Source organism: Syngnathus leptorhynchus, chromosome 5 (genome assembly GCF_054491065.1).
Source record: "Syngnathus leptorhynchus isolate UIUO chromosome 5, UIUO_Slep, whole genome shotgun sequence".
NCBI lineage: Eukaryota > Metazoa > Chordata > Actinopteri > Syngnathiformes > Syngnathidae > Syngnathus > Syngnathus leptorhynchus.
The window spans coordinates 3,841,930-4,065,000 of NC_141199.1; the positions used below are offsets into that span (position 1 = coordinate 3,841,930).

Below are 223,071 nucleotides of genomic sequence, written 5' to 3' on the forward strand. Positions count from 1 at the left end.
ACCCTCACTGCAATTTGTGTATTTTAGACCAATAATAATAATACATGTTTAAAGATAGTTGCTAAAATGACACTAAATGCAATTCGGGTATTTTGGACCTATAATAGTAATAATAATAATGAAATGTCTATGTTTAAAGATAGTTGCTAAAATGACAATCTTTGTACACATTATAAGCAATTGCGACATCACTGTCAAAAAAGATGGATGAATGTATTGAATTGTCAAATCATTGCTGCAGGACTCCCCCTACAGTGTTTTGATGTGAATTACTCCTCTGAGTAAGTTGTATGACAGCGCAGTGTGAAAAAGATCATGATTGATTTAATACATCAATAAGTCGTTACATACCCCACCAGTGTGGAGTGAATCTGTAGAATGTGTTTGAAGCCGAGAGACCCCAGCTCAGTGGCCTAGTAGTAGAGTGTCCGCCCTGAGACTGGAAGGTTGTGTGTTCAAACCCCGGCCGGGTCATACCAAAGACTATAAAATGGAACCCATTGCCTCCCTGCTTCGCACTCAGCATTAAGGCTTGGAATTGGGGGGTTAGATCACCAAATGATTCCCGAGCGCGGCACCGCTGCTGCTCACGGCTCCCCTCTCCCCCCGGGGATGGATCAAAATCACACGGGGATGGGTTAAATGCAGAGGACAAATTTCACCACACCCAGATGTGTGTGTGATGATGATCATTGGGACTTTAAGTGTGGTTCCAGTGGCCATAGGGCATACTGAAAGCATGTGTTTTCATTGGCTGTGAAGGCAAAATGACCAAATATTAACGTTTATTATAGAGGTCATTGTAAATTGTGACTGTAAAAATTTGTTTTGAAAGATGCGTGAGGTGAAACAGGATCATTTATCAAACAGAAAATTTAACTGGTTAGTTTTTATTATCCAATAGCATTGTTGTTAAAAACGACAAGTCTTTTGTTAAAATAGGGTTCTTTTCAAACAAGGTTAAAACTGACACACCCAAAATATAAATCGTATTCAAGTGTATAGTAGTAACTAGAGCACCTGGTCTCCTCCTTCTCCGAGTTGTAGATGTTTACACGGCAACTGTTCAAGCCCACTGTTACTCGGTGTAATGCAACGTTTACCAAACACTGGAGTGAAATTCTGCACCCTCTACTTCTCCTTTGTCCCATAACCTGGGTGAGTTCAACGCTGTCAATGACGAATCCTCTGTCTGAAGCATCCCTGGAGGAACCACACTCAAATATGGGTTATCTTATTTACTTTATTGGACAATCTGGAAGAAGTCTTTCAAGGTGGGAAATGCAGATAGTTAATGCTGGATCCAAATGGTTGTACTCAGTTGTAGGATATCCCGTAGATTATGAATGTGAAAATGGGGGGCGTGAAAGAGTGCTGAGAAAGGGGTGGGGAAGGAAATAGGTGGAGTTAGGAGGGCAGGTACAACTGTTGAATAAATCTGTAATTATTATCCAACAGTTTACTTAAACTATATGACGCGCTCACTCACACACACACATACAGCATTTGTTTGGACTGATAAGCAGAAGGAGAGAAGGAGCCAGTGAAAAGGGGGAGGGAAAGCAATACCCAACCAAAAGAGTAGAAATAGACGGAATACTGAGCGAGCCTCCAAGTGTGTTCAAAGAGAGAGAAGGCGTCAGATACGTATGTGATTCCTCAGGTAGGTGGACAGCAAAAAAGAAATAATTCAAAGTGAGCGATAGGTTGACACAGAGAAGCCAAAGTGTATAAGATCATGTCTCTGAATGGGAGGGTGGCTCTGGTGACCGGGGGAGCTCAGGGCATCGGGAGAGCTGTAGTCCAGTCCCTCCTACAGAGCACAGCTAAGGTCAGTACTGATCTATCTAACCGCTTCTTTTCACCACTTTGACTGTTTCTCACACTGTCGGAACATTGCCATGAAACCGATTGTGTTTCCCTGAATAGACAGCTCTTGCACAACTGTCTTGACTCTTATCTTTTGCTGCACAACCTGTTTTGACCTAACTGTTTTGGTTTCACCTGGTGGCACAGATTCTGTGTGCTAATTTGTATCACTGTCATAGAATGATCATTACATGACAGAGACTGTTTTGATGAAACGGTTTGGGGGATTGTTGGCTGAAATACTGACAATATTACCTGAGAATGTTTGGCAGACTATTTGACAAAAACATCAGCACAGTCCTTTTGATGTTTTCCTTCACTTTTGTGTCCTTTAGGTGGCTGTGGTTGACCTGAACAAGACCTGTGGTGACGAGTGCAAGAAACAACTGGACGCGGAATTTGGAGCTGACAGCAGCACTTTTATTCAGTGTGATGTTTCCAATGGAGATTCACTGAGAGGTAACAGCTTGTGGGAGTGACATAGTGTAATAGGGAACATTTCATATAGTTATCCCATCATAGAAAAGTCAAATCTTTGCTCCTATGGTTTTAGCCCAACACAATAGCAAAATTCATAAAAAGTCTCGGATTGGTAAATGATTTCCAACATTCCAAGAGGCTTTACAAACATTTTCCAGGAGCGCTTCCTTACTTCTGTGCTTGCATATGCTGACGGTTACATTGAGAGTGTGAGAACAGCTGCCGCAGACAAGCTGTGACAATCCGGTCACTTGAGGTTCTCGCTGACAAGCAGCAATCAGAGTTCAGTTCAAATGAAGCTTGTCTGGTCTTGTACGTAGTCATATGACTGCTTGTTTCGCTGCATTTCTGCAGTTGGTTCGACAGTGCGTTATGTTGAACATTGTGCACTGTATATGGGGAAATGCGCCTTTGAGGGAGCAAAAGGAAAATGCATTCCATGTGTGACACTGCAAAACCCTGCAGGTTACCAACTGTGGAATGCTGCTTGACGTTGCTTCTAAATGTGTGACTGCTGTCAATTAGCATGTGTCTACCTAGTATGTGTTGAAAAGATAACTTTTCTGAAGTCAGGTGTGTTTGTTTCTGATTGTGTGTTGGCCAAGTGTGGAATGCAGCCGCTATTGACACATGCAGGTTTTACCACCTCGCGTGTCGTCAGTTGTTGATGAAACCTGATCTGTCTGTTAACATGGGGAGTTAAACAAACTGGTAAATCGCTGTGGGAGGGATTTGTGCACGGAAAAGCCATTGACGGATCCTTAAGTGACTGAAAATGTACTGAATCCTTAAATAAAAAGGGAGACAGTACAACGACACCGTTCTAAACTAACTGGAGATGACGCGTTGTTTAGACAGCTGAAGAGAAACTTTGAAGACATAAGTAGAGAAAGCATAAAAGATCATTTCTAGTTCAAAAGGAGCTATCATGGACCAAGTTTACATATGTTCTTCGGTAGAAAAGAAGGAATGGGTTACAAAGCTATCAACAGTCACCAGAAATCACCAGAAAGTGATTCTAAGTGAATAGAAGCCATGCTGTCAGGGGCTACAATTCATACTTTTTTACTTTCTTAATTTCGCAATTAATTTTGCATTCCGCTGAAGCGAGCTGTGAACCATCCAGCCCTGTTTTGCAGTCAAGTAATCATACAGCAAATGTATCCTCTCTATACTATCACGATTAAGAGAAAAACTAAAGCTGGTGATCAGCAACATACCAGTAGTAGCTTTTTCCTTTGAAAATTCGCTGGTGCTGTCTCAAAAAGGAAGCACGCAGGCCTCAAACAGGTTGTGCCATAAGATTAAACCTTGAGGAAAGGGGTACAGACTAATTTATGGGGGCCAACAACCCCAAATAAAAGTTATTTTTGATCAATCTTAACCAATTAGGGTGTGTGATGTTTTGCTGACATCAAACAAATTAATCTGTAGGTTCCCAAGAACACGGGTTTAATATATCCAGCACACAACTTCACATACACTGAAGGATATTAACTATCACCCTTTTCGTCGTCTCAAAAAAAACTTCACATTTCTTATACTCGCAGGAATTAACTGTGTGTGTACTTCAGGTACCATAGAAATTTCCATACATCACATAACATGACTTTTAAAGTCATAACATGCTTTCAGTACAGACTGTATAACAAAAATCCCTCGACTTACTCCATGCATCAAAATCAATCCTATTACTTATGTCGAGTTTACATCCAGAACAAATAAATGTAACTATTTTCTTTTCATATTCTGGAAAATTGTTTCAAAACATATTTTCAATCACACATCGTACAACCAGTTCTGAACTTTTTTTTTTCTTTTCTTTTTTTTTCAACACCAACAATTTTCTCATAAATCCAGTCTGTTGGCTGGTTTACTCACTCTTCCTGAAGGAGTGATGGTGACTGTCTCTCGAGTGGGTGAAACAGATGATCCAGTGGCAGGTGTCTCTACCTGGCTGGGATTCATAATCACATTTGTCCCAAAGTCACCAGTCCCTTCAGCTGTGAATTGTTGTGGAAGCTTGTCATTACCCGAAGATAATGTAGGTGCTTTCTGTAGAAGACGTCTGTTCTGTCTATACTGTCCTCCATCAGTGGACTCCACCAAGTACGACCTTGGAATAGAACTGGCTTGTACTAGTGTACCTGGGGTCGTCCATTGTCTCTCATTATCCAGTTTCATGAGGACCTTGTCCCCTGGACTCAGCTGCGGAAGATTCCTCACTCCATTCCTGCGGTTGTAGTAATAAGCTTGCATTTGCCTAGCAGCTGCATCCCTTCGTCGAACTTTGTCTTTGTCCGGCCATCCTGGATCTAGGTTCTTGGACAAGGTTGGGAGAGTTGTTCTGATCTTTCGACCCATCAACAGCTCGGCAGGACTCACTCCCGCGGATGATGATGGTGTAGCTCTGTATGTCATCAAGGCCAGGAGAGGATCTTCCTGTGACGTCCATTATCGCTGACTAACACTTCTGGAAAAACAAAACGTGCAATTATGGCTTTCAACTTACCAATGACTTGGTTGCTTGTGATCAATGGCACATGTAAAATCTCAATGTACCTTGAATAGTCGTCAGTCACTACCAATATGACTGCTCACACAGATCTATGCCTACCTTTTGCCATGGCCTGGATGGTAACTCACTAGGCATTAAAGGCTATTTTCTCTGGGTGGCTCTGTTTTTTCTGCAAATGTTATATTGAATTACTTTTGTCTTGATGTCCTGTGAGATTCTCGGCCACCATACTGACTGATTAGCTCTTTCTCTACATTGTATCAACCCTTGGTGCCCATCGTGAATCTTGTCTAAGATTTCATTCCTCATTGATTTGGGAATAACAACACGATTTTCTCTGGTGATCAGTCCTTCTACCAGTGACAGTTCTCCTCTCACTTGGTAAAATTCTTTCAGTGACTCCGGTACCTGCTTCTCATACTCAGGCCACCACCTTTTTATAAACTCTCTCACCAGCTGAAGGTGGGAATCCTCAGCAGTGTTTTCCTTTATCTCTTCCATTCTTTGTGGGGTAGCTGGTAGGGTTAATGATGATGATAGAACTTTATTCATCCCACAGCAGGGAAATTTACTTGTCACAGCAGCATACAAGAGTGCCAGAATACAAGTGCCAAATTTAAAAAAGGATAAATAACGGAGAAGGACATAGACAAGTGCCACTAGTAGCGGTAGAGACGAAACACAATTTTATCAGGCGCCACGCATGTTGTAGAGTCTGACAGCAGTGGGAATGAAGGACCTGCGGAATCTTTCCTTCTACTGCTGCTAAAGGAGCTGCTCAAGGACCGCACAATGTCATGGAGGGTGTGAGAGGTGTTGTCCATGATGGATTTCAGCTTAATTAACGTCCTCCTCTCACCCACAACCTCAATGCAGTCCAGGGCACAGCCCAGAACAGAGCTCGCTCTCCTGACCATCTTATTTAGTCTCCTCCTGTCCCGGTCTGTACTGCCCCCACCCCAGCAGACCACAGCGTAGAGGATGGCTGAGGCCACCACAGTCATAGAAGGTCCTGAAGAGAGCCCTGCACACACCGAAGGATCTCAGTCTCCTCAGCAGGTGGAGGCGACTCTGGCCCTTCTTGTACAGGGTCTGGGTGTGATCAGTCCAGTTTGTTGTTAAGGCGAACACCCAGGAATTTGTAGTTCTCCACTACCTCAATGTCCAATCCCTGGATGTTCACCGGAGTTAAGTGGGGTGCTGAAGCTTACAATCATCTCTTTTGTCTTGCTGGTGTTCAGCTGAAGCTGGTTAAGCTCACACCAGCTGACAAAGTCCTTGATGACCGTCCTGTATTCCAGATCGTTCCTCTCCGAAACATATCCAACAATGGCCGTGTCGTCAGAGAACTTCTGGATATGGCAGTGTGCGGTGTCGTGGGTAAATTCCGAAGTGTACATAGTGAAAATGAAAGGAGAGAGCACCGTACCCTGGGGGACACCTGTGCTGCAGCGCACCACGTCAGACTCATAGTGATGTAACCTCACATACTGCTGCCTGTTGGTGAGGAAGTCTGTTGTCCATGCAGCCAGGCACTGGTCCACACCCGCCTTCTACATCCTCACCCTGAGCAGTGACGGCTGGATGGTGGCAGTTCAACATGGGTCAGTTGGTCCTAAGGGATGGGCGAGCGCCGTTCAGAAGCATGGGGCGATGGTCTCCGTCGCCCCAGATCGATCGAAAGGGAGTCGGGTTTAGATCCCCGAACCTGGAAAGGCGGAGACAGGCACTAAGAAAAGTGAACCCTCCCTGGGGCTCCCGCCAGCTTCTCCGGCATCGTTTCACAGTTCATTTAAAGTTGGACATTTTAGTGAGACTTCCGTGGCCCCTCAGCGTCCCAGGTAAGAACTCTTACGACACTCTAGCGAGGATGAACACAATCATGAGTCATCTTTTAGTGACTGTGCCTCGTCCCCTTCCTCCAGCTTGCGATTCAGTGACTCTGTGACACTGAGCTCCAAGGAGGATGTGGAAGCTGGAGCGTCGGGCCCACACCCGGCTGTCGTAGGCAAAAGGGAACGCAAATTAGGCCGCGACGAGTACGAAGGCCGCCGCAGTAAGAACGGAAGCCTCGGGCGCAGGCCGGGGTGGAGCCGCCGCGGGTGCAGATCTTGGTGGTAGTAGCAAATATTCAAACGAGAACTTTGAAGGCCGAAGTGGAGAAGGGTTCCATGTGAACAGCAGTTGAACATGAGTCAGTCGGTCCTAAGGGATGGGCGAGCGCCGTTCAGAAGCGCGGGGCAATGGCGTTGTTATCCCAAATGGGAGTCTTCGAAAGGCGTACCTCCCAAATGGCGTAATGAAGGTGGTCAGTTTGCGGCTTTCCTCATGCAACGGGATCTGATAAAACCCACTTGCTGCATCTAATGACGAGAACACCTTCAAGCCTGAGAGACTGTTGGCAGCACGTACTTGTCACGTTTTATGGCTCGATTCAATCTTCTCAAATCTGCACAACATCAAACCTCCTTTTTGTTTGGCTTTAGGACTGGAACCATGGCTGCACACCACTCTGTAGGCTCTGTTACCTTCTCTAAGATGCCTTCTGTTTCAAGTCGGTGCAGCTCATTTTTCACTAGCGGTACAGGTGGCAGTGGTACTCGTCTTGCCCAATGGGCTGCATAAGGCTGGGCATCCTCATTTAGTTTGATTTTCACAGGTTCCGTCTTTAATAGGCCACTTGTTCCAAAAAGATTCACTTGGTCTACTCTTTGAACGAGACCCATTTCCACAGCTTCTCGCCGGCTGAGCAGACTACAGCAGTTACCTTTCATTCCATACACATACCCTTGTATACTGTTTTAGCTGTGAGCCACCCGCCTGGACCGACAAATGGTCTCTCTGCTCTATTTAATTTCAGGGATGTGCGGAGCTTCACGAAAGTAACTTCATTTATAACAGTCACATCAGCCCCTGTATCAATTTTAAATGAAAGTGGCATCTTCTCTATTTCAAGTCTAACAGTCCAATTGTCTGAGTTGGCCTCCTTGCTGACCTCACCCAAAAACTGGAACTGTCCCGTGTTCTCAGTGACTTCATTCACTCCTTTAGTATTACACACTCATGCCCAATGTCCCCTTTTGTTGCACTTTCTACATTTACTTTTGTAAGCAGGACATTTTCCTTTTTCCTGATGCTGAGTGCCACGCCTGCCACAGCTGTTGTCCCTTTTCTGGGCCGTGGCGCCACCTTGTGGTCTTTTCTGTGCCTTTTGCTACGTCCCCCTCTGACTACCGTCGTTTATCCCAGATGTGTTAAGCTCTCTTGTCGCCAAACTCACAGTTCTCCGCCAAATAGAATAAAACTCTTCTGCCTTTTCCCCGGCCAGCTGACTTCGCTGATAAAAGCAAGCTCGTTCGTGTATCAAATTCCGTCTTGGAATGAAGTAATCATCAAACTTCCTTAGCACGACGTCATAGTCTTTCTTATGTCCTTCTTCCTCAAACCCGAAGCAGCTGAATATTTTCTCCGCCTCACGTCCCATGGTGTAAATGAGCAAAATGACCTGGACCTCGCCGTCCTCCTTGTTCAGCTTCGTCGCCGTCCGAAAGCGCGAAAATCTCTGTTCCCACTCCGGCCACTTTCCTGGGCTTGTGAACTTGAACTGGTCCGGTGGACTAAACCTCGACATCTTAACCGCGTTCTTCCAGTAGAGTCACTTCTGACACCATGTGATGTTTTGTTGACATCAAATAAATAAATCTGTAGGTTTCCAAGAACATGGTTTTAAGATATCCAGCACGCAACTTTACATACACCGACGAGCATTAACTATCACCTTTTTTGTCGTCCCAAAAAAAAAGTCAAATTTCTTATACTCTCGAGAGTTAACTGTGTGTGTACTTCAGGTACCGTACAAAATGCCCATACATTACAGGGTGAGTCCCCGAGATGCCCTTCTCTTCTTTTTCATCTTAACAACTCTCTCATCCACTCTAATGGATAGTTCATAAATAGTTTCTGACTGCATCTCATTTGAGGAAGTAAGAATTTTCTTGCTGTTGAGGGGTGTAACATATGTCACAAGGAATTTATCTTAATTTGAAGGATGCTCCACATGGCCTGAAGGCATAATGTTGGCTATACCATGAGTTTTCTTCCTTTGTACTCATGGCAACCGAGGTTGGAAATAATTTTTGCAATTATTTTGCAATAATTGGCCAGTAATTTTCAGTGGGAGTAGTGTTCCCCGTGGCAGTTGCTTTCTAGTAAAAGTTAGATTCCATGAGACGAGATTAGTTTATTTTTCACCCTTTATCATATGGCAGGCATTAAAACACGACCCCAAATTAAGTGTAATGCAGCAAAATAATGTAATAATGAAATAAGAAATCTTTCAGGAAATGATTTGCAAAACCAAAACACTGAAACATTGTGGATATAAAATACCGGAAATTTCGGACTATAAGCCGCTACTTTTTTCTCACATTTTGAACCCTGCGGTTTATAGTCAGCTGCGACTTATATAGTTTTTTTCCCGTGATTTTTCTCATGACTATCCATCCAGCCATCCATCCATTTTCATCCGCTTATCCAGGGTCGGGTCGCAGGGGCAGCAGCTTTAGAAGGGACTTCCAGACTTTCCTCTCCCCAGCCACTTCATCCAGCTCATCCCAGGGGATCCCAAGGCGTTCCCAGGCCAGCTGAGAGACATAGTCCCTCCAGCGCGTCCTGGGTCGTCCACAGGGTCTCCTACCGGTGGGACATGCCCGGAACATCTCCCCAGGGAGGCGTCCAGGAGGCATCCTGATGAGATTTTCTCATGACTAATACATTCATAAAAAGGCTGTGGACCGCTGTTGTGCTGTTATGTTAATAAAAGGTATGCGTCCCTAAATAATCATCTCTTTCCTGACAATCATCTGTGTATATTCTCTTACAAATGGGAATTAAACATTAAAAACCTTACGCGATTACGCGGCGACTTTACATGCATACTCCAATCGGACACTGAGGAGGAAGTTTTTGCTGGTTTCAGTGGAGAGGAGGAAGACAAAGACGGCTCTCAGTGACTTTGTTGACTGGTATGTTGTTCTTTACCCAGCTACTTAGTGCTGTTACTTCCGTGTTTACAACAAAATGTTAATGTTCTTAAAACTTTAGCTCAGCTAGTGCTGTTACTTCCGTGTTTACAACGAAATGTTAATGCTATTAAAACTATAGTCCAGCTAGTGCTGTTACTTCGGTGTTTACAATGAAATGCTAATCTGATTAAAACTTTAAAAAGGCTTTCTGTGTACTGTCTTTCTTTGTAAATAACTCGTGTGCACGTGAGGCTTATAGACCAGTGCGACTTATATAAGTATAAAACCCCAAAAAATTATAGCTTATACTCCGGTGCGGCTTATAGCTTGAAATTTACAGTAATCAGTATCAATATTCTCTCTGTCCCTTATGGGCAGATTTATTTAAAACATTTAAACGAGTAGTTCTTAATCTAATTGTAGGTATTGAACCCTACGAGTTTCATATGCGCATTCACCGAACCCCTCTTCAGTTAACAAATTGTTTTTTTCAAATTCAAGACTTCAATGTTTATTTATTACCGGTGCACAAAATGAGCCATGCATGAACATCACCTTTTTCAAAGAACATAACCAACACAATGCATGAACTCAAAACAAATTACATACCTGCAAATCAGTGTGACTTGTGCTGCTGCCTTTGCGAGACCAGTTCAGATATGATACCTCCACAGTGGACGCTCTGCCGAACCCCTGAGACTGACTCACCGAACCTCTAGGGTTCTACCGAACCCAGGTTAAGAACCACTGATTTACCGTATTGGCCCGAATATAAGACGACCCCGATTATAAGACGACCCCCTCTTTTTCAAGACTCAAGTTTGAAAGAAGAGTTTTTGAAGACCAAATTTAATTTTTATACAGAAAATAATTACATCTGAAACAAATGATTATAACAATATATTTGAGAGAAAAGGCATTTTATTTTACCTCATTCAAATCATGCAAAAACTGTCTATCACGTCTTAATATCTGAACATTTAAATATGTAAAGTGCAATCACATTTGTAAATGAATGGCTTCTGGTTTTTGAAGTGTAAATCAACCAATCTACTGTAATAAAACAACAAAATTGCAATAACTGCATTAACCATCAAAGTGAAGTCTAACTGTAGTCTTGAAACAAATCTGAATAAGGAAAAACATTGCAATAAAATAATGCAAACTGCTAACGCTATTGTTGGGGAGCCTGAGGACTGTATAGATTCTATACAGTCCTCATAACCACTTTGTGTCAAAGACTCACACGATCACAGTCTATATCAGCAACCTTTAACTTACCGCTACGCACAAGTCAAAATGGGTATAATGTCTAGAACCCCAATATAAGACGACCCCCACTTTTTCAGTCTTATTTCAATGCAAAAAACATCGTCTTATATTCGGGCCAAAACGGTAAACAATGTTTTTGAAGATTAACAATTCATATTAAAGCAAAGATAAAAAAAAACAACTATCCACTTGACCTGTGTATTGCAAACATAATGTATAAAGTATTACAATGAGAAGTCGTGATTTAGCCACACACGAGGTTCATTCATCATGCGCGGCAATCGTGATGTGATGTCATCTTTAGTAGAGGTCTCCAGGAAAAGAGATCAAAAAGCCTCAGCTAATTTTCCCTACATATTTTGACCTCCTCGTGCATTGCTCCTCTATCGGATGAGCCTCTTTGTAGGCTAAACACTGCCAGTCATCTTTTGTCAGTCATCTTGTCATTCGGCATCTTGCTTTATGTGTACGTGTGTCTCATCACAAACGCTTTCCATTCACGTTTGTTTTTGGAAAATGACTGAGTACATAATATGATGGGATTTAACAAAAGAAATATACAACTATATTGTTAAAGTCAATTTCTGTTGAAAAATAATCATAAAAGTACTAATTTTCTGCTCCTCTGGACGTAGTTTGAGAAACCCTGCATTAAACCATTTTTGTCATAGGAGCCCGTGTAAGGTTTTATCCCTTATTATACAAATGTCTTAAATCATTCACTCATGCCATTTGATTTCTGTCATTTAGATGCCTTCCAGAGCACCGTCGACCAGTTTGGTCGTCTAGACATTGTCATCAACAATGCTGGAATCAACAATGAAAAGAACTGGGAGAAGACCATTCAAGTGAACTTGGTGAGGTGATAATATGTGTGTTTATTTTGCTAATTAATACTGCTAACTTTAATGTACTTCTTAGAATCCCCACAAAGTGCATTTGTGATCTTCCAAATATTGATTAACTCAACAAATCTGAATCGTTATCATCCATCCATCTACTTCCGCTTATCCGGGGTCGGGTCGCGGGGGCAGCAGCTTTAGGAGGGACTCCCAGACTTCCCTCTCCCCAGCCACTTCATCCAGCTCATCCCGGGGGATCCCAAGGCGTTCCCAGGCCAGCCGAGAGACCTAATCACTCCAGCGCATCCTGGGTCATCTCCGGGGTCTCCTACCGGTGGGACATGCCCGGAACACCTCCCCAGGGAGGCGCCCAGGAGGCATCCTGATGAGATGCCCGAGCCACCTCATCTGGCTCCTTTCAACGTGGAGGAGCAGCGACTCTACTCCGAGTCTCTCCCGGATGACCGAGCTTCTCACCCTATCCCTAAGGGAGAGCCCGGACACCCTGCGGAGGAAACTCATTTCGGCCGCTTGTATCCTGGATCTCGTTCTTTTGGTCACGACCCATAGCTCGTGACCATAGGTGAGTATAGGAGCGTAGATCGACCGGTAAATCGAGAGTTTTGCCATTTGAATCAGCTCTCTCTTCACCATGACGGATCGGTACAGAGTCCGCATTACTGCCGACGCTGCACCGATTCGCCTGTCGATCTCGTGCTCCAACCTGCCCTCACTCGTGAACAAGACCCCAAGATACTTGAACTCCATCACTTGGGGCAGGATCTCATCCCCGATCCGGAGAGGGCATTCCACCCATTTCCGACCGAGGACCATGGACTCAGATTTAGAGGTGCTGACCCTCATTCCAACCGCTTCACACTCGGCTGCGAACCGCTCCAGTAGGAGATCACAGCCTGAAGAAGCCAACAGCACTACGTCATCTGCAAAAAGCAGTAACGCGATGCTGAGGTCCACAAACCGGAGCCCCTCAACGCCTCGGATGCGCCTAGAAATTCTGTCCATAAAAATTATGAACAGAATCGGTGACAAAGGGCAGCCTTGGCGGAGTCCAACCCTCACTGGGAACGAATCCGACTTACTGCCGGAAATGCGGACCAAACTCTGGCATCGGTGATACAGGGACTGAACCGCCCTTATAAGTTGGCTCGGCACCCCGTACTCCCGAAGCACTCTCCACAGAACCTCCCGAGGGACACAGTCGAACGCCTTCTCCAAGTCCACAAAACACATGTGGACTGGTTGGGCGAACTCCCATGCACCCCCGAGGATCCTGCCGAGGGTGTAGAGGTGGTCCACTGTTCCACGGCCAGGACGAAAGCCACACTGCTCCTCCTGAATCCGAGGCTCGACTTCCCGATGGATCCTCCTCTCCAGCATCCCTGAATAGACCTTACCAGGGAGGCTGAGGAGTGTGATTCCCCTGTAATTGGAACACATCCTCCGGTCCCCCTTCTTAAAGAGGGGAACCACCACCCCAGTCTGCCAATCCAGAGGCACCGTCCCTGATGTCCACGCAATGCTGTAGAGGCGTGTTAGCCATGACAACCCCACAACATCCAGAGCCTTTAAGAACTCCGGGCAGATCTCATCCACCCCCGGGGCCCTGCCACCGAGGAGTTTTTTAACTACCTTAGTGACTTTGACCCCAGAGATTGGAGAGTCCGCCTCAGAGTCTCCAGGTCCTGCTTCCACAAAGGAAGGCGTGCCGGTGGAATTGAGGAGGTCTTCGAAGTATTCTCCCCACCGTCTCACGACGTCCTGAGTCGAGGTCAGCAGCACACCATCTCCACTGTAAACAGTGTTGACCGTGCACTGCTTCCCCCTCCTGAGATGCCGGATAGTGGACCAGAATTTCCTCTAAGCCATCCGGAAGTCATACTCCATGGCCTCGCCAAACTCCTCCCATGCCTGGGTTTTTGCCTCAGCAACCGCCGAAGCCGCGTTCCGCTTGGCCATCCGATACCTGTCAGCTGCCTCCGGAGTCCCGCTGGCCAAAATGACCTGATAGGACTCCTTCTTCAGCTTAAAGGCATCCCTTACTGCCGGTATCCACCACCGGGTTGGGGATTGCCGCCACGACAGGCACCAGCAACCTGACGGCCACAGCTCCGGTCGGCTGCCTCAAAAATGGAGGCGCGGAACATGGTCCACTCGGACTCAATGTCCCCCGCCTCCCCCAGGACGTGGGAAAAGCTCAGCCGGAGGTCGGAGTTGAAGCTCTTCCTGACAAGGGATTCTGCCAGATGTTCCCAGCAGACCCTCACAGAGCGTTTGGGCCTGCCAGGTCGGACCGGAATCTTCCCCCACCATCGGAGCCAACCCACCACCAGGTGGTGATCAGTTTACAGCTCCGCCCCTCTCTTCACCCGAGTGTCCAAAACAAGCGGCCGCAAATCCGATGACACGACTATAAAGTCGATCATCGAACTGCAGCCTAGGGTGTCCTGCCAAGTGCACACATGGACACCCTTATGCTCATTATAGAAAATCCGTGTCAAGCACAGAAGTCCAACAATAGAACACCGCTCGGGTTCAGATCAGGGGGGGCGTTCCTCCCAATCACGCCATTCAAAGTCAAAGTCAAAGTCCGCTTTATTGTCAATTTCTTCACATGCCAGGCACACAAAGAGATCGAAATTACGTTTCCCACCGTCCCACGGTGACAAGACACAGTACACAACACATACAAGCAAATAGCACAAAGAGTAAAACCAATAGATAAGAGCGCTGAATAAGTAATAAGCAAATAAACTAAATAAATAAACAATAAATAAATAGACAAATAAGAGCAGCAAAATGGAGCAAGCACGCTAATAGCAGACAGCTAGATCATAGCGCAAAAGAACAGGACGTCATGCAGCAGAGGGTGGAGGGGGGAGGGAATTCAGGATCCGGACAGCTTGGAGCACGAAGCTGTCCCTGAGTCTGGTGGTGCGGGAGCGCAGGCACCTGTATCTCTTCCCAGAGGGCAGAAGTACAAACAAAGAGTGAGCGGGGTGACTCTCATCACACACAATCGCAGCCGCTTTGCGGGTGAGACGGGAGGCGTAAACTTCCTTCAGGGAGGGGAGTGGAGCCCCGGTGATTTTACTCGCAGTGGTCACTATGCGCTGCAGGGCCTTCATGTTGTACTCAGAGCAGCCACCACCCCACACAGCGATGCAGCTGGAGAGGACGCTCTCAATGGTGCCACGGTAGAATGTGGTCATGACGGCGGGAGGAGCACTCGCCCGCCTGAGTTTCCGTCTCACTGTCATTGCCCACGTGAGCATTGAGGTAACCCAGTAGAACGATGGAGTCCCCAGAAGGAGCGCTCTCCAGCACTTCCTCCAGGGACTCCAAGAAGGGTGGGTACTCTGAGCTGCCGTTCGGTGCATAGACACAAACAACAGTCAGGACCCGTCCCCCCACCCGAAGGCGGAGGGAGGCTACCCTCTCGCTCACCAGGGTGAACCCCAATATGCAGGCCAGCCGGGCGGCAATAAGTATGCCAACACCTGCTCGACGCCTCTCACCATGGGCAACTCCAGAGTGGAAGAGAGTCCAGCCCCTCTCGAGAGGGCTTGTACCAGAGCCCAAACTATGTGTGGAGGCAAGTCCGACTATGTCTAGTCGGAACTTTTCTGCCTCACACACCAGCTCGGGCTTTCCAGCCAGAGAGGTGACATTCCATGTCCCTAGAGCCAGCCTCTGCAGCCGGGGATCGGACCGCCAAGGGTGCCGCCTTTGGCCGCCGCCCAGCTCACTTTGCACCCGACCCCTTTGGCCCCTCCTATAGGTGGTGACCCCATGGGAAGGGGGACCCACGTTTTCTTTTCGGGCTATGGCCAGCCGGGCCCCATGGGCGAAGGCCCGGCCGCCAGGCGCTCGCCTTCGAGCCCCACCTCCAGGCCTGGCTCCAGAGGGGGGCCCCGTTGACCCGTATACGGGCGAGGGAAAACTAAGTCCATTTTTGTTTGTCATCATAAGGGGCTTTGGTGAGCCGTGCTTTGTCTGGCCCCTCACCTAGGACCCTTTTGCCATGGGTGACCCTACCAGGGGCATGAAGCCCCAGACAGCATGGCTCCTAGGATCATAGGGGCACGCAAACCCCTCCACCACGATAAGGTGATGACTCACGGAGGGGTGAATCGTTATCAAGCTTTCCCAAAGCTGGATGATTAGCTGATCTATTAAATCAGGTGTCTAGGAGAAGGGACACACCTAAAACAGGCTGGATAGGGGCTCTTGAAAATCTGAATTGGGCATCCCTGACCGACAGTGGAGGCTGGCAGGCTAGCTGCCTTTGCTAACCACTCCCGCATGCAGTATGACATTTTACAGCAAAATAAACCAGTCCAAAAAAAATCAATGCCATCCATGTGCCATTTTACTATGTCAAAACAGGTCAAACCGATGCTGCGCAGGTTACGTCATTATTTTGATACTTCATCAGATTTAACTTCTTTTTACAGGGAATCAGTTCCCATTGATATTTGCATTATTAATTTAATGTTCATATACTGCCTAATCAAATGAAGGACAATCAAGTTTCAGTATTATGTTGCTTTAACTTTAGTTGAGCTTTGGTACACTTCAAATAGGCAGTCAGCTTCAGATCTTCAGACCGCCCAAATTCAATCTCTGACCAAGTCTGCTGGGTCCAAATGAGTAAAGTAAGTAAACCAACTAGATACCCAGTGAGTGAATTAGGAAAACCATTTTTTTTACAGTGTAGTGTTTTGAGTATGTGGTCATCATATTCACCAGAGGAGCGGCTTTTAAAATGTGATTTAAATGAATTCATGAATGATTGTGTACATTAAACTTGTTTCTCGATTATTATAGTGCTGTTTGGAGTTACCATTTCCTTTGTGTGGCTTGACTAATTTCCTGTTCCTGCCAATTCTTTGTCCAGAGGCATAATGCTGTCAACTCTTAGTTTGTCATTCACACAGCCTCGAGAGCAGGAGTGACACTTTTTTGGAAGCGGGAGATGATTTAGCACTGTACAGATTCTCCCGAGAAAACAAAATAAAAAAAGCAATGTTTAGACTCCCTGGGAGATTTCTAAAGTTTTTGTTGAAAGTGAAATGTTAGGATAACAAATCATCAGCTTTGCACTCATCATTTTTTTCTATAAATATGCCTATGTCCTCAAAACATAAATTTTTTTCTAAATAAGCATTTTGTATATGTTATTTCAACACCAAAGCACACTAATGCAAATCCAGAGGTTCTATTCTGGACAGACAACAAGGTATAGCAGCAGTCTTCAGTTTTAACACATCAATTTTCTGTCCACGCGCCTCATGTGATACATTGTGGAGCTTGGGAATGGATCCACATAGAAAAATACACAAGAAAGAAAAAAAGAGGAGTTGCTCTCGTGAACTATTGTATGACTGCACAGTAATTGTAATTCTATAATTTGGCTGAGAACCGAGAGCAGAAATGTTTATCTTTATTTACCATCTTTGACTGCTGAGCTAATTAAGAGGAGGAAATTCCTCATCAACAAACATAAGCAGGGATTGTTCACCAGGGGACTTATCTGATGTTCTATAGGATTTTCTTGGTATGTGCTGGGAAGGACGTAAAACCGCTACAAAGTTGCCACCATGATTGAACAAAATGTTCCAATTTTGATTAACGTAATTAAATTATTTTTTAAAATTTTAATTTCTGCTTGTGTGCCACGTCTGTTGTTAAGAATGTCACCATGATGAGTTTGTCCTTTTTGTTACAGACTTCTGTCATAAATGGGACCTACCTGGCTCTAGAACACATGAGTAAGGAGCATGGCAAGGAAGGAGGCACAATCATCAATGTTTCTTCTATGGCAGGTACTACACAGTGACACACTATATTGTGCACACTGTCACATGTGGACAAATAGCTTGCACTGCCACAATTTTTTTCACCTGCAAGAGGAAACGAAATGTTTCACAAATTAAATTCATACGCAGACATTGACTCACTCGATCAGGGGTTACCAATTCTGGTCCTCGGGGTCCGCCGGTGTCCTGCATGTTTTCTATGTCTCCCCTGGTGCAACACTTCTGATTCAAATGATTGGATAATCAGCAAGTTCTACAGAAGCTGGATAACCATCCCGATTTGAATGAGGTGTGTTGCAGAAGGGAGACATGTAAAAATAGGTAGGACACCAGACCCCAACGACACTCGATCAGGGGTTACCAATTCTGGTCCTCGGGGTCCGCCAGTGTCCTGCATGTTTTCTACGTCTCCCCTGGTGCAACACATCTGATTCAAATGATTGGATAATCAGCAAGTTCCACAGAAGCTGGATAAACATCCCGATGATTTGAATTAGGTGTGTTGCAGAAGGGAGACATGTAAAAATAAGTAGGACGCCACACCCCGAGGACAGGGATCAGGGACCATCCATCCATTCATCTTCTTCCGATTATCCGGGGTCGAGTCGCGGGGGCAGCAGCTTTAGGAGGGACTCCCAGACTTCCCTCTCCCCAGCCACTTCATCCAGCTCATCCCGGGGGATCCCAAGGCGTTCTCAGGCCAGCCGAGAGACATAGTCCCTCCAGCGCGTCCTGGGTCGTCCCCCGGGTCTCCTACCGGTGGGACATGCCCGGAACACCTCCCCAGGGAGGCGTCCAGGAGGCATCCTGATGAGATGCCCGAGCCACCTCATCTGGCTCCTCTCAACGTGGAGGAGGAGCGGCTCTACTCCGAGTTTCTCCCGGATGACCGAGCTAATTTCGGCCACTTGTATCCTGGATCTCGTTCTTTCGGTCACGACCCATAGCTCGTGACCATAGGTGAGGGTAGGAGCGTAGATCGCCCGGTAAATCGAGAGCTTTGCCATTTGGCTCAGCTCTCTCTTCACCACGACAGAGCGGTACAGAGTCCGCATTACTGCAGACGCTGCACCGATCCGCCTGTCGATCTCGCGCTCCATCATGCCCTCATTCGTGAACAAGACCCCAAGATACTTGAACTCCTCCACTTGGGGCAGGATCTCATCCCCGATCCGGAGAGGGCATTCCACCCTTTTCCGACCGAGGACCATGGACTCGAATTTGGAGGTGCTGACCCTCATCCCGACTGCTTCACACTCGGCTGCGAACCGCTCCAGTGAGAGCTGGACATCACGGCCTGAAGAAGCCAACAGCAGCACGTCATCTGCAAAAAGCAGTGACGCGATGCTGAGGTCCTCAAACCGGAGCCCTTCAACGCCTCGGCTGCGCCTAGAAATTCTGTCCATAAAAATTATGAACAGAATTGGTGACAAAGGGCAGCCTTGGCGGAGTCCAACCCTCACTGGGAACGAATCCGACTTACTGCCAGAAATGCGGACCAAACTCTGGCATCGGTGATACAGGGACCGAACCGCCCTTATCAGTTGGCTCGGCAACCCGTACTCCCGAAGCACCCTCCACAGAACCTCCCGAGGGACACAGTCGAACGCCTTCTCCAAGTCCACAAAACACATCTGGACTGGTTGGGCGAACTCCCTTGCTCCCTCGAGGATCCTGCCGAGGGTGTAGAGCTGGTCCACTGTTCCACGGCCAGGACAAAAGCCACACTGCTTCTCCTGAATCTGAGGCTCGACCTCCCGACGGATCCTCCTCTCCAGCACCCCTGAATAGACCTTACCTGTCAGCTGCCTCCGGAGTCCCGCAGGCCAAAACGGCCCTATAGGACTCCTTCTTCAGCTTGACGGCATCCCTTACCGCCGGTGTCCACCAGCGGGTTCGGGGATATCCGCCACGACAAGCACCAACAACCTTACGGCCACAGCTCCGGTCGGCTGCCTCAACAATGGAGGCGCGGAACACGGTCCACTAGGACTCAATGTCCCCCGCCTCCCCCGGGGCGTGGGAAAAGCTCTACCGAAGGTGGGAGTTGAAGCTCTTCCTGACAGGGGATTCTGGCAGACGTTCCCAGCAGACCCTCACAGAGCGTTTGGGTCTGCCAGATTGGACCAGCATCTTCCCCCACCATCGGAGCCAACCCACCACCAGGTGGTGATCAGTTGACAGCTCCGCCCCTCTCTTCACCTGAGTGTCCAAAACATGCGGCCGCAAATCCGATGACACGACTACAAAGTCTATCAACGAACTGCGGCCTAGGGTGTCCTGGTGCCAAGTGCACACATGGACACCCTTATGCTTGAACATGGTGTTCATTATAGAAAATCCGTGTCGAGCACAGAAGTCCAACAATAGAACACCGCTCGGGTTCAGATGGTGTGGGGGGGGGGGGGGCGTTCTTCCCAATCATGCCCTACCAGGTCTCACTGTCATTGCCCATGTGAGCATTGAAGTCACCCAGTAGAACGATGGCGTCCCAAGAAGGAGCGCTCTCCAGCACTTCCTCCAGGGACTCCAAGAAGGGTGGGTACTCTGAGCTGCCGTTCGGTGCATAGACACAAACAACAGTCAGGACCCGTCCCCCCACCCGAAGACGGAGGGAGGCTACCCTCTCGCTCACCGGGGTGAACCCCAATGTGCAGGCGCCCAGCCAGGGGGCAATAAGTATGCCAACACCTGCTCGACGCCTCTCACCGTGGGCAACTCCAGAGTGGAAGAGAGTCCAGCCCCTCTTGAGAGGGCTTGTACCAGAGCCCAAACTATATGTGGAGGCAAGTCCGACTATGTCTAGTCTGAACTTTTCTGCCTCACACACCAGCTCGGGCTTTCCAGCCAGAGAGGTGACATTCCATGTCCCTAGAGCCAGCCTCTGCAGCAGGGGATCGGACCGCCAAGATCCCCGCCATTGGCCGTCGCCCAGCTCACTTTGCACCCGACCCCTTTGGCCCCTCCTACAGGTGGTGAGCGCATGGGAAGGGGGACCCGCGTTTTCTTTTGGGGCTATGCCCGACCGGACCCCATGGGCGAAGGCCTGGCCACCAGGCGCTCGCCTTCGAGCCCCACCTCCAGACCTGGCTCCAGAGAGGAGCCCCAGTGACCCGCGTCCGGGCGAGGGAAAACTAGGTCCATATATCAGGGATCAGGGACCCCTGTACTGAATGAATAGAGAAATGTGCATCTTGCTAGATGATCAACATCTTGCTTCTTCTTGTTCATATAAAATGACAGACAAAGCCTCATTATAAACAATTGACCTTTTGGTAAGTACTTTTACCTCTAGAACTGTTCCACAAACATCCTGTCGAACCTTGTGCTTTGACCTGAGACCTACCTTAAGGCACAAGTGTATTAAACTATATAAATAGGGAAACTAACTATTGTAGGTAGTCAACACATATGGAGTAGTATGACTTTCTCCAAGGACCTGAATCGACAGTGGAGTGGTGGAACTGGTTTACTTTTCACATATGACTCCATTTGGTTAATTTTCCTCAGTTAACTCCATGATAAGGTGATGGCTGAAGGAGTAGCTGTTGATATTTTCTTTAGACGATTGCTATATGTTTAATTAACATTAATATGGCTATGTCTTTTATGCATCCTTTTGCTACAGCCTTCCTGCACTCTCCTCACCAGCCTGTCTACACAGCCACAAAACATGGAGTCATTGGTTTTACCAGGGTTATGGCCGTAAGTAGCACATACTCAAATGCACCATTAGTAGCTAGATAGGAGCTAATCATGTAAACCAAACATATACTTTGAGTGCTGTCTACGGTGGGACATCAATGTCATATTTTACAGGATGCATCTTCCCAGAGCGACTATGGCGTGCGTATCAATGTGCTGTGTCCTGCCTTTGTCGACACTGCTCTGCTTCACTCAGTAGAACAAGAGGAAAACATGGGGAAATTTGTCAAATTCAAGGATGATTTCAAGCACAGCATGAACAAGTTTGGAGTTTTACAGTGAGTCTGCCTTCCATAACACATGCAAACATATAAGTTAGGGGTGGGCAATTAATTTTTTACAAGGGGCCACATGAAAAACCTGAGTTATGTCAGAGGGCCACACCAACAATAACTTAAACCTGCTCAACTTTATTCCATTGTAATTTGCACTCAATTATTTATTTTAAATAGCTGTTACTGGTAATTACAAGAATACAATTATTCTGTTTGTATTTATATTAGGCTATGTGAAATTGTGGCGTATAGGTCAAATAAAAAAATCATTAATCAGTACAATTTATTCTTAACTTCTTTAACTTTTCCTCAAACTGTGAATTACAACACATTTTTAGAAACACATCAGTACAACAAATTTTTTTTGAATGTTTTCCACCTGATTTTTAACAATTCAGTGAGAATAATCCAGTCTGTTCTGGGCTTGAACAAGTGCAGTGAAATCTGGCTGAATGACTGAGGTGGCTATGCGAAGGACAGCTGACAGGTGGTCATCAGTGATAGAGGATCTGTGTTTGGATTTGTTGAACTTCATCACTGAGAATGTCTGTTCATATATGTAAGTAGATCCAAAGACTACTAAAATCCTCTGAGCATACCTCCTCAGGTGTGGAAAGTTCTCCACTTTGAGGGAGGAGTAAAAGTCCAGCAGTGAGACTGACCCAAAGTGATCTGCCAGACGTGTGTCGGACTGCAGGTCAATGAGTTCCATCTGAACATCACTTGGTGCATTGTCCACGCTGCAGTTGAAGGGAGAAGAAACAATGTGCATTTCACTCTCAAGAGTTTTAAAATCTTGAAATCGCCTTGAAAACTCTCCATGCAGTGCCTCTAACATGGTTGAGTACTTGTGGAGGTGATCAGTTGACCGTGTGGCTTCCTTCAGTGTTGGCAAGTGGGTCAGAATGTTGTCCTTCACTTAATAATAATAATAATACATTTTATTTGTAAGGCGCCTTTCAAGCCACTCAAGGACGCCGTTCAAAGATGAAATAACATACACAGTCAAATATAAAAACAGTATAAAAGCAAGGAAACATCTGCAGCAGAATGGGGGTTCAAGTATATGCTTGCTGAAAAAGGTGGGTTTTTAGGTGGGATGCAAACTGTAGAATGGAGTCGATGTTTCGAATGTCAGGGGGAGAGAGTTCCAGAGACGAGGGGCAGAGCAGGTGAAGGCTCTAGCTCCCATAGTGGACAGACGGAATGGGGGTACGGTGAGGGGAATAGAAGATGCAGGTTTGGAGGAGACGTAGAGCTGGGTGTCGTCCGCATAGCTGTCCTGTTCTTTTGCGCTATGATCTAGCTGTCTGCTATTAGCGCGCTTGCTCCATTTTGCTGCTCTTATTTGTCTATTTATTTATTTATTGTTTATTATTTGGGTTATTTGCTTATTACTTATTTGTTGCTCTTGTCTGTTTGTTTTTACTCTTTGTGCTGTTTGATGTGCGTGTTGTGTACTGTCTAGTCACCGTGGGACGGTGGGAAACGTAATTTCGATCTCTTTGTGTGCCTGGCATGTGAAGAAATTGACAATAAAGCGGACTTTGACTTTGACTTAAGAGACCGGGTGGGAATGTTAATGTGGAGGAGGTCAGTCAGGTATGACGGGGCGAGGTTATGGATGGCCTTAAATGTGTAGAGGAGGATTTTATAGTTAATGCGGTGCTTTATAGGAAGCCAGTGAAGTTGGAGCAGAACAGGAGTGATGTGATGATAGACAGGCGTTCTGGCGATGATGCGGGCAGCAGCATTTTGAACCAATTGCAGTTTATGGAGTTTGTGAGGGAGGCCAACAAGGATGAAGTTGCAATAATCCAGACGGGAGGTAACGAGGGAGTAGACCAGGATAGCAAAGCTGTTCGGAGGCGGTTGATGTTACGGATGGAAGTAGGACAAACAGATGACGTTATTGATGTGGGTGCAAAATGATAGGGTGCTGTCAAGGACGACACCCAGACTCTTCGCCTGAGGGGAGGGGGAAACCAAGGAGTTGTCTATGGTGAGCATAAGACGGGGTTGTTTGCTGAGGGATGATTTGGAACCAATGAGGTCTACCTCAGATTTGTCACAGTTGAGTTTGTGGAAGTTTGAGGTGAACCAGGATTTAATTTCTTGAAGGCATGCAGTGAGGGAGGAGGGTGAGAAAGCGTAGGGGGGTTTGGAGGAGACGTAGAGCTGGGTGTCGTCCGCATAGCAATGAAAGTTGATGTTGTGTTTTCGGAAAATCGAACCAAGCGGAAGGAGGTAAATGGTAAATAAAATTGGACCAAGGGCGGAGCCCTGGGGATCACCAGAGGACAGGGGTGTGTCTGACAGTCCAATAGAAGCTAGTCAAGGAGGATAGAGTGAGAGATGGTGTCGAAGGCTGCACTTAAGTCAAGGAGAATGAGAATGGATAAAAGACCAGAGTCGGCTGCAAGAAGAAGATCGTTTGTAATTTTAATAAGGGCTGTCTCTGTACTGTGACGGGGACGGAAACCGGATTGGAACTGTTCATATAAATTATTACTAGAAAGGTGAGTGTGGATTTGTGATGCGACAACTTTTTCGAGTATTTTGGAGAGAAACGGCAGGTTAGAGATGGGGCGAAGGTTACTAAGGGTGTTTGGGTCTGAGCCGCGTTTCTTAAGGGTTGGTGTAACAGCGGCAGATTTGAAAGGTAAAGGGACAGAGGCAGAGGTGAGGGAAGAATGAATGATGGCAGTGATCAGGGGCAGCAGAGAAGGGAGAGAAGCTATGACCAAGGAGGAAGGCATGGGGTCAAGTATACATGTAGATGGCTTTGAATTCCGGATGAAGTTAGAAAGGTCAGAAGCAGAAGGAAGTTGGAAGCAGGAAAGAGAGGGGGGTTTGGATGGGGGAAGAAAGGAAATGGATGGCTAGACGAGTGAGGGATCAGTTGCTGGTGGATGGAGGCTATTTTATTGTCGAAAAAAGGACATCAGGGTGTTACAGTAGTCGGAAGAGTAAAAATGTGGGGGGAGGGAGTCAGGAGGGCGGGTTGAATCATTAATCATGGCGAACAGAGCTCTGGTGTTCCCCGCACCGGCTGTAATTTTTCTCTGCAAAATATTGTGATCTGGCGGAGGAAATTGCATCCTTATATTGGAGAATGTGCATGTGAAATAACTGTTTGTGGATAATGAGACCAGTTTTCCTAGGCAAGACGCTCCAGCTGTCGTCCTTTAGCTTTCAGTTGGCGCAAATGATGAAAGAACCAGGGAGCAGAGTGGGTAAAAGAAACAGTCCGGGTTTTGAGGGGGGCAAATAAGTTCAGCAAAGTTTGGAGTCCATTGTTATAATTAAAAACCAGTTGATCTGGGGTGTATGGGAGGGTGGTGCTGGGTAGACATTCAATGGCTGTTGTGAGATCTGCTAAATTTATGTCTTTGATGTCACGGAAGGATATAACACGGGGCAGTTTGATTTTGGACAATGTGAGTTTAAGATTAAAAGAAACTAGCAAGTGATCAGAGAAGCCTGTTCCCAGATCAACAGCAGAGCAGTTAAAAGGAGTGACATCAGAGTAGCAGACCAGATCTAAAACATGGCCTTTAGTGTGGGTGGGAAAGTCGATGTGCTGCTTAAGTCCAAAACTGTCCAGGCAAAAAATAAAATCCTTAGGAGGAGGGCTGTTGGTGTTGTCCATGTGAATATTTAAATCACCCAGCAGAATGATGTTGGGTGAAAGTAAGCAGATGTGGGTGAGAAATGTGGTGAAATCATGAATAAAATCCTTATTTGGTTTGGGTGGACGGTAGATATGAACTAAAGTAGTTGGTGTGGGACCATTCAGCTGTAAAGCCACAGATTCGAAGGAACTGGACTCCGGCACTAAAACAGATGAAACCTTCCAGGACTCGCAATGAAATATCGCAAGACCTCCACCTCGACCAGTGAGACGTGGCTTGCAGGTGTCAACAAACCCGGGCGGACTTGCTTCATTTAATTGAGAAAAGTCATCAGGATGTTGCCAAGTTTCGGTTAAACACAAAAAGTCATACTTGTAGTCAAGGAGAAGGTCCTGTAGCAGTTGAGCCTTAATCATGAGGGAACGGATGTTGAGTAGTCCCATTTTGACGTCACAGTGTAGATTGGAATTTGAAAAATTAGCTGACCTAGCTAGGCTAGCTAATACGCTACGCTCGACCTTCCTTTTTGTGTTTTTCGGTGGATGGCGGCGAGTGGAGGACCAGATGGTGTTTATGGAAGTAGAGTCGTCGATGTAGTAGTTGCATCCAGAGCCACGATGAATGTATCTGCGATGGTGAAGTCGAGCAATGTTCGGGAAACACAGCAGCACAGGTGGGGGAGCATACCGGCAGTGCCGGAGTTGGAGAAGCTCCGTCTTCCTGTACTGGAACATGAATGATGCTGGAGAGATCATGGCGGACAGGATAGTCCACCAGAGCATGAAACTCACAGCAAGGTTGTTGGAAGCTTGGTGCAGGGGCAGGAAAACGCTCAACAGGGCCGGCAAAACGGCGGCCAGGCGTAAAGCAACACACAAATGTACGGAGAGCAGCGGCTGCAATTCGCGCCAGCGTTCACTCACAACATCCAGGGACATTCACTTGGCTTGAGATAAGCTGCAGCTCTCTCATGAAAACCTTCACAGCACTGAACATCTCATTCACAAAGAGGCCCTTGCACTGCAGTTTGACATTCAGGTCATTCATTAGTGCAGTAAGACCCACAGCAAATCCAAGGTCCTTTTCTTCCAAAAGTGCAAGAAATTGTCTGTGATTTAGTGCAGTAGCGCTGATAAAGTTAACAGTTTTTGTTATAACATCAACAACGTGGTTCAATTTTAATATTGACTTACACAACACATGATGTATAATGCAGTGCAAAAATGTCAATTTCTGATCAGGGTTCATTTCTGTCACTTTATCCTGCATTCTCTTTAAAAGTCCAACATTCTTCCCCGTCAGATTTGGACAACCATCTGTTGTCACACCGGTCAGCTTGTCCCATTTCAGTCCTAACTTGTCCAAACATGCATTTACCTCTGTGAACAAGTCATTACCAGTGGTTGTCCCTTTCATTGACTGCATGACTGCGATCTCCTCCGTGATTTGAAAGTCTGCAGTTATTCCATGTAAGAAGATGAGTAGCTGAGCGGTGTCAAGCACATCGCAGCCAGAGAAAAACAGTCAAATTTGGCCGCTTGGTTCTTCAACTGAAGCTCCAAGTTTCCAGCGATGTCCTCAACTCGCCGTGTTACGGTACGTTGGGAGAGTGACATATTCTCAAATGCGCTCTTTTTCTCCGGGCATAGCAGTGCAACAGAGTCCAATAAGCACTCCTTAATAAACTCTCCGTCAGTAAACGGCTTACTTTTTTTGGCAATTTTGTGGGAAATGACAAAACTTGTCCTGACCGCTGCATCTCTGTGGGTGTGAAGTTTGATAAAAAGTCCTAGTTGGGCTTGCAGTTTTGCTAGCAATGCATCAGCCTCTGTTGCGCGCTCTTTATCAGACAGATTTCTGTATTTTTCCTCATGCTTGCTCGTGTAGTGGCGACTCAAATTCTATTCTTGAAACACAGCAACCTGTGGGCCACAAACCAGGCACAAGGCTTTACCTTTCAGTTCTGAACCATCCGTGTCACTCCAAATCATTAAATCCACCGGAATAATATTCATCCTCTGTGTCAAAAACAAACAAAAAAAAACAGCTGTAGATTCCGGACCTACGTGCGCCGCTAACTTCAGCCTCGTCGGCAGTTGCAGCCCCAATTATTCCACAGATCTAGTATATAATTATATTGTAGCTTAACCAAAGTACCAGACAAGACGTGGGTTTGGTAACCGGCTCTTTATTTCACAAATCAAGAGGTCAACACACGCAAGCACCCGGGATCACTCTTCTCGTCCCCCCCCCCCCCCCCCCCCGCCAAGGCCCCCCGCTGCCTTCACGGCCTTGTTAGACAATCAGAAACTACTGAGTAAGTAACGTGTTAATGATCAAGTAAAACTTCATGTAGAATTTCACATACAAGTCGCTCCTGAGTATAAGTCGCCCCCCCACCACCCAAACTATGAAAAAAAACGCAACTTATAGTCCGAAAAATACGGTAATTTTAATTGTACAAGAAACAATTTAAGGAAAATTATATTATTGTGAGTCGTCACCTTATCGTGGTGGAGGGGTTTGTGTGCCCCTATGATCCTAGGAGCCATGTTGTCTGGGGCTTCATGCCCCTGGTAGGGTCACCAATGGCAGAAGGGTCCTAGGTAAGGGGCCGGACAAAGCACGGCTCAGAAGACCCCTTAAGATGAATAAAATATCTGGACGTAGTTTTCCCTCGCCCGGACGCGGGTCACCGGGGCCCCTCTCTGGAGCCAGGCCTGGAGGTGGGGCTCGAAGGCGAGCGCCTGGTGGCCGGGCCTTCGCTCATGGGGTCCGGTCGGGCATAGCCCGAAAAGAAAACGTGGGTTCCCCTTCCAATGGGCTCACCACCTATAGGAGGGGCCAAAGGGGTCGGGTGCATAGTGAGCTGGGCGGCGGCCAAAGGCGGGTACCTTGGCGGTCCGATCCCCAGCTGCAGAGGCTGGCTCTAAGGACATGGAATGTCACCTCTCTGGCTGGAAAGGAGCCCGAGCTGGTGTGTGAGGCAGAGAGGTTCCGACTAGACATAGTCGGACTTGCCTCCACACATAGTTTGGGCTCTGGTACAAGCCCTTTCGAGAGGGGCTGGACTCTCTTCCACTCTGGAGTTGCCCATGGTGAGAGGCGTCGAGCAGGTGTTGGCATACTTATTGCCCCCCGGCTGGGCGCCTGCACATTGGGGTTCACCCCGGTGAGCGAGAGGGTAGCCTACCTCCGCCTTCGGGCGGGGGGACGGGTCCTGACTGTTGTTTGTGTCTATGCACCGAACGGCAGCTCAGAGTACCCACCCTTCTTAGAGTCCCTGGAGGAAGTGCATGGAGAGCGCTCCTTCTGGGGACTCCATCGTTGTACTGGGTGACTTCAATGCTCACGTGGGCAATGACAGTGAGACCTGGAAGGGCGTGATTGTGAGGAACGGCCCCCCCGATCTGAACCCGAGCGGTGTTCTATTATTGGACTTCTGTGCTCGACACGGATTTTCTATAATGAACACCATGTTCAAGCATAAGGGTGTCCATGTGTGCACTTGGCACCAGAACACCCTAGGCCGCAGTTCGTTGATCGACCTTGTAGTCGTGTCATCGGATTTGCGGCCGCATGTTTTGGACACTCGGGTGAAAAGAGGGGCGGAGCTGTCAACTGATCACCACCTGGTGGTGGGTTGGCTCCGATGGTGGGAGAAGATACCGGTTCGACCTGGCAGACCCAAACGCTCTGTGAGGGTTTGCTGGGAACGTCTGGCAGAATCCTCTGTCAGGAAGAGCTTCAACTCCAACCTCCGGCAGAGCTTTTCCCACGTCCCGGGGGAGGCGGGGGACATTGAGTCCGAGTGGACCATGTTCCGCGCCTCCATTGTTGAGGCAGCCGAACCCGCTATAGGGCCTTTTTGGCCTGCGGGACTCCAGAGGCAGCTGACAGGTACCGGATGGCCAAGCGGAACGCGGCTTCGGTGGTTGCTGAGGCAAAAACCCGGGCGTGGGAGGAGTTTGGCGAGGCCATGGAGAATGACTTCCGGACGGCTTCGAGGAAATTCTGGTCCACCATCCGGCGTCTCAGGAGGGGGAAGCAGTGCACGGTCAACACTGTTTACAGTGGAGATGGTGTGCTGCTGACCTCGACTCGGGATGTCGTGAGTCGGTGGGGGGAATACTTCGAAGACCTCCTCAATTCCACCGACACGCCTTCCATTGTGGAAGCAGGGCCTGAGGACTCTGAGGCGGACTCTCCAATCTCGGAGGTCGAAGTCACTGAGGTAGTTAAAAAACTCCTTGGTGGCAAGACCCCGGGGGTGGAAGAGATCCGCCCGGAGTTCTTAAAGGCTCTGGATGTTGTGGGGCTGTCATGGCTGACACGCCTCTACAGCATTGCGTGGACATCGGGGACGGTGCCTCTGGATTGGCAGACTGGGGTGGTGGTTCCCCTCTTTAAGAAGGGGGACCGGAGGGTGTGTTCCAATTACAGGGGAATCACACTCCTCAGCCTCCCTGGTAAGGTCTATTCAGGGGTGCTGGAGAGGAGGATCCGTCGGGAGGTCGAGCCTCGGATTCAGGAGGAGCAGTGTAGCTTTCGTCCTGGCCGTGGAACAGTGGACCAGCTCTACACCCTCGGCAGGATCCTCGAGGGTGCATGGGAGTTCGCCCAACCAGTCCACATGTGTTTTGTGGACTTGGAGAAGGCGTTCGACCGTGTCCCTCGGGAGGTTTTGTGGAGAGTGTTTCGGGAGTACGGGGTGCCGAGCCAACTGATAAGGGCGGTTCGGTCCCTGTATCACCGATGCCAGAGTTTGGTCCGCAATTCCGGCAGTAAGTCATAATTTTTATGGACAGAATTTCTAGGCGCACCCGAGGCTTTGAGGGGGTCCGGTTTGGGGACCTCAGCATCGCGTCACTGCTTTTGGCAGATGACGTGTTGCTGTTGGCTTCTTCAGTCCGTGATCTCCAGCTCTCACTGAGTGTGAAGCAGTCGGGATGAGGGTCAGCACCTCCAAATTCGAGTCCATGGTCCTCGGTCGGAAAAGGGTGGAATGCCCTCTCCGGATCGGGGATGAGATCCTGCCCCAAGTGAAGGAGTTCAAGTATCTTGGGGTCTTGTTCACGAGTGAGGGCAGGATGGAGCGCGAGATCGACAGGCGGATCGGTGCAGCCGTCGGCAGTAATGCGGACTCTGTACCGTTCCGTCGTGGTGAAGAGAGAGCTGAGCCAAAAGGCAAAGCTCTCGATTTACCAGTCAATCTATGCTCCTACCCTCACATATGGTCACGAGCTATGGTTCGTGGCAGAAAGGACGAGATCCAGGATACAAGCGGCCGAAATGAGTTTCCTCCGCAGGGTGTCAGGGCTCTCCCTTAGAGATAGGGTGAGAAGCTCGGTCATACAGGAGAGACTCGGAGTAGAGTCGTTGCTTCTCTACGTTGAGAGGAGCCAGATGAGGTGGCTTGGGCATCTCATCAGGATGCCTCCTGGACGCCTCCCTGGGGAGGTGTTCCGGGCATGTCCCACCGGTAGGAGACCCCGGGGACGACCCAGGACGCGCTGGAAAGACTATGTCTCTCGGCTGGCCTGGGAACGCCTTGGGATCCCCCGGGATGAGCTGGATGAAGTGGCTGAGGAGAGGGAGGTCTGGGAGTCCCTCCTAAAGCTGCTGCCCCCGCGACCCGACCCCGGATAAGCGGAAGATGGATGGATATATTATTGTGGTGGACCCCTGGACCAGGCCTCTCACCCAGCAACCCTGTGTGTGCGCCATTGTTGGATGGAAGTAGACCTTTCCCTGCCCATTAATGTGGTGTTCTTCATTTGCATCAAAATTAGGGTGTTCAACGCACAAACCCGAGTACGTCGTGCCTGACATTATGGTAATTGTTAGAGATGTTCTGACTCTAACTTATTTTGCAAGAACCACACGGGAGACAGTATGCCCTTTAAGCACTTGCAAGTGGAGAGACTGTCCGTTACTGTAGGTACAGCAATGTTCGAACAAACTCTGCCGTTAGTCTCTTACAAGAGCATATTTATTGAGAACAAGTAGGGTGGGGGTGACATTGGACATGTTTGGTGGTCACCTCAGCAACTGGTTTATCAGTGCAGAGGGTCCCAGTTCATTGTTTTACGAGGTCGTGAAAATAAAACCTAGTGGAGCATTTTAGATGACTAACTAAGCAAGGATGTTTCCACACCATTTGGAAAGTTTCAACAACTGAATGGTTAAACTTTTCCGAGTCATGGAAAGGTAAAAGGATTAAACAAAGTTAATCATTCTAGTCTACATCCCAACATAATCATACGATCAAGATAGTTTATAAACCCTAACATATCCCTCCTGTTTATCATATGATTATGCCCACCCCAATGAATCAAACATGAGTAAGAAAATATAATGAAGAAAGAATAGTAAAAATAATAATAAAAAAAGATCAATAAAAAACACAGAAACAGGACATCATTGAATGCACCACTTGCGAGGCATTTTCGATGGTCAAATCATCAAGTTTCTGTAAAACATGCTCGGCTAAACATCATCTACGCAATCTATGTAGATCAATTTTAGTGTGTGAGTGAAAAACCTGCGTCAAGATGTTATAATGCAGGAAACGTCTCACATGGTCCCTCTGCCTTAGGCGACCAGAATGTTACCAATAACAACAGTCAAGACAAAAATTTCTCATGATTGTTCAGCCGTCTGGGGCTTGGCACGCCCACTGTTGGAGTTTCCCACCGTCCCATGGTGACTAGACAGTACACAACACTCACATCAAATAGCACAAAGAGTAAAAACGAACAGACAAGAGCAACGAATAAGTAATAAGCAAATAACCCAAATAATAAACAATAAATGAATAAATAAATAGACAAATAAGAGCAGCAAAATGGAGCAAGCGCGCTAATAGCAGACAGCCAGACCATAGCGCAAAAGAACAGGACGTCATGTAGCAGAGGGTGGAGGGGGGAGGGAATTCAGGATCCGGACAGCTTGGAGCACGAAGCTGGAGAGCAGTCGTCGTTGATGCATTTGTGGGTCTCGTTACCTTGGATGTAACATGTGTAGTTCACTCCAACTGGTCTCTCTGTGTAGGCCACTTGCGGCAATGTTCGTCCTTTAACAGTCACATTGAGATTTGTCCAGAAAAGCTGATCACAGGTACCGTCTGCAAGTCCAGGGCGGAAAGGGTCGGCATCACTGACTGTGACAGCACGGTGTTGATATCCAATTCCTCCCATGGATGCCATACATTTTGCTTCAGTGACATTCATTGCTCTGGCCTCCAAATGAACTTGTGTGGAGGAAGGGGGGAGTTTGGAACACACATAGCATCCCTCCTGTGTGTGAGCTCTCACAGTGAACTTCACATACCGGTACCAAGCGTTGGTTTCGTATGGGTTTCTGGGGTCCCATGACCAGTCCTCGAAATTCTCATCATGTGACCATCTTCTTCCACGAATGACACTGTCCATTGGTCCATTCAGATGAGCCCACAAACCATAGCACACTCCAACTACAACGCAGATGGAACTATTTCAACCCATTTGGAAAATGCATTAATCATCACTAGGCAGTATTTGTGAGGTCCACTTTGTGTGAGTTCGATAAAATCCATGTGCATGATTTGGAATGGGTAAGACGGTTTTGGAAATGAGCCTCTTCTTAGTTCTCATGTTTCCTTGTGGATTATGTTTCACACAAACAGGACATGCTTTACAAATTTTTTTAAGTAAGCATCTAAACCAAAGGTAGTGAATTGTTGATGTATGATGGACCTCATCCCTCCTGTCGACACATGGCAAGGCCCATGTCGCAATTGCTGCTGCCTTAAAAAGTGATTTTGGTAAAACAGGTTTGTCATTGATGCGGTGGATATTATCTGTATCCACAACTGCACCTTTTGTCGTCCACATTCGTTTTTCCACCATTGGAGCATTGCCCTGCATGTCTGTCAGTATAGTTTTATCTATGAGTTGCGTATCCTCTGAATCTATTAAAAAAAACTTCATGGCCATGTTTCCCTGCTGCTGCTTCTTTAGCGATTTTGTCTGCAAATCTGTTTCCATTTGAGACTTCATCTGTCCCTATGGTGTGAGCAGCACATTTACACACAACAAGTTTAGCAGGTAAACGGATGGCCTGCAACAAGTCTTCTAACAAGGAGGCATGGGTAACCGGCTTACCGGTTGATGTTGTCATCCCCCTGCGCTCCCATTGTTTTGCAAAATAGAACAGAGTAGAAAACGCATACTGACTGTCTGTGTATACAGTGACTTCCTTATTTTTTGCTAATTGACAAGCTCTTGTCAGTGCAATTAGCTCAGCAGCCTGCGCTTACCGATTGTATGGAAGCTTCTCTGCTTCAATAATCTGGTTTGGCAACTTCACAATTGCATAACCACTTTGATTGTTCCCTTTAGGATCCTTTGAACATGATCCATCCACAAACCACTTTTCCTTTTTATCAAGTGGTGTGTCACTTAAATCTTGTCTGGGTAGCTGTAGATGTTCTGTAGCATCTAAACAGTTATGTGGGGTTCCATCCCCTGGCAACGAGATCAATGTTGCTGGATTTAGGACTGTGCACATCTTTATCACAATATGCGGTTGTGACAGAAGTGTAGCAGTGTAGGATAGGTGTCTGGCGGGTGACAAAAAGTTCATTTTGCTTTGCAGTAGCAACACATCTACAGCATGTGGAACCAGCAAGTCCATTTTGTGGAAAAGGACCACATCTGCGGATAGTGTCACTGCAAGCGCTGCTGCGCATACTGCTTGGACACAGTCTGGTAATGATTGAACCACTGGATCCAATTTTTTTGAATAAAATGCAATTGGTCTTAGTTTACTGCCATGACTCTGCAGCAACACTGACGTCATAGAACCATTCCTGCAGTCTACCGTTTGCACAAAGGTTTTATTGTAGTCTGGTAAGATAAGGGTTGTAGTTTCCATCAGAGCCTGTTTCAGTACGACCAAAGCATCCTCAGCTACTGGTGTCCATATTATTTTTTCTGTCATTGCCCTGGGGACTCCTTGCACAATATTCAGCAGTGGTTGCGTCTTTTCTGCATAATGTGGGATCCATGCTCTGCAGTAATTGCAGAACCCCAAAAATGACATCATTTGTTTTTTTGTCTCAGGTTTTGGTGCATCTGCAATGATTTGTTTTCTGGTTTTCTGTATCTGTCTTCCAGCAGCTGACAACGTGTGACCTAAATAGTTCACTTCCTGTTTGACCCATTGTAGTTTATTTTTGCTTACTTTATTCCCTGTTTTACAGAGATAGTGTAACAAAGCTAAGGAGTCTTCCTTGCAAGCAGCTTCAGTTTCAGAGGCTATCAAGAGATCATCTACATAAACTAGAAGTTGGCTTTTGTTTGACATTTGAAAATCAATGTTCAAACATGCCATGATAGCTTGAATGAAAATAGTTGGACTATCAGCAAATCCCTGTGGCAATCTGGTGTACGTATAACTTTGTCCTTTAAAGGTAAACGCAAACCAAAACTGTGAGTCTGGGTGGATTGGCACTGAGAAAAATGCATTGCTAAGATCAATTACAGTGAAAAACCTCTGGTTGGGTTTCAAAGTGTTCAAAAGTGTGTGCGGGTCAGGCACATTAGGTGCTCTTGTCTGTACTGCTTCTTTTACTGCTCGTAAATCTTGTATCATTGGCCAATCAATCTTGTTGGCCTTTTGGACTGGAAAAATAGGAGTGTTGCAAGGAGAATCTGAGCACTTCCTAATGATTCCTCCTGACAAAAGATCAATTATAACACCCCCTACAATAGGGTTTGGCACCTGTATCATTGGGCACACATCAACATTGTCTACATTTTGGGAAAATCTAGCAGCATTGGTCCTACTTCTTGTTTGTACAGGACTTCTAATAACATGACCCTGACCTTTGTTGCTATTATATGGGGGAGGGTGCAGGTTTGTTAAATTTGGAAACAAGTTTTGCATAGGAGCGGAAAGCTCTTCTTGCTCCTCCGCTTGAGCTGCGCCTTGAGCTGCGGCTGAAACAGCGCGCCTGCGCACTGTAGCCTCATTGTTTTCCGGCCTGACAAACATACTCGCGGCCTCATCACTTTTTACCTTTATATTTTTTGTCTTTTGAATTTGTTCTCTTCTCTCTTGTGAAGCTTTCAACCACACTTTAGCACAATCCAATTCTCTCACTTTTCTTCCCTTTCTCAGTCCTCTTGTCTTCCTAGCCACACTTTTCTCCAAAACGTCAACCACTATTTTTTCACACTTTTTCTTCCACTTTGACATGTAGCGCATACAATTAAGAAATCTACTCGCCATGTACTTCTCATGGGAACCTTACCAAACACATGAAACCAATTTCATGATTACCATTTTTATTTCTCATCTTAACTTGGTTTTTCAGGATTTATAAAAAAAAAATTCTTTCTTTCTTTGAGGATCCTCAATGCAGGTTTAAATTGTCCGTTCAACAACAATTGCCTCTTAGTCAAATTATCCTACCAGTCACACACTCAACCACACAACTTAGCGCTTTTTTACTTTTAGGCCTATCTAGGATGGGTGTAAAACCCTTCCAAACAGCTTGGAAAAAACGGACAAAAAAGAATCTACGCCCTTCTCCAATTAAGAAAAAGAAGCTCTGTCTTTTCTAACCCATTCCTTCTACTGGGTCTTGGACCCAAGCTGTTCTTTGGCTCGGAAAAACGAACAAAGAAAAATCTACACTCTTCTTTGAATCACAAAAAAGAAGCTCTGTGTTTCTTAGCACGTTCCTTCCACTGGGACTCCAACCCAAGCCAGATCCCGTAGCTTGGAAGAACAGACAAAGAAGAATCTACACACATCTTCGATGAACGAAAAGGAAGCTCTGTTTTTCTTAGTCTGTTCCTTCCACTGGGACTTAAACCCAAGCTATATTTTGTGCACTTTCCACTCTTACGCATTTCACAACAACACAATCACACAATTTTAGGGCTTTAACTTACTTGTCCCCTGGTTCGTTGCACTGCCGGATCCCGTCAATCCGCCGCTGTCAGACGAAGGCAGACTTAAGATGCTGGCCCAGCGAAGAATTCACTCCCCAGGACTTTCTTAACCAGGTCCGCCTAATAGACGCTGGCCCGTCGACGGAAAGCAGCATGTCGTCCTCAGTCGGTCAGCAACGGGTATGTTTGGGATCCGGGTCACGGCACCAAAATGTTAGAGATGTTTTGACTGTAACTTATTTTGCAAGAACCACACGGGAGACAGTATGCCCTTTAAGCACTTGCAAGTGGAGAGCCTGTCCGTTACTGTAGGTACAGCAATGTTCGAACAAACTCTGCCGTTAGTCTCTTACAAGAGCATATTTATTGAGAACAAGTAGGGTGGGGGTGACATTGGACATGTTTGGTGGTCACCTCAGCAACTGGTTAATCAGTGCAGAGGGTCCCAGTTCATTGTTTTACGAGGTCATGAAAATAAAACCTAGTGGAGCATTTTAGATGACTAACTAAGCAAGGATGTTTCCACACCATTTGGAAAGTTTCAACAACTGAATGGTTAAACTTTTCCGAGTCAAGGAAAGGTAAAAGGTTTAAACAAAGTTAATCATTCTAGTCTACATCCCAACATAATCATACGATCAAGATAGTTTATAAACCCTAACAGTAATCTTTTCTTGATCAGCCAATGAACGTGCACTTAATTCATGTACGTTGACCAGAGATTTTGAAATTGTGGTGGGGGTGTGGGCACTGTGGATGGCAGCCCCCTTCTTCTTTTAATACTTAAGGCACTGCTAATAAAATATATTTGAGATGATAATGATGATAATTTCTTCAATCAATGGATTTCTACAATGATCCAGAGAGTCTCCCATGCTGTTGTCATTTTTCTAAATGAAATATCATGACGTCCACCACGAACAACCGCAGAGCGCCAAATTTGTCTGCCTGCACCTCAATTAAATACACCAAAATTGTGTTAGACCACCTGCGCATCGAAATAAAGCTTCCTTGACCCTGTCTAAAATGTTGTCTATTTTTTGTCGCCAAATTGCAAGATGCCCCTGAGACACGCCAGGAAGACCCGGTGAGGTATAGAGTGTCAACAAATTCACAAACATGCCAAACTAAACCATTGTCCCAGCATGAAAATGATGATGCATCAATTTCTATGCCAAATACAGACTTCTTTCTTTTACCAAATCACCAGATGAGTTGATGGCCAAATGGCCCAAAAATGCTTGACCAGACTTGCGCTGGAATAAATGAAACTACATCAGATTTTACGGCAAGCGCACAGTCACCAGTGTAGAAAAATACGGCATTTGTGTGTGATGTCTTGGTTGACAGAAAATTGGTTTAAATGAAAGTGTATGAATCTGTGGCCTATGAATTGACTCAGCTCGCAATATGTTCTTTGAATACAGGACATCAAAAGGCTGACAATAAATCCAGATATAGTTCTTAAAGATGTAGTAAAAGAATTTGTTGAAAAGTATGGAAGACAGCACAGAGCAGTGACGTGCAGTGAGGTTCTTGACTGGGAAGGCACTGACGTTATCCCCCCCGGTAAAATATGTCCGACACCTAACCGTATCACAAAAAAGGTTGGGGAACGCTGCTCTAGAGTAGCTTATTCATTATTTAATTTGAACTATTATAATTGAAATCCCATATCATCAATCTTCACACATAAAAACACTCAATAAACCAGTAGTGTCAGAGGTGATGATGAACATTGTTTAAATAAGAAAGTCAAACACACTACAAGCACCAATCCATAATTGAGGCTAATGTAACAGTTGCTATTTTGGGGAGTGTTTTATGGCATAGTGCAAGATGTCGAAGAGCTTTTTAATAGTAAAGAGGCCTCTCCAGAGATGTACCAGTGATTAAACCAGACCAGTGCAGGGGTGTCCAAATTCAGTCCAGGAGGGCTGCTGTCCTGCCTGTTTTCCATGATCAAGCTTCATCAGAGCTTGCTGATGAATTCATTATTTGAATCAGGTGTCTTGCAGCAGGGGGTCTTAGAAAACAGGTAGGACAGCGTCCCTCCAGGACGGGAGCTAGACATGCCTGCTCTAGTCTATGCTAATCTGCTTTCTTTTTTTAAATGTAATTTAATACCAATCTCCCTCCTCATCTCCAGGCCATCAATGATTGCAGAAGGTATGATGAGATTGATTAACGACACCAGCCTAAACGGTGCAGTGATGAAGATTACATGCTCCAAAGGAATCCACTTCCACACTTATGAACCCATGTCTGCTTGATTATTGCATAATGGCTTACCATGTGCTGGAGAGCTGAAGAGAGCAGTGGTACAAAGCTGTAACCTGAAAGACTGGAACATAACAGTCTGATATGTCAGGACATGTGGTGGGGATCCTATCAGTAAAGAACCCACAAATGTTTGGATTCTAGTGAACAAAGTGGCTTGAACATTAATTAAATATGTAAATACAAATAAAGGAACTAATTTCTATGACAAAATAATTGAATTAATGCAGTAATAGCTTTATTACCAATGCAACCTTCAGAAAACCTAAAGTGCAATACAATGGACCCCCGGCCGCTATTTCACCACCCAAAAACCCACAGTGGTCACAGAATCTGACAAAAGTAATAAATTCAAATGAAGTCCAAAATAGACAATGACAATCAGATATTACTTTTGAATTGTTTCATCAGAATTATTTTGAAAAACAAATGCATGAAAAAGTGCATGTTGACTTATTATTGAGTCCAAATCCGAGTCCATGGTCCTCGGTCGGAAAAGGGTGGAATGCCCTCTCCGGATCGGGGATGAGATCCTGCCCCAAGTGGAGGAGTTCAAGTATCTTGGGCTCTTGTTCACGAGTGAGGGCAGGATGGAGCGTGAGATCGACAGGCGGATCGGTGCAGCGTCTGCAGTAATGCGGACTCTGTACCGGTCCGTCGTGGTGAAGAGAGAGCTGAGTCAAATGGCAAAGCTCTCGATTTACCAGTCAATCTATGATCCTACCCTCACATATGGCTGGGGAGAGGGAGGTCTGGGAGTCCCTCCTAAAGCTGCTGCCCCCGCGACCCGACCCCGGATAAGCGGAAGAAGATGAAAGTGAAGAAGGTGAAATGCATGAAATTGGCCTGGACAAAAATGATGACAAAAATGACTTGATAAAGTAATGACGACAATGAACTTTCAATGAGACATATACCTCTGAGCGAGTATTTTGGGCCACTCATCATGAGCAAATTGCGTCTGTTGTGGTAGGTTTGAACGGTCTTATATCATTTATCTTTTAGTGTGCTTGTATAAATAATGTTCCCTCGATTATCGCGTGGATTTCGTTCCTAAAAATGCCCGCAATACGCAAAATCTGTGAAGTCGAGGTTGGCTTTTTATTTAAATTTTTTCCCTCTAAAACTTGATACACTTAATAATTTTACCTTTCAAAATGCAAAATGAAAAACAAATAGCAAGCCGCAGGCTCTGTGAGGGGTGTCTTCTGCCCGTGGGCAACAGATAATACAAAGGAACGCTGGCTAAAACTTCAGTTAAAATCATTTTATTTTATCCTAAAATGGCTTACCAGAACAAGACTCCTGCCATGCATTTTAGCCAAGGGTACAATCCTGGTGGATTAATGCGATGTTCAACCTTTAAAATCAAGTTTGATGGCCATGCCTGTTCCTCCTCTGCTGCTTCTTATTGGCCATTATCTTCTTGGTTGTTGTCTTCTTCTTCATCCTTGTTGTTTTCTTCTCTCTTCTTTTAAAACCAAGGAAGAAGAACTAATGCTGAGATATATATATTGTAATCAATCATAAAGCTTCTGTAATTAAGCAGTGTCACTACTGTAACTAACTATTATTACCTAAGTAATATTTGCACGAAAACCATGTGGGATTGTTTGCATTTGTGTTTTGACGTAGAAGGATGTTTGCTTCCAATTACCACACATTGAGCAGTGATAATTGACATTTGAATATACTGTTTGTTGATGTTGTTTTACCTTATCCTCATATGCATGTATGCAAAGCGAGCAGCTGCCAGAGTTGTGCTTGGAGACTAAAAGAGAAAACCAAAAGTTAAAGCTTTGGAGCAGGTAGAAGCAAATGAAATAAAATCAAGACCATGACACCTTGACAGCTCATGTATGTATTTATTTAACACACCTGTAAGCCTATATTTGTTATAACAATACACAATAATAATAATAATAATAATAATAATAATATAAATAATATATATTATATTTATATACATATATAAATATATATAATAATTACGTATTTATTACTATCTGGCAGTAATCCCTCGCTTCATCGCGGATTCACTATATCGCGGATTTCTTTCCAAATTAAAAAAAAATAATAGTCAAAATAAAACTTATAAATTGAGGAATTATGGCACGAAACTTGCCCAGACGCCAGCAGAAGGCAAGGAGTGCCCACACAATTGCAGAGCGTACACTTGTACCTTTTTATAAATAAAATGTTATAATAATTAGTTAATTAAAAAAATAAGAGTTCTAAATACATATTTACAGTGTTGTATCTTGTTATAGAATTTTTTTATAATAAGACTTCTAAAGCATATTTACAGTATGTACACTTGTACCTAGTTATAAAAAAATGTATAATAATAAAAGCTGTTCTAAAAACATATTTACAGTATGTGTTAAGAATTCTCCATGTTATGTTATTCAGTCATGTTTTGATTTGAGGAGGCGTGCTTTCTTTTGAAGGCAGTTTTCAGGCGATGCCACTTCCTGTTTTACGTTCGGCTACAGTGGTACAGGACTCATTGACGATGTAAGTTGGTCTCCTAACAAGAGAAATGAACGCTCACGTGTCTAACCTTTAGGAATTACTGTCGTATTACTCCAAATGTTCGTTTATATTCCTTTAGAGTTCCGTTTTCGCGTGTTAGCACGATCGCGAATTAGCATCTTTCCGCTAACTCGTTAGCCTGCCCAGTACTTCATATTAACATGTTACACGCACAACTTATATTTATATTTTTAATATTTATACAAAATGTTCTTTGTTATTTATAATATTAATGTATTATTTACATGTTTGAAACAATTATTTAATGTTCTAATAATAAAATATGCACTTAAATGGTTTCATATACATTTATTGACTCACAAAAAAATGTACATCGCGGTTTATCGCGGTACGGTCACCAGAGAGGGTGACCGTACCGCGATAAACAAGGGATTACTGTAAATTGGTCTGCTATGGTAACACTTTGTTTTGACACTGCTTGCAGTAAATTAGTTAATGTACCAGTTCTAAATTCTGCTATAGAATAAGCCAAATAAAATACCATAGACCAAGGTTTGAATTGAACTACCAGATTATTTTAGTAGAGAAAATAGTTGACATACAATTTACAAACAACTGACATACAATTTACATTTAAACTCAACGTTAGTTGAAGAAAATAATTTCTTTCAGTTGAATTTGGTTATCAATCCCTTTTCAGTTAAACCTTTCAGTTTAAAAAATGTTAGTTTTCAACTCGGGTTGTTTTATTAATTCTAACTTTCAATCTGTTTAGTTACCTCACTTTTCGTTTGAATAATATTCAGTACAGGTAAGTAATTTGAAAGTAATAGTAACCCACTTTTAAATTCTCACCATTTCACTGATTTGGTTTAAACCACTCAATATTTCAAAAACACCATTACAGCATTATCACATATATAGTTTACAAAAATAAAAGTGACAATGTACAAAACTCAAAACAATTCAGCAAAAGACTGAACGACTTTCAATATCCAAATGTCTCTAGATTCCTTCGGTTGGTTTCTCCTAATTGTCCTGAATAGTCAGTCAATCCTTTCCGAATCCACTGTGGTGTAGCAGAGAAAAAAGAATGGATAGATCCTACCAGGTTCGATGAACAAACGTCCAGGGAGTGCTATCCGCTCCTGCGTGAGAGGCAGTTCAAGGGCTCGCGCAAGAAATCCAGCTCCGTTAAGTTGCGTGTTGTGTGGGATGTCTGTTGTTGAGCCAGGAAAGCAAAGATGTGGAGTATAGAGTTGGTTCTTTATTGGCAAGATCTTGGGTTGTTTAATGGCGGTCAATACACAAGGCACGGCAGCAGATGAAACAACAGCTTCTGTCTCCAGGTCAGCTTGTTTTATACTGTCCGGAAAGGCGGGAACTTGTCACATGACCATTTCGTACCTGAGGTGGGAACTTGTCACATGACCATTTTGTACCTGACTGTGGGGGCGTCACCCCCCCTGTGTGTGTTCATCCAGTTGTGTGTGTTGTATACATGTTCTGATTGAGCAGTTATGTTTACATAAAATAATAAAAGAATTGTACATATATGAGCATCACATTGTACAGAGATTGTCTCCCCTCATAGAACATGTACACATTGCTGTTGCTCCCTCTTCAGTTATTATTTCAGATGTTTCTGAACCAACTCTAGCAAACCAAGTCCCGTTCAGCATTTAGTGCATCACCAAGGTGAGAAGAATGGTTGAAAAACCAAAAAATAAGTCCATCAAGACACAAAAATAGCTTGATATAATTCTGTTTCCCTCTCTTTTTTTTTAGTTTAACGTACTTACTACACCTTCAACCTCATTGAAGAAAAGAACGTCGGGAAAGAAAAAGAGTAGAGTTCGCATTTTTGGTCACATGGGTCTTTTCATTACGTCATCATATGTCCTTCAAAATAAAAGTGGATGTTCACACTTTTATCATTTTGACAAATACAAAATACTAATCCATCCATCCATTTTCTGAGCCACTTTGTCCCCACGGGGGTTGCGGGCGTGCTGGAGCCTATCCCAGTCGTCATCGGCCAGCAGGCGGGGGACACCCTGAATTGCCAGCCAATCGCAGGGCACACAGAGATGAACAACCATCCACACTCGCACTCACACCTAGGGGCAGTTTGGAGTGCTCAATCGGCCTACCAAGCATGTTTTTGGGATGTGGGAGGAAACCGGAGTGCCCGGAGGAAACCCACGCAGTCTCGGGAGAACATGCAAGAACATTCGGGTGGAATCGAACCCGAACCCTCCTAACTGTGAGCGGGACGTGCTACCCAGTGCGCCACCGAGCCGCCCACAAAATACTAATAAAATAATGAATTTGCATTGTTTTAATCATTTACATGCTTTTAAATCTGTGTTGGTCTGTTTAGTATTTATTTACAATGTACTTTCTTTGACTGTTTTTATTAACAGACTCTTATTTTACGAGGCTATGTTAACCTGGGTTACACAATTCTTTCAGATAATGCTTAATTTCTTCAAGAAAATGGTTGCAATTACAAATTATTTTGTATTTTCATTTATTTTGCTTGAAATGGAAATGGAAAAAGAGTCAAATCAATTGTCATTTTACACAAAACTCCTAGAATGGGCCGGAGAAAAATATTGGCACCCTTAGCCTAATACTTGGTAGCTCAATCTTCAGACAAAATAACTGCGAACAACCACTTCCGGTAACCATCACTGAGATTTTTACAATGGTCTGCTGGAATTTGAGACCATTCTTCTTTGGCAAACTGCTCCAAGTCCCTGAGATTTGAAGGGTGCCTTCTCCAAACTGCCATTTAGAGATTTCTCCACGTGTTCTATGGGATTCAGGTCTGAATTCTCAGTGCTCAAACAATATCCTTGTGTTTTTGAAGTGTGTTTTGGGAAATTGTCTTACTGAAAGACCCATAATCTCTTAGGGAGACTACATTACATTACACTGCAAAATTTGTTGGTAGCCTTCAGACTTCATAATGCCATGCACACAGTCAAGCTGTCCAGTACCAGAGGGAGCAAAGCAACCCCAAAAAATCGGGGAATTTATTTGACTGTGTTCTTTTCTTTGAAGGCCTAGTTTTTTTTCCTGTAATCTCTGTGTTCATGCCTTTCCCCCAAAAGCTCTATTTTTGCCTCATTTGACCAGAGAACTGTCATGAACGGAATGGAGCAGGGCGACCAAATGCAGCTTGGACCAGGGTTTATTGAAGGGAAAAGGTAGTTGGAAGGGAGGATAAGGGGAACAGACAGCAGACAAACTAACACGACAACCTAACCAAACCAACAACTGGACAGACCGACAGACTGGCTAACAAAAACAGAACTGACAGAGACGTGAGACAAGAAACAAGCAATAATCCGACAAGGGTGTGACACGCAGACAGGATTTACTGTAATTTTCAGATTATAATTCGCTCCAGAGTGTAACTCGCACCAGCCATAAAATGCACAATAAAGTGAAGGAAAAAAATGTAAGTCGCACCGGAGTATAAGTCACACTTTTGAGGCAAATTCATTTGTCAAAATCCAACACTAAGAACAGACATGAACCAGCAACGACAGGCTAAATGATACGGTATGCTAACGTGACATAAACACAAAAGAGGAGCTGAGAACGGGCCTGATGTGACATTCAGAGTTATTCAAATAACTATTACATAAATAACACGTTTATCAAACCATCTGTGTCACTCTAATTCATTAAATCCATCGATCGTCCTTTATGTAAACAATGCCGCATATGCGCTGCTGACGTCGAACTCGTTGTAAGTTGCATTTCTAATTATTCTACAGACCCATATAACAATATATAAGGTATATTTCAAATAACAATATTATCAAACCATCTGTGTCACTCCTAATCATTAAATCCATCGATCGAATTCCTCGTCCTTTATGTCACAAACGCCGCGCGCACGCCGCACAGATCTAGTATATAACTATATTGTAGCGTTAAAGGGGCGAGGTTATGGATGGCCTTAAATGTATAGAGGAGGATTTTATAGTTAATGCGGTGTTTTATAGGAAGCCAGTGAAGTTGGAGCAGAACAGGAGTGATGTGATGATGGACAGGGGTTCTGGCGATGATGCGGGCAGCAGCGTTTTGAACCAATTGCAGTTTATGGAGGAGTTTGTGAGGGAGGCCAACAAGGATGGAGTTGCAATAATACAGACGGGAGGTAACGAGGGAGTGGACCAGGATAGCAGTGCTGTTCGGAGTGAGTGATGGATGGAGGCGGTTGATGTTACGGATGTGGAAGTAGGACGAACGGATGACGTTATTGATGTGGGTGCGAAATGATACGGTGCTGTGCTCTTAGCCTGAGGGGAGGGGGAAACCAAGGAGTTGTCTATGGTGAGCATAAGACGGGGTTGTTTGTTGAGGGATGATTTGGAACCAATGAGGACTACCTCAGATTTATCACAGTTGAATTTGAGGAAGTTTGAGGTGAGCCAGGATTTAATTTCTTGAAGGCATGCACAGAGGGAGGAGGGTGGGAAAGCGTAGGGGGGTTTGGAGGAGACGTAGAGCTGGGTGTCGTCCGCACAGCAATGAAAGTTGATGTTGTGTTTTTGGAAAATCGAACCAAGCGGAAGGAGGTAAATGGTAACTAAAATTGGACCAAGGACAGAGCTGTGGGGAACACCAGAGGACAGGGGGGGGGGGGGGGGGGATGTGAAGTAAATGATTTTAACTGGACAAATTGCGTGCGGCCGGAGAGATATGAATGGAACCACTGCAGGGGTGTGTCTGACAGTCCAATAGAAGCTAGCCGGTCAAGGAGGATAGAGTGAGAGATGGTGTCGAAGGCTGCGCTTAAGTCAAGGAGAATGAGAATGGATAAAGGACCAGAGTCGGCTGCAAGAAGAAGATTGTTTGTAATTTTAATAAGGGCTGTCTCTGTACTGTGACGGGGACGGAAACCGGATTGGAACTGTTCATATAAATTATTATTAGACGTGAGTGTGGATTTGTGATGCGACAACTTTTCGAGTATTTTGGAGAGAAACGGCAGGTTGGAGATGGGGCGAAGGTTACTGAGGGTGTTTGGGTCTGAGCCGGGTTTCTTAAGGGTTGGTGTAACAGCGGCAGATTTGAAAGGTAAAGGGACAGAGGCAGAGGTGAGGGAAGAATGAATGATGGCAGTGATCAGGGGCAGCAGAGAAGGGAGAGAAGCTATGACCAAGGAGGAAGGCATGGGGTCAAGTATACATGTAGATGGCTTTGAATTCCGGATGAAGTTAGAAAGGTCAGAAGCAGAAGGAAGTTGGAAGCAGGAAAGAGAGGGGGGTTTGGATGGGGGAAGAAAGGAAATGGATGGCTAGACGAGTGAGGGATCAGTTGCTGGTGGATGGAGGCTATTTTATTGTCGAAAAAAGGACATCAGGGTGTTACAGTAGTCGGAAGAGTAAAAATGTGGGGGGAGGGAGTCAGGAGAGCGGGTTGAATCATTAATCATGGCGAATAGAGCTCTGGTGTTCCCCGCACCGGCTATAATTTTTCTCTGCAAAATATTGTAATCTGGCGGAGGAAATTGCATCCTTATATTGGAGAATGTGCGTGTGAAATAACTGTTTGTGGATATTAAGATTAGTTTTCCTGTAAAGGTAACAGTCCGGGTTTTGAGGCTGGCAAATAAGTTCAGCAAAGCTTGGAGTCCATTGTTATAATCAAAAACCAGTTGATCTGGGGTGTATGGGAGGGTGATGGTGGGTAGACATTCAATGGCTGTTGTGAAATCTGCTAAATTTATGTTTTTGATGTCACGGAAGGATATAAAAAGAGGCAGTTTGATTTTGGACAATATGATTTTAAGATTAAAAGAAACTAGCAAGTGATCAGAGAAGCCTGTTCCCAGATCAACAGCAGAGCAGTTAAAAGGAGTGACATCAGAGTAGCAGACCAGATCTAAAACATGGCCTTTAGTGTGGGTGGGAAAGTCGATGTGCTGCTTAAGTCCAAAACTGTCCAGGCAAAAAATAAAATCCTTAGGAGGAGTGCTGTTGGTGTTGTCCATGTGAATATTTAAATCACCCAGCAGAATGATGTTGGGTGAAAGTAAGCAGATGTGGGTGACAAATGTGGTGAAATCATGAATAAAATCCTTATTTGGTTTGGGTGGACGGTAGATATTTACTAAAATAGTTGGTGTGGGACCATTCAGCTGTAAAGCCACAGATTCAAAGGAACTGGACTCCGGCACTAAAACAAATGGAACCTTCCAGGACTCACGATGAAATATTGCAAGACCTCCACCTCGACCAGTGAGACGTGGCTTGCAGGTGTAAACAAACCCGGGCGGACTTGCTTCATTTACCGTATTTTCTGGACCAAAAGGCTTCAAAGATTCAATGAACGGCCCATTTTAAAACTTTGTCCATATATAAGGCGCACCGGATTATAAGGCGTATAAAATAGAAGCTATACTGCAATGAACTGCGGTTGACTAGGGTTGCGATGTGCATCCACTAGCCAATAACCAATGGGCCCTTTGTAAACAATCGCGTTTCTCAAACTATGCTATAAAATGATCAAAACTGACTAAAGTTCAATTTAACACCTTGGTACTGCTTACCTATGTTTCCCTTCCATATCGATCCGTAAATTTACTCGAAACATTAACAGAGCAGCCAATTTTGACATGAAATAGCCTCGTGCGCATTGCAGCTATCACTATAGCATTAGCCACCCGCAAATTCCCATGAGCCTCAGCTTGCAGACTCCCATGAGCCTCAGCAAAGAGTAAACAATTGCGTTTCTCAAACGAGGGCTTAAAAAATGATCAGAACTGACTAAAGTTCAATCTAACACCTTGGTACTGCTTTCCTATGTTTCCCTTCCGTATCGATCCGAAAATCTACTCGAAACATTAACAGAGCAGCCTATTTTGACATGAAATAGCATCGTGCGTATAGCAGCTATCACTATCGCATTAGCGACTATAGCATTAGCCACCCGCAAACTCCAATGAGCCTCAGCTCGCAGACTCCCATGAGCCTCAGCAAAGTGTAAACAATCGTGTTTCTCAAACGAGGGCTTAAAAAATGATCAGAACTGACTAAGGGTCGAATTAACACCTTGGTACTGGTTACCTATGTTTCCCTTCTGTATCGATCCGTAAATGTACTCGAAACATTAACTGAGCAGCCTATTTTTACATAAAATAGCCTCACGGATACAACAGCTATTCAGTGACGCCCCCTGACCACGGTTGCCGTAATGCTGGTAAGCGATGCAACCTTGTAATTTACTAGTTGTACTAAAACGTGAAAATTTTGGCAGAGCACCGTGTACAACTAGTATGGATCAACAAATTCATAAATTGATCCATATATAAAGCGCACCGGACTATAAGCTACAGCTTTTGAGAACATTTTAGGCTTTTAGGTGCGCCTTATAGTCCGGAAAATACGTTAATTGAGAAAAGTCACCAGGATGTTGCCATGTTTCTGTTAAACACAAAAAGTCATACTTGTAGTCGAGGAGAAGGTCCTGTAGCAGTTGACCCTTGCTTGTGAGGGAGCGGATGTTGAGTAGTCCCATTTTGATGTCACAGTGTAGATTGGAACAGGAAGCATTAGCTGACCTAGCTAGGCTAGCTAATACGCCGTGATTGACCTTCCTTTTGGTGTTTTTCGGTGGGTGGCGGCGAGTGGAGGACCAAATGGTATTTATGGAAGTAGAGTCGTCGATGTGGTAGTTGCGTCCAGCGCCACGATGGATATATCTGCGATGGTGAAGTCGAGCAATGTTCGGGAAACACTGCAGCACAGGTTGGGGAGCATACCGGCAGCGCCGGAATTGGAGAAGCTCCGTCTTCGTGTACTGCTGGCATGTCCAAAGTCCGGCCCGCGGGCCAATTGCGGCCCGTTGTCAAATTTCATCAGGCCCGCAGCCTCTGTGATAAAATCTTTAGTATGTGGCCCACCGCCATTGTTGACCAGCGCTTTAATACACACGTACCAAAGCTATTTTATATTTATGCCGCAGAAATGTAATCTCGCGCGACCCGGCGTGATTTCACAGCGAGAACATGACTCCAGCTGTCCTGCTATGCGGAGCATGCGCAAGTCAAATAAGAAAATAAACCCGTTGTAAAAAGGGTACGCGCGAACCGGCTGCGTGAACCCTGTGTTAAATGTTCATGAGGCGAAAATAATTTTAAACTCATGTAAATTTAAGGTATTTCATACAGTTTGTTCAATGTTATCGTATTTTATGTATTACTTATAACTCCTGTTTAAAATGTTCATGAGGCGAAAATAATTTTAAACTCATGTAAATTTAAGGTATTTCATACAGTTTGTTCAATGTTATCAGACTCTTCAGATATGAATGAAAGGCAGAATTTGTGTTTTTAGAGTTGTTCATATCTGCCTGAGTGGCTTATATTTGGTTATTTTGTCATTTAAAAAATAAAGACAATTGGGAGAATGAAATTTGTTTTATAACAGTGTTTATTTGGAGGAAATTGTAGTTAAAAAAATGTCTGAAAAAAATACTGGCCCCCGGGCCCCTTCACTTTATCAAATCTGGCCCTCCTTGCAAAACGTTTGGACACCCCTGGTGTACTGGAACATGGATCATGCTGGATGAATCATGGCGGACATGATAGTCCACCAGAGCATAGAACTCACAGCAAGGTTGTTGGAAGCTTGGTGCAGGAGCAGGAAAACGCTCAACAGGGCCGGCAAAACGGCATGAAGCAACACACCAATGTCCGGAGAGCAGCGGCTGCAATTCACGCCAGCGTTCACTCATAGCTCATAACTCCACTGGTTATATACCAGATCTGTGCAGCGCGCACGCGCGGCGTTGTTGACATAAAGGAGAGGAATTTGATCGATGGATTTAATGATTTGGAGTGACACAGATGGCTTGATAATATTGTTGTTATATAAACCCACGTCTTTCCTGGTACTTTGTTAACGCTCCAATATAGTTATATACTAGATCTGTGCGGCGTGCGTGCGCGGCATTGTTGACATGAAGGAGGAGGAATTTGATCGATGGATTTAATTATTTGGAGTGACACAGATGGTTTGATAATATTGTTCTGATATAAACCCACGTCTTTCCTGGTACTTTGTTAACGCTACAATATAGTTATATACTAGATCTGTGCGGCGCACGCGCGGCGTTGTTGACATAAAGGACGAGGAATTTAATCGATGGATTTAGTGATTTGGAGTGACACAGATGGTTTGATAATATTGTTGTTATATGATCGTTATTTGAAATATACTTTATATATTGTTATATGGGTCTGTGGATTAATTAGAAATGCAACTTACAACGAGTCCGATGTCAGCGGCGCATATGCGGCATTATTTGCATAAAGGACGATCGATGGATTTAATGAATTGGACACAGATGGCTTGATGAATGTGTTATGTTATAGTTATTTGAATAACTCTGAATGTTACGTCAGGCCCGTTCTCAGCTCCTCGTTTGTGTATATGTCACGTTATCATACCGTATCGTTTAGCCTGTTGTTGCTGGTTCATGTCTGTTTTTGGTGTTGGATTTTGACAAATAAATTTGCCCCAAAAGTGCGACTTATACTCCGGTGCGACTTATATATGTTTTTTTTCACTTTTTTGTGCATTTTATGGCTGGTGCAATTTATACTCCGGAGCGACTTATACTCCAAAAATTACGGTAAGTTTTTCAAACCTTGTGTCACTCATTAAATCCTTCAAACGTGGGGCCCTTCGTCATCTTAGTCATCCCGTGATCGAATCTTTTGTCCTTCGAAAATCCTTTGTCCGTAAACAACGGCCGCGCGGTGCCGGTGACGCCACTTGCAGTTTAAATGACAGTAATCCCTTGCTACATCGCGGTTCGTTTATCACGGTTTCACTACATCGCAGATTTTTTAATTTTGAGAATATGTGAAAAAAATCACATATAAGTCGCTCCTGAGTATAAGTCGCCCCCCCTCCACCCAAACTATGAAAAGAAACGCGACTATAGTCCGAAAATTACGGTAAATACGCGACAGGTAACGAGAGGCAGGTGACTGTTATTAGTACACAGGAAGGGAGGGGCGAGCACACAGACACACGGACAGAAACTATAACAATACACACATTCTTCCAAAACGCTTTTGCCTTTCTCGGGTAGGTTGTGGCAAACTCCATCCTGGGTTTTTTTGTGTCTCTGGGTAAGAAGGGTAATCCTACCATTAAGTATGTTTTTATTCAAATGCCAACGGATAATATGGGTTGACACTGTTGTACCCTTGTTTGGATGTTAGTCAAGGTTATTTATCCACCATTGGCACAATCTTTTGTTGAAATCTCTTGTCAACATTTCTGTGTGTGTGTGTGTGTGTGTGCTTACACACACACACATCCCTATTCTATACCGCTTGCCACGGGCGTGCTGGAGCCCAGCAGTCATCGGGCAGTAGGCGAGGGACACCCCGAACTAGTTGCCAGCCAATCGCAGGGTAGTGCACCCGAGACGAACAACCCTTCGCACTCACACCTAGAGACAATTTGGAGTGCTTAATCGGTCTACCAAGCATGTTTTTGGGATGTGAGAGGAAGTATCCGGAGGAAACCTACATAGTCAAACCTACACCTGTTAGGACCCGCCTCTCTAAGCCTCCTTCCAGGACCAGAGGTGCTTCATCTCGCACCTGAGGCCAATCAGCAATCAACCACCTGCAGCTCATCAGCTCAGCAGGGCTGGTATATAGCTGCCTGCTTCCCAGTCACCAGTTGCAGGTTCGTGTTGTCAGCTCCAGTGTGAGGATCTCTCTCTAGCTGCTGCTGCTGGATTCCTTCTTGATTTGGATTACAAGCCTCCTCTCACCTGTGGTAATTGCTGACTTTCTGTGGATTTCTTTTTGTGGATTACAAGTCTAGTCCCCCCCCCCCCAAGTTTTTCCTGTGTGGATTTTTCAAGAGACTAAAGAGAATTACCTTTGATGCCTTTATTTCCTGAGTTTTTCTAGACTGACTTGTCTTGTACTTTGAGAAATAAACACGCCTTTGAAGGCTAAATCTCATTTCGGTTGTGTCGTGCGTTTGGGGTCGAAGACAATCCTTAACACCTTACCCTTACTGCAAGGCGGATGTGCTAACCAGTACAACACAGAGGCGTATAAACCGGATTCGGTTGAATTTTGCATTGATAACAGTCTGGATGGCCCGCTTCCTCTTTGGTCCAGAGGACACGACGTCCAGTGTTTCCAAAAACAATTTGAAAAGTGGACTCATCAGACTACAAAGCAATTTTCCATTGTGCATCAGTTCATTTTACTTGAGCTCGGGCCCAGAGAACCCGGCGGCGTTTCTGGGTATTGTTCATAAACGGCTTTTGCTTTGCATGGTAGAGTTTTAACCCACACTTACTGATGTAGTGACGAACTGTATTTACTGACAGTGGTTTTCTGAAGTTTTCCTGAGCCCATTTGGTGATGTCCTTTACACACTCATGTCGGTTTTTAAGGCAGTGCCGTCTGAGGGATCGAAGGTCAGTCATTCAGTCTTGGTTTCCGGCTGTGGCGCTTACGTGCAGTGATTTCACCAGATTCTCTGAACCTTTTGATATTATGGACCGTAGATGTTGAAATCCCTAAATTCCTTGCAATTTTGCATTGAGAAATGTTGTTCTTAAACTGTTCAACTATTTTCTCATGCAGTTGTGGACAAAGTGGTGAATCTCGCCCCATCCTTGCTTGTGAATGAGGCTCCTTTTATACCATATCATGGTACCCACCTGTTCCCAATTAGCCTGATCACATGTGGGATGTTCCAAATAGGTGTTTGATGAGCTTTTCTCTGTATTTTTTGCCACCTTTCCCAACTTCTACTGGACGTGTCACAGCAATGAAATTCCAAGTTAATTACTATTTGGCAAAAAACAATTACGTTTATCAGTTTGAACATTAAATATGTTGTCTTTGTAGTGTATTCAATTGAATATGGGTTGAGAAGGATTTTCAAATCGTTGCATTTTGTTTTTATTTACATTTCACACCATTTCCCAACTTCAACCGAATCTGCTTTGTATATGCTGAATAGGCCCTAGCTCTATCTAAGTAAATAACTTGTCTACAAGTGATGAAAACCCAATGGCAAATTCACATTGTGGCAGTGTGAAAACACTTGGTTCTCCGCGTAAGTTAAGAAGTGGAAATGATGTGACGAAAGTAGCGCCAAAATGCTGCCGAAAATAAGGCGATGTCGCATTACTGCTGCCAGTTAGTTAGGTTTACAGAGGCAAGCCGATTTCCGTAATATGCTGTCGCGGCGGGCGAGCGAATGTTCGCGAGTCGCCAAGGCTAACGTTGCCCACTTCCCTACACCCCCCCACCCCATATATAAACAACATTTTCTCAAAGAATTTACACTATTCACGAATATGATACCTTCGACGGAAAAAAATTGAAATCCGCGGCTCCGTGAAAACTTCTCATCCATGATCTATTAAAACACATCCAATTTAACTCTCCATCTGTGAAATTATAGCTAATATAAAGCATGAATAAACAATTACATTCTTTTGTTGAATCAAAACATTATCACGTCACGTGCCCGTGCCACATGCCACTCAGCCGCGAACTTTCCCTCAGCTACGCCCCCGTATCACCATAATGACTGTCACCTGCTCCCTATTGTTTACCATTTTATTTAAACCCTGCTCGCGTGTTTCTTCCTCTGTTAATGTCCGTCTGTTTCTGCTCCTGTTGTTTTTTCAAAGTCAAAGTCTGCTTTATAGAGATTGAAATTTCGTTTCCTAATATCCCACGGTGACAAGACATATTACATATATATATATATATATATATATATATATATATATATATATATAGGTCCACGGACAAACAAAACATCCACGTAAACAACACAAAAAGTAAAAACAAGAAGGCACATACAATGAGTAAATAAGAACAATGAATAATAAATAATTAAATAAATAAGAGGAGCAAAAATGAAACAGCAGACAGAATATAGCGCAAAAGTACAGGAGTAGTGCAAGGCAGCATGCACCTTCTGTTCCCTATGCTCTCTACCACCTGGAGCAGCATTTTGGAGAGGTGAAGGGACAGCAGAGGGCGTGACTCATCTGTCAAATCTGACAGGTGAGTCACGCCTTCATTCATCGATCAGCTGATAAAGACGCGTCACGATTACAACAGTGACACTCTGATGAAGGTGGAAGTTCATGCCGAAACATGTCAGGTAATACAACCAAAATACCCTGTTTGTGATAAAAGAACCAAAAAGTGATTGAAAAAAAGGAAACAGCATGAACTTAGTACAACTACGTATCAAAACTCTTTGAGTTTTCACATTGTATATTCCATTTATTGCCAGTGCCTTTTCATACCGCTATGACTGCCACCAATCTACATTTTTCATATTTATACAATTATGGGAAGAAAACGACACACAAAACAGCACAGCCATGCAACACCAGCTTCATTTTGCTGTCCATCTGTTCTTTTTACAGTGATGAAATAAACTGAAGTCAGAGGCTTACCATATTTATGACGCATGTACAAACAAGATGACACGCTTTTTTTTTTTAACAAAGAATGATTCCCCATACAGAGAGAAAATGTACAAACAGGAAGTTTTATAACATTACTTTTAAAACATTTTAACATTATATTTGTAGTCCCACAAATGCTTTGTTTAAAGGACTTTATTCTGATGTCTTTCGTGCATCCTCCTTGAGTGCGCGCATGGTGCGTGTGCGTGGGTGAGATGTTAGAAGGGGTTAATACGCACTCCTGTACCTAGTGGAGAAAAGGGGTTGACTTTTGCCCACATCAGAGCATCATTCAGGGAAATAGCTGATTTGCCATCTTCAAGTAAAAATACTGGACCCTGCATGTAAAAAAAGAAAAGAGTTACATTTTAAAAAGTACTTCTGCACACTGGTACATACAATCCATGGAAAAATTATGCCAGTCTCAGAGGAATATCCTCATTCTGTTGTTTAGTTTTGTGGAAAAACATGACAAATCACAGACATGGCACAAAACTGAACTTATTTCCAATGGAAACGTTCTGGTTTGAGGAAACAGTAAAAGCAATAAAATGAAACAAATGTGCTTGTCAGAAAGTTACTTGTTTATATCAAGCAGAGGGAAAAAATGGAATCACTCTATTCCAAGGACAAAAATTTGGACTCATGACAACCCAACCAATTAGAAAGGAACAATTCAATACACCACAGTTGCACCGCCTCTGGCTTTTATTATAGCTGGCAGATTCAGTGGCCTGGACTTAATAATTAGGGACCTTAAAACATCAGCCAAAATAATCGACCAAATGACCAATGATTGCTGATTGTTTTTATCTTTATGTACTGTACTCTAAACATTTACAGCAGTTTTACAAAGATAACACTGATATAATTATTTATTACTATGCAGCCTTAACCATACTTTTATATACTGTACATAAATATCTAAGACTTCAGTTGTGCAATTATCATTAAAGCACAGTTGCAGTACAATATGAATGTATTCATTGTATCATTCTTTTATCTTCCGAACCAGTTACCCTGACGAAGGTCGTGGGTGTTCCGGTACACCCTGAGCTGGTTGCCGGCCAATCACAGGTCACACGTATACAAACAACTCCACAAATGACGACCAGAGTCGAAATCAAATCTCAGAATTGTGAGCCACCGTGCTACCACAATGAGGATTTAATTATTTTAAATGTATTGCTGACTTTGTTAATGTTGTTGGCTGTCAGCGAGTTTCATTCTGTGTCATGTCTTAGATCTGCTTCTTTTTCTCCAAATTTAAACATCTGAATAAATGGTCAGGGACTATTGAGACTGGCAATTCCATAATTTTTGCCAGAATTACAAGAGTCTTCACTGGTATTTCATATCTAACAAGTCCACTGAGTGTAATGGTTTGTTATATTATGTCCCAGTTCTTTATCTTTAATGCTTGCTATGCTAATAGTAATTACTAGGAGGCTATTTAATGTATGCCAGGAAGATCAAGACACAGCTTCGAGCCTTCTCTGAAAAATTGCGAAAGAAGGTCAAATCCCTACCTCCACGGTCTCTATTCTTCTACTACTCTTGGCCGCCCTCCTGCAAAGGGGTGACTCTGCCTAGCCTGTGTGATAATGTGTGATTTTGCAGTCTTAACTGAAATCAACTCATGTATATGTGCAAAGAGTGTTATAGAGAAGGGAAGGCCAGTAAAAGCAGGAGAAGGGTCATAGCAAGCTTAGCATAGCTCAAGCTACCGAGTTGATCACATGTACCAAAGAGGCCTATTCTAACAGGCTAATCATACAAACCAAAAAAAGAACCACACACACCTGTATTCTGGAACCAGTAAAACAAGAAAGTTGAACATCAGAATGACTTGGCAGATTGGAGCCCGTCACATAATCAGCACCGCTTGAGACTCGTGGAGAAAGGACATAAGGTATTTTAAATACAATTGTTTGGTTTCAGTGAACTTACTTATGTTTGTGACTGTTCTTACCTGAGTTCACAGGCAGGATTCTTTTCTCAAGGCAGTGGAAGTCCTCTCTTTGACTCTCTGATGGAGGGCTATTAAAAAAGGCACTGTGCTAACTACCGTATTTTTTGGACTATAAGTGGCGGTCTTTTTCATGGTTTGGGTGGGTGGGGTGACTTATACTCAGGAGCGACTTATATGTGAATTTCTTGACAAATTTTCAAAATTCAAAAATCTGCGATGTAGTGAAACCGCGATAAACGAACCGCGATGTAGCAAGGGATTACTGTCATTTGAACTGCAAGTGACGTCAGCAGCGTCGCGCGGTGGTTGTTTACATAATGGACAAATGATTTGATCACGGGATGACGAAGATGACGAAGGGCCCCAAGTTTGAAGGATTTGGAGTGACACAAGGTCTAAAAACTTACTTATGTTATAGTGTTGAGATAGGGCAAAGGATTTGATCACGGGATGACGAATATGACGAAGGGCCCCACGTTTGAAGGATTTGATGATTTGGAGTGATACAAGGTTTGAAAAACTTATTTGTTATCGTTATTTGATATATTTTATTTCGTGTAGCAACTTTGATATGTTTTTATTGTTACAGTTCAGTAGTTGTTGTCTCGTTGAACTCTTGTTTTGTTAAATAAAGAGCCGTTTACCAAATCCACGTCTTTCCTGGTAACGCTACAATATAGTTATATACTAGATCTGTGCACCGCACGCGCCGCGTTGTTGACATAAAGGACGAGCAATTTGATCGATGGATTTAATGATTTGGAGTGACACAGATGGTTAGATAATGTTGTTATATGATAGTTATTTGATATATACTTTATATATCGTTATATGAGTCTGTGGAATAATTAGAACTGCAACTCACAACGAGTCCGACGTCAGCGGCGCATAAGCTCCGCTTATGCGGCACTTATGCGGCGCATACGCGGCGCATTGTTTACATAAAGGACAATTGATGGATTTATTAAATTGGAGTGACACTGATGGTTTGATAAACGTGTTATTTATGTAATAGTTATTTGAATATCTGAATGTTACGTCAGGCCCTCAGCTCCTCGTTTGTGTATATGTTACATTAGCATACCGTATCGTTTAGCCTGTTGTTGCTGGTTCATGACCGTCTTGGTGTTGGATTTTGACAAATAAATTTGCCCCAAAAACATGATTTATATATGGGTTTTTTTTTCACTTTATTGTGTATTTTATGGCTGGTGCGACTTATACTCCGGAGCGACTGTAAAGTAAGTAAATGCAATACTGTATATGATTTGTGCTATTTTTGTAAAAAAAATGTTGACTAAAATTTATGTTTAACTTGACATTGATTAATATGTAGTGAGTTTTTTGGTTTTGTTGTAGTAGCATTTAATCTACAAGCAAAATATTTTCATAGAACATGATTCTATAGAGGGCATCCATTGCAAAGGGAAATATTTGCCTATATCTGCTAGTGTGTATTTGTTTAATACATTTCGCCAATATTACACTGAGTGCCCATACATGAATCTCAGAATGCATTGTGTTTGCATATGTTGGTGACTGGTGAAAGGAAATAGACAGACGTGAGAGGGCATTTCAGCTGCAGAGAGACTGCTCATTTCTCTAAAGTCAGCCACGGAGATGCTAATCCTTTTAATATGTTGAAGTATTAAGTTTTGGTGCCAATTGGTAGCTGTTTTTGTACATTTTAAGCGATAGTCTTACCAATGAGTTCCAATAGGAAAATTATGATCTCTTCCTTCCGTATTGTCATCAATCAAGATATGGAGAGGAGTGCGTGGCCTTATTCCTCATTCAAAGTGGGCATTTTTAAAGGCATTGGTTGTTTCATTATTTCTCCCAAATTAATGGATAAAACAAAAAATGCATTTTCCTAATAAAAAAATAAATACCCCAGACCATCACACAACCACCAACACATCTGACTGTCTGTTGGTATGATCGTTTTATGAAATGCTGTGTTATAATTATGACAGAGGTACAAGGCACAATGTATGATTTATATTGAGTTGCTGGTGAAAATGGAACATTTATGTTGTTGGTGGACTCTTAAAATTCCAATCTTGTACTTTGGCAAAATATGCCTCAGAATTTGTGATGGATGATGTGTGTGTACACCTACTTGTCACTACTCTGAGTGTATACTCGCCAGGCATCCAATTCCATTGACAGCTGGTCAATCTTCAAAGGAACACTCACTTCTCTCCGTTTCAACAACTGACTGTGTCACAGAGAGGGAAATGAGATGGTAGCGCACCAAGACATGTTGGTATTAGCAATTATGATTATTATGATTAGCCAAAACATAATCGTCGACTGGTGCAGGGGGAACCGGCCTCAGCCACACCGGCCGTTGGGGAAAATCCTTGCATTTTCCAGCAAATGTCAACTTGAATAAAACACAAATTTGTGCACTTTTCTGTAAACATGGAAGTACACGTTTGTAAGTGATTAATCATTGTGTACCTGGTGTATTCATAGAGTGCAGGTACAATGCCAGAGTACTGTCTTCTTATGGCAAGCAACCCACCAATGTAACCACACAGGATCAACAGCTCACTGCGGGCTCTACACGCATGCACACACGCACACACGATGATCAGTTCTGACATTATATGGGAAGTAAATGCTATCGAAATAATCCATAAAAATTAGTTTACTTAGTGAATTTAGCCATGAGGAGGCGGTCAGTTCTGATATAACTCAACAGGTCAAGTATTGGATGAATACTCTCCACTGTCCAGTCAGATCCAATCAGCTGTTCTAATGGAGATTAAAATGAAAGCCAGTCTGTCATCAAACATGCTGCAGATGTATACAAACAGAAAAACAAAAGGAAATTTGACTACAAGCAAATATTATAGCTATTTCTTGCACTGTTGTAATGTACAGTAACCAGTCGAACTTTAGGGCCAAATACAGTAGAATGATGAAGTGTAGTACATTGGTCAAGTCAGGTCCAACAATGAAAATAAATCATGTCGTGAAATCTTCGGTGTAGAATCAAAATGTGTTGTTGTTGTTTTTGCCGATCCCCATTTCAAGTAAATTTAAACACAAGTACTAAAAACTGACGGTGTGTTTCAAACAAAAGCAATCAATAATTCGTCGGACATAATCTTGGACATCAATGAAAAGTGTAACAGTTAAAGCGTTGACAAATCACATGTACCAAGACCATTTCCAAAAGCTTTGTACGATCTATATGTGATTTAAAAAAATAATTTACCGATTTGACCTTTATATTCCTGTAATTCACAAATGTTCAAAAACAATGCAAAATATAGATGTCAGCAATTACATTGTCATGTTTATGAATGAAATCATGATGAGTTTTTAATACCTTTGACATGATAATTGCTATCTTATATACCTGTCATTCACATCATGATGAGTTTTTAATACCTTTGACATAATAATTGCTATCTTATATACCTGTCATTCACAAATGTTCAAAAACAATGCAAAATATAGATGTCAGCAATATTACATTGTCATATATGGTTATGAATGAAATCATGATGAGTTGTCAATACCTTTTACATGATCAATTGCCATCTTAAGGGCGTTCTCAGGTTCAGTGGTCAGAAGGTGAAATTTAACAGCTGAAAAGAGATCTCCTTCCCTCATGGATTCCTCTGCCAATGCTCTACACTCCTCTAGCGAGGGGAGACAACACTGGAATTACAAAAGACATGTACGTGGTCATAGTCCAATTCGAATAAATTTCATCAGTTGCACATGCAAGAAAAATACCAATAAATGAGTTAATTTTTAGGAGTTTGGCGCAGTCTGCCATTGTCACCATTTTTCAAGTACAGTAGAATCCCGGAACTCGACTCGACATATTCGTAGTTTGACGCGAAATGTCGAGTAATCTTTGCCTCAGATCGCAAAGAAATCTTTGTGATCCAATAAACTTGCGCGCTCGGAGGTGGCCGCTTTGGGTGGCCACTAGAGCGCTCAGGAGCCAGTGATGGCAACTGAGCGATGGAGTTTCCTTTTAACCTCCATTGTTGGATACTACAATCACAGTGACCGAAATTGACATTCAAATACAGTTCAAATTCACCCTATCTACTGACTTTTCACCAGATTTGTGCAACAAGTGCAACAACTTGGAAAAGACAGCAAACCTCCAGAAAATGTTGTGGGGTCTGGCAGGCGCTGTGGGCAGTGAAGGTAAACTACTACTTAAACCCTTGGTGTCAAGCCTCCCTGCATTTACAAGGTCAGATCCAGACAAAGGGTGATCTGAAACAATAACTAGTTGGAAATCACTGCATTAGGGACTGTTGGATCTATTAATCAAAACTGGTTACGCGCTTCAGTGCAACTGCACTTGAGGCTAACTGTGGCACAAAGTAAAGTTTCATCTCGAAGCGTCAAAATTAAACAATTAATCAGTCAGTAATTGATTATCAAATTAATCAACAACTATTTTAATAATTGAGTCATTGTGTAGAGCTATTGTGGAACCTAATATCATCCAAATTCACAGATTTTAACCTCGCTCTAATTTCTGTCTGTAGTAGACTGACTTTTGAGTTTAGTCAAAATCAAGGACATTTGTAAACATTTGCTTTTTTCTTTGGAAAACAATGACCCAATAACTGAACCAATAACAATCAATAAAAAAAAACCTTGTACATCACTAGTCCTTCATGCGTGATATTGTTTAAATATTGCTTTGTTGTGAGTTGCTGATTGTGAAGGGGTACATTTGCTTGGCTTAAGTGCGGGCAGCATGGGATCAAGTCCCGTTCAGTGGAGGTGTGCATGTGGGTGTGATTGTTTGTTTCTAAATGCTCCCTGTGACCAGTTTGAGGTGTAGTTAGCTAGTTAGTAAACAGTGTTGAGAATAGATTGATTGTTTTTACCAGTGCAAATGCCAAATAAACTATAACAATTGCTTAATAAACATAAGGAGAAATATAAAAAAGTTTTTCCATACACAAAATAACAGTTTATCTGATTATTCAATAAATCAATAGACTAATCAATAGAATAATAGACTGTAAAAAACTACAACTAATGGCAACTTGTGTAGTTAGCTGGGATAATGGGTGAATGGATCAGTTGTTTTTACCACTAAAAGATATCAAATAAACAATAATTGCTTAATAAACATGAGGAGAAATGTAAAAACTGGTTTTGCCACTTTAATGCAAAATGACAGTTTATCTGACTATCCAATTAATCAATAGACTAATCGATGGAATAATGAATCGTAAAAAAAATACAACTAATGACAACTTAATTGCATGCTCGCCAGTCACCACGCTATGCAGATGAGTGATTCAGGAAATGGATGGATCAATTAAAAAAAACGCATCCTACTGTCATAATAGTTGATGATGATGATGATGATGACGATGATGATGACGATGATGATGATGATAGAACTTTATTCATCCCACAGCGGGGAAATTATTATTAAATTATTAAATACTTGCACGACACTGGGCCGATTGAGCATTCCAAATTGCCCCTTGGTGTGAGTGCGTGTGCGGATGGTTATTCGTCTCTGTATGCCCTGCGATTGGCTGGCAACCGGTTCAGGGTGTCCCCCGCCTACTGCCAGATGACCGCTGGGATAGGCACCAGCACGCCTGCGACCCCAGTGGGGACAAAGCAGTACAGAAAATGGATGGATGGATGCACAACACTGTAAAAATAGTCACGGCTTGTTGATGTAATAATAATAATAATAATACATTTTATTTGTATGGCGCCTTTCACGGCACTCAAGGTCGCCGAACACACATAAAATCGACACAATTAAAAGAAAAGAAGTCTAAAAGCAAAGAGACCTCTTGAGCAGAGCAATAAACTTAGACAAATGCCTGCCTAAACAGGTGGGTTTTGAGGTGAGATTTAAAAAGTTCGATAGAGTCAATATTTCTGATGTCCGGGGGGAGGGAATTCTAGAGGCGTGGGGCAGAGCAACTGAAGGCTCTGGCCCCCATAGTTGACAGATGAAATGAGGGGACAGTGAGGGTGATACTGGAGGCAGACCTGAGAGACCGGGTAGGACTGTGTACATGAAGGAGGTCTGACAGGTATGGAGGAGCAAGGTTATGGATGGCCTTGAATGTGTGAAGGAGAATTTTATAATCAATGCGCTGTTTTATGGGGAGCCAGTGAAGTTGGTGTAGAACGGGAGTGATATGATGGTAGACAGTGGTTCCAGTGACAATGCGAGCAGTAGCATTCTGGACCAGTTGCAATTTATGGAGGAGTTTTTGAGGGAGACCAAAAAGGATGGAGTTGCAGTAATCTAAGCGAGAGGTGACAAGTGAATGGACTAAGATAGCAGCGCTGGGTGGGGTGAGTGATGAGCCGAGGCGATTAATGTTACGGAGGTGAAAATAAGCGGAACGGATAGTGTTGTTTATGTGGGTGCTGAATGATAGGTTGCAATCAAGGACGACACCCAGACTCTTTGTCTGAGGGGAAGGGGAAACCGAGGCGGTGTCAATGGTGAGAGTAAAACAGGGTTGTTTATTGAGAGAAGCTTTGGAACCTATAAGGATTACCTCAGTTTTGTCGCTGTTTAGTTTAAGGAAGTTTGAGGTGAACCAGGATTTTATTTCTTGAAGGCACGCACTGAGAGAGGAGGTTGTGAGGCTGAAAGGGGGTTTTGAAGAGATATAGAGCTGGGTGTCGTCCGCGTAACAGTGAAAATTAATGTTATGTTTACGGAAAATCTGACCAAGTGGGAGGAGATAAATGATAAATAGGAGGGGACCAAGGACAGAACCCTGGGGAACACCAGAGGACACGGGGGAGGGGTGAGATGTGAATGATTTTAACTGGATAAATTGAGAACGGCCAGAAAGACAAGAGTGAAACCAGTGCAGGGGTGTGTCAACCAGTCCAATAGCAGCTAGTCTTCCTAAGAGGATGGAGTGAGAGATAGTGTCAAAAGCTGCACTTAAATCAAGAAGAATGAGTATGGATATGAGACCAGAGTCTCCTGCAATCAGGAGATCATTAGTGATTTTCAGACTGTTTCTGTACTGTGTCGAGGGCGAAAACCAGACTGGAACTGTTCGTATAGATTATTATTAGTGAGGTGGGTGTGGATCTGAGATGCAACCACTTTTTCAAGAATTTTGGACAGAAATGGCAGGTTGGAGATGGGACGGAAGTTACTGAGAATATTGGGATCTAAACCTGTTTTTTTAATAATCGGGGTAACTGTAGCAGATTTGAGAGATAGAGGGACAGAACCAGAGGTGAGGGAAGAATTGATAATAGCAGTAATCAAGGGGAGCAGAGAGGGGAGGGAGGCTAAAACCAGAGGAGTAGGCAGAGGGTCAAGTTGACATGTAGATGGCTTTAAATTTCGAATGAGTTTGGATAGATCAGCAGCAGAGGGAAGTTGGAAGCAGGAAAGAGAGGTGGGGGTGAGATGAGGAAGGAAAGAAGATGAATAGCTAGACATGTGAGAGGTCAGTTGTTGGTGGATAGTGGCTATTTTATTGTCAAAGAAGGACATCAGGGTGTTACAGTGACCGGTAGAATAGAAGTGTGGTGGGAGGGAGTCACGTGGGCGGGTTGAATTATTAATGATGGAAAACAGGGCTCTGGTGTTCCCCGCACCAGCTGCAATTTTCTCCGCAAAATCACACTATTTTTGCAAATTGCAGCCTTATATTGCATTATGTGAGTATGGTACAACAGTTTATGAATCATGAGTCCAGTTTTGCGAGAAAGCCGTTCCAGCTGTCGTCCTTTGGCTTTCAGTTGACGTAGATGAGTTGAGAACCAGGCTGCAGAGTGGGGGAAAGAAACAGTTCGGGTTTTGAGGGGGGCAAATGAGTTTAGCAGAGTTTGTAGACCAGTGTCGTAAGCAGAAACAAGCTGATCCGGGGTATATGGGGGAGTGACGGTGGGGAGACTGCCAATGGCTGAGGTGAAATCTGCTATGTTGATATTTTTGATATTGCGGAAGGATATGGTACGGGATTGTTTGATTTTGGACAGTGTGAGACTGAGGTTAAAAGAAACTAGTAAATGATCAGAGAGGCTTGCTCCCAGATCAACAGGAGAGCAGTTAAGAGGAGTGACACCAGAGCAGCAGACTAGATCTAAAACCATGTGGATAAATGGTTTTGAATCGCTTGTTTTATTTTGGTCCTTGATTCTAAACCAAACTAACTAAAATATTTGGAGTACTGCCTCTTTTTTTTTTTTTATTTTCATCTGACTGTGTATGCATATGTCACTCCTAAGCTAATCATTTCGTGTCATATTTTTTGGAAGCATCAATATTACTAACTACACTGTTGATAAAAATAGTCCTAAATGCAGTCCCACTGTCATATTTCTGACAGAATTTTACAAATAACAAAATTCAGATTGTTCAACAAGTTTCTATAGGTTGGCAGCTACACTCTAAAATTTAGAGTCTAAAAGGTCATTCAGGGCCTTAGTATATATCACAATATTTAAAAGTATAATAACTTGATAATAAGAGCAGATAATTTGAGTTGGATATATCAAAATAAATGTTTTGCCTTGTACTTTCTTATATTTATTAAGCTTGTTTGACTAAATAAATTAGTATTTGACAAACTAATGATAATTCTAATGACCTGTATTATTTGTTTGTTGTATCTGGGCGTGTGAGCGCGGGGCTAGGAGCGTGAAGTGACGTCATGCGGGTGGGACGTGTGGGCTAGTTAGTTTGGCAATCAGTTGGTGAGTGAGGCGCATGGGCGTGAGTTGTGGTCACCAGCAACTCCTGTTTGCATGTGTTTTTTTTTTTTGCCTTGTTTGTTGTTGTTGTTTTTGTTATAATAAAAGCAGACTTCCGGGTTGCTATTGTTTGGTGGCCGTTTGTCTACCGTCGATCATCGGACACGAAAGTATGGCTGCGGATCAAGAGGTTTGTACGGCTTCGTGCACCAACTGCACCCTTCTGTTAGAGAGGTTGTCCCTGCTAGAAGGACGTGTCCGCCAATTAGAGCAGAATAGTGCGATAACAGTAGATGTGGCGGACACTGTTGCAGTCAGCCCGCTAGCCCCGTTAACATTAGCCCCAAGCGGCTTGCTAATCGCGATGAGCCAGGTAAGATGCATAGCCGTCCAAAGTCATCTCGGTCTACTGGCCCTCGCACCTTGGTCATAGGTGACTCCATCACCCGAAATATCACGCTTAAAAATCCAGCCACGGTAATGTGCATTCCTGGGGGCAGAGCACCCGACATAGAAGCTAATTTTAGGGAGCTGACTCGCAATAGGAGTAGTCAACAGCGTAGTTCCTACTCGGACATAGTGATACACGTCGGCGCCAATGATGTTAGGATGAGGCAATCTGAGATCACAAAGAAAAACATGGCGAGGACTTGTGATCTCGCCAGAAAGATGAGTCTGCATCGAGTATTTGTCTTTGGCCCCCTGCCTGGGAGAGGCTCTGATGAGAGATTTAATAGATTAGTCTCCCTTAATCGATGGATGGCTGGGTTCTGTAAAAAGCAGGGACTGTATTTTATAGATAACTGGTCCTCCTGGGGCCGCCCCGACCTGCTGAGTAAGGACGGCCTTCATCCTAACCGTGAAGGCGCCTTCACTTTTTCTAATAATATAGATTAATGGTTGAGCCACTCATGACAGGTCACTTTAGAGCAGGCTGGGGCACAGGTGACTAGACCACCTGTCAGGATGGGTTTGGAGTCAGTTAAGTTATAGTTAACTAGCGCTAGGCTAGACTTCCAGCATGCACATAGCTCCTTGTGTAGACAAGAGCGTCACAGTTTGAATAGTGCTACAGTACACATGAACACACTTTCTACTGAGGTGGCAGACAAATCCAATCGCTTCACCCCGACCGGTATAGCTGATGATACGGTGCCTGTTTCAGATAATATTACATGTGTACCAAATATTTACTATCAAATTCCTACGGTCGTATCATCCCACCGCGCTAATAAACAATTGAGAGGTGATGTCAGGCCTAGAGAACACAATCTTACTTTCATTTTGTTTAAAAATCGATACGAACCCTTATCAACCGATTACACTTAAACTCGGGTTTATGAATATTAGATCGCTTCATACAAAAGCAGTTCTCGTTAATGACCTCATCACGGAACATAATCTAAATGTATTTGGTCTTTGCGAGACCTGGTTAAAACCTAATGAACTGCTACCACTTAATGAGGCCTCGCCTCCAAATTTTGTGAGCTCACATGTGGCGCGTCCTCAAAAAAAGGGTGAGGTGTTGCCCTCATCTCAGATTCCAATCTTAGATTTACGCCTTGTTCGATTAACGTATTTAAAACATTTGAAGTTCTCACTCTCCGATCCACTGCTTTACCGTCATTTTCTCTTGCTGTTATTTACCGTCCACCCGGGGCTTACTCTGGCTTCCTGGAGGAATTTTCAGAATTCATGACTGATCTAGTGACAAATGCGGATAATATAATGGAAATACCTTAGATCTGGTATTATCCCGAGGACTGGCAACCTCAAATATAACAGTACTGCCATACACTACTGTTTTGTCTGATCATTACTTAATAAAATTTGAAATTTTAGTTCTTAGTCAAAGACAAGAGAGCAATCAGAATTATAGCAGTCGTAATATATTAACTCCATGACTGCAACTACGCTATCTGAGCAACTGCTGCCAGCAACTGCCATATTCCCCCCCATATACCGCCGGCTCTATTGATAATCTTACAAATGAATTCAATGCTGCATTGTTAAATGCCATCGACTCTGTGGTGCCGCTACGTCTGAAAACTCGCCGTAGATTGCCTACTCCGTGGTTCACGGATGAAACACGTACGCTTAAGCAATTATGTAGAAAGCATGAACGCAAGTGGCGTTTAACCAAACTTGAGGTTTTCCATCAGACATGGCGCGACAGCCTCCTGAAATATAAAGATGGGCTTATTTTAGCAAAAACTCGTTATTTTTCGCAAGTCATTAATCTCAATAAAAACAATCCTAAATACCTATTTGATACAGTGGCAAAGCTAACACTACGTAGCCGACCCTGATAGCTCCTTTCACTCAGCTGATGAGTTCATGAAATTCTTTGCTCGAAAGATTTAATCCATTAGGGACGAGATCAAGATGACCATTCCGATCACTCAGTCGAGACCGCCGATTACCGGCGCTGACGATCCTGCAATAACCCTTTCAAATTTTAAAAGTGTGTCCCTCGAAAGGCTTACACAATTAGTTCGCGCGGCTAAACGAACAACATGTTTACTCGACCCGCTTCCAGCCAAACTATTTAAAGAATTATTTCAAATCTTGAATTTGGATAGTGCCATTAGCCTTTAAAACCGCTATCATTAAACCGCTACTTAAGCGACCAAATCTTGACCCGGACTGTCAGTAATTATAGGCCAGTTTCAAATTTCCCATTCATAGCAAAACTTCTTGAAAAAGTAGTAGCGCAGCAGCTTATTGATTACATGGTCGCTAATAATCAATTTGAATCTTTTCAGTCTGGTTTTAGAGCTAATCATTCCACTGAGACGGCACTTGCTAAAGTGACTAATTATCTCCTCATAGCTATGGATTCAAACATTCAACAACTATTGTAACTACTCGATCTTAGTGCTGCCTTCGACACTGTAGACTTTGATATTTTATTAGAGCGTCTTAAAGGTTGTGTTGGTATTTCAGGGTCAGCACTATGCTGGTTTCACTCATATCTATCAGACAGGACACACCGAGTGGTCCATGGCAATACGTCCTCTGAGCTCTATAAGGTTGCGTGTGGTGTCCCACAGGGATCGGTACAAGGACCAATTCTATTTAATATTTATATGATTCCGCTTGGGGACATAATACGTAAATATAATATTAGTTTTCAATGTTACGCAGATGACACCCAATTATATATGCCGTTATCAATGACAGATCCGCGGGACAGTTGTAATCTTGAGGCATGCCTTGCGGAGATCAAGCAATGGATGTCTCTCAACTTCCTTCGTCTGAACCCAGATAAAACTGAGATGTTGATAATTGGTCCAGCTCGTTATCAACATTTATTTAAGGAAACCACTATAACTCTAGATAACTGTACTGTCACTCAGAGTGATACTGTAACTAATCTCGGGGTAATATTTGACCAAACGCTCTCCTTTCAAAAGCACATTAAGAATATAACCAGAATAGCATTTTTTCACCTTGGTAATATTGCTAAGATTTGCCCAATCCTCTCGACCGGTGATGCGGAAATTATTATACATGTGTTTATCACGTCGCCCCTGGACTACTGTAATGGATTATTTTTGGGTCTTCCCAAGTCCAGCATCAAAAGTCTATAGTTAGTACAAAATGCTGCTGCAAGGCCGCTCTCTCGGGCAAGAAAATCTGATCACATTACCCCAATATTAGCCAACTTACACTGGCTCCCGGTCCATTTAAGATGTGACTTCAAGGTTCTTCTATTAACCTATAAATCATTGCATGGCTTAGCGCCTTCATATCTCGTTGACCTAGTTGTTCCTTATGTTCCGTCTCGTAACCTTCGTTCGCAAAACGCTAGTCTTTTAGTGACACAGAGGGCCGAGAAAATGTCTGCAGGGTCTAGAGCATTTTCTATTCGGGCTCCAGAGCTCTGGAATGCCCTACCAATGGATATTAGAACTGCTACCTCAGTAGAAACATTTAAGACACGTTTAAAGACATATTTCTATGATATGGCCTTTAATTAACCTGTAGTGGCCGATGCGGCTGGAGTTTGTTTTTGCTCCCTCTCCCCGACCCCACTTGCCCCACCCCTCCCCGGCTGGGGAGGTGGTTAGGTGACACCCAAGCTGACAGCAGCTAACTAAATTCTCGTGGACCAAATTCAGGATGAGGGAACTGCAGCGGATTACCCTCCTCGAAGACACTGCCAGTACGATCGAGGGCTCCTCCGACAGCTCTTCGCTTTGGCCTGGACATCCACTTTTTGATTTCCATATTATGTATTTTATGTGCCCTCTTTGCATCCATTGCAGCCTGGTGATCCTGAAAGGGGGATCCTTCCATCTGTGGTCTCTTCTCAAGGTTACTCATTTTTCCCCTGGTAGGTTTTTTTGTTTGTTTTTCCTTGCCCTTTTGGGAGCTCGAGATCAGGGGATGCTTTGAGAATAATTGTCAATTGTTTGTCTATGTGAAGCCCTTTGAGACTGCTTGTGATTTAGGGCTATACAAATAAACTTGACTTGAAAAGCGGCGATCAAACCGTCTGAACATCCTTGACGCACTGAGGGGCATCACTTTGGTGTCAGAAGTCTCGGGTTCACTTAAGCGCCGACTTTTGTGTGTCGGGATGTTCGGCGACTTTGTCAGTCTTGGGTTCACTTGAGCGCCGACATTTGTGTGTCAGGATGTTCGCCGACTTTGTCAGTCATCGCGAAGTGAACGAGGAGGCCAGGTGGCAGCGGGCGGCCGAAGGTAAAGGTGAAAGCCGTGCTCTGCAGTGGCTATGGTGATCGGTCGAGGTTAAAGAGGAAGCTGTGCCTTGTGTTATTAACATGCCTGAGCCAAGTTGGCCTCAGCGCAATCGCCATTTTCGTGGTGTTTCGCACCTTCCTGATCGTGAGCCAGCCCAAGTGGTGCTACGTCGACGCAGCGGCGGCGCTGGACGTAAATAAACATGGCGGCTTTGGCCTGGACATCCACTTTTTGATTGCAGTGGCTATGGTGATCGGTCGAGGTTAAAGAGGAAGCTGTGCCTTGTGTTATTAACATGCTCGAGCCAAGTTGACCTCAGCGCAATCGCCATTTTTGTGGTGTTTCGCACCTTCCTGATCGTGAGCCCGCCCAAGTGGAGCTACGTCATGACGCAGCGGCGGCGCTGGACGTAAATAAACATGGCAACTTTGGCCTGGACATCCACTTTTTGATTTTTCATATTATGTATTTTATGTGCCCTCTTTGCATCCATTGCAGCCTGGTGATCCTGATGTTCGCCGACTTTGTCAGTCATCGCGAAGTGAACGAGGAGGCCGGGTGGCAGCGGGCGGCCGAAGGTAAAGGTGAAAGCCGTGCTATGCAGTGGCTATGGTGATCGGTCCAGGTTAAAGAGGAATCTGTGCCTTGCGTTATTAACATGCCCGAGCCAAGTTAGCCTCAGCGCAGTCGCCATTTTTGTGGTGTTTCGCACCTTCCTGATCGTGAGCCCGCCCAAGTGGAGCTACGTCATGACGCAGCGGCGGCGGCGCCCTTGAGCTCGCGTGGCCGGCGATGAAAGCGCTTAAGTTTTCCGGGAAGGGAAGTTGGGAAGTGTATCGAGTTCAGTTCGAGTTAGCGGCTGATGCAGCGGATTGGTCGGAGAGGGTGAAAGCGGTACAATTGGCGCTTTCGCTGACAGAAGACGCTAGGTCCTGTCTGCTGCTGTTGAGCCCCGAGGAGAGATTAGATTAGATTACAGCGTGCTAGTGAGAGCATTGCAGATGCGCTTTGGGGAATTCAATTTAAAAGACTCTCTGCGCTGTGAGTTCAAGGAGCATGTTCGGCGACCGGATGAGCCGCTCTGTTGCCTCACTTATGAGAGCCTCGGTCTGCGCGCGTATGCTGGCATGCCGGTTGGAGTCCAAAATGAACTGGTACATGATCAGTTTATCCAAGCTCTCAGACCGGATGAGCTGCGCCTGCACGTCCAGCTAGCCCATCTGACAGCACTGGGAGAGGCGCTGGCACTCACCATGGAAAGGGAGGCAGTGAAGGGAACGCTACAATCATCAACCTGCTCTGTTTCAGCAACGTCGTCAGAAGGGGAGGAACGCAAACCGGCGTGGGTGGAGGAGCTGGTGTGTGCAATAAACGCTCGCTCAGCATAGCGTGAGCAAGGAAGCATTCGGCGTGCACGGTCTGCTGGTGTTGCGGGCAGTCTAGTCATCTGCTGCATCGCTGCCCAAAGATGACAAACCAGTAGGGAAACGAGAAGGGGTCTGTGTAACCCGGATGACGCGGACCCTTCGAGATGGTGACCGGGAACAGCAACCTGCATGTGCGCCGAGACCCCCATGTCCAGAGTGAGCGATGGACTGGATGTCGAGCAGCAGGAGCAGTTGTGGCAGGTGTTGTGGGACTTTGAGTACATCTTTGCTCTCAGTGAGAATGAGGTGGGCCTCACTCACTTGGTGGAGCACCACATCGACGCTGGGGACGCGCGACCAGTCAAGGTGCAGCCCTGACGTTTACCTCTGGTCCAGCAGGAGGCTGCAGATTGCGTTTCTGTGTGGACTACAGGCCACTTAATAAAGTGACGAGGAAGGACTGCTACCCGCTTCCGCGGATAGATGAGACATTGGACTTGGTATCAGGGTCTGCCTGGTTTTCATCGCTCGACTTGCGCAGTGGCTACTGGCAGGTCCCTCTCACCGCCGAGTCCAGTAAAATGGCATTCTGTACCACCCGTGGGCATTGACAGTTAAAGATCATGAGTTTTGGAGTATGCAATGCACCAGGAGCATTTGAGCGATTGTTGGATACCTTGCTCTCAAACATTCCAAGGCAGAAGTGCTTGGTGTATTTGGATGATGTCCTCGTCCATGGCGGGTCCTTCCAGGCCGCACTGGATTATCTGAGGCTGGTGCTTGGGAGAATTGCGGCAGCTGGACTGAAGCTACATCCAGAAAAGTGCCACTTTATGCGGCGAGAGGTGGAGTTCCTGGGCCACCGTCTAAACGGCAAAGGCATCAGCACATTGGAGGAGAAGGTCAGTGCAATCAAAGACTGGCCAATACCGAGAGACTAGAAGCAGCTTAAAAGCTTCTTGGGGCTGGCCTCCTACTACAGACGGTTTGTGAAATGATTTTCTTGCATCGGGGCGCCCTTGTTCCGCCTCCTTCGAGGTGACCATTCCTTCACGTGGACGCCGTCAGGAGGAGTTTTCCAGCCTAAAGGGGGTGCTCATCAGTACTCCTGTTCTCGCCCCACCGGATCCAGCGCTTTCTTTTGTGCTGGACAGACATGCTAGTAATGTCGGCATGGGGGGTGTTGTTGCAGGTAGCGCCCAGATGGTGAGAGAGTGGTGGCCTACTTTAGCCGCACCTTCAGTAAGAGTGAACGCCGCTACTGTGCCACCAGACGTGAACTGTGAGTTGTTTTGGCGGCACGTCACGTCAAATACTACCTGTGTGGCGTGCCATTCACCATCAGGACTGATCACGCTGCCCTGCAGTGGTTAATGTCATTCAAGGAACCTGAGGGTCAAGTGGCACGGTAGCTGGAGGAGCTGCAGGCATTACACTTCATTGTGGTGCATCGGGCTGGGGCCTGGCACGCCAACGCCGATGCCCTTTCTCGACGACCGCGTGCTGTTGACGCCTGCACCCACTGCGACCGGCGGGATGCCAGGGAGTTGGATTTGCGTTCCGAGGGCACTGCTGCGGGACCATCGTGCTGCACCTTGGAAGCTGTAGATGCTGCGGAGTGGGCTGTCAAGCAGGAGGGGGACTGCGATCTCGGCCCGGTGCGTCAGTGGGTTCAGAGTGGCAGGAGGCCACCCTGGGAGGACGTGATGGGACGGATTTGCCGTGGCTGCCAAGGGCCTGTGGAGCAAGTTCTCGGTGCTGCGCCTGAAGGATGGCGTGCTTCAGCGTGCGTGGAAGGAACCAGCCACCGGGGAGGAGAGGTGGTAAGTGGTGGTGCCCTAAGTTTTCCGAGAGGCGGTGTTGAGGGCCTGCCATGAGGGTACCGGTTCAAGACACTTTGGCAGCGCAAAGACTCCCCGACGGCTGCGGCAAGGGTTCTACTGGGGTCAGCATTGTCAAAACTTGGAGGACTTCTACCGGCGTTGTGATGAGTGTGCAGCCTACAAGGGGCCTCAGGACCAATTGCACGCACCGCTTCAGCAACAGAGGGTTGGGGCGCCCATGGAAAGGGTTGCTGTGGACATCATGGGTTCTTTTCCTGTGACGGACAGAGGGAACCGTTATGTGCTGGTGCGATGGATTACTTCACTAAGTGGCCAGAGGCATACGCACTTCCAGATCAGGAGGCAGACACGGTGGCTGACGCGCTGCTGGAGGGAAGAAAGCTCAGCGCTGCTTGTACTTCCTGCGGAAAATCAAACTTTTGCTCCTCTTATTTTTTTATTTTATTATTTATTCTTCGCTCTTGTTTATTCGTATGTCTTCTTGATTTCACTTTTTGTGATGTTTTCTTGGGTGTTTTGTAATATGTCTTGTCACCGTGGGATGGTGGGAAATGCAATTTCAATCTCGTTGTGTGTCTTAGCATGTGAAGAAATTGACAATAAAGCTGACTTTACTTTGACTTTGATGTTCTGTCGGTTTGGAACTGCTGACATTCTCCACAGTGACCAAGGCCGAAATTTCGAGTCCAAGGTTTTTGCTGCGCTTTGTGAGCGCCTGGACATGCAGAAGACATGCACCAACCCTTTGCATCCGCAGAGTGATGGTATTGTGGAATGGTTGAACCACACCATGCAGCAGCAGCTCGCCATCCTCACTTCCAATCACCAACGTGACTGACACATTCCACCTTTGCTGATGGCTTATCGTTTGGCCGTTCAAAGTTCCACGAGTTGCACTCCTGCTCTGCTGATGCTGGGCCGGGAAATCAGGACGCCGGCAGAGTTGGCGTTCGGGACGCCACCTGGTGACTCTGAGGGCCAACCGGGGCTAGAGTATGCCCGGAGACTGCAGGATCGACTGGAGGTGTCGCATGCATTCACCCAGGACCAGCTGGAGAAAGCCGGTGTGCGCCAGAAGCTAAACTACAACGTGAGGAGCAAGGGACGGAACTTCCAGACCGATGAGCTAGTTTGGGTGTACACACCCAAACGGAAGAAGGGGGGCTGCCCCAACTTGGACAGCCATTGGGATGGCCCGTGCAGGGTGCTTGACCGGGTGGGGGAGGTGGTCTACCAAGTGGCGGTTCCCCCTAGGGGCAGAAGGGTTGCCCTGCACCGAGACAGTGGGGTTCCCGTCTTTGAGGCGAGGTCTGCTTCACCCGCCACTTCGGGAGGTGCGATGGATTCATGTTCCCCAGATTCCGCCAGTGTTGTCCCTGCTCAGCTCGCAGGCGGTGAAAGCAGCCCGGGCCGAAACGGCCTAGAGACGGAAGCGAAAGCCACGATGGCTGGATGACATTTTTTGTTGACCCCTCGGGTCGAGGGGTTTCATAAAGGGGAGAGCAGTGTAATGTCCTGTATTATTTGTTTGTTGTATCTGGGCGTGTGAGGGCGGGGCCACGCCTCCCCTGCCATCATGAAAAGGAGAAAAAAACAAATTCAATTGTTTTGATTATAAAGGCATTTTCCTTTAAATTTTAGTAGTTTTGTATCATTTTGAACCAAAATCGCAGAATTCTTAGTTATGATAAAACCGAAGACGAGTCGCTTGGAGGAGGCAAATTATAAATGATAAAACTGAGCATTGCGTAATCACGCGGCTGCCTATGCTGACATGCTATGCAGTTAGACTGAACTGTTGTCTGTCTCTATTTCGCTGTTTAAGTGTTCAAACACTGTGGCTTTATTAACTGATTTCCGTCGTTAAGCTGATGTATATAATATCCATCCATTTTCTGTACCTTTTGTCCTCATAGGGGTCGCGGGCGTGCAGGAGCCTATCCCAGCCGTCCTCGGGCAGTAGGCGGGGGACACCCTGAACTGGTTGCCAACCAATCGCAGGGCACATAGAGACAAAAAACCACCTGCAGTCGCACTCACACCCAGAGGCAATTTGGAGTGCTCAATCAGCCTACCAAGCATGATTTGGGGATGTGGGAGGAAACCGGAGTGCCCGGAGAAAACCCACGCGAAAACATGCAAACTACACACAGGAAGGGCCGAAGGCGGATTCGAACCTGCACCCTCCTAACTGTGAGGCGGACGTGCTACCCAGTGCACCATCGAGCCGTCTATGTATATAATATCTAGTGTTTTTTTGTCATCTGTCTGTAACATCGTGTTTCTTTAGATGAACAAAACAGCTTCGAAAAGAGACCCAACGGAGGCAATGAAAAAACAGTTCTCCATCCATATGGCAGGGGGCGTTAGTATTCCCAGGGTGTTCTCATGCGCCCACCTGTAGAATACGTTATCTCCAGTTCAAATTTACAGTGAACAACTGAAGAGCAGTCATCCATTTATTTCGTTTTTTCATGTTTACATTTCGTTTTACAATGGAGGATTACACATCCAAACAAACAATTTTCAAGTATGGATTTTCGGTCGAAGCAGGAGGTCATCAGTAAAGGAAGACCAACTCCGGAGCTAAAAGGTTTGATTTGGACCACAGTACTTCAGAGCATATCTTTTCAAACAAAATGATACACACGATCAAAAACAAGTTTTTAATTCCATGTGCTTTATTGTTTATGTGTGTGAAGAGAAGACTGGTGACATGAGATTTTAATTAAAATAGTTCAAATTAAATAATGAATAACCAACTCTAGAGCAGCGTTCCCCAACCTCTTTTGTGTCACGGTTAGGTGTCGGACAAATCTTACCTGGGGGGGGTGTTGCCGCCAGTGCCTCCCCAGTCATGAACCTCACTGCACGTCACTGATTTATACAGCAAACGTCACCAAAATGTGACAAATTTATTTGTAATTAAGTGCCACACAACATGCTAAGGAATATGTTAGTCTGCCATGGCTTCTACAACAGATGTAATTATTGTTGGGATGTTTGGGCAAAAGTTCATAATTCTGAGTAAGGATATCAAGTCGAACTTCATGCTGATAGAGTGGCGGTGAACGAACACATATCAGAACAAGTAAATGGGATGTACAGTATTTTTCGGATTATAAAACGCGTTTTGGGTGGGGGGGGCGATTTGTACTCTGGAGGGACTTACATGTGATTTTTTTCACACATTTTCAAAATTCAAAAAATCTGCGATGTTATGAAACCGCGATAAACGAACCGTGATGTAGCAAGGGATTACTGTAATTTAAACTGCAAGTGACGTCAGCGGTGCGGCGGTTGTTTACATAAAGGACAAAGGATTCGATCACGGGATGACGAAGATGACGAAGGGCCCCACGTTTGAAGGATTTAATGATTTGGAGTGACACAAGGTTTAAAAACTTATTTATGTTATAGTTATTTGATATATTGTATTTCGTGTAGCACCTTGTATATGTTTTTATCGTTACAGTTCAGTAGTTGTTGGCTCCTTGTACTCTTGTTTTGTTAAATAAAAAGCCGTTTACCAAACCCACGTCTTTCCTGGTACTTTAACGCTACAATATAGTTATATACCAGATCTGTGCGGCGCACGCGCAGCGTTGTTAACATAAAGGAGGAGGAATTTTATTGATGGATTTAATGATTTGGAGTGACACAGATGGTTTGATAATATTGTTGTTATATGATAATTATTTGAACTATACTTTATATATTGTTATATGGGTCTGTAGATTAATTAGAAATGCAACTTACAACGAGTCCGATATGCGGCATTGTTGCATAAAGGACGATCGATGGATTTAATGAATTGGACACAGATGGCTTGATAAACGTGTTATGTTATAGTTATTTGAATAACTCTGAATGTTACGTCAGGCCCGTTCTCAGCTCCTCGTTTGTGTATATGTCACGTTAGCATACCGTATCGTTTAGCCTGTTGTTGCTGGTTCATGTCTGTTCTTGGTGTTGGATTTTGACAAATAAATTTGCCCCAAAAGTGCGACTTATACTCTGGTCCGACTTAAATATGTTTTTTTTAACTTTACTGTGCATTTCACGGCTGGTGCGATTTATACTCCGAGCAACTTTTCGTCCGAAAAATACAGTAAATTGTTACATGGTACTAAATGTAGTTGAGTAGCATCTACTTAATTTTTTCAGACATTTACTTAGTTCATGATGTAAATATAAATGATTTTATTGCTTTCAGGTCTACTCAATATTTTTGAGTCTAAATTGTTACACAGATTAAAATGAGTAGAGAGAGAGTGCGTTCAACAATTTTGATAAAACTAACTATAGTGCTCATGTAACCACACAAAAAAAAAAGTTGGGGCGCATTAGAGCAAAGTGCACAAAAATTTAGTCTAGAGGCCTGATTACTCTTGTCCTACTTACCCTTTCATGTAACTGGTTGATTTCTGCAGTACTCCCAGAGTAAAAGGCACAGACCTTAGCCAGTAAAATATCGTTCTCAGGAATCATTTTAAGTAGATCAACTGACAGATTCCTAAATGTAAACACAGTAAAGATCAATAAATCAATTACATTTTTTTGTTTTTTTAACTGCAAATCACAGTTGTCGACTCAAAAGCCAGATACATAAAGCCCTCCACGTCACTTCATGTGGCCCGTGAAAGCTTGACAGAATTTTCTTTCTTGGTTTCCGTTTAAAACTAATCATATAAATGGCAACCAAATGCAAATTCTTCCAAAAGTTTGTTATAGCGTTTGGCAAACTGTACACTTCAATTTCAACAATGTTTTTTTCTTGCAACTGTTGCCTAAAAACCTTTGGAGTCCACATAAAGAAAAATCGATGTCCCGTGGACAGATTCTCCCACCTGAAGCCCCTCCAACATTATGTTGGCTCTATTAGATGCACTGTGAACAAGTAGCCTTCACAGAAATTTAGTGGCAGGATGCTGTCACTGCATAAGTAACAATGGGAATACAGTGTGGGAAATGTAGTTTATTATCATGTTCAACACACGCTTTAAAAAACATTGTAAGACAAGGCCTTTCAAGGTCTCACATACAGGCCACATTAAATGATTTGGTGGGCCACATTTGGCTTGCGGCCTTGAGTTTGACATAAACCCCACACCAGAGGCATAATATTGTCACGTCTCGTCCCCAGCCGTTCCACTATGTGTCTGTTGTCATGGTTTCTGTCTGTGTGCTCGCCCCTCCCCTCCTGTTTGCTCATGATTTGTTTGATTATTCTCACCTGCCTCTTGTTATCTGTCGTGTATATAAGTCCTGTCTGCCCCTCGTCGGATCATTGTTGTCTTCATGTCTTTTTGGTTCCTATCGTTTTCAAGTCTGTTACCTTTAGAAATTATTACTTATGCAAATGTTACAAAGCTTTACTATTAGCTCAGTATTTCTTTTCATAACTAGATGATGCATCAGATTAATTTGACAGTATATGTTGTTTAAATGTATATATTATATTTCACCCCTCTGCTAGGCTGCAACATCACAATAAACACATTGTTTAACGGTGTCCCTTGGGACGTTCCCAAAGAAGAACATGACCATTTGAACTCTCCGGTAGAATAAACCAGACATGTCAACCATTTTGTAGCTGTCATTTGTGAGTTATAGCTCAGAATTAGTATTAAATGACTGGTGAGCTATTACATATGTATACGTAGATGAAATGTAGTGTCCTGGCGCCGGTGGCATCCAATAAGTGAATAAACTGACATTGACATGCTTTTGGAATTTCATAACAGCTTTTTTGTGATTTACATACACAACATTTTGTATGTCTAGCTCCAAGACTAGTTTTTTTCAAGACTAATGGAACTAGCATCGATATTTTAGTTGCAAACATTGGAGTGTTGCAACTAAAAGATATATTACTTTCAAATTCCAGTGCCGTGATTTCTGGACTACAAACCGTACCTGCTAAAATTAGGAGAAAATCCCGTTTTGTTCATGTACCAACCAACAAGATGCAGGAAATGTCCTCACTTCTATCACCTGTATTACCACAATAAATCCTCTTACAATATCATGAAAATTATGAAAAATCTATAAACAAGGCACAGACTATAAGACGCAGGGTTCAAGGCTTGTACAAAAACTAGCGGCTTATAGTTCAAAACTCATTTTGGAAGCAACTTGCCCAACACTAGAAGTGGGCACTTATACCTGTCATCTACTGTCAGTTCCGAATTCCCGTTTTTGCTGGCGGACTGGCACCTGATGGTACCTTTCAAACACTGACGAGTTTCAGCCAAACCCAGATAAAACTGCCACAAACTCAGAGCAGATGGGGGGCAGTTTGGGGACAAGAAGCAGGAGGTAATAGTAAGAACTTATATTTTTCTGTGGAACGTGATTGTGTGTTGTTATGGTTGATAGATTAGTTTGATCTTATGCTTATGTTGGAATGTAACCTGTAGTAATTAACATAGCTTGTCCTGTCTTACAAAGAAGTGCTAAGATCCTTTGAACTGATTGACCAACTGCAGAGGAAGCAATCAGAGGTGTTCTGCTTACACAACATCGTAAAACAACGTTAGCCTTGGCGACTCGCGAACATTCGCTCGCCCGCCGCGACGGCATGTTACGGAAATCGGCAATGCAACATCGCCTTATTTTCGGCAGCATTTTGGCGCTACTTTCGTCACATCATTTCCACTTCTTAACTTACGCGGAGAACCAAGTGTTTTCACACTGCCACAATGTGAATTTGCCATTGGGTTTTCATCACTTGTAGACAAGTTATTTACTTAGATAGAGCTAGGGCCTATTCAGCATATACAAAGCAGATTCGGTTGAAGTTGGGAAATTGTGTGAAATGTAAATAAAAACAAAATGCAACGATTTGAAAATCCTTCTCAACCCATATTCAATTGAATACACTACAAAGACAACATATTTTATGTTCAAACTGATAAACTTGTTTTTTGCCAAATAACAATTACTGTAATTTTCTGACTATTAACGCTCCGGAGTATAAGTCGCACCACCCATAAAATGCACAATAACGTGAAAAAAAACATATATAAGTCGCTCCGGAGTATAAGTCGCACTTTTGGGGCAAATGTATTTGTCAAAATCCAACACCAAAAACAGACACGAACCAGCAACAACAGGCTAAACGATACGGTATGCTAACGTGACATACACAAACGAGAGGCTGAGAACGAGGCTAACGTAACATTCAGAGTTATTCAAATGATTATTACATAAATAACACGATGTCAAACCATCTGTGTCACTCCAAATCATAAAATACATCGATCATCGATCGTGTAAACAATGCCGCGTACGCGCGCCGTCGGACTCGTGATTTGCATGTCTAATTATTCCACAGACCCATCCATCCATCCATTTTCTGAACCGCTTAGTCCCCACGGGGGTCGCGGGCGTGCTGGAGCCTATCCCAGTCGTCATCGGGCAGTAGGCGGGGGACACCCTGAACTGGTTGCCAACCAATCGCAGGCCACACAGAGACGAACAACCATTCGCACTCGCACTCACCCCCTAGGGACAATTTGGAGTGCTCAATCGGCCTATCAAGCATGTTTTTGGGACGTGGGAGGAAACCGGAGTGCCCGGAGAAAACCCATGCGGACACGGGGAGAACATGCAAACTCCACATCAACATGGAATCGAACCCGCACCCTCCTAACTGTGAGGCGGACGTGCTACCCACTGCCCCACCGAGCCGCCCCTATTCCACAGACCCATATAACGATATATAAAGTATATTTCAAATAACTATCAACAATATTACCAAACCATCTCACTCCAAATCATAAAATCCATCGATCATTGATCGTGTAAAAAATGCCGCGTACGCGCGCCATCGGACTCGTGATTTGCATGTCTAATTATTCCACAGACCCATATAACGATATATAAAGTATATTTCAAATAACTATCATATAGCAACAATATTACCAAACTATCTGTCACTCCAAATCATAAAATACATCGATCATCGATCGTGTAAACAATGCCGCGTACGCGCGCCGTTGGACTCGTGATTTGCATGTCTGGCGTGATGTGTGCTCGCATACAGTCCATCACATATAAGTCGCTCCTGAGTATAAGTCGCCCCCCCACCCAAACTATAAAAAAAAAAATGCGACTTATAGTCCGAACATTACGGTAACTTGGAATTTCATGACTGCAACACGTCCAGTAGAAGTTGAGAAAGGTGCCAAAAAAAAAATACTGAGAAAAGCTCATCAAACACCTATTTGGAACATCCCACAAAGAAAAGCAGTGTAAACAAAATATTTTCTTACATTTTTTTTTACCTTAACATATATCAGCTTTAATAACAAGAGTAGAACAGTATGAACAAAAAGTATTTTGTGTCAAGTCCTTTTAGGTTTTAAGCTGCCATACACCTTCATTGATGGTCCTCAGCAAAACGAGTGCAGACACCTCTTTCTTGGTCAAACAGTCAGCGAGTTGCTCCTTAGTCGCTGACCACAGTCTCCATATTAAGACTTAATTTTTCCAACGTTCGTAAGACTTCTTCTCATCAAACGCTGGCGGAACTTTGTAATTACCAACGGCCATACTCTGCTACCATGTGAAGTTGAACAACGACAACAACGACAACTGTGCATCTCACTTGATTTTACTTGTACACCTCAACAACGTGATTCCATTACAACGACTGAACCATTTCCTTGACTCCCGACATACAACACGTCTGCACATACGTAGTAGGAAAAGCATATAACAAATGCATATAGCAAACGCATAGTAGGAAATGCATAACAAGACCCGTTTCCAGTTGAAAATGTGTGGCGCATTATGAAGCGTAAAATACGACAGGGAAGACCCTGGACTGTTGAACAACTGAAGCAGGTCATCAAGCAAGAATGGGAAAGAATTCCACATTAGAACCTAAGAGAAATAGTCTCTTCTCTTCCAAAACGTTTATTGAGTGTTATTAAAAGGAAAGGTGATGTAACGATTATTTATTTATTATTATTATTTGAAAAATAAAATAAAGTTTATGAGTTTGAGCATTAAATATGTTGTCTTTGTAGTGTATTCAATTGAATATAGGTTGAAAAGGATTTTCAAATCATTGTATTTTGTTTGTATTTACATTTTACACAATTTTCCAAATTTAACTGAATCCGGTTTGTACCGTAATTTTCTGACTATAAGTCGCGTTTTTTTGTCATAGTTTGGGTGGGGGCGACTTATACTCACGAGCGACTTATATGTTTTATATATTTATATATTTATATATTTTCTCTCACAATCCCCGATGTAGTGAAACCGCAAAAAACGAACCACGATGTAAAATGATTACTGTCATTTGAACTGCAAGTGACGTAACCCGTGCCGCGCAGCGGTTGTTTACATAAAGGCCAAAGGATTCGATCACGGGATGACGAAGGGCCCCACGTACTACCGGCATCATTAGCGGCTTTGTTTGTAAGTGACACGGAGGACGAAGAGTTTGAAGGATTTAATGATTTTTAGTGACAAAAAGGTTTGAAAAACTATTCTGGCTTTTACGCATGCCCGGTCCTTCTCGATGGGAGCTCTGTTTCACCTCCGTGGATGGAAGTCGGGGGCCGGGGCTCGGCCGGGTGGCTGTCCGGGGACGGTGGATGGGGCTCGGACATGGCTTTTACACACACACGCTCCTATTCTATGGAGCTCTCTTCCACCTCCGTGGATGGAAGTCGGGGGCCGGGTGGCTGTCTGGGGACGGTGGATGGGGCTCGGACCTGGCTTTTACGCACGCCCACTCCTATTCTATGGAGCTCTCTTCCACCTCCGTGGCTGGAAGTTCAGTAGTTGTTGGCTTGTTGAACTCCACCTTCTTCACCATCTTCTTCCGCTTATCCGGGGTCGGGTCGCGGGGGCAGCAGCTTTAGGAGGAACTTCCAGACCTCCCTCTCCCCAGCCACTTCCTCCAGCTCATCCCGGGGGATCCCAAGGCGTTCCCAGGCCAGCCGAGAGATGTAGTCTCTCCAGCGCGTCCTGGGTCGTCCCCGGGGTCTCCTACCGGTGGGACATGCCCGGAACACCTCCCCGGGAAGGCGTCCAGGAGGCATCCTGATGAGATGCCCGAGCCACCTCATCTGGCTCCTCTCAACGTGGAGGAGCAGCGGCTCTACTCCGAGTCTCTCCCGGATGACCGAGCTTCTCAACCTATCTCTAAGGGAGAGCCCGGACATCCTGCGGAGGAAACTCATTTCAGCCGCTTGTATCCTGGACCTCGTTCTTTCGGTCACGACCCATAGCTCGTGACCATAGGTGAGGGTAGGAGCGTAGATCGACCGGTAAATCGAGAGCTTTGTCATTTAGCTCATCTCTCTCTTCACCACGACGGACCGGTACAGAGTCCGCATTACTCCCGACGCTGTACCGATCCGCCTGTCGATCTCACGCTCCATCCTGCCCTCACTCGTGAACAAGACCCCAAGATACTTGAACTCCTCCACTTGGGGCAGGATCTCATCCCCGATCCGGAGAGGGCATCCCACCCTTTTCCGACCGAGGACCATGGACTCGGATTTGTAGGTGCTGACCCTCATCCCGACCGCTTCACACTCGGCTGCGAACCGCTCCAGTGAGAGCTGGAGATCACGGACTGAAGAAGCCAACAGCACCACGTCATCTGCAAAAAGCAGTGACGCGATGCTGAGGTCCCCAAACCGGACCCCCTCAACGCCTCGGCTGCGCCTAGAAACTCTGTCCATAAAAATTATGAACAGAATCGGTGACAAAGGGCAGCCTTGGCGGAGACCAACCCTCACTGGGAACGAATCCGACTTACTGCCGGAAATGCGGACCAAACTCTGGCATCGGTGATACAGAAATCGTTGAACTCTTGTTTTGTTAAATAAAGAGCCGTTTACCAAACCCACGTCTTTCCTGGTACTTTGTTAACGCTACAATATAGTTATATACTAGATCTCTGCGGCGCACGCGCGGCGTTGACATAAAGAACGAGGACTTTGATCGATGGATTTAATGATTTGGAGTGACACAGATGGTTTGATAATATTGTTTTAATCTGATAGTTATTTGAAATATACTTTATATATCGTTATATGGGTCTGTGGAATAATTAGAAATGCAACTTACAACGAGTCCGATGTCAGCGGCGCATACGCGACATTGTTTACATAAACAATATGTACTGCTAGTAAGATCATTGGGGCTCCGCTCCCCTCCCTGAAGGACATTTACACCTCCCGTCTCACCCGCAAGGCGACCGCGATTGTGTGTGATGTGAGTCACCCCGCTCACTCTTTGTTTGATCTTCTGCCCTCTGGGAAGAGGTACAGATGCCTGCACTCCCGCACCACCAGACTTGCCAACAGCTTCATACTCCAAGCTGTCAGGATCCTGAATTCTCTCCCCCCTCCACCCTCGGCTGCATAACGACCTGTTCTTTTGTGCTGTATTCTGGCTGTCTGCTGTATGCACACTGGCTCCATTTTGCTCCTCTTATTTATCTATATATTTATTTATTGTTTATTTATTTGGGTTATTTGCTTATTACTTATTCATCGCTCTTGTCTATTCGTTTTTACTCTTTGTGCTATTTGCTTGTATGTGTAGTGTCTAGTCACCGTGGGACGGTAGGAAACGTAATTTCGATCTCTTTGTGTGTCTTAACGTGAAGAAATTGAAAAATAAAGCTGACTTTGACTTTTTGACTTTGATAAAGCACGATCGATGGATTTAATGAATTGGAGTCACACAGATGGTTTGATAAACGTGTTATTTATGTAATACTTGAATAACTCTGAATGTTACGTCAGGCCCGTTCTCAGCTCCTTGTTTGTGTATATGTCACATTAGCATACTGTATCCTTAAGCCTGTTGTTGGTTCATGTCTGCTTTTGGTGTTGGATTTTGACAAATAAATTTGCCCCAAAAGTGCGACTTATACTCCGGTGCGACATATATGGGTTTTTTTTTTCGTGTTATTGTGCATTTTATGGCTGGTGTGACTTATAGTCCAAAAATTACGGTAATTTAGCGATGAATGAAGCGAGTTAAAAATAACAATGACCGACTTTTAGGTAAGCCACGAATAACTGAAGAATCATATCCGATCGTCTTTTTGGAGAGATGCACACCACTAATGTTGAATTTAGGAAATATCTGCCATTTCAGGTGCCACGGCGTATCACCGAAGGTTTGCAAATCCCCCCATCTGCAAAAAAACACACAACAGCTGGACTTCCTATTTCAGCTGAAGAGAATCTCCTACCCAATTATATCCTGGTCCCCTTCTACAGTGGCACCATCGAGAGCCTGTTGACTAGTTGCATCTCTGTCTGCCTTCATATCTCGTCGACTTAGTTGTTCCTTATGTTCCGTCTCGTAACCTTCGTTCGCAAAACGCTAGTTTTTTAGTGACACAGAGGGCCAAGAAAATGTCTGCAGGGGCTAGAGCATTTTCCATTCGGGCTCCAGAGCTCTGGAATGCCCTGCCGATGGATATTAGAACTGCTACCTCAGTAGAAACATTTAAGACACGTTTAAAGACGTATTTCTATGATGTGGCCTTTAACCTCTCCCCGACCCCACTCCCCCACCCCTCCCCGGCTGGGGAGGTGGTTAGGTGACACCCATGCTGACGATGGCTATCTAGATTCTCGTGGACCAATTCACCATGAGGGAACTGCAGTGGAATACCCTCCTGGAGGACACTGCCAGGACAATCGAAGGCACCTCCGACAGCTCTTGGCTTTGGCCTGGGCATCCACTTTTTGGTTTCCATATGATGTATTGTATGTGCCCTCTTTGCATCCATTGCAGCCTGGTGATCCTGAAAGGGGGATCCTTCCATCTGTGGTCCCTTCTCAAGGTTTCTCATTTTTCCCCTTGTAGGGGTTTTTTGAGTTTTTCCTTGCCCTTTTGGGAGCCTAAGATCAGGGGATGCTTTGAGAATTATTGTCAATTGATTGTCTATGTGAAGCCCTTTGAGACTGCTTGTGATTTAGGGCTATACAAATAAACTTGACTTGACTTGACTTGACTTGATTTGGGGCCTGCAAGGCCATAGATTGCAACTCTACAGAGAGCGGCGAGGACAGTGAGAAAATCATCAGAGCCCTGTTCCCCTCTATCAAAGACATTTGACAGAACTTCTGCTGACCAAAACCTATTCCACCAGTTTGCACTTTTTTCAGCCTGATTTTCATGCTGACCTCTGGCAGGACATTCAGTTAATCAAGATTCAGGCACAGCTTCTTTCCCGTGGCCACAAGATTGCCACTGAGCTACAAGTTTACCATCATTATTGTTAGGGTTGAATAGATTAGGTTCATCATATTATTATGTTGGAATGTAATCTGTAATAATTAACCTAAGCTTGTCCTGTCTTAACAAAGTAGTAGAACAAAGTGCTAAGATCCTTTGCACAGATTGACCAACTGTAGAAGACGCAATCAAAGTTGTTCTGTCTACTCAACATCGTAAAACAACCCCTGCTATGATGTGATCAGAGGCCAGGGGTTTCACCCCCATCTTGCCCACTCACACCCCACCCTGTTTCTCTCAATAAAAAGGCTCTTGCAAGAGGCCCGAGTCAGACCTCATTCGATGATCGCTGTATGCACAGCGACGAATGACTCTCCACTTCCAAGTGTTTAAAAAGGGCATACTGTCTCCCGTTGTGGTTCTTGCAAAAATAAGTTAGAGTCGGAACATCCCTAACAATTATCATTAATACTTCTGAAATTATGTTGATGGTGTAATAAAATCATTACATCATTTTGTTCTTTTATTAAGTTATGCAAATCTTTTTTATTTGGTTTAATTTACTGTCTTTTTTCTACTCACCAAGTCATTCTATTTAATTCAGTGATACAATAGTATCACTGAATTTTAACGTGCAGTGATCATGTTGAAGGACTAGATATAAAGTCTAGTCTTTTTCAAAACGAAATAAATTACTAATTCAAAGATGATCTATCATGCCATGCATTCAAATTTCAATTCACGTTAATATGTTTAGATTGATTTAAATCGGTAAATAAATATCACAATGGATAATTTTACAATCGATTCACGGAGACCGCTTCATCTACTCAGCAGAAAGGTATAGACATTTCTAAATCTTGTCTCCCTTTCACGATGACAGAGTAAGGGGGACTCACCATGTCAGTGGGGTCATGTACTTCCTGGCCAGGAGTTCAAGACAGTAGGCCGTACTCTGAGCGGCCGTCTCTCCAAGAACTATACCTACACATGCAGCCAACTCCAGCTCATTACCTCTGATCAAACTAGACATGGCTAACTAAAAAACACAGAGATATAGAACATATGACAAAAGCAAATTTTTGATTTTTGAACACTTGAGTAGTTATTGGTAACTCATAAGTAAATTAAACTGAGAAAATACCTCAACATCTGCAATAAATGATACATACAGTATATGCAGGTATTACATTCACATCAATAACTCAATATCAATAACAAACTATAAGCAGACTATTTTTACAGAGGGTTGTCTAATTATAGCTACACTTTTGCTCATTAGACTATTAGGATTATGCTCAACAAGGAACCACTCTCAATATCAGAAATCTAACAATTTATATGCTCCCGACAAAACATTATTTTTCTACTCCAGCACTGATAGTCATTCATTTTCTTCTGTCTTTTCTTGAATGTACATGCAATGTTCAACACATGGATGGTGACATACACTCATACATACAGTACGTACCTTGACATCATCGACTGCTAAGTGGCAGCATGCAGCCAGAACAGAGCAGCCATTCTGAAAGTACCACTCAGCCAGCTGTTCACATACCTTATGAAGTAGACTGTGGGGGATAGAATCATTATTTCTACCGCACTGTTCATTTGGGACAGATACTTTGATTACATTAGATTACCTTTACCCCACCCCGCTAGAGTCTTTATATATTTTTTAACAAATAATTTACAGTTTGCAATTTTATATTTTCAAAAATGCAAACTTATCCAGAAAACAAACAAAAAACAGAACAGGCTCCTCTTACAACAGATGGCTTGAATTCAGTCATTTCAATAACATAAAATCACAGAGTGCAGCTTAAAAGGTTTTCTTATGTCCATATTCTGAACAAAATGAATAAATATTGAAACATCATAAATTCGCTGTCCTTTACAATGTAAATTATATGTTACAGGGGAAGTGCTGACAGAATCTGATTTATCTAGATTTTGACAGTTGTCCTGTGACAAGACTTCCATACCAACACAACGTTCATTCATTCATTCATTTTCTGAACCGCTTAGTCCCCACGGGGGTCGCGGGCGTGCTGGAGCCTATCCCAGCCCTCATCGGGCAGTAGGTGGGGGACACCCTGAACTGGTTGCCAACCAATCGCAGGGCACACCGAGACGAACAACCATTCGGACTCACACTCACACCTAGGGACAATTTGGAGTGCTCAATCGGCCAATCAAGCATGTTTTTGGGATGTGGGAGGAAACCGGAGTGACCGGAGAAAACCCACGCGGACACGGGGAGAACATGCAAAACTCCACACAGGGAGGGCCGGAGGTGGAATTGAACCTGCACCCTCCTAACTGTGCGGCGGACGTGCTACCCACTGCGCCACCGAGCCGCCCCCAACACAACGTGCTATCATTAAATCAATACAGTGCTTAATCCTATTACAGTGTTTTTCTGAAAATAATTTCAACAGAAAAAACCTTGGCTTCGGAGGATTTATTTTGGGACGAACCCTTCCCATGATCATGTTTATTTCATCCTAAAACCTTCTTACTTCTCCATTATGCCACATACCATGAAATAATGCTCCTTGTTTCACCCGGTTCATTTGAAACAAGCATGCGAAAGATCTTGATTCTATTTGTTTGCTTCCACTGGTGTCCTATAAATTCTCATTCGCCATTTGTACTGGATTAGTTTATTAGTTTAAGGTGTGTAAGGACATCCATACAAATCTTCTCCTAATCAGATTTTAATAGCTCAAATTTAGAATTTTCACATTATAAAACCTCTTTATAGCCCCACGTTTCTGTAAATATTCAACCTAAAGAAATGTTGACTGTCATAGTGCCATTTAAAAATTGTTCTGTTGGTAAAGCATTGATTTTAAGGGTACTTCACCTTGCAAAACAATGACAAATGTACAATGATGAAGATGGCTTTGGCATGTTTGTGTGGTTTACCTTTGGTATTGATGTCTGTTATCCACATCATTGTTCTTGTGGTTGACAGAGGAGGTTTGCGGTGTACGGATGTTCCCTTCACATGCGCCCTTAAACAAAAATGCTCTCAACATATTTTTTTTCACCTCAGGTTCATAAAAGAGAGGCTTTTGGCCAATTGCCTGTTAAGTGGACGCTTATTTAAACCTCAAATATAGTTCATAGCACAGCATTCATTGCACTTCACTTTTTCAACATTTCCACAGCTTTACAAAATGGACAAAATGGATTGAATAAATATTTTATTTAAAATGTCAAAACCAATGCCTTATCACGTAATAAAAAAATAAAAATGTTGAAATGTTTTTTTCTGACTTTTGCATCAGAAAATAATCAAATGAAGAAAAAAAAATGTAACTACCATATTTTCCAGACTATAAGTCGCTCCGGAGTACAAGTCGCACCAGCCATAAAATGCATAATAAAGAAGAAGAAAAAACATATAAGTCGAACCGGAGTCCAAGTCGCATTCTTGGGGAACTTTATTTAACAAAATCCAACACCAAGAACAGACATGAATAGGCAAAAACAGGCTAAACGATATGGTATGCTAACGTTACATAAACACATACGAGGAACTGAGAACGTGTCTGACGTAACATAGTAACCGTTATTCAAATAACTATAACATAAATAACAAGTTTATCAAACCATCCGTGTCACTCCAAATCATTAACTCCATCGAAATCTTCGTTCTTTATGTCACTTATGAACAACGCCGCTGCTGACTCCAGAAGTGCATGCGGCGCTGACGTCAGACTCATTGTCAGTTGCGGTTCAAATCATTCCACAGGCTTATATCACTATATATAAACTATATATCAAATAACTAACATAAATAATTTTATCAAAACATCTGCGTCTCTCCAAATCATTAAATCCATCGAAATCTTCGTCTTTTGTGTCACAAACAACGCCGTTGCTCATTCTGTAAGTACATGCAGCGCTGACGTCAGACTCATCGTCAGTTGTGGTTCCAATTATTCCACAGGCCTATAAAACTATATACAAACTATATATCAAATAACTATAACATCCATCCATCCATTTTCTGTACCGCTTTGTCCCCACGGGGGTTGCGGGTGTGCTGGAGCCTATCCCGGTGGTCATCGGGCAATAGGCGGGGGACACCCTGAACCGGTTGCCAGCCAATCACAGGGCACACAGAGACGAACAACCATCCGCACTCGCACTCACACCTAGGGGCAATTTGGAGTGCTCAATCGGCCTACCAAGCATGTTTTTGGCATGTAGGAGGAAACCGGAGTGCCCGGAGGAAACCCACGCGATCTCGGGGAGAACATGCAAACTCCACACAAGGAGGGTCGGAGGTGAAATCGAACCAGCAACCTCCTAACTGTGAGGCGGACGTGCTAACCAGTGCGCCACCGAGCCGCCCTAACTATGACATAAATAACAATTTTATTGAAACATCCGTGTCGCTCCAAATCTTTAAATCCATCAAAATCGCCGCCGCTGCTGACTCCAGAAGTACATGCGGCGCAACTCATCGTCAGTTGCGGTTCCAATTATTCCACAGGCCTAGTGCACCCTCTTGCGGTTCAAAGTGAAAATAACATGCAATGTGATAAAACTATACGAGTAGTAAGTAAGTAATGTGTTAATAATGATCAAGTAATAATGTGTTAAGTCGCACCCCCAGCCAAACTATGAAAAAAACTATGACTTATAGTCCGGAAAATACAGTAAATAAAAGAATACATTTGAGTCAAAGTTGGGGAAAGATTGCTTTAGTGTCTCAGAAAATTTGAATATTGTGATAAAATTCTTTATTTTCCGTAATACAATTAAAAAAACAAAAATGTCATACATTCTGGATTCATTATACAAATCAACTGAAATATTGCAAGCCTTTTATTATTTTAGTATTGCTGATTATGGCATACAGCTTAAGAAAACTCGAATATCCTATCTCAAAATATTAGAATATCATGAACATGTATACTAGTAGGGCATTCAACTAATCACTTGAATGGTCTAATTAACTCGAAACACCTGCAAAGGTTTCTTGAGCCTTGAAAAACACTCAGTTTGGTTCAGTAAACTAATCACAAGTATGGGGAAGACTGCTGATCTGACTGCTGTCCAGAGGACTATCACTGACACCCTCCATCAGGAGCGTACGACACAAAAAGAAAATTCTCAAAGAGCAAGCCGTTCACAGAGTGCAGTTTCAAAGCACATCCACAAAAAGTCTGTTGTAAGGGGGAAATATGGCAGGAAACGCTGCACAACAAAGAGAGATGACCGCTGCCTTAACAGCATTGTGAAGAAGAGTCTCTTTCATAATTTGGGGGAGCTTCAAAGACAGTGGACTGAAGTTGGAGTCCAGGTATCAAAAGCCACTGTTCAAAGACGTGTCTGGGAAATGGGCTATAATAGCCATATTCCCATGGTCAAGCCACTTCTGAAGCGTCTGACTTGGGCTGTGGAAAAGAAGCACTGGACAGTTGCAGACTGGTCCAAAGTCTTCTTTTCAGACGAAAGCAAGTTTTGTATTTCAATTGGAAGTCAAGGCGCCAGAGTCTGGAGAAAGGCTGGAGAGGAGCAAAATCCAAGTTACTTGAAATCCAGTGTGAAGTTCCCACAGTCAGCAATGGTTTGGGGAGCCATGTCAGCTGCTGGTGTTGGTCCACTGTGTTTCATCAAGTCCAGAGTAAATGCAGCTGTGTACCAAGAGATTTTAGAGCACTACATGCTTCAGTCTGCTGAAAAGCTCTATGGAGATGATGATTTCATTTGCCAGCATAATCTGGCACCTGCCCACAGTGCCAAAACCACCAGTGAATGGTGTACTGACCATGGCATTACTGTCCTCGATTGACCTGCCAATTCCCCTGACCTGAACCCCATAGAAAATGTGTGGGGTTAGGGTTAGATCATAGGTGTCAAACTCTGGCCCGCGGGCCAAATGTGGCCCGTAGTGTAATTATATTTGGCCCGTGAGGCAATTTCAAATTAACATTAGAGCTGGCCCGCCGGTATTATACGGCGGCAGCGCTGTAACACTGCATTCATCGCTTGTACTACAAATCCTATAATGGTCTGCTGTTGCTTTGGCGCCCGAGTCATGGCGTTCATGACTCCGCCTCATGCCCATATTAGTAGAATCCGTGTTCATTTTTTCCCAGAATGCACCTGAAATTTTCAAGATGGCGCTGCCTAGATTAGATACTATTGGGTTCCGAGCAGCTGTCCACAAACTAATGGGTGACGTCACGGATGTTACGTTCATTTCTTATATACAGTCTATGTGCACACCCTGCATCTCGGTGCCTCTCCCCCACACTGCGACCTCAAACGACAGCTGTCACTGTGTCACCCTACCAACAAATGGCGAAAAGAAAGGCAGAAAATAGAACTTTTCTGGACAGGTGGGAGACAGAATATCTGTTTATATGTATACAAGACAGACCTGTTTGTCTTGTTTGTGGAGCCAATGTGTCAGTAACTAAGGAGCACAATATTAGACGACACTATGAAACCAAACACCAGGACAAATATAAGGACCTGGACACGGCTCAAAGGAGCCAGAAAGTTAAGGAGATGAAAAGAGGTTTGATTTCACAACAGAAAATGTTCACAAAAGCCACAACACAAAGTGAGGCTGCTGTAAAGTCAAGTTATATCGTGGCACAAGAAATCACCAAATCAGCCCGACCCTTTAATGGAGAGTTTGTAAAAAAGTGCATGATGAAGGTTTGTGAACAAGTGTGCCCCGAGAAAAACCAAGCCTTTGCAAACGTAAGCCTGAGCAGAAACACAATAGCTGACCGCACATGCGAGCTTGCCACCAATCTGCATGTCTAGTTGATGGAGAAGGGAAAATATTTTGTTTCTTTTTCCCTTGCTGTGAATGAGAGCACTGACGTGTCTGATATTGCGCAGCTGACTGTCTTCGTCCGCGGCGTGGACACAAATCTGTGTGTTACGGAGGAGCTTTTGGGATTTAAACCAATGCATGGCACAACCACAGGGAAAGAAATCTTTGAGGAGGTTTGAAAATGTGTAACTGAAATAAACCTTCCGTGGAATAAACTTGTGGGATTAACCACTGATGGTGCGCCAACCATGAGTGGTAAAAGGAATGGACTGGTGGGCAGGATCTGTGAAAAGATGCGCGAAGAGAACTGTGCAGGTGAATTATCTGTTGTTCACTGCATCTTACATCAAGAATCCCTGTGTGGTAAAGCGCTGAAGATGGAGGATGTTATGTCCACAGTAACACAAAGGTCTCAATCACCGCCAGTTTAAGTCTTTTCTGGAATTTTCTATGCACTTTCTTGCTACTCCAAGGCCTGAATGGTTGATTTATTCATAGTTATGTTATTTTATTTTCCAATTTATTAGCCTGTGTAAGAAGCTAATTTTGACATTTACCTCCGAAGGCTGCAAACAGAAAGGAGGCATTACATTTTTATTTAAATTTTATTTAATATGCCATTGATATGTTTTATTATTATTATTATTATTATTATTATGACTATTATTGTTATTATTAGTATTATTAGTGCTATTATCAACTTGATTTTGCACGCCTGCACTTTTAAGTTATATAAGCCTTGCTTGTTCAATATTCATTGTAAAATCAAAACTTGTTTGATTCCATATTAAAAGGTTCATTTGTTCAACCTTGGCCCACGGCTTTGTTCAATTTAAAATTTTGGCCCACTGTGAATTTGAGTTTGACACCCCTGGGTTAGATAAAGCTGAAAGACACCAGACCCAACAATACAAATGAGCTAAAGGCCCCTCACACCCAACACCTGCCACTGACCACCGACGGTGCTGTGGTGGAGAGAGTGTGCAGCACCAGATTCTTGGGGGTGCACATCAGTGAAGACCTCTCCTGGACCACCAACACTGCATCACTGGCGAAGAAAGCTCAACGCTGCCTGTACTTCCTGCGGCAACTCAGGCGAGCAGGTGCTCCACCAGCCATCATGACCACATTCTACTGTGGCACCATTGAGAGCGTCTTCTCCAGTTGTATTGCTGTGTGGGGTGGTAGCTACACTGAATACAACATGAAAGCCCTGCGGAGCATAGTGAACACAGCTGGTAGGATTATTGGGGCTTCACTCCCCTCCCTGAAGGACATTTACACCTCCCATCTCACCCGCAAGGCGACCACAATTGTGTGTGATGTCACCCCGCTCACACTTTGATCTACTGCCCTCTCCAGATTCACCAACAGCTTCATACTCCAGGCTGCAGGATCCTGAACTCTCTCCCCCCTCCACCCTCGGCTGCATAACGTCCTGACCTTTTGGGCCATGTTGGCTGCCTTGCACTACTCTTGCGCTATATTCTGACTGTCTGCTGTATGCACACTTGCTCCATTTTTGCTCCTCTTGTTTGTTCGTTCATTCATTCATTCATTCATTCATTCATTCATTCATTCATTCATTCATTCATCGCTCTTGTTTATTCATTGTATGTGCCTTCTTGTTTTTACTTTTTGTGTTGTTTTCTTGGATGTTTTGTAATATGTTTTGTCACCATGGTGTGGGAAACGCAATTTCCATGGCATGTGAAGAAATTGACAATAAAGCAGACTTTGACTATTGAAGCATCCTGGGCATCCATAACACTTCAGCAATGCCACAGGCTGATCGGCTCCATGCCACGACGCATTGATGCAGTAATCCGTGCAAAAGGATTCCCAACCAAGTACTGAGTGCATTAATGGACATTTTCAAATGTTTGATTTTGTTTTGCTGTTATAAATCTTCTTTTTTTTACTTGGTCTGAGGAAATATGCTAATATTTTGAGATAGGATATTTGAGTTTTCTTAAGACGTATGCCATAATCAGCAATATTAAAATAATAAAAGGCTTCCAATATTTCAGTTGATTTGTAATGAATCCAGAATGTATTACATTTTTGTTTTTTTAATTGCATTACAGAAAATAAAGAACTTTATCACAATATTTTAATTTTCTGAGACAGTCCTGTATGTTAACTTGCTGTCTGTTGGTACCTGTCAGGGTGTTATTGTGTTGTGTGAGAAAATAGCAACTTTAGTTAGTTTCTTTAGAAATATTTGAAAATTCTCTGGCTAAGTTCAAAGCAGCTAAAAAGCTAGGGATAAGTATGCATTTCTCTTACATTATTAAAAGAATAAAAATCCCCTTGTCCTAGAATTGCATTCAATGTAACAAACGTAATTCTAAATTCCACGCACGTAATGGGTATAATTTTAGACTCTCATTTAAACCCAGTCAATTATCTGTCATGAATAAAATGCTATTGTGGTATTTCCAAATGTACCTGTGTAACTAGTAAGGCCTCAAGCAGCTGTCCTCTGCCAGTGAAGAATGCAACAAGTTTCTTAACGTCTCCTGTAGCAATGCAGTAAGGGATTGCATCATCGTTATCCTCCACCATCAGCTGATCAGCTCTCCTACAATACAACCATAACAGACATTTAAAAAAGAGGTAGAATTGTGCACATACGTAAGATTACATACACTTCTGAGCACAACTGTACATTCGACTACTTTCTCACTGAAAAGTTCAAGTATCTCTTGTACACTAGTTATTGGGCATAAGCTAGGTCTGTAACCATGCACAGTACAGTAATCCCTCGCTACATTGCGGTTCGTTTATTGTGGTTTCACTACATCGCAGATTTTTTTTTTCAAATTTCCACAATTCAAAATAAAACTTCTAATTTGGGGAATTATGGCATGAAAGTTGCCCACACGCCATCAGAAGCCAGGGAGTGCCCACACAATTGCAGTGCGTACACTGCAAAAATTGTTACAATAACACAAGTTCTAAAAACATACAGTGTAGTCCCTTGTTGTAGAAAATTTGTTTTAACAATAAAATAGTTCAAAAACATATTTACAGTATGTACACTTGTACCTTGATATGAAAATGTTATAATAATAAAAACTGTTCTAAAAACCTATTTACAGTATGTGTTAAGAATTATCCATGTTATGTTATTCAGTCGTGCTTTGATTTGAGGTAGGGTGCTTTATTTTGAAAGCAGTTTCCATCTTTCTGTTTCACGTTCGTGTACATACATGTTACATCGTGGGTCTCCTAACAAAAGAAATGAACGATAACATATGTCAAATCTTTTGGACAATGTAGTATTGCTCCAAATGTTAGTTTACATTGCTTTAGAGGTCCGTTTTTGTGTTAGCACGATCGCAAATTATCATCTTTCCGCTAACTCGTTAGCCTGCCCTGTTCTTCTTGTTAACATGTTACACGCACACACGTATATTTATATTTTCAATATCTATATAAAATGTTCTGTGTTATTTATACTATTAATGTCTTATTTACATGTTTGAAACAATTATTTAATGTTCTAATAATAAAATATGCACTTAAATGGTTTCATATACATTTCATATACACAAAAAAATGTACAGATGAGTGGGTGACCCTACTTCACAGATTTCACTTATCCCGGGTGGTTTTTGGAAACAATTATACGCGAAAAACGAGGGATTACTGACTGTATATTTTCCCAGAGTATCGGTTTTTTTTTAATGCATTTGTGGTATTGGTGTCTTTTTTTATATGTACGTTGACCTTACAATACCTCAAATTATTCCTCAAGCCTTCTCAAAGTTGTGCCACTGAAAATCTCGTTTGTCACATTGCCTAAGCAAGCAAATAATAATTTAACTGTGCTAATATTTTGTCTCCCCCTGTTTGTCCTCAGTGATGTCCCGCTACACTCATTGGTCATTGCTCAGTATTCAATTTGCATAATTGATCAATATAAAGTATAGGTTCAGTTAAATAAAAGCCTACCTTTGCATCAGTTTTTTCCAGTACTTCATGGATACTCCTGGTGCTACAGCTAACGCTTTCTCCCACTGCGAGAGAGAAATATTTATACACAATTATGAATTCATTACATTCTCAACAAGTCTCTTTTCTTTGCTTTGATCTGTCCTCAAAAGATAGATAAAACAAGTTACAAACTTAAGTTTGTTAAAATGGAGTCCCTTCATGAGTAGAAAATATTAACTTTTTTGTAGTTATAAGGGTCAAAAACACATTTGTTGCGTAAAGTGTGAGTGTGTGTCCCGTATACTACGCAGAACAAACAAGTAAGGTGCAAAAGTGCACATGTAGCACCTGTCCAAGCTCCACCATTAATTCACAGTATCGCTGAATCTGTCCTAGCCTCAAATGGATATCTCCTGCTTCTTTAAGGCGTTCTTCTTTACTCGGAGCACCAATACCACCTCCGAATTTAGACATCTTGACAATGGTCAATTCCTGGGCTTCAGACTGAGGGAAAACACAAAAAGAGGAGAGGAAGTTTCAATATGAAAAATATTGAATAGACAAAAATAATTTTGTAATCATGGTTGAAGAATGAGTCAACTCGTGGGTAGAGTGAACATGCATTAATCTGTATACACAACACAGCCATTCCAATTTACAAAGCAACTGTACTTACAGAGTTTACAAGTCCATACTCTGGGTCCTTCATATTGATTATCATATTATCGTTTTTTTTCTTAGTTTGGGTGGGGGGACGACTTATACTGAGGAGCGACCTGTATGTGAATTTTTTCAAAGATTTTTAAAATAAAATAAAAAAAAGGGAAACCGTGATGTAGCAAGGGATTGCAGGAATTGGAATTTGAAGTGACGTCAACAGCGCGGCGGTTGTTTACATAAAGGACAAAGATTCGATCACGGGATGACGAAGATGACGACGGGCCCCACGTACTACCGGCATCATTAGCGGCTTTGTTTGTAAGTGACACGAAGGACGAAGAGTTTGAAGGGTTTAATGATTTGGAGTGACACAGAAGGTTTGAAAAACTATTATGGCTTTTACGCACGCCCGGTCCGACTCGACGGAGCTCTCTTTCACCTCCGTGGATGGAAGTCGGGGGCCGGCGCTCGGCTGGGTGGCTGTCCAGGGACGGTCGATGGGGCTCGGACATGGCTTTTACGCACGCCCGGTCCTACTCTACGGAGCTGTCTTTCACCTCCGTGGATGGAAGCCTGGGGCCGGCGCTCGGCCGGGTGGCTGTCCGGGGACGGTGGCTGGGGCTCGGACATGGCTTTTACCAAATCCACGTCTTTGCTTGTATACTTTGTTAATCTACAATATAGTTATATACAAGATCTGTGGAATAACGACGAGGCTGACGTCAGGGCACACGCGCGGCGTTGCTGACAAAGGACGAGGAATTTGATCGATGGATTTAATGATTTGGAGTGATACAGATGGTTTGATAATAGTGTTGTAATATGATAGTTGTTCGAAATATACTTTATATATTGTTATATGGGTCTGGGGAATTATTAGAAATGGAACTTAAGAGTCCGACGTCAGCGGCACATACGCGACATTGTTTATATAAAGGACGATCGATTGATTTAATGAATTGGAGTGACACAGATGGTTTTATAAACGTGTTATTTATGTAATAGTTATTAGGATAACTCTGAATGTTACGTCAGGCCCGTTCTCAGCTCTTCGTTTGTGTTTATGTCACGTTAGCATACCTATCGTTTAGCTTGTTGTTGCTCGTTCATGTCTGTTCTTGGTGTTGGATTTTGACGAATAGATTTGCCCCAAAAGTGTGATTTATACTCCGGTGTGACTTATATATATTTTTTTCACTTTATTGTGCATTTTATGGCTGGTGCGACTTATATTTCGGAGCAACTTATAGTCAGAAAATTACGGTATTTTAATAAAGTTAGTATTAAAGTGGCCTGAGAGTCTGGTTGGCCAGCTTGAACAGCTTGGCCTAATGAGAGGCTTTTGGCCAAATGCCTGTTAAGTGGCCGTTTATTTAAATGTCACATATAGTTCATCTATTGCACGTGTCAAACTCAAGGCCCGGTGGCCAGATACGGCCCGCCACATCATTTTATGTGGCCCACAAAGACAAACTGGGCATCAAATTGTCATTACTCGCATTGCAAATTGTCTTCACTTTTAATAACTTTTTTTTAATATTTGAGCAGTTTTTACTCGTCTGATTTGAAAATTAGTTTTTCGTCAGTTTGTTTTGTAGCTTTTACTGTATATAATATGAGGAGCTCATACATTTATTTGGGTTGACAGTCATAATGGCCCTTAGAAAGAAGCTATGACTACAATGCGGCCTGCGAAAAAAAACGAGTTTGACACCCCTGTTCTAAATCATCTTCAGTTGTGAGTGTGAACTGTGGTGTGCCCTGTGATTGGTTGGCAAACAGTTCAGTGTGCACCCAACCTACTTCCCAAAGTTGGGTGGGACAGGCCCCGAGCATGCTATGACTACAATGCGTTCCACGAAAAAAATGAGTTTGACACCCCTGATCTATTGTGTCCTGTTTGTTATTGCCTGTGTGTATTTTCAATTACATAAACTATGAGTATAGTAATTGCACCCAATTTGTGGGAGAGGCGCTGGGAGGAGCTTAACTGGTAGGCAAAGAGTGAGGTCGGTCCTGCCGGGCTATAGGTGATTATAGCTAAAGGGGAAATTAATTGTAGACAGGGTAAGAAGGTGTAAAATATTTTGTGATCTCAGAAACACAATAGAGTTCACCACTACTGTGGGACCCTAACCAGAGTACCATTCAGTTCTAGTTTAAGTGAGTTGATCTCCTGTTTGTATTTTCTAATGTCCATGGAATAATTTTTTGCCTCAGCTGCAGGAGGCTGATTAATCTCCTTAGTTCATTTCAGGAATTTTATCATGGACTACATTCTGAACGTATGATTTTTGTTTGGGCGGGTATTCGTCTTCTGTTTATAGCTTGCATTTACAGGTTTGGTTTTAGTTTTAATGTTTTTTGACAACACAGCAATAGAGACCTTGCTTTCAACTGGCCTGATCTGAATTTAAATAAAGGTGTTAAAAAAATGAAAATGAAAAATTGCATTGTGTAAGTGGTCATAATCTTGTGTCTGTGCTCTACGGAAATGTATCACAGACATAAAATACCATTGTCACATGCCCGTTCCACCTGCCATCCAACCAGTGATTTTTCTTCAGTCAATTGTTCTCAGCCTGGCACTGATCAGAACCTCTGACAGTTCTCTTTCTCTGCTCCTGCCCCTCTCCTCCTGTTTTGCAGTCATCAGCATTTTTTTTGCCCGCATTTGCTGCTCATTACCACACCTACTCCCAGTTCATTCATTCGCTTACTTAAACCCTGCAAACCCATCACTTTGTGTCGGTTCGTCTGGCTTGCTACCTGTCTGATACCTGTATGCTACCAGTCAGTAACGCGACCTGTTATTCTTTTCTCCTGCCCGTGTTGCTCCCTATTATCCAGCTTTCCACTTCCCCTTTCCTCCCAATTCAATAAAGATCTGTGCTGCACATGGTCGCTCTGTCTCTGCTCATGATAATCAGTTGTTCATACTAATTATTCAGTAAGTGAAAATTTTAATTTGGTCGGATGGTGGTTAAGACTGCTGCAATGTTTTGTGAGTAATCAGCTTCCACACATATTTGTTACCGATACTTACTGTTTTAAACTTCAGTAGATGTTTCATGTGCATTACACCCTTGCTGTAGCTGCCTGGTAGCAGTGAGTCGTCCTGCCCATTAATGACAGATACCAAGTCCCACAGGTTGCTGCTTCCCCCTGGAGGCTAGCGGGAAAAAACGCATGCACACAAATAAATTAGTCCAAAGTCAAGTATAATTTATTTATATAGCTCTTAATCACAGAACGGTCTCAAAGGACTACACATGGCCAGAGTTGACAAATAACATCCACTGATATTAAATACAGGAAGGCAAGGGAAAACCACCCACAAACCAGTTAAAGCAGTCTAAAGTAAAATCATTTGGGTGATTCATGTAAATCAGGGGTGCCCAATATGTCGATCGCGATCGACCGGTTGATCGCCAAGCCACTACTGGTCGATCGCGTGATATTAAAATGTTTTGGGGGTTTTTCACACTTGACGCGTGTGCAAACAACGGCGCTAACACAACACAAACACGCTAGCTCGCGAGTTCCCTTCAATTGTCAGAACACTGTTTTTTCTCTTAAACTTAAGAAAGGGTATAAAAATGAGTGGGGCAGCTGGACATAGTAAGAAGTATCACTTTCATAGGGAATGGGAGTAGGACTTTTTTTTTCACGATGATACACACACACACACACACACACACACACCGTATTTTTCGGACTAAAAGTTGCTCCGGAATATAGGTCGCATTAGCCATAAAATGCACAATAACGTGAAAAAATACAAACAAGTCGCTCCGGAGTATAGGTCGCATTGTGGGGGAAATTTATTTGACAAAATCCAACACCAAGAACAGAAACGAACGAGCAACAACAGGCTAAACAATAGGTATGCTAACGTGACAGACACAAACGAAAACCTGAGACGTAACATTCAGTTATTCTAATAAATATTGCATAAATAACAATCTGTGTCACTCCAATTCATTAAATCCATCGATCGTCCTTGATGTAAACGATTCTGCGTATGCGCCGCATATGTACCGCGCTGCCGACGTCGGACTCGTAAGTTGCATTTCTAATAATTCCACAGACCCATATAACAATATATAAAGTATATTTCAAATAACTATCATATTAAAACAATATTATCAAACCATCTGTCACTCCAAATCATTAAATCCATCGATCAAATTCCTCGTCCTTTGTCAACATGTGCCCTGACGTCAGCCTCGTCGTTATTCCACAGATCTAGAATATAACTATATTGTAGATTAACAAAGTATACAAGAAAAGACGTGGGTTTGGTAAACGGCTCTTTATTTAACAAAACAAGAGTTCAACGAGGCAACAACTACTGAACTGTAACGATAAAAACATACGTATACAAGTTGCTACACGAAATAAAATATATCAAAAACATAACTATAACATGTCCGAGCCCCATCCACAGTCCCCTGACTGCCACCCGGCCGAGCGCCGGCCCCCGACTTCCATCCACGGAGGTGAAAGAGAGCTCCGTCGAGTAGGACCAGGCGTGCGTAAAAGCCATAATAGTTTTTCAAACCTTCTGTGTCACTTCAAATCATTAAATCCTTCAAACTCTTCGTCCTCGGTCTCACTTACAAACAAAGCCGCTAATGATGCCGGTAGTACGTGGGGCCCTTCGTCATCTTCGTCATCCCGTGATCGAATCTTTGTCCTTTATATAAACAACCGCCGCGCCGCTAAGGTCACTTGAAATTTAAATTACAGCAATCCCTTGCTACATCGCGGTTCGTTTATCACGGTTTCCCTTTTTTTTTTTTTGGGGAATTATATATATATATATATATATATATATATATATATATATATATATATATATATATATATATATATATATATATATATATATATATATATATATATATATATACATACATACATACATACATACACACACACACACACACACACACACACACACACACACACACACACACACACGCACACGCTGCTCAAAAAAATTAAAGGTACACTTTGAAAACACATCAGATTTCAATGGTGAAAAAAAGAAGTTGCTTGACAACGCCGCAGAATGCTCCTAATGAGACGACGGATGGTGTCTTGTGGGATGTCCTCCCAGATCTGTCTAAGGGCATCAGTGAGCTCCTGCAAAGTCTAACGAGCAACCGGGCGGCGTCTGATGGACCAAAACATTATGTCCCAAAGGTGTTCTATCGGGTTTAGATCTGGTGATCGTGAGGGCGATTCAATTGTGTCAATTCCTTCATCCTCCAGATACTGTCTGCATACTCTTGCCACGTGAGGCCAGGAATGTCGTGGATCAGGAGGAACCCAGGACCTACTGCACCATGGGTGCAAGGATTTCATCCCAATACCTAATGGCAGTCAGGTCTGTTCGTCCCTCCATGGAAATGCCTCCCCAGACCATCACTGACCCACCACCGAACCGGTCATGCTGAATGATGTTGCAGGCAGCATAGCGCTCTCCTTGGCTTCTCCAGACCCTTTCACGTCTATCACAGGTGCTCAGGGTAAACCTGCTCTCATCTGTGAAAAGCACAGGGCTCCAGTGGCGGACTTGCCAATTCTGGTGTTCTATGGCAAATGCCAATCGAGCTCCACGGTGCTGAGTAGTGAGCATAGGGCACACTACAGGATGTCGTGCCCTGAGGCCACCCTCGTGATTTCAGACGAGAGCGCAACCAGCAAGACTCGTGAGACCAGCATTTTCAGTGATTCACAACAGCAACGATTCTGCAGAAAATGAATTACTGCACTTTAGTAGCATAGTTGTTTGGGAAGGCTCTTTTTATACCCCATCATGGTACCCGCCTGTTCCCAATTAGCCTGATCACATATGGGATGTTCCAAATAGGTGTTTGATGAGCTTTTCTCAGCTTTCTCACAGCTAACACTCAATAAACGTTTTGGAAGAGAGGAGACTAATTCTCTTAGGTTCTAATGTGGAATTCTTTCCCATTCTTGCTTGATGACCTGCTTCAGTTGTTCAACAGTCCAGGGTCTTCCCTGTCGTATTTTACGCTTCATAATGCGCCACACATTTTCAACTGGAAACGGGTCTTGTTATGCATTTCCTACTATGCGTTTGCTATATGCATTTGTTATATGCTTTTCCTACTACGTATGTGCAGACGTGTTGTATGTCAGGAGTCAAGGAAATGGTTCAGTCGTTGTGATGGAATCACGTTGTTAAGGTGTACTTCCATCACGTTGTTGAGGTGTACAAGTAAAGTCGAGTGAGATGCACAGTTGTCGTTATTGTCGTTGTTCAACTTCACATGGCAGCAGAGTATGGCCGTTGGTAATTACAAAGTTCCGCCAGCGTTTGATGAGAAGAAGTCTTACGAAAGTTGGAAAAATTAAGTCTTAATATGGAGACTGTGGTCAGCGACTAAGGAGAGACTCGCTGACTGTTTGACCAAGAAAGAGGTGTCTGCACTCGTTTTGCTGAGGACCCTCAATGAAGGTGTATGGCAGCTTAAAACCTAAATGGACTGTACACAAAATACTTTTTGTTCATACTGTTCTACTCTTGTTATTAAAGCTGATATATGTTAAGGTAAAAAAAAAATTAAGGAAATATTTTGTTTACACTGCTTTTCTTTGTGGGATGTTCCAAATAGGTGTCTGATGAGCTTTTCTCAGTATTTTTTTTGCCACATTTCCCAACTTCTACGGGACGTGTTGCAGCCGTGAAATTCTAAGTCAATTATTATTTGGCAAAAAAACAATTAAGTTTATCAGTTTGAACATTAAATAGGTTGTTTTTGAAGTGTATTCAATTGAATATGGGTTGAGAAGCATTTTCAAATCATTGTAATTTGTTTTTATTTACATTTTACACAATTTCCCAACTTCAACCAAATCCGGTTTGTAGTATCAAATTATCTATGAAAAACTATCACACGATTACAAATTACATCAACATATAGAAAAGAGTTACCGAACAGCATTCGGAGAACCAACGCAGCTTCTTGGCAGTGATGTCAGAGCTTAGTTTCTCCAGCTCCTGTTTGATGTCTCTTGATACTTTGCCACAGAACAGTGGTGGAGAGTTGGGGACCATAGCTTTATCTGCAAGACACATAACCTGTGAGGGTCTATACCAGACATGGGCTAACTACGGCCCGCGGGCCACATCCGCCAAACCTGAATAAATTGTATTGTTAAACATTTTTTGTGGTCATTTTCGTTGCAATAACTGCGTTTCCCCAGTAGATGGGGAAACGCCCGCCCGCGCATTTACTCCCGGAAGCCATGTGAGGAAGGCTCAGCGCACACTCATAACTGCGTGTATGTACTCAGTAGTACGGACCCGGCGCACTCCATGCTCCATTTCTAGTACGTACCCGGCGCACTCCACGCTCTATTTATATCAGTGCCAAATTTCGAGTGTGGGCATTCTTGTAATTTGCACGTTAAGCTTTCAGATACAGTTTCACACTAAAGCCACCCACAAACCTTCCCCTGGAATCCTTCCAATAAAATGAGTGGCTCAAGGAAAAGAAAGGTGGTCACTGAGTGCCGAGTATTTAAAAAAGAGTGGACAATTTGGGGTGGCTCGGTGGCGCACTGGTTAGCACGTCCGCCTCACAGTTAGAAGGGTGCCGGTTCGATTCCACCTCCGACCCTCTCTGTGTGGAGTTTGCATGTTCCTCCAGGCACTCCGGTTTCCTCCCACATCCCAAAAACATGCTTGGTAGGCCGATTGAGCACTCCAAATTGCCCCTAGGTGTGAGTGCGAGTGCGGATGGTTGTTTGTCTCTGTGTGCCCTGCGATTGGCTGGAAACCGGTTCAGGGTGTACCCCGCCTGATGACTGCTGGGATAGGCTCCAGCACCCCCGCGACCCCCATGGGGACAAAGCGGTACAGAAAATGGATGGATGGATGGACAATTTGGATCGACCTACGTGTGTGACCTACGTGTGTGAGCAGACGTGCAGCCACATGAACATCAACAAAGCCCCGTCGCAGATCCAGGTTACCGGACCAACACCTCGGCTCTATCCTAAGAATTTTCACAACAAATCTTACTCCAGACTATGATGCACTAGCAAAAAAGGGAGACCAACAACACTGTTCCCACTGAAAATGAAGGGGAGTTTCTCAAGTTTGTTTTATTAAAGAAAAATGCATTTTGAAAATAATTTGTACAAATAGCAGGGATTGAAACGAGCGACCATTCTCATTTTCAAACAATGCAGGATGCTCAAGGACATTGATGTACCACCTGTTTGCGACTAATCTTAATTTTTAAAGTTCTTAAGGCCGACTTTAAAGAAGTGTTTCCCGTTTCCTCACCTCTGTCACCAGGTGTTTGTGAGTTAAAGCTCTGCTCTAATTTTCAGATATCCATCACCGTGTTGCCGTTTTGATTTCTTTATTACTTTAGATGTATTCTTTCACTGATTCTTCAACATGATGTAATTGGTCAGAATGATTGCCGTTTGATGTGATTTCACCTCATAAGATAAACATCTTTCATAAATCTGACCTGCAAGCGCTGAACTGATGGAAACTGTTATTCATAATAAGTGTCGTATTTAATGAGAATCACTGATAGTAGTTTTTTGGTGAAATGTGTTTTTAATGCTGTTAATAAATGCATTTGTTTTCAAAAAGCTTTTTTTGAATTTCCATGCTTGAATATCTATGCCTACTAAAGGTCAAAACCTTTTATGCAATGACCTTTACATGTCGTTTATATTACTTCACACAAACACTACATCCATCTGCTCCTGGTTCGGCCCCCGGTCAAAATTTAAAACCCAATTCAGCCCACAAGTCAAAAAGATTGCCCACCCCTGGTCTATACCTTTTTAGAATGCAGAACAGAACAAAACAGAACCAACTCAGTATTAATAAAGCTTACCAGTGTTTCCAATTATTTTCTCCCAAGGTTGGTTGGTGAGGACGTTTAGCAGGAGAGGAGCAATTAGAGGGGTCAGAGACCAAAGCCTCACTGTGCTGTCTCTGCTACAACTGGCCATGGTGAAAGGACGATTCTGATGGCATGTTAAACCTAAACACGCACACACACACACACACACACACACACATACACACACACAGACACACACGCCCCCCCCCAGACATATGCATGCACCCACACACCCACACACCCACACACAAATTAGATTTGAGAATAAGTCATTATAATAAGATTTCCTCTTTTTGTTGTTAGTTTTTTAGACTGCTATAAAAGAAACTATACCATTGGCTATCTATTGTAATTCTACAACAAGGGGGTGTCACTGGGTGAAACTGAGATCTACTTCTTTGAGCCATGATTTAATGCAAAGAGTTAGTTAGTCAATCAGTGACTCAGTCAGTCAGTTTGTTAGTTCATTAGTTAGTTTGGTACATACTTCTGAAATAACACATTTAATCCAATAATTAAAATTGCTTTATTTTTTATATTTTGATATATTTTGATAAACTGAGATCCACTTCTTTGAGCCATGATTTCATACAATGAGTTAATTACTCAGTCAGTCAGTGAGTTAGTTTGTTAGTTTGGTACATACTTCTGAAATAACACTAACTACATCTGAGGCAGTATTTCAGCTCAAAGTATTTTGGTTCATACATTAATGATTTCGGTTTATAACTTAATAATTTATTTCCTACCTAGCAAATTTTGGTTCCAACCTATTAATGATGATCAATCTTGTGTGACATAGAACGCATGTTCCACCAGTTCCACGTCAAGGCAAAAGACCAAGATTACCTACGATTCCTTTGGTGGGAGAATGGGAATCTTTAAGGCCAACCTTCCATCTATCCGATGAAAGTCCACTTGTTTGGTGCCGCTTTGTCACCTGCTTGTGCCAATTACGGATTAAAGCACATCGCCACTGTAGGACGAGAGGATTTCAGTGAACCGGCGTTCATCCAACAGAACTTCTACGTTGATGACGGACTGTCAAGCGTAGCATCGGAAAACAAATCAATATAGCTGTTGAAGGAAGCTAGAGAGCTTTGCAGCACAGGCAAACTCCGGCTGCATAAGTTTATCTCTAACAGCAAAGAAGTCCTAGCCACAATCCCAAAGGAAGAATGTGTAGAGGCTGTCAAAGACAAGGACATGGCACTCAGTGAACTGCACATGGAAAGAGCACTCGATGTAGAGTGTTGCGTAGCTTCTGATGAGTTCCAGTTCAGACTGACCGTCAAGCAGAACCCACTTACCCGAAGAGGAGTCTTGTCCACCATTTCTTCAGTATACGACCCACTGCGATTTATGGCACCATTCATCCTGGTGGGAAAGCAGATCCTGCAGCAGATGTGTCGTGACAAGCTTAGCTGGGATGACACCTTACCTGATGATTTATGACCTCTGTGGGAAAGCTGGCTCCAAGACCTGCAAAATCTGGCTGGGGTGAAGATTCCGAGATGTTATGTTCCATCAAGCTTCAAGGTCCAACACTACGAGTTACAAAATTTCTCCGATGCCAGTGTATCAGGCTATGGAGTGTGTTCATACCTCAGAGCTATGAGTACAACAGGTGAAGTCCACTGTTCCTTGGTAATGGAAAAGTCAAGAGTTGCCCCAACTAAGGTCATAACCATACCAAGACTTGAGCTGTCTGCACCAGTTGTAGCTGTCCGCACCAGTGACATGCAGAAGGAGGAGTTAGAATTGGAATGCCTACAAGAAATCTTTTGGACTTATTCGAAGGTTGTCCTCAAATACATCAGCAACGAAGCCAGAAGATTTCATGTATTTGTAGCAAACCGTGTAGAACGCATTAAGCAAAGCACAGAGTCTACACAATGGAGGTATGCAGCTTCGGAAGACAATCCAGTCAAGGGCAAGGCCAGTAAGTTGCATCGGTTCCTGGATGACCAAGGTGAGTTGGAGGCCGCTTAACTCATGCCACCTTACATCCACAAGCGAAACATCCAGCGATCCTTCCAAAGGACAATCATGTATCGATGTTACTTGTCAAGCATTATCATGAGAGAGTGCTGCACCAGGGACGAGGGATGACCATGAATGCCCTCCGATCCAATGGCATAAGGATACTAGGCTGTAGTAAAGCAGTATCTTCCCACATCTACAAGTGCACTAAGTGCCGGAGGTTTAGGAGATGCACTGAGCAACAAAGAATGGCAGACCTCCCGGAAGACCGGATGGAGACGGCTCCTCCATTCACTTACTGCGGGGTGGACTGCTATGGACCATTTTACGTAAAAGAGGGAAGGAAAGAGCTTAAACGCTATGGATTGATACTTACCTGCATGTGTTCCAGAGCTATTCACATTGAAATGCTCAACGACCTGACCACAGATGCATTCATGAACGCTCTGCGTTCAATTCATTGCTATTCATGGAAATGTACGCCAATTAAGAAGTGATCAACTTTGTTGGAGCAAGACGAGAGTTTGCCGAAGCTTTGAAAGAGATGAATCAGGAAGAGTTCAAGGAACTGGGATGTGAGTTCATCATGAATACTCCAGCTTCAAGTCACATAGGTGGTGTCTCTGAAAGACAAATCCGCACCATCAGAAGTTCTTGACGTCCATTCTAAAACAGTCATCCTCACAGCTTGACTGCACCTTTCTAAGAACATTCCTGTATGAAGTCATGGCAGCTGTGAACAGCAGACCTCTGACCACTGACTGTCTTAGTGATTCGTCCAGTCCAGATCCCCTGACGCCGAACCGCATACTGACCTTGAAGTCCACAATCCTCGCTCCACCTCCTGGGAAATTTGTCAATGAAGATCTGTACCTCCGCAAGAGATGGCGTCAAGTTCAACTACTAGCCAACCACTTCTGGATAAGATGGAAGAAGGAATACCTCCTGAACCTCCAGCAGAGACAGAAGTGGACCAAAAGTCAAAGGAACGCTAGGGTGGATGATGTTGTACTCCTGCAAGAGGATACTACACTGCATAACCAGTGGAAAATGGCAAAGGTCACTAAAGTGTACCCAGGAAAGGATGGGAGGGTACGAAAGGTCAAGCTGCTCATCAGTGACTCCACCCTTGATGCGAAGGGAAAGCGCACCTCCAAACCTGTCCACCTGGAAAGACCCATCCATAAGACGGTGACACTGGTAGAAGCAAGCTGAAGATTCCATTTTTTTCCTATTACTGTCCTCTTTCTGTCATTCACTCCAGGTGCAGTCTGAGGTGACCATTCTGGAAGAAGCCAAGACCCAGTTGTTGATTTGTTTACCTTTTCTATGCAGTAGTAATTTTAAAATCATATTCAGTACAGTTGATATGTTTTTGGTGAGAGTGTAACTGCATCTCAGCCGGTATTTCAGCTCAAAGTATTTTGGTTCATACATTAATGATTTCGGTTCATAACTTAATAATTTATTTCCTACCTAGCGAATTTTGGTTCCTACCTATTCACGGTGATCAATGAGGTGGATGGACTATTAGGTCGTTTCACACAGACCCCTTTTAGTGACGAACCTCCAGCAAAAATGTCCACGAGGAAAAGCCAGTTTTGCTAAGTTGTTGACTAGCCAAATTATTGTTAGGTTTTTCTTACGCCTTACTAATCACCTTTCACGCCTGTATATGCAGCTAATAAGGTAATGAGGGTGACGTTTTTGTGTTGTTTCATTGCGAAAGTTTGCATTTGATTTATTTACCTTGTTTATCTGTAGCATTGAAGCTTACAGCTAATATAACCACTTGTTTGCTGCAGTATTGTAGTATTGAATATGTTGCTAGTGGTTGTATATATATGTATATTGTAATGATTATTGTGATGAGGTCTAAAAGTTTGTTTAATAGTCTTATAGGTATTATATGTTTTATGATTAAGTTTATTAGCAGTAGTGCAATATGATGTAAAAAGAGAACAAAGGAGATTATTTTGATCATATTTATTTATTGTTAAGAAATGCACTGTATGTTTATGTTTTTGTTTACACAGTTCTCACGATCTGTAAAGGATGGTCTGTATGGTCTGTCAAGTCAAGATAAAACAGATCAGTAACAAAAAGACTTGAAGCTGTCTTTTATATACGAGAGGGAGTTATAAACACATTTAATCAAATTACTAAAATTGCTTTATTTTTTTATATTCTGTCTTCTCGGGACTAAATAGTGTCCAAAACCCAAACCTTAACCATGACATTCTCTCACATTTAGAAATGTGATAATGTGGTGGATACAGTAAGTATCAATATGGAACACTTTATTGCTATTAAGCCTTGGCAAGTGCTAACATTTAGAAAAGATGAAAACCCTAGGAAATCACAACATCCCTTGAGTAATGCTACTTTTTAAAACAGGCCTGCAATCTACTCTTTGTTCCTTGGGGGTTCACATACATTCAAAGAAATATTTTTTTGAAAATGTGGTCGGTGAACGTAATAAAAATATGGAAATCATTTCCACCTAGTTAAAACATTTTTGAACCAACTACAATTGCAAATAGTTATATTTATATAGTGAACAGTCCATTATGCCTTTTCTCAGTATACCCAAAATAACTCCACATATACAGGGAGAAGATGCTAACTCACATAGGCAAGCCAAAGCATGGATTTGAACCCATGACCTCAGAACTAGAAGCTAAACAGAAAAGAAACTCCACACATACAGGGAGAAGATGTTAACTTGCATAGGAAAGCCAAAGCATGGACCCTAACCCTAACCCTAACCCTCAAAATTGGAAATTAGACAGTTGTCTACTTTACCACAATGGTTATTTTCACTCCAAATGCCATGTTTCCCAAATTTTGCACCAGGTGTTAGTCCACACTTGTTAAAGTCACAGCACAGAAAGGAAATTGAGTTGTGTTATTTCAACATGAAATCATCTAACATATTTTATCCAAATAATACTTAATGTTGATCCTCTTACAAATATGATTACCGTAATTTTTGGAGTATATATCGTGTTTTTTTTTCTTAGTTCGGGTGGGGGCGGCGACTTATACTGAGGAGCGACTTATATGTGAATTTTTTCACAAATTTTCAAAATAAAAAAAAAAAAGGAAACTGCGATAAATGAATCGCGATGTAGCAAGGGATTGCTGTAATTTGAATTTCAAGTGACGTCAGCGGCATGGCGGTTGTTTACATAAAGGACAAAGATTCGATCACGGGATGACGAAGATGACGAAGGGCCCCACGTACTACCGGCATCATTAGCGGCTTTGTTTGTAAGTGACACGGAGGACAAAGAGTTTGAAGGATTTAATGCTTTGGAGTGACACAGAAGGTTTGAAAAACTATTATGGCTTCTATGCGCGCAACGGGAGCTCTCTTTCACCTCCGTGGATGGAAGTCGGTGGCCAGTCCTCAGCTGGGTGGCTGTCCATGGACGGTGGATGGGGCTCGGACATGGCTTTTATGGCCCGGTCCTACTCTACGGAGCTCTCTTTCACCTCTGTGGATGGAAGTCGGGGGCCGGCGCTCGGCTGTCCGGGGACGGTGGATGGGGCTCGGACATGGCTTTTACGCACGCCCGGTCTTATTCTATGGAGCTCTCTTCCACCTCCGTGGCTGGAAATGCCACCACCGGGGATGGAAGTCCACGCCGCCAAGTCGACGCCGGTGCTTGGGGCATTGTGGCGGTGAACTATTTATGTTATAGTTATTTGATATATTTTATTTCGTGTAGCAACTTGTATATGTTTTTATTGTTACCGTTCAGTAGTTGTTGCCTCATTGAACTTTGTTAAATAAAGAGCCGTTTACCAAATCCACATCTTTGCTTGTACTTTGTTCACGCTACAATAAAGTTATATACTAGATCTGTGGAATAACAACGAGGCTGACGTCAGGGCGCACGCGCGGCGTTGTTGACAAAGGACGAGGAATTTGATCGATGGATTTAATGATTTGGAGTGAGACAGATGGTTTGATAATAGTGTTGTAATATGATAGTTATTTGAAACGAAATTTGAGACGTCAGCGGCGCATACACGGCATCGATTACATAAAGGACAATCAATGGATTTAATGAATTGGAGTGACACAAATGGTTTCATAAACGTGTTATTTATGTAATAGTTATTAGAATAACTAAATGTTACGTCAGGCCCGTTCTCAGCTCTTTGTTTGAGTTTATGTCACGTTAGCATACCTATCGTTTAGCCTGTTGTTGCTCATTCATGTCTGTTCTTGGTGTTGGAGTTTGTCAAATAAATTTCACCCAAAATGCGACCTATACTCCGGAGCGATTTTTATACATGTTTTTTTTCACATTATTGTGCATTTTATGGCTAATGCGACCTATATTCCGGAGCGACTTTTAGTCCAAAAAATACGGTACCTATTGATTTAAGTAAATGAACCAGGCAGCCAATCTCATTTTTTGCTGGTGAACCCTGTTCTACAGCCATTCATATTCTTTGGAGGCAATATTTTTACCGTAAACATCAGCACCATGATCATAGACTGTGTCCAGGCAGTTGCCATCTCTTGTGTCCCAAACTTTGATTGTATAATCCCAAGAGCCTAGAAAAAAAAAAGACATTAAGGAGCCAGTGTGTACATTTTTCATCCATCCATCCATCCATCCATCCATCCATCCATCCATCCATCCATCTTCTTCCGCTTATCCAGGGTCGGGTCGCAGGGGCAGCAGTGTATACATTTTTGATTTATCAATGTTAACTAGTGGTGAAATAATCAAGTGCAATGACCCAAGTCATTTTCTTGATGGGCTATAACTCCCGTGTTTGTTTGTTGTATGTTTTAAGCTTATTTGTTCATTTTTTTCCTAGTTGCATCTTGACTATAACTTTGTCCATTTATAAACTCTGACTGATCTTATTTTAACAGTTGAAGAGCAAACCGTAAAATACTAAAAGTATAGTTACAGTTGGTGTAAAAAGCATACCTGAAATTAGGAGGTATGGAATCTCTGTGTTCCACATCAGGCCTCTGACTGGTGCTGTATGACCACTCAACACATTGATACATGCATCCTGTGTGTAGTCCCATATACGAACAGTACTGTCCAAACACAATCACAAGTGCTCTTTTAATTTAAAGTTGTTTTTTAACAGCACAATGTACAGATAAATTCACCTGTGCAGAGTATTGTACAGTATTGCATGCCCATACATTATTATCATTTCATTTATCTTTAGAGTTTTGGGGGAAATTGTCTTTTTTTTCTTTTTTTTTTTAACTGTTTGTGTTTCAACCCACCCATCATCTGATCCAGAACACAGTATCCCCTCTCTGAGCGGAGACCAACGGACGTGAAATACTTTAGCTAGGTGTCCAGTGAAGACTTTGAGTGGCTGGTCTGAGCTGGTGGCCAAGTAATACACGCGGACATTCTTATCTTCACAACCAGTAGCAATCATATCCCTGCGGGAATAGTTCAGCCATTATAAAACAGTTATAGCTTTGTTAGTGTCTAAAATAATAACCTGATAGGGTTATCTTGCAATTGTGTTTTGATTTCTGTATGGATTCAGTAATAATTGAACTGAGCTACACGATACTTTGCTTTTCCTGTTAAAAAGGTAGAACATACTTGTTGTTTTGACTCCAGTCACAGCCAAAAACTGCAGCAGGATGTTTGTACTTGTGAAGGATTTTACCATCAATGGTTCGAATAATGCTATTAAAAAAAGGAGACAAAAACTCAAGGTACATAATGTATGTAATCAGTATTTTGGAAGAATATTGATATCCATCCATTTTCTATACCGCTTGTCCCCACAGGGGTCGCGGGCGTGCTGGAGCCTATCCCAGCAGTCATTGGGCAGGAGGCGGGGGGACACCCTGAACTGGTTGCCAGCCCATCGCAGGGCACACAAGAGACGAACAACCATTCACACTCACACTCATACCTAGGCACAATTCGAGGTGTTCATTCGGCCTACCAAGCATGTTTTTGGGATGTGGGAGGAAACCGGAGTGCTTGGTGGAAACCCATGCGGGCACGGGGAGAACACGCAAACTCCACACAGGGAGGAGGTGGAATCGAACCAGAATAATAATATATATACTGTAATATAATAATATAAAAATATAATTACCACTTACCAGAATCCATCACCACTACAGGTTGCAATCCGCTTTGAATCTTTGTGACTCCAGGATATACAAAATATGCCATTTTTACCATGCTGGAGGAGGATTAAACAAAAGGTCACAATTTTATACAGTTACATAAACTTCAAGTATTAAAAGAAACCAGATAACTTGTTTGACCCAGGGAAAGTTCTGGAAAATCATGTTTCTTATTTCTTTTTTTTTCTTTTTTTCACAACAAACAAAAGGGCTGTACCATATCATATACACCCGCAATATACAGTATAACATACAGCAAAATAGAATAAAAAAGAATGAGATTACATTTGAAATAAACAGATGATGTCCACACATCTACAACCTCCTCTTGTAAAAACGAGCGCAGTGTTACGAAATATGTAAAAAACACAGAAATATATTACAGCAGTGAAGCAATAAACCTCATTAAAGCGTGTGATTATTTTTCCTTTCCGGATGTCCCAAATGAAAGCTCCATTGCGTGATGTTGCTGCTGCAATGCAGTTTAGGTCACCTTCAAAGCACACAGAGTGTTTTACATTCTTTTGTTAAAACTGGGAGATTATACTGAATTTGTGTGTACATGAGTAAGTGTGGGTGGGTGTGCTTATGTTACCTGGAGCCCAGGACAAGGAGTAAACCACACCTTCATTGCCTGGGGAGGTGTAAACTGCTGTCAGTGTGTTTGTGTCCCATATTTTGATGGTTCCATCAAAACTAGCAGTGGCCAACAAGTTAGGATCATCAGGCTTGAACTTGCAATCGAAGATGGTCTCGACATGGCCCTGCCAATGGACAACTGTCATGAATTCTTGTAAGACATAATTCTAAAACATGTTTCAGTTACTTAAAGAAAATAGTTTTTCATTGTTTTTAGACAAAAATGCAAAATGCAACTCCTTTCATTAGATTACCAGGTCTCGTAGAAAGTCCCACTTCTTAGCGGCCATGTCATAGAGTCCTACCCCTCCATCCATAAAACAACACACTGCATGGCCAGGAGGCAAAGAGAAGGACTGGTTCTGTGACAAAGTCGGGGGAGGTACTGCCTCACTAGTAGAGCTTGTATGTTGACTTTTACCGGAACAACAGGAACTCTGAGCTATAGGTGACAGAATCAAACAAAAATATTATATATACTACAGATGCATAGAAATAAATGAGAATTTCATGGAAAAGGTCAACTGGACAATTTCCGTTCAGTTCAAAAATTGGAGTGCATATATTATGCAGAGAGCAGCAAGGTGGTCGACTGGTTGGCACGTTCGCCTCACAGTCCAAAGGGTGTGGGTTCGCCTTCCTGTGTGGAGTTTGCATGTTCTTTCCGTTTCTGTGCGGGTTTCCTCAGTGTACTCCTTTACATTCTTAAAACATGTCCATAGGTATGATTGTGACTGTGAATGGTTGGGTTAGGACCCACCTCTCTAAGCCTCCTTCCAGGACCAGAGGTGCTTCATCTCGCACCTGAGGCCAATCAACAATCAACCACCTGCAGCTCATCAGCTCAGCAGGGCTGGTATATAGCTGCCTGCTTCCCAGTCACCAGTTGCAGGTTCGTGTTGTCAGCTCCAGTGTGAGGATCTCTCTCTAGCTGCTGCTGCTGGATTCCTTCTTGATTTGGATCACAAGCCTCCTCTCACCTGTGGTAATTCCTGACTTTCTGTGGATTTCTTTTTGTGGATTATAAATCTAGTTTTTTCCCCCTGAGTTTTTCCTGTGTGGATTTTTCAAGAGACTAAAGAGAATTACCTTTGTTGCCTTTATTTCCTGAGTTCTCCTAGACTGACTTGTCTTACTCTGAGAAATAAGTCTCACTTCCGTTGTGTCGTGCGTTTGGGGTCGAAGACAAACCTTAACAGGTTGTTTATCTATATGTGGCCTGTGATAGGCTGGAAAACAGATAAAGGTATCGCTGCCGACTGCCCAAAAACTGCTGGGATAGGCTCCAGCACACCCACGACCCTCATAAAGATAAGTGGTTCAGAAAATTTATGGATGGACATAACTTAGATTCACAACATACAATTTAAAAAAAAATTAACATTCCATAAAGAGCCAGTTTTTTTAATGCTGGTAAACAGTCAAACTTGGTTAAAAGGTCAGCTCCCGTGGAGTCACATCGTATATTCTCACTAGGGCTGTGTGGAGGATTTTTTTGTGTCCAACTTTAATATTTCTCCAAGTCGACCTCCGAGGTTTGTTGTACAGATGAATATCTGAAATTTATGGATTCGAATGGGCCACTACATTTAACTGCATCTCTATCCCTGACAGAAGAAGCATTTGGCCCGCTATGGCTGCATCCCCCCTTCGTGAGTCGTCACCTTATCGTGGTGGAGGGGTTTGCGTGCCCCTATGATACTAGGAGCCATGTTGTCTGAGTCTTCTTGCCCCTGATAGGGTCACTCATGACAAAAGGGTCCTAGGTGAGGGGCCAGACAAAGCACGGCTCACCCAAGCCCCTTATGATGAAAAACAAAAATGGACTTTGTTTTCCCTCGCCCAGACGCGGGTCACCGGGGCCTCCCCCCTTTGGAGCCAGGCCTGGAGGTGGAGCTTGAAAGCGAGCGCCTGGTGGTCGGGCTTTCGCTCATGGGGCCCGGCCGGGCATAGCACGAAAATAAAAACGTGGGTCCCCCTTCCCATGGGCTCACCACCTGTGGGAGGGGCCAAATGGGTCGGGTGCAAAATGAGCTGGGGGGCACCCAAAGGCGGAGACCTTGGCGGTCCGATCCCCGGCTGCAGAGGCTGGCTCTAGGGACATGGAATGTCACCTCTCTGGCTGGAAAGGAGCCCGAGCTGGTGTGTGAGGCAGACTACACATTGTCTATGCACCAAACGGCAGCTCAGAGTACCCACCCTTCTTGGAGTCCCTGGAGGAAGTGCTGGAGAGCGCTACTTCTGGGGACTCCATCGTTCTACTGGGTGACTTCAATGCTCACGTGGGCAATGACAGTGAGACCTGGAAGGGCGTGATTGGAAGGAACGGCCCCTCCGATCTGAACTCGAGCGGTGGTCTATTGTTGGACTTCTGGCCCGACACAGATTTTCTATAATGAACACCATGTTCAAACGTAAGGGTGTCCATGTGTGCACTTAGCACCAGGACACCCTAGGCCACAGTTCGATGATCGACTTTGTAGTCGTCGTGTCATCGGATTTGCGGCCGCATGTTTTGGACACTCGGGTGAAGAGAGCGGCGGAGCTGTCAACTGATCACCACCTCGTGGTGGGTTGGCTCCGATGGTGGGGAAAGATGCGGGTCCGATCTGGTAGACCCAAACGCTCTGTGAGGGTCTTCTGGGAACGTCTGGCAGAATCCTCTGTCAGGAAGAGCTTCAACTCCCACCTCCGGCAGAGCTTTTCCCACGTCCCGGGGGAAGCGGGGGACATTGAGTCCGAGTGGACCATGTTTTGCGCCTCCATTGTTGAGGCAGCCGACGGGAGTTGTGGCCATAAGGTCGTCGGTGCCTGTCGTGGGACGAGTTTGGCGAGGCCATGGAGAATGACTTCCAGAAGGCTTTGAGTAAATTCTGGTCCACCATCCGGCGTCTCAGGAGGGGGAAGCAGTGCAGTCAACACTGTTTACAGTGGAGATGGCGTGCTGCTGACCTCGACTCGGGACGTCGCGAGTCGGTGGGGAGAATACTTCGAAGACCTCCTCAATTCCACTGACACGCCTTCCATTGTGGAAGCAGGGCCTGGAGACTCTGAGGCGGACTCTCCAATCTCGGAGGTCGAAGTCACTGAGGTAGTTAAAAAAACTCCTCGGGGGCAAGGCCCCGAGGGTGGATGAGATCCGCCCGGAGTTCTTAAAGGCTCTGGATGTTGTGGGGCTGTCATGGCTTACACGCCTCTACAGTATTGCGTGGACATCGGGGACGATGCCTCTGGATTGGCAGACTGGGGTGGTGTTCCCCCTACTTAAGAAGGGGGACCGGAGGGTGTGTTCCAATTACAGGGGAATTACACTCCTCAGCCTCCCTGGTAAGGCCTATTCAGGGGTGCTGGAGAGGAGGGTCCGTCAGGAGGTCGAACCTCAGATTAAGGAGGAGCAGTGTGGCTTTCGTCCTGGCCGTGGAAATGTGGACCAGCTCTACACCCTCGGCAGGATCTTTGAGGGTGCATGGGAGTTCGCCCAAACAGTTCACGTGTTTTGTGGACTTGGAGAAGGTGTTCGACCATGTCCCTTGAGAGGTTCTGTGGAGGGTGCTTCGGGAGTAAGGGCGGTTTGGTCTCTGTATCACCGATGCCAGAGTTTGGTCCGCATTTCCGGCAGTAAGTCGGATTCGTTCCCAGTGAGGGTTGGACTCCGCCAAGGCTGCCCTTTGTCACCAATTTTGTTCATAATTTTTATGGACAGAATTTCGAGGCGTTGAGGGGGTCCGGTTTGGGGACCTCAGCATCGCGTCATTGCTCTTGGCAGATGACGTGTTGCTGTTGGCTTCTTCAGTCCGTGATCTCCAGCTCTCACTGGAGCGGTTCGCAGCCGAGTGTGAAGCGGTCGGGATGAGTGTCAGCACCTCCAAATCCGAGTCCATGGTCCTCGGTCGGAAAAGGGTGGAATACCCTCTCTGGATTGGGGATGAGATCCTGCCCCGAGTGGAGGAGTTCAAGTATCTTGGGGTCTTGTTCACAAGTGAGGGCAGGATGGAGCGTGAGATTGACAGGCGGATCGGTGCAGCGTCGGCAGTAATGCGGACTCTGTACCGTTCCGTCGTGGTGAAGAGAGAGCTGAGCCAAAAGGCAAAGCTCTCGATTTACCAGTCAATCTATGCTCCTACCCTCACATATGGTCACGAGCTATGGTTCGTGGCAGAAAGGACGAGATCCTGGATACAACTGGCCGAAGTAAGTTTTCTCCGCATGGTGTCCGCGCTCTTCCTTAGAGATAAGGTGAGAAGCTCGGTCATACAGGAGAGACTCGGAGTAGAGTCGTTGCTTCTCTACGTTGAGAGGAGCCAGATGAGGTGGCTCGAGCATCTCATCAGGATGGCTCCTGGACGCTTCCCTGGGGAGGTGTTCTGGGCATGTCCCGCCGGTAGGAGACGCCGGGGACGACCCAGGAAGCACTGGAGAGACTATGTCTCTCAGCTGGCCTGGTAATGCCTTGGGATCCCCCGGGATGAGCAGCTGGAGAGAGTGAAGTCTGGGAGTCCCTCCTAAAGCTGCTGCCCCCACGACCAGACCCCGGATAAGCGGAGGAAGATGGATGGATGGCTGCCTCCAGTGTCCAGTGAAGAGGCTGACCGCTACGCTAGTTTTTCAAGTTAAGGGTGCACACTAGGCTAAGTAGCTTTGAATATTTTTTCCCCTTAATGGAGAAAAAAATACAATTTAAAAAATGCATTTTATGTTTATCTTTTGTGATCTTTACCTGCATTTGCTGTTCTTGAAGATTTAAGTCGAGAACCAGAAGGTGCAAATGTAATGGAACAGACAGCACAGCCAAATGCTGAGTGAAACAGACTTTATTGTGGGGAGGAAAGGGAACGATGGGGTGCTGGAGCGGCGATCGGAATGGGGCATTGTTGTCAAGCGGAGGTGGCTGAATGGCGAACCTGACGGAATAGTGCTCTGCTGGGCTTCTCAATGGAACGGGTTGGCTACGGACTGGAATACCCCTAGGAGAAGAGTAACCGGCAGCACAAACAGACAGACGAGACGGATGGATCAAAGGGCGTACCAAAATGGCAAGAGGAGTCAGGCTTACAAGGACTGGTGAGCTAAGTCGCATCACGATACAGGCTGACAAGTGGGTTTGCGCTGGCTGCGCCAATATAGCGCACTCAATGAGCACGCGACAGGTGACGGCGATTCCGTTGCTTGGAGGGGGCGTAAGCACGTGACAGAACCCCCCCTCCTCTAGGGACGGCCCCTGACGTCCCAAGGAACTGACCCCCCCACCCCAACACCGGATGGGCGTCCGACGGGCGTGGGAGTGGAAGAACCTGATTCCGGTGGATGGGGCCGCACCAGATCGTCCCCCCTGGCCCTTTCGGCTCTTCTTGGGCGTCCTTGCCGAGGGCCCGGCTGGTCCGGGTGGAGCGAAGAGTCGAGTATCCAGCGGTTCGGCACCCAGGAGCGGTGCGCATCATCGTAACCGTCCTAGTCCACGAGGTACTGGAGTCCACGTCCGCACTATCGTAACCGGAGCAAGGAACGTACAGTGTAGGCCGGCCCTACCTCGAAGAGCCAATGCGCTCTCAAAGACGGGTCGGGTTGCACACAGGATACGTGGAACGTGGGATGAACCTTCATGGATTCTGGAAGGTGCAGATGGACCTGTAGGAGACCGTGGTGACAAAAAACCTCCCGCAGCAGGATGGACGCCATTTGCTTTGCAGACGGGAGCTTAGGCAGAGGGATAAAATGTGTCATTTTGCTAAACCGGTCCACTACTGTGCGAACCGCCGTGTTCCCTCTGAGGGGGGGAGGCTCGTGACAAAGTCAATTGACAAGTGAGACCAGGGACGCCGGGGAACTGGCCAACCTTTGCCAACCCGGCCGGAGGACGATTAGACGATTTACAGCGGTTACAAATGAAGCTGGCCCAGACGTAATCGCGGGTGTCCTCTTGCCAGGTGGGCCACTTGAAACGTTGGGCCACCACGTATCTCGTGCAGGCAGCCCCGGGATGACAGGCAAGACGTGAGTTGTGCGCCCACTGCAGAACGGACGACCGCAGGTCTTCTAGGATGAACAGGTGGCCCTCCGGGCAGTTGCTGGGACCAGGTTGATCGTGCGAGGCGGCCTCCACCTGGTGCTCAATCTCCCAAGAAAGAGACGCAACCTGAACTGAGCTCCAGAGGATAGTGGGATAAACGTGACAGGGGCGTCCGCTTTCGCATTGCGGGAACCCGGTCTGTAAGAGAGTGAGAATTTAAACCGGTAAAAAAAACCGGCCCACCGTTATTGCCTCGCATTCAGTCTCTTGGACAATCTCAGGTACTCCAAGTTACGGTGGTCGGTCCAGATGATGAATGGAGTGGTGGCACGTTACAGCCAATGGTGCCACTCCTCCAAGGGCAGTCTGACCGCGAGGAGCTCCCGATTGCCAATGTCATAATTCTGTTCCGCGGCTGACAGGCGGCGAGAAAAGAAGGCACACGGGTGGAGTTGATTGTCCTGGCTCCTACGCTGGGAAAGTACTGCCCCGATCCCATGTTCGAGGCGTCCACCTCGACCACAAACTGTCTGTCGGGCTCGGGATCTCGGAGGACAGGACCGGACGTAAACCTCTTCTTAAGTTAGTGAAATGCTTGTTCTGCTTGTTCTGTCCATCTGTATGTGGAGGCGGGGCTGGTAAGGGCGGTGAGGGGGGCTGGTAAGGGCGGTGAGGGGTGCGGCCACCGTGCTCTACCCATGAATAAAGCGGCGATAAAAGTTTGCGAATCCTAGGAACTGTTGTAGCCGCTTGCGTGTCTCTGGAACAGGGACCACCTTCTCGGTGTCCATTTTGATGGATCCCTCACGTACCACGTAGCTGAGGAATTTGACCGAGGGAGTGTGGAACTCGCACTTCTCTGCCTTCACGTACAGCGAATTTTCAAGGAGGCGGCACAGTACCGCCCGGACATGTCTGATATGTTTGGGGAGCGAGCGGGAGAAGATGAGGATGTCGTCCAGGTAAACAAACACAAATTTGTTCAGCATGTCTCTTAGAACCTCATTTATTAAGGACTGGAAAACTGCCCGGGCATTGGTGAGTCCAAACGGTACCACTCGTAGTGTCCACTCGGGGTGTTGAAAGCCATACTCCAGATGCGTATCAGGTGGTAGGTGTTACGAAGATCCAGCTTCGTGAATATGGTGGCGCCTTGAAGGCTCTCGAAGGCGGAGGAAAGAAGAGGCCGGGGGTGGCGTTTTTTTATGGTGATCTCATTGATTCCCTGCTAGTCAATGCACGGGCGGGCGAGGAGGATGGCCGAATGATGCCAGCAGCCAGGGAATCCTGGATGCCCTCCTTCATGGATTTGCGCTCAGGAGCGGACAGGGAGTATATGCGGCTCTTGGGAGGGGAGGTGCCGGGTAACAGGTCGATGGCACAATCGGACCGGTGTGGAGGAAGGGAAGTAGCCTTGGTCTTACTAAAAACGTCCTTAAATTCATGATATAGCGCCGGGACGTTGGAGATATCTGGACTAGAGCTGGGCAAAGATCTTCCCAGCGGGCTGGTGGCTGCCTTCAGGCACAAGCGATGGCAGCATTTGCTCCAGTGCCAAACGACTCCCACCTCCAAGTCCAACACAGGGTTGTGCTGTCTCAGCGAAGGTTGCCCCAGAATGAGCCGCTGCCCTGGGAAGGACAGAAGAAAGAACTGAATGGTTTCATGGTGATTGCCAGAGAGAACCAACCTAACTGGTTCCGTGATGGAGGTCACTTCGCCGATGAGTCGGCCATCAATGGGACGGGCGGGGATGGAGGGGCTCAGAGGCAGGAAATTGATTCCCCACTGACAGGCCAGACCAATGTCCATGATGTTTCCCCCTGCCCCGGAATTCAGCAAGGCTGACACATTTCGGTCGCCCTCTGCAAGCTGGATATGAGCCTGCAGCGTGAATGTGTAGGGACTGGGAGAACTGGTGCCAGTCAAGCTCAGGCGGCTCCAGCGACGGCACGTGAGCTCTGGTCTTTTAACGGGCACCTCGCTGCCCGATGACCTCCCTCTCCACAGTACAGACACGCCTAGTGTGAGGCGTCAACGGTGCTCCTCTGCGGGAATCTGAGCTCATCCCAGCTCCATAGGCTTGGCTGGTGGCATGGTCGGTGGGTCCCGAGGAGATGGGGGAGGGTGACTACACGGATTCCGCAGGGATCTCCGCTCCCGCTTGTACCACCAGGTTCGGCTGACTGCTAAGTCCATCGCATCCTCCAGGGTCCGAGGGCGATTGTAGGACACCAGCTTGTCCTTCATATATTCGGCGAGCCCGTGGAGGGAGGTACTCACAAGCGCTGGGGTGTTCTATCCCCTGCTGCTAGCCAACGTCTGGAACTTACGCGCATACCCCGCCACTGATCGGCTACCTTGACGCACAGTCACCAGATCCTCGGCGGCGTCTTCGGTTTCGGAACCCAGGTCAAATAATCGTAGGAGTTCATCCGCAAAGGCGTCGAATGAATCCCAAGCAAGAGCCATTCTCTTGTATTCGGCCATTCCCCACAGCTGTGCTGCGCTCGTGAGGTGAGTCAGGACGAACCCCACCTTGGCTGGTTCGGTCACGAATGTAACGGGCTGGAGATATTATAACATAATGCGGCGGTTGGTCACGAATGCCCCGACAAGCTTGGGATCTCTGTTGAACCTTTCAATATTGCTGAGACAGGGTTCCAGAACTTCCACGAGCCTCCTGGCCTCAGCAGACGGATGAATTTTTTTTTTGGGGTGGCCAGGGTGATACAATATCTCACTGAGAGGTGGCCATAAGCATATGCAAATGCTCATGACCGCAGTTGAACATCTGGATACCCGTAACCATTTCAACTCCCTGGAAGGAAACTCAGTTTATCATACCATCCACATTCAGGATTTCATTCATTCATTCATTCATTCATTCATTCATTTTCTGAACCGCTTTGTCCCCACGGGGGTCGCGGGCGTGCTGGAGCCTATCCCAGCCGTCATCGGGCAGTAGGCAGGGGACACCCTGAACCGGTTGCCAGCCAATCGCAGGGCACACAGAGACGAACAACCATCCGCACTCGCACTCATACCTAGGGACAATTTAGAGTCTTCAATCGGCCTACCAAGCATGTTTTTGGGATGTGGGAGGAAACCGGAGTGCCCGGAGAAAACCCACGCGGGCTCGGGGAGAACATGCAAACTTCACACAGGGAGGGCCGGAGGTGGAATCGAACTCGCACCCTCCTAACTGTGAGGCGGGCGTGCTACCCACTGCCCACCGAGCCGCCACATTCAGGATTTCATAGAACAAAATTCACACCGGTCCAAAAACTTGCTCAACACATAATACGGGCAAGATCAAGTAAAAATAAAAGACAATGTTCTGCATCTTAATCTACCAAATAATGCCAGTTTGAAAAAAAAAGCATCTTTCAAGATGGCGGCGCGTGCACACGCAGCGGCCTCTCTCCGTCCCAACCGATCGGTGTTTTGTTCATTTAATAAGTGTTTGTCAGACAGTTTTATGTGTTTATCTGATCGTACCACGGTGTGCTACAAGTACAGCAGGCAGGTTCTGCTCGACATTGGCGAAAGCGAGTTTTGCGGCGTTTTGGACTTTGATACGGGGACATTAAAGTCACTGGGACTACTCCGGCCTGAATCAACGCCGGACTCGTCTACTCCTTCCCCGGACAAGCAGCGTCGGAAGCGGTGTGCGAGGAGGCAGAAGAGGGGAAAGCGCGGAGGCGTCCGGGCCAGGCTAGCGGCGAACCCAACTCGCCCGGCCGTGCCTTCCATTCTTCTGGCGAATGTCCGGTCGCTGGACAACAAAATGGATTACATTCGTCTGCTGAGATCCACGAACCGGGCAGTGAGTAACTGCTGTGTGCTCGTGTCCACTGAAACTTAGCTGAATGTCAACATTCCGGACTCTGCTGTGCAACTGGACCTGCTATCGAGCGGACCAGGCAATTGAAAAAGGAGGAAAATCGCGTGGAGGAGGTATATGTGTCTACATCCGCGACGAATGGTGCCGGGACTCTGTAGTGGTATGCAGACACTGCTCGCCACTGGCGGAGTTTGTGATTGTTAAGTGCCGTCCTTTTTACCTACCAAGGGAGTTTACTGCGATTCTGCTTGTCGCGGTCTACATCCCGCCTTCCAACGTTGGAAGTGACAGGATCACAACGCTTAATGAACTGTATCAGGCTGTCAGTGATCAGCAGACGGCGCACCCTGACGGTCTCATCATCTTCGCTGGTGATTTTAATCATGCTGACCTGAAGTCTGTCTTTCCAAAGCTTCACCAGGATGTTACTTTTCCAAAGCGTGGTGGCAGCTTCCTGGACTTGGCCTACACTGCACATAAAGGAGCTTTCAAGGCCACCCCCCTCCCAAACATTGGACTTTCTGACCACGTCACCGTTCTGCTTACCCCCGCCTACAGACAAAGTGAGAACTTCCAGGCCGGTTCGCAAACGAGTTAGAGTGTGGCCTGAGGGGGCCTCTGATGCTCTTCGGGACTGCTTTGGCACTACAGACTGGGAAATGTTTAAGCAGGCAGCCACTTGCGACAATCGGACAGACATTGAGGAGTATGCTGACTCTGTGACCTCTTACATCGCTAAGTGCATTGATGATGTGACCCTCACAAAGTACGTCGTCACTCGGGCTAACTGGAAGCCATAGCTGACAGGGGCTGTCCTCGGGCTGCTGAGAGCCAGAGACAAAGCCTACAGGGCTGGGGATGAAGCGGGCGTGAGATCAGCTAGGGCGAAACTGTCCCGGGGCATTAAAGATGCAAAAAAGGCGTTTTCTTCCAAGATTACTACCCACCTCAAGGACAGAGGGGATGCTCGGGGCCTGTGGCGAGGCATTCAGACCATCACGGACTACAAGCACGCGCCACAGAGATGTGAGGGCGACGTCCCTCTGCTCAACGAACTGAACCGCTTCTTTGCTCGCTTCGACGCACGGAACGACACTTGCCCGCTGAAGACCCCTCCACATCCGGACGAGCAGCCCCTGTGCCTCTCTGCCGTTAGCGTGAGGAGGACGCTTGCTGCTATCAACACCCATAAGGCGGCGGGCCCGGACAACATCCCGGGACGGGCACTGAAGGACTGCGCTGAGGAGCTGATGGATGTCTTCACGGACATCTTTAACATTTCCCTGCAGCAGGCCATCGTCCCGTCATGCTTCAAGGCTGACACCATCATACCTGTGCCAAAAAAATCCTGCTCCTTCCTGCTTCAATGACTACTGCCCTGTGGCACTGACCCCCATCGTCATGAAGTGTTTTGAGAGGCTTGTCTTGGCGCACGTCAGATCGGTTCTTCCCCCCACCTGTGGACCCCTTCCAGTTTGCCTTCCGACCCAATCGGTCCTCTGAGGATGCCATCTGCTCTGCCCTCACCCACCTGGAGAACAGGGACTCGTATGTGAGATTGCTGTTTGTGGACTTCAGTTCTGCATTCAACACCATTGTTCCACAGCGTCTCATTTGCAAACTCGACAAGCTGGGCCTCAGTACCTCCCTTTGCAACTGGCTACTGGACTTCCTCTGTCAGAGGCCTCAAGTAGTGCGTGTGGGCGACAATGTCTCCGGCAGCATCACGCTGAGCACGGGGGCCCCTCAAGGCTGCGTGCTCAGTCCGCTGCTCTTCACCCTGCTGACGCATGACTGCTCTGCGACCTACAGCAGCAACCGCGTGCTGAAATATGCCGACGACACGACTGTGGTGGGTCTGATCACCGGTGGCGACGAGACTCACTACAGATCGGAGGTCGACCTTTTGGCCGCATGGTGCAGGGACAACAACCTTCTGCTGAACGTCAACAAAACCCAGGAGATTATCATTGACTTCCAGAAGGGTCACACCCACCACCTGCCGCTGACCGTTGACGGTGCTGTGGTGGAGAGAGTGAGCAGCACCAGATTCCTGGGGGTGCAAATCAGTGAGGACCTCTCCTGGACCACCAACGCTGCGTCGCTGGCGAAGAAAGCTCAGCGCCGCCTGTACTTTCTGCGGAAACTCAGGCGAGCAAGGGCTCCTCCCGCCGTCATGACCACATTCTACCGTGGCACCATTGAGAGCGTCCTCTCCAGTTGTATCGCTGTGTGGGGTGGTGGCTGATCTGAGTATAACGTGAAGGCCCTGCAGCGCATAGTGACCACTGCGAGTAAAATCACCTCCCTGAGGGAAGTTTACGCCTCCCGTCTCACCCGCAAAGCGGCCTCACTCTTTGTTTGTACTTCTGCCCTCTAGGAAGAGGTACAGATGCCTGCGCTCCCGCACCGCCAGACTCAGAGACAGCTTCGTGCTCCAAGCTGTCCGGATCCTGAATTCCCCCCCCCCCCCCCCCTCTGCTGCATGACATCCTGTTCTTTTGCGCTATGATCTGGCTGTCTGCTATTAGCGCGCTTGCTCTTTTTTGTCTATTTATTTATTTATTGTTTATTTATTTGGGATATTTGCTTATTACTTATTCGTTGCTCTTGTCTGTTCGTTTTTACTCTTTGTGCTATTTGATGTGAGTGTTGTGTACTGTGTCTAGTCACCGTGGGACGGTGGGAAACGTAATTTTGATCTCTTTGTGGGCCTTGACGTGAAGAAATTGACAATAAAGCGGACTTTGACTTTTTGATAATTCATTGCTTTGCTTTAGTGCACTATTGCATAGTCTATTTCAATTTCATGCACTGATTTGCTAGCTACAGCCAATCACATTGATCGATTTTATAGACTGTAATTGAGGGCCCATTCATTCAAATCATATCTAAAAATCACAATGACATACAAGTCTCTTAATTCTTCCCAATTCTAAATGTTACTTAGGTTAGTTCCTGCTTGTATTATGAATGATATGTTTGGCATTTAAGTATATGTGTGCATTTTCACAAAATTGTGACTGTGATGGTACAATAAACACTATAACTTCTCAGCCATCTTGTTCGCTTGCTATGGTGTGAAAGTAATGCTTTTGATTCACATTGATGGTGTGAATCAAACTTTATCTAGAAAATTCCTGTTTCTCTCAGGTTATTTACATAATTTGTTCTTTTAGTATATCGTTAGAGAATGAATTCTATTTGGGTAGCAATTGAACTAGGAATTATTTTTCATCTATGTGAAAAATGGCAGTGACGCCACAATATCAAAATTCTCCCGAAGATGTGTGGTTGGCCAGAGAGTGACCAATGATTGCCATGGGCACCAAAGAGCGCTGCCTCTGCATATGTTAAGCATATTTGTTTCTTAAGGTCATTTTTTGAATTGTACCTCTCTTTGCAAGGGGAGAGTTGAGAACATGTAAAGCATGAAAGCCCGTCTTCTTCAGTTTGAAACTGTCCAATGGAGTAGAGTGAGACACATTCCATATCCTCAATACTCCAACCTGGGAGTCTGAAAGAGACAGGGTTATACTAGCTAAAAATATATTTTCTCTAAAACATTAATGCTGTACGTTATGAGATTCATTCAACTAATGTAAAGAACATGGTCTCTTTAAGGTTATGAGCTCGATTGAATTACAAGTGTGAAGAGACAATACCTCACAGTCCAGACATGATGGTCTATTTTGCACTAACAAGCTCAGTTCCAGGAAAATGAAAACAGTTTTCCTACCTGCATGTCTAGGTGGTAAGAATCTGAAATTGTTCGGCTAATATCGTCTGTTTTGCCATTGAAAGCTAATTCTGGCTCAACAAGCCATAGGAACTAGAGTGCGCAAACTGTTGTGTCTATTTGCCTGTTTCGCTGAAAACTATGATCAATCGTTACCGAAATTCATCAGCACATTCCTCTAATTGAAATCTCAACCTGAAAAAAAATTTCAAAAATGATCAGCACAATATTTTCAATTTTGTAGAGGTGACAGTAAGTTTTGCTCATAGGCGCTCATATTTTAGTAAGTAAATCCATGCTTTCATATTTTCACAGGTTGAAAAGTGAAAAAGAGCAGGAATGTCCATATGAATTTTGCTGACAATTAATCCTCATTTCAGACACTGTGACAACAGAACATGACAAAGCCAGAAAACAATACACATTACAATGCTTGCCTCCCTCTTGTGACGTAAACAGGGTAAAATGGGCAAAAAACAGGAAGCTGAACCCCAAAAGTGGACGAGTCAGTTTGTTGTATATCTCACCCCAAAAAAGCCCTGAAGATTATTTTACAGGAGTAAATTTTGTTGATGACATCGTAGACCTGTTATATAAGTGGCAATGTTTTGTTCGCTAGACTGCCGCTTTACTGACAAAAACTGATTGTTCCTTTTTGCAGTTACAGTATATATGTTAAAACCTGAAATGTAAGTTATTAGGCAAGATTACCATATGTGGCAGTAAACAAACGTCAAGGCACAGGGGAACACACCACACCCAATGTTTTTGTTTACCTCCAGTGATGAACATGCCTGGGGCAGAGGGGATCCATGCAAGACACTGAACTGATGCAGCAGCCGAGGGGAAGGAAAAAGACGTAATACAAGCCAAGGCCTCACTGTCCACCAGCCTGATGCCATTAGTGAGGTTGGACACTGTCAAAAAGAGTCCCTGTTACATTTTGTTTTATGAATACACTGAGTATTAAATGACTTGTACCCCTGATTGGAAAGTCACAACAACAGCAGCAGCAAAATTCCTTGCAATAAAACTATGGAATTGATGCCCCCCAATGCCTAACTTCAGTGTAATCTCATATTGCATTGTGGCCAGTGGTACAATCTGGGTCTGTCACTTATTGCAGACCTTGATAAAATAAGAGATAAATGGTCCTCGCAGCAAAGGCTGGACGGTTTAGCTTGCATGCTTCTTGGAAAAGTTGCTGATAGGCATACAACAGCTAGAATTTGGCCCCATTCATGATAACTGATTGAATTCTTTAGCACTTTTGACGGGGAGTGAGTTGTTACAAACAATAGACATATAGCTACAATGCAAGCCATGTGTATCAATTGATAATTGAGGGAGGTTTTCACATCAACTGCCATTTCCCCCCTCGAGTTGGTCTGTAACTATCAGAGAACTGCACTAAGAGTTGCAGACAAAATGCAAAATGGTCGTTTTGGTGACGTTACACCATCTCATCCAAGTCCGCAAATTATAAATCAATTAACTATATGTCATGCCAAATCAAACAAATGAACAAATTTTGTCTCATTTGTGCACAGCAATAGCTTCAACATATCCAACTTCGTGTTGCATGTAACAAAGAATGTAAATGTGGACTAAACTTCTTAAACACCCTTGTCTACATCGATAAATAAACATAAAATACAAAGCCTATGTAAAAAAAAAAAAAAAAAAAACTAGCGATCTCTAATAAGTATAGAGAGTAAGATCAAAACTTCTTATGACAAAACACTCAGATTTAAAACATCAATCACACTTTTAGAAATCAGCAGCATGCATTAGAAAGGGGTGATATCTTCTTGATTAATTGACAACTAATGCTATGCAATAATCATTTCATTTATCTTCATTTACATGCAATCGGACGACGCAACATATGGCTAAAGAGATGTATTTATCCTCAATATACGTATATGACAAAACGGCAGGGTGCTTCCATTTTCAAATCATTGGGCTGCATGTCTCAATAACTATTTAAATCACAGCTTTTGTAATGAGTGAATTGTCAAAGTGCAATTCCATTGCAAATGCATCATTCACCCCTACTTCTAACACTATCTGAATAAATTTTAACTAACCAAATTCTCCCAACCGGGTTAATACACGAAAAGTAGGGAAATATGACTGCCCGTGGAACCAATGCCAGTCTTCTACATCTACACTTCTTGGTATATTTCTCCAAGCTGTGTCTTTCTGTCAGTCAGCTTTTATTATTACAACCACCAGGCTGAAATCAACACTCATTTCCCACTTCTTAAAAGCTGTGGTCTGCAAATATAATGGACAAAAATGTGATGAGTCATAATTCTTAATTTGCCCAACCTAATAAGTAGGATGTTGACAAAGGGTCCCACTCCAGGGCACTGACTGGGTCCTCTTCATCTGTTCCCTCTAAAGACTCGGGACGCAAGACGTGCTTTTGACTTTTACATCCTACAAACAGGAAAAAGTGGAAGTGAAGACGTGTGTGTGTGTGTGTGTGTGTGTGTGTGTGTGTGTGTGTGTGTGTGTGTGTGTGTGTGTGTGTGTGTGTGTGTGTGTGTGTGTGTGTGTGTGTGTGTGTGTGTGTGTGTGTGTGCACATGAAGGAACAGTGCAAAAAATTGTTGAAAGTGGATGGGGGCACATGGGGGACACATTCATACCTGGCTGAAAAATAGACAAACTCCCATCTGTGTGTCCAAATACTAGTTTTCCCTTTTGGGTTGGGTGCCATCTGAAGAGACAGATATCAGACAGAAAAGAGTGGGCCTCTTTATGTACTGTCACTTCAGAGTCAGAATTTACAGAGACCCAAATATACAGAGGGCCACGTTGAGAGACAAACGCCACACCATCAACTGAATTGCAGCACCAGCTCATTACAGCAGGGACACCTGAAAGAAAGAACAAGCTGTGATGGTGAAAAACCCTCTGACAATAAAACATAGCTTGGATCAGCCATCATACCTTTAGTGTTGTCTAGTCGTGCTACAGCCTTTTGCTCAGCTACATTCCACACAATGAGCAGGTTATCAGCTGAAGCTGATGCAAATAGATCAGGGTTATCTGGACACCAACTGATGGCTGTTATAGTCTTCTTGTGTTCTGCCATGATGGACCTCAACTTGAATTCATTGTATTGCTGATCCAACTACAAGAGACAGACATAAATAATATAAAGTTAGAGTTCAGTATGATATTGGTTTTCAGTGAAGTTTGGATGTCTGATTTTCATAATGAGGTAATTATATTGATACTAAAATCAACATTGCATTGTATGTTAGATAAAGAATGTAATCCCGTATCATGCAAGGGTCTTTAGTCACAATTCCATTTGTTGTTCGACTAATGCTACTAAACAATTATCAGATATATAGGTACGATGGATGGATTGATGGATGGCGCACAGTATTGGCCCGAATATAAGACGACCCCCTCTTTTTCAAGACTCAAGTTTGAAAAAAGACTTTTTGACTCAAGTTTGAAAAAAGACTTTTTCAACACCAAATATAATTTTTATACAGAAAATAATTACAGTACATCTGAAACAAATTATTATAACAATATATTCAAGAGAAAAAGCATGTTATTTTGCTTCATTCAAATCATGCAAAAACTGTCTCACATCTTAATATCTGGCCATTTAAATATGAAAACTAAAGTGCAATCACATTTGTAAATTAATGGCTTCTGATTTTTGAAATGTAAATAAACCAATCTACTGTGATAAAACAACAAAATTGCAATAACTGCATTAACCATCAAAGTGAAGTCTAACTGTAACTGTAGTCTTGAAACAAATCTAAATGAGGAAAATCATTGCAATAAAAAATGGCAAACTGCTACCGCTATTGTTGGGGAGCCTGTGGACTGTGCAGGGGGTTGGCTCGGATGGTTATGCTCTTTTCGCCCCGAGTGTCGATCAGAACACAGGAGGGAAGACGTAGTTCAGTTTTGATTGCTTTACTGAATTATTGGCCAAACGGTAACAGGCACTGCGGCTCATAGAGGCATACAGGCAAACTGGCAAAAGGGTATTGTATGAAGCGTATGAAGAGTGTGTGTGTGTGGTTTGTGGGGTGTGTGTGTGTGTGTGGTAGTGAAGGAATGGGGTCGAAATACAAAAAGTCCTGCCTAGCTACAAAAATAGATATGCTCAAACCTCATTGAATAAAGTACATAAGCAGACAAGTATATTCACACATTAAATCAATAAAAGAAACATTTAAACACCAAATCAATAAAGAAGACATACAGTGCCTTGCGAAAGTATTCGGCCCCCTTGAACCTTTCAACATTTTGCGACATTTCAGGCATCAAACATAAAGATGTAAAATTTTAATTTTTTGTCAAGAATCAACAAGTGGGACACAATCGTGAAGTGGAACGAAATTTATTGGATAATTTAAACTTTTTTAACAAATAAAAAACTGAAAAGTGGGGCGTGCAATATTATTCGGCCCCTTTACTTTCAGAGCAGCAAACTCACTCCGGCTCTTTGATCGTCTCAGGGTTCTGTTTAAAGCGCAGAGAGAACCATGAAGACAAAAGAACACACCAGCCAGGTCCAAGATACTGTTGTGGAGACGTTTAAAGCCGAATTTGGATACAAAAAGATTTCCCAAGCTTTAAAAGGAGCACTGTGCAAGCAATTATATTGAAATGGAAGGAGTATCAGACCCGGCCGTCCCTCCAAACTTTCATCTCAAAGAAGGAGAAGACTGATCAGAGATGCAGCCAAGAGGCCCATGTTTACTCTGGATGAACTGCAGATAACTACAGCTGAGGTGGGAGAGTCTGTCCATAGGACAACAATCAGTCGTGCACTGCACAAATCTGGCCTTTATGGAAGAGTGGCAAGAAGAAAGCCATTTCTCAAAGATATCCATAAAAAGTGTCGTTTAAAGTTTGCCACAAGCCACCTGGGAGACACACAAATATGTGGAAGAAGGTGCTCTGGTCAGATGAATCCAAAATCGAACTTTTTGGCCACAATGCAAAACGATATGTTTGGCGTAAAAGCAACACAGCTCATCACCCTGAACACACCATCCCCACTGTCAAACATGGTGGTGGCAGCATCATGGTTTGGGCCTGCTTTTCTTCAGCAGGGACAGGGAAGATGGCTAAAATTGATGGGAAGATGGATGGAGCCAAATACAGGACCATTCTGGAAAAAAACCTGTTGGAGTCTACAAAAGACCTGAGACTGGGACAGAGATTTATCTTCCAACAGGACAATGATCCAAAACATAAAGCCAAATCTACAATGGAATGGTTCACAAATAGACATATCCAGGTGTTAGAATGGCCAAGTCAAAGTCCAGACCTGAATCCAATCGAGAATCTGTGGAAAGAGCTGAAGACTGCTGTTCACAAACGCTCTACATCCAATCTAACTGAGCTCGAGCTGTTTTGCAAGGAAGAATGCGCAAGAATTCCAGTCTCTCGATGTGCAAAACTGATCGAGACATACCCCAAGCGACTTGCAGCTGTAATTGCAGCAAAAGGTGGCGCTACAAAGTATTAGCGCAAGGCGGCCAAATAATATTGCTTAATGACCCTTAAGGAACTGTTTAATGTATGCCTGATGATTTTCTAAATCACGGACACTGCCAAAGTCGTCGAAAAATTTTCAATACTTGATTATATCTTATGTTTTGACTAATACTAGACGCCAGTTTTTCGATTACTACTGAACGTTCTGGACAAAGGGAAATATTTTGCCTAACAAAGAAAAGATATGGTTGGAAACATGATTAAACTAAGAATATGATGACGTAAGCAAGTACATGGAGTATCAAAAGAACAAGCAAACAAAAACATGGTAAGTGGTTAGTACAAACTTTGCATAGTCAGGGAACATTAATAAATTGATGATGTCACAGCCAAAAGCTCACATAATCCCCGTACAAAATGACACAATTGAAAGAATGATGAATGGGTGGTGTGCGACAGTAGATAAAGTGGATGTATGTGCAAGAATGATTTACAGGAAGGACACTTGGAGATAAAACCGGTAGAGGTGCCAGAGGAAGAGCGGCAGGAGGAAAACAACCAAGAACCCGGCCAAAGGTGATCGCCAAGGCCAAAAGATGGCATGGAAAACAACAGCCCCCATATACACCGAATCACCCATAATCAGCACCCAACCCCACAGAACCAGCTCTCACCAAACCAGCACCCACTCCCATGGAATCAAACTATCCTGCGAACTTTAAAGTCAAAGTCCGCTTTATTGCCAATTTCTTCACGTTAAGACACACAAAGAGATCAAAATTACGTTTCCCACCGTCCCACGGTGACTAGACACAGTACACAACACTTACAATCAAATAGCACAAAGAGTAAAAACGAACAGACAAGAGCAACGAATAAGTAATAAGCAAATAACCCAAATAAATAAACAATAAATAAATAAATAAATAAATAAATAAATAAATAAATAGACAAATAAGAGCAGCAAAATGGAGCAAGCGTGCTAATAGCAGACAGCCAGATCATAGCGCAAAAGAACAGGATGTTATATAGCCGAGGGGGGAGGGGGGAGGTAATTCAGGATCCTGACAGCTTGGAGTATGAAGCTGTTTTTGAGTCTGGTGGTGCGGGAGCGCAGGCATCTGTACCTCCTCCCAGAGGGCAGAAGTTCAAACAAAGAGTGAGCGGGGTGACTCACATCACACGCAATCGCGGCCGCCTTGCGGGTGAGACGGGAGGCGTAAACGTCCTTCAGGGAGGCGAGTGGAGCCCCGATGATTTTACTTGCAGTGTTCACTATGCGCTGCAGGGCCTTCATGTTGTACTCAGAGCAGCCACCACCCCACACAGCGATACAACTGGAGAGGACGCTCTCAACAGTGCCACGGTAGAATGTGGCGGGAGGAGCACTTGCTCGCCTGAGTTTCCGCAGAAAGTACAGGCGGCGCTGAGCTTTCTTCGCCAGCGACACACCGTTGGTGGTCCAGGAGAGGTCCTCACTGATGTGCACTCCCAGGAATCTGGTGCTGCTCACTCTCTCCACCACAGCACCGTCGACGGTCAGCGGCAGGTGGTGGGTGTGACCCTTCCGGAAGTCAATGATAATCTCCTTGGTCTTGTTGGCGTTCAGCAGAAGGTTGTTGTCCCTGCACCATACGGCCAAAAGGTCGACCTCCGATCTGTCTTGAGTCTAGAGAGTCTAGAGATGCACCGATCCGACTTTTTCAGTTTTGATATCGATACCGATGTCGTGGCTTTGCGTATCGGTCGATACCCGATACCGATCCGATATTATGGTTGACTTAACAAGCTACATACCTCTACATGTGGAACAGAAAAGACTAAAGGCAATGGCATCAGGCACGACTACACAGTTCTTTCCTAAAACAAAATGTAACAAGATAAAGCAGATTAATGCAATGAACTATTTATTGTAACAAAAGTTGTGCAACAGCAGCAATAAAGTGTATCAGCATTTAAATTCAAGTAAATTAGGATACAAACTTCTTAAAATAAATACAAATGTTGCAGCTGAAACTGCACTGGGCAAATATAGAAAGGGTGATCAAGCACACAGTAACCAAATATTAAAAGAAATAGTAAACATGTAAACATTAGGTGCGTTAACTGCTGTGTAGGTCCACCTCCCGCTCTCTTTGATCTGCTCAACTGCTGGAACTCCTGGTGCTTCGTTGCGTGGTGTTTCTGGAGATGCTTAATTAAATTGGTAGTACTATAACTGGCAGTACTACTACCACCACCCCTGGCAACATTAGCTTTGCAGACATTACAAACTGCCGTCGAGGTAGTTGGCGTGTTCAGTTTTAAGTACCTCCACACAGCTGACTCTTTCGTTCGCTCCATGTTTGCGTTTTTTTAGAAAACTCTCGTGGCATGCGGCACGCGTGCTGCTGACGTATGACGTAGCCCGCGTCCCAATAGATTAAGAAAAGGATCGGCCCACAGATCGGCTGCATTTTCCGATACCCGATCCATCTATTTTGTTGATATCGGGGCCGATATCCGATCCAGATATCGGATCAGTGCATCTCTACCCACCACAGTCGTGTCGTCGGCATATTTCAGCACGCGGTTGCTGCTGTAGGTCGCAGAGCAGTCATGCGTCAGCAGGGTGAAGAGCAGCGGACTGAGCATGCAGCCTTGAGGGGCCCCTGTGCTCAGCGTGATGCTGCCGGAGACATTGTCGCCCACACGGACTACTTGAGGCCTCTGACAGAGGAAGTCCAGTAGCCAGTTGCAAAGGGAGGTACTGAGGCCCAGCTCGTCGAGTTTGCAAATGAGACGCTGTGGAACAATGGTGTTGAATGCAGAACTGAAGTCCACAAACAGCAATCTCACATACAAGTCCCTGTTCTCCAGGTGGGTGAGGGCAGAGTGGAGGGCAGAGCAGATGGCATCCTCAGAGGACCGATTGGGTCGGAAGGCAAACTGAAAGGGGTCTACGGTGGGGGTAAGAACAGATCTGACGTGCGCCAAGACAAGCCGCTCAAAGCACTTCATGACGATGGGGGTCAGTGCCACAGGGCGGTAATCATTGAAGCAGGAAGGCGCAGGAGTTTTCGGCACAGGTATGATGGTGGCAGCCTTGAAGCATGACGGGACGATGGCCTGCTGCAGGGAAATGTTAAAGATGGCCGTGAAGACATCCATCAGCTCCTCAGCGCAGTACTTCAGCGCCCGTCCCGGGATGTTGTCCGGGCCCGCCGCCTTACGGGTGTTGATAACAGCAAGCGTCCTCCTCACGCTAACGGCAGAGAGGCACAGGGGCTGCTCGTCCGGAGGGGGAGGGGTCTTCAGCGGGCAAGTGTCGTTCTGAGCGTCGAAGCGAGCAAAGAAGCGGCTCAGTTCGTTGAGCAGAGGGACGTCGCCCTCACAGCTCTGCGGCGCGGGCTTGTAGTCCGTGATGGTCTGTATGCCTCGCCACAGGCCCCGAGCATCCCTGCTGTCTTTGAAGTGGGCAGTAATCTTGGAAGAGAACGCCTTTTTCGCATTCTCTTCCAAGATTACTTATAAGATGACCAAAGAACCTTGAACGTTGCCTTTTCTGAATGGAGACTTTCTGCTCTTGAGCATGGTCGCACAAAAGGCCCAGCGCTGTATTGTACTTTCCTGAAAACAAAGCTTTCTTAACAAGAATTGTGATTGAACTCAACCAACCTAGTCTAGTCGTACTAAATTTTGTTTCCGTGTCTTAGCCTTTTCCTAAAACTGAAGAAATAAAACGAGCATGCGGTGAGTAAATTGGATAACAGGTGATTGGCTATGGCTTTTTTCATGAGGCGTGGATAGCGCGCTTCCCAAATTGTGGACCAAATCCAACAGTTCTGCAGCAGACAGAAATGCAGCACGTCAAAGCTCAACTTCTGACGTCACAACACTCGTAGACGGCACACATTACATAACTGCGCGTAACGGTTCCGCTATACTAAATAACCATAAATGAAATACTCTGCAACACACCACACATAAGTCATCGAGACATCAAAATACATTTGCTGGCGACCGTTAGTCGCCGTGCTGCTGTGTAACAGCTACTCGTACAATGCGAGGCAAACTTAAAGGAGTGCGCCGGAACTGTCAATCAAACGGCGCGCAGACGAAGCAAACCACGATCGGACAAACGGCACAACAGTGGACAGTAGTAACAATGAAATGTATATACTCACTTTGTGTCAAAGACGCTCTTTTACCGCTGCGCACAAGCTTCAACAATCGCGATAAACTAAGGTACCTCACGCGAGACTTGAGACAGGGTGACGGAACTTCGCTTTAAAGGTATCTGGCGCCATCTAGTGTTGTGAATGGTTACATTGTCTAGACCCCGAATGTACGACGACTCCCACTTTTTCAGTCTTATTTCAATGCAAAAAATATCGTCTTATATTCGGGCCAACACGGTAATTTCAACAAATGTTTTGTTTTGTGTGCGTACATGTTTGCTCTTAAAATCATAAAATCATCTGGATGTATGTCGTTTCCATATTTTTACAGACCAAAAGGCGCACTGGATTATAAGGCGCACCCTCATTGAATTTTTTATTTTAGAAATTATTTCATATATAGGGCGCACCTGAGTAAAAGGCGCAAAAAATAGAAGCTATACTGCAAAAAACTGAGGTTGACTGGGGTTGCGATATGCATCCACTAGCCAATAACCAATAAGTCCTCTGTAAACAATTGCGTTTCTCAAAGTATTTGCTTTAAAATGATCAGAACTGACTAAAGTTCGATCTAACACATTCTGCTTACCTATGTTTCCCTTCCATATCGATCCGTAAATTTACTCAAAACATTAACATAGCAGCCTATTTTGACATGAAATAGCCTCGTGCGTATAGCAGCTATCACTATAGCATTAGCCACCCGCAAACTCCCATTAGCCTCAGCTCGCAGACTCCCATGAGCCTCAGCAAAGTCTAAACAATCGCGTTTCTCAAACGAGCTCATATAAAATGATCAGAACTGACTAAAGTTCGATCTAACACATTGGTACTGCTTACCTGTGTTTCCCTTCCATATCAATCCATAAATTTACTCAAAACATAAACAGAGCAGCCTATTTTGACATGAAATAGCCTCGTGCGTATAGCAGTTATCATTATAGCATTAGCCACCAGCAAACTCCCATGAGCCTCGGCAAAGTGTAAACAATCGCGTTTCTCAAACGAGCTCCTATAAAATGATCGGAACTGACTAAAGTTCGATCTAACACATTGGTAATGTTTACCTATGTTTCCCTTCCATATCGATCCGTAAATTTACTCTAAACATTAACGGAGCAGCCTATTTTGAAATGAAATAGCCTCACGGTTACAACAGCTATTCAGTGACGCTCCCTGACCACGGTTGCCGTAATGCTGGGTAGCGATGTGACCTTGTAATTTACTAGTCGTACTAAAGTATGGATCAACAAATTCAACAATTGATCCATATATAAGGCGCACCGGACTATAAAGTGCACTGTCGGCTTTTGAGAAAATTTTAGGTTCTTAGGTGCGCCTTATAGTCCGGAAAATACGGTAGTTTTTTTGGATGGATGGATGGATGGATGGATGGATGGATGGATGGATGGATGGATGGATGGATGGATGGATGGATGGATGGATGGATGGATGGATGGATTTGGTGTCACAGTGAGACAGGTTAAAATATTAGTGTACACATAGTTTACCTGGTAGATATATATGGCAAGAGTAGCACAATAGGCGAAGCGGTCTCCACTTGCTGCACATACATCGTTATTCCAAGGCTGACAGCCTGCTGCAAGCAATCCCACCTGTTTCACCTTAGCCATCTTTGCCTAGACAAATATACATGAAAAAACAACATGAAAGGAAATCAAGTTCACGCACATGCGGCTTTTTTCCAACAAAACAGATGGACCCAAACCACACGATCCTACTTGTTGGGTCATCACAACAGCAGTGCTTCTACTATGTAATTTTACTTTTGATACATGTTGATTTTCACAGTGCAGTGTCATGCACCTCTTTTTGTTGAAGGTATTCTTTTACAAAACGATCGTATTGTAACTTATATCTGTATTATACCAAACTCACATTCAGAACTATGGGCATTGGGAAATTTCAGATCTTCACTTAATTATGAGGAGAACTCAGAAAACTTGAGGCAAAATTTAAAAGCATTACTGTGAGGTTGTAAAAGAGAGAAAAGAAATCAACCATTTATAATTTTAAATTTTTATCAATGTCAAAATTTCTCATTTGGTAATAATACTGGTTACTATTGAGCAATACAACACTTACTTTCGCCTACGTATATTATAATGAACATGTATCTCAAAGCTTTTGTCTGATTGCATGTACCTTATTTTCCAGACTATAAGTCGCTCCGGAGTACAAATCGCACCAGCTATAAAATGCATAATACAGAAGAAAAACAAAACAAAACATATAAGTCACACCGGAATACAAGTCGCATTTTTGGTAGAACTTTATTTGACAAAATCAAAAACCAAGAACAGACATGAACAGGCTAAACAATACGGTATGCTAACGTTGCATAAACACAAACGAGGAACTGAGTACGTGCCTGACGTAACATATTAAGTTATTCAAATAACTATAACATAAATAACACATTTATCAAAACATCCGTGTCACTCCAAGTCATTAAATCTATCGAAATCTTCGTCGTGTAAACAACGACGCTGCTGACCCTGACCTGAGTGCATGTGGCGCTGACGTCGGACATGTCGTCACTTGCGGTTCCAGTTATTCCACAGGCCAATACAACTATAAATAAACATGCCTGACGTAACATTAACAGTTATTCAAATAACTATGACATAAATAACAATTTTATCGAACCATCCGTGTCACTCCAAATCATTCAATCCATCGAAGTCTTCGTCCTCTGTGTCAAATGCCGCTGCTGACTCCGGAAGTACATGCGGCGCTGACGTTGGACTCGCCGTCAGTTCTGTTTCCAATTATTCCACAGGCATATGTAACTATATTGTAGTGTTACCAAAGTACCATGCAAATCGTGGGTTTAGTAACCGGCTTTTTATTTCACAAAACAAGAATTCAACATACGAGCCAACAACAATCATCTCCTCCCCCCTGCGGCCTCACGGCCTCCCTAGGCAATCGGAAACTACTGAGCTCTAACAACATACCAGTTGCTACACTAAATAAACTATATATCAAATAACTAAAACATAAATAACAAGCTTATTGAACCATCTGTGTCACTCCAAATCATTAAATCCATCAAAATCTTCGTCCTCTGTGTCAATCTCTGTCCTCTGTGTTCTAAACAACTCCGATGACTCTGGAAGTCAGCGAATGTATTAAAACTCATTGTCAGGTGTGATTCCAATTATTCCACAGGCCTAGTGCGACCTCCATCCATCCATCTATCCATCTATCCATCCATCCATCCATCCATCCATCTTCTTCCGCTTATCCGGGGTCGGGTCGCGGGGGCAGCAGCTTTAGGAGGGACTCCCAGACCTCCCTCTCCCCAGCCACTTCATCCAGCTCATCCCGGGAGATCCCAAGGCGTTCCCAGGCCAGCCGTGAGACATAGTCTCTCCAGCGTGTCCTGGGTCGTCCCCGGGGTCTCCTATCGGTGGGACATGCCCGGAACACCTCCCCAGGGAGGCGTCCAGGAGGCATCCTGATGAGATGCCCGAGCCACCTCATCTGGCTCCTCTCAACGTGGAGGAGCGGCTCTACTCCGAGTCTCTCCCGGATGACCGAGCTTCTCACCCTATCTCTAAGGGAGAGCCCAGACACCCTGCGGAGGAAACTCATTTCGGCCGCTTGTATCCTGGATCTCGTTCTTTCGGTCACGACCCATAGCTCGTGACCATAGGTGAGGGTAGGAGCGTAGATCGACCGGTAAATCGAGAGCTTTGCCATTTGGCTCAGCTCTCTCTTCACCACGACGGACCGGTACAGAGTCCGCATCACTGCCGACGCTGCACCGATCCGCCTGTCGATCTCGCGCTCCATCCTGCCCTCACTCGTGAACAAGACCCAAAGATACTTGAACTCCTCCACTTGGGGCAGGATCTCATACCCGATCCGGAGAGGCATTCCACCCTTTTCCGACCGAGGACCATGGACTCGGATTTGGAGGTGCTGACCCTCATCCCGACCGCTTCACACTCAGCTGCGGACCGCTCCAGTGAGAGCTGGAGATCACGGACTGAAGAAGCCAACAGCACCACGTCATCTGCAAAAAGCAGTGACGCGATGCTGAGGTCCCCAAACCGGACCCCCTCAACGCCTCGGCTGCGCCGAGAAATTCTGTCCATAAAAATTATGAACAGAATCGGTGACAAAGGGCAGCCTTGGCGGAGTCCAACCCTCACTGGGAACGAATTCGACTTACTGCCGGAAATGCGGACCAAACTCTGGCATCGGTGATACAGGGACCGAACCGCCCTTATCAGTTGGCTCGGCACCCCGTACTCCCAAAGCACCCTCCAGAGAACCTCCCGAGGGACACAGTCGAACGCCTTCTCCAAGTCCACAAAACACATGTGGACTGGTTGGGCGAACTCCCATGCACCCTCGAGGATCCTGCCGAGGGTGTAGAGCTGGTCCACTGTTCCACGGCCAGGACGAAAGCCACACTGCTCCTCCTGAATCCGAGGCTCGACCTCCCGACGGATCCTCCTCTCCAGCACCCCTGAATAGACCTTACCAGGGAGGCTGAGGAGTGTGATTCCCCTGTAATTGGAACACACCCTCCGGTCCCCCTTCTTAAAGAGGGGAACCACCACCCCAGTCTGCCAATCCAGAGTCACCGTCCCCGATGTCCACGCAATGCTGTAGAGGCGTGTCAGCCATGACAGCCCCACAACATCCAGAGCCTTTAAGAACTCCGGGCGGATCTCATCCACCCCCGGGGCCTAGCCACAGAGGAGTTTTTTAACTACCTCAGTGACTTCGACCTCCAAGATTGGAGAGTCCGCCTCAGAGTCCTCAGGCCCTGCTTCCACAATGGAAGGCGTGTCGGTGGAATTGAGGAGGTCTTCGAAGTATTCCCCCCACTGACTCACGACATCCCGAGTCGAGGTCAGCAGCACACCATCTCCACTGTAAACAGTGTTGACCGTGCACTGCTTCCCCCTCCTGAGACGCCGGATGGTGGACCAGAATTTCCTCGAAGCCGTCATTCTCCATGGCCTCGCCAAACTCCTACCACGCCCGGGTTTTTGCCTCAGCAACCGCCGAAGCCGCGTTCCGCTTGGCCATCCGGTACCTGTCAGCTGCCTCCGGAGTCCCGCAGGTCAAAACGGCCCTATAGGACTCCTTCTTCAGCTTGACGGCATGCCTTACCGCCAGTGTCCACCAGCGGGTTCGGGGATTGCCGCCACGACAGGCACCAACAACCTTACGGCCACAGCTCCGGTCGGCTGCCTCAACAATGGAGGCGCGGAACATGGTCCACTCGGACTCAATGTCCCCCGCCTCCCCCGGGACGTGGGAAAAGCTCTGCCGGAGGTAGGAGTTGAAGCTCTTCCTGACAGGGGATTCTGCCAGACGTTCCCAGCAGACCCTCACAGAGCGTTTGGGTCTGCCAGGTCGGACCGGCATCTTCCCCCACCATCGTAGCCAACCCACCACCAGGTGGTGATCAGTTGACAGCTCCGCCCCTCTCTTCACCCGAGTGTCCAAAACATGCGGCTGCAAATCCGATGACACGACTACAAGGTCGATCAACGAACTGCGGCCTAGGGTGTCCTGGTGCCAAGTGCACACATGGACACCCTTATGCTTGAACGTGGTGTTCATTATAGAAAATCCGTGTCGAGCACAGAAGTCCAATAATAGAACACTGCTCGGGCTCAGATCGGGGGGGGGCGTTCCTCCCAATCACGCCCTTCCAGGTCTCACTGTCATTGCCCACGTGAGCATTGAAGTCACCCAGTAGAACGAGCGCTCTCCAGCACTTCCTCCAGGGACTCTAAGAAGGGTGGGTACTTTGAGCTGCCGTTCGGTGCATAGGCACAAACAACAGGCAGGAATCGTCACCCCCACCCGAAGGCGGAGGGAGGCTACCTTCTCGCTCACCGGGGTGAACCCCAATGTGCAGGCACCCAGCCGGGGGGCAATAAGTATGCCAACACCTGCTCGATGCCTCTCACCGTGGGCAACTCCAGAGTGGAAGAGAGTCCAGCCCCTCTCGAGAGGGCTTGTACTAGAGCACAAACTATGTGTGGAGGCAAGTCCGACTAGAGCCAGCCTCTGCAGCCGGGGATCAGACCGCCAAGGTCCCCCCGCCTTTGGCCGCCGCCCAGCTCACTATGCACCCGACCCCTTTGGCCCCTCCTATGGGTGGTGAGCCCATTGGAAGGGGGACCCACGTTTTCTTTTCGGGCTATGCCCGACCGGACCCCATGAGCGAAGGCCCGGCCACCAGGCGCTCGCCTTCGAGCCCCACCTAGAGGCCTGGCTCCAGAGAGGGGCCCCGGTGACCCGCGTCCGGGCGAGGGAAAACTACATCCATATATTTTATTCATCATAAGGGGTCTTCTGAGCCGTGCTTTGTCCGGCCCCTCACCTAGGACCCTTCTGCCATGGGTGACCCTACCAGGGGCATGAAGCCCCAGACAACAAGGCTCCTAGGATCATAGCGGCATGCAAACCACTCCACCACGATAAGGTGACGACTCATGGAGTGCAACCTCATGTGGTTTAAAGTAGAAATAACATGTGAAGTGATCAACTATAATAGTAAGTAATGTGTTAATGATCAAGTAATAATGTGTTATTAATTTCACATATAAATCGCTCCTGATAATAAATCGCACCCCCGGCCACACTATGAATAAAACTGATTTATAGTCCGGAAAATTGCTTTCTACCTGGAATCAAATAAGTATTAATAACTGTCTCCAATTCCACTTCTATCGCTTTTAGCACACATCACAATACACACTGGAGCATCACAGTTTAAGTAGGGCAAGTTGATTACAAAGAGCTACAGTGTATGAATAGGATTGCACTAATCTAAACAGTGATTGGCTAAAATAACTGCTCATCTGCTGTTTGAATACCGGTACGATGTGGAAATTCAAATAAAAACTATCAGTAATAAAATTTATGAAGTCAATCAGAAGATTTAATTAGCTTTATATTAAACAACTGGAAATGTTTGGCAATGATGATGATTAATTAAAATATTATATATGATGAAATCCTTATCATAAAACAGATGGCTAGATTTGGTTACAGCATCGCAGCTAGGATAGGCTTCAGCACACCTATCACACTAGTGAGAAATGAAGACAATTAATGTAAGTCCAGTATTTGTCTAAGTGGGTAATGTGATGTATTACGATGCCTATTATCCGCACGACTACATAACAAGGAATTAACTAAATGTAAAAAAAAATTACAAATCTCCAATCAAAATAAATACTCAACATATACACGTGTTTATTGTAAGGGTATGTCATTTAGTCTTTTTTTTGCTAAACATTTAATTCTACTTAAGACGTTTTTAGTGCTGATTAAGAGCTGAAATTGACTTCTGCAAGATTGACTTCTGCAAGATTATTCCTTAGTCCACTCGCTTGTGCTCATTATTACTCATTTACAGCATGCATACTTGTGTTTCAAAGTAGATTATTCAAACAAGCAATTTCTCGCTTTGTCACACCTAAAGATCTACATTATGTGATAATCAAAATGTGCAGCACACACAAACTAGACTGTAATTATAAATATACATAGCCAAAAGAATTATTGTAAATGGAAAGGGCAACTGCAATTCTTCAGGATCATGGAAATAATGAAAAATTTGCCTCGTGGTCTACATGAACAAAAGAACAATTTGATTATAGATATATAATTGAAACCATTAGTTTCCATACACTATGCAAAAAGATAACACGTTTTCTTCTCACCATCTGAAGTTAAATTAGACAAAAGCTCTCCTATTTCAGGTCATTTAGGAGTACCAAAATTATTGCATTTTGCTAAATGCCACAATAATTTGAGAGAATATTTTTATGTCACTTTCTTTGAGGTCAAAAGTTTAGATCCACAAAAATAAATGCCATTCAACATGGGGAAGCCCAGATGATGTGATGACTTTGGAAGCTTCTGGTAGGTTTACTGACATGTGAGCTAACTGAGGGCACACCTGGGGATTTATTTGTATTTGAAGGCCACTCTTCAAACACTCTGCTTCCTTGTTTGAAATTATGGGGAAAATCAAAAGAAATCAGCCAAGGCATCAGGGAGCGACGTGTGGAACTCCACAAATCAGGTTCATCCACGAGTGCAATTTCCAGACGCTCGAAGGTGCTGTGCTCATCCATTCAAACAAATATATGCATCTAAACATCCGGGGAATGTCCAGTCCTCACAGCGCTCAGAAACAAGACGGGCTCAGAGATGAACGTGTTGTGATCCGAAATCTGTGAATGAGTAAAAGCTGATGACTTTGTGAAGATGCCGGATGAAGTCGGTAAGAATGTGTCATTATCCACAGTGAAACAAGTCTTGCTTGGACATGGGCTGAAAGGCTACTCAGCAAGAAGGAAGCCATTACTCCTGAAGAAAGATACAAAAGGCTGGATCAAAACTTTCAGAGATACGGATAATATCCCAACTTCAGGAGACGTCTGTGGAATGATGAAACTAAAGTGGAGCTGTTTGGCCATTATGACTAGGGTTACATTTGAAGGAAAAAGCAGGAAGCTTGTAGACCTGAGAACACCATACCAACTGTGAAGCACCGAGGTGGTAGGATCATGTGGGACTATTTTGCTGCACCACCAACAGGAGCTTGTCATAAAATAGACGACATCATGAAGAACATTATGCACAAACACTAAGGCAACATCTCAAGACATCAGTCACGACTCCAAAACTTGGGTTCAAATGAGTCTTTCCAAATGGACAATAACATAAAGCGCACCGCCAAAGAGTTAAAAAGTGGCTTAATGACAACAAAGTCAATGTTGGCGTGGCAATCACAAAGCCTTGATCTGAATCCCATGAAAAAATTGTGGGCAGATCTCAAGAGATGTGTGGGAGCAGGGCAACTGACAAACCTGACTCAGAGTACTGTCAGAAGCTTGTTACCCAAAACCAACCAATATATGTGTGTGTGTGTGTGTGTGTGTGTGTGTGTGTGTGTGTGTGTGTGTGTGTGTGTGTGTGTGTGTGTGTGTGTGTGTGTGTGTGTGTGTGTGTGTGTGTGTGTGTATGTATATATATATATCTATATATATATATATATATATATATATATATAGATATATTAGAATTCACACGAATTTGATGGAATTTGTCTTCGTGGGCCACATAAATTATGTGGCGGGCCGTATCTGGCCCCCGGGCCTTGAGTTTGACTTGATTTAGAGTGTTCAAATAAACTACCATGCCTGTTTTTATAATATGGGAGGAAACCGGAGTAACCGTAGAAAACGTATGCAAGTAACGGCGAGAACATGCAAAATCTGCACAAGATGCCCAGAGCCCGGAATTGAACACAGAACCACTGCACTGTGCAGCAGACATGCAAACCAATCAACCACCATTTGCCCGTCTTGCTACAATTCGTGCATTCATCTTGCATATCGCTTCGCTTCACAAGGGTCACAGTTGGGTTGGAGCCTATCCCAGCAGTGTTAGCGTGGTAGGTGGATGACACCCTGAACTGGTTGCCAGCCAATGGCAGGCCACACATAGACAAACAACCATCTGCACTTACAACCACACCTACGGGCAACTTAAGAGCAGTCAATCGGCCTACCATGCATGTCTTTAGCATGTGGGAGGAAACCCACACAGGCACAGGGAAAACATGCTTACTCCACACAGGAAGACTGGAGCTGGAATCAAACTTTGTACCTCTGAACTGTGAGGCGGACGTGCTAACCAACGCATCACTCACTGTCTTGGTACTAATATCTCCAAAATGTATCAGTGCCTCCCATGTCCCCTATTTTGTCATGTTTTGTTTTGTCTGTCTTGTCAAATAATGAAGATATCGTTTATGTTGTGAATGTTGTGCCTTGCTTTTGTGGTTCGAGGTTAATGGTAAATTCTAAATTTATAAAAATGGCAGCACTGCACGAGAGATTACTAGTACAGAACAGCTCCTGGGTTGAGGGGTAACTCATATTTACAAAGACCAGTCAGTGCCAAGCTGAGGCGATGAAACAATCTACTGACTTTAAAAGCACAAATACCCGTAGCGCCAAACGACATACACATCTCTTTAAAATGTCAAGCCCGCTGCAGCAAGTTAGTCACATTATCAGTTCACTGTGATTCCATGTGGTATGCTACTTGTTAGGCACCATTTATGTGCCAGACATGCAGTTGTGTTTGTTCACTATTTTTATTTTCGTATTTGACTCCTTGTCAGTAAAGAAGATGAAAGAAAATGTCAGTGTTTAAGGTAAAGACGACTAATGAGCTTTGGTCCCGATAGTTCTGTCGCGCGTCTGCGTCTTTGTTGCAGCAATCATTCAATTTTTTCAATGACACGGGAACACATTTGTTTGAGTACGAAAGCAACAAAAAATTTGTGGAAAACCAACAAGCTAACCTGACGTTAGCTACCTCCATCCCATTTTGCTTGGATTGTAAACAGACTCATTTTGGAATTGTATATGTGCTGGTTGTCATTCTTTCATTGTGCATTGATGATGACATCAACAGGTTTCAGCACACCTAACTAATGCGTAAGGAACGTGTCTACTGAAACATGCATGTCGCAGATCGCCTTCGTCTCCATCAGAGGCACGCTGTCACACTCGCCCTTTGATGGTCTACCACCGCTGTTGCTTCATATTCCGGCGAGAACAGGGTGCTAAATTCATGCTTATTTGGTCGTGTGCTTACCATCAGTTGGAAGCAGGTCTAGCACAATGGACAGCTCCTCGATACTGAAGCTGTAACCCGCGGTCCGGCATCTGCTGAAGTAGGCCTCAGTGGCAGCAGTGATTGGGCAGCTAGAAAACTCGATTCAATCCATTATTGGTTGTCTTAACTGCCAGTCATGCATGTCTGCCACAGTTTAAGTGTTGAAGCGTGATAAATTTCTACGTAAATTGATTCAGCCGTGATTCTACATAGAATCGTCTCCATTTTACGAGATGTGATCAGATTTACTTTATGACTCACTTTCAAGGTCCAAGAGGAATAAAGTGTCTCGAATGTTAGTGTTCGTGCGTACGTGCGTGCGTGCGTCCGTAGAAGCAATTAACATTTAATCGTGATCTAACAGTGCTTTTTTATTGTCAAGTCAGTCAATCACCCATTTATTGTAAAAAAAAAAAAGCACTTAATTTTTTTCTGATCATTTATTTTAGCAGACCTTATTTTTTTCTGATTATGTATTTTAGCAAATTTTGATACCCTCAACATGAAGAGGATTGACTTTCTTATGCTGACACATTTTATTAAATTGGATTCAATTTATAAAAAGTTACACAAACAGCCCCTCAACGGGCCATTCATTCTAAGAATTCAAATTATGTGTAATACATTTCAAAACCATCACATGCTTTTTAAAGTTTGTTTTGAATTTAGCAGCTATATCCCAGTCTTCACCATATGAAGTGCTGATTTCTCAAAGAATGAACAGACCACTCGCTATAATGGCTTTTATTTCTAAAAACGGATGAAATCTCTGTACAACAAGCAAAGACTTGTGTCACCAGTGTGGCATGCTTGATTCTTATTTTTGGTCTTGCAAGATATGTTGAATTGTTGCAGTTTTATGATAGTAAGTACTTGGTCAATGAATAGAAGTTCAATTCATTGCTTTGTAATACGACTAGTTTTGGCGCAATAACAGAGGTCAAATGTTTACTTAGGTCTTCACCAGATTTGCAGACACTGGATTTGGTGTTTTCACCCATTACGTCATGCAGAACTCTTCTTGAGCAGTGACATTTGGCGGCCATTGCTGAGGCTAAGCAACACAGACTTTCCCTCCACAGATTTTTTTCTGGAATTAAGGCAAGGCAGGCAAAGCAAGGCAGATTTATTTATAAAGTGCATTTCAGATACAAGGCAACTCAATGTGCTTTACATAAAAATGATTAAAAAACAAAGAACCTAGAGCATAAAAAAGGGAGAAAAATACAGAATATAATGCTTACAAAATCAAGAATAAAAATTAAATAGAGAGGATTTTATTTACGAATACGCTGCAGTAAACAGTAATGTTTTAGCCCTGATTTAAAGGAGCTAACAGTTTGAGCAGACCTCAGATCGAGGTCTAGAGACGGCTAAGGCCCCTCCAGGTCTTTGAGATGCTTCTTAACAGAGCAACTCTTTCATTGGCCCAACAACATTTCATTTTCAACGTTCTCATTGAGAGCAGCTCGGTGATCCTCTTGTTAGCACATCCACGTCACAGTGCGGGTTTGATTCCATCTCCAGCCCTCCCTGTGTGGAGTTTGTTCTCCCCGTGCCCGTATGGGTTTTCTCCAGGCACTCCGGTTTCCTGACACATCCCAAAAACATGCATGGTAGGCCAATTGAGCACTCAAAATTGTCCCCAAGTGCAAGTGCGGATGGTTGTTCGTCTCTTTGTGCCCTGCGATTGGCTAGCACCCAGTTCAGGGTGCCTCTTGCCTACTGCCCGATGATTGCTGGGTTAGGCTCCAGCACGCCCGCGACCCCTGTGGTAACAAGCGGTACAGATAATAGATGGATGTTCTCATTGATGAAAGGTTTGGGCTCAAACTTACATTACATGGGCCCAATAATGTTTTCCTGTCCTGCCCCAAAGCACAATGTTTTCACCCTCATGCGTTACAGTCGGTATGTTTTCGCGATGCACCTAGTCTTTTTATCCTCCAAACATGAGTTCAGTTTGTGTTGCGTTTTGGTTCCTTCTTTTTTGGGTTTTACATGTGCTCTATGTCAAACATCTGGTGGGTCTTAACTGGTTTAAGCTGGGGGCACATCTTGCATTGTAGGATCAAATACATATTTTCCACCACAATTTTCAAATTCTAAGAATCCTAAAATACAATTTTCATTTTTCCACCACTCTGACACAAAGTGGTCAAAATAACAGTGGGTTGAGAAGTTAAATTGACCTGTCTTTAGTAGTCACTAAAGAAGTTTACTGGAAGACCAATTAATTGTTCTGCCTCAGCTACTTTAGAGCCACAGATTTACTAATTAATGCAGACCTAAAGAACATACTATGCCCATAACCAAGTTACTCAAGAACTCGGGTGACTCCCATTATCTTGAAGAAAAAAAAAAACGGCAGGCTACTACTGTTGAGCTACTTAGGAAGAGGGTACAAGGAAAAATAAACTGGCTTAAAAATGACATTTTTAACATTTGTCCCAATTGAGTGGAACTGTACTTCCTCAGCGCACAACTGATTTCTAAGGATTTTCAAATTGTCCAAAAGCACTTTAATATTTGTCTTGAACAGTTTATGTACAACTTAATTCCACAGTTCAGTACTTTGCAAGGTTAAACTGAATGTGATTTAAACATTGGTTGTAGTATTCACAGCACACTTTGAAAATTACACATCACTTGTGCTATTTAAACAGTGAAGAAACAGATCACGTAACTATAACCAATATACAAAATTTTTATTACAAAACAAAAATCAGTTCTACACAAAGGATTTAACATTAAAATGGATGCTTTTTTTTTTTTTTTTTTTTTAAGTCAAACTAGAAGTCTGAATAAAATGACAGTGAACAAACAGCACCACGGAACAATCCTAAGCAGTGCTTTGAAAAGCAAACTATTTCTTTAAAACCTTGCTGTCCAGTGGCCACCAAGCAGGGCAAGTCTATAAGTGTGGTACAATAAACCTGAAGTTGGCCCTTTTAAAGATAGTAACAAGGATCTAAAGAAATAATTATGGGGACTAATTGAAGAGGTGAAAGGGGTCTAAATCCCTGAATTTGACAAGGAATAATAACAGGTCTGATCATTCAAAGTTGATCAAACAGGGACAGCAGGCTATACGGTTTGAACACCCACACAAAAGAATTTAGCTTAATGCATCGCAAACATCACATGCATAACCACTTGCTTAATCATCTTCGTCGTCTTCATCGTCTTCATCATCTTCCTCTTCATCATCGTCGTCGTCATCATCGTCAACTGGTTGGGCTTTTTTGGGCCTACCTGGGCCACTCTTCTTGCCAGCGTCAGTTTTCCCTGAGCCGCCTGTTGCTCTGTAAGCAGCAACATCCTGGGAATATGTTTAAGTGATATGTTGAGTTTAGGTGGTACATTGTTAAAATGTGGTAAATTAAATGCCACACCTTCTCATATTTCTCCTTCAATTTGGCAGCTTTAGCCTCATATGGAGCCTTGTCTTTAGCATTCTGTGTGGACCACAGCTCTCCAAGCTTCTTGGCAATGTCACCAATTGAGATGCCAGGGTTCTCCTCCTTGATCCTGGGTCGGTGGTCCGAGCAGAAGACGAAGAAGGCAGATCTAGGAAAAAAGTAGAACATTAATACCGAAATGTGTTACTTTCTTTTTTTATTTTTAACTTACGGAGGCCTTTTAGGGGCATTAGGGTCTTTCTTCTTCTTTCCCTTTTTAGCACCTTTCGGGGGGACATAACCTTTCATCTCTCTGTCATACCGGACCTTGTCATTCTTAGCCATTTCTTCAAACTTCTGCTTTTCCTTGCCAGACATGGTCTACACACACAAAATAGAGTCACGGGCTGAACAAGTTTTATACAAAACACCATACACATTTAGTATCTAGAGAACTAAACACTTCAGCAAACTAATACAAATGTTAAGATGAAGGTTCCATGAGAAATTACAAGCAAAACACCACACCTAACTCTTTATTATGTGTTTAGGCTGTAGTGAATTACCTTCCACCTTTCAGAGCACTTCTTGGAAAACTCTGCAAATCCAACACTGGTTCCTGGGTGCTTCTTTTTATGCTCCTCACGGCAGGTCGCCACAAAGAAAGCATAGGATGAGGTTTTGCCTCTGGGCTTGTTTGGATCCTTTGCCATGGATACGTCTTATCTAGAGATAATGGACAGTCGTCGAACTCTCAGAAAAATAACGTTAAAAGACTATTAACTAGGTCTTAACATAAAAAACGAACATTATGTGGGAGAGAACTATATGTTGAAATAGAGTCAACGAGTGGCATGTGAATAGTATTTAACAATGTAGCCATACAAATAAATAGGCCGCAGACTCTGAAAGATGCTTCATGGCCTTAATCGGCTTTCTGCGTCGAAGGGACAAAAAGACGCGACTCCATTTTGTATCTTCCCGCCTAAAGTTAACTTCGCAAAAACTTAATAAAGTGGTTGAGGAACTCCTCACAAGCCTTCACACAACGTACGTCGGTTCGTTAAACGTTGAAAATAAATAAGGCGAGAAGCCCAACAGAAACAGTATCGTCTGAGGCAGTTAGTTTCGAAAGTTGCACGCGCGGCCATCGTGCAAAGCTGTTAACCAAATGGCGTTTGAGCGGCAGTTGTTTACCATGAAGCAGACGGTCTGCGTAGTCCGCTTCTTACTGACAAATGTACTTGTGGAAAATAAACTACAAATCGTTATAAAAAATTAACACTTCATAAATTGTGACGGGCGGTTAAACATTTCTATAACCGTTCGTTGGTATAAGATATTCATCGAGACAAAAACGGGAACATGGCGTACTTCTGATAACGGTTAACAGACTGCTTACATGAGATAATACAAAATAATGGAGATAAAAATGAAGAAAACCATGGACACTTACCAGTGACCAGTTGAGACAATCTGTGGTGGACTAGAGACAGCACAATGCGTTGCGGTTTTGTCACAGTCTGCGATGCCACACTAACTTGCCTTGAAGTACTTGGAGAACTCCTCCCCACCAGCACGCGGATTGGTCAAATCTGATCGTTCCAATTTGAAACCAGAGGACGAGAAAGAAAGGTGATTTTTGATTGGTTATAATACTAAGAGCGAAAACCTCACATACATATGTCTCATCTGAATACTGATTGGTCAGTTGCGGGTTTTAAACACATGGCGCGAAAGACTCTTTGTTCAAAGTTTAAAAGAAAAAAAAGAAAGAACCCCCCCCCCCCAAAAAAAAAACAACAACAACAAAAAAAACAATGGTGGTGGGTGCCTGGGGCTTCCAACTTCAGTTGTTACTCTTCGTTTCGTTTTCAGCATTTCTTTTTTGGATATGAAAAAATAACTGGAGTGCTTTCCATACAACAGCTACATTGGCAGGCAATTGCCACCAAACTGTAGCAATACTGTCATGGAATACAGTCGATGTTAATGATTAAATATAATACGTACAAATACGTACACCACATTTAACATCTCTTGCTGAACATTTTGTTTTCTAGAAACAGACTATATTGATAAATGACCCTCGTGAGGATAAGCGGTTCAGATGACTGGATGGATGGATGGATGGATGGATGGATGGATGGATGGATGGATGGATGGATGGATGGATGGATGGATGGATGGATGGATGGATGGATGGAAGAGATAAAGAGAGAATGTGTCTCCGTCAAGCTTTTTTAATATAACACAGGGCAGTATGCATTACTCTAATTGTGTGAAGGCGATGGCCTTCACACGTTATTCTACACCATTCACTTTATTAGTGTGAAGGTGAAGACCTTCACGCTGTTGTTGTGTGAAGGCAATGGCCTTCACACATGTTATCTTACACCATTCACTTTATTATTAGTGTGAAGGCGAAGGCGAAGCTAATCGCAGAGGACACAGAGACAAACAACCATTTGCACTCGCACTCACATCTAGGGACAATTTGGAGTGCTCAATCGGCCTACCATGCATGTTTTTGGGATGTGGGAGGAAACCAGAGTTCCCGCAGAAAACCCACGCGGGCCCGGGAGAACATGCAAACTCCACACAGGGAGGGCCGAAGGAGGAATCGGACCCGCACCCTCCTAACTGTGAGGCAGACGTGCTACCCAGTGCACCACCGAGCCGCCCCCTTCACACTATTGTCATTCCAAAATTTATTCGAGTGAGGGTGAAGACCTTCACACTTGTTATTCCTGTCCTTTATTATTGTGTGAAGGTGAACTCAGAGAGAACCGGAAGTGACCCAAAATAAAACAGAAGTGACCTCAGGTAAACCGGAAGTGACCTCAGCTAAACTGAAAGTGACCTAAATTAAACCAGAAGTGCCCCAAATAAACCGGAAGTGACCTAAATGAAACCAGAAGTGACCAAAATGAACCAGAAGTGACGTCTTTAAACCGGAAGTGACCTCAGATAAACCGGAAGTACCCTAAATTAAACCGGAAGTACCCTAAATTAAACTGGAAGTGTCCCAAATAAACTGGAAGTGACCTTATTTCAATAAGAAGTGCCCTAAAGAGAAGCAGAAGTGACTTAAATTAAACGTTTGCTCAAACTTTTACAATTTTTGTCGGGTTCAACCCGTTTCAACATTTGAACCCCAAAAGTGAACCTCCTGAACCCATATATTTTGTTTCGCTCCAAATTTAAATTGTTTTTGGTGAAATTGTTTTTTTTTATACCCATTCATTCTCTAAGAGGCAGTCAACATTTGCTCTAACTTCTAAATTTTTTAACCGATTCAACCTGTTCCAATTTTCAAGTGTTCATCTTTTTCCTACCTATTCCACAACTTTCCACTTACCAAAACTTAAAAATTTTCAATTTTGAAATTCACGCCAAATTCTCCAAAATTTTGCTTTTCAACTCTAATTTCTACATTTTTCAACCGATTCAACCCGTTCCAACTTTCAACTGTTCATTATTTTCCTACCTATTCCACAACTTCCCACTTACCAAAAAATTTCAATTTTAAAATTCACCACAAATTCTCCAAAATTTCGTTTTACACTTCTATTTTCTATATTTCTCAAGTAATTCAACTCGTTTCAACATCATTCGGCAGCAATCCCCAGGAAGTTATTCAAAGCCTTAGCTTTCACATGCAATTACTCCAGAAATTGCATTTTCTAGTTTTATATGATGATCTGTTTCCTACCGAAAGTCCTGTAATAACCTGTTCTAACCAGACATACAAATCATTGTATGTCAAATAGCAGGGTTCAGACTGTTACAGTGTTGATAGATTAGTTATAGTGGAAGACATGTCTTGTGTGAGAGGCCAAATGGCAAGACGAGTGGCAAAATAGGTTTGGTAACAAACAAACAATCACAGCTCATATCTTTTCTGAAGCTTAGCAGTGATTGGTCATTACCTCAGCCTGAGGTAATGACCTAACTATATGATTTTTAGTTGACAGCAGAATATCATGTTTAGACTATTGGGGTCGCATACAACACATTATTGCAAATATTTGTTTTCATATGAATTTCTTTAATTTTGTATTTGTGTCACGCCAAAAGAGCAAGGAAATTAAATTACAACAAATAAGAAAAGTTAAAGTTAAGTTTAAAAAGGCGCTAGCCGAGCAATATTTTATTAAGTTTCCACAAATTAATGCAATACAACTACTAAACACAACAAAAATAATTAATTTCATTTATTTGAAAAGATGTGGGGCGGCTCGGTGGAGCACTGGGTAGCACGTCCGCCTCACAGTTGCGGGAGGGTGCGGGTTCGATTCCACCTCCGGCCCTCCCTGTGTGGAGTTTGCATGTTCTCCCCGAGCCCGCGTGGGTTTTCTCCGGGCACTCCGGTTTCCTCCCACATCCCAAAAACATGCTTGGTAGGCCGATTGAAGACTCTAAATTGTCCCTAGGTATGAGTGCGAGTGCGGATGGTTGGTCGTCTCTGTGTGCCCTGCGATTGGCTGGCAACCGGTTCAGGGTGTCCCCCGCCTACTGCCCGATGACGGCTGGGATAGGCTCCAGCACGCCCGCGACCCCCGTAGGGACAAAGCGGTTCAGAAAATGAATGAATGAATGAATGAAAAGATGTACAACAAATGAAATGCAGTATTCACAATAAATAGTCAGAGATCTAGATAGATGCGTCGCTTTGTCATGACAAATACGGTGGTCTCGTGATATGTAACGAGGAGAAAAGTAATGAACTGGCTGTTGAAATTGCTGAACAGAATGAAGGAACTACTTTTTAGTGCTCCATATAGTGCAGCACTATAAAATGATTGAGGGGTTACGGCAGGGGCCACAATATATAAGAAAAAATCAATGAAAAAGTGGATGTCCAAGTCAAAGAGAAGAGCTGCCGGAGGTGCCCTCGATTGTCCTGGCAGTGTCTTCGAGGAGGGTAATCTGCTGCAGTTCTCTCATCCTGAATTGGTCCACGAGAATCTAGATAGCCGCTGTCAGCTTGGGTGTCACCTAACCACCTCTAGCACATGTGGGTATCCTGGCGAATGAGAGGGCTGACAAACTGGCAAAAGAGGCAGTGAAAAGAGAGCGTGTGAAGACCAACATAGCACTGTCTAAGTCTGAAGGTAAAAGTATTGTGTGGAGGGAAGTGATGCTGCAGTGGCAACAGCAGTGGGAGCAGGAGAGCAAAGGGAGGCACCTGTTCTCAGTGTGTAGTAGAGTGGCTGAGTCAGTTCATGAGTGGTTGAGGGGAGGGTGGAAAAGGAAGGATGAAGTCATTATTGCTAGACTGAGGATAGGACACACCTTTCTTAACAGCACTCTCCACCTTCTGGGGAAACATCAGGATGGGCTGTGCTCTGAGTGTCAGGAGGAGGAGACGGTGCGACATGCTCTGCTTTCCTGTAGAAAATATTTTGGGCAAAGGGTTGAGTTGGTGGAGAAGCTGCAGACAGAAGGGCTTGAGGGAATATCTGTGAAAACCATTCTGGAAGTAGGGTCAAGTGGGAGGGGAAAGCGCTGTTTTTTTGAGTTTTTAAAAAGCACAGGTCTGGTGAAGAGAATTTAGTGTTGTGATGTAAAAAAGAAAAAAAAAAGTAGGGGCGGCAATGCAACTAATAGGATGCAAGCTGCCGTTAAACCCCAACGAAGAAGAAGAAGAAAATCTAGTACACAAAATTACATCAGCACACTCACTCTCCAGTCAGGTAGATGGCAGTAGCGTGCTAGTTGCACACAGGAAAGAGTACTGAACAAACTGTGAGACAAGATGGGGGAAGGTTCAATGGACTCCAACACTCTTTGCTTATTTGATGTTGATGGCACCTTAACAGCCGCCAGACAGGTAGGAAATGCATTAGTTGAGTGAGCATATCCTTAAATAAGTGGAGTCCTGGGCCGAGCTCCACGGTGCTCTTTCTCGAGAGGCATCGGTCGTACAAAGCTAACCATACTGTAACACTGTCAGTCATCACTCGTTGGCTGTGGCTCCTGCCATGTAAATAAGTACGTAGTTATTTTGATTTAAGGAGGGGAACTGCGGTTATGGAGCCTCCACTTCGTATATTAAAGTCGAGTCAGAAAAGAGCACACAACTGAAGCGTACTACTGAACTATCAATTATTATCTGGTCGCAATTTACTCACAAGCTGACTAACTCAAGGTTGATGTATTTGCAGGAAGCCATGACTTGGTATGAATGGCAACAGGTTGATAGATTGGTTTATTGAACCTTCAAATGTTGCCGCTCTTGAGATTGTTCCTGGTCTTGAGACGGATGTCTCAGAAGGTTCTACCTTTTGTCATTTAATGAAAGCTATTCATTGTAAGTGTTGTGCCAGTTACTTTAAATCATTGGCACAGATAGCTGGAGAAATATATTTTTCCAGGTACTGAATAATATTTTTATCCCCAAATAATTTTCTTTGCTCATTATATCTTACGACACTGTGACCGCGATTCATTGCTATAAAATAACGTGACTTGGTAATCAAAGCATCACCTGCACATATGTACTATGCCGCTGATTGCCACTGATTTCACAGTCAGTAGATGGCCACATTACCATTCAGTCATTTTACGTGTATCATGACAGACTAGCAGAGAATGTCATAGAATAGGTTTTCATTCAGGTCATCTAATTGTGTATTTAAACATGAAAGCCTCCTGAAATCTAAGACTTTGAAGTGTTACCATTAAGTGACATAATTCCCTTGTCATTAAAACATGTCTGTCAAGTATGAGACCAGGTTAGGAAACCGTGTTAATTCTCGGGTACTGATTAATGCAAAGGGACTGTCAGTTGAATACACACAACTGAAATAATGTTTTGCTCAAATTGCTTTTAATTATGTTTTTGTTAATAATTAATGAAATCTATCTGTAGCAAGCACACTGAATTGGTGACACTGATGCATTGGTCAGCTTTCTAGCGCTCGGGGTGCCTTAAGTGGAGGTGGGCCAATATCATTTGGCAGTGTGCAGCTCACCCCAACTTCATTCATTTGTTTGATCGCTTAAAGCCTTGTGTTTTCAACCACAATGAATGTTAACATTTTGTTGAAAGGTGGAGAACACGTACGAAGGAACAATTAACACAGGAGGGTTTTGAAGTTTATTCCTTTGAGTTATATACATTAACTTTTAGAACCATTTGTAAAATATTATGAACAATCTGTCTTTAATGATAGTTCTGTGCCGTAGCTTTGTAATTTTATTGCTGCTATTTGTGTTTCTGCTTTTGTCACGTGTGTGCTTTCAGCCTGTAACTGAGGAAATAGCTGCGTTTATTGAGAAATTGAAGACAAGGGTTCGTGTCGGCGTGGTGGGGGGGTCGGACCTCAGCAAAATCAAGGAGCAACTGGGAAATGATGGTGAGACAAACAAACCTGAACTCTAAATAAAGATTGTCTTTGAACTTTGTCTTTCAGACATACATCCCAGCTGCCCACATTATTACTACTCACAAAGTTGAATGAAATCATCATATCATATCATCATCAAATCATCATAGATTCTGACTTGAGAAAGAAAAAAATCCCTGCGTGTGTGTGCGCGTATGTTTGCATGTGTGTACGTGCATGCATGTGCAGTACTGTAATTTGCAGTAGGTTGCACTGCATCATAGTGTATTGGGATGTGTGATTTATAGTCTGACTCTCTAATTTTAATCATGCTTGTCCTACTTTCTGATCTCTGCAAACAGTGATCCAGAAAGTGGACTATGTATTTGCAGAGAATGGTCTTGTGGCCTATAAAGAGGGACAGTTACTATCTATTCAGGTAAGACATGGTCTTTCCTAGCTTCATCATTCTACTGCATATTGATGCTGAGGTATTCGGATTGTCAGCATTTTTCTATTTATGTGCTGCTTATCATCAGTCCATCCAAGCCTACATGGGAGAAGAGCTACTACAAGAGTTCATTAATTTCTGTCTCAACTACTTGTCCAAGATCAAACTTCCCAAGAAGAGGTATTATCATTTCACTCTTGTTCCCAATATCAGTTTCTTTCTTATGATGTTAATTATCAAAGTGTGGAATATTCAGTTAGATTTAAAAGCATTTAAAAATTGTTGTTGCGTTTTGTGTGTATTTTCTACTTATGTTTTTCTGGCAGGGGTACATTCATTGAATTTCGGAACGGAATGTTGAACATCTGCCCAATTGGACGCAGCTGTAGTGTGGAGGAACGCAAAGAGTTTTTTGAGCTGGACCAGGTAGCACTCACAGAGAGAATACATTCTATCACATCTGTCTGTTTGTCTGTTGGTTGGTCGGTTCCATCCTTCTCGCCCACCTATTTTTATCTCAGGGATGAGAATGGCAAATGTGAAAAAGCACTGAAAAGTGGGGGGTTAAATACGTGTGTGTGTGCGCGCGTGTGTGTATCGATCGTTCGTTCGTCCGTCCGTCCATCCATCCATCCATCCATCCATCCATCCATCCCTATAGATGAGTTTTCCTCTCCCTTAGAGATAGGGTGAGGAGCTCGGTCATCCGGGAGAGACTTGGAGTAGAGCCGCTGCTCTATGTTGAGAGGAGCCAGATGAGGTGGCTCGGGCATCTCATCAGGATGCCTCCTAGACGCCTCCCTGGGGAGGTGTTCCAGGCATGTCCCCGGGGACGACCCAGGTTGCGCTGGAGAGACTATGTCTCTCGGCTGGCCTGGGAACGCCTTGGGATCCCCCGGGATGAGCTGGATTAAGTGGCTGGGGAGAGGGAAGTCTGGGAGTCCCTCCTAAAGCTGCTGCCCCCGCGACCTGACCCCGGATAAGCGTAAGAAGATGGATGGATGGATGGATCTTAGAATAACTCTGAATGTTATGTCAGGCCCGTTCTCAGCTCTTCATTTGTGTTTACGTCACGTTAGCATACCTATCGTTTAGCCTGTTGTTGCTCGTTCATGTCTGTTCTTGGTGTTGGATTTTGTCAAATAAATTTCCCCCAAACTGCGACCTATACTCCAAAGCGACTTATATATGTTTTTTTTCCACGTTATTATTGTGCATTTTAATGGCTAATGCGACCTATATTCTGGAGTGACTTTTAGTCCGAAAAATACGGTATAGATAGATAGATAGATAGATAGATAGATAGATAGATAGATAGATAGATAGTGGAGCCTCGGTTTTTGAACGTCCCGGTTCTCAAACAAATCGGTATTCGAACAAAAAATTCGAGATTTTTTTTGCTTTGGATATCGGACAAAATTTGGTTGTCGAACCTCGCGAGATGAGCCGAGAAGACCCGCATGCCAACTGACTCTGTTTGTTATTACATTCTCGTTACTCTGAGGATTGCATCAACTCTAATCAAGCAAGTGGGAGCAGTAAAGCCATCCTAAAACACAAAGACGCTCCTAAAGCAATAAGACAGTGAGCGCCCTGCGGTTGCGCGATCGGACCAAATTAAGCTCCCTGCGCACTGAGGTCTACTTAAATTTTGGAAAATACATCAGGACTTTAAAAAATATTTTCTAAATTTCAGCGACAGCTCTGTCACAATAATGCGACCAGCGTGGAGTCGTTGCGCGGTCGGCGTCGTGCTACGGTTGTGCGTTCGGCGATCCGCTGCAGTTGCGCGATCGGACAATTTAAGCTCCTTGCACAGAGGTCCACTTAAAATCTGAAAGGTACATCAGGACTTTAAAAATATTATCTAAATTTTAGCGACCGCTCTAACAATAAAGCGACCAGCGCGGTGCAGTTGCGCGATCGGGGTTATTTTCTCTTGGAATGGATTACATTTTTTCCATTATTTGTAATGGGAAAACATGATTCGGAATTCGAACGATTCACTTCTCGAACAGCCTTCTGGAACGGATTGTGGTCGAAAACCGAGGCGCCAGTGTATGTATGTCAAAGTCAGCGTTATTGTCAATGTCTTCACATGTTAAGACTCACAAAGAGAACGAAATTACGTTTCCCACCGTCCCACGGTGACTAGACACATTACACAACACATACAAGCAAATAGCACAAAGAGTAAAAATGAATAGACAAGAGCGATGAATAAGTAATAAGCAAATAACCCAAATAAATAAACAATAAATGAATAAATAAATAAATAAGCGTGCATACAGCAGACAGCCAGAATATAGCTGCAACGCACCGCGAATATGTATGTATGTATGTATGTATGTATGTATGTATGTATATATATATATATATACATACATATATCGTTTATATATATTTTACTCTTTGTGCTATTATATATATATATATATTTTGTTCTTTAACGACATCATGACAATTAGCTTACATGTAACATCATGTTACTTTCTAAACCCACACGCTTATAAAAGTAAAAACGTAGCTTTGTGTTTTTTTTGTTTCGATGTGCTTCTTTAATGTTCCTAGTGCTGCGACCTCCATAGCTGATCATATCCTGACAGAGAATACACAAAATCTAAAGTTGCCGTTGCGGTGGGCGGGGGAATGCTCGCGAGTCGCCGAGGCTAACGTTGCCCGGACAGCTGGCCGGTCGCTGCCCCCCCCCCCCCCCCCCTCACATATATAAAAAAAATAATTTTCTCAACGGATTTACACGATTCTTGAAAATGATACTTTCGACAGAAAAAAACACGGTAATCCGCGGATCGCAGAAAATTCTCATCCCTGTTATCTAGGTTTGGGACTGGTAGTGATTGGGATTTGGGATGACGCAGAAAGGGTCTTGGGTCAATTATTGAGTCGATGGAATAGCTGAGAGGATAATCCATTCTACAAAGATTTGAAAGTGACAGCGCTAAATCCATCCACTGTCACACAAGCTTCAAGAGGGTTTCCTGCATCTATTAGGTACAAGATGCTTGACATTTCTCTAAACCTGATGTACACACAGATCTTATGAACTAGAAACATTACCACTAAATAGACACACATCAAATAGCCTAATTCAGGAGAGTTGAGGAAGCCACATTTGCTTTTTTGACAGAAACCATCAACAAGGAATAATTGCTGTACTATGTACGTGTACTTTGAGTTCGGTCATTGGACTAACGTGCCTCAGATGGTCACAGTAAAAACGTCCTGCATGAGAAGTAATTTTGTCAAGCCTCTGCTCTTGAGTGGCACAAAGACACCAACAGTCAGAAATGTTTGCCCCCAAAGTGGGCAATGTGACGTCCACGTGCCTATCAACGTTTTTATGTGGATTTCGGTGTTCAGAAGGGGATAATCATTACTTCCATATGAAGTGTCTTTATAAACTTTTGAAGTCATGTCAGTAACAATGTAAGAAGCATAGAATGTGTGTGTTTTCTGGCCCCAACAGAGAGAAAAAATCCGGGAGAAGTTTGTGTCTATTTTAAAAGAGCAGTTTAAAGGAAAAGGCTTGTCATTTTCAATCGGTGAGTCAGCGCCGTTCAGAGGGTGACACGTCCTCTCGTGTTTGACACTTGATTTCTCTGCAGGAGGACAGATCAGCTTTGACGTGTTCCCCGACGGTTGGGATAAAAGATACTGCCTGGGGCTCATTGAAAAGGACAACTACTCAACCATTCACTTCTTTGGTGACAAAACGAAACCTGTAAGTTGATGTATGATAGCACAACTTTGGAAATGTAAGATATTTGTATAATTATGAATTAATATTAATTATTCATTTGATAATATGTAATATTTTGAATATGAATCTTTTAGTTTGTGAGCAAACTGCATTTCTTGTCCACAAGCTGATTGATCACCAATTCACCATTAAAATGGAGAATTAGTGAAATTGAAAAGGTCTTATACTTCCACTTGCATGTATAAACCTAATCCTGTTGATAGCCAAGTGATCACCTTTTCAAACACAAGGCCTTTACATCCACTTGTTTCCATCTGGGAATTTTGAGCACTATGGGGGTGTGGTTCAGATGATTGAGTTGGCCAGCTTTCACCTTGTAGGTAGTGGGATCAATCCCTAGTTCCAGATCTATATCCATCTTATTCCTCTGATGTAGAAACAATTATAGGCGTGACTTGCTGTACGAGACTGGAAGGAACGGTCAATCATTGGTTAGAGCAGCTTTTGTTTCCTGCAGCAGTTTATTTGAATGTTTTTCATTTCCTTTTCTAAATTTTTCCTTTCCTATAATTATAGGCCTTTATAGCATTTTAAAACGTCTTGCAAACTGGTTACACTGTTTTCAGTTGCACCAACAACCATAGAGTTCAGAAAGCAATACTACATGCATCTGTATGTTGTGGTCAAACACCCCGCTACATCAATAGGAAGGATTATAATGTAGTTTGCAGCTATCATAGAAAGTGGGCCAGCACAAACTGTTATCATGAATACAACACAGCGGTTCATACAGGAAGTTGCAAAGCCTCATTGGGTCTAGGAATAAAATGGATATTTTGAACACAACAGTGAATGAGGTCATGGTGTTAGCGCCTTGAGTACCTTACGCAAATATTGTCCGAATGAAGCTCCTCAACAGTCAACATACTGTAGTTTCTTTGCAACACGATGCTGCAATGATGGTGCCAAACTGGCTGGCCCAAAAAACTATTATATAATTACCTAATAGGTGAGGTTTTCAGAAATTAATTGAAGATAGTGAATAGGTGAATTCACTCTATAGGGTGGCCTTGGACCTCATGTTGGAGATTTCTTCCGATGACACATTGGAACAAGTTACACACAAGTCTCAAAGTGTAACGCAACCTCCCCAAAGCAATGCGTTTGGGACTTTTGTGTTAATAGTATCAGGAAAACCAATGTGACTTTCTATTTAATGCGTGTGTGCAGAAGTGTGTGGGGGCAGGGTTTGAAGAAAATATAGTTTTAATGATTCATTTTTACGTGCCTGCGTCTCTGTGTGTATTTCTTTGTTTTGCTTTAGGGAGGAAATGACTATGAGATCTACTGTGACCCTCGCACCATTGGTCATGAGGTCACCTGTCCAGATGAAACACAAATACTTTGCCAGCAGCTTTTCTTTTCATGAGAGTAGTACATCTACTGGATGTTATGGATGGAAAAAAGACTTAAATTAAGAAGTTGTGGAGGCTCTAACTTTGTGCGTAAGATGACCAGGTTTTGTTGATGGATCATGTGAATGGTGATGACTTGAAATCTGATGAGGAAAGTATCCAAGCATTTGAAATTGTGACTGTCATCGCCAACATTTGGTGATAATTCGTGATTTACAGCTAGCATTTTGGGAATAAATGATGAATAATGTGCAACCTAATAAGGAATTTTCATCATTGTTTTATTAACACCATCACTGCTCAGGGAAAGTACAATCTCAGCATAAATGGCCATATTCATTGTGGAATCGAATCGACACCTTCTATCCTTTAACTAATGACTCAATCATGTCCGCGTAAATAAAGTGGGTTGAAGGATTTTTCAGTTGCAAGTTCCAGAACAAAAAGACACGATGAGTAACCTGCACCCAGTGCCTCAAAGAGAGTTTTGAAAAGTAAGATGCCATCCCAGGAGTCCCAATCTGTATATGGGCCCAGTATCAACTCGCACAAGATCTTATAATTAAAAATGATGTCTAAAGAAAAGGTCAAAGTTGTGGAAGCCAACAAAGAAATTACAGCTGCTTGTGCAATGCATTACATACTGTATTTGCATACTTACAGCTGTCATTTGCTGTATTTTGTGGTACATGAGATTAACAGTTGTAATGAAATAAATCTGATGACACTGACCCTCACGATCATTATTTTTTTCTAATGTGTCTAAAGAGGCGATTTTTTTTATTTTTGAGTTCGACGCTGAACCTATTTTTTACTTTTTTTCACAAATTTTCAAAAAAAAAAAAAAAAAGGGAAACCATGATAAACGAACTGCGATGTAGCAAGGGATTGCTGTAATTTGAATTTCAAGTGACGTCAGCGGCGCAGCGGTTGTTTACGTAAAGGACAAAGATTCGATCACGGGATGACGAAGACGAAGGGCCCCACGTACTACCGGCATCATTAGCGGCTTTGTTTGTAAGTGACACGGAGGACGAAGAGTTTGAAGGATTTAATGCTTTGGAGTGACACAGAAGGTTTGAAAAACTAATATGGCTTTTACGCACGCCCTAGTCGACAGAGCTCTTTTTCACCTCCGTGGATGGAAGTTGGGGGCCAGCGCTCGGCCGGGTGGCTGTCTGGGGACGGTGCTCAGACATGGCTCTTACGCACGCCTGGTCCTACTCTACGGAGCTCTCTTTCACCTCCGTGGATGGAAATGCCACCTCCAGGGATGGAAGTCCACGCCGCTGCACGCCTGGAAGTCGACTTTGTTAACGCTACAATATAGTTATATACTAGATCTGTGGAATAACGACGAGGCTGACGTCAGGGCGCACGCGCGGCGTTGTTGACGAAAGATGAGGAATTTGATCGATGGATTTAATGATTTGGAGTGACACAGATGGTTTGATAATATTGTTGTAATATGATAGTTATTTGAAATATACTTTAGATATCGTTATATGGGTCTGTGGAATAAAATGCGACCTAAACTCCGGAGCGACTTATATGTTTTTTTTCACGTTATTGTGCATTTTATGGCTAATGCGACCTATATTCCGAGCGACTTTTAGTCCAAAAAATACGGTACAATTCATCCAATAGCCAAGACTGAAAAATATTTTATTTTGAAGTGTCCGGATCCTCTCCTTTACATCTGTCGTTTATTTAGAGTTACCTTTAGATTTATTTTTAGAAAAAACATTAATATATCACAATATATAAAACTATTGTGTAGAAATTGCCTTTGTTGTAGCAAATTGTATCATTCCAAAAAAGTGGATACGCAAATATAATCTTTCACATTGGTGTTCAAGATAGTGTCAGACCAGTATTGCCACCTGAAAAGCAGAAAAGATAGACACAGCTCAGGACAATAATGAAAATTGATTTGAATTTATTTTGCTGTAATATACCCCCCCCCCAAGTAAATGTGTTGACAATATTCAGAAATATTTTTATATTAGGCTCAACTGTGTGCCCAGTATATATTGCCTTTTTGGGTTCTATTACACAGTCCAGATTTCTGATTGAAGGTTGGTCCTCTTCATACTACCAGCTTTGTAATGCTACTGAGTATTCTTTAGGGGTTGTGCATAATGTTTTTCATACAGCCTAACCACCCACAGTTAAGCAACTTGCTCACCTGGAGCCAAACAATAGGTGTCCCTCTTTTGTCAAAAAAACAACATAAAACAGAGTCAAGTCTTAAAATGCTCAACTTGGCGTACATTAACCAGGTTGACAAGTGCAGCTCTAAATTCAAGAATGGGGACACATACACAACAGAAGACAGTATAGTTTAAATAATAAACAGTGATGCACGCAACTGCTAAATCACATTACAATTTGAGCACGCAAACATTAATAAATTATATTACACAAAATGACATGGAGGGAAAGAAGTTATGATCAGCTGTTGATACAAAGAATGTTCACATTTAGTTCTTTTTCAAGACCTTCCTTTATAAGTCCATCCATCCCTTCTAATTATTGACAAAGTGATTCCTAGGGGTTCTAGAATACAGTAAAATAGCAGTTTAAAACCAAACCGTTCCACATTGGCTTTTCAATGTTAATACTACATGACAAAAGTTTGACATTAATTTCTCTTTCTGAGTTGCTTAGATAAAGAGTACCATAACCATTATTTCTCTTGAAGCAACTCTTGTTTCCCAAAACAGATAGCAGTTACATCTTATGACCAACATGATTACAGAACCAACAGTTTCTTTGTCAAAAAGCCAAATTGAATGAACTTGTTAATGTAGCAGCCACTTCATAATCGTAATGTAAATAAACTCTTGTTAGGTTTATATTGAGCAATATTCGCTTGCATGAAATGTATAACGACCCCATTGTACAAGGGCATTTCTTAAAGTAAAAATACAGCAAATGAGCGCTCAGATTTTGTTTGTTAAAAAAAATAATAATAAATAAATTAAAATAAAACAATACTAAAAGACTTTGACTCCAATTATTTGTTAATTATAAGTCAGGCTGTAGTGAAGGCTACCTTGTTCGTCTCAGGGTCCTTGCCCTCCTCCCCACCACTGGAGGATCGACTGCTGAGGTCGGCCACGCCTGATTCCAGGTCGCTGGAGATGTCGTCCGCGTTGAGATGTTTGACCAGGATGGACTGGCCTAGGGGCAGGGTGAGAGCGGGGTTTTTCACCTTGGAGTTTTGATTGGCTGGTCCAAAGGTCTCACGGTCCTGTGCAGGGCTGGTGATTGGGATTGCGTATGTGGCGGGTGGGTCCGGCCCACAGTGTCTCTGTTGAATGTGCCGAGTCCTCCTTTTAACCACTACTTTCGCCCAGGTTATTGGCTTCCCTGTTAGCACAGATATCCTCTGCATAAGAAAGGAAAAGTAAGAAGTCCTCTTTATTTACTCATCACAGATTCCTCAGGGAAATCACCAAGACACTTTTTTAAGACAGTTTTTTGAAACAAAGATGGGAAATGTGTGAAACTCTGGGAGAGCATTGACTAATTGATCTGTTATGAATCAAAGTGCCTATATTGTTCTAAATGTTTGTATTTAGCTAAACAATGCTAAGGAAGGAAGGTTAGGGAAGAAGGTTTGTAGTGGTGTTATGATTGTTCTGTGTGTCGTATGCCTTGTCTGGAGCCTGGGTGGTGATGAACGTTTCCTCCTGGTGCTACCTCCTGGTGATTGGTCAATTCCTCCTCCAGCTGCAGGGACTCCTCCCTCATAGCAGACAGGAAGTCTGCAGGTGATTGGCAAGGAGGCGTTGACCGCTCCGTATGGTTGTAAAGTCCCTTCCACATTCTTAAATAGGGGGGGAGGTACACACAGAAAGTAAGATGTCAGCAGGAGCTCATCTTTCAGGAATTGGGCTTCAGAGACAAAGGGCAGAAGTACAAGTCCTGCTGTTGACCAAAATGTAAACATTTAAACTCGTGGAAGCAATGCTGGTCTTTCTGTTTGCTGGCTAATGCAAAATTGCCATTAAGCAAGGCACAACATTGCATTTAAGTTTTTTTATTTTTATCCTAAAATGGCCTAACTCTAATGTTGTGGTGCATTCCAGCCAAATACTGGTGGGTTGTGACTAAACTCTTGTTGTTACTGTTATTGTGCAAAAAAAAAGTTGGTGGCTATGGTGCTCATCTTGCTGCTGCTTCTATGATAGCTTCTTCTTTGCGTCTCACTTCTATTACACAGAAGAAGCAGCAGCACTGCCCTGCGAAAGTAGTCGCAGCAACTTACTTTCACTTTGAACAATAACATCAACAAGGCGTGCATTAAACCGGATTGCACTTTTGGCTAAAGATGCTGGATTTCAGTTAAGGTAGCCTATTTTAAAACAAATGTTAACAAAAACATCAGGTGGAAAAAAACCTATTATTTGTCGACATTTCATCATCCCGGAACTGCGATCGGTGACTGAGCGCTCCCGTCTGCCCGAACGCAACTGTTTACTATCTGGCTTATACTGCTCGACTGATTGACTCAATGGCACATCTGAATAATGTTTTGAGTTTCCCAACAGAATGTGCCAGTGCGCACCGTAGCAACGGCTTTTTCTAACAGGGACAGACATGCTGCGTCAGAACACAGTGCAGGTATGCACAGCTTATTACTTATTAGTTGCTATTGTCTGTTCGTTTTTACTCTTTGTGCTATTTGATTGTAAGTGTTGTGTACTGTGTCTAGTCACCATGGGACGGTGGGAAACGTAATTTCGATCTCTTTGTGTGTCTTAACATGTGAAGAAATTGACAATAAAGCGGACTTTGACTTTGAATGGGTGAATGTGAGACTTTGTAAAGCGCTTTGAACACCATGTTGTCGATATAAGCACTATATAAGTGCACTCTATTTGCTGACACGCGTCCCAAAAAATTCTGCAAAACAGAGACCGCAAAAGTTGAACCGCCATATAACGAAGGAACACCTGCGTTAAGCTGCCCCCCCCCCCACGCAAAATTTAAGGAAAATAGTCTGTTTCGTTTGTGCTTCGTTTGTGCTGGTTTGTGCAGCAACGATTTTCGAGTTATAAAAGATTCTTTTATAGGTCATCCAGAGTTCACCCAGCCCTCCCCCCCCCCTTTTCTCCAAATGGACCCAAAATTGTACCGTTCGTTTGTGCTTCGTTTGTGCTGGTTTGTGCAGCAAAAAGTTTCGTTTGTGCTGTTCCGGTTTCGTAGACATTTATTTTTATCACGATGACGTCACCCAGCCCCCCCCCCCCCTTTTTCTCCAAGTGGACCCAAAATGGTACTGGGTGAACTCTGGATGACCTATAAAATAATCTTTTATAACTCAAAAATCGTTGCTGCACAAACGAAATTTTTGCTGCACAAACCAGCACAAAGGAAGCACAAACGAAACAGACTATTTTCCTTAAATTTTGCGTGGGCTGGGGGGCCAGCTTCACGCAGGTGACGGAACACCATAGTACCGAATGTCCATGCTGCGATGACTTACTTAAAACAGTAGGGGGTGGTGTTAGGTCTCAGGACACCCTGACACTGACTCAGTTCAGCCTTGAACAGTGGATTGGTCAAGTCTGCTCTGTCCTTCCACAGCTGGGGCCACACCGAATGACTCCGTTCATGAAGCCTGATACATACGCAAATAAGCACAACATTAGCAGTTTTTCGCATGAACCCAAATGTACCCTTGGGCTATTACATAATAGATGCAGTACATGGTATTACTACAGCAAAACAAAAATGCCTTCTACAAAATTATTAAACATTATTACCACAGAGAACTACCTCTACAAATTTAGAAGATCAATGGAAAACTGTAGGATAGTGATGATTGTAGAACTAATTTCAGTTCAGACTTTGGATCTCATGTGTGTTAGACAGAATAATAATCGTTGAAGATGCAAAGAAATCCGCTCAAAGCTTAGAGCTCAATCACAAATTAACTAGTGTCCAGGCATTTAGAGCCACGTGAAACTAAGTTCAGCAAGCGGCAATAAAAGTTATATTGGATTGTTATTGTTATGTTATGGATGAACCTGTCCCACATTATCAATCACGCAATAATGTTTTGTGTCTTTGCTATGACATTTGCAGAGGACGAATAGGACTCAGATGTTTGAAACTATAACAAGCACTTTTGAGGTCTTTACTGAAGTTTTTAGTTCAGTATTTTGTTTTCGTGTACACATCACTGCTTGTGCTTGGACTACATTTAAAGGACATGGAATACTTTCCATAATAATTATAATGAACAGTAATATTCTTGATGGTATTTCTTGATTCTCTGTAGCGTGCAAACTGAAGTTGAGAGCCTTTCTTCAGCACTTGAAACTACAGTCTTGTACCTGAAAAGATTTTTGACCCCACTGGTCCATTAGATTCATTCATTTCATTTATACCTCATATCCTTGCGTTCCTTTTGACAGTTGCCCAGGAATGTCCCATAATGGCAGGAGTAGACGTGTGTGTGTATCGCAATAAGGAAGCACTCGTTGAACTCAAAGGCACATGGAAACTGTTCAGACAGCTGCCACACACATTCCAAGAACTGATCAATAACCGGGGACACTTCTTTAGGATCGCCATCCAAGTGGGCATACCTGAAGAAATAAATAAAAATATTTTCTTAATCGGCATCCATCCGTGACTTTTCTACGTCCCGTAATTTTCGGACTATAAGTCATTCCGGAGTATAAGTCGCACCAGCCATAAAATGCACAATAAAGTGAAAAAAAAACACAAGTCGCACCGGAGTATAAGTCGCACTTTTGGGGCAAAAGAACGGGCCTGACAAGACACTCAGAGTTATTCAAGTAAGTATTATATAAATAACACGTTTATAAAACCATCTGTGTCACTCCAATTCATTAAATCCATCAAACTTGCTTTATGTAAACAATGCCGCGTATGCGCCGCATATGCTGACGTCGGACTCGTAAGTTGCATTTCTAATGATTCCACAGACCCATATGATGATATATAAAGTATATTTCAAATAACTATCATATTACAACATTATCAAACCATCTGTGTCACTCCAAATCATTAAATCCATTGATCAAATTCCCCGTTCTTTATGTCAACAACGCCGCGGGTGCGCTGCAGAGATCTAGTATAATAAGTATAATAACAATATAATGATATTGTAGCGTTAACAAAGTACCAGGAAAGACGTGGGTTTGGTAAACGGCTCTTTATTTAACAAAACAAGAGTTCAACGAGCCAACAACTACTAAACTTGCAGCCACGGAGGTGGAAGAGAGCTCCATAGAATAGGAGCGGGCGTGCGTAAAAGCCATGTCTGAGCCCCATCCACCATCCCCGGACAGCTACCCGGCCGAGCGCCGGCCCCCGACTTCCATTCACGGAGGTGAAAGAGAGCTCCCGTCGAGAAGGACCGGGCGTGCATAAAAGCCATAATAGTTTTTCAAACCTTCTGTGTCACTCCAAATCATTAAATCCTTCAAACTCTTCATCCTCCGTGTCACTCACAAACAACGTGACGTCACTTGCAGTTCAAATGACAGTAATCCCTTGCTACATCGCGGTTCGTTTATCGCGGTTTCACTACATCGCGGATCTTTGAACTTTTTATACATTTTATAAACAAGCATGTTTGGTTTACTGAAGACTGTAAATTGTTCATAAGTGTTCATATTTGAGTGAATGCTTGTTTGACTGTGCTCTGTGATTGGCTGATGGGCTCCCACATGACCATGGTTTGTAGTATAGAGAATATTATATTTGTCAGCGAACCACACAGTTGATGTTTTTGGTAAAGTTTTGAGCCAGTTTGAGGACAAGCGATTTAAACATTGGATGCATGGATAATGTTGGGCAAAGTGACCTCAACATTGGCACTTATGTGATAGATCTGTATTAAAAACATTATGTCAGTGTTACAATTCCTCCCTAAAAAAAAATCTGAAGAGATTTAACAGTATTTTGGAACAGAATGACACTACACATACTGATGCCCACCTTTTGGGCGGAGTCTGCTTCATTTGACACGTCAGTACATCACGGAAAGAAGAGATCACAATTTCCTCCATTGGAAATCATCGTACAAACTATTGCATTAAATAAACACTTTTTCACATTTCCTTAATACCTGCATTTTTCTCCATCCACATACTCCCTCCAATGTGCTCACGCTACTCGTCATTGCTTCTCGGTGCCATTAATGAGGTTTCCAACTTCCAAGTACAGTGGAGGCTCGGTTTTCGACCACAATCCGTTCCAGGTGGCGGTTCGAGAAGTGAATCGGTCGAATTCCGAATCTATTTTTTATCCGTTCCAAGACAAAAAAAACGCCTTTTTAAAGCATTTTTTCATTTGCTAATTTTTGTCTGATCGCCGACCACACAACTGCACCGCGCTGGTTGCATTATAGTGACAGAGCCGTCGCTGAAATTTAGAAAATATTTTTAAAGTCTTGATGTAGTTTTCAGATTTTATGTGGACCTCTGTGCAGGGAGCTTAATTTTGTCAGATCGCGCAACTGCAGCGCACTGCTGAACGCAAAACCCTAACGCGCCGCTGACCGCGCAACTGCTCCACGCTGGTCGCATTATTGTGACAGAGCCGTCGCTGAAATTTAGAAAATATTTTTAAAGTCCTGATGTATTTTCCAAAATTTAAGTACACGTCAGTGCGCAGGGAGCTTAATTTGGTCCGATCGCGCAACCGCAGTGCGCCGGGCGCTCACTGTCGCATTGCTTTAAGAGCGTCTTTGTGTTTTAGGATGGCTTTACTGCTCCCACTTGCTTTCTTTGGAGGCATGATTAGAGGTTAATACAATCCTTGAAGTAAAGAAAATACAATAACGAACGGAGTCAGTCGTCATCCGGGCCGCGCGGTTGGGTTTTCTCGGGTCTTCTCGGCTCATCTCGCGAGGTTCGTCAACCGAAATTTTGTCCGACATCCGAAGCAAAAAAAATCCCGAATTTTTTGTTTGAACACCGATTTGTTCGAGGCTTCACTTTAACTGAAAATGTACGAACACAAAAGGGTCAGCCAGGTCCCGACTCAATCAGGAGGCTCAACTCGGACTCACAACGCCCGGAGGTCATCTTGTTGGAAAGATTGGGAGCATCAGACTTCCAGCGAGGAGGCTGACCCTTAATAATAATAATAATAATAATAATAATAATATCGGTTTTATATAGCGCTTTTCTAGACACTCAAAGTTGCTTTACATACACAATTACAACAGATTATCAAGATAAAAACGTGACCAACTTGTACACCTATGTACAAAAAGCTGCGTTAGCTTAGCTCAGGCGCCGCGCGGCTAGTTGGCGTAGGCCATGCGCGTGTCGTCGCTGAGGAAGTTGAGCATGGTCTGCACCAGCTTGGGCAGGTCGTAGTCATGCTTCCAGGCCCAGTTGTGTTTGGCGTTGGAGTCGTCAAAGTCCATTGGCCAGGATTCGGCGATGGCCTGCCGGATGGGGGGGTCCACGTTGTACGGGACCTCCAGCTCGGGCACGTGCCTGCGCATCTCCCGCACTAGCTCTTCGGGCAAGAGTCTCATGGCGCCGATGCAGCATACCGAGCGTGTCGGCCGTCGCCTCCAGCACCCCAAGGGTGGCTCGCAAGCAGTCGTCGACACACACCATGGGAAGCCACGTGTCGGGCCGCAGGAAGCACCCAAACCTGCCCCTCCCGAGATCGTCACCAACCAGGCCAGCCAGGATGCGCTGGCGGGGGGCTGCTCGCAGCCAGCAGCTGGCAGTGGAGGCTGCCGCCACCGCTGGCAGCCAAAAGACGCAGGGAGCTGCAGAGGGCCGCCAAAAAGCAGCAAAAAACACGCTAAAATACTAACTTAACCGCTGCTGCTCACTGCTCCCCTCTCCCCCAGGGGATGGATCAAAATCATCCCCATGTGATTAGATGCAGAGGACAAATTTCACCACACCCAGATGTGTGTGTGACGATGATCATTGGGACTTTAACTTTAACTTTGGGATTTTAAAAAGTTAAGAAAGAAAAGGACTAAAACTAAGCTAACTCTGGTGGAGAAGCGGCGAACATTCAGTGCCAGCATCCTCTCCGATCGGAAGTCAACCGGAAGTACAAGGGATGGTGGCTCAGTTGACCCTTCAGCTGAGTGTGGCCGTTTAAAGCGCCTCCTTCTCAGATAGGTGACAGAGGTGGTACCTCATACATGGACTTCAGGGGAAATGTAACTCAAATGAACCCTTATCAATTTCAATTGACCATATAACAACGTATGAACAATTCTGCTTACATAAAACCTCTCGGAAACGCGTTGTATTTCCGTATGTTGGTGACTGGTGAAAGGATATAAATGTGACAGCACACTTCAGCTGCAGAAAGGCTGCTCATTTCTCTACAATCAGCCACGGAGAGGCTAATCCTTTTAATATGTTGAAGCAGTCATAAGTAGAGATGTCCATGTAAATTGTGGTGCCAATTGGTAGCTGTTTTTGTACATTCTAAGCGATAGTCTTTACAATGATTTCCAACAGGGAAATTGTGATCTCTTCCTTCTGTGACATCATCAATCAAAACATGGAGGTGAGAGGTGCGTGGCCCTGTTCCTCATTAAAAGTGGGTGTTTTTAAATGCATTTGTTGTTTCATTATTTCTCCAAAATGAACCAATAAAATGTACAATGCTAACTTTTTTAATTTTCTTGATAAAAAAAAAAGAGCTTGCTCGCGAAAAATGAACCATCCTCAGTTTACCCTTCCTTTTAAAGATTACGTGTTGACTTTCTGTATTTTATTTAATAAAAACAGTAATCATAGCTTACAATCTTTTGTTGATGTGCTGTTAACTTTTACCAGTTACAGACCTGTGAGAAAACTTGTGACCAAATGAAAGCCAGTCTCTTTCTATCAGCACCTACATGAAAGAAGAAAACGTATAAATGACGAACAATGAGAATATGGGCAGTACACACACCAGGTATCAGCGTTACAAGCCTTATTTCAAGGTATCGTACTCGTGACAGCAGCCAATACTAACATTGGCCACCCTCTTGAAGGCATTTTACAATCAGAAACTGGAAATTACAAATTAGAAAAATAGAAACCTACCACTAATGTCATACAATTTTCAGGAGAAATGCTATATTGGGATATATACTTTTTTTTTTTAATTATGACATTTTTTGGGGGAGGGGGTTGATGAATGAAAAGGACTAGTGGTATCGGTACTTGGTATCGGTATTGTGACTACCAGAGAGTGGTATCTGTCTGACAAAAGTTGTATCGAACATCCCTAGAAAAAACGTCAGGGACATACTACATAGTAGGTAATAATAATAATAATAATGGATTGGATTTATATTGCATTTTTCTATAGAATTCACACTCTGTTAGTGGTAAACTACACTAGTAACCACAGCTGCCCTGAGGCAGGCTGACAGAAGGGGTGCCTACAGCCCTTCCGATCACCACCAAACATTTGTATCCAGGCATACACCAGTTTGAGTGGCACTGGAGGCAAGGTGTGTAAAGTGTCTTGCCCAACACAAAGACACGTGACTCGGACAGAGCTGGATTCGAACTGCTCTGCTGCCTGAGCCACGGTTGCCACAGGTAAGTACTGTACACGGCATAATCAGAAAAACAGAGCTGAGCTAAATAAAAGTCACCTTCCAACTACAAATACTGCATGTCTGCATACGTGAGTACGTGCGTGCATGCGTTTACCATCATTCCTTTGATAGTTCGATAAAATGGGTCCAACAGTACGCTGGCTACCGAACAGGCCTGAGCTGTCCGATCCCAACCATCTGAACAGTGGACCAACACACTGACTCCTTCATCAGCCACTGCCTGAAAATATATCATTATAAACATTTGTGTCAAAAATGTAACTACCTTAACTGTTAAACAACATTTAGGTTTGTAATAACAACATACAGTAATATCATTTCAACCCACATTGTAATGTGTTTTTAATCAATCATATAGCTAGCATACAGTATACACATTCATTGTTGTACTTTGAGTTACTTTGAAGTAACAATAAATTTACTTTGCTATCCAAGCTCTACAGTGACTCCCGTATTTTCCGGACCAAAAGGCGCACCGGATTATAAGGCGCACCTTCAATGAACGGCCCATTTTAAAACTTTGTCCATATATAAGGCGCACCGAATTATAAGGCGCATAAAGTAGAAGTTATACTGCAACAAACTGCGGTTGACTAGGGTTGCGATATGCATCCACTAGCCAATAACCAATGAGCCCTCTGTAAACAATCGCGTTTCTCAAACTATCCTATAAAATTATCAGAACTGACTAAAGTTCGATCTAACAGTTTGGTACTGCTTACCTATGTTTCCCTTCCATATCGATCCGTAAATTTACTCGAAACATTAACAGAGCAGCCGATTTTGACATTAAATAGCCTCGTGCGTATAGCAGCTATCACTATAGCATTAGCCACCCGCAAACTCCCATGAGCCTCAGCAAAGTGTAAACAATCGCGTTTCTCAAACAAGCGCTTAAAAAATTATCGGAACTGACTAAAGTTCGATCTAACACCTTGGTACTGCTTACCTATGTTTTCCATCCGGATCGATCCGTAAATTAACTCGAAACATTAACATAGCAGCCTATTTTGACATGAAATAGCCTTGTGCGTATAGCAGCTATCACTATAGCATTAACCACCCACAAACGCCCATGAGCCTCAGCTCGCAGACTCCCATGAGCCTGAGCAAAGTGTAAACAATCGCGTTTCTCAAACGAGGGCTTATAAAAATGATCGGAACTGACTAAAGTTGGTACTGCTTACCTATGTTTCCCTTCCATATCGATCCGTAAATTTACTCGAAACATTAACAGAGCAGCCTATTTTGACATGAAATAGCCTCACGGGTACAACAGCTATTCAGTGACGCCCCCTGACCACGGTTGCTGTAATGCTGGTAAGCGATGCGACCTTGTAATTTACTAGCTGTACTAAAACGTACAGAAAATTTTGGCAGAGCACTGTGTACAACCAGTATGGATCAACAAATTCATCAATTGATCCATATATAAGGCGCACCGGACTATAAAGCCCACTGTCAGCTTTTGAGAAAATTTTAGTTTTTTAGGTGCGCCTTATAGTCCGGAAAATACGGTACTTAACATTGGATCAAAGTGTCATTTCTTCAGTGTTGTCCCATGACAAGATATAATTAAAGCATTGCAGAAATGAGAGGGTATACTCACTTTTGTGAGATACTGTATATACTAAAGTAAACAGTAATGTGTAAAGTGTTTACAGTGTTCAAGAAGTAGGGAAATACCCTGGCAATGAAGACTCCGGCATCTATAATAGCTTTAATGTGTTTCAGCCAACCAGAGTTTTCCAGACCCCAAAGGAAGTCAGTCATTGATGGAGATCGCATTTCACCCACTGCATGGAAGACACAAATTTCACAAATGGGCAAATACATACATGACAAAACAGTAAAGCCTCTCCAAATCATTATTTTTATGTCATTTAGTCGACAAGCAAGAGGAACTTTCACACTGGCTTCCTGGTAAATTGGCACATCAGAGGTGCAATAGTAGCGGGAAAGCCAAGATTTATTGGCCTCTCTCTTTTAGATTGAAGTGTGGATTCACATCGTCCATTGGGCTCAAAGCAATGGAACAGTTACCGTAATTATCGGACTATAAGTCGCGCTTTTTTGTCTTAGCAAAGATGGGGGGGGGGCGACTTATACTCAGGAGCGACTTATATGTGATTTTTTTCACACCTTCTTCACCTTCATCTTCTTCCGCTTATCCGGGGTCGGGTCGCGGGGGCAGCAGCTTTAGGAGGGACTCCCAGACCTCCCTCTCCCCAGCCACTTCATCCAGCTCATCCCGGGGGATCCCAAGGCGTTCTCAGGCCAGACGAGAGACAGTCTCTCCAGCGTGTCCTGGGTCGTCCCTGGGGTCTCCTACCGGTGGGACATGCCCGGAACACCTCCCCAGGGAGGCGTCCAGGAGGCATCCTGATGAGATGCCCGAGCCACCTCATCTGGCTCCTCTCAACGTGGAGGAGCAGCGGCTCTACGGCGAGTCTCTCCCGGATGACGGAGCTTCTCACCCTATTTCTAAGGGAGAGCCCGGACACCCTGCGGAGGAAACTCATTTCGGCCGCTTGTATCCTGGATCTTGTTCTTTCGGTCACGACCCATAGCTCGTGACCATAGGTGAGGGTAGGAGCGTAGATCGACTGGTAAATCGAGAGCTTTGCCATTTGGCTCAGCTCTCTCTTCACCACGACGGACCGGTACAGAGTCCGCATTATTGCCGACGCTGCACCGATCCGCCTGTCGATCTCGCGCTCCATCCTGCCCTCACTCGTGAACAAGACCCCAAGATACTTGAACTCCTCCACTTGGGGCAGGATCTCATCCCCGATCCGGAGAGGCATTCCACCCTTTTCCGACCGAGGACCATGGACTCGGATTTGGAGGTGCTGACCCTCATCCCGACCGCTTCACACTCGGCTGCGAACCGCTCCAGTGAGAGCTGGAGATCACGGACTGAAGAAGCCAACAGCACCACGTCATCTGCAAAAAGCAGTGACGCGATGCTGAGGTCCCCAAACCGGACCCCCTCAATGCCTTGGCTGCGCCGAGAAATTCTGTCCATAAAAATTATGAACAGAATCGGTGACAAAGGGCAGCCTTGGCAGAGTCCAACCCTCACTGGGAACGAATTCGACTTACTGCCGGAAATGCGGACCAAACTCTGGCATCGGTGATACAGGGACCGAACCGCCCTTATCAGTTGGCTCGGCACCCCGTACTCCCGAAGCATCCTCCAGAGAACCTCCCGAGGGACACGGTCGAACGCCTTCTCCAAGTCCACAAAACACATGTGGACTGGTTGGGCGAACTCCCATGCACCCTTGAGGATCCTGCCGAGGGTGTAGAGCTGGTCCACTGTTCGACGGCCAGGACGAAAGCCACACTGCTCCTCCTGAATCCGAGGCTCGACCTCCCGACGGATCCACCTCTCCAGCACCCCTGAATAGACCTTACCAGGAAGGCTGAGGAGTGTGATTCCCCTGTAATTGGAACACACCCTCCGGTCCCCCTTCTTAAGGAGGGGAACCACCACCCCAGTCTGCCAATCCAGAGGCACCGTCCCCGATGTCCACGCAATGCTGTAGAGGTGTGTCAGCCATGACAGCCCCACAACATCCAGCGCCTTTAAGAACTCCGGGCGGATCTCATCCACCCCCGGGGCCTTGCCACAGAGGAGTTTTTTAACTACCTCAGTGACTTCGACCTCCGAGAATGGAGAGTCCGCCTCAGAGTCCTCAGGCCCTGCTTCCACAATGGAAGGCGTGTCGGTGGAATTGAGGAGGTCTTTGAAGTATTCCCCCCACCGACTCACAACATCCCGAGTCGAGGTCAGCAGCACACCATCTCCACTGTAAACAGTGTTGACCGTGCACTGCTTCCCCCTCCTGAGACGCCGGATGGTGGACCAGAATTTCCTCGAAGCCGTCCGAAAGTCATTCTCCATGGCCTCGCCAAACTCCTCCCACGCCCGGGTTTTTGCCTCAGCAACCGCCGAAGCCGCGTTCCGCTTGGCCATCCGGTACCTGTCAGCTGCCTCCGGAGTCCCGCAGGCCAAAACGGCCCTATAGGACTCCTTCTTCAGCTTGACGGCATCCCTTACCGCCGGTGTCCACCAGCGGGTTCGGGGATTGCCGCCACGACAGGCACCAACAACCTTACGGCCACAGCTCCGGTCGGCTGCCTCAACAATGGAGGCGCGGAACATGTTCCACTCGGACTCTATGTCCCCCGCCTCCCCCGGGACGTGGGAAAAGTTCTGCCGGAGGTGGGAGTTGAAGCTCTTCCTGACAGGGGATTCTGCCAGACGTTCCCAGCAGACCCTCACAGAGCATTTGGGTCTGCCAGGTCGGACGGGCATCGTCCCCCACCATCGGAGCCAACCCACCACCAGGTGGTGATCAGTTGACAGCTCCGCCCCTCTCTTCACCCGAGTGTCCAAAACATGCGGCCGCAAATCCGATGACACGACTACAAAGTCTATCAACGAACTGCGGCCTAACACACAAAGACACAAACAACAGTCAGGACCCGTCCCCCCCACGCGAAGGGAGGCTACCCTCTCGCTCACCGGGGTAAACCCCAATGTGCAGGCGCCCAGCCGGGGGGCAATAAGTATGCCCTTATACCTGCTCGACGCCTCTCACCGTGGGCAACTCCAGAGTGGAAGAGAGTCCAGCCCCTCTCGAGAGGGCTTGTACCAGAGCCCAAACTATGTGTGGAGGCAAGTCCGACTAGGTCTAGTCGGAACCTTTCTGCCTCACACACCAGCTCGGGCTCCTTTCCAGCCAGAGAGGTGACATTCCATGGCTCTAGAGCCAGCCTCTGCAGCCGGGGATCGGACCGCCAAGGTCCCCGCCTTTGGCCGCCGCCCAGCTCACTATGCACCCGACCCCTTTGGCCCCTCCTACAGGTGGTGAGCCCATTGGAAGGGGGACCCACGTTTTCTTTTCGGGCTATGCCCGACCGGACCCCATGAGCGAAGGCCCGGCCACCAGGCGCTCGCCTTCGAGCCCTACCTCCAGGCCTGGCTCCAGAGAGGGGCCCCGGTGACCCGCGTCCGGGCGAGGGAAAACGACATCCATATATTTTATTCCTCATAAGGGGTCTTCTGAGCCATGCTTTGTCTGGCCCCTCACCTAGGACCCTTCTGCCATGAGTGACCCTACCCGGGGCATGAAGCCCCAGACAACAAGGCTCCTAGGATCATAGGGGCACGCAAACCCCTCCACCATGATAAGGTGACGACTCACGGAGGTTTTTTTTTTTCACAAATTTTCAAAATTCAAAAATCCGCGATGTAGTGAAACCGCGACAAACGAACCGCGATGTAGCAAGGGATTACTGTCATTTGAACTGCAAGTGATGTCACCCGTGCCACGCGGCGGTTGTTTACATAAAAGGCAAAGGATTCGATCACGGGATGACAAAGATGGCGAAGGACCCCACGGAGGACGAAGAGTTTGAAGGATTTAATGATTTTTAGTGACAAAGAAGGTTTGAAAAACAATTATGGCTTTTACGCACGCCCGGTCCTTCTCGACGGGAGCTCTCTTTCACCTTCGTGGATGGAAGTCGGGGGCCGGCGCACGGCCGGGTGGCTGTCCAGGGACAGTGGATGGGGCTCAGACATGGCTTTTACGCACGCCCGGTCATACTCTACGGAGCTTTCTTTCACCTCCGTGGCTGGAAGTTCAGTAGTTGTTGGCTCGTTGAACTCTTGTTTTGTTAAATAAAGAGCCGTTTACCAAACTCACGTCTTTCCTGGTACTTTGTTAACGCTACAATATAGTTATATACTGGATCTGTGCAGCGCACGCGCGGCGTTGTTGACATAAAGAAAGAGGAATTTGATCGATGGATTTATTGATTTGGAGTGACACAGATGTTTTGATAATATTGTTGTTATATAAACCCACGTCTTTCCTGGTACTTTGTTAACGCTACAATATAGTTATATACTAGATCTCTGCAGAGCACGCGCGGCGTTATTGACATAAAGAACGAGGAATTTGAGCGATGAATTTAATGATTTGGAGTGACACAGATGGTTTGATAATATTGTTGTTATATAAACCCACGTCTTTCCTGGTACTTTGTTAACGCTACAATATAGTTATATACTAGATCTCTGCCGCGCACGCGCAGCATTGTTGACATTAAGAACGAGGAATTTGATCGATGGATTTAATGATTTGGAGTGACACAGATGGTACGATAATATTGTTGTAATATGATAGTTATTTGAAATATACTTTATATATTGTTATATCGGTCTGTGGAAATGCAACTTACAACGGGTCCGACGTGAGCATATGCGGCGCATACGCGGCATTGTTTACATAAAGCACGAGCGATGGATTTAATGAATTGGAGTGACACAGATGGTTTGGTAAACATGTTATTTATGTAATACTTACTTGAATAACTCTGTTACGTCAGGCCCGTTCTCAGCTCCTCGTTTGTGTATATGTCACGTTAGCATACCGTATCGTTTAGCCCGTTGTTGCTGGTTCATGTCTGTTTTTGGTGTTGGATTTTGACAAATAAATTTGCCCCAAAAGTGCGACTTATACTCTGGTCCGACTTAAATATGATTTTTTTAACTTTATTGTGCATTTCACGGCTGGTGCGATTTATACTCCGAGCGACTTATAGTCCGAAAATTACGGTACATGAAACAGCCACAATTGTTTTCAACACAATGGGTGCGGTGGGGAGTTTCTCACATTACACTTCACATTTTACTTGCAGGAAGCAACATTCTGTCTCAGTTATGCCTTTGACACTGTCAGAAGGTGGTGATTTACTAGGCCATCCTGAACCAGTCTTACCGCATCAATCCTTAACAGTAATCCAGAAGAAGGAAGGGAGGGCGGGGTAAAGACAGTTTACATGGCTAGTATGAAAGGGACTGCACTCTTACTTACCGTCAATAATTTTCTGTTGGCTGTTCCTCATCACATGAATGTTTTCTATGCCAATGAAATGCAGCTTGATGTTGGTATAATGGTCCTCATTCTCATAGCCTTTACCAGCAGCTCTGTTTGCCATAGCATTCAGCTAGACACATATTCATAAAGCACATTTTACAATCACGATAGTATAACCTAATATACACAGCTGCGTTATTTCTCTCTGAAGCCCTCCTTGGGTGTGTTACCTTGGGCCTTGTATCTACCACATAAATATAGGCACTTCCGGGGTTGGATTTCATCACAGCCTGCAGCATGGCCTCATCCTCCTGACAACGTCCACTGAAGCCTGACAGTGGCTGACTACACCTGCACACAGCAGCCTAAATGGCAATGAAACATCAACATCTTACTATTAATATAACATTCACTTAGTTCTTTAGGTTTGTCTGAAACACTGACCAGTGTGTCCTGGTGAAAGTACGACAGAGCAGGAAATCGTCCCCGGCTCCTGAACTTTGAGCTGCCCAAAATGACGGTAGGGGAGGCTGACTTTGGAATAAATAGCTCTGATGGATATGTTTCACATATCTGGAAAAGATGACATAATGAAGACGGCATAACGTATTATTTGGTATTGTTCACGGACAAAATGTATGCTGTTAATTTCTATACACGTGGCTCATGGGGGACCTACTCTTTCAAAACAAGACTAGAAAATGATGGAAAAATGCCGAATGTTAGTGCAGCATATAATTTAACAAGGAATGTTTTAGTAACGCATGTACTGTATTTTCTGGATTATAAATTGCTCCAGAGTACAAGCCGCACATACATGATAATGAAGAAAACCACATATAAGTCGCACCCGAGTACAAGTCACATTCGAGAAGTTTATTTGACAAAATCGAACACCATGAACAGACAAACAGGCAACAACAGGCTAAACGATACGGTGTGCTAATGTTACATAAACACAAAGGAGGAACTGAGGACGTGCCTGACGTAACATTAACAGTTACTCAAATAACTAACATAAATAACACGTTCATCAAACCATCCGTGTCACTCCAAATTATTAAATCCATTGAAATCTTCGTCTTTTGTGTAAACAACGCCGCTGCTGACCCCAGAAGTACATGTGGCGCTGACATCGGACTCGTCGTCTGTTGCTGTTGTTAACAGAAGTTAGGAAGAACTACCTTCATCAACGAGACTTTATCATGTGAGGGAGACGTGACGCAGTGACAAAAACTCAATGTGTAACATCATATTCTGGAATAAAAACTAGACTAGATGTGGTTTATAAAAAAGTATGCTAAAATGTCTCTTCATTTTTATTAACCAAACTGGGACGTGCCGAAATGTGGTGAATGGATGACATCAAAATAGAAATGTTGAAAATGGTTGGTAAAAGAATCACAAAAAGACCAACTAACCCTGTATTCGCTGTTGGCTGCTGATGCGACCCAGAGGTTATTTGGAACCCCCATTCTTTTGTAGTCAGCCATGAGGTCTATGAAGCTCCATGACTCTTGCCTCTCCTCCTTGTTAATATTGGGATTGAAGGACAGACAGTACAGCTCACTGTACTTTTCTGAAAATACAAGATATTCAATTAGTATGAAATGCCACATTTTTTTTATTATTCAACACGTCGTTAAGAGTAATCCACTATATGTGGGAGATTACTACCAAACCCGGAAAACCCGCCAGCAAACTTCCTACGTATGCTGCAACATTGAGCAATAATGAGCAAGACAAGTTGATTGTTTGAAGCTAAACTTACTACAAAAATATACTGTACCGTATTTTTCTGACTAAAAGTTGCTCCAGAGTACAAGTCGCATCAGCCATAAAATGCACAATAAAGGGAAGAAAAACATATAAATCGCTCCGGAGTATAAGTCGCCTTTTGGGGGAAATTTATTTGACAAAATCCAACACCAAGAACCGACATGAACGAGCAACAACAGGCTAAAGGATAGGTATGCTAACGTGACGAACACAAACGAAGAGCTGAGAACGGGCCTGACGTAACTTTCAGAGTTATTCTAATAACTATTACATAAATAACACGTTTATAAAACCATCTGTGTCACTCCAATTCATTAATTCCATTGATCGTCCTTTATGTCAACAATGCCGGCCGGGTACGCGCCGCAGACGGCGGTTGCACTTCAAAATATTCCACAGGCCCATATAACGATATATAAATTAAATATCAAATAACATTTATATAAGCAATAATATTATCAAACCATCTGTGTCACTCCAAATCATTAAATCCATCGATCGTCCTTTATGTCAACAATGCCGGGTACGCGCCGCTGACGGCGCTTGCACTTCAAAATATTCCACAGGCCCATATAACAATATATAAATTATATATCAAATAACTATTATATAAGCAATAATATTATCAAACCATCTGTGTGACTCCAAATCATTAAATCCATCGATTTAATTCCTCGTCCTTCGTCAACAACGCCGTGCGTGCGCCCTGACGTCAGCCTCGTCCTTATTCCACAGATGTAACTATATTGTGGCGTTAAAGTACAAGCAAAGACGTGGGTTTGGTAAACGGCTCTTTATTTAACAAAACAAGAGTTTAACGAGCCAACAACTACTGAACTGTAACAATAAAAACATATACAAGTTGCTACACGAAATAAAATATATCAAATACCTATAACATAAATAGTTCACCGCCACACGGCCCCAAGCACTGGCATCGACTTCCAGGCGTGTGGCGGCGTGGACCTCCATCCCTGGAAGTGGCATTTCCAACCACGGAGGTAGAAGAGAGGTCCATGGAATAGGACCGGGCGTGCGTAAAAGCCATGTCTGATCCCCATCCCCCGTCCCCGGACAGCCACCCGGCTGAGCGCCGGCCCCCGACTTCCATCCACGGAGGTGAAAGAGAGCTCCGTAGAGTAGGACCGGGCGTGAGTAAAAGCCATGTCCGAGCCCCATCCACTGTCCCCGGACAGCCACACGGCCGGGCCCCCGACTTCCAACCACGGAGGTGAAAGAGAGCTCCGTCGAGTGGGACCGTGCGTGCGTAAAAGCCATAATTGTTTTTCAAACCTTCTGTATCACTCCAAATCATTAAATCCTTCAAATTCTTCATCCTCTGTGTCACTTACAAACAAAGCCGCTAATGATGCCGGTAGTACGTGGGGCCCTTCGTCTTCGTCATCCCGTGATCGAATCTTTGTCCTTTATGTAAACAACCGCCGCGGCGCTGACATCACTTGAAATTCAAATTACAGCAATCCCTTGCTACGCGGCGCATACGCGGCGCATACGCGGCGCATACGCGGCGCATACGCGGCGCATACGCGGCGCATACGCGGCGCATACGCGGCGCATACGCGGCGCATACGCGGCGCATACGCGGCGCATACGCGGCGCATACGCGGCGCATACGCGGCGCATACGCGGCGCATACGCGGCGCATACGCGGCGCATACGCGGCGCATACGCGGCGCATACGCGGCGCATACGCGGCGCATACGCGGCGCATACGCGGCGCATACGCGGCGCATACGCGGCGCATACGCGGCGCATACGCGGCGCATACGCGGCGCATACGCGGCATTGTTTACATAAAGGTCGATCGATGGATTTAATGAATTGGAGTGACACAGATGGTTTTATAAACGTGTTATTTATGTAATAGTTATTAGAACAACTGAATGTTACGTCAGGCCCGTTCTCAGCTCTTTGTTTGTCTTCAGGTCACGTTAGCATACCTATCGTTTAGCCTGTTGTTGCTCGTTGCTCTTAGTGTTGGATTTTGTCAAATAAATTTCCCCCAAAATGCGACCTATACTCCGGAGCGACTTATATGTTTATTTTTCACATTATTGTGCATTTTATGGCTAATGCGACCTATATTCCTATATTCTTTTAGTCCAAAAAATACGGTATGCCAATTTTCTAATTGTGGAATGTAATAATTGAAAATCAAATAGAATTTCAATGAATTGCTCATCCCTACATTTTAGACACTTAAACTTCCTGTGAGTTTATCATGGTTTCCCTTGTCATTCACCAGGGTGAGGTGGAAGTGCTTTTGCCCCCTTTGATGAATGCGCAGGATATAGGTTGCACATATACCAGATAAAAGACACACAGTTAGCCCTTCAAAACACACAAACCTGGTCTTGACAACCTCAATAATGAGGTGTGGACATCAAGGCAATCTTTCTCCTGTTGCAAGAGAAGCTGGAAGATCCTGAAATCTTTACAACGCAAGATCAGCTGGCTACCAGTGGATGTGGTGGGCAATCTCTCTACACTGCTCACCATGCTGTGTAAGACCTAAAACACAAGACAAAAATAAAATTAAATGCAATTCATAGAATGAATAAACAAAAACTACCCTTAGGGGTTTCAAACTAGCTTTTCCCCCTCACAGTAGATCTTGATGGTGATTCGAATGGAATGGAGCAGTAAATTTTGATAGATAGATAGAGATAGATACAGATAGTGAGAGAGAGAGATAAATAGATAGATAACTTTATCCCACAGTGGAGAAATGTTCTTCTCACAGCAGCGTACAAGAGTGCAAGAATACAAGAAACATGTGCAAAATGTAAAAAATGATCAAATACAGGCAAACAAAGTAGAAACTGTCTCGTAGTTTGCACAAAAATTTCTACAATATGAAGAAAAAAATTGGGGTTGCATAGAATAGAAGCATGTAAAATTGAGGCTAAGCTGTACTTGATTAATTCCAAAGGACGCAACACAGTGGAATAGTCTTATGTTAGATAATTTTAAACACATGAATAATATGTTGTGTATATATCTTCATTTCACAAAAATCCAACATGCACAAATGCTGTAATACACTTTAAGATTTGGAAAAATAATGACATAGAATGCGCCCCTGATTGGCCGTAACAGGGGTTGATCGTATGATTATGTTGGAATGTAGACTAGAATTATTAACTTTGTTTCAACTGTTCGCCTTTCCTTGACTCTGGAAAGTTTCCACATTCTGTTGTTGAAACTTTCCAAATGGTGTGGAAACATTCTTGGTTCGTTAGTTATCTAAAATGCTTCACTAGTTTTTGTTTCCACAACCTTGTAAAACAAAGAGCTGGGACCCCCTGCACTGATTAACCAGTTGCTGAGGGGACCACCAAACATGTCCACTCTCACCCCCACCCTGTTTTCTCAATAAATATGCTCTTGCGAGGGGCCTAAATCAGATTACTTTTCGATCACTTCTGTATGCTACAAGGTGACGAAGGTTTTCTCCACTTGCAAGTGCTAAAGGGCAAACTCCAGTGTGGTTCTTGCAAAAAAGTTAGAGTGAGCACCACTCTCACATCACCTGTCAAAAGGAATTGCAATTCTCACTTCAAGCAGAACTTTGACCAAGTCTCCTGGGTCTCCTTTAGAGATAAGAAGCTTGATCATTCAGGTCGGGTTTAGATAGCCGCTCCTTTGACTAAAAAAAACAGCCAAATGACATGGCTCTGTCACGCGGTTAAGGTGGCCTCTTGGATGTCTCCTGAGTCAGGTGGGAAAGGTCCCACCAGGAATAGTTCCAGACTTTTCCCCCTGTGCTAGGGGAGGACCGCCACTTTGAAAGGTAATATGTCCTTTGAAATCTAAAGTTCCTTAGCAAGGGTACAGGAACTTGTTTAAAGCTCTGAGGATATATTTCACTCATGTTGTAGTGAGTGTCTGATGGTATAGTGGAAAAGCAGCCGTTTCTTTATTCCTTAGTATCACGGGTTCAAGTTATGAAGCTTGTCTTTTGTTGTTATGTATTCAAACTGATGTAGAGGGGTTAGGGGCTGTATGAGTGCTGCTGGCAATGGGGAGCTACAGTTCATTGAGGGAACAATGAATGCCAACATGTACTGTGGAATACTGAACCAGAGCATGATCCCGTCCCTCCGTAAACTGGGCCGCAGAGCAGTATTCCAACACGATAATGACCCCAAACACACCTTCAAAACGACTACTGCCTTCCTAAAGAAGCTGAGGGTGAAGGTGATGGACTGGCCAAGCATGTCCCCAGACCCAAACCCTATTGAACATCTGTGGGGCATCCTCAAACAGAAGGTGGAGAAGCACAAGGTCTCCAACATACACTAGCTCCGTGATGTCATCATGGAAGAGTGAAAGAGGATTCCAGCGGCGACCTGTGAAGCTCTGGTGAACACCATGCCTAAAAGGGTGCCTAATAATGGTGGCCACACAAAATATTGACATTTGGGTCCAATTTTGACATTTTCAGTTGGAGTGTACTCACTTTTGTTGCCAGCATTTCACACATTCATTGTTGTATTTTGAGTTACTTTGAAGTAACAATAAATTTACTTTGCTATCCAAGCTCTTCAGTGACTACTTCACATTGTCTCAAAGTTTTATTTCTTCAGTGTTGTCCCATGACAAGATATAATTAAAACATTGCAGAAATCTTTGTGAGATACTGTGTGTCATATATATATTACAGATTCGTTCTTGATAAACGTTTCCACAATGAAATCGTGATGCTCACTGGTCCAATTCATGTTAGCATATGTTATTTAGTTTCGTTTCAGTTGCTAAAATGAATTGGACCGGTGAGCATTGTGCTTTCATTGTGGAAACGTTTATCAAGAATGAATCTGTAACTGCAACACAACGACCGTTCCGTTTGCGCTTCAGACTTGGTAGACATGATCCCGTACCTGCTCAAAACACGATCTTGTTATGGGTTACTAACTTTAGAGCCGGTGGATCAGCATTGAAACGAAAATCAACCAGCCGACCTTGCACCGCCAGAACTCCAGAAAATGTGGCAGCGGTAAGACCAAAATAACATTGTTTGAAAACTAAACGAAAATGAAATGAAGCAAAACGGCATTATATGTACTTTTCAAAAATAAAAATTTTAATATTTTTTGTTTCTTTAATTTATTTGCATTTTATTAAATCTACAAATGAGTCAGATCATTTTGCCGGACCCTGTATTTAATCAATAATTATTAATCAAATAATTTAATTATTAAGGCATCTATTTAATTGAATATTTTCTTTAATGGTGATGTACCGTAATTTTCGGACTATAAGTCGCTCCGGAGTATAAGTCCCACCAGCCATGAAATGCACAATAAAGTGAAAAAAAACATATACAAGTCGCACCGCACCGGAGTATAACACTTTTGGGGCAAATTTATTTGTCAAAATCCAACACCAAAAACAGACATGAACCAGCAACAACAGGCTAAACGATACGGTATGCTAACGTGACATTTACACAAACGAGGAGCTGAGCACGGGCCTGACGTAACATTCAGAGTTATTTAAGTAAGTATTACATAAATAACACGTTTATCAAACCATCTGTGTCACTCCAATTCATTAAATCCATCGATCATGCTTTATCAAAGTCAAAGTGTCAAAGTCCGCTTTAGTAAACAATGCCGCGTATGCGCCGCATATGCTCACGTCGGACCCGTTGTAAGTTGTATTTCCACAGACCCAAATAACGATATATAAAGTATATTTGAAATAACTATCATATTACAACAATATTATCAAACCATCTGTGTCACTCCAAATCATTAAATCCATAGATGAAATTCCTCGTTCTTTATGTCAATAACGCCGCGCGTGTGCTGCAGAGATCTAGTATATAACTATATTGTAGCGTTAACAAAGTACCAGGAAAGACGTGGGTTTGATAAACGGCTCTTTATTTAACAAAACAAGAGTTCAACGAGCCAACAACTACTGAACTTCCAGCCACGGAGATGAAAGAGAGCACCCGTCGAGAAGGACCGGGCGTGCGTAAAAGCCATAATAGTTTTTCAAACCTTCTGTGTCACTCCAAATCATTAAATCCTTCAAACTCTTCGTCCTTCGTGTCACTTACAAAGCCGCTAATGATGCCGGTAGTACGTGGGGCCCTTCGTCATCTTCCGTCATCCCGTGATCGAATCCTTTGCCCTTTATGTAAACAACCGCCGCGCGGCACGGGTGACGTCACTTGCAGTTCAAATGACAGTAATCCCTTGCTACATCGTGGTTCGTTTATCGCGGTTTCACTACATCGCAGATTTTTGAATTTTGAAAATTTGTGAAAAGAAATCACATATAAGTCGCTCCTTAGTATAAGTCGCCCCCCCACCCAAACTATGACAAAAACCGCGACTTATAGTCCAAAAATTACGGTAATTATCTAATCGCACATTTATTTATTTGATTTGTTTAATTCCATATTCAATAAATAAATTAAACAGTTAATAAATGACATATTTAATTAACAATGTCATCTACACTAAGAAGCTGTATTTGCAGTTGTTTTAAAGAAAAGCTATTTTTTGTCTCTCATTTTTCCTGCAATACAGAAATACACAACCATAAAATACTTCAGTAGATGAATGCTGACGCTACCATAGGACTACCATAATTTTTTAACCTAATTTATAAGACATGCACCTACTTGCTATGAGCGGTCTGCCAGCCGTCCATGCCGGCATATACAGAATCTACCTCAAGTTGAACATGTCACAAAAGGAAACTATTTCACTTGATGAGGAGCACCATGCCGCTTTCCACTTACCCATGTCTCCTTGCAAGTCTCTGGGTGGTTCTCAATAAACATTGAATGTGTAGCTGAAAGGTAGAGGGTCCCAACGCTGGCCTTTCTCTGGCCCTTCGACCGGTCCAAGAGACGCACATTTTCCACCTTAAGGAAGCACGCACGCACACGCACACGCACACACACACACACACACACACACGCGCACACACACAAAGAATGGGATACAGTGTCTAGGGAAGTGAGCATAGCCTCGTTTACGCTACTTTTCACGAGGGGATTTTCATGTGATCACTTCGCGCAGGTCTCTTTGGCACCTCTTTCAGACAAATTAGTTCTGCCTGCATAAAAACTTATTTTCCGAGTCTATTTTTATAAATGATACAGTAACATCCCTGTTGCTTCGTTTTTGATTTGATGGTTTTGATGCAGTATCTTATTTTTTGGACTATAAGTCGCGTTTTTTTCATAGTTTGGGTGGGGGGGGCGACTTATACTCAGGAGCGACTTGTATGTGAAATTTTTCACAAATTTTCAAAATTCAAAAATCCGCGATGTAGTGAAACCGCGTGAAACGAACCACGATGTAGCAAGGGATTACTGTAATATGAACTGCAAATGATGACTATCTGAAAATTTTAACGACCACATTTGCCTGAACGGTTGGCCTCATTGCAGGAAGTCCGGGACTCGGAATCTTTCCAAGTCCAACTAATACATTTTGACAATCCGACCTCTGGGGGTTGTCTCGGAATTTATCCGTAATTGATGCATATGGACGGCTGACTGGCAGCGTAACCTACACTGTTCCATCTCCTGCTATGGATACATGGGTGGGTGTGATGGTGAGGTCCAGTGAAGGTGCTCCTGACTCCCTCTCTGGCTGTTGCTTGATAACATGGTTGACAGCAGGCACGGAGCTTTTGGGCTTCCTTGATGGTGGCTTGATGTTTAGCCGTTGAAAGCTGCCTCGACAAGCCTTAGAAAGTTGCGGGAGCTAACTGCAGTGGTTGTTTGCATGTCTGACTGTGGAACTGTAACAACTTTAGGGGCGCTAAACCTCCAAAAATTAAGACCAATCATCAACAAAATTAATATGCACATGCATATTTTTCACTTCAACCTGTAATTCTTAAAACAATCAGCACAATATTTTGATTATGTGGAGATGATGGAGGGTTTTGCTCAGAGGAGGTCACATTTGAGTAATCAAATCCAGAATACGGTACAGAACTCTCATATTTTCTAAGGTTGAAGTTAATATGACTAGGAGTGTGCTAATTAATTTGGGTAGAAATTCATCCCCATTTCAGACACGAGGTGACAACAGAACGTGACAAACCAAGCCAGGAAAAAACACACAATTACAATGCTTGTCTCCCTCCATAGGCTGGAATGGGGGTGGGGGGCAGTACACCAAGCTCCAAAGATGGGTGGGCCATTTTATCATAAATGTCATCCCCAAAATGCCCTTAAATCACTACAGATTCTTTTCGAGACATGGATTTCTGTAATGTTGGAATATTTTGCAATTGATATTATTTTGTTCAATTTATTTAATAAAAATCCTCACACGTTTGAATTTAAATCAGAAAAAATGCATTAGGTCTTGGTATTTCAGCGTTGTAAAAACATGATAATTTCTCGGCTGTTTTTTTTTTTTTTAACTAGTTGCCCAATTACGATGCGGTGATTTGGAGGATAGAATGAAATTGGTTCGCAGTACTGTACAATGCTGCGTCATAGTTGGCAGATGCCCGTAGAGTGCATGGAGTTGGGCAAAGTGGAGATTTTAACAGATAAATAAAAATATGTAACATTAATTGTTGTCAGAAAAATCTGTTCACGTATAACGTGATTGTACAAAAGTATTGAGCATATCGCATTTATAAAAGAAATCCATTCCATTATAGGACACACCATTGTGTGGTGATAGGATGGGCGATTTCTCGCATCATTGGTTAACGTATTACGATTGCTTTGGTCACACAGAAGAGTTGTTAATAAATAAACTAAAATCATGTAAAATGTGCCGTTTGCACTGACGCCATAGCTCCCGATACTGCTCGGATACTTGACCCTGCCAAAGGGAAACGTTAGTAAACTCGAGATGGATGATCAAAGTGTAACTGACAGGGTGAAAATAAACACTGATCAAGAAAATAACGAAACGGAACATCTCGGGTTCAGTACAATGTTGACATGTCAACAATACCTTGGGCGTCCGGATATGCTCCATCCCTGCCAACCAAAATGGTGGAGCCAAATATGGGACAGTCGTGTCTTCCTTTTATCGTCTGTGGTGGTGTTCTCTCCCCCTCGCATCAAGTGCTCTGCATTTCCACGTGGCTGTTTTTCGTACAATACCCTGAAATACGTGACATGGTTTTCGTTTCTATATGTTCACTACGATGAACCAGGGCAGACCTGCCCTGGCAATCATTTCGCTATCTTCCACCTAACGACAGCTGCAGTGCTATCCCATTCTCTCACACCACTCAGCCCGAGAGGCTGCTGCAGCCTCAGACATGTACATATAGACCACCTTGAGCTGTTTGACCCCATGCTGCAACGCGTGGGAGCGTCGGCCATATTTAATGTGGCAGATACGATCGAGTGTTTTCTGTTGCGCTGCAGCATTACGTCACACTCCGGACTCTATACGGGAAACAGGAAGTCCCCTCGAAATTAGATTTACTTTCGATTAAGTCGCAACCTAATATTAACAATACACTGCTACAACGGGTCCATGAGGCGTCGTGTATCGTTTCGACGCATTGCCAAAGTGTATTGACACTGTGTCGCTAACTGCTGACATCTGCTGGACCTTAAAAATACTACAGGCAACCCAGGGCTGTGCCTAGACTTTTGGGGGCCCTAGGCCAGGGGTCGGCAACCCGCGGCTCCCTGGAATAAATGCAAAAATGCGTGAAAATGGAAAAAATTGCTGTTGTTTTTTTACATACGGTTTTAATATGGTAATCATGACACAACCATTCTCATGATGTAAAAATGTATGTAGTTTTAAATATATTAAAAATACCGAATTTAAGAATAGGCGGCTCTGTGGCGCACTGGGTAGCACGTCCGCCTCACAGTTAGGAGGGTGCGGGTTCGATTCCACCTCCGACCCTCCCTGTGTGGAGTTTGCATGTTCTCCCCGAGCCCGCGTGGGTTTTCTCCGGGCACTCCGATTTCCTCCCACATCCCAAAAACATGCTTGGTAGGCCGATTGAGCACTCTAAATTGCCCCTAGGTGCGAGTGCGGATGGTTGTTCCTCTCTGTGTGCCCTGCGATTGGCTGGCAACCGGTTCAGGGTGTCCCCCGCCTGCTGCCCGATGCCGGCTGGGATAGGCTCCAGCACGGCCGCGACCCCTGTGGAGACTAAGCGGTTCAGAAGATGGATGGATGGATGGATGAATTTAAGAATGCCGTCAAATAGCAAACTTCCATCAAGGTCGACGACACAGCACAGGCGAGTTGTAAACAAACAGGTGTGTGAGTGCTGGGCCATGGATTCAAAAGGCAAAAAGAGAAAGATTGCTGATGAGAACAGAGGCTTTAAGAAAGAATGGACTGAACTAATTGCTTTCATTGCCAATGCTGAAGCATTGCCTGCAAGTTTGATTTGCAATAAGTCAAATAACAAGAAGAGGAATTTGGAGCGACATTTTCAGCTAAAGCATGTTAAATTTTCTGCCGATCACCCTGTTGGAACTGAGAGGAAAGGTGTAATTTGAGGAACGAAAAAACAGTTTCAATAAGTGGATTGCATCTCCAAACTCTACTACTGCTGCAGGTTTTGTTGCAGCCCGGGAGATCATAAAGCGCGGAAAACCATTCACCGATGGCGAGTTCATGAAGGATTCATTCATTAAAATATGAGAGTGCCTATTTTTGGACTTTTTTCGGACAAAACCGAAATCATTTGGAAACTAAAGACATGCCTCTCTGCATAAACAATATCACCGATCACCAGATCAAGGACATCAATTCCAATATCGAACAGACAGCTCTGCTATGCAGGTACGTAAACTCTAATGGGGCGCAAGAAGAAATGATCGAATTGATACCACTATTATTATTTTTAATTATTTTATTTGTAGGCATACAGCTTATGTATTGACAGTCTATGTTGCCTTATAAAATGCTTTTTGATTTTTGCGGCTCAAGACAGGTATGGTTTTTATTTGGGCCAATATGGCTCTTTGAACATTTTGGGTTCCCGACCCCTGCCCTAGGCAAACAAATTTATGGGGTGCTTCTGGTGCTCTAACAAAGCGTGTCCCTGCTGGCACCAGAAGCACTCTTGGCATAGTTTATTTAGGGGACAAGTCAAGTCAAGTTTATTTGTATATCCCTAAATCACAAGCAGTCTCAAAGGGCTTCACATAGACAAACAATTCTTCTCAAAGCATCCCCTGATCTTGAGCTCCCAAAAGGGCAAGGAAAAACTAAAAAAAAAACTACCAGGGGAAAAATTAGTAACCTTGAGAAGGGACCACAGATGGAACAATCCCCCTTTCAGGATCACCAGGCTGCAATGGATGCAAAGAGGGCACATAAAATACATAAAATGGAAATCAAAAGGTGGATGTCCAGGCCAAAGCGAAGAGCTGTCGGAGGAGCCCTTGATCGTACTGGCAGTGTCTTCGAGGAGGGTAATCCGCTGCAGTTCCCTCATCCCGAATTTGGTCTAGAGAGCCGCTGTCAGCTTGGGTGTCACCTAACCACCACCCCAGCCGGGGAGGGGTGGGGGAAGTAGGGTCGGGGAGAGGGAGCAAAAACAAACTCCAGCCGAATCGTCCACTACATGTTAATTGAAGGCCATATCATAGAAATATGTCTTTAAACGTGTCTTAAATGTTTCTACTGAGGTAGGAGTTCTAATATCCATTGGTAGGGCATTCCAGAGCTCTGGAGCCCAAATAGAAAATGCTCTAGACCCTGCAGACATTTTCTTGGCCCTTGGTGTCACTAAAAGACTAGCGTTTTGCGAACGAAAGTTACGAGACGGAACATAAGGAACAACTAGGTCGACGAGATATAAAGGCGCTAAGCCATGCAATGATTTATAAGTTAATAGAAGAACCTTGAAGTCACATCTTAAATGGACCAGGAGCCAGTGTAAGTTGGCTAATATTGGGGTAATGTGATCAAATGTTCTTGTCTGTGAGAGCAGCCTTGCAGCAGCATTTTGTACTAACTGTAGACTTTTGATGCTGGACTTGGGAAGACCAGAGAATAATGCATTACAGTAGTCCAGGCGCGACGTGATGAACGCGTTTATAATAATTTCCGCATCACCGGTCGAGAGGATTGGGCGAATCTTAGCAATATTTCGAAGGTGAAAAACCGCAATTCTGGTTATATTCTTAATGTGCTTTTGAAAGGAGAGCGTTTGGTCAAATATTACCCCGAGATTAGTTACAGTATCACTCTGAGTTATAGTACGGTTATCTATAGTTATAGTGTCCTTAAATAAATGTTGATAACGAGCTGGACCAATTATCAACATCTCAGTTTTATCTGGGTTAAGACAAAGGAAGTTGAGAGACATCCATTGCTTGATCTCCGCGAGACACGCCTCAAGATTACAACAGTCCCGCGGCTCTGTCATTGATAACGGCATATATAATTGGGTGTCATCCCCGTAACATTGAAAACTAATATTATATTTACGTATTATGTCCCCAAGCGGAATCATATAAATATTAAATAGAATTGGTCCTAGTACCGATCCCTGTGGGACACCACACGTAACCTTATAGAGCTCAGAGGACGTATTGCCATGGACCACTTGGTGTGTCCTGTCTGATAGATATGAGTGAAACTAGCATAGTGCTGACCCTGAAATACCAACATAACTTTTAAGACGCTCTAATAAAATATCAAAATCTACAGTGTCGAAGGCAGCACTAAGATCGAGTAGTAACAATACCCATGAAGTGTTTGAATCCATTGCTATGAGGAGATCATTAGTCACTTTAGCAAGTGCCGTCTCAGTGGAATGATTAGCTCTAAAACCAGACTGCAAAGATTCAAATCGATTCTTTGCGATCATGTGATCAATAAGCTGCTGCGCTACTACTTTTTCAAGAAGTTTTGCTATGAATGGGAGATTTGAAACTGGCCTCTAATTATTGAGACAGTCCGGGTCAAGATTTGGTCGCTTAAGTAGCGGTTTAATGATAGCAGTTTGAAAGGCTGTTGGTACTATCCCAGAGGAGACAGACATTCATTCATTCATTCATTCATTTTCTGAACCGCTTATTCCCCACGGGGGTCGCGGGCGTGCTGGTGCCTATCCCAGCCGTCATCGGGCAGTAGGCCCCGGGGGACACCCTGAACTGGTTGCCAACCAATCGCAGGGCACACAGAGACGAACAACCATTCGCACTCGCACTCACACCTAGGGACAATTTGGAGTGCTCAATCGGCCTATCAAGCATTTTTTTTGGGGATGTTGGGATGTGGGAGGAAACCGGAGTGCCCGGAGAAAACCCACGCGGACACGGGGAGAACATGCAAACTCCACACAGGGAGGGCCGGAGGTGGAATCGAACCCGCACCCTCCTAACTGTGAGGCGGACGTGCTACCCACTGCTCCACCGAGCCGCCGGAGATCATTAGTCACTTTAGCAAGTGCCGTCTCAGTGGAATGATTAGCTCTAAAACCAGACTGAAAAGATTCAAATCGATTCTTCGCGACCATGTGATCAATAATCTGCTGCGCTAGTACTTTTTCAAGAAGTTTTGCTATGAATGGGAGATTTGAAACCGGCCTCTAATTACTGAGACAGTCCGGGTCAAGATTTGGTCGCTTAAGTAGCGGTTTAATGATAGCGGTTTGAAAGGCTGTTGGTACTATCCCAGAGGAGACAGACAGATTAATTATATTTAAGACGGACGGTCCTAAGATTGGAAATCATTCTTTAAATAGTTTGGCTGGAAGCGGGTCCAGTAAACATGTTGTTCGTTTAGCCGCGCGAACTAATTGTGTAAGCCTTTCGAGGGACACACTTTTAAAATTTGAAAGGGTTATTGCAGGATCGTCAGCGCCGGTAATCGGCGGTCTCGACTGAGTGATCGGAATGGTCATCTTGATCTCGTCCCTAATGGATTCAATCTTTCGAGCAAAGAATTTCATGAACTCATCAGCTGAGTGAAAGGAGCTATCAGGGTCGGCTACGTAGTGTTAGCTTTGCCACTGTATCAAATAGGTATTTAGGATTGTTTTTATTGAGATTGATGACTTGCGAAAAATAACGAGTTTTTGCTAAAATAAGCCCATCTTTATATTTCAGGAGGCTGTCGCGCCATGCCTGATGGAAAACCTCAAGTTTGGTTAAACGCCACTTGCGTTCATGCTTTCTACATAATTGTTTAATCCGTGAACCACGGAGTAGGCAATCTACGGCGAGTTTTCAGACGTAGCGGCACCACAGTCGATGGCATTTAACAATGCAGCATTGAATTCATTTGTAAGATTATCAATAGAGCCGGTGGTATATGAGGGGGAATATGGCAGTTGCTGGCAGCAGTTGCTCAGATAGCGTAGTTGCAGTCATGGAGTTAATATATTACGACTGCTATAATTCTGATTGCTCTCTTGTCTTTGACTAAGAACTAAAATTTCAAATTTTATTAAGTAATGATCAGATAAAACAGTAGTGTATGGCAGTACTGTTATATTTGAGGTTGCCAGTCCTCGGGATAATACCAGATCTAAGGTATTTCCATTTTTATGCGTTGCTGCCTGTACGGCTTGCGTAAAACCAAACGTATCAGTTAGAGTCTGAAATGCCAAAGTAAGTGGCTCTGACGGTAAATTCATGTGGATATTAAAATCGCCCATGATTATTACATTATCCGCATTTGTCACTAGATCAGCCATGAATTCTGAAAATTCCTCCAGGAAGCCAGAGTAAGCCCCGGGTGGACGGTAAATAACAGCAAGAGAAAATGACGGCAAAGCAGTGGATCGGAGAGTGAGAACTTCAAATGTTTTAAATACGTTAATCGAACGAGGCGTAAATCTAAGATTGGAATCTGAGATGAGGGCAACACCTCACCCTTTTTTTGAGGATGCGCCACATGTGAGCTCACAAAATTTGGAGGCGAGGCCTCATTAAGTGGTAGCAGTTCATTAGGTTTTAACCAGGTCTCGCAAAGACCAAATACATTTAGATTATGTTCCGTGATGAGGTCATTAACGAGAACTGCTTTTGTATGAAGCGATCTAATATTCATAAACCCGAGTTTAAGTGTAATCGGTTGATAAGGGTTCGTATCGATTTTTAAACAAAATGAAAGTAAGATTGTGTTCTCTAGGCCTGACATCACCTCTCAATTGTTTATTAGCGCGGTGGGATGATACGACCGTAGGAATTTGATAGTAAATATTTGGTACACATGTAATATCTGAAAGAGGCACCGTATCATCAGCTATACCAGTCAGGGTGGAGCGATTGGATTTGTCTACTACCTCAGTAGAAAGTGTGTTAACATGTACTGTAGCACTATTCAAACTGTGACGCTCTAGTCTTCACAAGGAGCAATGTGCATGCTGGAAGTCTAGCCTAGCGCTAGTTAACTTTCACTTAACTGACTCCAAACCCATCCTGACAATTGGTCTAATCACCTGTGTCCCGGCCTGCTCTAAAGTGACCTGTCATGAGTGGCTCAACCATTAATCTATATTATTAGAAAAAGTGAAGGCGCCTTCACGGTTAGGATGAAGGCCGTCCTTACTCAGCAGGTCGGGGCGTCCCCAGGAGGACCAGTTATCTATAAAATACAGTCCCTGCTTTTTACAGAACCCAGCCATCCATCGATTAAGGGAGACTAATCTATTAAATCTCTCATCAGAGCCTCTCCCAGGCAGGGGGCCAAAGACAAATACTCGATGCAGACTCATCTTTCTGGCGAGATCACAAGTCCTCGCCATGTTTTTCTTTGTGATCTCAGATTGCCTCATCCTAACATCATTGGCGCCGACGTGTATCACTATGTCCGAGTAGGAACTACGCTGTTGACTACTCCTATTGCGAGTCAGCTCCCTAAAATTAGCTTCTATGTCGGGTGCTCTGCCCCCAGGAATGCACATTACCGTGGCTGGATTTTTAAGCGTGATATTTCGGGTGATGGAGGCACCTATGACCAAGGTGCGAGGGCCAGTAGACCGAGATGACTTTGGACGGCTATGCGTCTTACCTGGCTCATCGCGATTAGCAAGCCGCTTGGGGCTAATGCTAACGGGGCTAGCGGGCTGACTGCAACAGTGTCCACCACATCTAATGTTATCGCACTATTCTGCTCTAACTGGCGGACACGTCCCTCTAGCAGGGACAACCTCTCTAACAGAAGGGTGCAGGTGGTGCACGAAGCCGTACAAACCTCTTGATCCGCAGCCATACTTACGTGTCCGATGATCGACGGTAGACAAACGGCCACCAAACAACAGAGAGGACATGGCACAATTAAAGTGCTATCAATTAAAGTGCAATACTGAACTCACAATTTTCATTGTCATCATTTGGCGGCGCTTCTTTATCCTTCTCTTTTGAGAAAAACTTAAATAGTGATCCTGAGGAGGGATTTATTTATTTGTTAGTCATATTAGCCACAGTTCTGGGTTATTTATACTACCTACCATAATGACTAACATGTTTATGCCGATAGATAGGGTCCTGTCCGTCATTACAGGCAGACAGTAACATTAACTTAAAACTCATTGACTGCAGTTAGTTTTACTGTTATACCTAACTTAATCCTGAAGAGGGAGCAACAGCAATGTGTACATGTTCTATAAGGGGAGACAATCTCTGTACAATGTGATGCTCATATGTACAATTCTTTTATTATTTTATGTAAACATAACTGCTCAATCAGAACACGTATACAACACACACAACTGGATGAACACACACAGGGGGGTGACGCCCCCACACTCAGGTACGAAATGGTCATGTGACAAGTTCCCGCCTTTCCAGACAGTATAAAACAAGCTGACCTGGAGACAGAAGTTGTTGTTTCACCTGCTGCCGTGCCTTGTCTCTTGACCGCCATTAAACAACCCAAGCTCTTGCCAATAAAGAACCAACTCCATACTCCACATCCTTGCTTTCCTGGCTCAACAACGGACATCCCGTACAACACGCAACAATCCTCATTATATTTATATCTGCTCCACTTACCACTGCATTGCTTTCTTTTGTCTTCATCCTCTTTTTCTCTTTTTTTTCTCACTTCCAGAGGGATAAGTCCGCTTCATGATGTAGCGTAGGCCTACACGGTGCACCTGTCTCCATTGTCTTCAAACTGATTGAGAAGAATCAATCACACCAGAGATTAGCTTCGCGGGCAGAAACCATTCTATTTTCTGATTGGCTGCTGCACAAGACCATGGGGCTCCTTTAGGGTGGTTTCTTACTCCGATGTCATTGCAAAGGGTGGGTTGCTGCGGTCATTGCGTTTGCATCTTTGCCACATTGAGACATTGCTGCTGAGTGGCCTGGTCAGTGGGGGCCCCAGGCAGTTGCCGGGTGTGCCTAATGGTAAAGCATGACTCTGAGGGAACCTAGTTGACACCCGACTGACATTGATTTGATGACCTAGTATATACTGTTGGATTGTTAATCCTCAATTTGGGAAGTGTGCTATCCACGCCTCATGGCAAAAGCCAGAGCCAATCATCTGTTATCCAATTTACTCATTGCGTGTTAGTTTTCTTTTTCAGTTTTAGGAAAAGACTCAGACACCGAAAAAAAAATGTGACTTACCGTATTTTCCGGACTATAAGCCACACCTAAAAACCTAAACTTTAGGTTAGGCCTTATAGTCCGATGCGCCTTAGATATGGATCAATTGATGAATTTGTTGATCCAGTACGTTTTAGTCCATCCATCCATTTTCTGAACCGCTTAGTCCCCAAGGGGGTCGCGGGCGTGCTGGAGCCTATCCCAGCCGTCATCGGGCAGCAGGCGGGGGGACACCCTGAACTGGTTACCAGCCAATCGCAGGACACAGAGACAAACAACCATCTGCACTCGCACTCACACCTACGGGCAATTTGGAGTGCTCAATCGGCCTACCAAGCATGTTTTTGGCATGTGGGAGAAAACTGGAGTGCCCGGAGAAAACCCACGCGGGCTCAGGGAGAACATACAAACTCCACACAGGGAGGGTCGGAGGTGGAATCGAACCCGCACCCTCCTAACTGCGAGGCAGATGTGCTACCCAGTGCACCACCGAGCCGCCAATACGTTTTAGTGCGACTAGTAAATTACAAGGTCGCATCGCTTCCCAGCATTAGGGCAACCGTGGTCAGGAGGCGTCACTGAATCGTTGTTGTACCCGTGAGGTTATTTCATTTCAAAATAGGCTGCTCCGTTAATGTTTTGACTAAATTTACAGATCGATATGGAAGGGAAACATAGGTAAGCAGTACCAATATGTTAGATCGAGCTTTAGTCAGTACCGATCATTTTATAGGAGCTCGTTTGAGAAACACGATAGTTTACACTTTGCTGAGGCTCATGGGAATCTGCGAGCTGTGGCTCAAGGGAGTTTGCGGGTGGCTAATGCTATGATGATAGCTGCTATACGCACGAGGCTATTTCATGTCAAAATCTGAAAAGATTTGTTCAAACGAATCGTTCAACAAATCGTCCCCCCACACACACACACATGCAGACTGATCCGTTTTTTTTTTTTTTGTACATCATCCCGTGGAAACAACCCATACACATCAAACAATACAACTACAACTCCCCAAATTATTATATATAATAATAATTGGCTCGGGTAATTAACACATTTCTTTCTATAATACAACACCTACACACTGATCCGTTGGCCACAGTCTCTCTCACCTGGTCGTGAACGGGAAGTTGCGTCACTGACTCGTTCATGAACGGGAAATTACGTCCCTGCCTCGTAAAGTCCTGCCTCCATCTATCACTCGCTGCTGATTGGTCGTTCGCGAAGATTCACGACAGACAGCATTGCCGCCATGCCATTGCCAGCCGACACACGTTATGCCAACGTTGATGTTTTAATTTTGTCTTTGTTGTCTTGTCGTTGATGGTGTTATATCGAATGTGTTTGTGTTTGAATAAGATTGAAAAAAAAACGTTATGCCGACATTTGTTAATTTTGGGGACACCAACTCATATAACAACGTATAACACGTATACATATTGTCATATAAAGCAGTTAACCAAATGTCTGATTTTTGTTAAAGAGAAATGTGCTTTCAGCAGTTTGCAAACATATTTTTTAAGGTTGTGTTAAACTTATAATCATGTCAATATAATATCTAGTATTGTAGTGCTTGTGTGGAATGGTGGGGGTGAGGAATGTGCAGGCACACTGCATGAACTTGTTTTCTTCTAAGAGTTGTTGAACAGGGAGGCCCAGGAAGGGAGTACCAGACGAAGAGAGTACGGGACGGTACGGGACGAGGGGAGTATCGGACGATAACACCTCAAGGTCGGTGAGGAACGAGAACAAAGAACAACACCACGTCCAGGTGGTCGGGCTTCGAGAGGAAAAAACCCAACCCCCTGACCAGAGTGATGACACCTCGACGGGGAGGAGATGGCCATCGACCAATCATCACACAATGTTTTGCATGTTTTAATATTCATATTGTGTTTCTTTAAAACTGGGCAACCCGGAACAATGTGTCGTCTTTTGGTGGTAACAAAAACGCACAAATTTTAGTGTGAGGGACCCGGGACCCAGGCCTGTATTAGTGCGCTTTGTTAGGAATAAACAATTGGTAAATTTGGTCTGATTGATCTACCGGTCTTCTCTTTGACAGAACGAGCTCGCAAAATTGTTAGGTGCGCCAGTGTGTGGATTGGGACATAGCAACTTGTGTTAAGTGTTGATCGCAATTTGGAGTCAGATCAATAGCTAAAAATCCGTATCCTAACATTTTTGTTTTGTTTGGCGAATGTAAAAACAAGGAATAAAACACCAGACAAGTTATGATATAAATGTTTCTCAAAACAAACAAAAAAATAAAATAATAGTAATAATAATAATAAAATAATAATAATAACTAGAATTTGCAATTCCTGAAGAAATTGCGTGTGAAGGTGAAGAAGTTGAATAAATACTCTGGGAATGCTGCAGTATGATGTTGAAACGAATTGAATCGGTTGAAAAATGTAGAAATTAGAAAGGAAAAATGTTTTCAATTTTTGAAATTCACACCAAAATGTGGAATTTTTTGTAAGCGGGAAGTTGTGGAATAGGTAGGAAAATTGTTGGGTCTAAATATGATCAGACATTAAATCACATGCTGGAACGAAGAGGAGAAGACAACCAGGATGAGTTTACTCGCGAGGAGAATGATAGAGAAAGGAAGCTCAGTTACAATCTCCACCAGTTCTGAGTTCCTCCTCCACGTGCTCCTCTTTTTAATGTCTTGGTTGCCCTGGTTACAGAGGCGTTGCCACACTAAAGGGAGGGGAGATAGTGGCTGTAGCAACGCTGATTAGCTAAGGAATGTAGTGTAGTGTGATCTAGCACTTGTCGGCCCTTGACCCCCGCATTGGGACTGCAGAGTCTGCTTTCTTCCCCCAACCAGTTGTCCTCTCCATGAGTGGCCGACTTCTCCTCGACTGTGATCAGATAACTTGAAGCACGTTGAATGTCGCTTACGTGTGGAACAATGCAACTAAACCCTTGCTAAGTTTATCTTCTTAGTAAACTAACACAACACATAATAATAATAATATCTAGCCCTACTTAAACATTTCAACACATATTAAGTAAATGTAAGGTAACTGGTATACAGTTCCTTAAACGAACATTGAGTAAATATGGGATAACTTTAATGTGACTACTTCAAACTGTATATAACATTTAACAAAGAAAGACAGTTCCGATCAACTACAATCTACGAATCAAAGCTACAGTCAACTAAAAGGAATGAAGTCCCCCTAAACTGAACAAAGAACATTTCGCCTATGCAAAGAAGCTCTGCTCATTGTTAGTGAAGGCCTCTTACAAAACAAACACAAAAGCAACATAAGGACAGGAAGGAACCATAAGGCTGACGAAGATCAAAAGACATTCCTTAAACCAAATACAAAGTATTTAGTTTAAAGGACAGTCGTAAACTCGTAAAATATAAGGCCTCCTGGTCTGGCAGGCCAAGGTTTCCCCCGAGATTATTCCAACAAAAATGATGAACAGTTGAAAGTTGGAACGGGTTGAATCGGTTGAAAAATTTAGAAATTAGAGTTGAAAAACGAAATTTAGGAGAATTTGGCGTGAATTTCAAATTGGAAAATTTGGAATTGTCGGTAACTTGAAAGTTGTGGAATAAGTAGGCAAAAGATGAACAGTTGAAAGTTGGAACGGGTTGAATCGTTTAAAAAATGTTGAATCCCCATTGAGAATGAATGGGAATTTAAAAGAAAAATTGCGTCTTTATGTTTTGAAATTTGGAACGAAACGAACTATACGGCCTCAAAAGGTTCACTTTCGGGGTTCAAATGTTGAAACTGGTTGAATCAAACAAAAATTGTAGAAGTTGGTGCAAATGTTGAATCCCCATTGAGAATGAATGGGAATTAAAAAAAAAAAAAATTGCGCCAAAATGTTTTGAAATTTGGAACAAAACGAAATATACGGCTTCAAAAAGTTCACTTTCCGGGTTAAAATGTTGAAACGGGTTGAATCGGACAAAATGGCAAACGTTAGCGCAAATGTAGCTATTTAGGGGAATTTGTGTTGAAATAAATTCACTTCCGGTTTGATTTGGGTCACCTCCGGTTTATTTGTGGTTACTTCCGGTTTGTTTGGGGTCATTTCCGGTTTGCCTGAGGTCACTTCCGGTTTATTTTGGGTCACTTCCGGTTTGATTTGGAGCACTCCCAGTTCATTCAGGGTTCATTGGGGTCACTTCAGGGTCAATCCAAGATGGCAGCCACACTGGAAGTGGGGGTCAAGGGTTGAATTGTGTCAGCATAATGGAAGTGGTGGTGAATATGTTAAGCATAAGGTGAACAAAGTGAATAAAGTTGGAAAGGGTTCAATCGGTGGAAAAATGTAGAAATTAGAGTGGAAAAAGGTGTGGAATAGGTAGGCAAAAGATGAACAGTTGAAAGTTGGAACAGGTTGAATCTGTTGAAGAATGTAGAAATTAGAGTAGAAAAACGAAATTTCGCAGAATTTTGGTTGAATTTCAAATTTGGAAAATGTGGAATTTCTGGAAAGTGGGAAGGTGTGGAATAGGTCGGCAAAAGATGAACAGTTGAAAGTTGGAACGGGTTGAATCCGTTGAAGTATGTAGAAATTAGAAGTGAAAAATGAAATTTTGTGAACTTTTGCAAAGATTTGGGGGCTGCCGTGAGGATGTGTTCCCCCCTGTAACTTGGGCTAGGAATGAGGGAACCTGCTCAAATTCACCACACAACCCGAACAGACCCTCAGGAAGACAGAAAAAATACTGTTGGGGTCCAGGACTCACCGTTCTCAAAATAAGGGTGGGGGGGGGGGGCACAAATTCTCACGGGTTGACATTTTTTATAGAGTTCCTGTTCCAATTTTTATCCCCCTCCCCACCACCTGTCATTTTGCTTGGGACAAAAGGAGCCTTCAGAACTGAAATGTCTTCTCAATTATTCATTCAAATCAATTCACTCAAATCATTCTCGTTATGAAAGATTTGCTCACAAAAGGTGTGTGGCTTTTTCTTAAATGAACACGTTTGACATTGCTATAGTGTCAGCTTTTAATTATATTGCGCTGTCATTTTAAAGCAAATTAATAAATGCAACAATATTAATTTACTTTGAAAATACCTGAGTAATAAAACGGATGGATGAATGATCACAATTAAGTATAAAGTCTCCTTTGTAATATATACTCCTTGTTGCATGTAATGGTACCCAAAAAGAGGAATTTCTTTGCATCGGGGTTTATGCAAAGAGGTCATGTAATTATATCGTTGCTTTTGGTGAAGTGAATGAGTGTCCGTTTGTACGACTGGTCTTTGAATGCACCCCGCTTCAACGGCAGAATGCGAATGAATTTAAAGACATCAAATGAGAATAATCCTTTCTAAAAATTTAAATTGACTGACGCAAACCTGAGTTCTTCGTGTTTTTATTGAAAACAACATGGTGCTGACGTCGTACGACGCCGTAGGGCATCGGTTTTTCGCTTTCCAAACAAGGCGTACGCGCTCCCGCGGCAGGGGGAACAAAATCTCACGGCGGAACCAAATCTAGCACACCTGTTAAGATGATGTTGGTGAAGTGGCTCTTCATTAATAAGATCCTCAACATTATTTGTTTTATTATTGGCCATATTATATTATTTTCACTTTATGTATTTTTTTCTCTTATTTCTTGTTAATGTTTCAACTGTGCAATTTTCTGTCAATTTTTGCCTGAATCGTTTACATTTGTGAATTTGGCAAGAAAGAAATACTTTTAAAACGTGACATTTTCGTGAGTAATTTGACAAAGGGTCGAATTAAAAGGGTATTTCCTATTTTGTTTTCCCAACAATTTATTTATAATAAAAAATATTGGAAGGCGTTCGTGCGTGCCAATGTTTCCTTCCAGTTTAATTACCTTGGAACCCCGGGGGAAGTGACGTCGTGGCGCGAATAACAAGGCAGATATTGAAAAAGGAGAAGAAATGTTAATGTATTCGGTACATTCGCGACGAATTACTCGCCTGTACAAATGAGTTCTTATGATATTTTATCAAATACGAAGGTGTTTGTTAGTATATTAGCTAACTGTTTCTTTCTTCAAGTAAGGTTTTTGTGAAGTTCGCGCAGGCTTTGTGCGACAGTTACAGTTAGTGAATTATCCTCTTTTAAAATTTTTGGACGGTTTCGAGCTCCCGTCGGAGGTAAGTGGGTTGACTGCGTAAGCTCCATGTTAGTGGACCTATCTTCAACATTTTGATTCGATATCCCGTTATTTAGCTATATTGCTTGGTAAAATAGACACTTTAAACATAGTCAAATCACACCCAATATCAATTAAATGGTGCCCTTAAATGTTTCGTCGCGTTGTCTCTTTTAGGTTGTCCATCATGTCCAAAGAATATGAAGGCTTCATTGTCAAGTTTGTGGGAAGTAAAGGACACACGTCAGAGTATGCTGCTAAAGCTTATGAGGTGAAGAGTTGTCTGACAACGGGGTGGGACATTTCCCAGTAATTCTCATAGAAATGTTACAACTTTGAAAATTCCAAGAATTTTTGTAACCTTACTAATGCACAACAGATGGCTAATGTGATCTTGGTGTTCAAATGTTTTCAGGCTATTATGGAACTGCAGTCTGAAAAGTACATCAAGATGATTGATGAAGATGGTGTGTTAAAGATGGATCAGAAGGACAAATCTTTGTTTGTCTTCACCGACTTTGACACACCCGCCTTCCAGCACTGCAAGAATGTAATATCTCACATTCTCTGAAGCGTTAACACCCATATACCTGCGACTTTTGGATGTTATAGTCCCTCTTTTTTGTCTGATGGTGTAGCTCGGATGTCGTATTGTGAGTCCGCTGGTGGTGGTGTTCTGCCTGCAGCAGCAGCTTTGTGTGCCCAAAGCAGACAAGCCGGTCTACAACATGGCCATGGCCAACGTCATCATCTCCTGCACCAGCCTGGATAAAACAGCCCGGGTTGGTCATCACTTTACTTTAGTAAAATACCCTAATGGAAATCAAAATAATTTGTTGTATGTTGTTGCAAGTTGTATGTTAGGTATACTTGGATATAATGAAATTGCATGATACTAAATTGGTTGAAATGAAAATGGTAATAGACTGAATTAGACAATGTGCATTATTTTATGTAAGTTTGTATCAGTTCTATGTTTATCACTTTATTTTAGTGAATTTATCCTAATGTGTTTGCAGAGTGAGGTGATGGATCTGGTCCAGCTGATGGGCGGTCGTGTCTATCTAGATCTCAATGTGTCTGTCACCCACCTTATCGCCGGCGAAGTAGGCAGCAAAAAGTACCTTGTGGCCGCCAACCTGGGAAAACCCATCCTGCTTCCTTCCTGGGTCAAAGCATGCTGGGAGAAGTCTCAAAACAGGTCAAAAACTCAAACCCAGCAGAGTTATATTTGCAGTTTCGTGGTTTATCACACATTTTTTTGTGTGAGCAATACATCTAGCTGTCACGGAAATCTTAAGTTTATAGCTCCGTATTTTCTGCACAATGAAGCACTTCGGGTTAAAAGGCGCAGAGTCAATTGTGGGGTCTATTTTGTATTTAAACCACACATAGGGCGCACCGCATTATAGGGCGCATGCATGCCATGACTTAGGGTAAACAAAAAAATGTCACGGGAGCAAGACAGTGAGTTAGGTTGTACTTTATTTTACTTTTTAACCATGTACTCTACTGTACTCACATCGTTGTTAATCGATATTCTTTCAAAAATCCGTCCAAGTCCTCATCTTCTGTATCCAAATTAAACAGTTGGGCAAGTTTGCCATTAAACATGCCAAGTTCCCTCTCGTCAATGTCTCGTCGTTGTCATGTTGCTCTTCTGCAATGATCTTGGCTTACCAGAAAGCACTAATTGTGCCTCGTAAGCATGTTTCTTTGTGTACGCCATTTTAGAGGGTCCTAATGCTGTTTTCTTCACACAACCGATAGTATTTATTTATCAGTGGTGGCGGAGGTACGTATTCTACGTGTTAGTCCTCTGATTTGTTTACCGCCCCGTTCTACGTAAAACGTAATGTCCTCTGATTGGTTCATTGGGTCTACATATTACGGTAACAGATATAAGTCGCACCGGAGTACAAGTCGCACTTTTGGGGCAAATTTATTTGTCAAAATCCAACACCAAAAACAGACATGAACTAGCAACAACAGGCTAAACGATACGGTATGCTAACGTGACATATACACAAACGAGGAGCTGAGAACGGGCCTGACGTAACATTCAGAGTTATTCAAGTAAGTATTACATAAATAACACGTTTATCAAACCATCTGTGTCACTCCAATTCATTAAATCCATCGATCGTGCTTTACGTAAACAATGCCGCGTATGCGCCGCATATGCTGACGTCGGACCCATTGTAAATTGCATTTCAAATTATTCCATAGACCCATATAACGATATATAAAGTATATTTCAAATAACTATCATATTAAAACAATATTAGCAAACCATCTGTGTCACTCCAAATCATTAAATCCATCGATCAAATTCCTCGTTCTTTTTGTCAACAACGCCGCGCGCTGCACAGATCTAGTATATAACTATATTGTAGCGTTAAAGTACCAGCAAAGACGTGGGTTTGGTAAACGGCTCTTTATTTAACAAAACAAGAGTTCAACGAGCCAACAACTACTGAACTTCCAGCCACGGAGGTAGAAGAGAGCTCCATAGAATAGGAGCAGGCGTGCGTAAAAGCCATGTCCGAGCCCCATCCACCGTCCCCGGACAGCTACCCGGCCGAGCGCCGGCCCCGACTTCAATCCACAGAGGTGAAAGAGCTCCCTTCGAGAAGGACCGGGCATGCGTAAAAGCCATAATAGTTTTTCAAACCTTATGTGTCACTCCGAATCATTAAATCCTTCAAACTCTTCGTCCTCCGTGTCACTTACAAACAAAGCCGCTAATGATGCCGGTAGTACGTGGGGCCCTTCGTCATCTTCGTCATCCCGTGATCGAATCCTTTGCCCTTTATGTAAACAACTGCCACGCGGCACGGGTGATGTCACTTGCAGTTCAAATGACAGTAATGCCTTGCTACATCGCGGTTTGTTTATCGCGGTTTCACTACATCGCAGATTTTATAAATTTGAAAATTTGTGAAAAAAATCACATATAAGTCCCTCCTGACTATAAGTCGCCCCCCCCCAAACTATGACAAAAAACAGGATTTATAGTCTGAAAATTACGGTAGTTCATCGGGTCTTCAGATTACGCCTGTATATTAAGGAAGCCACACAAAACAAGTTTGAAGATTTTGGAATTTGGTCCACACAAAAGGTGCACCATATTAAAAGGCGCACCAATGTCTTTTGAGAAAATTATAGGCTTTTAAGTGGACCTTATGGTGCGGAAAATATGGTAATTTTTTTATGGACTTTTACAACATAGTAATCCCTCCTCCTCTTGGTGAAGTCAGCAAAATAGAAATGCAGTTGGCATGTTTTCTTAGCATTTACTGCATCTATTATTTTTAAGTTCTTTATACACAAATATATCTGCCCCCTCTTCAGTCTGTTCAGGTACACAGATCTGCTCATGGATGAGCACTTGTGTCCAGTGCTCCGGGGCTGCACCGTGACCGTGACGGGTCTCTCCAGCATCGAACGCAAAGAAGTGCAACGTCTGTGCGAGCTACACGGTGGCCGCTACATGGGCCAGCTCAAAATGAACGAGTGCACCCACCTCATAGTCAGCCAACCCTTTGGCAAGTCAGAGATGATTTTGCCGTTATTTGTCGACGTTTTTGCCCTCCTCATTGTGTTCTGTGTTGGTGTTTTCAGGTCAGAAATATGAGTGTGCGCGCAAATGGAACGTGTACTGCGTGTCTCTGCGCTGGCTTTTCGACAGCATCAAGAAGGGCTCCAGTCAGGACGAGCGCCACTACATCGTGGAGCACAGCGCCTCCAAAAGCACCCGGCCAAATACGTCCACGCCCTCCGGCTCCGGCAAGAAGGAAGGTCAGTCCGTGCGTTGCGTAACTGATATTACAGTGGATCTCGATACAACGTCGAGAAGCGAAGCCATTGTGTTCCGTAGCCATTTGTCTAATTTTGTCTTAAACAGTATATAAAACCACAAAGACAAGAAAATACAATAGAGTGATCCCTCGTTTAGTAGAAATGGTATATACAGCTCAGTGGCCTGGTGGTAACGTGTCTACCCTGAGACTGGAAGGTTGTGGGTTCAAACCTCGGCCGGGTCATACCAAAAAGTATAAAAACGGGACCCATTACTTCCATGCTTGGCACTCAGGATTAAGGGTTGGAATTGGGGGGTTAGATCACCAAATGATTCCCGAGCGCGGCTCCGCTGCTGCTCACTGCTCCCCTCTCCCCCAGGGGATGGATCAAAATTACATGGGGATGGGTTAAATGCAGAGGACAAATTTCACCACACCCAGGTGTGTGTGTGTGACGATGATCATTGGGACTTTAACTTTACATTATTTAGCAACTTAAACACTACTGTGTTGAAATTTCAATTACATAGTGTTTCTTGTTGGCCGCTAGAGGACAGGGGTGTGTTGTAAGTTAATTAGAAGTATGGTTTACCTTGCAAAGCAATGCAGTGTCTATCTTCAGAATTGCCACACTACACTAACCTGGGGGACGTCATGCATAGTGAAACCAAAGTGAGTCATGGTTGCACATGAATCTCTGGGAAACATGGGAAATCAATGTGAACAAAAGAATGGCTATTGTTTACAAATAGTGTGACGTATGTAAGTGCACACAGGCACCAGTGTGATTACCGTGTCAGTGTCATTACGCATGTGCGGAAGTTGAGTTGGTGTGTTGCCTCTCGTGGATATGTTCATTATTGAAAAGGCCCCACATTAAGCTTGTTCTTAAAAAGATCCGTCGTCCAGCCTCTTAAATATAGAAGATTTCCTGACATTTTGAGTAGAAAACCGAATATGTTGTATGGAGGCGGTCGACTTCCGTGGTTCCACTGTATATTAATCTGTATCTGTCTTAAAATAATTTCTTTTTTACAGTGCATGTGGTGCTAAAATCCTTTGAGCATTGTATTGAACGCAAACGGTGCAGCAACACAAATGGACAGACACAACAACAAACTGTGACTCTTAAGTTGTGTGGAATACACATGAATTTTACTCACTTTGATCCTACGTAACGTTCTGTCTAACACGGTTTGGTCATGGACCCCAATTTCTTTGTCGTAAATACATTTTTAAATAGTATTTTAAATGGATGATATAAGGACCGTTCAAAGCTAAATGATTAGTGTGTAAATCTTAGCGCTAGTGATTCACTAAATTTCCATGACCAATTTAAAGGTGTTAGATATAGAGTCGGACTGTTTGATCTTTATGACTGATTTATTACAGTGTTACTGACAGCTAAGATCGTTTATGATTCGGAAAGGGGGAAGTTCATGGAACCACCACCTCATCCACACAGTCACTCACAGGTCAAAGAGCATGGCCGGACACAGTAGTAGAATAAGTGGCTGCTTCATTCTCTCTTTAATCCATTTCACAGAGCATCAAAATGTTTTACTCCGACTTAGTCCGCCTGATATTGTCATCTGCGGATTGCTTCTCTTTTGATAAAATGTCCACAGACTTTGATGTGTGTGAAGAAAAGTCAAAGTAAAAAAAAAAGTCATAGTCCGCTTTATTGTCAATTTCTTCACGTTAAGACACACAAAGAGATCGAAATTACGTTTCCCACCGCCCCACGGTGACTAGACACAGTACACAACACATACAATCAAATAGCACAAGGAGTAAAAACGAACAGACAAGAGCGATGAATAAGTAATAAGCAAATAACTCAAATAAATAAACAATAAATAAATAAACAAATAAATAGACAAATAAGAGCAGCAAAATGTAGCAAGCATGACCATTGCTAGCAAATTGCTACGGAACACAATGGCTTCGCTTCTCAACGTTGTATCGAGACCCCTTCGGCTGCCCAACGTGCCTAATCTAAATTAACGTAACAAAGGACTCCTTCAGCTGCTTAAAATCATGGCTTACTAAAAAAAAACAAAAAAAAAACCCCCAAGACTTTCTATCTGTACTTTCGGGGTTAGCGCGATTCCCAAATTCTGGACTTGAAAGTTTAGGTGTAGTGAGTCCAGATCAATTTCTCCAATTTAATTGAAATTCACAAATACGTGCGACTTTGTCATTAGTGATGTAGTGGCTCACAGTTAAAGCATATGTGCATTGAGAATCCTGAGGGCGGTTATCAACCGTGATGATTGGCCATGAAACTCGTCTCTGAAGACATCACTTTTTGCGAGTGGAGTTTATCTGCCCAGACCAAATCAATGGCTCTTTTTGCCTGCAGAGAGTTCTGTGCTGGGTTTGAGTCGCATCTCCCTCAACACCAGTGAGACAGTTAATGACCCAACCTTCACCAACCGAACAGTCAGGCATATGGAAACTCCGGACCCCCTTGACAGTCTGGATCTCACTGTGCGTCCTGCAGAGGATCTCCTGGACGGCTGTAAGGCAAGTACTTCTGTTTATCACGTACAATACGTAGCAGCTAGTTTGAACCACCATGTCAGTTTCCTCAAAATGATAGCACAAGTAGGGCTGCTCAATTAATTGAATGTTAATCATAATCACAATTTTGGGTCCAGGCGATCTCAAAATTCATATAATCAAGGACAAACAATTACCGTACTTTTCGGACTAAAAGTCGCTCCACAATATAGGTCGCATTAGCCATAAAATACACAATAACGTGAAAAAAAACATATATGTCGCTCTGGCGTATAGGTCACATTTTGGGGAAAATTTATTCAACAAAACCCAACACCAAGAACATACATGAACGAGCAACAACAGGCTAAACGATAGGTAGGCTTACGTGACATAAACACAAACGAAGAGCTGAGAACGGGCCTGACGTAACATTCAGAGTTATTCTAATAACTATTACATAAATAACACGTTTATAAAACCATCTGTGTCACTCCAATTCATTAAATCCATCGATCGTGGTTTATGTAAACAATGCCGCGTATGCGCCGCATAGGCTCACGTCGGACCCGTTGTAAGTTGCATTTCCACAGACCCATATAACGATATATAAAGTATATTTCAAATAACTATCACATTACAACAATATTATCAAACCATCTGTGTCACTCCAAATCATTAAGTCCATCGATAAAATTCCTCGTTCTTTGTCAATAACGCCTCGCGTGCGCTGCAGAGATCTAGTATATAACTAGATATAACGATATATAAAGTATATTTCAAATAACTATCATATTACAACAATATTATCAAACCATCTGTGTCACTCCAAATCATTAAATCCATCGCTCAAATTCCTCTTTCTTTATGTCAACAACACCGCGCGTGCGCTGCACAGATCCAGTATATAACTATATTGTAGCGTTAACAAAGTACCAGGAAAGACGTGAGTTTGGTAAACGGCTATTTATTTAACAAAACAAGAGTTCAACTAGGCAACAACTACTGAACCTCCAGCCACGGAGGTGGAAGAGAGCTCCGTAGTATAGGACCGGGGGTGCGTAAAAGCCATGTCTGAGCCCCATCCACCGTCCCCGGACAGCCACCCGGCTGAGCGCTGGCCCCGACTTCCATCCACGGAGGTGAAAGAGAGCTCCCGTCGAGGAGGACTGGGCGTGCGTAAAAGCCATAATAGTTTTTCAAACCTTCTGTGTCACTCCAAATCATTAAATCCTTCAAACTCTTCGTCCTCCGTGTCGCTTACAAAGCCGCTAATGATGCCGGTAGTACGTGGGGCCCTTCGTCATCCCGTGATCGAATCCTTTGCCCTTTATGTAAACAACTGCCGCGCGGCACGGGTGACGTCACTTGCAGTTCAAATGACAGTAATCCCTTGTTACATGGCGGTTCGTTTATCGCGGATTTTGAATTTTGAAAATTTTTGAAAAAAATCACATAAGTCGCTCCTGAGTATAAGTCGCCCCCCCCCCCACCCAAACTATGACAAAAACCGTGACTTCTAGTCTGAAAATTACGGTATATATATATATATATATATATATATATATATATATATATATATATATATATATATATTTAGATATATATATATATATTTAGATATATTTAGATATATATATATTTATATCCATCCATCTTCTTCCGCTTATCCGGGGTCGGGTCGCGGGGGCAGCAGCTTTAGGAGGGACTCCCATACCTCCCTCTCCCCAGCCACTTCATCCAGCTCATCCCGGGGGATCCCAAGGCGTTCTCAGGCCAGCCAAGAGACATAGTCTCTCCAGCGTATCCTGGGTCGTCCCTGGGGTCTCCTACCGGTGGGACATGCCCGGAACACCTCCCCAGGGAGGCGTCCAGGAGGCATCCTGATGAGATGCCGAGCCACCTCATCTGGCTCCTCTCAACGTGGAGGAGCAGCGGCTCTACTCCGAGTCTCTCCCGGATGACCGAGCTTCTCACCCTATCTCTAAGGGAGAGCCCGGACACCCTGCGGAGGAAACTCATTTTGGCCGCTTGTATCCTGGATCTCGTTCTTTCGGTCACGACCCATAGCTCGTGACCATAGGTGAGGGTAGGAGCGTTGATCGACCGGTAAATCGAGAGCTTTGCCATTTGGCTCAGCTCTCTCTTCACCACGACAGACCGGTACAGAGTCCGCATTACTGCCGACGCTGCACCGATCCGCCTGTCGATCTCTCGCTCCATCCAGCCCTCACGCGTGAACAAGACCCCAAGATACTTGAACTCCACTTGGGGCAGGATCTCATCCCCGATCCGGAGAGGCATTCCACCCTTTTCCAACCGAGGACCATAGACTCGGATTTGGAGGTGCTGACCCTCATCCCGACCGCTTCACACTCGGCTGCGAACCACTCCAGTGAGAGCTGGAGATCACGGACTGAAGAAGCCAACAGCACCACGTCATCTGCAAAAAGCAGTGACGCAATGCTGAAGTCCCCAAACCGGACCCCCTCAACGCCTCAGCTGCGCCGAGAAATTCTGTCCATAAAGATTATGAACAGAATCTGTGACAAAAGGCATCCTTGGCGGAGTCCAACCCTCACTGGGAACGAATCCGACTTACTGCCGGAAATGCAGACCAAACTCTGGCATCGGTGATACAGCACCCCTGAATGGACCTTACCAGAGAGGCTGAGGAGTGTGATTCCCCTGTAATTGGAACACACCCTCCGGTCCCCCTTCTTAAAGAGGGGAACCACCACCCCAGTCTGCCAATCCAGAGGCACCGTCCCCGATGTCCACGCAATGCTGCAGAGGCGTGTCAGCCATGACAGCCCCACAACATCCAGAGCCTTTAAGAACTCCGGGCGGACCTCATCCACCCCCGGGGCCTTGCCACCGAGGAGTTTTTTAACTACCTCAGTGACTTTGACCTCCGAGATTGGAGAGTCCGCCTCAGAGTCCTCAGGCCCTGCTTCCACAATGGAAGGCGTGTCGGTTGAATTGAGGAGGTCTTCGAAGTATTCCCCCCACCGACTCACGACATCCCGAGTCGAGGTCAGCAGCACACCATCTCCACTGTAAACAGTGTTGACCGTGCACTGCTTCCCCCTCCTGAGACGCCGGATGCTGGACCAGAATTTCCTCGAAGCCGTCCGGAAGTCATTCTCCATGGCCTCGCCAAACTCCTCCCACGCCCGGGTTTTTGCCTCAGCAACCGCCGAAGCCGCGTTCCGCTTGGCCATCCGGTACCTGTCAGCTGCCTCCGGAGTCCCGCAGGCCAAAACGGCCCTATAGGACTCCTTCTTCAGTTTGACGGCATCCCTTACCGCCGGTGTCCACCAGCGGGTTCGGGGATTGCCGCCACGACAGGCACCAACAACCTTACGGCCACAGCTCCGGTCGGCTGCCTCAACAATGGAGGCGCGGAACATGGTCCACTCTGACTCAATGTCCTCCGCCTCCCCCGGGACGTGGGAAAAGCTCTGCTGGAGGTGGGAGTTGAAGCTCTTCCTGACAGGGGATTCTGCCAGACGTTCCCAGCAGACCCTCACAGAGCATTTGGGTCTGCCAGGTCGGACGGGCATCGTCCCCCACCATCGGAGCCAACCCACCACCAGGTGGTGATCAGTTGACAGCTCTGCCCCTTTCTTCACCCGAGTGTCCAAAACATGTGGCCGCAAATCCGATGACACGACTTGACTTGATTGATTGGGGATGGGTTAAATGCAGAGGACAGAGCCCTTTGAGACTGCTTGTGATTTAGGGCTATATAAACTTGACTTGACTACAAGGTCGATCAACGAACTGCGGCCTAGGGTGTCCTGGTGCCAAGTGCACACATGGACACCCTTATGTTTGAACATGGTGTTCATTATAGAAAATCCGTGTCGAGCACAGAAGTCCAATAATAGAACACCGCTCGGGTTCAGATCGGGGGGGGGGGGCGTTCCTCCCAATCACGCCCTTCCAGGTTTCACTGTCATTGCCCACGTGAGTATTGAAGTCACCCAGTAGAACGATGGAGTCCCCAGAAGGAGCGCTCTCCAGCACTTCCTCCAGGGACTCTAAAAAGGGTGGGTACTCTGAGCTGCCGTTCGGTGCATAGACACAAACAACAGTCAGGACCCGTCCACCCACCCGAAGGCGAAGGGAGGCTACCATCTCGCTCACCGGGATGAACCCCAATGTGCAGGCGCCCAGCCGGGGGGCAATTAGTATGCCAACACCTGCTTGACGCCTCTCACCGTGGGCAATTCCAGAGTGGAAGAGAGTCCAGCCCCTCTCGAGAGGGCTTGTACCAGAGCCCAAACTTTGTGTGGAGGCAAGTCCGACTGTCATTCCATGTCCCCAGAGCCAGCCTCTGCAGCCAGGGATCGGACCGCCAAGGTCCCCGCCTTTGGCCGCCGCCCAGCTCACTATGCACCTGACCCCTTTGGCCCCTCCTATAGGTGGTGAGCCCATTGGAAGGAGGACCCACGTTTTCTTTTCGCCCTATGCCCGACTGGACCCCATGAGCGAAGGCCCGGCCACCAGGCGCTCGCCTTCGAGCCCTACCTCCAGGCCTTGCTCCAGAGAGGGGCCCCGGTGACCCGCGTCCGGGCGAGGGAAAACTACGTCCATATATTTTATTCATCATAAGGGGTCTTCTGAGCCGTGCTTTGTCTGGCCCCTCACCTAGGACCCTTCTGCCATAGGTGACCCTACCAGGGGCATGAAACCCCAGACAACATGGCTCCTAGGATCAAAGGGGCACGCAAACCCCTCCACCACGATAAGGTGACGGACTCACGGAGGGGTATATATATGTGTGTGTGTGTGTGTGTGTGTGTGTGTGTGTGTGTGTGTGTGTGTGTGTGTGTGTGTGTGTGTGTGTGTGTGTGTGTGTGTGTGTGTGTGTGTGTGTGTGTGTATATATATATGTGTGTATATATATATATATATATTTATATTTTTATATATATATATATATATATATATATATATATATATATATATATATATATATATATATATATATATATATATGAGCTTTGTTATATATAGTTATATATAGCTTTGTTATATATAGTTATATAGTATATAGTGCCATTCTCATCCCTGTTCTACGCCTCATTCAGGATTGGGTCGCGGGGGCATCAGATTTAGGAAGGACGCCCAGACGTCCCTCTCCTAAGCCATTTTGTCCAGCTCATCCTGGGGGATCCCAAAGCGTTCCCAGGCCAGCCGAGAAACATAGTTTCTCCAGTGGGTCCTGGGTCGTTCTCGGGGTCTCCTGGCCGTGGGACATGCCCGGAACACCTCCACTAGGAGGCGTCCAAGAGGCAACCTGATGAGATGCCAGAGCCACCTCATTTGGCTCCTCTCAACGTGGATGAGCAGCGGCTCGACTCAGAGTCTCTCACGGATGACTGAGCTTCTCACTTTATCTCAAAGGGACAGCCCAGACACCTCGTGGAGGAAACTCATTTTAACCGCTTGTATCCGGGATCTCGTTCTTTCGGTCACGACCCATAGCTCGTGACCATAGGTGTGGGTAGGAGCGTTGATCGACCGGTAAATTGAGAGCTTTGCCTTTCAGCTCATCTTTCTCTTCTCCATGACAGACTGGTACGAAGTCCGCCTCACTACAGATGCTGCACCAATCCGCCTGTCGATCTCATGCTCCATTTTGCCTTTGCTCATGAACAAGACCCCAAGATACTTGAACTCCTCCACTTGGGGCAGGATCTCATCCCCATAGAGGGCATTCCACCCTTTTCTGACTGCGTACCTTTGTCTCAGATTTGGAGGTGCTGAGTTTCATCCCGACCGATTCACACTTGGGTGTGAATTGGTCTAGTGAGAGCTGGAGATTACAGCTTGAAAAAACCAACAGCACCACATTGTCTTCAAAAAGCAGAGATGCAATGTTGAGGTCACCAAATCGGACACCTTCAACGCCTTGGCCGCATGTAGAAATTCTGTTCATAAATGTTAGGAACAGAATTGGTGACAAAGGGCAGCCTTCACTGGAAATGAATCCGAAACAAAGCTCTGGCATCAGTGAGACCTTGCAAGTCATTCTTACAGACTTACAGGCCTTGTAAGTCATTTTTCATGGCCTCACCAAACTGCTCCCACGCGCGGGTTTTTGCCTCAGCAACTGACGAAGCTGCGTTCCGCTTGGCTATTTGGTACCTGTCGGGTGCCTCTGCAGTCCCACACGCCAAAATGGCTCGATAGGACTCCTTTTTCAGCTTGACGGCATCTCTTACCGCCGGTGTCCACCACCGGGTTTGAGGATTGCCGCCACGACAGGCACCGACCACCTTACGACCACAGCTCCGGTCGAGTGCCTCAACAATGGAGGCACAGAACATTGTCCACTCAGAATCAATGTAACCCCTCCTCTACCAGGATGTGGGAAAAGCTCTGCTAGAGGTGGGAGTTGAAGCTCTTCTTGACGGGATTCTGCCAGACCTTCACAGCAGACTCACAGTTTGTTTGTGTCCGCCAGGTCGGACCGGCCTCTTCCCCACCATCTGAGCCAACCTACCACCAGTCCATCATCAAACTGTGGCCTAGGGTGTCCTGGTGCCAGGCGCACACGCACATGGACACCCTTATGCTTGAACGCGTTCATTATGAACAATCCATATCGAGCACAATGAAAACTGAGAAATTTGAACAGGGTAAAAAATAGCCCCACAAAACGATCATAACAGTATCTCTGCAGCACCTGTAGGAATTTATTACACGTTGCTACACTCCTGGATACTCCAGATACAAAAGAAAATTATTTTAAAAGCAAAACAAATCGATTTTCCATGATACATGTCTTCTAATAGGGCTTAAGTGTGATTACGGAGCAGGTGTGTTGAATTATATCTTGCGCTCATATTCTCTCAAACAGTTTATGTGGGCTTTTGTTTCATGGTTTCCTGGTGACCGTTGTGCAGCTCTATCTGTGCGGCCTCCCCATGAAGAAGCTGGAC

The 223,071-nt window shown here is 44.1% G+C and overlaps 6 protein-coding genes and 1 pseudogene across 17 annotated transcripts in view; 3 read left to right on the plus strand and 4 right to left on the minus strand.

Moving 5' to 3' along the window:
- The first annotated feature begins 1,416 nt into the window (after nucleotides 1–1,416).
- Nucleotides 1,417–77,108, plus strand: hpgd (15-hydroxyprostaglandin dehydrogenase). Of its 2 annotated transcripts, none has more exons than XM_085911118.1 (7): nucleotides 1,417–1,831; nucleotides 2,205–2,328; nucleotides 11,914–12,020; nucleotides 17,755–17,851; nucleotides 21,474–21,550; nucleotides 21,665–21,828; nucleotides 75,204–77,108. In XM_085911118.1, the coding sequence occupies exons 1-7, from the start codon at nucleotides 1,739–1,741 to the stop codon at nucleotides 75,295–75,297; spliced, it is 756 nt and encodes a 251-aa protein (XP_085767244.1). In that variant the 5' UTR covers nucleotides 1,417–1,738; the 3' UTR covers nucleotides 75,298–77,108. The 2 variants fall into 2 exon arrangements, with proteins under 2 accessions (XP_085767244.1, XP_085767243.1); XM_085911117.1 differs by lacking the exon at nucleotides 75,204–77,108 and adding an exon at nucleotides 38,553–39,015 and having other exon boundaries at nucleotides 1,419–1,831.
- wdr17 (WD repeat domain 17) lies at nucleotides 53,523–149,818 on the minus strand. Of its 5 annotated transcripts, XM_085911114.1 has the most exons (33): nucleotides 149,547–149,818; nucleotides 140,372–140,500; nucleotides 132,169–132,352; nucleotides 131,865–132,095; nucleotides 131,543–131,653; nucleotides 129,985–130,125; nucleotides 128,864–128,986; nucleotides 115,870–116,057; nucleotides 115,572–115,740; nucleotides 115,378–115,469; nucleotides 114,950–115,032; nucleotides 114,435–114,521; nucleotides 114,101–114,265; nucleotides 113,787–113,902; nucleotides 113,315–113,401; nucleotides 106,837–106,986; nucleotides 104,907–105,037; nucleotides 100,983–101,108; nucleotides 97,625–97,780; nucleotides 97,295–97,359; nucleotides 95,786–95,918; nucleotides 89,452–89,540; nucleotides 87,992–88,091; nucleotides 87,420–87,559; nucleotides 77,692–77,803; nucleotides 60,197–60,338; nucleotides 59,321–59,423; nucleotides 59,127–59,228; nucleotides 58,783–58,881; nucleotides 56,661–56,728; nucleotides 56,491–56,579; nucleotides 56,218–56,282; nucleotides 53,523–55,026 (listed from the first exon to the last, which is right to left on the minus strand). In XM_085911114.1, the coding sequence occupies exons 1-32, from the start codon at nucleotides 149,547–149,549 to the stop codon at nucleotides 56,229–56,231; spliced, it is 3,768 nt and encodes a 1,255-aa protein (XP_085767240.1). In that variant the 5' UTR covers nucleotides 149,550–149,818; the 3' UTR covers nucleotides 53,523–55,026; nucleotides 56,218–56,228. The 5 variants fall into 5 exon arrangements, with proteins under 5 accessions (XP_085767240.1, XP_085767242.1, XP_085767237.1 ...); XM_085911111.1 differs by lacking the exon at nucleotides 56,218–56,282 and having other exon boundaries at nucleotides 53,527–55,026; nucleotides 149,547–149,817; XM_085911113.1 differs by lacking the exons at nucleotides 56,218–56,282; nucleotides 149,547–149,818 and adding an exon at nucleotides 149,251–149,269 and having other exon boundaries at nucleotides 53,527–55,026.
- Nucleotides 149,819–152,066: 2,248 nt separating this feature from the next.
- hmgb2a (high mobility group box 2a) lies at nucleotides 152,067–154,581 on the minus strand. The gene is made up of 5 exons (XM_085912259.1): nucleotides 154,425–154,581; nucleotides 153,535–153,694; nucleotides 153,201–153,349; nucleotides 152,963–153,137; nucleotides 152,067–152,889 (listed from the first exon to the last, which is right to left on the minus strand). Exons 2-5 carry the CDS (start codon nucleotides 153,679–153,681, stop codon nucleotides 152,728–152,730), a joined length of 633 nt encoding a protein of 210 aa, XP_085768385.1. The 5' UTR covers nucleotides 153,682–153,694; nucleotides 154,425–154,581; the 3' UTR covers nucleotides 152,067–152,727.
- A 4,074-nt stretch (nucleotides 154,582–158,655) lies between these two features.
- Nucleotides 158,656–166,620, plus strand: pmm2 (phosphomannomutase 2). The gene is made up of 8 exons (XM_085911406.1): nucleotides 158,656–158,804; nucleotides 160,221–160,332; nucleotides 160,665–160,741; nucleotides 160,842–160,933; nucleotides 161,080–161,179; nucleotides 164,241–164,316; nucleotides 164,380–164,495; nucleotides 165,799–166,620. Exons 1-8 carry the CDS (start codon nucleotides 158,730–158,732, stop codon nucleotides 165,901–165,903), a joined length of 753 nt encoding a protein of 250 aa, XP_085767532.1. The 5' UTR covers nucleotides 158,656–158,729; the 3' UTR covers nucleotides 165,904–166,620.
- A 1,191-nt stretch (nucleotides 166,621–167,811) lies between these two features.
- Nucleotides 167,812–195,587, minus strand: LOC147056263 (phosphatidylinositol-3-phosphate phosphatase MTMR7-like). 4 transcript variants are annotated; one of them, XM_085911402.1, is made up of 14 exons: nucleotides 195,133–195,585; nucleotides 192,939–193,064; nucleotides 188,527–188,689; nucleotides 185,800–185,957; nucleotides 184,823–184,951; nucleotides 184,609–184,743; nucleotides 184,376–184,508; nucleotides 179,169–179,278; nucleotides 177,577–177,702; nucleotides 176,715–176,764; nucleotides 172,294–172,494; nucleotides 171,387–171,521; nucleotides 169,598–169,724; nucleotides 167,812–169,283 (listed from the first exon to the last, which is right to left on the minus strand). In XM_085911402.1, the coding sequence occupies exons 1-14, from the start codon at nucleotides 195,154–195,156 to the stop codon at nucleotides 168,927–168,929; spliced, it is 1,974 nt and encodes a 657-aa protein (XP_085767528.1). In that variant the 5' UTR covers nucleotides 195,157–195,585; the 3' UTR covers nucleotides 167,812–168,926. The 4 variants fall into 4 exon arrangements, with proteins under 4 accessions (XP_085767528.1, XP_085767529.1, XP_085767530.1 ...); XM_085911404.1 differs by having other exon boundaries at nucleotides 169,076–169,283; nucleotides 169,552–169,724; XM_085911405.1 differs by having other exon boundaries at nucleotides 169,099–169,264.
- On the minus strand, nucleotides 172,501–176,062 carry LOC147056264 (L-threonine 3-dehydrogenase, mitochondrial pseudogene; annotated as a pseudogene).
- Nucleotides 195,588–208,953: 13,366 nt separating the features above from the next.
- Nucleotides 208,954–223,071, plus strand: part of topbp1 (DNA topoisomerase II binding protein 1) — a 38,677-nt gene continuing 24,559 nt past the window's right edge. For 2 of the 4 annotated variants that reach the window (XM_085912114.1, XM_085912115.1), the window contains exons 1-9: nucleotides 208,955–209,192; nucleotides 209,985–210,078; nucleotides 210,223–210,357; nucleotides 210,446–210,589; nucleotides 210,827–211,008; nucleotides 213,162–213,355; nucleotides 213,432–213,608; nucleotides 215,976–216,139; nucleotides 223,036–223,071. The exon at nucleotides 223,036–223,071 is cut by the window's right edge and continues 128 nt beyond it. In XM_085912114.1, coding sequence (XP_085768240.1) covers nucleotides 209,188–209,192; nucleotides 209,985–210,078; nucleotides 210,223–210,357; nucleotides 210,446–210,589; nucleotides 210,827–211,008; nucleotides 213,162–213,355; nucleotides 213,432–213,608; nucleotides 215,976–216,139; nucleotides 223,036–223,071 — 1,131 coding nt within the window. In that variant the 5' untranslated portion in view covers nucleotides 208,955–209,187. Of the gene's footprint in view, nucleotides 209,193–209,225; nucleotides 209,809–209,984; nucleotides 210,079–210,222; nucleotides 210,358–210,445; nucleotides 210,590–210,826; nucleotides 211,009–213,161; nucleotides 213,356–213,431; nucleotides 213,609–215,975; nucleotides 216,140–223,035 lie in introns of those variants that run through there. The other 2 variants (XM_085912116.1, XM_085912117.1) reach the window with 2 other exon arrangements.

Coding starts and splice junctions, on each gene's coding strand:
- hpgd (XM_085911117.1), top strand. CDS start 1,739: ATGTCTCTGAATGGGAGGGTGGCTCTGGTGACCGGGGGAGCTCAGGGC. Junction 1,832..2,204: donor TCCTACAGAGCACAGCTAAG/GTCAGTACTGAT, acceptor TGTGTCCTTTAG/GTGGCTGTGGTTGACCTGAA. Junction 21,829..38,552: donor AACAAGTTTGGAGTTTTACA/GTGAGTCTGCCT, acceptor CCTCATCTCCAG/GCCATCAATGATTGCAGAAG.
- wdr17 (XM_085911111.1), bottom strand. Junction 60,339..77,691: donor TCAACCAGTTACATGAAAGG/GTAAGTAGGACA, acceptor TTGTAATTCCAG/TGTTGTCTCCCCTCGCTAGA. Junction 56,729..58,782: donor TACACTCAGAGTAGTGACAA/GTAGGTGTACAC, acceptor CTTTTTTAATAG/CCCTCCATCAGAGAGTCAAA.
- hmgb2a (XM_085912259.1), bottom strand. CDS start 153,681: ATGGCAAAGGATCCAAACAAGCCCAGAGGCAAAACCTCATCCTATGCT. Junction 153,350..153,534: donor AGTGCTCTGAAAGGTGGAAG/GTAATTCACTAC, acceptor TTGTGTGTGTAG/ACCATGTCTGGCAAGGAAAA. Junction 153,138..153,200: donor AATGCCCCTAAAAGGCCTCC/GTAAGTTAAAAA, acceptor CTTTTTTCCTAG/ATCTGCCTTCTTCGTCTTCT.
- pmm2 (XM_085911406.1), top strand. CDS start 158,730: ATGGGGGAAGGTTCAATGGACTCCAACACTCTTTGCTTATTTGATGTT. Junction 160,742..160,841: donor GACAGTTACTATCTATTCAG/GTAAGACATGGT, acceptor GCTTATCATCAG/TCCATCCAAGCCTACATGGG. Junction 160,934..161,079: donor ATCAAACTTCCCAAGAAGAG/GTATTATCATTT, acceptor TTTTTCTGGCAG/GGGTACATTCATTGAATTTC.
- LOC147056263 (XM_085911402.1), bottom strand. CDS start 195,156: ATGGAGCATATCCGGACGCCCAAG. Junction 169,725..171,386: donor ACCACCCCCTACTGTTTTAA/GTAAGTCATCGC, acceptor CCCCTATTTAAG/AATGTGGAAGGGACTTTACA. Junction 169,284..169,597: donor AATTGACCAATCACCAGGAG/GTAGCACCAGGA, acceptor TTTCTTATGCAG/AGGATATCTGTGCTAACAGG.